The 243,793-nt window shown below is 39.0% G+C and overlaps 3 protein-coding genes, 1 long non-coding RNA gene, 6 other non-coding genes and 1 pseudogene across 14 annotated transcripts in view; 5 read left to right on the forward strand and 6 right to left on the reverse strand.

Annotated features, from left to right (window-relative positions):
• Positions 1 to 3,303, reverse strand: part of LOC116800146 — a 10,655-nt gene extending 7,352 nt beyond the window's left edge. Inside the window, exons 1-2 of the long non-coding RNA XR_004361177.1 lie at positions 3,203 to 3,303; positions 2,028 to 2,155 (exon numbers count right to left, since the gene is read on the reverse strand). This is a non-coding gene — a long non-coding RNA (uncharacterized LOC116800146). The remainder of the gene's footprint in view (positions 1 to 2,027; positions 2,156 to 3,202) is intronic.
• Positions 3,304 to 10,056: 6,753 nt separating this feature from the next.
• LOC116781171 lies at positions 10,057 to 10,162 on the forward strand. The gene has a single exon (XR_004354794.1). It is a non-coding gene; the product is annotated as a U6 spliceosomal RNA (small nuclear RNA).
• A 5,037-nt stretch (positions 10,163 to 15,199) lies between these two features.
• LOC116782771 lies at positions 15,200 to 93,855 on the reverse strand (annotated as a pseudogene).
• Positions 93,856 to 102,186: 8,331 nt separating this feature from the next.
• UBE2V2 (ubiquitin conjugating enzyme E2 V2) lies at positions 102,187 to 135,797 on the reverse strand. 4 transcript variants are annotated; one of them, XM_032703920.1, is made up of 4 exons: positions 135,621 to 135,797; positions 112,141 to 112,286; positions 108,696 to 108,821; positions 102,187 to 103,055 (listed from the first exon to the last, which is right to left on the reverse strand). In XM_032703920.1, the coding sequence occupies exons 1-4, from the start codon at positions 135,646 to 135,648 to the stop codon at positions 102,909 to 102,911; spliced, it is 447 nt and encodes a 148-aa protein (XP_032559811.1). In that variant the 5' UTR covers positions 135,649 to 135,797; the 3' UTR covers positions 102,187 to 102,908. The 4 variants fall into 4 exon arrangements, with proteins under 4 accessions (XP_032559811.1, XP_032559829.1, XP_032559820.1 ...); XM_032703938.1 differs by lacking the exon at positions 135,621 to 135,797 and adding an exon at positions 129,749 to 129,850; XM_032703929.1 differs by lacking the exon at positions 135,621 to 135,797 and adding an exon at positions 128,923 to 129,027.
• Positions 131,450 to 131,522, reverse strand: TRNAA-AGC. Its single transcript has one exon. It is a non-coding gene; the product is annotated as a tRNA-Ala (tRNA).
• Positions 135,798 to 138,463: 2,666 nt separating the features above from the next.
• Positions 138,464 to 138,536, forward strand: TRNAA-AGC. The gene has a single exon. It is a non-coding gene; the product is annotated as a tRNA-Ala (tRNA).
• A 929-nt stretch (positions 138,537 to 139,465) lies between these two features.
• TRNAA-AGC lies at positions 139,466 to 139,538 on the reverse strand. The gene has a single exon. It is a non-coding gene; the product is annotated as a tRNA-Ala (tRNA).
• Positions 139,539 to 141,707: 2,169 nt separating this feature from the next.
• On the forward strand, positions 141,708 to 141,780 carry TRNAA-AGC. Its single transcript has one exon. It is a non-coding gene; the product is annotated as a tRNA-Ala (tRNA).
• A 389-nt stretch (positions 141,781 to 142,169) lies between these two features.
• On the forward strand, positions 142,170 to 142,242 carry TRNAA-AGC. The gene has a single exon. It is a non-coding gene; the product is annotated as a tRNA-Ala (tRNA).
• A 4,573-nt stretch (positions 142,243 to 146,815) lies between these two features.
• Positions 146,816 to 158,256, reverse strand: MCM4 (minichromosome maintenance complex component 4). The gene is made up of 16 exons (XM_032703907.1): positions 158,159 to 158,256; positions 157,846 to 158,004; positions 156,938 to 157,101; positions 156,752 to 156,850; positions 156,511 to 156,606; positions 156,333 to 156,428; positions 155,755 to 155,893; positions 155,091 to 155,311; positions 154,457 to 154,577; positions 152,771 to 153,030; positions 150,651 to 151,016; positions 150,320 to 150,447; positions 148,779 to 148,986; positions 148,005 to 148,233; positions 147,753 to 147,886; positions 146,816 to 147,387 (listed from the first exon to the last, which is right to left on the reverse strand). Exons 1-16 carry the CDS (start codon positions 158,226 to 158,228, stop codon positions 147,295 to 147,297), a joined length of 2,583 nt encoding a protein of 860 aa, XP_032559798.1. The 5' UTR covers positions 158,229 to 158,256; the 3' UTR covers positions 146,816 to 147,294.
• A 1,243-nt stretch (positions 158,257 to 159,499) lies between these two features.
• On the forward strand, positions 159,500 to 243,497 carry PRKDC (protein kinase, DNA-activated, catalytic subunit). 2 transcript variants are annotated; one of them, XM_032703885.1, is made up of 86 exons: positions 159,500 to 159,637; positions 160,183 to 160,259; positions 160,360 to 160,452; positions 161,250 to 161,324; positions 162,257 to 162,365; positions 164,074 to 164,186; positions 164,806 to 164,905; positions 165,433 to 165,488; positions 165,580 to 165,610; positions 166,621 to 166,778; positions 166,993 to 167,139; positions 169,184 to 169,348; positions 170,195 to 170,363; positions 171,395 to 171,444; positions 172,585 to 172,722; positions 173,008 to 173,157; positions 173,593 to 173,708; positions 174,402 to 174,561; positions 175,481 to 175,567; positions 175,950 to 176,069; positions 176,462 to 176,621; positions 177,070 to 177,176; positions 179,023 to 179,113; positions 180,137 to 180,300; positions 180,897 to 181,049; positions 182,234 to 182,341; positions 182,810 to 183,036; positions 183,460 to 183,554; positions 184,520 to 184,619; positions 185,594 to 185,727; positions 186,239 to 186,493; positions 187,520 to 187,746; positions 188,351 to 188,559; positions 188,680 to 188,812; positions 189,855 to 190,013; positions 190,323 to 190,526; positions 192,350 to 192,535; positions 193,453 to 193,557; positions 194,541 to 194,708; positions 194,996 to 195,123; positions 196,120 to 196,327; positions 197,361 to 197,539; positions 198,581 to 198,749; positions 199,300 to 199,365; positions 199,783 to 199,855; positions 200,080 to 200,228; positions 201,351 to 201,488; positions 201,689 to 201,808; positions 202,710 to 202,853; positions 203,072 to 203,223; positions 203,811 to 203,942; positions 204,350 to 204,461; positions 205,815 to 205,939; positions 206,033 to 206,182; positions 206,590 to 206,763; positions 207,654 to 207,752; positions 208,437 to 208,647; positions 209,230 to 209,419; positions 209,762 to 209,977; positions 211,236 to 211,348; positions 213,993 to 214,124; positions 215,255 to 215,434; positions 218,881 to 219,089; positions 219,552 to 219,690; positions 220,271 to 220,459; positions 220,970 to 221,194; positions 221,826 to 221,934; positions 222,633 to 222,744; positions 224,318 to 224,507; positions 225,577 to 225,751; positions 225,839 to 226,029; positions 228,427 to 228,607; positions 229,116 to 229,276; positions 230,648 to 230,859; positions 231,990 to 232,077; positions 232,768 to 232,911; positions 236,310 to 236,514; positions 237,058 to 237,125; positions 237,396 to 237,616; positions 237,918 to 238,010; positions 239,896 to 239,985; positions 240,457 to 240,528; positions 240,613 to 240,814; positions 241,243 to 241,431; positions 241,932 to 242,071; positions 243,119 to 243,497. In XM_032703885.1, exons 1-86 carry the CDS (start codon positions 159,508 to 159,510, stop codon positions 243,321 to 243,323), a joined length of 12,399 nt encoding a protein of 4,132 aa, XP_032559776.1. In that variant the 5' UTR covers positions 159,500 to 159,507; the 3' UTR covers positions 243,324 to 243,497. The 2 variants fall into 2 exon arrangements, with proteins under 2 accessions (XP_032559776.1, XP_032559787.1); XM_032703896.1 differs by lacking the exon at positions 201,351 to 201,488.
• The last annotated feature ends 296 nt before the right edge of the window (positions 243,498 to 243,793 follow it).

The raw sequence follows: 243,793 nt of genomic DNA on the forward strand, positions 1-243,793 counted from the left end.
TATGTTTTAGGCAGATGGGATTCTGGGTTTTCTATTTCAATTCATGAAAACTGCATATTTCACCAGGTCTTCAGGTCTTAGACAAAGATTTGTTAAAATGTCAGTGATTTAATGTCATTAATTATTCACAAGTATTTTAATGAAATTTCATTTAAGTGATTACTGTTAGAAACTAATAATCTGACATTTATCTCATTTAAGCTGTAGTTCAAAATTAAACATCAGCTCACTAATAATAACCATAATTTACCCAATGTTCATGTTTTCAAAGGCTATTTAGAGGACATTTCATATGGCCCAAACAGAAATGGTTTGATTTTGTCACCTGGTTCAGACAGTATCAGTAACTGATCCACATTTGGGGTTAGACCACTCAGAAATGCACCAGCAAGCCTTCTCAGAATTTTTCTGCTATCCTCATCCCACATAAGCATCCTAATCATGATATACTATGACTAAAAGCTAGACATTACTGAATTATTTTCTGCCCAAAAATAGATGACAGACTAATAGTTAATGCACACTTAAGTCCTCTCTAAATCAATGCCTGTTTTTAACACAGATTTCTATAGTCAAACTGAGGATCATTCTTTATGTCTGTGGAAACGTTTTGTCCATCCACTGTAGGGAGAGTACAGACAACTAAGATAAAACAGAAAATAGTGAACTCTCCTGTGTGTGGAAGTTGGGAGAACAAAAATTGCATAAGGCCATATCGAATTGCTATCAGCCAGAAAACATTGCTGAATCTGGATATGTGTACACTACTTTCTCCAAATAAGGAAGTTTCCTCAAAAGGGAGGTTAAGCAGCAAAGGCAGAAAGTTGATACAGGAATCCTCTGGTCTTCTGTTACATCATCAGTGCCAGAAAAAGGGCTTCACAACTGTCCTGTCAGGAATATGAATGAACAATATCTATACAGTCACTAGAAGTGAGACGAGCCACAGAAGTGTCAGCATAGTAAGACAGATTCAGTGGAAAGTTTTATTTTCATCATTTTCCTCAAAAGATTCAGGCTTTTGGAAAGTTTCTTGGGTTTTGCTTCTTTTAAACACAAACATGCATCTCTTAGAACTGCCTGTTTCTCTGATAATAAGAAACCAGTGAGTTCAGACAACTTCAAATACACTATTTTAGTGATCATCTGCGTCAAAGCAGGTAAAATCATAGAATGATAGAATATCCTGAGTTGGAAGAGATCCACAGGGATCATGGAAGTCCAATGCCTGTGCTTGCATGGGACAACCCCAAGAATCACACCATGTGCCTGAGAGCGTTGTCCAAACACTTCTTGAACTCTGGCAGGTTTGGTGCCGTGACCATTTCCCTGGGGAGCCTGTTCCAGGGCCCAACCACCCTCTGAGAGAAAAACCTTTTCCTAATATTCAACCTAAACCTCCTGACACAGTTTCATGCCATTCCCTTAGGTCCTGTCACTGGTCACCAGAGAGAAGAGATCAGTGCCTGCCTCTCCACTTCCCCTTGTGAGGAAGCTGTAGAGTGCTGTGAGGTGTCCCCTCAGTCTCCTCTTCTCCAGGCTGAACAGACCAAGTGATCTCAGCTACTTCTCATGTGGCTTCCCCTCTAGACTCTTCACCATCCTCGTTGCCCTCCTTTGGACAATCTCCAATAGTTTTATATCTTTTCTTATATTTTGGTGCCCAAAACTGCACACAATATTTCAGGTGAGGCTGCACCAGTGCAGAACAAAGCGGGACAATCACCTCCCTCGACCGGCTGACGATGCTTTGCCTGATGCCCCCCAGGACACAGTTGGCCCTCCTGGCTGCCAGGACTCATACTGGCCAACTTGCTATTGGCCAGGACCCCCAGGTCCCTTTCCATGGCTCTGCTTTCTAGAATCTCATTCACCAGACTGTATGTGCATTCAGGGTTGCCTCAACCCAAGTAAAAAATTCAGCACTTGTTTTTGTTAAACTTCATACTGCTGATGATTGTGGAGCCCTCTGGGCTAAATTTATTAGATATTATTTTTTAAATACATATAAATAATGTTACTCTTACCTTGTCCTCCCCAGTGACTGTTCTAATCATTTCTTGGTCAGATGGCTAATACCAGGTTCCAGTCCCCCAAGGGATGGGACCACCTTTCAGTTTTTCGTTCAGTCAGTGTTTACACCACAGAAAATGCACTAGAAATAACAATAAAAATTTCACTAAAATCATCTTCCATATTCCTAAACCACCTCAAGGGGGAAAATACTAAAAATATTGAAATTCAGCATCAGACAAATGACATGCTTTCTTGTTCATATGCAAAGGTTCACTAGCTCTCTAAAAAAAATGCATCTGACAGAGGTCCAAAGCACCAGCAGAACCACCACAAAACACGCCAGTCTGCCAAAGTCCTTGCAGAAGACATAAAAGCAAGAAGCTTCCTGTTCTGCTTTTTGTAGTCAAACTTTCTCCTCCTCACTCTTCTAGATACCCAGAGCTTGTTTTTTTCTGGATTACAGCTGCTGAGACATGGCAGATCTCCCTGAGCTGCCCTGCTCGCTGCAGCTGGGGAGCAGCCCTGTGACTTGGTGGGCTGTTTGAGAGCTCACCCAGGGACCAAGGTCTCCTGGGCAGCTCGCCCCTGCCAGTTCTCCAGACGGGCTGCTAAGGCCAGCAGGGCAGACCACACAGGCTGCTGCAAGCACTGCCACAGCAAACGTCGTCGCCACTCTTGCAACACACCAGATTCCCATGCTTGGGGAGTTGCTGGTGTAAATAGGCAGTTGCTTTTCATCCTTAGACCCTACCTCAGCAAAACATTTGCTATACATAAAGGAGTGCACATTTAAATACACTGCTGCAAAGCAACACATTAAAGATTTTCTCAATCAAAGATTTACTTAGAAGTAGGTTAAAGTTTCAAGCTTTTTGATACTTTTTTTTTTTTCTGGAAAGATTAAAACTCAGAAAAGAGTGAAAACACCACAGGGGAAAAAAGATCCATAAAAATGCTCATAACCAGAATCTTGCAGTAATTATTTCAATATTGATTGAAATACTTCACTGCATATTGGGAATTGATGTGAATAAGCAGTTGGTCCAGTAAGCTTGTCCACCTAAACTAAGCTTTAATTTGTGAAAAATTTAGCCTTTAGGATGAACACTCTAAAAAACCCTGGCTATTTTGCAGCCTCACAATAACTTAGCTCTTCATCTTTCCCAAGTACTCCTTGAACTCCTACCTGGTTATTTTGCAGACTTAAAATAACATAGCTCTTAATCTGCCCCAAGTGCTCCTTGAACAGCTTGGGTGAGCTGAAGGCAAGCTTCTTCATTGTTCTTTACTCCTGTCAATTGTAAAAGGAGACAAAAATCAAAATACTGATGTTATTTAACAATTTATGGTTTTATGTATCATAGACTTGAAAGTATCTTGTATTTGCTATACAAGCTCTTTCATTCTTATGTGTTTGTCTTATCATATACCACACACCATTTTATGCCTACAACTGCACATGGAATCCACAAACATCATAAACCATTACTCTTTGTCTGCAAACTGATGTGTGCCAACTACAGTGTATAAGATAATGAAACACTTCACATATTATTGGCAAAGTATATGAGCTGTTAAATATGGGACCTCACAGTCTTACAGCCAAACACCTGGCAATGTTGAAATGAATTCCACAGGTTTGGTAAAAGCTCATTTTTTGTCACTTATTCCATGTCTACTCAGAGGAATTTGGTTGTATAAAAGTCAAATATTTATGGTTCAGTGCCTGGGGAGGAGCATCTTTCCCATCAACCTCTCCATATAAAAAGCAATCCAGAGAGCATTTTTAACATTCTGCCAAAATAAGCCTTCCTTGGAGGCTGAAAAGGTTTGGCAAGAATGGCATCCCACAACCAGCATTTTCTCTCCTGTTTTTGCCCAGTCACTGAACTCAACTTGAATCAGCAGAATGTAATGAAAAAGGTCTTTCCAAATGCCTTCTGTTCAAGGGAAGACAGGAAGCTCTGTCATCATTGAACCTGCTCATTGCTTCCTCTCTTCAGTCTGAGAAGTTCAGACAGCCTGGATGAGTCACAGAGAACTTAAAGATGACTTCTGTGGTATTCAGCCAAATAAATCCCAAATTCACATATGTGACAAGCACCCTTTTTCCAAACCAAACATTTCCAAGTCTACGGTATATTTTTTGCACAGGTATTCTCACTCATAGGCTATTGTCACCCTGAAAGCAACACACATGTCCATGCTGGCAGAAAATAATTATCAGAGATCTCAGCTCATCTGCCATTACAGTTGCTTGTAGTGTTGTCCTGGAGATCCTCTTTTCATAGTTTTATGGTTCTGAGACATAACCTTGGACAGCATAATGCATCCTGTCAAAACTAATATCATTAATCTCTTAGAGATGGGACACTAATGGATAGGAGATGCATAGATTCTGAACTGAGCGGATCCATAGTGATCCAAGGAACTCAATGCTCCTGCCTAATCTACTTGAGCTCTGCAGGAGGATAACATCCAGCACACTCTGGCGGGTTATTTAAAGGCCTACTAAGAGAATGAAAACATATAGCTGAGAAGGATTCAGTCAAAAAACCAGGAAAGTCAAGCAAAGATAAAAGTGTTCAGAAGCTCTTGCATCTAGAACATTGGTTAAGACATTGGATAATCCAAGTTATTCGCATCTGACAGCTGTTCGGTAGCCTACACAAAACGATGCAGTGGTTTCAGTCAGTTGGCAGACAGATGTTTACAGTGTAGCTGGAAAGCTCAGCAGAGAAGCCAAGCAGTTTTGCTAGGTTAACACACCAGCGATAATGGAAGAAAGCATCCAAGTCTGATACTGCTCACCCCGACTTGCCGTTCACGAGGTCAGTCCAGGTCGCAGCCAAGAAGCTGTGCAGGAAGTGCTTATGCTTCTGCTATCTGCTCTGATTGCAAATACAGGAGTTCAGACAATACAGCATTCCACGCAGATGCTAAATTAGCAATCGTAAGCAATTTTTAAGTAATACAAGTCTCTCGTAAAAGAAGCTCCAACAACTACACGTGACAGTTGTTTATATTCCTTTAGGCCCTAAACAATTTTGTCTTGCAAACTGACTCTGAAACATGAATAATCCCAAAATCTCAGTGGCCTTGGCCTCCTTGAGAGCCAGTCTTGAAGTGTGGACTAACTGCCCTCAACTTTTTCCCCAATGAATGCACACGGTCAGCTGGCTGACAAGGCACAGGGCTATGTTCTTCAAACTGTTTTTCTCCCCAAAATCATGCATGTAGTGAATGCATCCGTTCTTTTGAGGAGAATGCTCAGGGAGGGGAAAACTGAAACACACAGGGTTCCAAAGGGCAACACAGGCAATTGCTACTGAAATTCAACATCCAAATTACTTTTCTATTCTGTTCAAGGGCAGCTTGTTTTTGCTTTGTCTTTAAGAAATATCATTTGAAAATGCCTGTAATGAACAGAGCACTTGGTTTCAGTCACTGGAACCTATCCTTCTGTCACCACAAGATGACCCTTGTGCTGGTTGCTCTGCATTCCCTGAAGAAGACTGATGAATCTCAGTCAGTGCCAGGGCCCTGAGTGCTTGAATTTAGTGGCCTCATCCAGCCTCACCAGAGGCCACTCCTGACCCTGCCCATGGCCCAGGAGGCCCATTTCACCCAAACCCACTCCCCCATCATCACAAAGATGATGAGGGGTCTGGAGCATCTCTTATGAGGAGAGATTGCAAGAGCTGGGCCTGTTCTGTGTACAGAGGGGAAGACTAAGAGGGAATCTCATCAGTGCCTATAAATATCTCAAAGGCCAAGAGGATGGTACCAGACTCTTTTCTGTGGTGCCCAGTGACAGGAGGAGGAGCCGTGGACATAAACTAAAACATAAGACGTTTCATCTCAACATAAGGAACAACTTCTTTACATTGAGGGTTGCAGAGCACTGGAAGCGGCTGCCCAGGGAGGTCATGGAGCCTCCCTCGCTGGAGACATTCAAAACCCACCTGGACGCGTTCCTGTGTAACCTGCTCGAGGAGATCCTGCCTTGGCAGGGGGGTTGGACTGGATGATCTCCAGGGGTGCCTTCCAAATTACAATTCTGTGAGTGGAGCTGGAGGGCGGCGCCGCCACAGCCGGGGGACAGAGGCGGCGGGGAGGCCGCTCCGCCGAGCGCGGCGGCCCCGCCAAGGTGTTGGGCAGGGCGGCATCTGGCGGCCGCTGCCGGCGCTGCCGCTCCGGTCAGGCTCCGCCGGGTCGAAATTCGCCACGAAGCGTAACCCCGTCCTGTCCATTAACAGCGGAGAATTAAGAGGTGGGAGCGCGGCGCGCGTTCCGGCTCAGGTGCCTTTTCCAAGCTGCGATCTGACCGGCGGGCTCGGGTTTGCTGCTGCCTGCCTGCCCAGTCAACAGAACCACAGAATCGGTCAGGCTGAAAGGGACCACGGAGGGTCATCTGGTCCAACCTCCCTGCTCAGGCAGGGTCATCCTGGAGCACATCGCACAGGATTGCATCCAGATGGTTCTTGAATATCTCCAGTGAGGGAGACTCCACAATCGGTCACTCACACAATAAAGTTCTTCCTCATATTCAGGTGGAACTTCCTGTGCATCAGTTTCTGCCCATTGCCTCTTGACCTGTTGCTTGGCACCACAGAGGAAAGCCTGGCTCCATCTTCTTGGAGCACGCCCTTTAGATACATATATTCATTGATGAGTTAAGTCGCCCCACATACCCTCATTGTGAGCACCCCTGCAATCACCAAATACTACCACTGGCCCCCTAACAGATAGCTCTTCTGCTCCTGGTGAGCCAATCAAGTGTTAGAGAGAATAATTTGCTTGTTATGGGAAATTACAGCTGTTTAGCAGCCACGCAAGACACCTCTGGGTCACCAGCCATGCAGCGGCTTCAACAAGAAACGAGGCAGGTGTATAACAGGGCTCATAGGATGGAGAGCTGGGCCAGGAGGGAGGCATGGAGGATCCGCCACTGCGGAGAGGGACAGCTACAGAGCACCGGCACCCACCCAAGCTAGGGATCAGAGCAGATGCAGGATCTGAAATCCATGCTCTCAAGGAGTAACAGCACGTAATGTTTAACAACATCAAATGGTCACGACACAAGTTTAAAACCTCTTCTGAAGGAACAGCATCTCTACTAATCCAATTCCCATTCTGAACACACCAGGGCAGTGGTTCAAGGATGACTCGGAGGGAAGGCTGCCATTTCCTGACTCACCATTCCCATTTCCTGTAGCCTGGCCTTTCAAGTCTCCATCCCATCACCAGCTCCTGAAGTAAACCCTCTTATCATGTGAAGTGCAATGAAGTCACAGCCCCCCCCAGACTCTGTCTATCCATACTCTCCCTCCTCCATATTTTTGTCTGGAAATTTGTTGCTCATACTGTTAACAAGAACATTTTTCTTACTAAGATCCAAGTAAAATTATTCATAAAAGGAATCAGGTTTGCCAGTAACTGCATGGATTGTGAGAGTTGATTAAATTATTTTGGACCTATGGATGCTCTCATGCTGTGAAAAGGCTTCCTATTAAGCTTTATTCATAAAAAAAAGTTGATAAGTCACCTGATAGCACTCCTCCTGTCAAAAATGCAAGTAGAATGAACACAGAGGTATTCAGTAAAGAAACCTCCCATTAACAACAGCAGATTTGAAATAGGGATGATACTCCCAAAAGTATTCCTCACTATCTCAGTGATACAGTGCATGCTTTATCTGCCTCCTCCAAAAAAGAATGGAAGAACAGACCTGAACAAGAACATGCACCGAGACATTTCACAGTGATAACGGTCACAACCTCATAGCTATAATCTTAACCAATTAGCTGTGTCTGTTTTGGTCTGTTCAGGCAAACCTAATTAACAACTTCAAACAGCATTTTGCAAAATACCAGCTCTAATCTTAAACTATATAAATCACTAGGGAAAACTGCACTTTGCCCCTGATCTGCTATGTTTATTTCTGCAGAGACCTTTTACACTGTGTACAAAAGCCTAATAAAATAGATGAAATTCACTTAGGTACATCTCACCCCCAGGAGGCTGTGAGCTTGCCTTGGGTAGCCTTAAGGAGATGTATTCTAAGTCTACTTTGGCTGGATCTGTGTAGTAATTACAAGTAGAATACACAGGGGAGGCAACCACTCTGACCACACACCTGCAGTGCCAGGCAATGGAAATTCAGGTCCCTCTGTTCTAAAACGAAAAACAGAAGCACTCAAAGCTTTGCAGAAGTCTGGAAAAATTACTTTGTAACAAGGAAAAACAAGGAGAGATCAAAAGTGATTCATTTTCTATGCTAATATCCTGGCTCTGAAAGTAAAGCAAGCAAAATTTCCTGACTTTCTGCAAACAAAACAATTGTCAAGCAAAACAGTCAGTAGCAAGGGTGAAGAAATAATGCCCAACAGGGGAGGCAGGGGAGGAGAGGGGAGGGGAGAAGATGGGAGGGGAGGGGACAGCAATACAACCACTTTGCACCTAATACACGACTAATAGGAACTAAAAAGGTGCTGCATGAGAGAGAAACAGAAATGCTCACAGTACCAAAGAGAGAGCCACAAAGGAGCTATGAATTGATGACATATTAAGGCATCTGGCCTACAGTACCTAAGAATAGTTTTAGCAACTTTCTCCATGCACCTATTTGAGCAATATCCCAACTCCATGAGATGGTATGTGAGCACCAACCCTACAGGATCATTTGGACTCAGGAAGAAAAGGCAGACAGAGAGGCCAAAATGGCCCTGCAGAGCAATTTGACCTGGCCTCCATCTATGCCAGTATCTTGCTTTTCAGAGAAAGGGCTTTACAGTATTCAGATGGAGCCATAGGTCTTCTTCCTCTTGAGGTGCTCTCTAAACTCTTCTTCTGGTTTGCAAAGCTGTGGTCACCCCACTGGAGATCTCCCTAAGGGTGCTTGCAACCTTATTTTCCATCCCACACACTGGATGGAACCCATTTTCAACATTCAGTGGGGATCTCTTCTTTATTTTCTTTGGTCTTCCATCTCTGTTGCCACTAACATGCAAACAATTTAAGAAGAATTCTTTCTGGCTGAGGGAAGCAACATAACAAAGCAGGGAATAATAGATACAAAATGAGCTTCTGTGGCTGAGAAGGGTTCCATGTTGGGCAGACATAAAAACAGCAGCAAACCATTACAAAATCAATTAACCCGTACCAGAAAAATTACCAGGGACTAAATGAGAAACAAGATTCAGAGGTACAAAGCTCAGTTTGTCCTAAGAAAGCCAGTGAGGCTGTTGACAAGTAAGTTTATCATTCTGTGTCCCGCCAACCTCCTATTACAGCATCCAGCAACCATCAGCCCACCCAAGTCCTACTGTCAAAAGAGCTGTATGTTCTCACTGACAAATGTAAAGAGTTCTGGAAAAACATGTCCAAACCCCAAAGCCTCACACACAGCACCTTACAGTTTTTAACTGTTATAAAACCACCCTGAGTAATTTCCAAAATCACGGCCAGACCCTAATGAATTACTTTTCATAACAATGTTGTGGATGTTTCTGTTAACATGTTGAGCGTATAAATTTTAATTTCTTCATTTGGAGTTACTCTGTGCATAGACTTTATGTTCTTTTCAGGAGACAGCAGACAACAATACGGCTGCACTCAGTCAGGGGGCATCTTCTGGAAGGAGAAGGAAATTGTGCTTTTCCAAGAGCAGTTGAGCAACTTTTCGGGGAGAAGGTTTCTGGAGTGCAGGACAAGTCTGACAGAGTGGTGAAATGCACAAGAAGTAGAAGAGCAGAAAGATGCAGAACGAAGAGCTCTGAGAGAGGCAGAGGAGACACACAACCAAGAGCCCAACCTGATATAAATACTTCTCTCAGGATGCTGAGAGGGGGTTGTGAAGACATCCTTATAGTGCAGGAAGCCACAGAAAATTGTAGGCTGAGAAAAAGACCAGAACGTAAGGACACATTGCTTAATAGTGGGAAAGGCAGAAATGGGTTAAAAGCCTTAAATTTCCACTGTCTCCAAATATCTTCCTTTTAAAAAGTTAATGGTTCTGGCTTATCCTCTAATGAAATCATGTTCTTGTTGGCAGCATATATGCTAAAATTTGAATGATACAGAGAAGATTAGCATGACTCTGCACAAGGTGGTTTGGGGATAGCAAGAAGGCTCCACAGTACAGTAAAAATATTGACATACTGGAGCAAGTCCATCAGCAGGCCACCAGACTGGTCAGGGGGCTGGAGCACAGGCATACGAGGAGGTGCTTAGAGAGAGAAGTTCATTCAGCTTGGAGAAGAGGAGGCTCAGAAGAGACTGGACTGCTGAAACTACCTATCCTTAGGCTACAGATAAGACAGAGCCAGATTATTCTTGTGTGTGCCCAATAATGGGCAGTGGATGTAAGGTGGAGCATGGGAAGTTCTAATTAGGTATAATAAAAATGTTTTCCATAAAGGTGGTCAAATACTGGAGCAGGGGATGTGGACTTTCCATCTTTGAAGGTGTACAGGGCTTGACTGGGCATGGCCCTGAGGAATCTGTTTAACTAGACCTCCTCTGAGGAGGGGGTTGGACTAGATGACCTCCAGAGGACCCATCTAATGTAAATTCTTCTGTGATTCTGTGAAACTTGGCTTTCTAGGTTCAAAGACCTGTTGGTTTTAGTTGTTCTTCACCTTAAAGACAAAGTGCAAGAAAGATCACTGTCAGACATACAACCCACCCAGGCTGATTAAAAAATGTCACTTTTGTGAACAATGTTTATATTTTATACTCTTGTTGGCATATCAGATAAATAATACTTCTTATTTGTATGTTCTACAAGACTCTGCTATCTTGGGCACTTGATTCTATCTGTTTTACCTCTGCGCCTTGCTCTCAACCCCTACCTTGCATCAACACTAATCTCTATCCTATTGCTTAGCACCTAAGGATTAAAAGGTTTCTATAGGTAGTAGTCTGTATGACTATAGGGTAATGAAGCTCAAGATAGACATAGTTTGATTCCTCCCCCTTTTTATTTTCCTAAGAGGAAATGTGTGTCCTCATCCAGTGCTTAGCCTGTCTTTTAAATTGCAAGTGATAGTTAAAAAAGGATTAGGTTCCTTACCTATATATACACACATACACACGTCCACATCTATACATACACATCCATACCAGAGATACCAAGTCTTGTTTATTTATTTTTTTTTACAGCTCATGCTTTCAGAGAGCCATACCTTCTGCAGGTGCAGTACAGTGAATGAGCAGTGGTCCTATCCTTTGCTGTGCTGACCAGCTGTACCCAGTCTATCTCAGGGAAGCTTCCAGGTTGCATTCTCATTGAGAGAGAGCACTTACACTGGACTACAGTGCCTCCTCCACAGGTGCAGTCTTCACAGTCCTCCCTCTTGCATGGGTGGCTTTACTCTGTATTCCAGGGACAGCCCTATCACACTAGAAACACTTCTCTCCTGTATAGCAAAGCTGATAAAATGCAGGAGGACACAACTTGCCATGCCTTCCCTTACTGCTAGGTTTTGGGTTTACTTTACAAGAGATTAATATTGAGAAGAAAAGAAGTCAAGAGTCCGAAGTTCTTTTAGATCAGCCATTTTGATCACTTTTAGATCACTTTCCAGTCCTCTGTAGGCTACTTCATATCCACATCTTGGCTCCACCATAGATACAAAGGGCAATTATAGCAACACCACAACAGAAGCTGTGGGACTTCACATCTACAGAGCTCTTTGCAAATATAAACTGCACAAAAATATAAATTCTTTTCTGTAACCCCTTCAAAAGAAAATATGCAGAAGCTGGTAATTCCTCCCAGTTTCTCTGCTGGCATGGAGTAAGGAGTAGCATCAGTGGCAGAATGCTGAGTCTTTACAGAGAATCTATGATCTCAGGCAAGCAAAATTTGTCAGTTTAATGAGATACTGCAAGTTAGTCAACTGTTTCATTGTTTTGGCCCCTCAGAAGTGTGTTAGGCATTGATTACAATCACATAGTGTAAATTATTCTAGTTTGTTCAGTACCTCAAGTAAGCAGCAGTAACTCCTCATGCATTTGAACTCTGATGCTGGCATTCCCATGCCATATCTTGTTAGACATTCAGACAACTGTGCTGATCACATATTTCCTCTTACTTTAATAGGCCTTTCAGGAATGAACAAGCAATCCCTTGTATACTACTATAGTTCCCATCACTTGATGGTCACACTTAATTAAGCACTAGTTTAGTAGAGAGCTGGTTACACTTCATTTCATTAAGTGATTTCATGATCACCAGAGGTACACTGACAGCTCTGTTAGCTGAAGCTATGTGAAAAGGGGCAGCAGAGACAACAGTAACATTTTGCAGCACTTCCTCACCAGTGATTTTCCAGGCACTACTCTTGCAGAGCACATCTAGTTACATTTCCATTAGCATTTAGCTTTTTGGCTCAAAGCTATCTCAGACTTGAGGTATGATAGCCCGTATCGTATTACTGCTACCTTTAGCAATGTTGGTCACCAAATCCTTAAAGTCATCATTTTTATATAAAGTAGATACTAAGAATTTCTTCATCTGTCTTCCCTCCTTTAGGTATTTCCGTTCATGGTCAGCAAATAAATGTGATTAAAGGACAACATCTCATTTTAAAAATGTAAGCAAGAATCAATTGTGAAACAAGAAAATGTTGAAAGGTTCTCCAGTATGATAAACCAGGCAGTTTAAAAACACTGGGCAATTAACTCTAAAGTATATAAGTATCACATGACAGGAAAAACACAAGCAATGTTACATAATGGACATTGCAGGATATATGTAAAACCACATATTAAAGCTGTATGCAACAAAAAACTTCTCACAACTGTTTATGTTCATTCATAGGGATATGTAACGCACAGATGCTTTAATGTTTCTAATGTGAAAGCATTTTTCCTAATTGAACGGGGGGGGGGGATTTTGCATGACTGTACTTCAAACCTAGATCTAAAGTTCAATCTGCCTGTGTTTTAAGACATATTTCAGTTTACGAGGGAAAGAAGTATTAGGAAAACACCATCATAAAGGAGAACGAGATGAAAGAGGTACAGATGCATAGCAAAAGCCAAAAATAATGCCAAAGACTTGATTTCTGTTGTGAAGCCCTTTGTCACAGAGATTTGCATTCAAAAACTGTGAAAATTGATAAAGGTTATCTCATATAAAAATAGCATCTTTGTTCTATCTGGCCTTTAGTTCAAATTATGTGAAGACATAGCAGAACATTTATGATACACTATAAGCAGACAAGAAGAAAAATAAAAATACTTTGTGCTGAAGAGCCAAATGATATGACTACTTGTTACTGTCATTCCTGTTCTATATAAGAGTCATGAGACTGACATACTAATGAAAAGCTTCCTACATATTTCATCTGTTTTCACTTTCCTATACGAATTACGCTATTATCGTTTGTGATGAGATGGGTTTGTCACCGGAGTCCACAATATAAGGGAGCCACTTCATTCCTAGGTGGAATTCTGTTTTGTGTGTCTTCACAAGCACACATACATCACATAAAAACAAATTAAAAACCAAACAAAAAACCCCCTCATCTAGCAATGAAACCACATAACGATGTATGGAAAAATGCACCATGCCATCCCCCACAGTTTACAACACAGTTATGAGAGGTTTCATGTAAATTGTGTGAACTTTTGCTTAGAAATTACACTTGTACTAAAAGGGGGGAAAAAAACCCCAAACCTGCACTGATTTTTATGACTGGACTGCACAAACTATTGTTCTAAATAGTATATATTCTTATAACATCTTTCACACATGTAGTCTTCACAGTAACTATATCCCTGTTCCAAATTTCAAGGCAGAGTAAATGATATGCCAAGCATTTAAGTGACCTGTTTGAAGTTGTTTAATGAGTTAGAGTTATCCTGGCTGTCTCAAGCTCTCATACTACGTAAAGCACACCCCAGCTACACTTTGTACTGTCATTTAGCCACAGATACTGTAAGCAAAAAGAAATTACATTACTTAAGTCTTAGAAAGGTGATATTTTGTACACTCAATAAATCAAGGAAAAGGAAATCAGCAATGGGCTTTGAAGCAAAAATGCAAATTCATGGCAAGGTTACTCAGATTTGGTTATCAAGAAAAGATATTCTCACTGTTTTAAGAGGAAATCTCTAGATTAGATCTCTAGATTAGATCTTGTTCTGCTAGCACACAAAACCTAATTCCTTCAAGAAGAACTTTGCATTTTTCAGGTAGGTGAAGCATAGCTCGGTAATAATAATGACTTTATTAATGTACTAATGAACAAAAGGTTACTAACTGTAACATAATCTAAATAAACACCCACCTCCATATCTCTTGAATGGATGACTTGCAGAGCATTTCTCACCCTGCATATCACATATTTTAACCCTACCATTTAACGAGCCTGTCTCATGTACCTTCATATGTTACTTGGCTGCCAGTTGTATGCATTGACTGGACACCTCAGTTTTAAAGTGCTGTGCATTCTCTGTGGTACTACAAAAGCAACATTATTGATAACAAAGACAAGTTCCAAAAGGGAAAACAGAAGAACATCCAACTATAAATCTTTGATTTATAGGAGACTCAAAGCTGCATGATTCAAATACCAGAAATTCACTTTCAGGAATTTTGGCAAGTTTGTATAACCAATAAATTGTTACTAGTTTTCCTTGGTATTTGTTATAACATTAATAGTAGTGGATTTCTTCATACATGTTTGATTTTAATATCCAGATCTGTGCGAATCCCTCTGCTGTTTAACAGAACAAAATTAAACATCAATTATGAAGTCAAAGAAGGAAATCTAAAACATTTTCCTTTTTACTAGGCAGATACTCAGAGGCTGAAGATTTAGTCTTCACTGAAAGGCTTTGCCAGCATAACTGCTGTTAATGGTTATGACATTTTTTCTTTGAGTGGCATAGGCAGAGCATGACAAAAGCATTCTTGACATCCATCTTTCACATCTGATTTTATGTATATCTTCCACAAACTTGGTATCTTATTTTGTCTCGCAAGCATTTAAATTAATGAATTTTGTAATCACTGAGCAGTTGAAGATACACAAATCTGGGCTACAATGCCACATGTTTAGATACTACAGCTTTTAAGCATCTCTTCTCCAGAAAGGATCTGGAGAAGCAAAAGCTCTGATTATTTTTTCCTGAAGATGAACATGGGCTCAAAAAGAAGTGACAAAGCCTAAGAATACATGCGTGGCCTTGAATCTGGGGGCAGTTCATCAGCATCAGGGCTCTGTAGCACCAGCTGGAGCCTCAGCCTCTCCTGCACTGGGAAAGACATCAGGTCCTTCCTGGTGATCACGCTAACCACTCGGTTCTGCAGGTCAGCAGTGAGGTGGCACAGCCCCAGGGTGTGAAAGATGACACAGCTGCACTGCAGTGAGAAATGAGCTCCGACTGACATTGAATATTTGTTTATGTGTGACTTCTGTAAGGCAAAGAGAGAAGACAAAAGTACAAGCACTCCCACTGCCACAAGGGTGGGAAGGAGAGGCAGAGGAAGGAGGCCAGGGAGACAGGTAGCAGGCTTGAGGGACAGGAGCCAATAAGAACATGGATTCTTCTCTCCCTGCTCCCCATCCCAAATTATGCCTAAAACATCAGGAAATACCATAGTAAAAAAGCACTTTCTTTTTTTGGTAAACCACCAGGTTCACTCTAAGTAAACTATTACAACTGGAATGTACCCAAATTTCACAGGCTAGAAAAGTAAAGTTGAGGTACATTGATATGGTCTAAGTTTTTACTTGGAAACAGTCAGTGACCCCAAGGTTTATTAAGTCTCAAGATTTTTTTTATAGCTGCTACTCATTACACAGCCATTTATGATATCCTATAATATTTCACAGTAAATGCTTATAAAAAATCAATTCACATAGAAACAGGCTGCAAGGAAGAGGACAAAGAGAACAATCACATGGCTCTGAGAAGAAGAGGTACTAAACTCTGGTCACTGAAAACCATAAGGGCTATAATGCTTTCTTGATAGGAACAAAGCTAAAGACCATTTTATTGTTAACTAAGCTGGTCTGTATAGATTATATAGTGGTTCAGTAAGTTTTTACTTTTTCCATAATTCCACAGTATCCTTCTTATGACTTGACCAGTTCTATCAAAGAAGGTGTATTATGCTTCCCAAGTGTATGCTTCCCTAGACAGAGTAAAACTGAAACAAAGACTTGACAAAATAATATAAATAAATGCAGAGAGTAGAAGGACACATCTCTTCTCCCTTTTTCATTTACAGGACAGACAAGACATTCAAAGACATAAGGAGGAAAAGAAAAGTAAAAAGATTTTCTCTTTCCATACCGCATATAATTTTGCTGTGGAACTCACTGCCACAGGAAATCATTACATCCAAGAACTTCACAATGGGTACTTACATGGATATCAGAAACAGAGCTTTCATGAGTGATAGTAACAAGCTGTTGAAAGGGACACTTAACTTTGTGCTTCAGGAATCATATCAGATACTAAAAAGTTAGGTATCGATATGAAACCTCATTGGGTTCCATAAGTTTCTCATAATAAAAAGTTGTGTGGCCCAATGGCACAAGCACTGGACTGGGCCTCAGCTGAGCTGGCATCTACTCCCATGTATGACCTCCTTCTGAACTTCAGAAATCATGTGTCCTCTCTCCACCTCAGTTTTCCCATCTATTAAAAGGAAACTCTTAATCCAAACTAGATAATGGATATTAGGAGCATTATCGGGTTTTGTAACTTTTCTCTCCTTCTAGCTATTCTCAAAGCAAGAGATTTAGACCAGATGGATCTTGAACTCAGCCCTATCTTATTTACACATAAGTAAACAGGAGCAGATTTTATATCTTTTTAAATAAAACCCATCTGAATTAGGCTTCCTGGCCTGGATTTCTCAGTGCCTCCCCACCTCAGCTTCAGTGACTGGAAATTCACTGAGGCAGAAACTACATTTATTTTGTTTATAACATATTTATTTTAGGCCTTATTTAGTATACTAAAATATTATTGCTTTTGGACCCGGTATTTTAGTAGTGTATTTAGGAAATAAATGTGGCAATGTCATAGCAGGGATTAAAAAAAAAAAAAAAAAAGAAAAAGGAAAGAAATTTAGTTTTATTTATAATTTGATGTATAGGCACTGTACTGTAATGGAGTCTAAATCTCAAAAGTGTTGCTTTATATTTGCTTTATAGGACTGTAAGAGCCAAATAATGACATTTAAATGATCTATTCCATTAACATTGTATCATTTTGTCAATCTGGAATGTATTTTAATCAAAAGCCCCCTTGAAATGGTCTCCTTTGTTGTATTTTCTTTTTGGCTCATTTTATCAACATCTGTTATGTTTATACAATATGAATTAAAACTTTGGAATGCTGTTTGTACTCAGCTACTTTTGCTGAGAATGTAATGTCGGAGGATTGGCAGTGTTTATGTAAATCAGTGCAGCTGACACAGCCATCATAAACAAATGAGAAAATATAACAAACACATTGTTCATGGAGGAAATGTTTGTTTTTAGAGTTGGCTTCAGTCTTACCAGATTGATGAAGAGTTGCTGATACCGGGGATCTGTAGTGAAGCGATTCAGCAGCATGGTTAGGCACGACAGACTGGGCAGCTTCTCCACTGTTATCTGGAACAGGCAAGAACTCATTTCTCTTTCCTTCTGTGCAGCATATTAGAACCCAGGGTTCAAAAGCTTCCCAGTTTGACTCCTAACAAAAAGATTTCTAGCAGAGCTACACTGGTAGAGCTTGTCCAAACTTTATAAATTCTTTTGCCAATAAGGCTTAAATTAGCAATTTAAATTATAACACTCTTTAGTTACAAAAATATGTTTTTCCCTTACTGTAACTGTATCTCTGTTAAGACATTGTAAGCTGTATTGGCTTAGGGGTGAGGTTTTTCATGCTGTTAAAATTCACACACCAAGTGGTAATTATATGATAGCATAGGACAGGAAAATGCAGCAAAACTCGTATCAGCCATCAGCTGAGCTTCAACCATTTTCCATAGGAATACCTATTAGTGTCCTGGCACCTCATCGTACATAATTGCCATGCTCCTTCTTAACATTAATATGCCAGCCACATTCCCATGTGCAGACCAAGTTTCAGTAATACATGATGACTTTCTAGTCTGTATAAATTGCTCAAAACTACATTGCTAGTCTTGCCTTAGTAACACATGATTTTCTTCCACCACGCTTAATGTTTACTACTCCTAAAAGTCCTTTGGTCATGTATCAAAGAGAAGAATGTTACATGCTTTTCAAGTTTGAAAGCTTTTATAAACACTCATCATTCAGAGAGGTGCTATCGCGTAGTGAATTAAATATTATAACAATTCTGCTATCCATAGAGAAGTTGAGAAAGAGAAGATTGGAACAGCCTATCTGAGCAAGGTAATTCTTTGCCAGCAGTCTCGCACAACTTCCAGCCTCTGAGTGGCATTACAGTTTATGAGAGCTGTCCCTGAAAGGTCTCTGGTCATCCTTAAATTTACATTGTACCTGTAAATTTAAATTTAAATGTAAATTTAAATTTAAATTGATCACTTCTTTATCTCAACCACATATATTACATAATTTCTTCATTCATGGAGTACTCATCCTAAATTATCCAAACATGCATGCTTATTAGACAAGAAAAGAACTGAAAGAAAACAGAGTACCTTCTCATTGGAGAGAGGATGAGAGGAGGAGAAGGAATGTCACCTTCTAAGATGTGTTTATTCTCCAGCAGCATGCACAGCTCTAACCAAAGGTTAGAGAAGATGACCATGTTCATTATAATGGGTGAATTTTAAAAAGAAAGTCCACAATGCTTTAGCATCAGAGATATGATGGCACCACAAGTACTGTGTGTGGTTTGGGGCTCCTGATATTAGAAGGACATCAGACTATTAGAGTGTGTCCAGGGGAGTGCAACCAGTGTAGTAAAAGGACAAGATGTAGGAGGAGTGGCTGAGGCCACTTGGTTAGTTCAGCTTGGAAAAGAGACGGCTGAGGGGTGACCCCATCACAGTTTACAACTTCCCCAAGGTGTGTAGCAGAGAGGGAGGTGCTGATCTCCTCTGATGACCAGCGATAGGACATGAGGAAAAGGAATGAAGCTGCATCAGAAGTTCAGGTTGGACATTAGGAAAAGGTTCTTCACTGAGAGGATGGTTGGCCACTGGAACAGGCTTCCAAGGGAAGTCGTGACGGCTCTTAGCCATATGGTTTAGTTTTAGGTAGTCCTTGAGGTACAGGGAGTTGGACTTGATAATCCTTATGGGTCCCTTACAACTTGACATATTCTCTGATTCTAAAGTATTAGTGGGATGACCACATATTTGACTTCCCTAAACTTCTATCCTCAATAGCAGCCTCACACAGGTGTTTTTCTGATTTAGGTTTGGATAAATAGATCAAAAGATGCCACCTATCCTACATATTCTTCCTGACCTTGATCAACCTGCTTGGCAGGACCAGCTCATACACTCTCTAGTTTGCACCCAATGAGACAATACCAGTAGTAAGCAAACACAATTATCTGGATAAAGGTAGATAGACTGTTGTTCCTTCCCTCATCCTTCTTCAGCAAAATCTACATTAAAACAAGACTGCAAAAAATTAATGTCATATTTTAAATTATCAGTGAAACCTTCTCTCACAATACTGCACTCTATAGTTCACTAAGACATTTAATGTTATTGTTGACTGTCATGTGAAAATTGATATCTTTATCAATTATTATATAATTTCAAACATTTCTTTAAAGTTCCAGCCTTCTGCATTGCACATATAAAGACCTGACAAACAATATACTTTAAATTATCATTTATATCTTAGTGTTTCCTTGCTACATTCACACACATACCCACACACTCCATCCTTATGATCCACTTCCAGACTCTCAACTTATATTTTGACAACAAACACCTTGGGGATCACCACAAATCTTTTTGGTTTGTAACATACTTAACATCGTGTTAGCCCTATTCTGTTATTACAACTAGGACCTACTACAGTAGTACAGAGCTGTGCAACACACTGAGGAATGATGTGCCTGAGGAACCCAGAGGAGAGCAGATACATAATCTTTTTAGGGCATTAGAAAAATATAACTGACATAAAAAGTGGATTTTGTGACTGGAACAGCAAGTATAACCTATGAATTTTTCAAAAAAATATTTCTGTATCCAAAAATATTGATTTGTTCAAACCAAAACTTGTTATAGGAATTTACTAGTTTTAACATAAATGTCTCCTAGGAAAGGTTAGTCTGCTTCAGGGTGCTATTAGCACTCCACAGCAGAGGACTTCCACTAAGGTCTTTTCCAACTTTAATGACTCTATGATTCTAAGACAACATGTCTGCCTGACCCAAAAGATCACGGACAGGATACAGAAGAGCTAGGTTCAAGTCCCTTATTATGAAATGCCATTGAGCTCTCACACATGAAGAGGTAACATTAAACTAGTTTCCAATTACATTACTGCATTATTACCTTAAACTGCAGTTTCATGTTTTGTGTCTGTTATATAGTCCACCTTTTCCCCAGCTTAAAAACAAGATATTCTGTGAGAATCTTCCTCTGCATTTTAGTACAGATCTGGAACACACATATCTGAAGGAAACTATCCTATCACTTCTACCTCCTGTGATTTAGCATTGTAGACAGTCCCCTTTCTCCTGAAATAGTCCGCCGTTGCACTATGTAGTCTCAAAATCTGCATTTTGTCAATGCAAACTTGGCTTTGGTCTGTCATCTAAGGTTTTCATTGAGATTTTTATAAATAAGTATGCCTGTGGCTGGGATATAGGTATCATCACTTTACAAGTGAAGATCTGCGTGTGAGTATAACTTGTGGAAAAACATCAGTTCTGAAGGAAATTAGCGGCACAGCCAGAAATACCAGGAGTCTGTCACCTGCTCCTACCTTTAAAGCACATCCCGTTCACGGGACAAAGAAGGAATTCAGTATCTTTCCTAAATATTGAAGCTTTATTTGTCTCAATTTAATATCTGACTGGCTTTGATTTTCACAAAATCTCTTTCAGATTACTAAGGTGAGTGCAACACTGTAGCAGAGCTACCTGCTGAGAAAACTCCACTGAGGAAATACTTTATCCTGGGCTCACATCTCGCCTCCAGGGAAAGTCACCACCTTGCCCTGAGCCTCTTGCCACGTGCATGCCAACACATGGGCATGTTGCTAAACAATTCATGGACTTGAGTTTGAGGACAATGATGAGAATAAACTAAAAGGAATAGTTATAGGCATGCTACAACAGGCAACATCTATTCCCTTCAGGATATATTTGGAAGAGGAAAGGGAAGAAAACACAATATACTCATAATATATTCACTACAGCAGAGGATATAGAGAAGAAATTAATCCAGTCATGCCTTATGAATTATCTTTTGTGCATTACACACTTTGTTCTGCAGGACTCTCTAAAGGGTCACACTTTATGGTCTTTCACAAAAAGGTCTGTAATCATTCTAAGTGAGATATAAATACATAGATGTAAATTCTGCCCCCAGATCACCATGCACAGCTCCAAGAAGTCTATTTCAAGAATGATCGCTGGGCCAGGAATACTCTCAAGACTTTAATCCTAACATGAATATATAGACGGCAAGTGTGAAAGTTATGATCCACCCTGACCCTCAGATAGACTCTATTCTCAAATCCAAAACACTGTTCAGGTCTGTCTGTAGTCCAGACTTCACCATTTTCCACTTGAATATGATATTGGAATTATGAAAACAGTAACATTCACCATGAGCTGAAAGAGCTCATCACCAGTGGTTTGTTGGCTGGTTTTCGCAGCTTGCAATTTGCTTGGCACTGCTCTTAACTTAACCCAGCAGGGAGTCACTTAACAGGACTTGGGGAAGTGTGAGAGAAATTTGGCTAGTCAAAGCACACGCAAACACAATGAAGGAAATCATTGGAACATTTCTGATAAGAATCCAAGCCTATTAAAAACTGCCATATTCAGGAGAAAAATGAACATACATTATTTCACTTGGACTTCCAGAAGTCATGCTTCAGAGGTATAACAACATCATTCTTTGATGTTACATACAACATCCTTCCTATCACATCATCAAGCCTTAGAAAGCAGACCAAACATGTTTCTTGCACTATTTTGTGAGGTTTAACAGGAAGTGCTAGGATTCAGACTTGGACTCTGCAATTGTTCGTTTACTCTTTATTTATTTAAGAAGGAAGAAAACTCTTAAGTAGGGAATCTCATTTCAAAGATACCCTGGCAAGACATTGCAGTAGTTTCATATGCTCTATCTGTTATATAGCACGTATCACGAAGATACACCTAATTAAGATAACACATTATTATCCTAATATCCACATGTCAGTTTTGGCATGGAAGTCAGGAATGAAAAGTATCTGACAGCTGATTGTGTCACTCTTCTTGTCAAGATGGCCAGTTATCTGGGGAAACTATAAATTCTAAATATTGGGTGAGTGACGTAAAAGGAACTGCAACTCCAAAGTAGCTGCAAATGAACAGAAGGAAGATTAAAAGGTGGTGTGACTGGCAAAAGCATTCAGGACAGGACTGTTCTAAATTGAATGGACAAAATAACTACACAATAGGACAAGGGATGGAGGGAGGATTAAAGAACCTGAAGCATCATTTTTAGCTTACTTTAGAAAGCTGTAGGCTTATTTCTCCTGTATTAATCCACCAAAGGTACTCACACTGTCTTTATTTTTGAGCTGATTACGTCTGATATTTTGGCCAATATCCAACTCAGTCATTTCCCTGGCCTCAAATAGTATCATGCCTTTTTTTAACTTGTAAAAAAGAGTATTCTGCATATGGTGAACTAGAGAGTAGATAAGGACTAGATCATCACATATCAGGAACTGTTTTAAATCAACCAAGTCTTCATCTTACACAATAAAATGTCAGGGTTACAGGGTTGTTTCAGGTTAGGCAGCCTAAATCATTACTGTTTACTTAATATTTTGTTCCTCAGATGAAGAGGGAGCATTACATGAATTTTTGGCATTTTACCTAGAAGATGATATAAAGGTCATTATCAAGTACTAGACTGAGGTTTTCCAGAGCAAAGATCAAACCCTGTCCATGCCACAGTCTTTCAAAGGATGCTGAATAAACATTTAATCTCTGTACCTCAGTTTTCAAATCTACAAAACAGGGATTTCTTTCACCTCACAGCTATGTTTTGAGGCTACTATTCATTACTTAAGTTGCCAGCTGTCTGGTTTTATGGGCAACATCATTAGTGTAAGTGAGCAGACAGTAAGTCCGCAGCCTTAACATGAAAATGCAAAGGCAGCTGTTAATAAATTGCAAATGCAAACTTAGTTTTCAAATCTACAGAAAGGCTAGACTTTAGAAAAGAATGAAGACTTAAAATCAGATTTGCATTTCCCTATAATCTGGCTTGCAACTAGGCAGACTTTCAATTTCAGAGGAGCCTACCGCACATTTAAGCGACAGGACAAGTATGTGATCAGTCTTTCCATTCACACACCAGTTTTCCCCATGACTATATTTGATTTCGACATTTAACAACACTCTGCACTTGCCTAAAAGCCACCCACATGCTGCAGCATGGCTGCATACGTTTTTAATTTGGCTTTTTGTGTTAGCACACAGCCTCTGCAACACTCCAGTTTTCCCTCCAAAGGGCTCCATCATGAAGTCCTACAGCACCTGCACAATTATTTGTACGGCCTAACAGGTCTACTAATTTTAAAAGTATCATATAATGCTGTTTTTTGGAATAAACTTTTCGCACTTCAGATATGAAATAAAACCACTGCCACAGACTCTATAAACCTTCCTCCATCTGTGTTATTCATGAACTGCAGTGCCCCAGGATCCTGACAATACATGGGAGGATCATAACGTCAAGGGCTCTTGTTGAAAGTGCTGGATTCCATTTATTTTAATAGGCAAGATTACTGTATAGTGTATCATTGAAATTAACTAGATCAGCTTTTCAAAAGCAGGAGTCCAGACAGTAAAAGCAAACAATGTGCTGACAGACTCTACCCTCTAATATGAAAATCAAGTAATCACAAAGGCACTTCAATATTGTCATCAGATATTGCCGTCAGCTCCCTAGTTTGCACACCTAAAAACAGTTTTCAAGTCCCCAGCGTGCTTCCCCTCCCCTTTTTTCTCCTTTGCTGGCTGAGTTCAGACGAAGCCATCAAACCACTGCCAAAGGTATCTGTAGCTTCGATCAGACCTGGTTGAATCACCATTGCCCAGAACTTACAACAAAGGCATGGGGAGGAGGAAGGGGGAAAGCTGACCACGATCCTCTAGTAAGAAACAAAAGCTCATTTTTATCTCCATTTATTCCATGAACTTTGCAGACTTCTGTGTTTGATTGAGTAACTTTGCATTCCTGTGATCTAAACTTAGCAATCTCTCCACGACGGTGCCAGAAGGAAAAGGCTCTCCAAAAATCTTTCAAATTCGTATCAGTTATTTTGAGAGTGCCAACAGCAAGGCTGTCACAATATTAAGGTAGATATCACTAAGCTCAGTAATTAATTTATGAATTAAATGTTTCAGGTCTCCATTCATCTTTAGCTTTCTTTTCCCTAAGCTGTTGCACTGCATCACTACTGAAGGCAAGTACCTCTCCTCTTGCTAAGGAAAATAAAAGTATTACCTTATTAAAGCAGTGTGTGAGAACTCTCCGCACACATGTGCACACACACGCCTTGAGAGTAGTGTTTCATTAGTCCCAACTGGGAGTGCAGATTAAAGAAAAATGCCAGAAACCATACCTACAGTGTGACATATCTATGATATGTTGCAATGCTTGATATGTGCTGTGGGAAAGGAGATCTATATGCTATGCTCAGTTTCACTGAAGTGCTTGGCAGAAAGCACTCTTCACTGGACTGACCAGAGGCGAGTCATACCTAATAAACTGCCATAAAATACACATACACACACCACTTTGAATCATTGATTTTGCTGCTAAAGGATGTTACTGTGTATTACAGCTTTAAGTTTTCAACTTTGTCATATTTTCTAAACTCTGATCTCTTCAATTTACTTTCAGTTATGTGACATTCCCCCTTAGCAGAGTGAAAGCATGCATTAGCTAAACAATGTGGTTTGGATTTAGCGTTCCCATGCATCATTGTGAAAATGTTTGTCTCAGCAATAGTGTCATTATTGTTACTGGGAACAGCTGCTCTAACATATCTTCTGAAAGCAGAGTATCTCCCTTCCCATACCAGTTTACAAGCAGGGAAATTAAAGCAGGACCATCGAGTAGAAGGTTCATGAGCACACTCTGTTCTGTACCTGGCTTCCTCCTACCACAAAGGAAACAGAAAGTGCAGCAGTGCAGCAAGAACAGCAGCAAAATAAATATTGCAAACAGAAATGTAGTTTGGCTCCCTCCTCTGGCAGTTCTTCTGGATCCAGACCAGAGACTAACCTGAGACAGAAATCCTCCTCTCTCAGGTGCAGCTCTCTGGCAGTTTGGCTCCATTAGACATGACATCCTTGGAGCAAGAATTGGATCAGGGAGTTAGCTGCTGATCAAGCGGATGTTTAATATCTCCCTTGAGTTTCTGAAGTGGAAAGATGTAACCCTCAGCGTTCTTGCCAGTGCTCCCAGCCTAACTGAAGTCAGTTTCCACATCCAGCTCTATGTGAGCAATGGGGTCCCGCTGGGGTAGCTGGGAGCATCCCAGCAGCAATGCTGTGCTCTGCAGGCCCGTGCAGCTTGGCTCAGGCCAGCTGGACATTTTTAATGAAAACTGACAAAACACATTTGTGTGATTACACAGAGGAGCAGTCTTTAACTTACCTTTCAGAACAAGATCTTCAGAAGTAATTAGGTTTTATTTTAAGATGGATAAAATCTGTTTTCCAGGGTATTAAACCTTTGGAAATGTCTTTGGATGGGAAGCCATGTTTTCAGTCAGTAGGCGTTTCTGCAAGTCCAACCTTTAGGAACATTTTAGCTACATGAAGACCACAGCTTTTGGATATATTCTGTTTCTTGAAAGGATCTTATATTCCCAACTATGTTCTGAAAATGCAAATTAAGCACTATGAATACTTCATTTGTATCAAACATACTTAATTTGAGTAAGGCAATTACATAGTCAATACAGTCTCACGTAGCATATCAATAATCTGCAATCATAGAATCACAGAATGGCACAGACATCTTCCATAGACCAAATTGCTCAAAGCCCCCTCCAGCCTGGCCTTGAACACTTCCAGGGATGGGGCATCCACAGCTTTTTTGGACAACCTGTTCCAACCCTAATAAAACAGTTCAAACAAACATGGTAAACTACAAGGATTTTTGACAACTTTACCTACAATATTTTTATTGAAATTTCTTTTTGGCCCCAAATTAACAATTTTGATCAACCACAAATGCTGAAGTTTCAGTAAACTTGATGGGTGGGAAGAGATGGGGTTTCCTAGGTGACAAAATACACACAAAAATGCAGGCACAATGCCAAAAATGTCACATCCCATACACAACTAGCATAAAACCAAGTTTTACCCATTTCTGCTTAGACAGTTATAGTGTCTACAGTCTGCTTACCATCAGAGATATTGCGGTTTCTGCATAATTACTTTATCCCAATCAAATTAAATCAAGAAAAAAAAAATTCCTTCAGCTAAAAGATAGACAAACAGAATGCAGAGTAATGGCTAACAGCTGTGTAGGTAAGAGTGCAGAGGCAAACACAGGGAATCCAGCACTCAGCCTTACAACAGGAGAGAGCTACGTAGGGTACAGATCTGAGAACTCCAGGTGTGAACAAAATGGCTTATTTCTTAAGGTGAAATTCCCAAACAGGCTACTCAGTTGTATTTGTCAACCTAGTAGTTTCTCCAGGAAAATTGTCTCACAGCTGTGTTCAAGGCAGAAATTAAGGTTGCTGTGCAGCACTCCAGCTTCTGACTCTCTGCACCATTTCTCCTCAAAGGACATGGAGGGGACAGATCCTAGTCTAACAAGACATCAACATCCACCTGCTTTTCTTCAATGAATACCAGGAGGATTTAAGCACAATACAGAAAAGCTGCTCCTTAATTTTCCTTGACAAAACAGAAGTAAAGGCAAAAAAAGTGACCATCACCAGTAGAGTCCCTGGGAAGGATGTGGTATTCGTCAGTCACAAATATGCAGGAAACCTACATAAAATAAGGGACAAAGAGCATCTCAGAAAAAAAGCACTTATGTAGAGAGCATGTTGTCATCCATTACACACACATGTGGAGGGAAGGGATCATGGATGGGAGGATGCACATCATGGCAGCAAAGGCATTGCTGCTGACCATGGAGTACCATTGCCCTCCATGTTATATCTCAAACATGTCCACAGCCAGGGAAAAGAAATTCATTACCTACTGACTCTCTCCTCAAATCCTCCGTGTCTTCTGGTTTTATTGTCGTTTACATTATAAAGTAACCTCTGGCAAAGAAGTTGGAGCAGCAAAACACAAGTGATGATATGTCTAATCTCTTCATCATGTCAAAGAACCACTTCATTGCCCCACAATGGCCCTACACCAATACATTTTAACATATGTGGAAATGAAAATAAAAATAGCTCTTTTTTCGATTTTGGTCTCATAGAAATTAGGCAGAAGCATAACTCTATCTTTTCCCTCTGGAGTAGGATCTGGAGCTGCAGACTAGGGCAGTCAAGACAGAAGAGAGCCAAGGGACCTCCCAACAACTCCTCAATACACATTTACAGCCTCATGCAGTTTCTCTGGCAGAAAAATCCTGGGAAGGAAGGCAGTGGTCCTATCCTCAGGTCACTCTGAAGAATGAATTCCACCTAGCCAGGAGGGCATGCCATTTAGGGCATGACATTTATAGCTCTCAGTGGGCTCCAGGCTAACACATTCATAAAAGCCCAGCTCCCTTCCTGCAGTCACTGGGGGGCAGCAGGGGAGGCATTTCAGCTGCAGTGAAAAAGAATAGCCTGTTTTATTCTGATGTGCAAGTATCATCACTACTGTGGGAGAAATGAAGGGGGTCAGCCAGTCCCTCAAACCTCTGCGCTGCACACCGTAAGTCAATCATCCCCACCAGCCACACGTTCCTCATATTGAGCTCTGTGAGGGTTTCCCAGACATGCACAGAGCTCTGCCTATGGCAAAGTGTCAAATGTATTACTCTAAGGAGATCTTTGTTTTGGAAACTTGCTTCTCAACTACAGTTTGCTTCCTCTTTAACAGTTTTAAAGCCAAGGAGTTTTCTTTAGTAGTTGCTTTTGTTTTTAGTTTCTACTGCTTGCTCAGCTGAGGAAGATAACAGCTTCAGATTTAGGTCACCCATAGAAAAACATGTCTGGTGATCTCATCTTGATCCCCAGTGGGTAGCCATCCAGATCACAAAGAGCAGGAGAAAAATTTGGCCCCACTAAGCAGATCTGGAAGATTGGGGCGGGGGGGGCAGGTGTTTGTGTTTTCTTTAATAAAGTTGGAATATCTGGGTGTTTGCTACAGGCCAACACTAAGGTGCATTTGTAGGCTCGTGCAAGTTCCAGCCAACATTGCTTGGCCACAGTCCTTGCTTTTGTAAGAACTGACATTGACCTTTTCTCTTCAAAGGGTCAGAATCATTCATTCGTATGTGTTACAAAACATAACAGCACTTTGTCCTTGTACAGCAACTCTCATCGCTACAGTTTCCAAGTGTGGGCAGGTACTGAATAACTTTTACATTTGGACCAAATTTAGTGTTTCATCCATGCTTATTTCATGACAAAAAAATGGCACAGAAAAACACATAAATGAGAAACAGTATCAAAAAATTATGAGCTGCTGCTGCCTTCATGCAAGCTTGGCAGATTGTTTGCTTCTTTCCCTTCATTAGCTAGTTGCCCCATTCTTTCTAACCTAATAACAACATTTTTGCATTAGAGGAAAAAGAAGGGGAAAAAAGGAAAAAAAAAACCAAACCAAACAAACAAACAAAAAAAACCAACCAAACAAAAAAAACCAAACCAAAAACAAAAACCAAAACCCAAACCAAACCATACAAAAAAAAAAAACCACACACACACACACACTTGAGAATCAATAATTATGTCCAAGGCAACTCTCAAGAAAAAAATCATGGCAATTATTTTTTGCATCTTCCCCAAGCTACCTTTTTAAAGTACACCAGTACTTTAAAACAGTCAAGCCACATATCCTTCACTTTAACATTACCGATGTACAAGATGGAAAAATAACTTATCGTTGTTCTGCCTGCAGTCATGTCACCTCCATATGGGATTTCATTGGATCCCATAGGATAAGAGGTTGAACAGCACCCTTCTCCTTTAAGGACTTCACAGCATTTGTCATCTTGGTCTTAAGAGTTACATGCTGCAAGAACTGCAATTTTATGAGTAAGACAGAAAACCCAAACCCTAACTGCTTATGGTTATGAATACATTAATTCCATGACACATTACATTTCTGGAGGTTTGTTTCACAAGATGGCTGCAGAACATTCCCTTCCTAGTGTTGGTGAGAACAGCAGAACAGTAAAGTCACTTATGGTCCCTGCTGGGGAGAAGGCACTCAGAACTCATCATGCAAGTACTCAAGCCACTGAGCACACCCTGGGGCAAGAAGAGGTGTTGTCAGAGCACCCAGAGCACAATGCTTGCTCCCAGACAACTATTCTGTATGGGTTTCACTGGAGTGAGCAACCGACCGGCCAAAAAAGCCATTTGCTGCTTCTTTGTAAACCATTTAAAATATTATCTTGGTTTTATTCAAAGCAATCTAACAACTCATTTATGCTGAAAGTGTTAGGGAAACAAACTTCTTCCTTCATCTCTTCTAAAAGGCTCTAACAGAATGTATCATAAAAGAGCTCTGAGGATTAAGCAAACCACAAGCCTGCCAGAATTGTCAGGGAGCATCAACTTTTCTCTTAAAAGCACCTCTCTTTTGGATGTCCTAGTGATCAGCCTTCTGTTCCCCCTTTTTGCTTCCTTCCACAACACTTTGCTCTGTATTACAAAGCACAACAGCGTTTTACATGAGCTCAGCACACTCATCAGCAGCCTGGGACACTCCCTGCAAGGGGATTCAGTGAATTAATAAGGAAATTATGAGACTGTAAATGGAATTTAAAAGAAACTTTGGCTGTATCAGTTGTTAGTGTGCTTTCTAGTTTTATTGCCATGGACAGCTGAGAACTAAAAAAAGCACACTAGTTTATGTTCTATAATATCTTCAGATTGGTACACACTGCAGACTATCACTCAGACATTTGGGGTTGAGTGCCTTAGCATATTTTGTATTAATTATGTTTATGATAGAATTACTGTGTAAGGGAATAAGTATACAATACTGCACTTATTGATGTCATTACCCCTGCAGGCCACTGCAACCCAAAAAATTCCCACTGTACAATTCTCATTTGTCTTCCTAAAAGGTTTATACAAACTGCTTCACTTGTCACTGAAGCAAGTGCACAATTTTTATTAATATTCACTCTTATTCACTATATTCCCATCTCCACGGTCCAAAAGAGCAGCACCACATTGTTAATAGGTAAGTTAGTGTGAACCAGCTGCCGGTAGTTCATGCTTGGAAATTTTTTATAAAGCAGGCAAGCAGACAAGTCCTAACCAAATTTGCACTGATGATGCACAGATAGCTTTTTACGCTATCCAGATCAATAGAAGAAAATACTTTTATCCTTGTTTGCTCACAGGTAGATCCCAAATGACATGTAGTTAAGACATTAAAACAGAAGTGGATAAAAAACAAATTGTGTACAAGAAATGGTGTAAAGTAGTACCAGCCATTCAGGATAAAAGACACTATGAAAATTATGGAAAATTATTGTATTACAAAACAAAACCAGCCACGTGTTTTTATTACACATGGCCAGTTTTATTGTTGTTGGCAGCATAATTCATTGGGCTTTTGCTGTGTGAACTGCAATGCAGTAGGAGTTGCATATGCATCTTCTCCTTTCCTCCAGGATGCTCAAGGTGGAAATGAAGTCACTGCCTCTCCCACTCATGACCCTCCACTCAAAAGAACAGTCTTAATATACTTTCCTGAAAGGATGAATTCACTCTTGTAGCCGTATGAAATACAGTACCATAAATACTTCATTTATCAGGAGATTTTATATGCCTTTTGAGAGTGCCCCATATGGCAAGAATTCCTTTAGTCTAATTCTTGTTTACCCTAGCATGTTACTTCCAGTGACTTTGTTGCTTATCTTGTCTGTGATATGATTTATGTTAACTCATTTCCTGTAAAAGCATACACTAATAAAATGAAAAAAATGTGAAGAAAGAGCAGGCCAGCTTTGAATTGGCATGGGAAATTGTCATAAGTAACTGCATTCAAATCCTTTTAAATTACTGTTTCAGTGAACCTTTAAGGCTCTAAAGGGCATTTTTCCCTTTTTGTACGGTTCCCATAAGATCATTTCATTGGTGCTGTTTCAATAAACCCCTGATGCACTAGGCAACGTTGTACTAGAAAGGACCTTGGTCCTTTCTTTGAAGGACACCTGCTGTTCATGCTAAAGAAGGTAGGAACAAGTTTCATATATCTGCCAAATAATCTTCACAAATAGATGCTTAAAGAAAAAAACTCTGCCAGAAACATCACACGACATCAATTTGATAATGTTTTTGCCTTTTAATAGTACCTTGGGACACCTCTGCGTGTTCTGGCTTGGGACTGCAAACCTCTGGGGATCCACCATGGCTTGTACTTGCATGAAATCAAGCCAAGAAGGCAATGTTCTCCTTCAGGTGAAGGACTCTGGCACCAGTCTCCACGACATCGCTGGCAGAGAACAATTCCAGGTTCAACCTGAAAGACACAAAGCAGACAGCCAGAAGATTATTCAGTAAACAGGAAATGAGGCGTACCCTACCATGTTAGTGTTTGATGAGTTTATAATGTGTTAGTAAATTACTTCAAGATGGAAATTAATCTGCTTTATTTGCAAATGTAAAAAAAAAAAAATGTAATTACCCAATAAAACTGCTTATCAAGCATTGCCTTGCTTTGTGTGAGATATGTGATAAACTCTTATCCTGTGCATGACTTGGTCATCCTTGACAGGATATCATAAGACTCATTTATCAATTTACATGACTTTTCACATGAAAAAAAGATTTCTAATCTGAGCTGAAATCCTCTGGAATTCTGGATGATATCAAATAGTTTAAAGTTAAGTACTTTGGAGAAATTCAGCCTTATGCATATCATTGCAATAGGGGGCTTTTTGCAGCATTAGCAGCTAGAAAGACAGCCTTTTCAAAGACAGTTCACAAATCACATACGGATTTTTCCAGTATTTTCTAACATTTTTCAGGTTCTAGGCAAAGTTTCAGGAAATGTATACATATAAAATTGAAAAACATGTACCCACTATTTCTGACACTGACTGAAATGAAAAATAAAGATACTTCCTGCAAAATTCAAGAATAATTTTATGGAATTCTAGTAGGCCAGAATCTTACAATTGAAATCAATGGACTGCTGTAGTTACAAGCTTGTTTTATAGTTTCTATTTTCAAAAAAAACCCCGAACATTAATTATTCTGACTATGACCTGGACACACCATAAGCCAGAGTCTCCTGGTCAGACACAGGCTTACACAAACCACAGAGACAACTGGAGCATACATTTGCCCACATCCTGTTTTACCAATGTACCTTTCATCTCTGTGGTAAAAGTAACTCTTTCCATATGTTGTTAATTTTTGTCCTCCCTCCTGACATACAAAAGATTGTTTTTTCAAGCGAGTTACTCTGCTGGTTTTGTGATGTGACCACCTGACTAAGCGTAACTGAGCTGAGAACACAATGCACTTCATACATGGCACCTACACAGCTGTGAGACAAGTTTTTTCTTCTAAACTGGGATGGATTTAAATGAATCCCTAAAAAGAATAGTCATATGTGCACCAAAACACGTCATACCCATCCCCAGTTATATGAAACAGACTGCAGGCAATGAAAATTTGGAACACCATCTTATTACAGATCCATGTTTCAGGGGACCAGAACACCAATTTATAGAAAAATTAGCTTCTCTGAACCACTCTTTCCTTCTGAGTTGAAATGAGCAGTAATTTATCTTGCAAATCAAAGTGGCTGAGTGCAGAATTTAGTATCAGCTAGTGAAAACAAAACCTAAAAATCCCAGAGAGATGGATTTTTTCATTCTTAATCTCACTGAGTGCTACCACTTAATGAAGTACAAGCAATGGAACTCAGAGTGAACCACAGATCCTGCTCAGGACAAGCTACTGTCAGAACTGTGCTGTTTGTTGCGTAAAACACTCCACCAGAGGAATTTTATTCTTCCTAAATGAGTAGACTCCTTTTCATCTCTGCCTCTTTTCCATCTTCATACACCAGATAAAAATCTGTATTTGTCTGCTTTAAGCTTTGTCTAGAAATACTACACACTGTACTACTATGAAAAATACTGTACCTAGCACAGTGGACCCAATGTGAAATTCATTTCACATGAATAACGATAATAGCTACTTCCTGAATTACATGAAATATGTGCAGACACCAAATGATTTTTGAATAAGGGCAATGTGAATACTGTTACATTCCAACAGATCCTTGAGTATATATCTTGAGTATATATAGCAGTACATAGGTTTTCAGTTTTTACAACTTCAGTTTTGCTCTGTTGCATAGAAAGCAAATGTTCTACATTATTGCAGAAGCCTATGAAATATCCTAATGTTGTGTCAAATCAGCCATTTGTAAAAATGCAAGGCATAGCTCATTATATGCTTCTGTGATCTCGGCTTTGTCTGGGATAATTAAGTGTGTGCATTGTCTACATCCACTATATACCTTACATTATTATCAATGACCTTCTTCACATATAAGAACACACTAAAGGCTGCCCTGATTCACTGCTCATCATCAGTGACATTTCTTTCAATGAGTCTTTTTTCTGTTGCTGTAAAGAATAACCTTGCTTTTGGGGGGTGGAGGAGACAGGCAAAAAAGTTGTTTTATGAAAGACTGTTACAAGGCCAAGGCATCTTTAAATAGAATTGGCTAAAGAAAGCCTTTATCAACATATTGCTTCTCAGGAAAACACCAAGCCAAACTGGAGTTGTATCTATGAGATCATAAGAATCAAGGATTGTTCAAGTCAGAAGGGATCTCAGCACTTGTCTGGACCAGCCTCCTGCCATGAGCTCAAACCACATGCTTGGGCATAGTCTTAAAAACCTCCAAGAATCGAGGCTGTGCAACCCCTCTGGACAGCCTGTGCCACTATCCCACTCTCCTCATGGTGAAAAGGTATTTCCTCATATTCAGTATGAAATCCCTTGTTTCAGCCTGTGCCAGTTGTTTCTTGTCCACCATGCACAGTTGTGAAGACCATGGCTCCATCTTCTCAATGATCTCCAGTAGTTACGGGGGCAGGGAGGAAGTGGCACACTGTTAGGTGCCTCCAAAGTCATCTCATCTCCAGGATAAACAAGTCCCAGTCGTACAGCCTCAAGCATGAGTGGTGATCATTCCAGTTTGTCAACATCTGCAATTCTGTTGAAAGTACATCCCATTGTGTCCTCCTGTCATTTATGGAAATGTTAAACAGGCTAGTTCTAGGGATAGACCCTGCAGTGTCTCCTTTTTAAGCCTCCACCCTCCAAGGCCAACCACCCAAAGACTTATTTTACCATCTTGCTGTTCAGCCTCTAAATTGTACCATCCTATTTTAGATACAAGAACAAGAATAAAAGACAGTGTCAAAAGCCTTGCTAGAATCAAGGAAAATAGCATCCACTGCTCCCTCCTTAACCACAAACCCATGCATTTCTGCATAGAAGGCAATCAGATCAGTCAGGCACAGTTTACCTCTGGTAAATTCATGCTAATATAACCACTTTTTCCTTCATGTGCCCAGAAATCTGTTCCAAGAGGACTCACTTGATGATTTTCCCAGTAACTGAAGCGAGGCTGATTGACCTGCAGCTCTATAAACTGAACTTTTGGTTTATCTTGAACATAGCTAAAATACTTGTAATTCTGACATCATGTGGGCATCATCCCCAAATCTTCACAGCCTTTCAAAGGTGAAAGACAGCAGCCTTGCAAAGACATTGGCCAGTTCTCTCAGCATTCTGAGACACAGCCTATCTGGTCTCATAGACTTCTATGGCTCAAGTTTTCACAAGTAATCCCTCACTCAGTCCTTGGCTGTTGCTGGTAGTTCTCCTTGAATCTTTACACTAACTTTGGAGACCTAGGAGTCCTTGTTTGTAGACAGTGAAGCAAACAAAGCATTTAATGTCTTACCTGTGGCTGCTGTCACCAAATCTTGTGTCCTCCTCCACCTACCTTCAGACCCCTAAACCTATTCTGCAGTTGCAGACCTGAGAGTGGAGGAGGAGAAATTGTTTTCTTACTGCCAGGACTCACAGGTCCCCAGCCTTCCCCATCATGGTCCCCTAGCACCCCTCCTCCTGTGTAGCTGGAGGCTCAAGCTGTTGTTAAAGGCATATTTAACATAACTTTGTCAGGATCAGCCTTCCCAGAAGCATCCAAAATCTGAAGATGGCACAGGAAACCTGCAGAAGAGCCAGAAGGAGAGTACAAATGGTGAACAGGAGCCTGTAAAGCATCCCAGGCACCTACATGTGCACTAGCCCACCAGCAGCGCCCTGCCAGCTGCCCAAGCAGTGCTCACAGCTCTCCAGGTTGTAGTGCTGCCCTTGGGGCAATTAGACAGCAAATGTACACCATGCCCAGGCACCAGCCCCTGCAGGCACATCCCCAACACTGGTGCACAACCTGCACTCCCGAAATGCACAACCATGAGCCTCCCGAAATGCCTCACAAAGACACTTTGTTCAGCTGGTGACTGTGACTGCTGCTGAATACTTGTGTTTATGCAACAAAGCCCTCGTTTTCAAAATGCAATTTCAAGCAAGGACATTCATTTACCATCTTGAAAATGCCTTTTAGTAAGGAATAACACAGATTGCTTACATTTGGATTTTATCAAGTAGATCTTTCTTACACTAATAGATTTACCTCAAGGAGAGACACAGAGCTGTAGCCACACTACAGAAATAGATCTAGCACAAATTTTTCTTTTATAGGGCATGTGAGAACATTTTCTCCCAAAACATAATTCACTACAGTAGCATAATATGTTAAAATATTAAGGCTGTTTCACCAAAGTTATGATATCCAAGTTTCAGGTTCCTTTCAAGACCACATCCATGAGACTAGATATAACATGGAACAAAGACAGTCTGCCTTATGATCTAAATAAGACAGTCATTTGGTAAAAAGCCAATATCCCTGAATGGTAATCTGTCTCGAAATGATTCATGGAAATGTAGTTCAGGCCCTGTTGCTATTAAATCCAGTGGAAGTTTTCCCACTGAAATAAATTGTTAAGGATCTAACCATAACAGATCTAATCATAACGTGGAGGTTTTCATAGACAACACAGTACAAGAGAGCTTTTCTTCAAATAGTTTTACTCTATATTTTATGTAAGTTTCAAATGATTGAAAGGACTTAAAGGCGGGTGGGAGAGAAGCATAGTCCTAATTCAAACACACATTAAGGACCAAGGTGCATGAAAACACAGGCAATGTTGCTTGCTTGGATTTATTCACAGATTTGCCCTCTTCTGGTTTAGGTTGTTACTCCCATCTTTCCCTCTGTGCACTGAGAATGTTTACCCATTGACTCGCCACAGGCCATCGTGCTTGGGACAGTCCTAGGTTTTATTTGGGCTTCTTGTAAACCACTGTTTTACTACCCTGACTGACCACTGCATCTTGTATAAATAGTTCTCAGAAAGATGTTTTGGGGGTTGCTTAATGCTTGTGGTGTGTTTTTGTCTGAGCACAGTCAGGACTGAACAACTGGGAGGACAGGCTGGTTCGTTCACTGAGGGGAACATTAGAAGATTGGAGGTCATTAAAATTACTTACCTGTGTTATAAACATTGGCAAGTATTAGAGCTATTCAGTTCTAGTCTCTACTATTTATTCATTTACTGAGACTAAGGCATTCTTTTTTTTTCTGTACATTTCATTGAGCCAGAAAAGTTGAACATATTTATTTTATAATATCCATTCTATTCCCAAACGAGCCGCACTGCTATGAAGAAATGTAGATGTTACTACATTATAAATACAGTTGATTTATATTAGCTTTTTTACTCTCTATCATCGTTAAAGTTACCTCATTGTGACCAAACTCACAACATTGCAGGAAAGTGCTTACATTTAAATACAGATTCTTTTTTTTTGGTCCTAGAAAGTCAAAAAAGATTTCTGCATACTTGTCACGGGCCCACCAATTTTCTTTTCAACAAGACATTTGGTAAAATAAAACATGAAAAAGCTTATCCAAAAGTTACATGCCAATATTGATCCCACTATAGAACAGTACATATGTACTGCAGAAATGTTAATCATGTGCAGATGACAGAATTCAGTACTTTTGCAAGTGAATTTTGAAGGGAAAAAAGTGTGTCTTTTAGTATATTCATAGAATACCACTGAGATAAATAAAGGGAAACAGAAAGGTCTAGAAGACCTCCTTACACTGGAAAAGGATACCACTTAAATTAAATTAATTTTAAAATTGATTTGTTCCACTCAGTACTAACTCCTGAAATAGACACATTTAAACTGATTTAAAGTTAAATTAAACCTATAAAATCACTGTGAATTTGATGTAAGTGCATACATGCTAGTGGTGTGCTTTTGTTCAATTAGCTCTATTGAAAATCACTCTTCAGCGGAACTTTGCATGGCAGACCAGGCCTATGACTCCTTGCTGTCTCTGTATTAGTTGAACACTAAACTGAGTAAGAAACCCTTATGGTTAAATCAGGAGCCTAAATTTTGCAGGGCTCAGACTCCTTTCAGCATATCTACAAATATTTACATTGACTGTAAGACAACAAGCTTCCCAGCATTCCCTGGTCCTGGCTCCCTCAATATCCTTAAATGAGAGGACATTTAGCTATTCAGTCTAAAGGCCTTTTGATAGTACAGAACTTACTGGGAAATATGTTGCTTGGGTTAGTTGAATGTTAGCTCTGTTGCTTATTTCCCAGAGAGGATTTGAAAGTTATATATGTTTAGCAACTACTGTACACAAAAGAAAAATGGATTTCCATGAGGTCTCATAATCTGCTGGGAAACTGTCTCTAATGCTTGAAAAATTGCAGAACAAAAAAGAAACAAAGAAAACAGATGAGAAAGCCTTTGTGTTTTGGAAAAGAGATGGATTGGGGAAAGGAGGGCGAGGAGAAACAGGGAACATGTGGAATGTTTGGTGGGTTTCTGCCAAGAGTTCACTTCTCTGTTCCTTCACCTTTCTGTTCCTTCATTCTTATCAAGTTTTTCCCACCAGCTTCATCAGTATAAAATACTATTACGTTAGAAAAACAGCAGCTTCTACCCAGTTTATATAGATGCAGTTGTTTATTCAAGGGCATTTAGCTACAAATAAATTAATTATGTTGTGCATGAGACTTTGGGGTAAACAGGTAAAGAAAGGAAGTGGATCTATATGCTTGAATTATACAAACAGTAACATAAACACCACAGCCTCAACTCACCACATGCAAAACCTGCTCTCAGCCCTTACACATATATCAACAGCACTTCAAGTCCAACACGAGGTGCTGCACCATGGCCTTGAAGATTGGTATCTGGAGGACATGACCTCTAAAAGACTACATAGGGTGGAAACATGAGAGATCCGAAATGGCTTCTCACCTCAGTTGTGGGGATTCTGAACCTTCATCTGGGATCTTTAGCATCCCCTCCCTTTAGCATCCAGGGGGCCAGGAGCAAACACTCTCCTGCCGAGGCTGCTCAGTTGAATGGTCAGGAGAGGAGAATCCCTGTAAGCAATGCCTAGCCAGCTCTAGAGAGAACATATATGAATGTGTATAAAAGTACACAGAGAGAAAGAGCCAACAACAGATTAGCTCTCTTGATATCTAACAGGCTAACCCTGGAACATACTACTAATTATTACTGTATTAAGAATGGCAATGATTCAGCTATCCTCGTATTTTCCAAATTATTATCTAAACCTGTACTAATCTTTTGCAAAAACAAGCATGTTACATCTGCCCTGGCATTATAACCAACCAGAGGCAAAGAAGTAATTTCTCACAATTACACCAGCACAAGCTATCTAAATTCAAGGAAACATTTCAAACAAACTTCCACAGGACTGGAGAAAAGAGAAGTGAGAAAAGGAAGTAAATTGAGCACTAAAATAAATGTCTTGTGATCTTGCTTATAACCAAACAGGAAAATGCATCTTCTCTGGATAGAGCATTGCAGAGGAATTTCCAAGGTAAATTCACAAACTCTTGCCATTTGAATGCAATGACATAATTAGTTTCTTGCAATCGATGCCAAAAAATCTAATCCAAACTGGAAAAAAAAAGAGAGGAAACCTCCTATGAGACAGCTTTTATAAAAGCTTCATTCAGGGCTCCACCCTTATGTACTGTACCAGCCACCTTAGCTTTTCCACTCTCTCTGGTCCAAGAAAGCACTGACTAGTATATTAAAAATGTTTGGGAATGGACAGTGACAGCAGTATACGTTTTAATAATCAGGTACAGATTATCAGATGACCTTTAAGTCAAAATGGGGTACAGAAATTTAGGTCTAATAGATTGCAAACCAAGTAAACTAAAGTAATACAGATGGAAAAAAAATATGAAAAATATTTCAGATTTCTCAGTCCCTCCAAGAATCAGGCACTTTCTAGTGGAAACGTGTAGTTGGATTATTAAAACATGACATTAGTTACTTGGAGATAGAGATTATAACCTGTTCCCAGTCCAGTAAATAGAAGCTTTTGACACTTCTAACCAGGATTTCAAGCAAAAGCACTTCTCCTTCCAGTTGTACAATCAACTTCATTTGGAAAGGCACTTAATCCCTCAAACTTCAGCATTCCCCTTTCTATAACAAATCTATCCCTCTTCTTACAGGTCCAGGAATATCTTCTCACAGGCACATTTGGAACCATAACTAATTTTTCATAAAAATAATGTAAGCTACAAATTTCTACGAACGTTCATAATTTAAAAAAAAATTCTTTCATTAACCCCTTTGCTTTCTACATACCATTCATGTGCAGCACATGTTTTTTCCTCAGTTATGACTTATGGCAAGGACCCTCCACTACAAGTGCAGCACATGTTAAAAATGAGACCACGAATGCTGGTATTACTTTCTGCTCTTCCAGGTAATAAGTTGCTGTCTCTCTGCACCTGACAATGTATTTATAGTGAAATGCAGTCAATATATACACCCACAGCTGGGAATGAATTTTGCGCGTGTGTGACTTGCTCTTTCTTTCTCCTTTCTTCTTTCTCCCCAACACCAGGACTCAGCTTCCTCTGGCTTTTTCTGTCTAACGTCACTTTCATCTCCCATTCACCTACTGTCACAACTCCACATATTGAGTGGCACCAGCTAATAAAACTATGCTTGTTGCTTTATGGCTTTTTGGATAACTACTCCACTCTATGCCTTTTTTTTTTTTTTCTTACTTCCACTGTGGCTCTGCATACACAGTGTACTGAAGAAAAAATCTCCCTTGTGATTGTGTGAAATAACATTTAACAGCTTCACAAAACTGATACTATTTCTAAAAAGGGATTTTCATTTCTCAAGCATTCTGAAATTCATTGAAGTATTTGGTGCCATCTGTTTCTTCCTTTAAATAAATGTTTCCATCATGGCAACCACTATGACAAGCTACCAATATTTATGAGGATGTAGCAACACTCACAGGAACAGAAAAAGTGACATATGTGAACAGCAAAGAGAATCCACTTCAGCTTAAGGTGAACATGGAAGGAATACCTAGTGCCAGAATGAGGATGATATCCTTACATGTAACTCAGGAACACTGAGGTATAACTATTACATCAATGGATGTCTGTATTCCCACATCCAACAAAGACCCTCAGGGGATTTCAGCCTGCTTAGAGTCAGACCCACCATTTCTTGAATGAGTTCAAACAGTTGTTCAATGACATCTTCATGAGATCAGCCGCACAGCTGGCTTTCTGGTGAGGTTGGCTGGCTTTAAGTGGAAACTGTCAGTATCTGCCAAATGGTGGCCAGACACCAGAACAGACTTTCCAATTAGTGGAATACCCCATCTGATGGCTGGATGTGATTTGCCTGTGTATGTATGTGCATGCTCCACCTGTGTGCTACCACATCTGAGGGCTGGCTGCGGTGATACCCGTACAGGCAGCTTGTCGTCCCAGGTGAACAAGAAGGGAGTCAGTCAGTCTCCTTCTCACTGGGCCAGCAGAAGCCATTTCAAGTTTCTCACAGCTGAAAATCACTGTGTGCAGGTTTTACGTAAGGGCCTGTTGGAGCCGGAGCAGCTCGTTTGCTGCCCACCAGTGAGCTGTGAAACACAGGTTATTAGTTCCAGATGCTGCTTCAGTGCCTTTCCTTCTGCGGAAAGTGTGCAGAAGTCACTTCTTTTGGTTTCACGGGACACCCCAGAAATGGAAAACACCACCAAAAGTCACTGTGGATTTATTATTCCTCTCTCAACATCAGGCAGAAAGTCTTGTCTGTGATCTGAAGGGATCTCTGTTACACTCGCTGTGGACCTTACAGTTGGTTCACGACGGACCTCACAGCAAGAACCAGAACCACATATTAAGTACCAATCCATTGTCACTGCATGTTCAATACATGTAACAGGTGTGCCAATCCCATCACAGTCCCATTCACACTCTAACAGGGACCTTGCTTTGGACAGGAAAGAGAAGTGCCTTGTGACAGAAACCAGAGGAACACAACAGCTGCTTCAAAACTCACTATATTTGATCTACCTGTTCATGTCTCCAAACTTTCACCCTAAGGTTTTGACCAACTGCACCAAACCTTTCAAACTTCTTATAAGTTTGTTTCTCTTAAAAATATCACTACAGGAAAGTAATTTTTCTTGCCGCTTCTGAATTATAATAAAAGCAAATCCTGTAGCTGCATCTATCTGACATTTATGGTACAACACTCACTTGTAAATTCAAACCATTTTCTTCTTACCACACTGCAATTACAATCAGTACTTAATCTTGGTAGAACTCACCGTTTTCGTTTTGCATATTTGGGGGCAGGGGCAATCCAGCTTTAATTGTTCATTAAACAAATGGGGCAACAGAGAAGCTGAGCCTGCAATTTTCAGACATATCAGAAAATATAATTTCCTAGAGCCTGAACATTCCAGTGTAAAACATTTTGGGCTCATGGAAAGGTAATTGTGAAAATATACAGGCCCTGTGTAAACATAAAGTATTTACGAGGTCCTTCAAGGATTTCTATCCGACAGATTTTTGGCTTGTCTTCACTATCCTAGTATTCATCCTTCTATTGTATATACTGGTAATGAGGACTGCAGTAACTACCAATACACTTCCAAGTGCAGTAGGTCAGCAGTGAGCTATTACTCAGCCTCCAGCCTTTTCTATCAAAGGAGAGTGGTGCTGGCCAGGTCTCCATGATCCCTTATCTTGGTCAGCTCCACACTTGCTCCTCATCCTGCAACTCCAAACCTGGAGAGCACAGCACCAGCTCCAGCTGTCATCCTGGATATTTTAGGAAAGAGACTGGCTAAGTTTGGGAAAGGTTTATTTTAGGTTAGAGGAAAGGTTATATCTGGTGGTATTTACTGTAGCATGGGAAAAGCAATTTATTTGTTCAGAGTCTGATCTAAAAATAAACAGTAATGCAACCAGAATCTTGGTCTTCTTTGTATGGTTTCACCAATCTAAATAAATAAAGTCATTTTGATTCATGTAGTACCTTTAAGTAGTAGCTTCATTAAATAGGTAAAATTAGAGCAGGTAAAAAATTGTCTTCTAGGTTTCTCAAAAAATTTTGCATTTATATAAGGCATTTTGTTTAAGACACTGACAATACTTGGAAAGAGACTCTGAAAGGGACTTGAAGTATATAGGCACTTTTTTCTCTTGTGTAACTGAGAAGATTGAAAAATGAATTGGTCTGGCCAAAGCCACACAAGGAAATGGGGCAGATCTAAAACCAGAACTCCTCCTGCTTCCCTCCATATAGTCTTCCTCTTCCTGTCTGATCTGAATATTAATAATAATAAAGATTACCCTGTTTGCGTATGACTTTTTTTTCCTAAGAGACATTATTCAGATTTGGACACTGAAATCACTTCATGCTAAATTTGAAATTTTGGGTGAAATTTAACAGTAGAAAAGTTTGAGAAAATAGTGTCTCTGGTCTCTGAGGATTAAGGCTGAAAAGGCCTGTTAGTTCATCTTTGTAGGTCATTCAGTGTCACTGAGTCTTGCTTTTCCCCAAAATCATATAAAGAGAGAGAATCAGATCTCCTGAAAACTACAAAGCAAGCTGGCATCAGCCTCCTGCTAGGTTGAGATCATGAAGGGAGACAGGCTGGACTGTCCCAGAGAGAGCTGTGGGAGCTGCTGCAGGGACAGGAGGGAGCAATGAGTCTTTTCACCCATCCCGCACGGGCACCACCAACACCACATTGAAAACAAGGCAAGGCTGTGCCACTGGTCTTCCATGTACATAAAGTGGCACCTGGCTCTGCCGTAGTATTTTTGTCAGTGATCGTTTCCACTGTTTATGGCTCCCACAGCTGCTTCTCAGCTAAAACTCAAAATCCAGCACAGGAGAACAGGCAAAAAAAGGGACTAAAAATGGTTCTTTGCCATGTTTGCTTAAACCTGACATAGAGGCAACTTAAAGCCCAAATGTGATGTTAATAAATCTAACCCACATCTCAACACCTTCCCTCCATCTTTTCTGTGGCAGCCAGGGTTTTCCTCATACAAAGCATGGCCTTGTTACAGCAGCTCCCTTTTTCCTTTGTACAGGCAGAACAGGATCCAGCTTCCACCACAAGCACTCTACAAAAGATGGGCTGGATGCCCTCTGATGCAAATATATTGCCAAGTCCACCCTCTAATGATGTCTCTCGGGATGAAAGTGCCAAGCAGCCATGAAACACACTGGCTTCTCAAAGAGGCAAGACAGGATGTACCACATGGTGAGTTGTCTTTGAATGATCACTTGTGTCAGCAAGATGAGAAGGGAATCTTTTAGCACAGTAGTTGCTAACCTAGGCCCAAACCAAAAGTACCATCCTCAAAGTCTGGTGATTTTCAAAATCCAAAGCCTCATCTAAAAAAAAATCACTAATTACCCCGAAATTTAATTACAGGCCAAACCAGGACCTTGGAACCCAAATAACCCTCAAACTTGGGTTGGCTCAAATTCTGGATCCAGTGTCTGCGGTGTGGGCTAAGGCAAAGCTAGAAGGGAGAAAGAAAAAAAATTAGCCATGCTCCATGGATCTTTAATACAGGGCCACCTCTGATGCACTTTAGAAAAATATAATGAGACCACTATAATATATATTCCAGCCAAAATTCTTGGCTCCCAAAACCAGCTTTATATGGTATGCAATAGAGAAACACCCAGGAGACACTATAAGAACTTTGACAAGGCTAATATTAAGCTAGAACAAAACAGAACTACTGGCACCAACTCCACTCAGCTCTTAAGTAAACTTGTCCCATTAAAAAGTAGCCTCTAAGATATTTTCTCTCTGAAGTGTATAGTAGCTTATAAAAAGCAGGAAGGGTTGCCAAGTCATAGATGTGTTCAAGTACTCCTTACCCTCATTAAAGAACATTCCCTGGCAGCCCGCAGCTTTGAGTGTTCCAGAGAACCAGATTTTATAAGGGGGGTGTTTACAGTGGTGTGCAATGTAGCTGGAAATCACAGTCCACTGTAGCAGCCCTGTACTAGATACAGCTGTGTTTGGAGCCTTATCATCCAGAGCACAGAATTAAACAGGCAGGGTGATCAATGAGGTTCCAAAAACATAATGAGTATTAAGAAAATAAATCTTAAGCCTTCCTGCTCCATAGGAAGCAGAGCATCCAGAGATGCCAGTGCCTATATATAAATTAGGCGGTGAAATACCACTGAGGACCCAGGCCTCACTTCCACCAATTTTGTATATAACACTATTTACAGAGATGGCTTCAGAGTTAGCATGTACATAATGTAACTTCTTAATGTACCCATTGACTTCTACAGCAGTTAGGAGTTAAATTCCTTTGTGGAGCTGGTCCTTAATGCTGCCCCCACCTTGTTCATCTGACATCTATTTTCACTTCTCCATTCAGTGTCTAACACATCTTATGCCTGGGGATGTTATCCAGTCATGTAACAGGAATCAACAAAATTATCATATACAGAAGGTCTTTCCATTCTTAACATCAATGAAGAACTGGGAAAGGGAAGATCCACACCTTCTCTCTAACAGTATAAGTGCTGAGGACATAAAAATATGTGTTCTCTTAAGTCTCTCATTTTTCCTCTCTGCACTGTTTTCCAAAGACTTTTCAGTTTCAGTTGAAGAAGGATCCCAATTTATGTGGCATTTCTGTGGCATTTAAGCAAGCTGTTAGTTATCTGAATCTTTCATTCTACATATACAAATAAAATTTATCACCTGTTTATAAATATATGCTAGCTACCAGTTCCCACACAGCTGACCCCTGTCCCTGTTATGATTTGGGGAATCCAGCAATGCACAGTTTATACATTTTGTGATCTTTCAGAATAATACTGAACAAAGAGGATGAAAAACCCGGCACAAACATAACTGTGTCACCTAATGCTTTCCCAGTGCAAACTCTCAACCAAGCTGACGCAACAGAAAGAGGACAGTCTCTGCAAAATGATGTCTGGGTATAGGCATTTGAAGATAAAAATACTCCCAAAGTGTAGCAAATAAGTGCAACATAAAAACAGCAGAGCCTTATATACACTGTGTGGTCACTCTGAGATAAAAGAAAGACTAAAGAAGCAAACAGGCAGGCTCCCATAGCATCTTATTAGCTGCAGGATCAGGGAGGAAAAAAAATAAGAAATCTTGGTTTGCAGGAAAAACACATGGAAAGAAAAGTCATTGCCAGGCACCTTTCTGTAGAATTTCTGCCAAAGAACTTCTGTTCAAGTTTCAAGGATGCTCAGAAAAGTGATGAGGAAACAAAGGTAAGGAAACATGTAAAGAGACTAATTTTTTTTAACTGTCTTGTTTAATCTGTGTATTTCCCATGCTAGGTAAAGCAATAAGATCTTGGTTTGGGAATTCTTACAAAGACTGCATGTTAGGCTTCATAATTAATTTCAATTATGACAGTTTTTACTTTAAGAGGCAGACTACAGAGTTCCCTTGAGTCAATATTCAGGGTTTGGGATGCCCAATCTATAAGAGATCAAGGGATCAGTCCAAATCCCAGAAGTCTAAGATGGCTGAATGGTGACGCTTCATTTGTTTAACAAATGAAGGATTAACAAATGTTTGGATAACAAGGTAACAGAGTATCCAAGAAGTGTGCTGGAGAGACCAGTGACATAGAATCATAGAATCACAGAAGCTTTGGGGCTGGAAGGAACCTTAAAGATCATCTAGTTTCAACCCTTCTGCAGTGGGCAGGGACACCTTTCACAAGACCAGGTTGCTCAAAGCCCCATCTGACCTGGCTCGCTTATGTCCAACCTAACCTATCATCTTTTAGTTTAAAACTGTTGCCACTTATCATATCACTACAGGCTCTGATAAAAAGTCTTTCTCCATCTTTCCTATAAGCCCCTTTAAGTATTGAAAAGCTGTAATAAGGTCTCCCCAGAGTCTTTTTTTCCAGGTTGAACAACAACAACTCTTTCAGCATTTCTTCACAGGAGAGGTGTTCCAGCCATCTGATCATTTTTTTGGACCTCCTCTGACCCGCTCCAATAGATCCATGTCTTTGTTGTACTGAGGACCCCAGAGCTGGATACAGTGTGCCAGGTGGGGTCTCTCAAGGGCAGAGTAAAGGGAGAGAACCACTTTCCTCAACCTGCTGGTCACACTTCTTTTCATGCAGCCCCGGATATAATTGGTTTTCTGGGCTGCAATTATACATTGTCAGCTCATATCTAATTTTTTTGTCTATCAATATCCCCAGTTTTGGAGGGCTGCTCTTAGTCCATTCATTACCTTGTCTGTAGTGATCCCGGTGACTGCCCCAACGCAGGGGCAGGACCTTGTGGAATTTCATGAGGTTCAAAATGGCCCACTCCTCCAGCCTGTCAAGGTCCCTGTGGATGGCCTCCTTTCCCTCAAGCATATCAATGGCACTACTCAGCTTTGTGCCATCCACAAACTTGCTGAGGGTACAATCTCACTGTCTATGTCATTAATAAGGATATAGAACAGTACCAGTCCCAGTATGGACTCCTGAGAGTCACCACTTGTTACTAATCTCCATTTGGACATTGGGCCGTTGTCTGCAACTCTTCGGATACAGCCAAACAGCTAATTCCTTATCCATCAAACATTCCATCCAACAAACCCCTACCTCTCCAAATTAGTTAAAAGTCTCTTCGATACAAGATTGTATTGAAGACCTTGCAGAAGTCCAAGTGGATGATATCCATAGCTCTTCCCTTGTCCACTAATGCAGTCACTCTATCGTAGAAGGCCACTAGATGAGTCAGGTATAATTTGCCCTTTGTGAAGCCATATTGGGTGTCTCAAATCACTTCCCTATCTTCCAAATGCCTTGACACAGCTTCCAACAGGACCTGTTCCATGATCTTACTGGGCACAAAGGTGAGGCTGGGTGGTTGGTAGTTGCTGGGGTCTGCCATTTTATCCTTTTTAAAAAATGGGTGTGAAGTTTCCCTTTTTCCAGTCACTGAAGACTTCACCTGACTGTCATGACTTTTTAAATATAATGAAGAGCAGCTTAGCAACTACATCTGCTACTTCATATATGTATCAGCCTATTCAGACTACGTCTAAGAGGACTTAGACTAAACCTTGGCAGTCTGTAAAGTATTTAAATCTCTACCAACTTGTGATACTACATATTTTGCTTTAGAGTATTGGTATAGTCTGACCAAGTTATCCAGAAACTTTTTTTAATGCGTTTGGAGAGAAAAAATAAAGGAGTGGGAGGAAAACAAAATTATATATATATATGCCATATATATATATATATATATATATATATATATATGTCGTTCAAGTGAATAGGACCTTACTCTGAACCAGGAAAGCAGTTATAATTCTTTCCATGGGCTTATCATCTAATTGGAATACCATGGGAAACGTTATGGCTTCTTCCCCTCTGCTTTATCTGCCATGGTACATATAGAAATCACCCATAATGTCACAGATTGGTTTTATTTCCTCTTACCACATCCTGGCAATTCTTCCTCTCATTATAAATACAGTTAGATTATACCTACCATTCAATGGGCCTGTTAAAAGCTTTCAGATACGACTACATTTAGAAGAAAGTTTGGACAGCCACCAATATTTTGTTCTTCTAAAGGGTCATTGGAATCTAAGAGATTGTCCAGTAGACCTCAATACTGGGAGAAAAGACAGCTGAAGTGTTCTACTTTGGCTGTGGATATATACTATTCAAATATAAATTTGAAGAGAAAGGGAGTCTCTTTTGTTCTACTTTTACAGCATATCACACCATGAGGAAGTTGTTCAGGATTCTTTTAGTCCTTTTCCCTCTAAGCTCCGGGTTTCAGAGAACCCATACAGCCTCTGTGAAGAACATGAGAGAGAAAATTTGAGGATCAGCAATATGAGAGACCTCACCATTTGACTCTGTAATGAACAAAAGATATCACATCCAAGTAGGGAATGCATTTCAGCTTCAGGAGGGAACTGTACAGGGATATGTTGACCGTGACAGCCAGCATTTTCAGTAGCAAGGACTAGACATCATTTGTGATCTCTGCCTAAGGGGAAAAGAGAACAAAGGACTTTCCCTTTTTATTTTTATACCTGCAGATGAAGGCAATGGTTGCACAGGACTGTATTCTTTCACAAGGGAATGGGAAGCAATTCAGTCCACTGAAAGGAGAAGACTACTCCCCCTCCATCCTAGGGATAGGTAATCAATCAACACTTCCACTAGAGAGTCTTGGCTGATGCAGTAACAGCTCCCCCTCCCATCCCTATCATCTTGAAGTGCAACATTTACATTAAAACTCACATCTGATTCCCATATTTCAGGTGGCTTGTGATAATTTTGATGTGTCAGAGAAGGGTAAGTAGAGATGGAGTAGCCAGATTGCTTAAAATAGCTTGGCATTGTGACAAACACTAAAAAATGCAAACAAATCCAAATACTTTTTCTTTTTTGCTGAGGTCAGGAGATATAATATTGTTTTCCCATACTTCTGCTTCCTGACAGAACAAGCTCCTTGTACAAACACTGTCTTGAAGGATGCCAGAAAAGGGATGAAGCAGCTTTCAACAGAAGTCCAGCTCAGGAGATCAAGCAGCAGGAACATCAGTTACCATGCAGGGCAATGTTTGGCAGTACAAGGCATGGTGCAGGTAACCCTGTCCCTATGATCACAAATCCATAAATTGGCACTGGAGCACCAGTTGTAGAAAATAGGCACAAATGATGGTATCTCACCTAAAACATCTTTCCTGAGTATACTTGTCCTTTCTCCCTGGGTAGTGAGGGTATAGTCAGATGAGTGGAAAAGTATGTACCATGTTTTAGTACTTTATTCTCCTTGAGCTAATTGTTTTACCTCTGTGGTTGGATACAACCACCATAACTAAGTGCAAAGGTAGACCAAGTTCACCTGACCTACTACTGCAAATATCTAACAGGTGTGGTAGCAGTGACTTAACAAAGTACACCAGTACAATTGCCTTTGAAAAAAGGATTCAGAGTGAATTCTCCTACAAAAAACAGAGAGCAATGTGAATGCAGTTAATGTTGTTTATGCACAACTCACAATAAAGTCAAACATTTTTCATGGTGAAAATGACTGCACAGAAGTATTCCCTTTATGATACCTTACTAAGACTTTTTAGTAAAAACTGATGTCTCCTTTCACATCCCACAGTTTCCTCTATCATTGCATCCTATTAAAAAGCTACATTCTTTAGCAATTACTCTGGGACTAAATGAAAATTTTCCTCATAAGACTAAGAGGCTTTTGAATAGAATTTTTTCTCCAATTCAGACAAAGTGAATCACAGCACATGGCCATTTAATAGACCTCATTAGTTAGAGATTGTTAAGTACTCCAAGTATCTACGTTCAAAGAATGCCAATAAACACATTTCTTCATGATAAGCTGCAGCAAATGTATCCAGACTTACATTTTCACCCTCATTCCGTCTCTGTTCTGGGTTGGGAAAGATAACATTCAGGATGATTTACAGCATATCCCAACAAGGGACTCATATGGCATAGTTAGCCATGTACGACAGGGTCATGCAACTGTCCTTTCTGCTTGGACATAGCCAGGGATTTCTAATAACACGACAGCATTCTTTGAATGTCTCTTTAAACCTAGCATTCAACTGTTTTATTTAAAACAGGAACATGTCAGTTAAAAGGAAAACAGCAACTGTGGGATTTTAAGAATTACTTCATCATATCTGCTGCAACTCATTCACACAGATGGATACTCCTTTATTGTGGATTCCTTCTAAGGTTTTTTAAAGTATCTTGCTACAGGGAACTCTTCCAGAATAAAACCAATATTAAAAGCTAATATAAAAACACTCTAAAAAGCTATAAAAGCACGCTGAAACTCTAAATATAAAAACTTTTGAAACTTAAAAAACATTATCTAAAACACACTCTGTCTAAAAAACATTCTCAAGTGATTGTTTTAACTATACAGAATATCTTCAGAACAGCAAAAACCAGCAAGAACCAGTCTTGCTCTCCAGTCACCTCTTCTTGGTTTTCATCCCATTTTATCCCTTCCTCCTACCCTCCTACCCTCTAGGAGGAACAGTAAAGCTGACCTGGCCCAGATCATCATAATCGTTGGAAACATTCAGCAGCATTTTACACCTGCAACTGAGAAACCTTCAGGCTTGTGCTGATTTTCCTCAGCCCTGCAGCCTTCCTGAGTGCTGGCATCTGGGGGCAGGATGGCTCCTCTTTACAACAGCTCACTGAATGCTCAGAGCAAGTGCCTCTGGGTTCAGCACTGGACTTCACTTCCTCCAAGAGTTAATGCCTGTTGAGCAGAAATGCTGTTTATCTTTGGCAGGCTAGTATGGCTGAGGTCATTTTAAAAAAGACAGGTTAAAAGCATTTTGAGCAATATCTTTTGTGTGTAAGTAAATTTAAACTTGGGCCAAAATAGAGCTGGTGGAGCTGGGCTGAACTCTCACTACAGATGGAAACTGGAGAGGCAACTTCTGTGAAAGGAAGTTTTCTTGGAAATAGGCAATACTGGAGTGAAAACATAGAGCAAATCTGCAGATGACGTAGAAATCAATGATATATTTGAAGCATAAGCATGAAAAAGTGATAAAATCATTTATAAACTTCCAAGAAAACTTTCCATGAAAATTTAACCCATTATGTGATCTTAAAGTGAAGTTGTACACTAATTATAGATCAAGTTATTTATGAAGTCAAGCCTAATGAAAAAGTAATTTAAAAATGAACTTGATTTCACATCTAGGTACTTAGAGAGCTAGAGAAAATCTTATTTCCTTCTTACCGGAGGTTCTCAAGTTGTGAGGGAACATTTATTAAGCATAAAAGCATATCAAAAACTAGAATTAACTCGAGAGATCAAATAAGAAATGCTGGGGAAGGGAATTGCAACAAAGAAAGATTCCAACACAAAAGATGCAGTCACTCATATACTGAAAAGAAAAAGTATGCTGCTCTTAGTGCTGAAGAAGAAGAAAGAATTCATCAAAACCTGCAGCTAAAACCTCAGTCTATTAATGACAAGGATGATGGCAATTCAGCAGCAAAGTTCTCCTTAGGGTATCTTGACAAAAATCAAGAAAGAACAAGTTAATCCAAGAACTGTGATGGATTCAAGTCATCTTATATAAACATATGGACAGGCATGAATCTACACACACATATATGTGCTCTTCAGAGGGCTTTATTAGTATTCCGTGGTTAGAGAAGGGCCATCTGCTCCCTGCTGGGAGAGACAAAGTGCAGAGCCTCGGGACTCGGCTGCATGAGGAAGTTCACGCTCCATGAGCTTGGGTGTAAATTTACTGCATATTAGCTACTCTGCACTAACTGCCCATTTGGGTACCCTTGGTGCCTGGAAAGTGAAAAACAGCATACTTCACCTTCAAAAAGGAGCCCACCTAACTCACACAAAAGTACTCTTAAAGCTAACCTGCACAAAAGCACTCAGTAAGTACTAGAATCGTTCACCCAGGGAATTAATGCCAAGTAACTAGCAGGCTGTAAATTTACACTGAAGCTCCCTGCATGCTAATTCTCCCAGCAGACAGGTCCTTGTGAGCCCAGAACAGCAGCCAAGCAAGCTCAGCCACAGTCCAGCACCATCAGGAGCCCATGTGGTCCATGGCTGCAAGCTTATGCAGCCTTTCCTTTAAAAATACCTATGTGTTCAAACCAGTTCCTAAAGAATCTCAGAAAGGAACAAGCTACACAGAGTATTACAGAGGGAGAGATAAAATATGGGTGGCAAAAGCAGAGAAAGAAGGGGGGGAAGTTAGGGGCAGCTGTCAAATGCCTACAACTCTTCAGCCATTAAACGTGATGTTTCATTTATCGATACTTCTTCCAAGACTGAATTTTAGGGGCTGCTCTTTAGAATGCAGTTTACTCTCTGTGCATATTGCCAGACTTTTTTTTAGTTTCTTTTGGTCCTGTGGGTGAGGCAGGCTGTGCCAAAAATGTCTTTGCCCAGGGCACCCGCCTATGCAAAGCCAGCAGCACTAATAGGCACTGGAAGCACTCCACACTGACACTTCATACATCAGCAGCCTACTAAACTGTACCTATTTTTTTCAAGATTCTCTCTCTATACAAAATCTAGAAAAATGTCATTTACACACAGAGAGACCGCAATTTATTTATCAGCACAGTTATTCAAACCTCTTTAAACATCTTCTTTGTCACCAGAGGCACTTTTCAACAACCCCCATGGTCCTTAGTTTCTCAGGCCTCCACATCATTATAATCTATTAGGCACCTTCATGTTAGCTCTGTTTTATTATATAACACATAATTATGCATTTCATTAACAGTATCACCAGGCACAGTACATCAAAGGGAGAAAGGCAGCTGCCCAGGAAATTTAAAAAGATGCAGTTTACCTAAAGCTCACTGTTAAAAAACCTCCCCCACTTTCAGTTAAATTTCAACATGTTCCAAAGATTTTACTCCAGCTCAGAGAACAGTGTCCAAACAAACTCATTAGATGCAAGGCTGCTGATACAGTGAATATTCTGTGAACCCTTGATATTTCCAATAATGTAAAAGAAAAAATCATCAATCAGCTACATTGTGCAAAATAATTTTCTTTCTTCTAGTGAAAGAGAGCTCTCTTGCTACTTGCAGCCTACAGTGACAAATGCAGAAGTGTCTATCAAAAATAGAAAAAAATACATTTATTTTGTAGTCTAATTAATTTTTCAAGATTTGTTCAAATAGAAGAGCCGTCTGAACAAGGAAAAAACCAAAATCTTCTTCCATCACATGGTATAAAAACCATCACCCTTGGAAGAAGCGAACTCCCCAGAAGAAATAATTTTGTCATTCTTCACAAGGTTATGCACACTAAACTGGAAGGCCTGGAATTGGGAAAAAAATTGGGAAAAAAACAAAGTAGCTGCTGGACAAAGGTACAAAGTACACTTGAGAGTGAGTTTAAAAAGGAGGTGGATGGGAAGTGAAATCTTGGTATTAACAGTCAGATCAAACAGTTTTGGAGTTGAGGCTGCAGCTGTCACAGTACACCAACTCTGAGCACAGTTTCTCAGTCTCTACACCACCAGATTTTGTGGCAGAGTACACATGGTCCCAGGAACGCACTTTTCATTTCTCTCACATGCAACTAGAACTTCCCTCAGTTGAAATTTTTGCTACTATTGATTAAAGACACCAAGAAAACATTGTTCACAGTCAACAGAACATTTCCAAAGAGTGGAGGGCAGAAAACTTTTGATCATTCTTTTCCTGGAGCAAATGTGCACAGGGTTCACTTCATGTAAAGAATGGAAGGAGACAACAATTCCCTACTCACAGAAGTAAAAGAACTGCTCATACAGCTTTCTTGAAAATAGGAGTTTATGAAAGTAATGTCTCCCAGAATTAAGTTACATGTATTGTCACAGCCATTTCATAACAATGCAGATCTGCATTTCAATTTCTTTAATCTCTGGATTATCATCTGCTAGCCCTCAGAAACCTGTGCTTTGGAACACTTGAGTCACTTTAATTGCCACTTAATAATGTCCTGACAAACTATGAATTGAAATGCCTTTATCGTGGTCCACTATTTCCATCTGGAATTACGCCAAAAGAGGCACCTTCTTCACATATCGATCCAGCTGAATACTCCCTTCCTGAACTTGCATTAATCTCTCCTTTTAAAACTAAGTGAAAAATACTCTTTTCCTGTGCACTTCACCTTTAAACAAATTCTTTATAGTCCCAGAACTACATTCATTAACTCAACTCACTTTACTGTGTCTCCTTATCACTCACCACCATCACTGCTGGAAATTTTTGGAAAAGTGGGATGCTGCAATACAGTAAACATAAATCTCCTAAAAAGGCACGATTGTCATGCTAGCCCCAAAAAGTTATGCACTCAAGTTCCCTCACCCTGCTGAAAATGATTATTTCTTTCAGCCTGAGGCACATGAAGCTGTGCATCACACTCTACAAAGGGCGGCACACCCAGCATAGGTTCACTGTGAGGACATGCGTCCTGCCAAACCCCAGTGCCAGGAGGATTGCACAATTAGTGGGATTCTTCCTCTTCCAGAGCTCTACCCCGTTAACTATTCCATGCCTTTACAAGGAGTAGGCAGCCTCTAGTACCCTAAAGCTTAATTGTTGCCAAGACAGAGCATGAAAAAGTCTCGGCACGTGGCACATACTCTTTAAGCAAAGTAGTTCCAATTAATCGCACTAGTGCACTACTTCTTAATTTACCTTAATTCCTCATATTAAGTGAGCTTTTGTCACAGTTTTCTCTGATGTGAATTTAAATATTTTTCTGAATTTTTCTGAAGCCAACCTGTGAGTTTTTTTGAAGCATTATGTTGATGATTTCCTTGGTAGAAGAGAGAAGATTTTTTTTCTAGTTCCAAGACCTACTACAGCAGCAGGACATTGATTACTATAGAGAACACAGAAATACCCAGCACAGCCAAGTAATCCCTGGAAACGTATCAAATTCCTTTGAGCCTCAGTCCTTGGGAACTTGATGGAAAATGCTATGCAAATGTTTGATCTCTTGTTTTAGTCCCCCAAGGCCTATAAATACACCTGTTTTGGCAGATCGCTACAATGGATGAAAGTGATATCGGAAACAGTATTGGTGATACCAGTGACTCTTGCCAAGATCCCCTGGAAAGATATCTATCAGTGACTTTTTCTGTAATCTGGCTCTTCATCTTACATATACAGCAGAAATGAAACCATGAAAGGAGGTTTCAAAGCTGTCTAAATCAGTGTCGGGAAGGTAACACGGGTGCGTGTTGTGTCAAGTGAACCTTCTATTAACAAAAAAAGCAGCATTGTGTATGTGTATTGCTGAATATGCCCAAACATTCAGCAGGCTCACATATTAAATCTTTTCAAAACAAGCACTGTACTGTATAATAACCCATCCAAGCAACCTTGTACTTTTTTAACGCACAGTGTTGCAGAATGCTTTAAATTATGATTCATGACCATTTTTTAAAAGTAAGATAGACAACTGCAGTGAATCTGTCATATTAAGTGATGCTAAAACCAACACCTCCAGAATGACACAATTCTTGTGGTCCCAGCTCCAGAGGCCTATAAAAGGCTGGAGAAGAAAGAGCCACTTGAATACAGACAGCTGCAGACTGAGGCTATTTGATAAACACTCTATGCCACAGGCTGAGAACTTCATTTCAGTAGGAGATTATACCTTGAATAACAGAACAGAAACCTTACAAAATCTTGCTGTTATCAAAATGAACATAGGTATTCATTCACTGAGCCACCAGTTTCTTAAAGAAGTGCATTACAAAAATCTGAGGTTCTGAAACTGTTCCCCATCCCCTTCTCCATGAGAATAGTTTCACTTATTTCATTTTCCAGACAAGTTACTGCCAAAAAACACACAGTGCTCTTCCCCTAGTTGGAGTAAATTCAACAGAAAATATTAGGATCTAATGTATTTAACAGTTTGCTGATTAGGCATTGTTACTCCAATTATTTTGGGATTAATTTGAATAAGACTAGAATTAGTACAACACTACTCTGTATCTCTGCTTATTTGTAAAAAAGTTGCAATCAGGTTCTGAAATAATGTTAAACGTACAATTTGAACACATTAGCTCCTTCTGACAGGCAGTGGAAGCAGAGCGAACACTTACCCTGTTAAGTTAGCTTGAAGATTTTGAAAAACTGTTTTGACTAGGGTTTAAACGCTTCGTTAGAAAAAAAATCAGGCAGCTTAGTAACAGAAAGTTAGGCCCTGTCAAAACAACTTCTGCGAACCATCTCAGGTGTAATCAAAAACGGTAAGTGAGCCCTGAACTATTTAAGTGTGACAGGCTGATGCATTAAACAGCCTAGCACTGGGAAGAACCTGCCAAATTAATTTCCAAATAATTATGCACTTCCTGTGCCTGCTTTGAAGGAAACATGGTGCGAAAAATCTTGAATACTACACATTTTCCCCAGCTTCTGCAAAAGATTTTCCTTTCCCCACCAAAATCAGATAGAAAAGCAGCCATGTGGCATTCTCTCCTGGGGAGTTAAAATGAAGACTGTGGCCATGGGGAGAATCCAAAGGCTAAATTCAGTATTGAGTAATCCTGCTGGAATAACAGTACTTAAAGCATCTAATTTTGAACTATTTTTAAGCATCTAAGGAGAGAAGAATTTGAACTTGGCTGTTGGGTGGGCACATATGCCTTCCTGCCCTTTTGGTAAGGACTCCATAACACATGCCTTATTTACCATCAGAGCAAAAAAAACGCTCCCTGATCCAGACCATGTACATGTGTACTCATTCTAAAGCAAGGGTCAAAATCTTCTCTCATCTATGCCAGTGTATCACAAGAGATGCTGACATGATCTATCATGCATTTTCTGTACTGCATTTTCACACAGCAGTGGTTCTCCTGGCAGAGAGAATGCTGCTTATCATTTTCTCTCCGTGTTTGCCCCAGGAACCCAATGTCCCTTTCACGCCCTTCCATCTTGAGCAAGTCAGAGGAAGGCACAATCAGTAATCTCTCAAGGTCTGCATTGCCAAAGTGTGCTGTGAGGATGTATTCATTTTTTACAGCCAGTTCTCTCCCTTGTCTTCATCTGTTCCCTCCCAAGTATTGCATACACTCTGCTAAACAAGTGGGAGAAAGGGAAAAGTATGACTCAAGTCTTCCAAATAAATTCTCTTTACTTTGACAAAGGGTCAGGCTGAGGAACAGGGTGAAATGGGAGCAGTATAACCAGAGTAATCTGAGGTCAACCTTCATGTTCGTATGATCTGAAGTGCCAGACAACTCTACTCCAGCTATTTGCACAGTCTATGCAACTTCATCCTTTCTAAAGTCAGACACTGCTGTTTCACAAGTTGCACCAGCAACTGCAGAAATCGCATGCTGCTGCATAACTCACCAACAAACAACAGTCTGGGTGGCCACTGCCAGTTTGGGGTGTTGGTGGGGTATTCCTTTAGAGATGCAAGAAAGCAGCTCAGGTCTGACTCTGCAAGCTTGCCTGAGGCGCAGCCATAAGGCACTGAAGAGTTTTTCTGTCATCACTCTCTCACATTTCAAAATGAGAGAAGAGCCATCATTATGACAGGTTCCACTGGGTGCCATTTTTGCTCCACTTTTCTGCAATGCTTCTACTTCTCCATGTGCTTTCATTGCTTCCCCTTGATGCCTTCCTCTGTTCAGTCTTGTTCATGAGAGCAGCACACCTTTCACCAGTGTTCACTGTCACCACCATGTATGTTCTGGATCCAGCCTTATTCCTCTTCCAAAAAAAACCAGAGGACATGCTGAAACTGAAGCAACAAAACATGTCATTCTGCCCATGTTAAGCAGAGGGTGGGCCATGGTCTTCCTTAGGGATTTACCTCTCTCAGGAGAGAGGTAAACCTACAGTAGGAGCCTCCTTCCCACCAACAGACCATGTCCAGCCCAGCAGCTGCTGGGTTGTGAAATCACTTGCTCCTGTTTCAGCAGGGTCCAATAATTAAATGGGGATCTCTGGCCCCAAGCCCCCATTCATTAGAACATCTGGTTACATGGGGTTTTAATTCAAAATGATTATAAAACCCTCAGACTGGGGGAAAAAAAAAAAAAGAGATAGGTTTATTGTGGTAGCTTTCATCCCAGAGATAAATCATTTTCTCAAAATTTGGAAAAAAACCACTATTGGCAGCATTAGGAAGGTTTTAAAGTTAAAAATATAACAAGAATTAATGGTTTTCATGACAATGTAACTGAAAAATGTCTTTAATTTGGAAACAAATTAAATTTGGCAAAGAATTAGTACATAAGACAGCCCTATTGCATTTTGTACTTTAAAAAAATTGAAAACAGATAAGATACTGTGAATTAAAAATAACTTCTGCAAATTAAATTCCCATGAACTTTCACTAAGGTTTGTGTTACCTGCCCCAAATGTACAGTTGTATGTTGGAATACACTAGATCCCTTTATTTATAAAATACCTTTAAAGCTACTGAAAGCTAGAGCCAGAAAAATGACTATACAAAAATGCTATCTTCTCAAATTACAACTTAATTTCCAATGCGTGTATTTAAAACAGAGATGCAGTCTCAGTTTCAATATTTCAGATGCATAACTGAACTTTCTAAAAGTTCAATGCCAATTGAATCCATGTTGAATTCAGTCGTGTCCATTTATTTTACTGATAAAACCTGCTACCAAAGCTGACACAGCTATATTAGAGATAGAGCTGGATTCTCTTCTAATTTAGGAATTACCTACAGGCTAACCAATTGTCCCACAGTTGCAGTTCTTCTTTAGAGATTATGAATCCAGGAATCAGAGGGGACTTGTTCTGACTTTCTTGGGTTGGGTTCACAAGGCTACTATCCAAAAAGAAAAAAAGGGGGTTCTTTGGCTTTTCCCTACAAGCATACATTTCTTACGGAATGTTCCATTGACCTGACAAATTGCTTATCATGCCTACAGAGCAGTATCTTTTAGGTTAAAACCCAAGAAGCTTTCATTTGGAATGCTATATTGTCATCTCCTGCAAATTTTAAATTTGGATTTGCCTTGGCCTCTCAGATTAAACTACACCTCCCACGATGCACCTCCCCCTCCTTCCTTGAACATACCAAGAAAGTTTCTTTACTGTTTCATGGGAAACATTTCATTCCTTAAAGGAAAATGTTAACATGAAACAACCAAGTTTTATAGCAAGACATTTTAAATATTTTTTCTTTATTTCTTTTTTTCAGATGTTCAGTTTTTTGATGAAATGTTCAAGGTTTTTGTAAAAACAAATCTGAAGGCCTCATTTTCAGACAAAAATAGAGGAGAAGTAAACTTTTTGAAATCATTCTAGCCAGGGTGGTGGTGAGAAAACAAGCTCTTGCAGACTACCATGTTTATAGTCACTCCAACTAAAAAGGTATTTTATTGTGTTTGACCATAGAATCATATTAATCTCATCTGACCATAAGATCTTTCCTAAGAATAAGAAATTCATGTATTTCAAATCAGCCTGTTCAGTCTGTTCTATGCCAAAAGCATACTCAGCACTCAGAGAAATATTCTCCTCACACCACAGCAAACCATAACCCTTATCAAGGAAAGGATCGCGCTTTGGATGGCACTATGAGTTTGGAAGGAAACTCCCTTCTCTTCAAGTAGCCAGATCTAACACCATGTTTTATGGCCCGAAAACAAGACTCGTTTCTTTTAAGACCAGAAGGACCAATTAAATAATTTAATTTGACATCTTGCAAAATATCCTGCTTCCTGTAATTACTCATGCCATAAGACCTGCCCTGAAAAGCTGTCATGGACCAAGATCCAATAGTCTCCATATTCTGAAGCTCACAGTACAACTATGCAGCAGCTCGAGCCCTGTCACTTTGGGGTCAGCTGCTACTCTATTTGGAAAGAACATCAGGTACACAAGCTCAGCTTTGTGCTAGCACTCACTTTTTCACTTAATAATTTACCCAAAAAAAGTATGACAAACTAGGGGGAAACTATGAATTATAGAAAGACACCTACAGTCTAGTTGGTGTTTTAAAGTCAGATATTTAAGGGGTATTTTTATTGCTTCCTTTATGGAATCACAGAATGGTTTCTGTTGGAAGGGACCTTAAGGATCACCTAGTTCCAACCCCCCCACCATGGGCAGGAAGATCTTCCACTAGACAGGATTGCTCAAATCCCCATCCAGCCTGGCCTTGGCCCTTCTCTTACCAGAGCAAGATCTAAGACAGCAAGTACATGAGTAAGTGTCACGTAAGGCATAGTTTGCACTGAAAACCTTTTGCACTGCTAAGTCCTGCCAGCTCTGCCAGAGCACCTCCTGGAGTAACATCCAGCTCCCTTTGCAGGCTCTCCTCATTGCCTATGTAACAGTCACAGGCATTTATATACCAGAGGGGGACAAACCATTCCATACTGTGAGCTGCTTTAATCCTTAGTTTCCAGCTCAAGGAGAAGAGGGAAAAGCAGAAGGTCGAGGCAGCAGAAACAGCCGCCACCCAAATGGACGTGGAGGCTGCTCGAGGCAAAAGGGCACTATGTGTCACATAGTGAGGAATAATGAGGTCTACCTTCTCAGGGAGACCTTTCCCTGCTAGCAGCCAAGTATAACAGCGAGAGGTAATGGGGGCAGTAGGCAGCTGGAACCGAGAACTGAAGACACGTCATTCCTGTTCTGACAGAAATGCAAAATACCACAGGAAAAGCAGTTCACTGGGCAAATCAGCATTTCTACTAAAACAGTCTCTACTTCTAAAACAACCAAGACTCAAACACAGCAGCTGCCAACCCAGTCCATGGCTCTCCACCACTACAGAAGAGGAACCTGAAGTGAAAAACAACACTACTCTCAGCATGCTGAAAGGCACAGCTACACAGACTTCTGCTGGCATACCACTAGTCAAGAAGAAATGATAGAATTTACACCCATTAACATTTACATTTCATCCAAGAGTGATACATATCACAATTTTGTTGCCCAGTTAATGTACAATTTATCCATCCTCACCTGCAGATTAGAGGTATCATCAATTAGATCAGGCCTCACTGAAAAGAAATTTGAATTAAATCAATGAGAATTCCTGCACCCCTTGCTCTTTAGCAGGAACAGAGAAAAGCAATGCCATGAACAGCCAGGATTGTTTTCACTGTTAGGCCTACAATCACCAAGGAAAATTCAGAATTCATATTTGTGTCAGCATTTTCAAAAACATCCTTTGTGCTTGCATCATCCTTTCTGCAAATGGTTTCAAATGCAGCATCTTGCATCCTATAACCACTGAGGAACACAGCTCTCTTGTGAAAAACTTGCGCTGGTACCAGGCAGATTTGACATCTATTTAAGAAGTCTTGTGCTATTTTTCTAACATCTTGTATCACCATTCTGCTTTTCTTATAACTTCTCTCTAGTTATCTGGATTGGGTGGTTGTCTGTGCTGTATTCTCACATCACATCTGTAAAACAACATGTGTCTGTCACATCTACGGCCCCCATCTAAGGGCCCACAGCCAACGCTCTACTGAAATTTCCTGTGAAAGGACTTAAGCTTCTTGAGAGTCAGTTTCTCAGATAAAATGAGAAGGGTAACCCCAGAATTTGCAACAATACATCCTGCCTATAATTTCAGGTAAGTACATTTCACCTAAAATAGAAGTACTGAAGGAATACACAGACAGAGAAGAGGTTAAGGATTTAGTTGTTACTACCTGCTGATACAGCTATTTTATTGCACTTATTTAAGATGACCTGTAATACTGCTGTGAAGCATGTTACAAGTATACATTACAAAATATTTGCAGATGACACTAAGCTGGGGGGGAGTGTTGATCAGCTGGAAGGCAGGAGGGCTCTGCAGAGGGACCTGGATAGGTTGGAGAGTTGGGCTGATTCCAACGGGATGAGGTTCAACAAGGCCAAGCACCGGGTCCTGCACTTTGGCCACAACAACCCCCTGCAGTGCTACAGGCTGGGGACAGAGTGGCTGGAGAGCAGCCAGGCAGAAAGGGACCTGGGAGTTTGGATTGACAAGAAGCTGAACATGAGCCAGCAGTGTGCCCAGGTGGCCAAGAAGGCCAATGGCATCCTGGCCTGGATCAGGAACAGTGTGGCCAGCAGGACCAGGGAAGTGATTCTTCCCCTGGACTCAGTGCTGGTGAGGCCACACCTGGAGTTCTGTGTCCAGTTCTGGGCCCTCAGTTCAGGAAGGACATTGAGGTGCTGGAGCAGGTCCAGAGGAGGGTAACTAGGCTGGTGAAGGGACTCAAGTACAAGTCCTATGAGGAGAGGCTGAGGGAGCTGGGGCTGTTCAGCCTGGAGGAGGCTCAGGGGAGACCTCATCACTCTCTACAACTACCTGAAAGGAGGTTGTAGCCAGGTGGGGGTTGGGGTCTTTTCCCAGGCAACTCTCAGCAAGACAAGAGGGCATGGTCTCAAGTTGTGCCAGGGGAGGTTTAGGTTAGATTTTAGAAAGAATTTCTTTACAGAGAGGGTGATCAGACATTGGAATGGGCTGCCCAGGGAAGTAGTGGACTCTCCGTCCCTGGAGATTTTTAAAAAGAGACTGGATGTGGCACTTAGCACCATGGTCTAGTAACCGCAGTGGTAGTGGATCAAGGGTTGGACTTGATGATCTCAGAGGTCCCTTCCAACCCAGCTGATTCTATGATTCTATGATTCTAAATGAGGTATTCAGATTATGGAAAAAAAAATGTTCATTTTTGTTTCTTAATGGAACGTGTATAACAAATATACTAGATTTCCTAACTATAGGACAGTGGTCACTTACAGCAGTGTAGTTTATTATATACAATGCTCTGCCAGCATACCTGTCTTGACATAGGCATTAAAGAACAGAAAGCACAAACAAACCTCATGTCTGAGCCTTCAATGCCATCTTAAGAAACAGACAATTTTACAGACAGCTTGTTATTTCTGCCATATTGCAGACTCAGAAAAACATCAACAAGTAACTTTTCATTATGTTCTGAACCCCCATCAGATGGTCATATTAATTCAGGACCAACATCATGCCCATTAGCACAACCCATTCATTCACAGCAGCCACAGCCACCATTAGCAAGAGACTCTGGGACAGACCTTGGGTGATTCAATCCCCTAAGGAGATTTCCCTTTGGTTTATTTAATGACATTGCATTTCCCTTTCCAAATCCTAAGGAAAACTCTATTTTCTCCTTTAGTCTACATCTATCAAAAGGCTGGTATTTCAGTGTTTCACACTCAAAGGAGTGTTGTGAGTTTAAACCTTTTCAGAATTAATTGCATTCCTCATGTCCATCAGAAGAGATTTCTTGAAAAAATAATTTAGGCCAATAAACTGATATTCTGCTTTAATTCTGTTTGAACAGAATGGGCAAGAAAGGAGGTGAGAGTCAGGGTTATTTTCTGTCATGTGTAATAGAAAGAAAGACAATTCATGGGACAAAGGATCCAAATTGGTGCAAATCAAGCTTCTTTCAGCTTGCACACAAGAGCATCAACAGTACTGTACAAGAACCCTAATACTAGGCTAGCCTAGAATACTAATATATATATATATATAATATATATATTTTTATATAGAAAACTAATACTGAGCCAGCTTTCCTCTTTAATACTTGTGAGGTATTGTTATTGAGAATCAAAAATAAAAGAATGATAAAAATACAGAATTAGCCAGAGAGCAAACACACTGCAGGAAGATGCTATTCCTCTTCCACATCTAGAGCACCCCTAGTCCTGCAAGCTCAGGACACACGACACTTAAAAGACGTGGGAGACAGAAAGCTGTGGGAAGGCAAGTCATAAGGTTATTCCTTGTACTTGCCAAAGAAAATGTCACCACATCTACTGTTTGCCACAAAGAGCTGAGGATGAGGGTCAAATGTCAGCCTGGGGGGTAGAAACTGGCAGCCAAGAAAGAAGAGGTGGGCAGATGCCTGTGGGGTCTGCCATGAGAAAAAAAAAAGCATCTTACAAACCTGTTCACTACAAGTCCCACATTCATAACTGTTTCCAAATGGAAGGCTGTGAAAAGCCAAAGCAAACATTCTCAATTCTTTTTGAACCCATCACACAATATAGGAAAAATATGTGCATTTTATGGTTTGAGGGCACAACCTTTTAATTATGTGTTTGCATTGTCATGTCCAAGACCTTTTTTCTCCTCAAAAATTAATATTTCCTCAAGCAATGCAGCTATTTATCTTGGATGAACATGAATTGAAACAGAATCTGCCTCTGCAGAGAGAGGGACAGAAGAGTTAGAACATGACACCTAGGGGAATCCAGAACACACTGCAACACAATCCTCATCATTTTTCCAGTGCCTTTTCAACTCAATTTCCTCCAGTTCTCTTAAGAGTTTCCAGCTATTGTTTTGCATATGCTGTATGTGCACGACCACAGAGGCACTTTGAAAACAGAGTACAAGTGCAGGTAATGGGGCAGGTAGGGAGAAACTGAAGCAAATAAAATGCAGGAATTTTCTCTGTACTAGAGCTGAATGAAAAGCAGTTCTGTCATCCAAGACCAGCAAGTGTTCTGGCACATAATCACCTCTCACTTCTCTGTGATAAAGCTCAGCCTCATGATCTAAGGAAGATGTCAATCAACTGCTTTTGCCACTAACAACTTATAGGTGCAGAAAGAATGCAAAGTAATGGTTTACAAATGATATTTAAATTAAAATATATTGAGCCATTGCAAGAAAATTCAGGCCTACTTTGGAAAAGACATTACATTTAGTCATAATTGGGGCTCTCAAAAAACTTATATCTAGTGTTCAAGCATCGACTTTCCCCCCCTTCAAGTCTTACAGACTTGAAGACCAACAATTGGCCAACAATTCATACAGTAACTTCCAAAAGATGCATAATACCAAGGACAGAAGCAGAAATACCAGAGTCCATTTTTACTTAATGGATAAGTAAATGTTAAAGCATCAAGAAGATACTGAAGGAGGACTGTTTCCATAACCAATCTAAATATTATTTCACAACAGAGAAGTTCTTATGAACATACACCACCTTTCAAGATAGAACGTAAAATAAAAAAAGAACCACACACAAAAAAACCCCCAACCAACCAACCAAAACAACAACAAAAAAAAACTTCCTAAGCAATTTACACAACCTACCACTAACATGGACCCAACTTGGCGTGAATGCCAATAAACAGCTACTTAATCAAACACTGTGCAACAGTGTACTAGAAGGGAAAATCCAGGCTTAGTCACTCCGTGTGAATTCTGACATCTGCAAAGATTTTAATGAGATACTTTTGGGCAAAGCCAGGTGGGTAGCCAAGTCTGGGTTTAGTCATGGGTGAAATTTCCACACACACTAATACTCACAGGCCTTGAATGTCCTGCCGTGGAAGAATGAAAACTTCCCCCTTGTGACCTCAACTTCACTTCTCTGTTGACTAAGCTGAATTGCAGCTGTGCCTTACAACTCTCCATCCCCAGGTGTTGCAATCAAGGAGAGCAAAGAACATCCTCTCTAAGAGTATTATGTGCAAATACTTTAGCTTCCAGAAGTTTGCCTGGAAAGTACTGTAGTGCAGACTCAAGATGCTCTGTTACAAGAGGAGGGGACCAGGAAACAGAAATATTAAATGTGTTCCAAATGAATTTCAAAATTTTGAAATCTATGAGGCATAACTTGACCAGAGAGACCCGTGAGGCTTTTCATTAGATCACTTGCCTATACTACTGTAAGTCCTTCACTTACTCCATCCAGAAACCCATATTCAACCCCAGCATTAATAGGTACATTGTACAAGGCCCTCATACCTCATGGAAGTCAATGCACAAGGCAAGCAGTGTGATCTACTATTTGTTTCTAATCCAGAAGAAACATTCCTTTTCTTGTTTGTAAACCACTGATGGCATTATCATTTCTGTAACCTCAAAAAAATTAAAAATAGGAGAAAGAATTTCTCAGTCAAAGTGTTATTTTCAAACTTACACTTCACAGGTAAAAGTTCCAAAAAAACCCCAAAACAAAACAAAAAAACCTTTTCAGGCAAGCTTGAAACAGACAGGCCAATAATTTATTTCTCTCTGGTTCAGTGTGCGTGGGACAGTGGTGTTTTATTTAGCTGCAGCAGCAAATGCTCAATTCAACCTTGGCTACAAAAATACCTGAAAACTCAACATACTTACCATTATCACAGTGATGGAGATGGTAAGTCTTGACACTCCACTGAAAAAGGAGGCAGCTCCAATGGCAGTAAAGAAATCTGGATCAATCCACACTCCATGTTCATTGGTTTGAACACCAAAAATAGAAACAAGGATCAATCCCATTATCCTGCCATACAAAGCTCCTGTATACATGTACACATGAAGAAGAGCAATCCTCTTGGCAGTTTCCTATAAATGCTTCTAATATTCTGCTGATCCCAGATTAATTTTGTCAACTTCTGTAGAGACTCCGTCCCCACAACCTTCCTTAGTATGGGCATTTACTTAGCACCAATCAGCTATCACAAAGCTGCCAGATTTACCATACTTTGAAGGAAAAAAGACTAACGGTATGTCTGTCTCAATGTCCTTCAAAGCCAAATGAGGACTGACCTTATAGCAATAGCAATAGTCAAAACTATAGGTCACTGATACACAATGGGCTATTTCAGTTTATAAGGCCACACTTCCAGAGCTCCAGCCACATATAATTTCTTAAAATTAAGTCTATCTGCACTCCATAAACCTGGCAAGTAAAATCTTACAGCCATGTAACAAATGGGCAAAAAGGAGTAATAGGTATTAATGATCTGCCCTAAACCAACCAGGAATGAAGCTGTGAAGAGAACTCAGGAGTCTTCAAACCAACCAACACTGTAGAGCTAAACCAAAATGTAGCACAGTTGTGCAGGTAATTGCTGATGTAATACACAAAATTTCATTTTATATGCAAGGAATTAAATATACATATTCAAGTGTCAGACACTTTCCAGAAATGGTGAATTACTATTATTTATACAATAGCCATATACATGATATATATTATCTGATTTTTTTTTTTTGATTGTGCATGGGGGAATTACCTCAAACGGTAGAGTGCTCACTTAGCATGCAAAAGGTAGCGGGATCTATGCCCGCATTCTCCAGTGTGATTTTGATGTAGGTACTGGGGAATGAGAGGCTGGAAAGCAGTGCCATGGAAAGGGACCTGGGGATCCTGGTTAATGGCAAGTTGAATATGAGTCAGCAGCCAGGAGGGCCAACCATGTCTGGGGGGGCATCAGGCAAAGCGTTGACAGCTGGTCAAGGGAGGGGATTGTCCTGCTCTGCTCTGCTCTGCACTGGTTTGGCCTCACCTTGAATATTGTGTGTAGTTTTGGGCACTACAAGATAAGAAAGATATTAAGCCATTAGAGTGTGTCTGAAGGAGGGCAACAAAGATGGTGAAGGGCCTTGAGGGGAAGCTGTATGAGGAGCAGCTGAGGTCACTTGGTCTGTTCAGCCTGGAGAAGAGGAGACTGAGGGGAGACCTCATTGCAGTTACAGCTTCCTTGTGAGGGGAAGAGGAGGGAAGGCACTGATCTTTTCTCTGTGGTGACCAGTGACAGGACCTGAGGGAATGGCGGCCTGAAGCTGTGTCAGGGGAGTTTTAGGTCAGATAGTAGAAAAGGGTTTTTCAGCCAGCAGGTGGTTGGACCCTGGGACAGGCTCAGTAGGAAAGTGGTCATGGCACCAAACTTGTCGGAGTTCAAGAAGCATTTGGACAATGCTCTCAGGCACATGGTGTGATTCTTGGTGTGATGCAGGGCCAGGAGGTGGACTTTGATGATCTTAGTGGATCCCCTCCAGTTCAGGATATTCTGTGACTCTATGATTTGAGAAGGATTGTCTTGCACCAATACACAACTTTTTCCAATTTATTCATACAATGGACCCATTTGATTGATTGATGCAGTTCTGGAATTGTTTTTAAAACTATATACAGTTCTACAATGGTTACAAAAATTAGGTTATCAGTTAAGAAACATGGGTGCTGGCAGATAGATTTGACCATATCTATTCAGCCAAGAATCCCATGTTTCAACAAACACTACATATTAAAAATTGACTTAGACAACATTTTGGGGAGGGCAGGAAGTGAATACACAGGGATAGGGCAATGGCAGAAAGCTGAGCACACAACTAATTCTTTTTAGACTTTTTTTCAGTATTTGAATTGCATTATGCACTCTTCAGCCATGACTCCTTGCTTGCTGAACATTAAGCCTCTCAGCATTACTGTAAGAACCTTGCTCTACTCTACAACAGCTTTCTAAAAACTACAACAAAAGACCCAACTGTAGTTTTCTCCAAAGTCTAGGGTGTTGATTTTCAAGATTAAGGTTCAGGCTATTACGTGCATAAGAAACAGATGAAGAGTCTGGATCTGAACCCGTATTTCTACAGTTACAGAGATGGAGCCAGAAACTGAGGCTCCTTCTGGGTCCCCAAAGGATTCAAATACTCTATACTTGGAAAGTCCACAGTTCTGGCTATGGTCCTTGCACAGCTATTCTCAGACTATATTTCTTCATTCTTTTCCACAATTTTAGCATCTCTCTCCAAGCAAACCATCCTATTCTACCTATACAGCCTCCTCCAAGCACTCATAGCTTTGCTATTGCCAAGCTTTCAACCTGCAGTTCAGACTGTTACTACTCAACACAGGCCTTTTGTAGAGGAAGCGCAAACCAGGATGGGTGGAGCTTACAGCACAGGAATAATCAGGCCACTGGCAACTGCAGAACCTGCCATTCAACAGCTAAGGATGAAATAAAATGCCAAAGCAGTGCACAGGGATATGTATCCAAATTTTTCATGAGTCCCATGTTCAAAAAGATATGTGATCCCTTACTTCCCATTTTCAACTGGAAGTGCAGCAGCTGCAACACAGACAAAGACGTGCAGAGATACAAAATATTAAAAGGTTCCTTTACAAAAATGCAGTTTGTAGTAGTTCTCATTTGCCTAAACTTTATTAAAAAAGCAGAGTTTGCATGACAGCTTCAGCATCTGGGGCACTTCCAGGAAAACAAGGAATATATGTTCTCTCCAGTCTGGTTCTGTGTGATGTTAATCCTGATCTAAATAAAGAGAAACTACAGCCATTTAAGCCAAAGAAAAGCAACAGTACTACTTCAGCAGGGCTCTTTCCCCATTCCTTTCAGAGGCAGTAACTCAGGATCTTCCCAGCACATTTGGCTCAAATATGGAACTTAGTTCTGATATGTCAGAAGGGAGCACTGCATTACTTTAAAGAAAACCTGTGTTATGAGCAAATATACCTTGATATTGCCTGAAGTTATTTCACTTTCTTCCCAGGTATCAATCACTTAGCTCCCCTTACCTTGACTGAAGGTTTGATTAGAATATCTGACTTCATCTGGACCAATCCATGTGCTTCAGGAACAGCTATATTCTGAAATTTCCCTCTTGAGCTGATTTATGCTTAAACATTAAAAACAAACAAAAGAATTATTATGGATGAATATAACTTACCTTACTGCCTGTCCAGAATGTATCTACTAGAAATACATCTTACACAAGAAGCCACCTTTCCCTTATATTTCCCAATTAAGTTGTTTTGTTAACTAATAAATCTAGTTTACTAGATCAGTTTATTAATTATTCTACTAATCTATCTGGTTTATTAATGCTTATATTCCTCTACATAAACTTCCTCATGCCAAAACTCAAAATTCCCCAAACAAGGAATCACTTTACGCTGCCTAAACCCAGAAAATAAGGGGAAAAAATTATTAAAATGCACAACCTGGCCTTGATCTCTTTCTCCACACAACATTGTATCTCTATAAAACAGGATTATCTGACCAAAAATGAAGCATTGCTGACAGTAAACACTTTGGTGGGTAAGCTCAGCATTCCAAGCTGATAGAAGCATTTGTAGTTAGAAAGCTTTGCACTGGAGAGCGCCATGGAGAGCTGGAAGGACTTAGAGGTCTCCTCTTTCACAGCAGCACAGGCTATACTCAAACCACACCTAAAAGATGTTTGTCCAACATGTTCTTAAAGCTCTCCTTTGGTAAATACTGGCACCAGTTATTTCAACATTTTGCAACATAGACTGCCGGTTATCATGCTGACCACAACCAGCATTTCTGTACAGCACTACTATTCCTGGACACTTTCTCAATCTCTGTCATCTGGAACAATTGAACTCTCCAAGCAGGTATGACTTCCTTCTTCCAGTTTGGAAAGCCTCCAGCATGTTTCGGACATCACCACAACCTAAACAGTAAAAATATAAACTCTGTTCCTGGAACAAAGAGCAGGAGATCTCTGTTATTTGACCCACCTGATTCCCACTCAGAACTACAAGGAAAACTTAAAATGCAGCCAACATCTAGTGCTTAAAAATTTCTTCCAGACCCCAGATTGGCAACAAAAGGGACATAAGATACTTCCCAATCTTGTATTAGCTTTTTACATTATTCCAACCACTCAAACAAGAATATATTCCAAATTCATAATAGTCAATAAAAAAATAAAAACCTGATTACTCTGTCCTGCTTTAGAAGTCATATGACTGTGTAACTCACTTATATCAAAGATTCAAGTTCTATACATATGTCTTTGCTACCAGTAAAGAATTGTATACACAAAAAACAGTACAACTGAGAAGCAATTTGAAGCTTGCAGCAATGCCAAAATAACAGAGAGAGAAACAACAGAAGAAAGGTTGTTTTACAATTAAAGTACAAATGGTTGAGCAAGAAGAACAAAACACAGCGAATGGAGGTGTAGGACTTGTTTACACATGGGGTTTTGTACCACTAACTCTTTCTGTTCGAAATCAGTATATTTAGTAGAGACAGATTTCTCCCTGGTGGAGGACTGCACTGCCACACTGCAGGAATGCATATGCAGTACTGAGACTTGCTGATGGAAGAAGCCCACTGCTTCTCTACCTCCTTCTCTTGCCTTCCCATGACCTCTTAATCCTCCTTCTCCAAGGAATCCAAGTGCTTCTCCAAGTGCTACAAAACACTACTGAAAGAACTGTTCAGTATACATGTATGAGGATAAACTATGATAGAAGTGCTGTCATACTGGCATAGCCATATACAGACCCATCTGGAGATGCAGGTCTTTTACTATCACAGTTTAAGAGCAAAACCATACACTTGACTGAGTTGGATCACTACAAAAGATAAAATTCAGTATCTTACAATTATTTTTTTTGGTTATATAATTCTTATTGGATCTCTTAAAGTAGCAAGGGTGCTTATTACTAATCTGTTGGATCTCAAGAGGGTAATGATATTTATCTGCTTCTGGAGCACTGACTATTTCACATCATGCTGAGATGAGCCAAATCTAAATGATCCTAACCAAAGTCTTACAACTGCAATCATAATTCCCTTTTTCAGTTCCTAAGAACAGAAGAATAGTGAACAAGCTTCTTTTCCACATTTAGTCTTACTACAAACTTATTAGAGACATTGTCACTACTTTCAGCATGTGCATGGCCTTACAAAACCCAGAACAATTTGCTGCTTAATTCCTTTTCAGATCTATCCATTTTCAACAGGATATACTCTTTATAACTTGTAGGCACACCAAATAATAAATTGGCACTGAGACCATTCAGCCTCTAGGCTGCATCAGCATGACTATTTTTGATTCAGAAACAGAAAAAAAGCGCCATGAAATTATCGTGGTTTCAGATGTTTTTCCTTCAGAGCAAAAATAGTTTTGTTTTGAAAAATAACATTTTGCTAGCATTTAGTCCTTAAAATAAAAAAGGATGTCAGGGTGAGGAAAAAGGCTCTTCCCACAACAATCCAAATAGGCATAGACAACAAGTCCTGGTACCAAGTGACAAAGTTTGCTTTTATAAAGAATATGTAAATACATAATCTAGCAAACAATACTGAATCAGGTATTGCAAGTCAAATAACAGGCTAGAATTGGTGGCAAGCATGGGAAAGCATGTCTGCTTTCTAGATACTTAAATAAGCTGTTAAGAGTCCAATCACCAATGGCAAGTTATTCAGTATTTAAAGTTTGTTTTAAGCAACATATAAATGACGTTGTCCCCTTGGAAGGAGGAGTTCATAAATTTTCCAGATTTATGAATTTGTAAAACTACAAGTTGGTAGTGACGACTGTGAAATCAAGCTGTCATTTAACCTCAGTCTGAGCAATTCTTTTTCTACTTCCTCTGGATTCCTCATACATATTTTTCAAGAAAGATACTTGTACTGCAAAACCTGGATCAGATTCAAGGAGCTCTTCAACAATATAACCTACAAAATCCTTAGCCATTCAGTCATATATTCCCTACCTGTTTATTAACCCAGTATTTGCCATTTTAAGTCCCGGGATTACAGTTTCCACTGTAGCCCCTGATGGGTTGGTTGCCTATTCATGTTCCTACAGAGAGGACTCAGCCAATAGCAGCCAACAGGAGCTGAGAATAACAAAGGTTTTTCACCAGCTTCCAGTTCCAGTTTTCCAGTTCAAGAACAGCTTGTCTCCTATAGGCTAATATACCTATCTAAAAGGCCTATAAACCTTTAAAAGCAAAATCAGGATTCTAAATTGAAAAAGTGCTCATGTGATACATACAGCCATTTTTTCAGGCTCTTTTCATTTTTTAGCTCCCTTTTGTTTCTTTCTTTCTTTCTCTTTTTTTTTTTTCCTTTAATTTGACATAATAGAAAATGCCTCTCACTGGAGAAGTTTAAGTGTGATTAAATTTCAATGATTAAAAGATAAGTATGTCTTTTGTCTCTACATGAATTCATCTTAAACACTCCGCTCTGACACACCTTTGGCTATTTTCCATCCCAAATCCTTGTAACAGCTAATTGGAAGAAACAGTTAATAACTGTATTCACATATATATGCTCATAGTGATCCTCCCCACTTACATTTCTGAGTTGTTTCTCATCTGGTAGCTTCTCACAACAGGAATGAAAGAAAAGAAATATAGTAAATACACTGTAACAGTGTATGCCATACATACCTGCAGGCATTATGAGATGTAAACTACTCTGAGATGTAAAAACAGACAAAAAAAAAAAGTGTCTAAACCAACTAATGCCAGCAGTTACCACAAGGACTCTGTCCTTTTGTCTTGCTCATGTGTCCCAAAAGATCACCCTTTGCTCATAAGCAGTGAGTAAGCCTAGATTCATTCAGTCTAATTTCAGGGACTCAGCTATTGCAACCGGATAATCAGTTTCTGACTCTGTGGCCATCAGAGACCCCCCGCACCTCCAGAAGGACTTGAAGCATGTGGAATCCTCTACAATGGACAGTCTCCCCACCATGCCCCCACGGCAGGCAGTGGAAACACAGCCAGACAGAGTTCCTTGCAGGCTGCTGGCCCCTGACTGCAACTTGAGCACAGCAAGGGCTCAGGATCTGTGTCTTTCATTAAGGACCTGTTTTTCTGGTTGGTACTTAAAATTATGCTGTGTGTCAGAAACGGTCCACTGTTTCAATTTAAATTCCTCCCTACTCATGCAGATTTGAAGTCCCTGGTCAGTATGAACAGCAAATACTTGTTTCTACCTTGCCAACTTATTACTTCTCTTCTCTCATAGGGAAGATGTTATGAAAGGACTAATATTTAGTTAATCAATGGAAAGAAGTTCCTAGACATCCTAGCAGTACTAGACAGCTATAAAGCCTAAAGTTGATTAGATGCTACACAGTAGAGACATAGACATTGCAATCCAAATGGGTGAAGACACTTTATCAGGTCCTTCTAGTTTTCCACATATCCATTTTGAAGGAAGCATGAATGAAACCAAAAACATTTGAAATAGAGCACAGCAGAAGGTGTTTTCAATGGCCACTTTGCATTCACCAAAAGCAAAGGGAATTTTTTCATGAGATGACTACATTTCAGTGATGCTTATTTTTCAATGCAACATAGTTCAATATAACATAGTTATATTTCATTAAAAACTAATGTTCATTTCTTTATCTTAATTGAGGTTAATTTACATTTCTGTATAAATGAAGATATGCCCAAAGTTTAAAAAAAAAAATAAAATTTTAGAATATATTTAAGAAGACATCTGGAGAAAAAGTACTGGAACACACAACCGTAGTAGTAATATATTTTCCAAGCACAAAGTTTCATGCACTCTGTGGATCACTATAAAACAGCTCAAATAGCACATTTATAGAAACTTTCAAGCTGAGATTCATCTCTGTGCAGTTGTGATGAATTGTCAGACAATTCTACCTCAAGCCTTTGTTTCCCTGTATCTCAAAGATTATAAGCTTATGGGCAGAACACATCTACATCAGATAGATGTAACTGGGAGTAGTTCAGCCTTCACAAAGCTCAGGTCAGGTTTTATTTCTGAAAACTTGACTCTGGGACAGTTCAAACCCAGGTCAATTTTTTGCCAAAGCTTCGAAGTCCAAAGGGAGCTAGGAGGACAGCTAGCCTGGAGCCAGTGGCTACATATTTAAAGCAGTAGCCTATCTTCACAGCTAGGTAGAAAAGAAAATAATCCTCTCAAGTATCCTTCTAAAGTTTTGACAGCTTATATATTAAGTATATATGCATATATTCTTAAATTGTCCACCCTGCCCATGGAAACACTGAGCTTTTGGAACAGAAGCATTAGTCAACGTGATTAAAAAAAATAGAGAAGAAAGATAGCTCTGCCAGATTCTTGGCAAAACATTATCTACATCGTGATTTCCTCACAGAGAGAAAGGTGATGAACTGAGGAGAAGCAAATAAAGGCCAAGGAGCAGAAGGGCACTTAGGAAGACAGCTTTGTCTAATCTATGGGCTGAAGATTAGATATTCAATTCCAGTCAAAGGAATGGTACTCCGGGTTATGTTGTGGGTGTGGAAGATACCATGATGGGTTCTTTCCAAGTTTAAATGCAAACTGGTTTAAACAAGATTATTTTTGGTTAAAGTCACTGTGACATCGTTTCTTTCAGTTGCTTGATTATGTGAGTTTATTTTTTTAAAAAAAGTATAGTTCTCTCAGATCAAACAGTTTCTTTCCTGCCTTCCTCTGCCAAGTTATAATAAAATAAGGACTGTGACCTGAGTAGGATCTTCTAGAGCTAAGAAAAAAGGAAAAACAGTCTGAATAAGAGTTCATGCTACAAAGTTAAGGTAAAAAAGCAGTATTAAAAAAAAATACAGGATTAAGGCAAAAATATATAAACAGAAGAGCTCTTGTAAGCACTACAGCCCTACAAAACACATGCTGTTCTCCCAGTTTCAGGTATGATCTGGCAAGGTGCTAATGGCCCCATGAACTTTTGGAGTCAGTAAGACACCACTCTTAAACAACATAAAATAACTCTTAGGAGGTGCTTTCTTTATATCTGACACTAAATCTTTGCTAGCTGATCTTACATTTAATCCTATAGTGTCTTCTAACATACTGGCTCTTACTGGCTTCTGTTGATGCATGTTTTGGTTTTCATTCCAAAGAGTAATGAGTGGTTTTTACATGCTTAAGCAGTTTAGCAACGTCTTTGTAATGTACGATGAGAAAGCCAAAGCTTTCCCAATAGTAGGGGAAACAGCTGTCAAACACAGCACTCCAGTTCCAAACTGTTAAAATAAAAATTGTTACAAACCCGACCTCTTGTAAACAGAGGTACTTTGGAAACCATGGCTTTTCTACAGGACTAATGGGAGTCACACGTGGGACTCTGCTCCTCGTCCTGCTGGTTTGAAAACTGGATTTGGGTTAGGATGTCTCTTTGCAGTGTTCAACAGCACAAAGCCACAAACTCTTTGCAAGACCTGGGATTAAAGCTGTAGCACAATGCAAGAAGGCTGGTCAGAGGAAAGGTTCTCCCTGGAGCCGAGAAATCCTATTTTTCCTACAGTCCTTACTCACTCCTTCAAACATGGAAACAAAAAGCTTGAAGTTAGCTTCCTTGGGGTGTCTTGTCTCAGCAGATGCTGAGCCAACACAGCTGCCAACATCCTGCCGCTAAGAGGAGCTGAAATTCAGCTGTCATCGACAGCCACAGGCATGCTCCAGCACAGTCCTTTCACCAGGATCCCTCCTTCTTCTTTTCTTCCTACCTGAGGTCAGATTTCACCTCTGATGTGCCAACAGAGAACCCAACAAGTAGGTTGCTGTTCTGAGCAAGGAGCAGGACTAGGCAGAGGAGGAGGCAGACTGCCAGAGCACACACAGAACTCTTCCGACCCTATGTATAGAGAGGCAAACCAATGGGAAGACTGTGGAGAGCTTACAGAGACTTAGCCATGTGCCTCGACCTATGGTTATTTACACTTTTAGCTACAACAGTTTCCCCTCTCATATTTAAAATACTAATTGTTTTCTTCCCAGTATCATCCATGCTGTTAATGCAAGTCAAGATGATTGCCTTTCCCTGAAACTTACATCTTTTTGCTGGCTTGGAGTAGAAGCTGCTGAAGGAATGCCTGGGGCTGACAGGAGGAGAGCATATACATGGCCAACTCACTGGTTTACAGTCGAGCAGCCCTCTCTCCAGGAGAGAGGGAAGAGAAAGTACACAACAGTATTTACAGAAAATATATGTGAATACATAATACACAGTGGCAAGTCTGCCTAAAAGAGGGCAGAAGAAAGGGGCTTCAGTGTGTATCAGTTTCGCTAAAGACAGGTCCTCTCAACACTTCAAAGGATCAGAAAACTCCTCAGAAGCACTTCATCAAAAATACTGGAAATAAAGGAAACTTATGACAACCAGGTATTCACTGGAAAAACTTGCAGAGAAGCTCAAATTCGCACAATTTACTAAAAGTGCAGTAGAAAAGTTCTGAAGGTTTCCTTCCTTCAAATTTAATCATAGGATGGTTTGCACTGAAAGGGACCTTTAAGATCATCTAATTCCAATACCTCTGCCATGGGCAGGGACACCTTCCACTAAACAAGGTTGTTCAAAGTCCCATCCAACTTGACCTTGAACACTTCCAGGGATGGTGAGTCCACAACTTCTCTGGGCAACCTGGCCCTACGACCTTCACAGTAAAGAATTTCTTCCTAATATCTAATTTAAACCTACTCTCTTTCAGTTTGAAGCCACTCTCACTTGTCCTATTACTAAATGCTCTTGTGAAAGTCCCTCTCCAGGCTTCCTGCAGGTCTTCTTTAGGTACTGGAAAGCTACAAGTTCTCCTCAGAGCCTTCTCATCTCCACGCTGAACAATCCCAACTCTCTCAGCCTGTCTTTACAGGACTATTAAGTTCACAATGTTCTTCATAACAAAATACTTAAGTTATAACCAAAGCGTAAAATTGAAAAGTATGAAAATGATAAAAATATAGGAACCTTCTCTGTAAGATAAAACATAGGCAGGTATTCTTCCCAAGAATGCCAAGGCAGTAGAAGGATTAAAAAATATGTTTATTTCAGATGCGAGGACCATTTCTCAATGATGCTGTGCCGCTGGCCTCCAGGGAAAAAAGGCAATGCTCTGCCTTCTCTAAGCCTTTTGTATCTTCTTTCTCTCCTCCCCCACCCCCTCTGGCCCGAGGAGGCCCTAAATACGTCTGCAAACATGTTATCTCTGTGCATACCCAGGAGAGAGAGAGCTTGCTCATAGCTTCTCCCTGGGACTTCCTCTGAAATGCAGAAGGAAGGGGAAAAAAAAAAAATCTAACCCATTTGAGAACGCATTTTGCAGTCTTCCTAAGTGAAACCAGTTCTAGCTTTGTGTTAGAAATTCTTCCTAAATTGCACCTATCCCTTATATTTTGCCTATACCCTTCTTCTTCCAATGGCTTGACCCTCCCCAAAGCCATACAACACTAAACAGAAACTCCAAAGCCTAGATATAAAGTGGCCCCATCATGTTTTATCAGGACATTTGAGCCTTCCATAGACTGCAAATAAATGGAAAAGCACACCAACATAACTGCTACATATCACTAAGCTGATGTAGTATCATCAGAGTGAAACAGCAGTGAGGTAAAATAATTCAAGCATGAAAACCAAACTAAAACAAACAAACAAAAAATATCTTCTCCATTCTCATATAACCACCAATATTAAATACACATATGTATTTTGGAAATCTCTATGTTTGCTGTACTTTGTTGCAATTATCAAGTACCAGCAGGTGAGATTCACTTTTCAATCCAGCAATTTATGACCTACATTAGCCACTGTAAATATTGTAGAATCAAGAGAAACATTTTATTTACTTACTAGGATAAGCACAGCCTCCAACAGCTTGCTTGTTTTTCTAGGGGATAATTTTGGAATTGAATTAAAGAACAGCATACGTATTTTATTAACCTTTATATTTAGGGAAACAAAGAAAGCTCCTAGAAGACCTCCAAACACATCAAGAAGGATGGTCAGAATGAAGGCCAAGATGTTCATGTCCAGTAAGTTCTTAACCTGAGTCAAAGAAAGGAGAAAAAATGTCCTGACCATCCTGCCAGTGACATGAACTATTGTACCCTCTCTCACAAAACCCGATACCTCAGAGTAATTTCTATACAGGAAATAAATCTCTCCTTGTGGTTTAGGTAATTCAGCTAATTAATTTGAAGCTGATCCCTTCTTGCACACCTCACAGGAGTGGAAGCAAGCAGGTGTGCATTGGTGTTGGCAGACATAGCAGAAACCTCTGTGATGTACTTCACTTACCACTAGCACTCAGCACTCAAGTTACATCCAAATAACATGACATGATGGCCTTAATGAGCACTTTCATGAACCCGAGCTTTGCTGAATGTTCACTTATTAAGTGTCAACTTGCATCCATGTACATTGAGATAATTTATAAGTAAATTTATATAAGTAAAACTGTGGAAATTGATGCCGAGCTAGAACAACTTGCAGAACAACAAATCACAAGCACAGAACATAATCTGGCAGCTGTAATAGTAATTGAATTTTCTGCTTGACTCCTCAACAAGCAGCAAGGATGAAAGCAATATCATGTTTTAATTTTATCTTCCAGCCAACAAAAAGGGGTCAACAGGTTGGTGGCAATCTATTAAAAGCTGTGAGGATATTATTTCCCTAGCCCAAGCTTAGGGTTACACAGCTTTTTGTTATGATTAGGATCTGGACAAAGTAAGAGATCATAAAATGCATAAAAATCTACATGGCAAGAAGCAGGAAGGGCACATGTCAAGGGTTGCCTGCAATAAAACCCCCTAAACTGGTATAATCTTGGGGGTAGGGGATAGAAGAAACTGTCAGGTGTCAGTCTGCCTTAAATTGCTTCACCTTGAGCTCCTCTTACTGTTCAAACTCTTTTTTCTTCTTCCTTCTCTTCTTCTTGAACCTTAATCTTATTCTTGGTCTTGCTACAGCTAGCCTACAGTTTAACAAATTCACCAGGTGTCTGTACTAAACACGGGTGGTATTTCCTGAGAGGAGAAATGCCAGGGTCAAAACCCACCCAGGCTTCAAGGGGTGGTTCACAGGGTGCTGCAAAAACTGGGTCTGGAAGAGGGAGAATCCCCGTAGCCATTCCTAGGCATCAGAAGATCGACACCTGCAGGCTACTCTTGCAGGGACTACAACAGGACTACAACAATCATATATGTAGGTACTCTGTGTACTAAGAAAAACATTAATAATGCTATTTTTAACAATAGCTGTAACAATATCCTTGTTTTTCCAAAGAACTTAAAGGGATCTAATGTTTAAGGTGTTGAAATTCCGAGAGAAGTAGCCTAATTTGAAGTAGAAAAACATCTGTTTTATTTACTGCAGCATCGAAATATCTTGCATTATATTCTTCCTAACTCCAATCCTTCACTAAAACTAAAAATAGACAATGTGATTTTATTATTTTTTCTCCCTACCTCCATTTTCCCAAATGAAAAGATATACTGAGTATTTGCTTTAAGGTAATATATGCATATTTCACTGCGTATGTGTGGCAATAAAAGTAAAGTCAAGACAGCCAGCATGTTCTACATGCTGGGAATGAAAGGTGGCACAGTATACTGTTTGTTTTTGTTGTAATATCAACCATGAGCTTTGGCCAGTCATCAAGAAAAAACTGGTATCTACAGTGCAAATTTCACCTTTAGAATTAATCCAATGGTCTAAGTAAAAATAAAGTGAAGTTTCCTGAAAATCTCATGCTCTGGAGTACAATAAAATCCCCCTGTAACATTATCCTAGGTAGAATGAAACTAAAAAAAAAAAAAATTTTTCTTGAGAAACATAACCCACAAGCTTTAAACTCAGAGTTTATCTACTGTAAACTGTGTTTGCTTAATGCCACAAAATATACAAGAAGCAAAATTTCCCCTGAGCCCCATGCCCAAATATTTCTGGTTATCTGTACCACATTGAGAGCCAAAAACTATTGAACCCTGCCAGAAGTTATGTTGTTAATAATTTTAGCTAACTTTTCCCTCTAAGATAGAAGGAAAGAGAATCCACTGCTCTTTCCAAAAAACATCCTGAACTGAGTGTTAAAAGAGCAATGCTTATTGTAAAATAGCAACTGAAGTGAATCCACTTTCCCCTGGGTGTGCAGCTGTTAATTACAAAACACTTTGGCTTCAGCAATGAATCTGGCTTCAGAATGCCTGACCTCTTTCCTGCCCACATAGTCTCACCTTTCTGCCACAAATTTTTATCTTCTTGGTGTGTAACTGCAGCTGTTTGGGGGCTACACTATGAGTTGGTCCACAAAAAGGATCTGGGCCGAAAACCCATGTCTTCTCTATTTTCCCCTGCTAAACTGGTGGTAAAGCAAATATTTCAGGGAGCATGTGTTGCAGTTTCTGGGGGGCCACTGCTGGCCGCTCTGTGAAGGTTTTCAGGGGTGGAATCACACCACCGCCACCCGTCCCTTGTGGCAAGGACAGGTGGCGGAGGTACTTAAGCCAGGAGACAGAGACCAGGTAGCACGCAGGGAATCCAGCAGCGAAGAAGAGCCTTTATTCAAATTTCCCGCAGCTTATAAAGGCTGCTGGGCCAAGGAAGGGATTGGTCATTTGGCTAGCCAATGCAAGGAGACAGTGTAATAACTATGGCAACACAGAAACCATTGGTAGAAAAGTGAGTTAACAACTTCCAAACCCCGGCAAGCACGCACACAAAAAATGTTGCCCAAGGTATAGCTACAGTGGAAAATGTCATAATCTTTTTAGTTTCTGCATTGCTAGAGATATACAAGCCAGAAGAAATTCAGAGATAACTGAAAGTGCTCAGGCAATTACCACAGGAAAAATTTATATAGCAGCAAAAAGTGGATTAGGATTCAGAATACCAGAGTTTATTTCTAGCTCTCTAATTGATCTCCAAGTCAAATACAAAGAAGAATATTTAGGCAACAAGAAGATAAGATCGTGATACTTGCACATCACTACTGAATATTGCTATCTTGCAATAAAAATGAGTGAAAGACATGATAATAAAAGCAACTACTTTCAGGTGGACATAAGGTAAAATCCAAAGATAAGGTTGTGTCATGCTGGAAGGAATAAGGCAAAGGTAGGTGAGGCTGAAGGTCACCTCCATTTTGCAATCAGGAACAAACAGTGATTACAGTTTTTCAAATGTTTAATCTGGAAGCACCAAGGAACAGGGGCACAGTACAGCACTGTCTGCAGCAACAGCTGAGAGCTTGATCCAGCCACAGAAGAGGACAGCCTATTTAAGAGCTTCTCTGCCTTTTCCTTTACTTTGAAGTATCCCTCCTCTATCCAGCACCAAGACAGAAAGTTATCTTAATAACCAATATGATTGGTTAATAAGCAAACAGGAGATGCTTTGTCTACTTACTCACTATAATTTAGAACAAAACAAATCTCTCTCATATTTAAGTGATTGCCAGATATAAAGTGTGAAGACATCCATATCCACTGATCTGATAACTGTACATATCCCAGCCTTTCCCCTTCTCAGTCCCCCTTTCCTGCTTCTCCCCCAACAATAACGCTGAAGGAGACAAGCCTAAACTCCTGCATCTATTTTCTCCCACATCCACACAATATGTACCCAAAACAGAATTCTTTTCTCTGCCTCAAAAAATTCAAAATGGCCCCCGTAAACAAAGCCATAGAGATAAGAGGACACTACACCTGTGGTGAAGGTGGCCATGAAGCAGCAGAATAAGCCTTGCCAGACCAGCCTTATGCCCTCTAACTAAGCCATCCTTCTCAAGGGAACAAGAGCCCACCAATGGGGGCATGAAATACCAAAGTTATGCCTGCTTCTGCAGCAGCCATAGTGGAACTGCATCTGCAACAGGTAGAAGAGTCAAAATTTGGGTAACAGAGGTAAAAAAGAGAAAAAAAAAAAACCATAACCATAATTTCCTGTCAAAGATGGGTTTACGTGGCTGAATTTAAACACAGGATGGTTTATTATAGGGTCATTAAAGTGCCTTGCATCTCTACGACATGAGTTCAGACGTGTCTTGACCTCTGACTTTGACAAAATCTCAACCCTGTAACATGATTTGGGGACCACTGTGCCATGACAGTGAGCTGCTGAACTAGCACCGACCATACTAAGGCCAGGAAGATGTAGCACTTCACATCCTGCAACAGTGCAGTCACAGGAGTGAAACACTGCAGTGAAAAAAGGTAAGAAAGCTTACGATTCACTAGAGAATAGGAGTACATCCCTGGAGCCTGCAGGCTCAACATGCTGCCTCAATTTATAAATGTCTGATAAATCCGCAGGGAACACTATACCTTGTCTCCCTCTCTGTAAAGATATGGAGCCCACATATGCCCCAACTTCTGTTGCTGTAAACAGCACAAGGAGTTCTTGTGGAGATCTGCACTATGAGCCACTGCCAGTAAAGAAAAAAAGGAGGAAAAAGAAGGAGAAAAAAGAGGGGGGAAAATAATTACACTATTATAAAAAGGCACTACAGAACAATCTTCCTTTATACATCTGTATTATATATTTTCCCATACACAACATAATTTGCTTTCCAAAACACCTATTTCATTCTATTAAAACAACATCCTGAATCAGACAAATGTTACCTTTTTAATGGAGGACACAGTGTACAAAACAGAGGGAGGGATTAAGAAAGAGGAAATAAAATTATGCTTGAATTCTGTCTTAGAAAAATAGAATCAAGACCAGCCATCGCAGGAGTTACTGGAGTAATGCTGATACACCTAATGCACTAATCAATAGTGCTCACAAGCTTATAAACCTTGTATCCTCTGGATGTGCTACCTGAGACCTCAGGGGTAATTTATAGACATGCCGAGCACTCAGTACTAACTGAAGTCAACAAGGATACAGAACATTTGAACCTACTTTAACACCAAAAGACACTAGGGGAGTGGGAGTATGTCATCCTGGTCTTTGTAAAGAAGTGAGGTCTCAGACTGAAATTTGTCTCTGCTGCTCACCAACAACCCTCTCTGTGAAGGGGACATCCATACAACCTGTCTCTCCCAGGATGGTTCCTGACTGTAAGCTAATGCTTCTTTCTAATTATACTGTAACTGCATTCTGCACAGAAAAACAAACATTTTCTATACTTTTCTGACTGCAATTGCTGATTTCTTCCATGAGTAACATTTTGTTTAATCAACACATGGCAGATTTATTTAAATGACTGATCTTAAAAGCCTAAAGGCAAGGGAGATCTCACATCATCCCTTTGGTGCTTTTTGATTTCCTTTTAAGCTACAGATAGTTCACAAGTGACTGTTCATTTGAATTCTTTCTATTTCTTTAGAAAATTAACACTCAGGAGTCTTTCTTTTTACCTTTACTTTAAAAAAATAAACAACATTGTATAGAGTTTTATATGTCAACATGACAAAAAATACCATCCAGATGACATAAACTGGTTGCAGTTTCTTTTTCTGGAAACTAATCCCATTAATTTCAGTAGAATTGTTCACAAGAGAGCGTTTATCAGCATTATCTCACAGATATGCATGAGCAAAAAAGAGCCAGACTAAAAAAGTGTCACAAACAATTTACTTTTTCAAAACTTGAAAAATAAAGCAAGGCCCACTCATGCACATTGTGCAACTCCCATCATCTCTTTTTTCCTGGGACAGCATCATTAATTTAAGGGTAAAGTCCACGTGTAAAAATCTTTCATTTTTCTCCCTCCTTATACAACCCAGAAGGCAATGGGGGAAAAAAAGTCTTCTGTATTAATGTATTAAACAACCTGTGAACTTTGTTTTAATTAAAGAACTCTTGTTTAATTAATCAACTTTCTTTTGATTAGAGTGGGTGGCTTTTTCCCTATTCCAAACTGACAAAGAGCAGAAAGATTTAAAGATTGCAAGTGCAGCATCTCTGTTTCCCTTCCAGATGCAATGGGCTCACTGATGACTCACCAGACACTCTGGGACACCGAAGACATGTGGCAGGGCAGCCCTTGTGGAGCCCCACAGCTCTGCCTAACACTTACTTATCAGCTGAATTCTGAAACCTGGTGAAGATCGGGAGGTAGATGCCAAGGGTGTCCGACAGCAGCTGGCTCAGGGCCACAAACCAGGAGAGCACAAAAAGTGATGTCATACAATTGAAGGCACTCTTTGGTAAATCATTCATAAATCAGATGCAGCTAAAGGCAGAGGAGGACAGGGCCTTAGCCTGCGTGCAGCAGCAGAGCTAGATTGGTTTCAACAGATTTAAACATGGAATATGCTGAGCATGTCTTTTAAATATGCGAAGTACTGTTGACATAAAGGAGGAAACTACTAAAGACGTTCAGATTCCTGACTCAGAGACTTAAATCTCTCTTCTGCAAGAGGTATTATGATGATAGTCCCTGAAATGCCTTTGAATGTTAATGTCTGCCCAAGTGTGGTGACATATCAGACTACAGCTTATCACTTCAATCATCTGTTCCCAGGTTAATGACCATAGCAGCCAGAACAGCCCTACTGCTAACAAAAGATGTGTAATGATTTAAATATTACAGTGTGTTCCCAGGCAGCACTTCAAACCGCATTTAAATGGGGTAAAAAAAATCCAAAGCCTTAGTGAAATGAAAAATCTATTTATTGTATAATCTTGGAAGACTTTTCTACAAGACTTAAATTTGGAGCCTTTATAAATTTCTCAGAGGCTTTTAGCAACTTACGTGTGTTTATGTTTAATAAAAATGGTGGAGGGTTCCAACTAAATTAAATTAAACTAGCTCTTAATTCCTATGTTTTGAAAAGGCATCACGTTGATACTGTGATGACTTTATTCACGGAAAAATGATTCAGCTCTTTGGCTCATGCATCACTGTTACCAACCCAGCACAAAGGAAAAAAAGAAATCACAGCTGCAGTCTCTGAGCTCCCAGAGACAAATGTCTGAAAGCAAAGAAAACAAAAGAAACCAAAAGGGAGAGATAAACCTTGTTAAGCATTGTCTAGAAGGTTTGTGGCCACCGCTGACTAACCATGCGCTCCTATTTTTGAACATCTGAGTCATCCTCTAGGGCGCTACACCTCTGTGCAAATAAATAAATAAATATAAACCCACTGAGCAACAGAAAATGTGAATGGATGGTCAGGAGAATAGCTTTGGTCAGGGTGGTGAAGAGGGAGAGAACAAACCTCAAGGATGAATACTTTCCAAAACCAAAACAGTTCAGAAATAAAACAGTAAAACAGCCAACAAACAGTCTACATCCTATTAGCAGAGATCAATTTTACCATCTCTACTCAAGATATGGTTCCAAATAGGTAATAAAGTGCAGCAGGATTCTCCTCTAAATGATGAATAAAGGAAATTACAAAAAAGCCCAAAATCTGGCTTGCAGTTTCCAAGTTTGGTTATACTGTAGCACAGCAAATTTTAAGATCTGCTCTGACCTGAAGAGCTGGAATGGGCAACTCTCCTCTGCCCCCTCACAAGGCCCAGACCACAACAGGGTGATGGGATTCTCTTCCTTTGTACATAAGAAGGCATAAAAACATTATCCTTCAAAAGACTATAAAGTCTACTTTTCCCCATATAGAAACCTAGTATTACATTACTGCATGAACAACAAGCAGCTTCAACCCAACTTGCAATCTGCCACCTGCAGAGCAGCACCTGGTTCCTGCGGTTGCCCTCAGCTGGCATTGGTGTCTGCTGTGTTTGCAAGCTGGAAATACAGACCCCAGAGGCCTGGCTGTCCATCACTGCATGCCTTGCACAGCCACTTACAGCACTTCTGCAGGTGTATGCAAAACTATTGCAGCCGTTGCATGTAGCCACTTGAGACTGGTTACAAACTTTGCACAGTTAAAAGCAGTCACACGAGATGTAAAGCAACCAGCAGGCCACAGCTGTGGGACAGATGGCTTTTCAGAAACAAAACTGACTGCAGTTGTCCAGATAACTGCTTGCTGAGCATCACGGGGAATTGTGCTTAAAAAGATTGTGTTAAACAGATGTTGAATAGAAGTGCCATTCAAACACCAATAATTTCTGGCAAGCCAGATGATGAACATGCTGAGCAAAAGGACTACAAAGGAAAAAAAATATTTAAAAAAGAAGACAGAAATAGAATCAACAATTATTAGATGTCGATGTGTTAGATGCATCTATGGACAGTTTTGTAGTCTGGTCCTCCCCTTGCTCTGTTCACAAAAAAACTTCCCAGAATTAACAGTCAGCATAGGTACACATATAACTTCTGGCTATGCACAAAAATTCAAGCTCCCCACAGTGTTGCTACACTGTTGAGGGTAATGAGAGAGGAAAACAACTGACAAGGGCCTCTCTCCCAGACCCAGAACCCTGCCAGCCCTCCATGATGCCTGAAGCCAACTAGACTCTTATCTTGGCACAAACTGTCTAAAAGGCAGGGTGTATGTGTGAACTTGTGTGATCTGTTCAGTCAGTTCAGACTTTGGAAAGCTTAAACCTGGTTAGTTATTGTATGTATAACAGCAAACTCTGTTTTCCTGTTGCTGAATTTCAGGGTAAGTCCAGTACATTCGCTTTTTCTCTCACCTATGCTGTTAATTGCCTGTCTATAATTAAATTGAACACAGTAGGATAGTAAATGACAGAACAGCTCAAATGTTTTAGCCTTGCTGCCTCATTAAAGTACTAAACTGAGCTACATGCAATATCCACGTAGTACAGCTAAATGAACAATCTAAACCCAACAGGAACTTTTATATGGACTAATGGTCTTTGGCTTAGACCCCTTCCAAACACTTGAGTTTTCATGAGTTACACCAGCTGCCACTTATATTTATTTTATAAACACCACATGCCAAGTGTAAATTGCATCGCCACCACCGCTGATTTCACCCCAGACACCTTTATACAAGTCATGGGTGGTGGAATCCAGCTTTAGGCTGAAGTCCAAGAAAGACCTTTCCAATGGGGTTGTATAACTGATGGGGGAGGGAATGGAGGGGTGTGTTAAATAAAATACTGAATCAACTAGTATATGGAAGAGCAAAATATTCAGTTTATCACAGTGTTATTGATTTGTTGCATAGGAGATCTAACGCTCACCAGCACTGAGCCTGAAGAGAGAACCACCAAGGCCAGCCCTGACCAAAGCACACACAGCCAGGTCACGTGGGTGGACAAATAGATTACTACATCAGCACTCACAGACCAGGTCCTGCTTTTCATTCATCTTTTGTTCCACAAATTTCTGCAGGAAGAAGGTGTACGATAGGGAAAAAAATCAAAACAAGCAGCACAGGCTCTTTAGAAGGATGGGAGTGAGTAAGGGTGAGGTGAATGACGACTTTCAGAGTCAAGTAATTTATTTTTTTTCCAGGATTTCTTGCCCATCTCTAAAAACATTATAAAGGATACATTGTTACTCACCAAGACCTTTTTCAAGTCAAAAGCAGAGTTCAAGGACCTTAAGAACACACACAAGAAAACAGAACGAATTTTGCCTGAATGGAGGCTTCAAAGTCTTACATCAGTAATAACCTTCATGAATTTGCAGCTATATTCTGTAGACAGAATATACGTGAGTGAGCTCTTTCCTGCTTTATTTTAGGATATTTCTCATACTGGGCATTCTAACATTCAAAAAACATGTCCTGGTCATCCTGAGTTTTCGGTTGGTTTGTTTGTTTGTGTTTGGGCTGACCGCAGCGGTGCTGTCTCCAGAACTCCTCAACTCCCACATACTTCACTGTGATAATTGCGGGTGCAGTTCAAGCACATCCCTTGCATTTCTGAGGTCACAGTGTCATACCCAGACACCGCAGCCTTCCCAGCAGCATCTGCCATCAAGTGTTTTGTAAATGCATTGTGCAGCACAGCCAAACAGCAAAGTAAAGTGCGCAAAAAAGAGGTTTGCTCATCCGCGGCTGAAGGCAGTATTTAGATGGGAATATGTTCCAGAGCAGGAATTACATTTTGTAGTTATGTCAGAGCTCAGCTCCTGTCCCTCTGTATTAGCATAATACAATAGGACAAATTTTATAATACAATAGGACCAACAGTGTGTATAACAGTGGTTCTGATGCCCTGGAGTCAAACCGTGGTTTCTTTCTATATATTCTTTATTTATACTTTGGTATGTATATATACATACATACATGTATATACATACAAATGCATATATACACATTTGCATGTGTATTTATTCCACTGTTTATATATTTTATAAACATACACATAGTTTGTATAGAAAAAAAATCAGGGAAATAATATTCCTAAAGCATTATATATTCTTTCCCCATGTAAAACCTAAACTTGTTCATTTCTTGAATATTCCTGCTGATATATTCAGCTTCCATCTGCTCCACAGAATAACCCTTCCCTTGCATTTCTGTGAAGTGATTGAGATCTGTCCTTCAGCAGTTGGCAGTAGTATTCCATTTTCTTGATTCCACAGAATACTGGAGGACACATCCACACACCCACTGCACTGGAGAGCCCAAAACTGGACCCAGTACTTCAGATGTGGCCTCTCCGGTGCTGAAGAGAGGGGAAGAATCACTTCCCTCAACCTGCTGGCAACACTCCTAATGCAGCCCAGGATGCTGTTGGTACCACAGTTTTGCGGTCTATCAAGCACTGCTTCCTTCCAGTTTTGCTTTTGCCCACAAGTTTGCTGAGGGTGCACCACAACATTGTCCCACCATCCAGGTCATTAGTGAAAATATCCAACAGTATTTGGCCCCAGAACTGACCTCTGGGGCACACCCATGATGACTAGCCTCCAGATGGACTTTGTGCCACTGATCGTAATGCTTTGAGCCTAGGAGTTCTGCCAGCTAAATCCCTCTCACTGTCCACTTATCTAACCCTTACACCATTAGTTTGACTATGACAGTATTATGGGAGACACTGATGAAAGCCTTGCTAAAGCTGAAATGAAAACATCCACTGTTCCAGTCATCACATTGTAGAAGGCTGCTATCCACTGTAAATCCATGCCGACTACTTCTTGTCCTTCATACAACTCCCGCTCTTAACTACGGTATGTTCTCCCTAAAGACCCTCTATCCAGCTACTGCAGTGCTACAGAAGTGTCAGCTATCCCACCACATCTGTGCAGACAAGGAGCTCATCTGCCATGCTCCAGACTCAGTGAGAGACCCCAAGCACTGCCCAGAGCCACAGATCTGCAGATCTACACTCTCCCTCAGCAGCTTGCTCTGGGCTGTAGCCTTTGCTGAGTCAGAGGCAATTTCTCTGCTGGCTGCTGGGGACCCCCAGCAGCTCCCTGCCACTGCTGCTGAGCAGAAAAGCACTGTCAGCCCAGACCCTGGCCTCCTTCTGCACAAATTGCTGGCTGCATTCTGTGCTTGATGGTCATACAGGGTCCCCTCAGCACCCACTGATGGGATTCCTGACACTCCCTGGTTAGGATTCAGCTGGAACAAAACCTCAAAGCCCCTTTCTCATAAGAAGCATTTTGGTATTTATACCATCTACCACAGATATCACAAACTAAGTGAAAATTTTACCACCTGCTTCTCTCTACAGGTGAGAAAAGTAAGCAGTCAGAGTCAGTGATGCCTTAACATGTACATCTGTTTTACCCATTCAGTGATTTTTACTATCACCATTCTAATTATCACAGAGACAATGGTATCCATCAAGGACAAATTAATAACTCCACAATATTCTATTACTGAAAATACAGCTTCCCCAGACATAGAAAGAAATAACATATCTGATACCAGGTCCACAGTCACCAAGTACCTTTATGAATCTTAATCCATTCCCTTGGATATCAACCATACCTAAAGCAGCACGTGCCTCTTGCGTACAAGCAGAAAGAGGAAGGCCACAGTATTTTAAAGTCTCCTTTTATTAATCTCATAACAGGAACACCATCAGACATTACACTGTACTGCAGGCCAAGTTGTAGCAAAGGACACCAACGTATGCGTACACAAAGGACTGCAGGGTATCTGATCTCCGCAGTCACCTAGATTGGCAGCACCTTTGTGTAGTTACAACTTCACACTGTTGATTTTCTAATAAACAAACACAGAAAATGTCTCTCTGACTTTTTCTTGCTCACCTGCAGGTAATTTTCCACCAGGTTCCATTTCAATTTGATGAGAAAGTCAATTACCTGATGAATCAAAAACCCCGGCACCCCCACTGCTGTTCCGATTAGCCCCATCAGCAGCCATCGATCCCACTCTGTTCTAGAAACAGGAAAACACAGTCACCTCTCAGATCATAGCACAGGACTATTTGCAATGCTACCTCTCACAAACACGCAAGCTCCATTTTTAGAGCACTTTGATTATTAACTGTGACTGCCTGATCAAGAGGCTGTTCATGCCAATCTCTCTTTTAAAAGTGTACACTCAACAAAGTTCTACCTTCAGGTGAAAGTCATTTTCATTTGGGTAAGGAACGTTGTTCAATTTCTTGGGTTTGGATTTTTTTTTTTTAATATACACGTAGCAGTGCAATCTGCTCTCAGGTGCTGTTTGATGTCATGTCAAAATCATTACATGACTCAGTAATTAAGCATGCTGTAGAGCACTCTGAATATGTTTCAAAGTAATCCTTGTTTTCAGCTGCAAGTAATGCACTGAGCACCTACCATGTAAACATGCAAACCTTTACTTCCAGTTTCTATCTTTCCTAAACTTCCACTTCTAATAAAAATCATGCACCAATAATAACGACTGATTTATTTCTAGTATCATCTAGTAGAGCAGGCCTACTGAGATTCAAACACTATGGTTCTTCCGATTATACTAATTTATTTTTTTTACAAACTCCATTAAAATTAAAAAATTAATTACTTTTTAATTTTAATTTAAAAATTAATTGTATTTTTACCATTAATTGCAATTAACTTCAAGAAAAGTCTCAGTAAGAGAACATTCTCGCAAAGCTCTGCAAAGTCTCTTCCTCTTAAGCTGTATACATTGAGAAGTTAATGATTTAAATTTTTTTTTTGCATATTCAATAATCTGTGAAGAGCAAAGACATAAGCACTTACAAAAATGCTTTAAATTTCTTGGGCCCCTTCTACATTCAAAATATTTTCCTGTGTACAGAAACAATAAATAACATTTTCTTAATTCCTTCTGCTATTAGGCATCTGCCTGGAGTGTCCAAATTACACATAGCTTTAGAAGCAACTTAACAGTACTTAAGGTAAGTTTACCTGTATTTTTGTTGTTGTAGCCACTTTTTATTAAGTTTACTGTGTGAAGGCAAATAATCCAAACTCCCGTGGGCTATCAGGTGTTCTCTCTTGTCCTCCTTGCAGTGATAATATGCTAACCTGCTTCTGCTGATGCTGCATTGACTCCTAAAATCCTGAGAATTAATCAAATTGGGCCCATGACCTTTCGCTATTAACACCTCCTCGTCACCATTTCCCATGTGTGTCCTATGGGAAAAAAGTGATGATATTACGGTGGCCTCCAAGAATCTTTGGGATGCCAGCAAGAATTACGTGAGCCCAAGATCAGTCTCCTTGAGACTGAGAGAGGGAGGAACAGGAAATCACATGAAGATGGAGTAGTTGTGGTGCAGCGATTGGCTCCTTTGTGTTTGGCATTGCCTTGCTGTGCCTGTGCATGAACACAGCACTGTCAGAGCAATGAAAACCTGCCCGAGCCGGTGCTCTCTGGTGAAGAAGTCATTCTAAGTACAGACCAACCACTGCAGCAACATTATTGCACCAGCTTCTTGCTGACTGTTCAAAGGACAGGGACATTTAAGCCATAGGGGCTTTGTCTGTTTCAAAGAGATGGCTACTTGCTGTGCTTTGGGCTGTCCATAGCTCTTGATCCACTAAGCTAATCACACAATTAAATAAAACAAAATCTAGACTGCAGTGACATGCAGTTAAACCCTGGATTTTCAGTTTGTTGCATAGGCAGTCTAGAAAAGTTTATTCTCTAACACAGTTACCTTTGAATTTACATGTCAAATTTCTTTTTAGATAGACAAACCCCATCTGCTAGACTACCAAATGTACTACAGCTTGGATACTTTACCCCTGGTACTATGTAAATTGGCAGTTCAATCAGAGCAGAAAAACACTTGATGAATGTCAAGTATTTATTGTAAAGGAAAAGTAACATGCTGTGTGTTTGCCACCTCCAAGGCTTTCATTACCAAAGACAGAATAAAAAAGGATTTCTGCTGCTCTCCACTAACTGGCATTCGGACCAATTTGAAAAGGTCTCATCTCAAATAACCATAGAATCACAGGACTATAGAATGGTTTCAGTTGGAAGGGATCTTAAAGATCATCTAGTCCTACCCCCTGTGCCATGGGCAGGGATACCTTCCACTAGACCAGGTTGCTCAGAGCTCCATTCAACCTGGCCTTGAATACTGCTATGAACAGGGCATCCACAACTTCTCCGGGTAACCTGTTCCAGTGTCTCACCACCCTCACAGGGAAGAATTTTTTCCTAATATCTGATCTAACCCCACTCTCTTTCACTTTGAAGCCATTTCCCGTTGTCCTGTCACTCCAGGTCCTTGTAAATAGTCTCTCTCCATCTTTCTTGTAGGCTCCCTTCAGGTACTGGAAGGCCACAATTAGGTCTCCCCAAAGCCATCTCTTCTTCAGGCAATGAGGGAACATAAGTAACTCCTGATTGTCATTTTTGTGAGCACTAAATGAAAAGAGGGAAGAAAAATCTTTACAGAAGATTTTTCTGTAAAGAAATTGTCTTTATCTGTGCAAATTACCCAAAACCAAGTCTTTTGGACCTACGGTTTTGCAATGCTGAAAATTTCCTTGTGGCCCACTACTCACACTTCTCAAATGTAAGAAAACACGTCATGAAGGCAACACTGCCCAGGACAGGGAAGCACCTCCACATCAGGATATAGCAATGGCCTAAATCCAATTTCTTATACCATGACTGGTGGTTTTTTGCCAGCTCAATCAGGCATTTCATTCTAGAGATTTCAAAAATACTATGCAAACTGCAGACCTGGTAAAAATCAGTCTCAGAAAAAAGAGGAAGAGTTAAGAAAAAAATTGGTCTAGGTGGAAACCAAAGACTTCAGAAAAAAATTGTTGCTGGAAACTGTGTGAATGGCTAAGAGCGACAGTAAATGCCTTAGAAAAGTTAATGTCACTTTCCTTAGATATAGGGAAATAAATGTACCTTTGCGACCCATACACCATAGTGACCTTACCTGACAACAAATACACATTGTGTCATCAATTAAATCCCTCCAGTCAAAGGTGAATTGAGGAGTACTAGCAGGATTCTGACCGATTATGTACATTTGTTATGTAAAAAGTGATAACTGCTTCACAAACTGCTTCACATAGAAGCTCAGACCTTAAGGTTTGGGTTGTACAAAAGCTGGGTTTAACTAGTCCTATTCCAAGTTTAAAACGGAGCAAAAAAAAGCAGAGCCCAAACAAGAAAAGCAGGCAACTGAGCAGAGCTCCTGGCTGGCACCCCACCACTGCTTCATTCAGAGATGCCCAGACTGGCTACCCTCAGGTCTCCATTTAGCCCACTTCTTTATTTCTGGAACATGAGATTTGTATGATGTTATTTTCTAGTTGTGTTAGATCAAACTGTTATATGTGAATAGATCTGGGTATTACAAAAATTGCAGAATAAACAGAAATACAAAATCCACTGAACGATATAGATGGAGGTAGGGGAGAAACCTTGAAACTAAAGCTACATTTCTAGGGGAAACAGATGAGGCCAAGTCACACTGCTCACAGACAACACTCATTCCATGTCACGATGATCTCTCATGTAAGCAGGATGGCTGTTTTTCCTCAAACAGGAATACCATTCCCATCCATAACAGCATAAACGAGCATTTCCCTTTGCTGTCCCTCCCTGCCAGAAAACCGAAGCTAACTCCTCTTCCATCAGACAGGAATCCAACTCAGTCTCTGCAGCAGCAGCTCAGCTGTACTGCAAATTCTCACAATCACCCACTCATGCATTCAAATTTTAAAAACCAAAATGGAGTAAGAATGTGTTTTCAAACTTTGACCCCTGATTTCTTCCCCATGGACTCCTCTACAGTTCACTTAAACCCACCAGTACAGTCACTTATCTGAAATATATTTCACAAACCTCTGAGAAGCAGTGCACAAATGGTCAGGCTCCAAAAGCTGGATGGTGAAAAACAAGGAGAGATTTGAGATTGCTGCATCCCAGAGATGCAGGTTGAGACAACTCTACAGAGGACAGACAAATTACAAATTACATATACACCAGGGCTTCGTTCATTATCTTACAATGAAACCTGAAGACATTATCAGAATACTTAGATGAAGAAGGCAAATGCAGACTGGGGTTGTAAAAGAATTCTGTACCACAAATTCTTCTGCTTAATTGTCCTGTCAGAATATAACCCAAAACCTATGCATTTTGGCTGTCACTGTTAAATACACTCCTCCAAAGACACGCACTAACATCTCCCAGTGCAGAACATGAGTTTTCATCTTTCTTTTGTAAACTATTTTCAGTGGTGTATTATCACTTCTGAAAGTCTGCATAAGGATTGTCCTGATTTCTGAAATGTTTTTATCTCCAAACATCACACAAAGATCTTTCTGCTTATTCAAGAGCTTCTGCAACTCAAGTTTTGCCACAGATAAAGACAATCAGAGGCAATGATGAAAAAATATCTTCTCAGTACTGAAAGATAAAATGCCCCCACCCATGCAAGGAGAGCAGAGTCCAGACTATGACTAGTTCCCAGGTTTTCCATTAACTTCTGACTTCTGCAAGGGGTACTACCTTACTTGAGTATTCTTACCTCAACACAGCCTAACTTGGCACAGCTGCTTTGGAGCCAAAGAGGGAAAGGAGTAATATGCGTTCATCACCACAAAAAGCTAGTAGTACACAATTCTTTGTGTTAAATGCTTAAAGGAGTCAAGTTATAAATTGAATTTTACTTAGCTGGGAAAGAGTTATGAAATACTAATATGGGGAAAAAATCATGCTTTCAAGCTGCAAGACCCCATTTGGGAAGCCACAGAGCTCCTTGCTCACCTCCCAAGCAGCTGCCATGTAGACCATGGAACTCCTCGCAGAACAGCAAGGGCAGAATAAGGAGGGTGGACAGACACCAGCACAGCTCTCTCCTCCTTGGTAAGCCTAAGCAGGCTGAGCTAGACTGCCTCCAGTTAGGACCTGGAAAGCAGCTCCCTTTAAACTAGAAAGATCAAGGATTGGATCACTGTTACTTGCTGACCTGGATTACAGGCAAGGTGTGTTGTACAGTAGAAATGCAGCTACCACATGATTATCTATAGCTGGCCATTCCAACATGAAGCTTTGGGCCAGCCCAACTAACTCCTCTCACAAATAACCAGGAAGAAGGAACAACACAATTTTATTTGCCTAAATGCTTTGTAAGAGTATGTGCATGAATGCACACACGTGTTCTTTATCCCTCAGAAGACCAGGGTGGAATAACCCCAACCAATACTATGAAAATACAAAATAAGAGTTGCTAAGTTACAAGCTAGAGCAAGTAAGAACTACCTACCAAACAGCAGTAGAGGTACAGCATGAATTTAATACCAAAACATTTGCCACTTGTCTTTAAATAGTACAGACATCAGATTTCAGCTATTACACATAAAAGCACCTACAACAGAACTCTAATTCTTGCTATGGTTGCACTACCTGAGCACAAATTACTGGTCATCCCTGTATCTAGCTAGCTACATAATGTAATTTCAGCTGTTTAGTGGCAAGCATGTAAAAACAGGCAAATACTTAGCTGGCATCTCAGTTTTAAGTAGACAGAAAACCATGTATTTTTTGAATGGTGTCAGCAGTTGTACATACTTAAATTACATTAATTCCTTCCCTCTCCACTGCCCTCCTGTCTTCAGCTACAGGCTTGTTAGTGCAGCACATGTGATCTGTCCATCTGTCAAGTAAAACAATGCACCATTTTTGTTGGCTTCTGTTTTAATACTCCAATTAGACAGATATTACAGGATCATACAATCACAAAAATACAATAAAGCATTAGAGACTGAGAATTAATGTTAACATTGCATGAATAACACACCGATTCCATACAAATCTGAAGGTCAAACTGAAGAGTATTTGAAATGCCAAAAGAAACAGTTTCTACTCTAAGGAACATGAGCAGTTCAGAATATATTATTCAACAGACTGAGAACAGGGTGGTAAAAAGAAGAGCTTCCAAAGCAGTACTCTGTTCACAGCACCCCACTCTGAAGATCAAAACTATTACACTACTAACTGAGGTGACACTCAAAGAGTTCAAATAATGAGTGTTTAATGCATAATCTGAATGACAGCTCAAGGAAGCAAATAATTATCATAGTCATTGAGCAAAGATATAAAGATATCACTAACTAGAAATGTCATGGCTATAAACTTTCATATTCAGTATTTCAAAGTTACAGTATTTAAGCAGTGAAAGTATAGTACTAACTTAATGTGACAATTTTGCTATAAATGCACTGACTCATACATGTGATGCTGACTGTTTTCTGATAAGGCTGTAATAAGTCTAATATATTGACAGGTTGGTAGTATCATACAATACAGTAGACGTAATCTGCAAATCTTCAGACAGAAAAAAAATGTACACATAAGAGGAAATGGTTTCAGAAAACACAAACCAAGATGACTATGACCATCTCCATGAATCCTCAAACTGTGATGTTGTGGCAAGGAGTTATTTTAGATTTCTCAGAATCAGATGGTCCCAGAGCTCAAAACGCAATACATCACTCAGAGATGAGAAATAATGTTCTCTCACAAAACTGCAATTGAGCAAACAACAAACACTGGAGGAATCTGTCAGCCAGAAAAGGCAGGGGTCAGGGTTGCTGGCAATTCGCCTGATACTGTTACAAAAGCAGAGCTATCAGTATAGACTTTTCTCATTAATAGTATTGACTCTATTAACTACACACAAATCCAAAACTGCTGGTCACCAAACACTTAGATTAATGCGGGGAACTAAAGAGCCAGCCATCAGCATCACACACTTCCATGCTTTTGGTTTACACAGCTCCTCATGGTGGCAAGTTTTGCCAAAACCTAAGAGAAACAAAGTCATCTCAACCTGTTGTACTTCACCACAATGTTTAACAATTGTAAAGGCAGGAATATTCCACCTTAAAAAAGTGAGAGACAAACAGAATTGCGTTATGTCCTGTCAGGCTGACTTAAAAGAGTTTCAAATGCTACATAATTTCCCAAAGTCATTCTGTGAATCTCAACTCTCTCTCCCATATTAACCCAATTTTCACAACGCTGGAAAGATCTGCTAGAAACAGTCTCTTCCATATCTTCATGACAACTTCACAGCTCTACTATTTAAGCTGCTCTCACCCTAATTGAAACAGCTTTTATTTCTGTGACAATTGGAAAAATACAGCAATTTTTTCACGATCTATTCTCAAGTCAGTGAGATGTGTTTACCAAGTTTCTTCTCTTGATAATTTTTTATCAGTAGAAACCTCAGAGGGAAATCAAACCCCTTCCCCTCCCCCTTCCCATTCCTGCATGCTCAAAAATAATAATAGGATATAATAATAGTAATTAAAACAGCCAACGTGTTAAATCAGCATACCTACACATCCATAACAATCACCAGGGAGGAGAATAGGAACAAGCACAAATCAGCTTATAAAAACCTTCTTTGTAGTATGTCTGCACAGCCATCATTCAGTACTTGTGATTTAACAAATACAGAGTTGGGGTTTTTTTAACCCAGACTCTATAGTTTATACATTATAAAACCATGTTTACATTTTATCCATACTGTAGATATTAAAAGCAGAAGGTTGGGATGCTGCTGTTAAGAAATGGTGAAAAGTCATAAATTAGTAGAGAAAACATGAATTATATCAAGAGATCCAAAGCATTCTTCCATTAAGTTATCCATTTATACAGTTTGGCACTAGTATAAATAATGAGGGGTTTTTATATTTATCACTATTTTAAAATGGTAAAGACTGAAAAACGTCATGGAACTGTTTGAATATGGAAATGCTACTTGAGAGTCTGCATATGATGTGTGTTTTATAGAATGGAATTCACTGTACATTCACTTAACAACTTTTCACAAATTGAGCTGAAGGTATACATTCATTTAGTAAAAAAAAGCCAACAACAAAGTTACAAACCACAATAACATTAAGGTAATGTAAAAACTTGCTACTTTAGCCACTGAATGGAGAAATCATACCCATGGAAGTTGAGAACAGCTAGTGAAAGTTCTTTTGTGGGGTTTTTTTTAAAGCAGCATGTTATTTTCATATTGCCACCATTACAGGCAATATGCCCTTCATACCTTAACCCACAATCAGTTGGGTCTGCAACAGAAAAGGTATAGCATATTGTTTCAGGGAATAAGGCCATCACCAGAACAGGGAACACAGAAAGCCATCTACCACACTTGTTTCAACAGAGAAAGTTAACACAGATGGATTAACAAGTTTTAAAGCTTTCTTTTTAATTTATTATTAAATAAAAACTACAGACATTCATCATGTTCCTCCAATACCTCCCCATCTCAGAAATCTTTCAAGGCTTCACAAAAGAGTTCTGAACATATTATTTAAAACATTTATGAAAAATGTACTTTGTCCCTCTGCTTCAGATCTATCCGGAATTTTACTCACATAAAAGACCAACAGTAGTTTTAAGTCACCTTTTTCTGGTACAGTAACACATATTCAGACTTGCTTAGTACCAATTTACTGCTCCTCTAGCAGTTGAGACTAGCCACACCGGGGCAATCTGGCTGAGTTTTCAAAAACGAGAGGTCAGTATAAAACCAAGCAGTAGTCAGACATCCTACCTCTGTCTACTGAATGAGCCCTCTGCATCAAAAGATAGCATAAGAGAAGTGTAATAATATTTTTAGGCCTTGAATTATTGTCCCAAAAGCTACTAAACAGGAAATATATGTCCACAAACTCACCATACAAGCAGCCACATAAAACACAAATACTTGTCCAAATTATACAGTTGTTATTATTATAGTTGATCAACTGCCATAAGATGCACTAAAATTTTCCTTTAAGTAATGCCCTATACAATAAAAAAACATTTAGGAGGAATGTGCATTATGTATTTATTTCATAATAGTTGAGGGATTCATTCCTGGCTCTGTCTTGCTGGGTGACAAGTATTCTCAGCTTGCTTTCAGGAAGAGGAGCGTAATCAAGGCCGTTGGTACATTCACCTTGCAACATTTTCTGTACTTTATTATCCATGAGTAAGGCACATTATTTGTAATGTGGCTATTTCCATAAGCTTGCTCATTGTATCTTAATGTTTAACAAAGCATGAATCATACCGTCTTTGGTTTTTTTCTTTGCTTCATAGAAAACATATCCCTCCCTCGAACAACCAAAACATAAGAACTTTGGCAATGCTCCAGAGCACAAAGCTAGTTTAAATCCCAGTCGCCCAGTGACCACCAACATGAAAAGAATTATATATTTAGAGCTTTTACATTTTGTCCTTCACACAACTGGCTTCAAATGGTGCTCTGCTTTGCAAGTTGTACAATTATGGGTTTGAGAAGAAAAAAAAAAAACACACATTTAGTAACAATAGTAAATTCAAATCTTTCCAAAAGAATGTAACACAATTTAAATACTCATGAGAGGAAAATTAAAATTCTGACATCTCAGTAGGTTACTTAAGAGAAACCACAAGAACATGAGAAAGCAAATTACTAAGTAAAGGTTGATCAGACATGGATACCTGCAAAACAACGTAACCTGTCTGAAGGAAAGTAAGCAGCCGTGCTTCTTCAAAATCATCTTCAGGTAGTGTAAGAGTTTCGAGGATGCTCTCAACTTTATGCAGCAGTTGAAGACATTTTAAAATTTCATAATTAATTACACTTGGACTTGTTCCAAGTGTGAGTAAAATGGAAAACCAACACACCTAAAACCACCGCAGGAATATCTTTACAGTAATCCTTGTATTACATACTCCGGTGTCAGACATCAGGTCAATTCCATCCACGACTGTTTTTTCTTTCTGCAAAATGTATCTGCTTGCAGCTGGATATGCAGATTTTCACCAATACAAACGCTTAGACTGTTACGGGATCAATTTGCACCACACACAACCAAGCCAACAACGAGCCCTTTTTTACCTTCTGCGAATAAGTCAGTCTCTTTAATTATGTTACCAACCATATAATAACCTATGAGTATTTCTCATTCTCTCAGTAGTTTATGTTCCCAAAAATTCACATCTCAGAACTGTACTGTTCCATTATTTTAATTGATTAAATATAGATTAGCAGTGTTAGTGTAAGCAAAAAGATTTAATGGCATCAGTATCATTCAAATTAAATCAAGAAAGAAAATGCTGCAATGTATGTCAGCCAAAAGGTCACAACTGATATGTTATATAAATACAGACACGAGGTAGCTGGCAGCTCTAAATCCACCAATCCTGGAAATGCCCAATTTGTCTAAAAAGCATAAACAAATATTATATAAACCTTTCCAAAAAAAAAAAAAAAAAAAGACCACCTAGTTTATTGCTTTTAAAGGTTCACTGTTTACATCAGAAATAGGCAAAGACTTATCAAAGAAAGTTAGCTGGCTGTTGATGGCTTTCGATTATATCAATTTTTTCAAAAGAACCACGATATAGAACTCTGGATGCAAATTGATGACTCACTCCCAATGATACATATTCTCATCAAAATGAACAAAGGCTTGCATTCTCCAAGTTGGGGGGACAGGGAAAGAAGGCATAATATCCAAAAGAACAGCATTAACTACTTGCTTATGACAAATCAGTAACAGAACTAAACCCAGTGTTCCCACCAGACAGAATACACTGAAAACAACTGCAGGAGAGGCAGAAAGCATTCTAGCTGTGAAAACAGTGGCATCACGGCATATGAATCATGGAATGCACATGAAAATATGATGATCTGTACCACAGGTGTAGTTTGTGTTTTTTTAAAGCTTCCTGAAGTTTCTTTCTTGTGTGTTTCAGAAAAGGCAAAAGTGGAACAGACAAGAAGAAAAGGCAAGAAATATAAAAGAGGAAAAGATGCAAGAAAGCAAGACAAAGGACCTAGAACAGACTTCAGCAATGTGGTCTGAAAACTGCTTAGAGGTTAAGGAAGCAGAGTGAAAGTTATGCTCATTTCTCAAAAGAATATGGAGGGGAACTAAAGGGGACATGCATAGGCAAGGGGTTTTTCCTTGTTTTTATTTTTAGTTTGGTTTGGGTTTTTTTTTGAAATAACATATATATACACACACACACACACAGAGTGCAAGTTTGTCTAAAGAAGTGATACTGCAGATGACAGAACTTACTCCCCTGCAACAAATGGAATTTCTTGACCTCTCAAGCAAACTAAACATACAAAAGTGATAAGGACAAAAGGTGCATGTAACACCAGCAGCAATATTATGTTTGGCTTTCCACTACTTCTGCAATTTACTGTACATATATTACATCACTATTATAGAAATGGCACAGCCTCAGACACTTTCCACATTTTATTTACATTTTAAGACTAACTTTAATCTCAATCACATATCCATACATTTCCTTTGTTTCACTAAAACTTAAATGCATGGTTTATTAGAACAAAGACTGTAAACAAATATTTGTCATGTCCGATACATGTAACACAGGAGCTGCTTAACAGAAATTAATCCCCCCACTTTATAAATACAGGTATCAAAACAATCCTGAACATACTTTGTGACACTACTAGTAGTCGGCACCCACACCCTTGCAAAATTAAAACAAGATGAGCAACGGTATTCACTGTACCTGCTACCTTAAAACAAATTTAATTGCAGCTCTTTTACTAAGCAAGATGGATAAAGCATGCCATTTATATTTTGCCTTCTCCAGAGATTATTTTCAGTAACATATATTATTCCACAGCAATCTGACACTTTCTGTCATGCTTTCATCTTGTAAAACCTGAATTCCAATTTTAGGCTATTTCAGGCTTATGCTTAAATGACAGTGCCTCGATAAGAGAAAAAAAATAATTGTGCTGCCTTTTTTTCCCATAGTGCCTGAAAACATATTGGGCATACATATATTATATATTCTTACAAATGTCCAGGTCATGTATACCAGCTGAAATTCATTAATGTGTGGGTGTTTGCATTGTGAGATTTAATCAAGACATTAACATGAGTAGAAGGTTGTTGTTTTAAGACAGAAGTTTGAGAATCAGCTAAAATTAATTATTGTAAGTTTGTCCCTCTGGAGGTTGTGGAAGCTTCATATTTTCTTTGGACATCATTAGACGTCTTAGCTCTTGAAGTACAACTTTAATGCTATATGAATTTTGCCATTTTGCTAACACTGGTATGCTCCGTGCATCCACCTGGGAAAAGAAGAAAGAAATCTAAGTTATGATGGAACATAAAATCTCTACATAAATAACTGGTTTTGACCTAATTGCTCTAAGAAATGTTCTAAGCATTCCCTGACACTTTCTCTGTGGCATAAAGTCCCTGTGTTCACACAATATTTTAAGGAAAACAATCACATACTTACACACAAATACAGATTCTGTAATGAAATCCATGCAGGTGGACCCTTCCATCTGTGCTGCTACTAATATTAGTGAGAAGGAAAGTAGGGAGGGAGGAGGGCATCAGCAACCGGTTCACTGCAAAACTGGAGTTGCTATTTAGTAGAAGTTATAGGGTTTTTTTTCAAATTACCCCCAAAAAAGAAACAAATAATCACCTTCACTATGCTAATATAAGCACCTGGGTATTCCTCAGTTCTTTAAAAGAACCTGCCACGCAAGAGTCCGTAGAATACTTTTGTAAAGGTACATTTCCCTTGTTTTTTCCTCGCTACAAGTATTGTTAGTGATTTATTTCACATCGCTATTACATGGTGCTTCTGACACATCTAGAGTCGCTACATATACTAAGAAATGTCTTGAAATACTGAAATAACTGATCCATAATGCTTGGACATTTCTTAGTTCTTTGCATCCTTCTTACAGTAAGTCATCTTACGGAGCTGTGAAGATTACTGTACATCACTTACCAACTTGAATATGAACTGAAAGGAAAGGACATGGGACTTCTCCTATGCGTTTATAAAACCTGTGGGACAATTTACACAATTATATTATAACAGGGAGGTTTCCATAGGAAAGTCAGCAATTGAAAGTCATCCTGGGAATTGTTTTGGCAGCAGGTTAAGTCCCAGCCTCTGCACAGAGGAACTTAACAACACAGAGGGGTCTACAGTCATGCAATTGCAAAGCAGGCCCATGGGCAGGAATAGGGCTACTGAATTCCACTGGCAGAGTAGCATGGGCAGCCCACATGGCTATAAAAGTAAGGGAAACCACTGGTTTGTGATTTAGACAGCATAAAACATCAAGAAGTTTCTTATTCCATCTTAAGTGCAAGCTGAAAGAAAAAACACTTGTAATCAGAAATAAGAATGTTAATACAGATGTCTTATTTCTAGATTATTCGAAGTGAGGCTATTTTCAGAACACCGGATGAGACTAAACCTTTTTGTAGGAGGAAGCTGGGGCCAAGGTTTAACAATGTGCTGGCCTGGGCAGCAATACTAACCCAAGAAACTTCTGCTCCCTCTCACTAGTCACTTGTTCATTTAACTGTGCTACTCCCTATCAGCTCAGGTGAACCATGCAACATACGGGGAGCTACTTTCTGAACTGAACTGACGGAACCAATCCAGTTTAAAAAAAACACCTTGGAAAGAAGCCCCTAAGTAGGATCCTTGATCTTGTTCACAGCTCAGTAGTAAAAAGCATTTATTTTCACACAAATAATGTTCTGCTCAGAATCTGGAACCCCTCACAGTCAGTAGAGTTGCCTAAGACAGCATATCATCAAACTAGAGTATGAAAGGCAGACAGATTACTTAATAATTATTGCAAACATTTAATAAACTAGGAAGAAAAACAGCATTAAAAGAAAAGCACTATTATGCAGAAGCATCATGCCATTTTAAAATACACAGGTATATGAGCTAATACAGAAAGGTTTTGAAAGTTAACACTAGTGAAACCATCACTGTAATTCCTGTACTATTACTACTTTTTTAAAGGAGTATTTGGTTTAGTGTGGTAGATAAAATTCAAAATGGCTGGAAAGGTAGTTGTTCTGGGACTACAGAAATGAACATCAATCTTCAGTCTGGCCATTCTGTTTTAACACCATCTTCCTTCTCCTTGCTTCTCTTCAACTTTGCATTTGTAGGCTCCCTCAAATCTGTATATCTGCCTCAATTACTGCACACAGCAGTCAGTCACTACTGCTGTTCAATCAATACAATACTACATGGACTGGAACATGAGAGCTGACCACTTATAAGTTCCTCCTGCTTTTCTTTCTTGACTGGGAATTTGTAACAACAAACTCACAGACTATAAATTCTGCTTTAACATTGTTATGGTTGTTTTCTGACTAAAGACTGCTGCAACATGACATTTTCGTTGCTATTTATCTCAAGTCTCTTTTCTGCAAGTCACCAACTTCTCTCATAACATCTTGTAGCAGTGAAGATTTTGGCTCAGGTTCTGCTTTCTCTGTTGCAGAATTGATTTCCAAGCTGATTCACAATAAACTCACTTTATGAAGAACAATGATAACACATTTAAAAGAGTGACACAAACTGTGTTCAAATCGCACAAAAGCATTAGGTTATGTTCAAATACATGCCCTGGGACACAGTGGGAGACATTTGCATTGCATGCAAACTGCAATCTGAAGACTACTTTATTCTGGGGGTAGACCACTGTGAAACCTTAAACAATAGCAGGAGAAGCAATATGTATAATGCATCATTCTTTTCTAAACAGTTGAAAATAAAACAAACTATTTTACACAATGATGCAAAGTATTCAGTGTCTACAATGTTCCAATTAACTTCAACAAGTAGCAAATGGTAACAAATGTCTACAATAAACATACTCAAAGCAGTAACTGGACAGCAGCTTACAGAGTTGCAGCTGACAGTGTCCCAAGTGATTTTAAAGGAAACAAGTTATTTCCAGCTGTAAATGGTACCTAAATGAACGGAAGTGATTGCAAGTCCTGCAAGACAGACTGCTGAAGAGTGCTCTCAAAGATGGAAAAATCAGGCAACCTCAAAAGACACTGGAAAATGCACATCAGAATGCAATCTGTGTTTTATCAGTATGGGATACATAAGTCTCCAAGAGGAAAGACCCTACAGCATTATAAATGATAACTTAGTTTTACAACAGTAATGCCATTAATACATAAAGGCATTTTGTCCAGCTCTACACAAGTACTTGGATTAGCTTTTCTGACCTTAGTAATATAATTCTGAATACAAATGCAGCAGCTCCATAGGCAAACTGAAAAGAAAACCACAAAAAACTTGCAGATAAGAAAGATAATGTAACAGGGTGCCTTAGAACACCTAAGTTAAGTCTTTTGAGATAAAATACTCCTGACCTAGTCCTCTCCTTTCCTGCACTAAATTTATCAAACAGCGATCGCTGAAGATATGCTGTTGACAGAAAAGTTACTTACAAGCAAAACTCCTCTCTCAGAGAATAATCAATCAAAAAGTCAATAAAGTTGGGCCTGTCAGTATTAATAAATTCATCACACACACATACTTTTCATGGAAAGTGTAAAAGGGATTTGTAAGTCAAGAAGGTTGAGAACCACTGCCAACAAGGCAGTATGAGACTACTTTCCTTAGAGCCCCAGTGACTAGCACTTATCCACCTTTCCCCTCCACCACTCACACTCTAACTCAACAGAAATTATCACCCTCTAAACTCACAGGGGGGGCCTACTTTTCCTCAGGTGTTAATTGGCACACATCTCCTGTAAAGCCTACCTTAAAACGTTACAAATGTTTTGAGCATGATCTGCAAAGACACACAATTACAGCTGCCATTTCTCTCAGGCCTCTTTTCTGCGAGTCACCAACTTTCCGTGACATCCATAAGCAATGTGATCAAAAGCTGGCCACGTGTCAAAAACCAGGGTGCATGCAGAAGCACGGATAGTAGAACAAGTCTGAAGACGAAAGCCTGCCATTCATTCAAAGAATGCAACAAACGACTTGTGATCTAATAAATGAAAGATGACCGGAAAGTGGAAGAACAGTTTGAAAGAAACAAGAAGAAACTATCAGGAAGCAGCAACATGAACTGTTCTGGGATGCTGAACCCCGTTTATCTCACAGTTTCTCTAATGAGCACAAAGGCAAAATAAGATAAAATGCAAGCCACTGGGACAACTGGCACATTAAGGATTAGGTAATATATGTGGTTTAGATTCATTACTTATGAAAACTTTTCATTAAAAATATTATTTAGTCCTATTTAAATTCATTTTTTAAAAAAAAGTTATGCATTTACATAGCAAATCCTTCATATGATGGACAAGTTCATAGAACTGTTGAGGAAAAAATGAATGAAGGTTTTGTATAAGGTTTGAACTTATTAAAATCAACTTTTCCTGTAGCGATGACTCAATTTTTACAGTGCTTTCAGAATGACCAGGCGGATCTCCTGTCACAGTATTCACCCTCAGCAAGCCGAGGAGTATAGACTTCTCCAAACAAAAGCTCAAGTCAACTGGCTCGGTAAACATGAGCCTTCAGGCTCTACAAGTCTGAGATCCTGCTTCCAAAAACCAACACCTACACTCTGAGGCAGGCAGAGATGAAGGTAGGGCATGCTTCTCTACCAATTCAGAGTAATCCATGTTACTAGGAAGAGGTACAAAACCCACATATTATAAACACATCAAAAGCTCTGCTGCATTCCAAATTGAAAGTTTCTGCTAATGACAATGCAATAAATACATAAACTTAGGCAACAAGCCACAGCTGTGATGAAAGGCATCCGTTGACAGATAGCAATTTTGACAAGATCTTCAGGTAGAGTAACATTGTTGGCTACATAAAAGTATTTTCAAAGTAATTTTAGATTATTTCTGAAGTGTCAGTGCACTGGTTTTGTATGACCAACCAGAACACTACCATAGCTCAAAAGAACCCTTGAGAACCTCTCCCTCCACTACAGTCATTTAGAAACTTAAAGTTTCACATTCCAGTACTATTAATTACAGCAATGAAAGTCCACCTTTCTTTTAGCTTTTGCAAATTATTTAAAATCCAAAGATGGTCTTTGACTCATCTCTAATGTAACCCTAACCCAGTTACTGTGCATTCACTAAAGACAAATGTACACACAGACAAGTGTGATATATTATTGCATTTCCTGCTGATATATGTATATACCACTGTAAAGGCAAGACAGCTCACACCTCCTTTCATTGAGCAATGGGGTACCTCAGGCTTACTCACAGGATTAAAGTACTTAGTGAATAGCTGAGTAACAAACTTATTTGAGCTGCTGCCATTGCTCACGTACATGAACTCATCCCATCCTAAGTGCAGGATCAGTGCAACTAACTTATTGCAAACTGATCTTTAAAATGAAAGTGATTACCATCTATATCAAAAGATCTTAAGACTGAAGCTCAGAATCACCTTGGATCTGAATAAAGTCAGTATAAAGAAAACAAGTATATAAATACACCAGTTCACTAAAGGTGAGTTAATACAGCGGGATTGAGTCTCATCAGAAACAACTTCCATTTTTAATTAATGGAAAAATCTGAAAAAGTTTGTAATATTCCTGTTATAAATCCCCTTTTGTAAGAGTATTACAAGGGAAACATCTACACACAGCTTAAACACTAATTGTTTTCCCATTCAAAACTAAAACTTTCATCTTCATTTAAAGAAAAAACTGTCTCAGTACTATAAATAATGCTTGTCTCATTGACAAGCCACTAAGAGCCACAAAGATTTGAAGCAGTAGGCCACAAAAATTCAATTTAAAACAGTACTTATATTATAAAAATTAAATATGAAAACTCTGTCCAACATGCATATTCCTCACCTGAGTTTTTCACAGAAATACTTTATAATATAAATTAAGAACATGGTTGATCTTACCATTTCAACTTACCATTCCATTGGAATTATTTATTCCATTCATATTAATTTTAGTTACAAATCTAACTGTAGGAGGTGCTTCTGGATATTTAGGTCCACACTCTACTTTCAGACTGTATATTCTGTTTTCATAGTTTGTCTAGAAAGCAAAAAAACAGACTAATGCACTTTACTGAACGCTAAATATTACTGATTTTTTAAAAAGCAGAGTAAAGGTGAGAAGAATAAAGATCAAGAAATATGAAATAAATATAAATTTGTTAATACTGTGTACAAACTGAAGGTCTTGGATTACTGACTGATACTCCACCGTTTTGGTTATATTGATTACTTCAGGATTATGTGTAAATTATACTACCTATTGACTATTCCATACACAAATTTTAACACAATACAATTCTTCCTTTAAATCACATTTGCTCTCATCCTTTCTACCCACCTGCATTCTCAAAACAACATTGGAATAGTACAGGGCTGAGAGAAATCAATAATCTTTAGGAAAATTACCACTTTCTCCTGTAATGAAATATCTAACACTGCAAAAAAACTGGAAATGGAGAAAGATGAATAACTCAAGTTAAGATATAACCAAGAACAAGATAAAAAAAGGAACTGCAAAAGAAACATATTCTGCAAGTAATTAACACTACGGAAAATATATAAGATGCTTGGTTTACTGGAGGATTTATGAACTTTGGACAATAAAGTGACTGCTAGTTTGCAGATGTCGTTCCCAAGTGACCAGAGAGCAGATAATTCTAAATGGAAGTATATTTTGAGAAAGTCACATTAAAATTAGATATGGTTCTATCCTTTTTAATTATTTCAAGTAGACCATGCCAAGGATCAGTGGCTTTGCTGGTCACTGATACACACACCTCTGTGCTCTAAAAGGAAGATAAAGCCACTTTCTACACCTGTCTCTCTATTGGCACAACAGATACAGCCAACATGAACCAAAAGCAGTAACATGCCTCTGAACTTTCCAAAAGCAGCATCTTTAAGCTGTTGTGCATCAGCCAGCCATCACTCCAAGTAGAAGTATCCACCACGAAGCCAAGTTACCAAACGACAGTCCACTCTGTGGTCAATTAAAAGGCAGAATGGAAATAGGACCACTAAAGCACCCTAACTAAACCACCCTAACTGTGTACCATAATTTTGAGAAGGCATAGAAACTGAGCAGCAAGTGGGTCAGAAAGAAACAAGGCAATACAAAAGGTTTTCTATGATTCTTTCCCATTACTGTGAGGGTGGTGAGACACTGGAACAGGTTACCCAGGGAGGTTGTGGATGTCTCAACCCTGGCAGTGTTCAAGGCCAGGCTGGGTAAGGCCTTGGCAGGATGGGGGGGGGGCAGAGGGGGTGCTGGGACTAGATGATCTTTAAGGTCCCTTCCAACCCTTAACATTCTCATTTCATGATTAAAAGCTAAAGGCCCAATACAAGTCATCTTGTCCTGCTACAGGTAACACAGCTGGTAGCACAGCAAGAAAATATTAACAAAAATTCTCATTATTCACTCAGCTAAAACAATTTACTTTCCCATAGAGGGATACTTTTTGTTATAGTGGAAACAGGCCAAAGTGTATATATACTGCTCAAAACTCTGAAAAATTCCAAGAACAGCACTCATTCTCATTCCCCTATTCGTATCCAGGTGGCTTCTCAATTTTGCTGAGTTTATCAGGTCATTGTTTTACTGCGAGCCAAGCATCCCTTGCCAGCTTCCAAAAAAGCCTAAAGCCCCATTTTCTGGGGGTCAGAAAAATGTTTCCTTCAATCCAAACCAAATCTTACCCTCCTCCACGAATGCCGGTCACCTCTCAATTGAAGCAAGAAAAAAACCCTGATAAGCAATTTTTGCACAGCTCTAGAGAAGCCACCTATGAGAAGAACTTCATGCTGTGGACAGTATTAATAACTTTGTGTTTTGCCTTACTGCACCATCTATATAACTCAGACAATTCAAAAACCCACACATCTTTTACAAACACTGAAAGTGGATATGCAATTCCTCTCAAGATGCCATCACCGGCTTGGGAACTGGTGGCTTCCACTTTCCACAATCACTGCGTGCTGCCAGTCATTCTATCAGCAAGACTGCAAGTCCCTGATATGGCACAAGATATTATCTGCATGCAATTCTTTCTCATAAAAAAAATAAAATGACAGAAATACAAATTGACCAGAATTAACAGCGCATACCAAACTCGGCTGAGTTCATTATTTTTTTAAAACAAATGGGATGCTATACAATAATCAGTCCCTTCAAAGATATGGAGTAGTCTACCTTAGGTCAAATAAGAAACCAGTCACAGGCAGTTCTGGAGGCTTTTTGGAGAGTCAGGGAGACACTACTTCAGCTAGCTCAAATTTAAGAGTTCTTATCCAAATCCATAACACTACAAACTTTCTTCAAAATGTATTCAAACACTGATTCCACAGAAGTTAGCATCCAAAGCACACAATCATTATGTTTATATTTTAAATTTGTCCTCTCCCAAATGCACTCAAATCTTAGGAGCTCACAACAATTATTCAAGTGTTCATAACAGTCTGCTGCAAATTGGAACTAACTGACTTCCAAAAGGAGCTTGAATTACACTGAATCTAACTCTGGAACTCTGTTACTCTGCAAGGCACTGTCTTCACTGAGGCCAAGTTCTGATCTCGATTCTTGTCCTGGACAGTTGTTTCAACAAGTCCTGTAGCATGGAAGCATCCACAGATAGTGCTCATGCTAGCAGTGAAAGACATATGCTACTTAGTCATTTAAAAGTCTCATTTACACATTGAACTTTTGTATCATATTGTAACTCATGAGAAAGTGCACGCATAAGTAAAAGCGTCTCCACTTGCATCTGATGAGGCAGATACTCAGATACAAGAGATGATTACTTCTCTTGCAGGTTTTATCAATCTAAATGACATTCTACAGAACTTCAAAGGTCAGAAGGATTTGAGCTTTGTGCATACACTTTAACTATCAGAGGTAAATAAAAGCCGCTTAGTCTTTAGGTATGATTCAACTGAAACACTGACACTGCTATACTGAAAGACTATTTGATAAAACTCGTAAAAGTTGAAAATATATTGCCAGTTTACTACAAAATTGAAACTACCAGGCACATATGACAAACTGTGGAAAGACAGCTATCTGTTTATTGTGGTATTGCTGTACACTTCTGTGCAGTAATAGTGGAAATACAGACTGAATATATTCCTAACAGTAAAATAAGTCTCAAATCACAAGTGGCTTTTACAGCCAGTTGCAGAAACAGGGAAGGCTAGGCTGAAAACACTAACATGCCTGAAAGTGAAGAATTCTAACAGGAATATATAGCATTTCTACAATTTCATACATTGAATTTCAACTAATGCCTTCATGGTGTAGAAAAGTAACATTTTTTTTGCATTTTGTATTGCCTACAAACTTATTAATTCATCACACTTACCCTCGGTGGCCCAATAATCATTCCTGTCCATCTGGTGAGTGTCATATCTTCATCATCTTCAAGGCCCCAGCTTACTGTACCATCACCTACTCCCTTCTGCCCTTCTTCAAGTTCTTCCAACAAGCGAAAATTACGAGGTACTTTAACTGGAGAAAAGGGGAAAATGTAATTCTCCTCACATTAAGGAAAAAGGAAACAATTTCATTGCTTTTATATATTACACACTGGCAACTGCTGAATATATTTTCAAAGTCAAATACTGCCTGCATGAGTTCATTTAGCACTCAGATTGCTTTGAAGTAACTAACTGCTTCACTGGAAGGTAGTTACTACCAATATAAGCCATAAAAGAGAAAATAAGAGAGCTTTCTTTAGTTTGAGATGGCTTCAGATCTTCTTTCCCAAGCACAGTACCATTTAGAAACAGTACATTTCAAAATCAATTCACTGTCTGTCAAGTTCTAATCAACTAGAATCCACACAAAATTGATATGGCAATTCTACTCAAAAAATAATTACAGAATGCAACATTTAACACAGATTATCTTAATAAATGTAAACTGTGAGAGAAAGATTGAAACATTTTCACTGGAGCTATTTTTTAAAAACTCAACAAAACACTCTAATATCTGCAAACAAACTGAAAATCAAGCCTTTTTTAAATATAGTGATTAATACTGTCACTTACCAGAGGAAAAAAAATAAGCATGGAAACATTGATTAAGTTGTTAGAGAGAGATAATGACACATTCACAACAGAATATGAAGATGTACTGCCTTAAAAGAGAGAAAACTAATATACTCACCAAACTATAGTTACTGGATTTTTATTATTATACATGAAAACAGGCAGATACTGATCGGTATTAAACAACTGGATGCTTAATTGCTTTACATCACAGAAGCTAAAATGGTACTTCAGAACTGATGCAGGGAAAAAAGCTAATTAACACTTGTGCCTGCAATCCTGGAATGCTTTTACTTTCAAATAAAATACGCACAATGATGTAGTAGCCATATTATAATACCATAAGACTTCCATTTTCTCATAGTTGCTTGTAGCTCTGTAATCTTTCTTACAGCTGCTTACAGCTGAAGTTCTTTCCATGATTTTTACTAGAAATCTTTTCTAGTACTGGAAGAATCCAGGTGCTCTATAAAACTAAAACTTAAGCCTGGGCACACACAGTGTTGTTAGCAAGTTTGAAAAAGATGGAGGTCAAAGAAAACTGTTTTTCATATCCATTATTCAGTCACTGGGATTTCAGGTTCTACATTACCTAGTCTGTATTCCAAGCAGTCTCTATGAAAAAAAACTAAGAGCAAGAGTATACATTATTTAGTCAATATGCAGTATATGGACCAGGACAGATACACATACCTTTCAGCAACTATTCAAATAGCTTATCTTGCTTAACTATGATTTCTCTTATATTATGTTTAAAACCTTTTTTTTTTTCCCAGTAACACAGACTAGGGAGATGCTCCTAAAAATTTCAGAAACTATTGTCTCCAAGTTCTCCAAATTCCCATCAGAAAGCATTAAGAGTATATATTGTCAGGACAGTGCAAGGAAATTAAGTCATTCATGTATGGCCTCACCTTCCTGCTTTGGTATTGCCACTCATTTGAGCCCATAATGAGGTACTTCTGCTTGCTAACTGAGCAGAAAATTATACATATGGTTAGTCTTCTAACAGCTTAACAAATCAGCCCAGCTCACAGAGAGATCTGTCAAGTACTAGCATTAAAGTGCAGTCATGGTAGCAAAAATTCAGACAACCTCAATGTAAAAATATATAGAAGCTTATTTTTACAGATAACAGCTCATGTGTTACTACCTGCAAGCACTAGCACAGTACATCAAGGAGCAGATCACTTCTCAATACTTTGACACAGATCCTTTTAAAAAGCTTCATTTAAATTCATTTGCCCATTCCTCTGGTCCCATCCTGACTTCTGATGACTTACGTATCTAATTCAGATCAGAGATGAGAACTGAGAATCATGCTTCTATCACACTATTATAAAGCACAAAGTTTTTACTTCTGCTCCAGACTCATACATTCTCTAGAGTTGAGTCTGCCAGCACGATAAAACTCTACTAAACTTCTCATTTTGCATCACATGACTGAATAGCTCCTGATTGGTATGTGGAGTCTCAAAAAACACCCACAACAACCCCTGCCCCCAAACCCCATGTACTTTAGCATCCAATCATTACCTTAAACTTCTCCAGTGGCTGCTCAGACTGCAGAACTTCTGATTTACAGTTTAGCTCTTTAAAAACCACATAAAAGATGGTACCAAACAGTTTCTTTCTGATCACCTGTTATCACCTTTCAGTACAGCTGAGATGACCCAACTGCTCATTGCCTGGAGGTTCCATGCCTTCTCCCAGAACTCTGCTGTTCTTGCACTAACCAGACTCCTCTATTAGCCAAATTGTCACACTAATTTAGCAAAAAGCTGTTTTTCCTTCAGGCAAAAATCAAATCCAACCAGTTAATCAATGGAACTGACTCAGGAAGAAAGATCAACAAATACCAGAGCTGACTGCTGTGTCTCCTCAGTGCCATCCTTTGCAATACCATGGGTGTGGGGACGAAGAAGCTTTTTGTGACAAAAAGCCACTGGACTGATTCAGTTGTTCCATAAAATTGAACTCAACACACCAAACTGTAGGAGATGACACTTACAAGAAAATAAGAATTCCTTATGGCTAACTGACCTGTGTTCATCGCATTTTTTCCACTACACTATCTGTGCTCACTAGTTCTCCTAATTGCCCAAGGGGAGAAGGGAAGGACTTGGGAAATCTCCAGAAAATAACTCAGATCTGACTGAAAAGAGACAAACATCTTAGAGCAAGTGCCAGGCTCCTCAAACTAACATTCTTATCAGTGCTTAAACTAGGTAGTAAAACACTGTTCTGAAGTTAAAAATAAGAGTAAAACCATCTAGTGTTAAAAAAATACACCAAAAAAAGCCCTATCAACAATAACAAAACATACCACCCTAATGAGATTCCAACTCACTAAAAAACTCCTAGAAAAAAGAATCTTAGTTCTCAACTATAACTGGACCAAAGATATGTTTAAAAAGGTTCTCTTTCAGAAAGTTACAAAGTCCTACAACATTTGGGTCAACGGTGCATACACAACTTGCAGTTTTGTCTCTAATCCAGCACTGCTTCTAGCACAGCTATTTGCAATGACAGACTAAAGCTCTCCATGTGAAAATACAGATGGGCTCATCCAGATGAGGAAACAAAAAAAAGCAACACGCCCCTAGCCTTCCTTCCCTTTATCTGCAAAGCTCACCTCACTGTGGATTTTGCTGACAAATAACCTCCTGATTAACCTGCCCCCAAATTGTCTCAGAAACTGTCAAACAACTTTTACCAAATTTTCACAAACAGTTGAAGTAAACATATTTCATTTACACAAACAAAACAAACAACATTCACTCATGCTTACATATACCAATGGTTTTTAATTTAAACATTTAATCATGAAACTGGACTACAGAAACTGGTACCCATTAGAACTCCATGAAATTATCAGTTAATTTAATATTCTGGACCAGTAAGAAGAGAATAAAAGCAATAAAGGTAAATAAAGACCTTAATTTAAGCATGAGGGCCTATTTTCATACATATGGAGCTACTTCAGACATTACATTGTAAACTACCAAATTAATAGAAGCAGGAAATACATTATCACAAAGCACAAGTCAGAAAAGAAGTTAGAGCTCTGCTTTTATCCAGAATCTGTATAACTGGGGGAAAAAAAAAATCAGGACAAAAAAAAAAGGAATCTTTAGTATCCATTAGCAGGACCAAGAACTTTCACTGGAGCAATAAAGGTGAATTGCCTGAATGGACCTGTTCTTGCTAGTATGTCAGGCCTCAGTTCCACAGTTGGTAATGTCACATCACCCATTAGTACAGAGACTTAATCAGCATCAAGACAGAACACACAACTGCACTTATGTCAAATCTGACAGAACACACTGGATATACTAATCACATTTTTAAACAATTCACATGGGCACACTTCTTCAAATACAGTTGAGAGTCCGAGCTCCCCACACATCAAATGATTCCTTGCTGTGTAACAGGCAGGAGTGGGATAACCTACACTCTTCTCCCAGCAGCTTATAAAAGGGAACAATAACCCTCATTATTCACAGACTGGGTCAGAGCCTAAAGTGCGAGGTCTTCTGTTACAACCAAATCTATTTTTTCAGAATTACTGTCTATTACAATATCCATACCAACATTCAGTTTATCTTAAAATCTCCCTTAGCTCTTGTCTTCAATCACTACTGAAAATTACATCAGTACCAGGACTCTTTTACCATAGTTAAATCAGCATACTCCATACTACCAACACTCCCCAAGACAGCTATAAAAACAAATCCTAATACAGATGCAAGAGCAAGCTATATCAGGAAATTATATGTCAACACAGCTAGGATACTGTCAGGGATGCTATTCTTCCTGATTGAGATAGCTATGTCAGGAAAAGACTGTAGTGTGAACAATTTTGAAGATGAGTTAGCTCTTGCCCACTGTCTTCCAGCTAACAAAAACTGAAAATGTATATCTAGCTTGGTAACAAAGAGAAAAACTCTCAAACCCCATTTATCAGCTTCAGGCTGGCAAAAAGTATTTCTTAAGGGTAGGGAAACGGGGGAAGGATGTCAGCCTTGCAAATCCTAAGCCATAATATTTTATCTCCTGGGGCAGGGGGAGGAAGAAAAAAAATCACAAAGAGAAACAGAGAGAATAACAGGTTCCTTTCAGCCTCTGAACAATTCATCTTGCTCTGGACAAAATAAAGCAAGAAAATGAAATACTGTACTAACACCACCACCACACCACACACCCACAAAAAGAACATAAAACCAAAGCCTTAAATAGGTCCTGAAATGAGCAATACACAAAGAGAGGAAAGAGGGCCCGGGCATGTAACATACTAACATATTCTATTATGGCTGCAAAAGATATTTCTGTGAAAATAAATTTTTGGAAGACATCCTTCTCTGGGAACAAAAAAAAAAAAACACCTTTATAAAAAACTTGATCTATATTTTTATTTCATCAGTTACACCACATACTCTTCTGCCTAGTAAAGTGTTCTGTGAATACACTCAAAAAAGCTTCTTACTATCAGGAACGTCCTATCAAGAAGTAGTACCAGGTGCACTGTAATGACATTGCAATTTATCTGAGGTTGATCACAGTAATCAGACTCCAAAACCCTGAAATACTTCTAGTAACTTGCCTATTAACCAAGCTGCACATGGGAGTTTAGTCTTCAAAAGAACTCCACTGCTGGCATTAGTAGCAGAATGTAGCAATTCAATAGTGAATTTTGTTGTTGTCATTGCTGTTGTTTTAAATCAAGTATGTTACTACACACATAGTAAAGCACTGTTTCCAATAACCAAGACAACAACATGATTCTTGTTCAAGGTAAACAGACATTTCCAATTAAAAGCAATACATTTTTTCCATTAACTACAAAAACATCCATTCAAAACATTGCTGCTGCACCTGGAATCAACCCAACCATGCACTACCAAATATACAGTGAACTTGCACTGAAAAAGCTGTCGTCATTATATGAGTTTGATACATCTTGATACTTCTGTTAATTGAAACTTCTGCTTTCTCAGAATTACAGGCACACCCCACTTCCTTGAACTGCTTTCCAAGAAAGTTTCAATATATTTCAGTAAAATTCAAAGTCATAATCCTGTATATCGGTCGTATTCATAAAGCTGCGTTTACTGTACGCTATTTTTCTCTACTTTCCTTCAGCAAGTGTGTCCCAAAGCAATGAAATTCAAGCAACAGAATATTCTGCATTAACAGTTTTGAGTTTAAATTGGGGAAGTCCTATACTATGCTATCTTAAATATCTTTGGTAAAACAAAGGTATTTAGCAGCAACATGTGGTCCACACGCATCAATCAGGATCGTGAATAAGATACTAATCAATTCTAGCATGTATGGATGAAATATCCATATAATGCAAGTGTAATTTTTTCCAAAGAACATTCAGATATCATTGATTTTGACACATAAAACCAAACATGCATTTCTACCAACGAAAACAGAAGGACTTAAAGCCACTCTGTACTGACAGATGATATAAAAAGAAAAGAGATTACAGAGACCCCCTTTGTGCTACCAAAACTGATCATGGGCAATCCTTCAAAACCAACAATGATCTTGGATGCTTTCTTCTCCATTTTGCTAGTGTCTGAAGTATGCACTGCATCAGATCAATTGAACAGTGTCATTACTGTCTGCAACTAGCAAAGCTGTAAGCAACACCAGTTCAGATCTGCAGAATCATGAAGACCAACCCAACTATGCTTACTTGTGGAAGTCTCCTAGGAATAGAAGTTCAAGAAGAAAAACAACTCTGACATAATCAGATAAAAATTCGTTTCCATGTAAAAAGAAACTATTCATCCTAAGAGGAAGGAACAAACAAGACAGCTAATGTGAAGAATTAATAAGAGATGAGTAGCAGGTAAGTTTTCACAGCTCAAGTAAACAGATGTACATCAGTGAACACTATAGAACACACAGGCATTTATTCAATGAGTTCAATGTTCATTGTAATTTACAGCCAGTTTTGCTGCAACACTGAACATAAGAAAACTGCCATCTTGCAAGAATTAAACAAATCACCTGTACTCAACAGGACTGGTAAGAACTGAATGGGCTATTGCACTTCTTTGCAGGACTAAAACATATACATACATATATAAAAAACATGACTATGTAGCAGCCCTGTAACTGGTTAACTTATTTTTCCTTTTATAATATTTGAAATTAAATAAACTGAAAGCACCCAGGCTGAAAGAACTTCAAGGAAGATGTGAGAATCTAGGAACTACACCTTGAAGTTTAAGTATGCATTTCATCAGTTTTTGGGTTCTGTTTTTTTCATATGAAGATTATGTTACTTCCTAAGAAACATTTCCCAGCATGAGCCAAGAAAGAGTCACAGCAGTGTGAAGGCCTTCATCTTAAAACCTAATTTTTGGTTAAAGCTAACCAAAGTATTAATCATTTTTAGAATCACACTGCTGATAATTTCTATTTATTTCACTTAAGTGAAATCTTACATTTGTTGGTATCTTTCTTAACAGACACAGTCCAGAAATAAAGTTAGGCAGCATGACAATAACTTTCATAGGAATTTTCTTTATATTTGAGTCTAGCCACAGCCACAAACATTCTTATGCCTTATATTAAGAAGGCAGCTAATGAGAAACTATGTTAATACAGCAGAAGTCTCGGTCATTTACTGCAACCCTGCATTCACGTTTTGGTGGAGGGGAAAAGGGCTGAAGGGGTATAGGGATATTTATTTCTTTAGGGTAAGGCAAAAACACTAGTGTTAAAAAAAAAAACCAGTAAAGACAAAACACAGATTTACAGAATCAGATTTTTTTCACCTTGCTTTCCATTTCATATGCACATTCATAATATTGAGACACTATTACTTATCTACTAGCAATAATAACTGAAAATTATAAATTCTAAACAGAATGATATTGGCATGTTTCAGTAGTAGTTTTAGTTGCACTGAGTTAAAATTTGCACTTAATGCAACTTAAGATGCTCCACCTCACACTTTGAGCTGAGCTGCCAAATACAGAACAGGTCTTCAAAGGAAAACAGAACTTACTTTATACTTGCACGTTTAGGGGAAGGCAGAATATCAACCCTGAATGAAAAGTCTGTAAGCACAGGTATGGTCCAGTACCTGTCAGCTCTCACTTTCATGACTGAGCTCACCTCAAAAGCAACTTGTGGTATCCAGTTATCTCATTTACCTTTCACATACATCTTATCAGCTGCACTCACAAAATAAAGAATATAGTATAAAATGATGGATGGTCTTGCAAGAATGGAGAGATGGTAACAGCAATTTGCTTTACAAATTTAATTCTTAATTAAAAATTACGTTTTTAATTTAATGCTTACATTTAATTAAAAAAAAAAAAAAAGAAGTGTATTTAGACACCAGAAAATCATAATAAAGCTTTCAATATATGATCAGTATTAAAATTTATTTAGTCTGGGGGGTGGGAAGGGTAGAAATTAATTTCTACAAATCTAGCCATTAGTAGCTGGGTTGTCATAAACATGAACCTGATTTACAAACACACGTTAAAATGGCTTAAACCACAAATCTTGATGCTGGGGTGAGACATCTCAGCACATCAAAACCATAAAAGCAACATCAGTTTATTCAGTGTGTTTCGGTTGCTGTTGGTTTCGCACTAAGATTGACGAGACCTCAAACTACACTTCTCCAGCAGAGTGAGCAACATTCCAAATGTGCAACATTTTAGGAAAAATTTTGTGCAGGTGTAGGTTTTATTAATTATGTTTTTAAGTGTGAGAAACTATTAGCAAAACAAATAACTCCATTATCAAGGCATCTTCATCTAACTCCTCTCGTCTTTTATCTTGCCTGAGTAACTAGAAGGAAGTGAGCTAAGTTCTCCTAGTAACTTTGAGTTCTACCAATTCTGTCCCATAATTCATCAGATTATTTACTGACAGCAGCCTTGTAACAGCATTCTTCCTGAGATGGTCACTGTGCCCCAGGAAAACACATCGTATCTGTTTATTTTTCATTCACTTCTAACCATGCTCATGGCCACTCCTCTCTCCCCTCCTTCCCTGCTCCCCCACTATCACCCCTTTTCCCTTACCTCTCTGAAAAAAGCAGCAGATGGAGAAGCAGCTGCCATTAACTCCCTGATCAGAGCTGCACCACTTTCTGGCCAGCAACCATGGAGGAGCCAATCTCCCAAAAACTCCAGCAAGATTTTCCCATTCCCATTTTCCCATCTCTCCTTACCAAGACTTGTATCTCACTGAAAACCTCCAATCCCCAACTTCTGCAGTCCAACTTTCACATGCCTTCTTCACCCTCCTGGCTTTTTTATGTAACAATACTCTACACATCCTAAAGTTGTATGAGGTACACCAGCAAATAAGCATAAGAGTCATCATTTGTACACCAGTGAGCAGATGTACAGAGTACTTAAGACTGGATATGTGCACACACAGAATACAGTCCAGATCTGAGAGAAACCCTGACTGAACTCAGTTTTGTCAGCAAGGATGCAACAACTGCTGCTGGCATGGAATGACTAATGGAGCTCATAAAAATTACACTAATGAAGAAGCTCGCTCCACTACAGATACGAATGTTGTAAGACTACAAAACAGAAGGCATGAGCAAACTCTTAGCAAAAAAAGAGAGGGGGAAAAAACCCCAAAACCAAACAACCTTCAGAAGTTCCCACACAATGTGTTTTAAGTAATTAAAATACATCATCCAAAAAAACTATTAAAAAAAGGTACTATGCCAACAGAAAACTACAGTATAAAACCCACTAAACTGGATTGTAGTCCCCAAAGATAACTGGTATAAATTGCTTAAAAGTAATTTTAAATATTTGCACTAATATTAGTGGCATTCATTCTATGTGGCATCAGTCTATATTATATCTAAGTACAAGTTTTTTGCTATAAATAAGACCATTGTTATAAATAAGACCACTCACACACTGCATGTCCAGTGGTGTCTAACTATAAGAAAAAACACACAGGTATTAAACAGCTAAAGTCACTAAATAACTCATGAATTGACATCAAGGCTGTTTTGGTGAAGGGTGGAAATGCACAGGCTAAACCCCAAACTTGTTTAATGCAAATTACCCCACTATTAAAAGCACGAAGCCATCTAACGGCAAAAAAGGCTAAAGGAAATGTAAAACAGCAAATTGGTTCAATTTTTGAAAGTTTCATCTTAAACCTGACACTGTGTTGGCAGAGAGAAATATGGATTTAAAATACAGATTTTTTTTTAAACTATCTTTTAAAGTATGATGTCAAAAAAACTTTTTTTTTCAGATAAAGGGGCAGAAGGAGTGGGAGACTAGAGGAACCCAGCAGAGGCCAATATCTCATGAAACGGCTTTCCCAGGGTCTGCTTTAATAGTTAAGAATATAATGTGTGACCCAGATAACATGAGTAGCATCAGGGATTTAGTTTAGCAAAGCTGTAAAGCTGTCTAAAACAGGTTACAAGTCATTGACTAGCAAATAGTTGTTCTAAGACTTGCATGAAGGTCCCCTCCAACATGACTCAGCACCTACCCACAGTTCGAAATATAAAGATCTTTTATCTAACGTAAAACTAATAACATGATCCATTGTTATTCTTTCAGTTATACACATAAGCATACACTTATGTATATAATCAGCAAATGTACCAATCACCACATATTTAGTACAAAGAACTGCCATTATTTTCCTGCATTATTTTTGTGAGTCATATTTCAGCCTGCTATTTTCTATATGCCATGGTATTCAAAAGTTCAAATTATTTAGTGTTTACATGATCACAGGTTCCACTTCAGTGAGAAAAAAAGAAAACTTGTAATTCCTTCTTTGGAAAAGTTATTAGTTATATGAATAAAACTGGACATTTTAGTAAGACTATACTGGTATCATAAATAAAGGACACTACTTTTACATGTATTGGGCAAACTGTTTCTGATTTACTCAAGCAAACTGCAAATTCACTTAACTATCCAGTTTATGAATAGTTACAAATGCAGGGAAAGGAGGTGATTTTTTTCTTTGTGCTGTTTCAGTGTCTAATACAACGATTTTTAAAAAGGGAATACCAAGTCTATCTAGACATTTGACAATTTTTTTAATCTAGTTGAAGCGTCTCATCCTTCTGAAATAAAGGATTTAAAACTACGAAGTTCTAAGTGTTGAAGGTTTCACTCATTCCAAATTGCTAACTATAAATAGTTTAAAATCACACACTTAAATCATCACACATTCTTGAAAAGGCTGTAAAACAGAAGCTCATGTTATTCAGAACCAGTCTGACAGCTTCACAGTCAGTAATTCAAAATATTGTTTGAATTACATCTCATTAGTGTATTCCAAATGAAAAATACAAAGAAAAACATTCTTTTGGACAGAATAACATACAGCAAAACCCTTCCAAGTACAGCTTCAATCAAGACTACTTTGAATGCTTTCTGCATAGCACATTCTTGTCTTTCCATGATCTGAGGATTCCCATAGGATAGCTGAGACAGCAAGGCAACAAAACCTAAGTGACAAGAGTAGCTAAAGCTGATGCAGTACTTTACATTAAGTTTCAGTAAGGATGAAGTACAAGCTATAGTAAAAAAGAGATAATAGTCTAGAGAATAATAAAAAAAATAGATGGAAGAGATAATATTGAAGATAAAAAGAGTAGGGGAAGAGAGAGGAGGAAAGGTCTGTCAACAAAATGAGGCTGAACAGTTTCACAGCATGTATTTAACACTGCCTTTGGAAAGATCTTCCATAAAGCAAAACACAAACACTAGCAAATATTTATGTAATTCAATTCTACCAGCTACTCACAAGACTTGGAAATCTAATTCTTAAATGAGAAGCCTTCTCATGCGTGCTTAAATTTATAGTACTGGACCATCTGCCTCCAGTCACTGAAAGGCATATCTTCCTGAAACTCTGTGTGTTGTACCTTTATCCAGGCTAAAATTTACCAGGATTGTACAGAAGAGTTTAGATAATGGGCTTCAATACTGTGTCTGATAGCATCCTTGAATTTCAAACAAGCTCTTAAACAAATAGAAGATTACAAAGTAGGCCACTTTTTTATCACAGGAGTAAGGTGCTTTGCCTGTTCAGCAGACTCTTACATAGCTATTGTGGCAAAAAGACATAAGTGGGTTTGTATTTAAAGATAGAGTTATGAAACACCAGGAACAAAGACAGAAAAATGATACAGGCAAAGCTCTGAGAAGAAACAAGAGTACCTTGCCTATATATGCCCCAAAGTTGGAAAGAACTGATGGTCTATACATAGTTTAAAAGCCATTTGCAACCTAGACTGTTCTCAACCCAGCCGAAGCACATCAAAACTATTTGTGGCTTGCCAAGATGTTTATAAGCAGCAAAATAGTCACAGTTTCAATTCCTTGTACTTAGTACAGGATGGAAAAATGCTCCACACAGAGTGCTTGCTGCCTCGGAGAACACAGTATTTTACTTCTTTTGTTTTGTCTGATTACTTACAGCTTCAAGAAGTCTGTGCTTACAGAGTTCACATTGTAAATTCACAGAACAAACTTTGAGGACTGTAAAATTCTAAAAAGCTCTTAAACTGACTTCTTGGACAGGTTCTGGGTAAATGAACAATGTGGTGGAGGTATAAAAGACAAAAGGGAAGGGAGTAATAGATCCTTGAATGTAAAACATACTAGAGAGAAGACAACTATTTCCTCCATAAGAAAAAAAAGAGGGAGGAAACAAACATTGAACAGGTCAGAGGAAAAGAGAAAACCACCTGTGCAGAGTTCAACACACAAGTTTTCTGCATACAAAGCTTAAATTATACCACATCTCCTCCATGGAAAAAATAGTCTTCAAAACATTGCTTCTACATCCCACTTAAGTATACACCCCTTTATTACTCCTCTGAATGGCTCTTTAATATGTAGGTGTCTCCAAACAGGGTATGGTGTTCCATCAATCTATTCTACCAAGCACAGAACAGGCAGACATCAGCTTGATTTGAAATGGAGAAGGGTTTCAAAGGATTTAAGAGAAAGTATTGCAAAACCCTACCTCATATTCTGGAATATTTTTCAACAGAGGATTTTAGGGAGGAGGGGGAGGAAAGCTTTCAAAACAAAACAAATCCAACAACAACCACAAACCCCTCAATCATCAGGAAAGATACACTCAGTCCTTGCCTCACAATTCAGGGAATTAGACTGAATGCACTCAAGATCACTTCCAGCCCTTCAGTTTTAAGCTCACTTTTGCTGTAGTCATGCACACTTAGAACTCCTTCCACCACCACTAAATGTTTGCAAATAGAAGTAAAACACAAAATAAGGCACTGATATTGTGCATTGTGCCATTTCTACTCAGAGAATCAATCATCTATAAATTCAAAAGGAAATGTATTTTTGCACGGGCAACATAAGTTACACAAAGAAACTGATTCATCTTTAACAACTGGAATAACTGGAAATGAGAAGTGTGGATTTTACAGAAAAAATAGTTCACTGGGATCTAGCCGTACACCTTCAAAGACATTAAGCACACTTTCAAAAAAGACTGTTTGTGACTACATACTAGAAGTAAATCAGGAATCTGACATGTAATTCTCACCGTAGAACAGTCGATTTTTTCTTCCCCGAGTACACAGTTTCAGCAAACCAAGGAGAATTTTCATTAACTCAGCCCTATTCCCCCTCCCCAGGCTAGTGAAGCTCTTGGTTGAAGGGAAAGGAGACAAAAGCTATAGCAGCCAATAGTTACAGCACAGTATTTGGCACTGCTACCTTAATTCTCATCTTTTCACACCTAAGTTCTAACCACTTAGTGGCACAATCACTGCTTTTAGGAAACATTCACATTTTAGATATATATATATATATACACACACATATCCTATACACATAAGGTAATACTAAGTGAAACCCAAATTATGGAACTAACCCAAATTATGGAACTGATGAAATTAACTCTTGAATTAACTCCTTTTAATTACGTTTTTTTATCTGTTTCTTTTTCTCAAGAGACACAAGAGACGTTTAAATGGTATGCTTTAGTGAATTACAGAACTTGAACCTAGTTCAATCTCTCTGTATTTTCAAAGAGATTAACAGAAAGTATCTCCAGCTAACTGACATGAAACTGGCTGATTATATCAACAATAGCTGCTCTTTTCTTTAATAAATTGACTTGTTTTAGCAGACCTCCAACAGTACCCACACAAACAACCTAGATCGAGCTTCAAGTAGAAGGCGTTGCAATAACAGAAGATCAAACTACAGGTTATAAATATCCATTTCTAGTACGTGCAGTATCTATGCGTAAAATTACTCATTGTAAGTGATTTTAGAAAGCAGGTAAGATACTTAAATTTGACGGCAACATAACATCGATATATAAAGTTTCTTTACCACACATTAAAGAACAGCTATTTTCAAACTACTTTATCTGCTGTTAAAGGCACATAACTTTCTAATTTTTAATGTTTACTGTTCAAAGAACTAGCGAGCCCAGGAAAGGAATTTCTGGGATAAAACTAAGACAGTTGACCTTACTAAAAGTTTTGCTGTTGACTTCCTGGGGGCTAGAATTTCATTCCTGGACTTCATGCAATCAAAACAGTCTTTTTTTTTTTTTTCTGAAATAAAGAAGGATGAAGTTGAACTTTACAGCAAGAGTAGATTAAAGTCACAGAGCACCTAAAGTAAAATTTTAAGTCTATACCAAATTTAAGTCTATGGCAAATCATTCCCTTCCCTCCTCCACAGCTTCCTGGCAAAAGCAGTTCTAGGTGAAGTCTTAAAAATCTGAATTTTTGCATACTATGTGGAAAGAACAAAACAAACATCCCTCCCACCTCTCATCTATGAGTATACCAATAAACAGCCACAGTACTTTCTCCACTAGAATAAGTACTTTGTTTTAGAAGCCCTGACTAATTTTCCTAGCAGTTTCGTTGATAATTTGGTCTGCCCGCTTCATTTTACCAAAACGAGTTAGTTTAATTTAATTTCCTGAACAATGCGTACATGCAGTGCTAGCACTTTATTGTTTGGAGCAGACACATGTATAAAGAGTTTCCTACATCTCCCTCTTTTTACAAACTTTGAGCGTGGCTAAGTCAAAACCAACCCCAGTAAGTGTACACAGATTTTAAAATAACACTTGTAAGACTGTGAAGAGCATTTACAGCAGTAAAACTATCAAAGTTCAGTTAAAAAATATTTATTCTTATAGAGCTGAAGTATGACAAAACCAGCTTTTTTCACTATACAAATTTTTAGTGACTTATATTTTACACCAGCCAGACTGAATGGACTGTGATGCCAAATACCAGTAATCAATACACATGACCGAAACCAATTTTGCTTCCTGGTGTATTACAGGAAATTTCAGGCCAAACCTATACACTAGCTGAAGTTTTTCAGCGTTGCTCCATAACAAAACTAGTAATAAAACCCTTTTAAACTCAAGACACCAGGAAAAAAGTAAAAAAAAAAAAATTAATAAAATGCAGTAATTCACAGATGAGCAAATCCTTAAGTTTCTGTAATACATCCATTCTGGCTCAGTTTATCATATGCAATATCTATGACTTTGGACTGCTCATTCACAGAGTTGCAAAAGCTACTCCATGCCCCAAAGTGATGTAACCTTAACAAATACCACTCTGGAAATCTCACATCCCCAAAGTCTTATTACCAAGTGGAGAAAACACTCCTAGCCCTAAAAACAAAAAGAATCTGCCCAAGCTCTCTTTGCAGAACCAACAGTAAGGTACCAAGACCAGTTGAACCATACAGATGTTTCTTCTATATTTTCTTATAGTCCCAATCCCTCAATGATCCAGTGGACCAGGAGAAATAAATTAGGGGCCAACATTCACCCTAGACTGACTGCTGAGGTCAATTCATTCCTCTGTCCTGAGCTCTGTCAATCCTACACTTATAAAGTCTCAGGGGTGACAGCAGAGAAAATGAGGCCCTGAAGACTTCAGATTTTAGCACTGGGGGAAAGATCTTGTTGTACTTCAAGGCTCTCATGAAATGAAACTGAAACAGTACAATTGTGCTTCTTAAACCTCTACATTTAGTACTTGAAGCAATATTCTTGTCCCTTTCTTTGCCACCACCTCCCACAATATTCTGCCACGCAAATGCTCAGCACGTTATCCTGGTTACTGGTATGAGCTTCCTGGGATGACTTTCAGCTCTTTGCCCTTACACTTGCCTACAAGAGACCCTTTGGCTCCAATGGCCCTCTAGGGGAAGAGAGTAAGGTGCTCCACTCCTCCTTCCCACCATGCTGCAGTAACCACCAAAGTGAAGTATCTTTGCCCCAAAACACCAGACAGGCCTGACCCCTTTTCTCTTGCATCAAGAGGGGAAAGACACAATGCTTTATTTTAGATACTGCTATACCACAGCTTCTATATTCACCCAGTGGTACACCGGGACAAACCTTTCATACAAATCTTTCTTTCCTACAGCATTTTTACCAAGCTACCGGCATCTCCTCCATTCCCCATGCGCACAGGCGTTCCGTCCATTCCTGCCTCTCGGCAGGTCAAGTCTTCCCTCCCCCGACACCTCACGACGTTCATTACACAGCCCGGAGCCCTTTCTCCCGTCTCTCGTCCCCCTTGCCGGGCTCTCACAAGGATGTCCCCGCCCTAAGGACGGGAGGGATCGGGCCCAGGGCATAACTGAATTAGAAGGAATTTCTTCACAGATTAGACACTGGAATGGTCCGTCCAGGGAGGTGGTGGAGTCACCGTCCCTGGAGGTGTTTAAGGAAAGGCTGGACGTGGCACTGAGTGCCATGGTCAAGTTGACATGGAGGTGTTCGGTCACAGGTTGGACTCGATGATCTCAGAGGTCTTTTCCAACCTAACTGATCCTGTGATTCTGTGATAACCTGGCCCGGCGCCCCTGCAGCTTTCCTTTTCCCCCTGTCAGAAGAAAACTCCTCCCCACTCGGGTCTCTCCCGTCGGAGGCAGCTTTCCCCCCCCCCCCCCCCCCCTTCATCCCGGAGAAAGGAGACCCCCCACGGGCCCTTGCGGGGGCGCCTCCCAAGCGCGATCCCAGCGCGGCGCTCTGCCGGGCCCGCCGACCCCCCCCCTCTCACAGACCTGTGGATCCGGCCATCTTGTCCGAGCCCCCCCCAACACCGCTCCGGGCCCGCACGCCACGCGCGTCACTTCCTCCCGGAGCGGCTCCGTCACTTCCCGCCAGGAAGGACGAGCCGCATCCCCGGAGCACGGGAGCGCGCGGAGAGGGCGGGGCGCAGGGGAGGCGCCGGTTCCCACTGCGCGCCCCCGGCGCGGGACCCCGTCCTGGATCTGGTTGCCCCCGGCAGGCCGCAGTCAGGACCTTTCCAGGGTTGCTCCCTCGTTTGTATCCCGCTCGCCAGCCCCTGTCTATACATGTCTCTCTCTGTTACGTCTCTTCCCTTGCAGACTCTTACACCTGTGGAAGCAAACCCCCGTGGCTGCATCTCCACCCAGCCACCCACACTTTTCCCCCTCAGCCCAAATTCCAGGCTCCAGTAATAAGAAATTCAGTACACAGCAGTGAAGCTTCACTCCCAACTTTGTTCTTTAGCTTGCTCCTAACAAGGCACTTAGATTCAGAAGGGTCTTTGGAGCCAAAACAAACAAACAAACAAACAAAAAGGCAGAAAAGGAAAGAATACATGGCAAAATTAAAAAGCCACAGAAATACTAAGAGAAATATATTAAAGAGGTGGCAATTAGATCTAGTTCCTCAGAATAATGTGACAGTTTCAAAGGCAAAAATACTCAACATTCAGTAGCATAAGAACTAGTGGAAAATTAATTCCAATAATGTCTAGCCATGAAGCCAAATGTTTCTTCACCTGCAGAAGTCAACTACAAGAAAAAGTTCCAAGGGCACCACAGAAGCCAGCGCTGACCTCTGCTGCCAGTAGCATCCTACCTGGGAACCACAACCTGGCACTGTGTTTGGGTCCAGAATGCTGGTGAGGAGCAGCAGGCTCGGGAAGGGCAGCATCTGAGAGGGCCCTGTCGGCGTACAGAGGGATGGGAGGGAAAGGCTCACCAAAGCTACATGCAGGCAAACGCACCTGAAACGGGACACATGCCAAAACCTGTGCCAGAGGTCACCAGAGAGGTCACTGTGGTGAGGAACTTCCAGGAGGATTCACAGCCTGAGCACAGGGCTTCTGCCAGCAGCGTTTCTTGCAAAAAAAGCCTGTCCCTTGCACACCTCGCTAACCAGCGACAGCACCCACGTGCTGTTCTTGGCACCCTATTTTATAAATACACTTAGCTCTTTCTTTTACAGCTTATAAAGAGAGAGTCTTAAACTCATTTACAGATTCTTCTGGTAGAGATCAAAAAACAAGGATGCAAAACATTTTTCCTCCAGCTAACCTGAAACCTCTTCACCAACAAGGACTTGCTACCATCCTTACACATACAGTGCTCTGCTTCCCTTCATTTTTCCGTTGTTCATCTTAGCCCAAACACTGTGGTTGCTATCTGTGCATACATAAAAATTATAAATCTACAGCAGCTTTTAGTTCTTCCATTGATTTCTATTTCCTTTCATCAAGTTACTAGTTTTGACCAGTTTTTTGTAACAGGAATAAGCAGGAGTTTCAATATTTACAACAAAAGAATTATAATTAAGCTTTTCCAGTACACTGAAACTGTTCCTAAAGCTGCACTTCAAGGATCTGTGGAGCCTTCTATTGTCACAACAAGCTGATTTAGGGATTCTCTTGTATAGCCCATTTCAATATTTTTGTGGAAACAGCAAGGATACTGAAAAAAGTCACAATATTTTTTAAAAAATTCTTCTCTATTATAACATCATTGTAGAAAATATTGTGGCCTTGAACAGAAAAAAAGGTGCCACAAGTTACCCTTCTTCTATTCTTTGGAATCAAGAGAAGGTGCAGTAGGGCTACTGGAGACCACTATACATGCCTTGCCCACCATGGTCATCCTGAATATAACCAGTCTGTGTTCCTGCTTGCATTAAGATAAAACCTGCCCAGCTCCAAGGTCAGAAAGAAGCACAATGGCCACCCCATGCCTGTGTGCTTATTTTTTCAGGGTTAATACTTCTTTTTTAGGCAATCCTATGCCAGTGGTGAACAGCACACCTGTGTCTTCTGACAAAAGGACACAATCTTGCTACCAGATGCAAAAGAGCTACAGAATAGTCTAGCGCACTCTTTCTAATAAGCAGCCTACACAACCAAAACAGAACAAAAGTAATGAGTCTTACAGCATGAATACAAAATTTTGTTCAGTATGCACTAAACTATAATATCAAATTTAAAGTTAACTAATGAATGAAATCATTAACCAAAGACTTGCATACCAATCAAAAAATGTCTCCTTTACTTTTCTCAATAATTTGTTGATGTCATTTATTATTACACTAAAATGTCAGTAAATTTTGTTATTTCATGCAAAGATTGTATTTTTTTTCTCCCTGTAGGCAAGAGAACAAACATAGAATTTTGAACTGAAAAAATGAAATATTTAAAACACTGTTAACTTTTTTCTACATTACAGTTCTTTCAGGTGTCTTTACACCAGTATACAAGAAAAATATTTTGAAGCGCTGCTGCCTAGTTTGCAAGGAAATCAATACTGAAAACACTGGAGAATGCGGGCATCGATCCCGCTACCTCTCACATGCTAAGCGAGCGCTCTACCATTTGAGCTAATTCCCCATCTGAAAAAACATCCTTGGGACTTGGAGACACACACTCTACACTTAACAAAAACCACAACAAAACTACATTGATTATAAATTTGTTGTTTCTTGCTTAGTCATTCTTTCCACTCACCAAAAACTGACTGCAGCTCACAGCTGGAGTCATGGGACACATCTTTCAGCAATTACACTACCAGAATACTCTTATTCATCCTTTTATAACACAAGTCTTTGTTATTTCTTTGTTTTCATACAAGAAGCTCTCCAAAACATTGAGTTACTTAAAAGAAACCAAATGTGTCATTGAAAAAAAAGCCTAACTTTTATTGAACAACTGTTCCAAATTCAACAATGAAACCCATGTTTTTTCCAGTTTTCAGGGCATGCACATGTAAAGCCAGGTTCGGGAAACATTTAATGAATAGAAAAAATATATGCTTGATTGAAACAGAGTTTTACAGTCAAAGCTTTTACGTATGTGTGTGTGCCTATATATACATATGCACACACACATCTTTTATGTAAGAGTACAAATAAATATGCACACACACATCTTTTGGAAGGTGTCTGGCTTCTCTGGGGTGGGAGAGTCAAATGAAAACGAAACACATCTGTATTTTCCTTATTTATTACCTTACTTTTCTTACTTATTACCTCACCAAATACACTTCCCTGTAATTAATACATTACTTGTAACAGCCTTAAAACACTGACTTTTTGAAAAATGAACACACCCGTGTTCCCATGACTTAACACAGAGCATAAAGCCTATATCGTAGGCAGGGAACATGACAATGTACGGCTCCCCACAAAACTGCACCCACAGCCCCCTGGGGCCCAGACTCCCCCTCCAGGGAGCTGTGGTGCCTAGGTTGCAGGGGCTGCTCCTTGCCCCCAGGGCTTCTGTCGTCACCCTTGCAGCTCACCTCATGAACCACCCCCAGGGCTTCTTCTCCTTGCATCTGCTTCTCCGGTTCCTCGGGACAGCCTTCTCCCCTTCCGCAAAGTCTTTCCCTTCTCATTCTACAATCCTCCGTCACCTGCTCTGTTCTCTTCCTTCCCCCAGCCTTCTTGCTGCTGCTTAATAGAATCACACAGAATCAATTAGGCTGGAAAAGACCTCTGAGATCATCGAGTCCAACCTATGACCGAACACCACCATGTCAATTAGACCACAACACAAAGTGCCATGTCTACTCATTTCTTGAACATCTCCAGGGATAATGACTTCCCTGAGCTGTCCATTTTAATGTTTAACAGCCCTTTCCAGGAAGAAATTCCTCCTGATGTCCAACCTGAACCTCCTCTGGCACAGCAAGAGGCTATGTTGTCATGTGTCACTAGTTTGCATGAGAGAAGAGACCAACCCCCACCTGGCTACAACCTCCTTTTCTCCAAGCTTGAACAACTCCACCTCCCTCAGCCACTCCCCATATGACTTATCCTCTAGACCCTTCACCAGCTTCGTTGCCTTTCTCTGGACATACTCCAGCACCTCAATGTCCTTCTTGTAGTGAGGGGCCCAAAACTGGACACAGCCCTCGAGGTGCAGCCTCACCAGTGCCAAGTAGAGAGGGGACAATTACTTTCTTAGTCCTGCTGCCCACAGCTATTACCGATTTAAAAATTATGTGAAAGCACTTGTAACAACTTCTACATACATGTTGGTCAACCCAGGTGTTTTGAGCTCAACCAAACCCAGGTTGAGCTCCACTTTACATCTTCCCCCCTACTTATTTTAACAACAGAAGTCTTTCAGGTATCTCTTTGAAACAAAGGGATGTACCAAGCAAGAGAGGTGGTTCTGGCTCTGATTCTCTGAAGGTGAGAAGACTGCAAACTCCACTGGATATGTCACGGCAGTGTGCCTTTCTGCTCTTTTCTGTAAGCTCTATGGGTTCTTGAACATACAGCCAAATTATACAGCCCATAATCTACCACATGGTGACTTTCTCACTGTTGGTTGAATGTCTTTATTTACAGAGTAGATTGTTCCTGTACTGTGTTGGGACACAGACAATGGCTCTGTGCAAAATTAAGCTGCTTTTCTCATTCTACAGCATAATGGGAGAAGTTACTCATCCATCAAGTTTAAGTCAGGCTAAGGGAAAATCAAATTAGAGTATGAGTGCAGGTAAGATCACCACTGGATTGGTTTCTAACTAGCCTGGCTTGTTTTTACATCATCTTACTGGCTTCTGGTGATGCTGAATCATGTTACATACATTAGCCCTGACATGTGATGGATGGCTTGGAGCTACTGGACATGCCCATCCAGTTGTTCCTGGAGGTGGATTCTTTGACAGGTGGCAACACAGAGTAGGAATAACTGAAAGTAACCTACTGTCTCATCTCTATCTGGCAGTGTTCACTTGGTGCTTGACAAGCTTCAGCACTGATTTGCTGACAGTGCCAACCGCAAAGAAATAGGAAGGGGAAGAAGGAATAATGATATTCAGAAAAAATATAGTTTTGAGTTCTAAGTGCTAGTGAGAGTAATAATCAGATATAAAACTGCTGTGGATTTATTGCCAGCTGTAAGTTTAAGCTATACTAGATTTTGTTGTTTGGGTTTTGTTTTGTTTTTTTAAATATTAAAGCTAGTCTTGTCTGAGATTTTATTTTTTTTTGGCAGCAGGGGTGTGTAATTGATTGTGTATAGTTTTTCAACGTTTGTAGCGTGTTTTAAAGATTAAACCCAGCATGATAATGATGTAGTTGTAACACTTGTGTAGTAAGGAGTGATCTTTGCCATGTAAATGGCAAATTCAATTTTCTATAGCAGCTACTTGAACATACTCAGGCACTTCAGCAGGTTTTCTGTTGAAAACACTAGGTGGAAAACTGTGATACAAAATCCAACTGAAGTAAGGCACTTTTTTTTTTCACATGATCTTATTTATGCACTATCAACCACCTGATGTGGATGCTCATCAGGACCTAAAAGCACCTGCATACTTGATCATCTCTAGGACTTTATAGCTAGTTAGCTAATCAACACTCATTATTCCATGGTAAACGTCAATCATTTTTAGCAGTGATGACAAAGAACCTATTTAGACCAGGCACTCCTGAGTAACTTCCTGGTTGAGTACAGGGATTTTTTAAAAAAACCCTTCACCTTATTTTTGTCTTTACCTTCAGAGAACATAAACCTTTCCTTGTGGGAAGGTGTTAAGAGATGGCTACTATCAACTCAAATACTGCTATAATCCTAAATAACTGGTAAGCAACTCAGAATTTGCATTGGATTTTGTTTTAGGCTAACACTATTAACATTTTTTCATAACGTTTTATTCATCTGAGAAGTATTGAGGTAGCTGTAATTTTATTAACGACTTTTAGCAAGAGAAGCATTCATAAGCTACATAAAAGTAGCTCAGCTAATGCTAAAAGAAATCTATGAATTCCTGGGGTTTCCTTGTTTTACTTTTTCAGGAAAAATATGTAGCAATATGCAAAAATAACAAGGTTACAAATGCACAGATATGTTATTGCCAAAACTTCAGAGACTCCAAGGAGCTAAGGAAGTAGGGTGTAAGCTGGAGCATCTTAGCCTACCCAGTTTCACCAAGCCTACTGGCTGGGTAAAGCAAAGGTGGGCTTTCCTATCTACTAATAAAACTGCTTTTTCTTCCTAGCAGTTAACCTGATGTTTGGTGTCAAAGGTTCAGAGACCGAGATTTTTTTAGAAGACAGAAATAGCTTCCACGTTTGCAAACAACCCTTATGTTTTATAATCTCCTTAAGAAAAAAAGGGAAGTGACAAAGAAAGATATTACATATCAAAATTATTTAGAAGTCATGCTCTCAAGTGTTAGAAACTACCAGGAATGTGGTTGGAAGATAAGAATTAAATTCATATTGATATACATTTTTTTCAATTGTTTTCCAGCCTCCACCCTCAAAGCAATGCCTAGGAAAATCCATGAACATAAACCAAATTATGAATTTACATTATGAAAAAAACATTTAGGTTCATGTAAAGGCATACACACTTGGCTGTTATTCCTGCAACTTACCACCAGCACATTGGGAAAAATTAGGATAAAAATACACTCTTTCCAACATTACCTTCTCCCACAGGTTGGTGGCTTTTCTTTTGAAGACTTACCTGCCATCCCCACAACTGTCTCAAGCATTAGGAGGAGACACAGCTACAGCATTTCCCTATTCACACGATGACAAACCTCCCAGCACAACCTGTTCACCATACCATCTATAAAGAAAAAAAAAAGAGGGCAGCAGCTGCCCAGGGGGAGTGAGTTGCCATTGGAGTGGGTGGAAGCATGTGCATCTGTAGAAAGTTCTGGAACAGGACAGGGTGTGCTTGGTGCCTGGGAAGGGCGGAGCAAAGGCCAGGTCCTGAGGGGGCGGGAATGTGGGAACAGGCAGGCAGGGTGTCTCTGTTGGGGTTCCTGTGACCCTGAGTAAGTCCAGGCTGAGACCATTGAAAGACAGAGCAAGCAGAGGAGGTTTGTGCGCAGTCCTTTTACTCAGGGGCTTTCTGGTCGTGATGGTTGTTTTAAGTGGGTCTCATGAAATCCAATTTTGCAGTCATGGGGGTGCTTGTTTGAAGGAGGATGTGCAGTGGGCAGTGCTGCTTCTCACCAGAGGGGGTGGTTTTGTGGGTTCTTGTGGGGTGCTTCCCGCTCCTGTGCTGCACTGCCATGACTCAGGCTCCAGCTCTTCTTCAATGGCTCTCAACAGCTGCAACCACACTAGTCCTACATTGCATTAGTAAAAATTAAATAGCTGTTGTTTTCTTTCTCTTCTGCTACTGCTCATCCAGAGTTCTCTTAGTATAACACTGAGCCTAAGTGAGGAGTGGAAGAATCAAATCAGATGGTAAGATGGATTGAAGAACTTGTTTAAGTGGGTGCTATCTTAAACTTTATGTGTTCTTTTGTGAGCTTGGTTGTGATGGTTTTGTGCTATACTTGTGTTTTGAGTACACTGTAAGCATGTATCCTTATCAGTGAATGCATCTCTTCTACTGACAGGTCTCATTTCCCTGTTCTGGTTCTAAAATGGCTGTATGGTGGTGTATAAGAGCTTGTAATTGTTTTACAACATAGGTGTTTTTAAGTCTTAGGTTCGTTTTGTTCAGAAGGAATACTAAGAAAAAATTTAAAAAAATGACCAAGCACAAATTAAGAACTTGAGGATTATGGTTGTTTGGTTTTGATGGTTTTGTTGGTTTTGTTTGTTTGGGGTATTTTTTTTCAACTGCTTTGAAACAGTTATAGCAAAGAGGTGCATATTCCTAATGGAAAAAAGTAGTGATTTTTGTCTGTGAGTGATTTTAGAGTACTTAGTTTTGTCAGTTGTACTGAGAGCAGAAGGTATTATGGCTAAAACAAGGTAAAATATTGAGTGGAATTTTTAGGTATCAAGTCAACTAATTTACAGCTACGGCTGTAGTGTACTGAAATGTATAGTGCCAAACCATGGCATAACTCTGAGTCACTTCTTAAAGTGGGATTTAGTTATGATGAAAACATTCCAGAGCACCATAGTGTCTTAAGTGCTGTGTTTCTAGTTACTGTATGACTAAGCAAAGGAACTGCTGAATATTTTGGAGCCCTGGGCACAAAATCCTACTGGTTGTGTGAGACATCCTAGAGTAGAAGTAGCAGTGAGCTTCCTTACTTTGCCAGATGTACTGACTTACGGGGATTTGGGTCAGCCACTTCTTTAAATGTCAGTGGTATCTGTAGAACAATGTCAGCTGTAAGAACTATTTCCTGTAAATTTATTTCAGATGCTTCTTTCCACATTGATTAGGTTTTAAGAGGAGAGCGAGAAACAATTTTTTCCGAAAGCCAGCTCTTTCAATCAGAGTGAGGGAGCAGATAGCGAGATACTGGAGTTTTGTTAATGCAAGAGTCAGTACAGGACTTTAGGTCCAGGGCTTTAGGGTTAGACCCAAGTCTGAAATTTGGTTGTTGTGCTGTCTGAAATCACTAAGTCATTGCAGAGGAAAGACATGAGAAATTTTTATATGTCAGTGTGATTCACGTGTCTTAAAGGATCTTGGGCAAACCAAGAGTTGTTTCTGTAATTTAATTTCAGATACTCTTTTTTTCCAGAAAGGCCAATTATTTAATTTTGTAAGCGTAGTAAAATTTCACAACTTTGTCTTGCTTTTTTGCTGAAATCAAAACATTGAACAGAGTTTTCACTGCTCTTTCATTATAGTAATGCTTTATTATTTGTACATTTTAATTGTGTATTCTTGATTTTTATGTGTATGTGTGCATGTCTATCTGGTGATAAAGTCACAATGTAAAAATTTCTAAGAGATGTTAATAAATAATGTGAACTATTTCTTTGTTTCCCAGGGGTTTTTTTTGTTTTGTTTTTTTTTTTTACCTCCTTTTTATAATATGAGCTCAGACTCTATTGCCACAAGAGAAAGAACTGGAAGAACTCTCTACCTATTCTGTCATACATATATAATGTTGTAAAATGTGGAGATGGGTAAAATCACTTAGCTGATTGTCTTCCACCTAGGAAAAATCTGTTTTGAAAATACACTATTTAAATATATTCAGATTTCTCTTAGCAGCAATCATTGTTTGGTGCGAACGTAAGTCTGCAATTGCCTGGAAACACAGGCTGTATGTTATCCAGATGCAGCTCACATGCTGTTACTTCAGGGAGTCCAGATTTCACGTTAGGTGAAATTCCCATTAAGGCTGTCAAAAGCAGTGCACTGTTAAGGGAGACTTAATTGTTTCTGCGTTTCACTGGAAGGTTGTGTTCTGTTCTTGCCTACCAGGAACTTCAGTAGGGGATTAGAGGGGCTCCGACTGCCCAGCTACTGTGTTTTGGGGGGAAGGTTTTCTTTGTACCTGAGACAGCGGTTCAAATGTCTGAATGTTTTGTATTGCTAGCCCGTCAGTGGCAAAAGTGAAAGTAGGAATTATGAGTAAATAGCTCTGGCTGTCACCCGGGGAATTAGCTCAAATGGTAGAGCGCTCGCTTAGCATGCGAGAGGTAGCGGGATCGATGCCCGCATTCTCCAGTTTTTCGTCTCTCCGGTTTTACTTTTCAACGGGACTGCGAGCATTTCTTCAATTACCAGTCGGTATTTTCTTTTCTGCTTTGGAAAAGAGAGGCTTGTAAACTTCTATTTCATCGAAAATTAGAGTATCTTCTAGCACAAAAAAAGAAATAAATGCCTGTTAATGGGTTTTAAAGAATAAAACAGAAATATGCTGACGTATGACTGTTCCTTATGATTTTTGGTGATAACATTCGCCGTTTATGCCACCTTATAGTGTGAGGCTATTTTAAATTTAGATGTATTCTCCTTTAGCAGTTTTGTAAGGATTAGAATGAATCAATTTTAAGAAGCATATGCACAATACGAAATAAATTTGTTTACGCTGACCAAAGTTAAGATTTATTTTTTTTTTAAGTGCAAATTAGTTTCTTATCGTGGCTTGGGGAAGAAATTGAGTGAGACTGAACGTCCCTTGGAACTGCGGTTAGGAACAAGCGTGCCCTGCCCATCCTAGCTGCAGAGGGTGCCAGGTAGCTGTAGAGAGAGTAATTCTATGGCGATCTGATGATTGTAGAGGTGATTATAGACATTGCATCTTCTCATGGACAATTCCACTAACTTTTCGTATCATTAAAAAAATATTACTAATAAAAAAAGTTCACATTAAAACTTCAATGTAATCATAGGGGACAGACGTTGCTGAGGTTCTATGCTGTATTGCAGAACAACAACTTCAGTATTAGATGCTTCTGTGAAGGAATTGTTTTTCAGGGAGCATGCAAGTGTAACCCGTTTGTTAATTGATATTTCTTCTCCTTTTTTTTTTTTTTATTTGCCTCATGAAATGGTCTGTTTTTTATCACCAGCTATGGATTTCCTTTCACGAACCTGAAGAGTTTGTGCAAGAAAACCTTCGCCTCCCATTAATCTGCAGTCGGTCAAAACACTGGAGAATGCGGGCATCGATCCCGCTACCTCTCGCATGCTAAGCGAGCGCTCTACCATTTGAGCTAATTCCCCTCGTCCTGGCACTGCTAGGCGGGATCGTTTCTGCTGATTCATAGCTTGTCTGCCTCAGTCAGAACTACCTTCTTGAGTCGAGTTGTTTAATAGCACTGAATAGTCACACTGTATTTATGTATTTATGTATTTTCAACCTGATAGCTGAAAAGTCAGAATATTCACTTGACATATCAGAAGCGTTTTCTGCTATGTTGCTTTGATAAAACAACTTACTTTCCTAAACAATTCCTCCTTAGTGTTTATTCAGGAAGGAGAGATAACTATTTTTTTTTTTACATCTCTTACAAGTCTTTTTGTATTAGCACTGTAAATCTAGAAAGTCTGCAATTAAAAGTCACTGAAGCATAGTAAGACTTTTCTTCTTGTTTTTCAAGTCTTTAGTTGCCTTTCTAGCTTTATTCTCTGACTAGCTGTACATAAACAATAAATATAATGGTGTAAAAGTTCGTGTTTGTCACAGTTTATGGAGAGAAAGAATTAATATATATATTCCTATGCTACATTCCAGATATTTCTACCTTTAGATATTGACTTTGATGATTCTAATAAAATAGTATTGCATCTCTAAATGCATGGGGTTACTAAGAACATTTCAGAAATATAAAAATATAAAAATTAATGTCTAGTCATACTAACTGATTTTTCAGTAAGAAGTGTGTTAGTAAAGCTCTATTCCCAGGTTATTAAATCAAAGAATGCTTTCTGGATTTAAAGAACAAAAATGTAGTTTACAGTGAGAGTGGATACACTGATATACTCTGTTTAAATGCAGAAGAGTAAGTTCTGCTCGTAAACTAAAAGTCTGTGCAGTAATCCCACAATACACGTGCTTGTGGTTTTCTCTAATGAATGTAACTTACTGGATGACAGCATCCAGTGAGAAGAAAATAAATTATGAAACTGAGCATCAGTTAGTTACAACTTATCTGAAGTAAGGTAGTAATTCAAATCTATCACAATTTAGATTCAGGCCAAGAGGTGCAACTAAAACTAATCAGTATTGCTGCAAACATTCTCCTAGAAGTTAAATATTCTCCTGCCTTACTTCAGTCTTTGCACAACAAAAAATAAAAACTTGCCTTTAATATTTCTTGCAGTGCATTGTTACTGACTTTATCTACCTTACTTGAGTAAACTTGAGGGAGAAAGCAAATAATGCAAAAGCAGTTTCAGTCCTTCTCACAGGCATGTACATATCTTAAGCTCATTGATGGCCCACTGCACGCCTGTGGCTGGGATCTCTCCCATATCATGTTTCACAAGGTTAAGCTCTGTGTGAAGTTTTCTTTATCTACCCTGTGCAGTTTGAGTCATTATGAAAATGGCAGATTGCATCTCCCTGTTTTTCACCACCACATGTCACTCTGCTGCCACTGAAAAGGCCTAAAGCTTCACCCATTCAGCTCAAAGAAAAACAGTTTATTTAATGCCAAAATCAGATCAAGGTGAGGAAAGACCTCTGCAATAGTACTATTTTCAGTGATTAGAATGTGCATTTCATGTAATTCACAGCCCATTACATTGTGATCTTGAATTTGTTGTGATTACTCCTAAGATTTTATGTAAAATGGTGAGTAAAACCTTCTAATTTCTTAACTTCCTTACCTACTATGTCTGAAAATAACCTGACTTTCTTAATTCTATTTAAAAAATTTTCTTAGGGTATTTCAGCTGTGAAGGCTTTGTGTCCCACATGCTTTCATTTAGCACAGATCACTTCAGTGCATCTCTTTCTCAATACTAATGTAAACTGATACAAGCTAATTTAATCAGGTTTGAGTTTTGCTTTCTAGATGGTCTTAGGGGATATCGGGGCAAATGCAAGTTGTGTGTTATCTTCGAGCTGCTCCACTGCATTCTGTGATGTGACTTCCCTCAATGTGGAAGGATAAATCCAGTGCGAGTTGGGTGGCACTGAAAGGCTGCAGGGCATGAGTTTGTCGTGCAAGTTAGCATGAAGCGCCTCGTCACATTACTCTGCCTTATCACATTGCTTTTTTCTGTCATCTTGGGCAAAAACATAGGGAAGCTCAAGGTAGAGTGGTGGTTAGTTGCTCTGAATGGCTGCCCCGGGGTTACTACCCCTCGTAAAGAAGCCGAAGTGAAGGGAAGGCAGTTTGTAGCCATTAAAGTCTATAGTTACAAGGTGGGGGGGTTTCCGACCAGGGGGAATTAGCTCAAATGGTAGAGCGCTCGCTTAGCATGCGAGAGGTAGCGGGATCGATGCCCGCATTCTCCACTCGTAATTTTGTTTGCAGAGGGCATAAAACCACTTCACCAACGAATATTTTAAAAAAACCCAAACACTTTTATAGCGAGAAAACCAAATGTCAGAACGTACTATCTTTCATAAATGGCAAGTAAGCCCCCATTTTTTTTAATGTATACACACCTGGAAACATGTCTTTCATGCTTTGCCTTGGTTTCTTACTAGTGGATTTGGAAATGCTAAATGAAACATTGCAAATTTATTATTTGACGCTTGTTTTGGAATCGGCGTCGAATGTGTTTTCGTTTGTGAATAGAGAGGCCAGAGCAAGGGAGAAAACCGCATCGTATCCCTGGAACAGCGGTTTCAGATTCGCGCTGAACATCAGGGCCCTGTGGTCCCGATTTCCCCCACGGGGCGGGGAATTAGCTCAAATGGTAGAGCGCTCGCTTAGCATGCGAGAGGTAGCGGGATCGATGCCCGCATTCTCCAGTGTTTTATTAACCTGGAATTGTTACACCTACACGTAGAAATTACCAAACAAAATATGTACCCAGCTCGGTGAAACGACAATTTTGTTTCTAAACGGAGTAAAATTCACGTCTTTCCTTCTTCCTTCCCTTCCTTTGCGTGCTTTACTACCCAAATCAGGCTTGTAAAACTGTGTATGTCAATTGTGTTGTGACTGTTGACTCTTCCAGGAGAGTGAAAGTCAAATTTAGCAGGAAGAGAATTCTGCAGTATAGCATTTTCACAGGCTTTGTGAAAAACAATGTGTCGTGGTTTAACCCCAGCCAGCCACCAAGGCCCACGCAGCTGCTCGCTCACTCTACCAGGGGGCTTGGGGACAGAATCGAAGGGTAAAAGCCAGAAAACTCGTGGGTTGAGATAAAGACAGCTTGATAGATAAAGCAAAAAGCCTTGCACACAAGCAAAGCAAAACAAGGAATTAATTCACTGCTTCTCATGGGCAGGCAGGTGTTCAGCCATCTCCAGGAGAGCAGAGCGCTATCATGTGCAATGTTTACTTGGGAAGATGGATGCCATCACTGCAAATGTTCCCACTTTCCTCCTTCTTCCCACTTTATATACTGAGCATGATGTCATATGCAAAGATGCCAGTCACAAGGGGATTCTGGGAGTGCTTATTGCATAGACAAACTGCATTCTCAAAGCCTTACAACCCTCAAGTAACTAAGTTTTTTGGTTTTGAGAATTAAATAGTTCAATCTGGTGTCAGGCTGCCTATAAACATTGTCGTAAGGTGGCCATGCAAACCTGAGAATTAGATGACAGCTTCCATATTGACTGTCAGTTTACCTCACAGATGATGAATTCCATGCTTTTAAAGTAAATTATACATGTATTTTTGCAAGACTACATGTGATCTTGCTGAGCCAGAAAAAAAATGCAAAATGCTTATTGTCTTCAGTCCATATTGCTGTATCCAGACAGCAAGTTACAAAGCAGCTCTAGTTATAAAATTAGATAAATACAGTGCAAAAGTGGGATAGAATCACTTCCCCGACCAGCTATTTGACATGCAGTCTTCAGTGCACTTCCCTGAGATTCCTGAGATGTTCTTCTCCTGAGATTCCTAAAGTCCTAGCGCCTTCTAGGAAGATAATACTGCAACTCCAGAGTGACTACCAAAAATAAGACTGAAGTTTGATGAGGCTGAACATAGTCTATCTGAGTTACGATGTGCATGTGATAACTTTGTCAGGTGTTTATCACTTAGATGACATCTGTTCCTGAAGTGCCTAACAAAACTAGGGATGACTAGCATTGAGTCACCTTCCAGTCAAATCTGTGCTTGCAGAGAATTGAAGTGCCAGCTTTGAAACCAGTAACAGTGGTAGCAAATTACATTCTTCAGTTTTATCTTGTACTAGTCACTTCAGCTGGTTCTTTTGGAGCCAGTCCAGTTTAATATGTTTATCCATGATCTGGATGAGGGGATCAAGTGCATGCTCAGTCAGTTTGCAGATAACACCAAATTGGGCAGGAGTGTGGATCTGCTGGAGAGCAGAAAGGCTGTGCAGAGGGACCTTGATAGGCTGGATCAATGGGCCAAGGCCAATGGTATGAGGTTCAACCAGGTCAAGTGCCAGGTCCTTGCACTTGAGTCACAACATCCCCAGGCAGCACTATGGGCTGGGAAAAGAGCAGCTGGAAAGCTGCCTGTCAGAAAAGGACCTGTGGGTCCTGGTCGACAGCCATCTGAACATGAACCAGCAGTGTGCCCAGGTGGCCAAGAAGGCCAATGGCATCCTGGCCTGCATTAGCAATAGTGTAGCCAGCAGGACCAGGGCAGTGATTTTTTCCCTATACTGGGCACTGGTGAGGCTGCACCTCATTTCTGTTCTGGGCCCCTCACTACAAGAGAGACATTGAGGTGCTGGAGCATGTCCAGAGAAGGGCAGTGGAGCTGGAGAAGAGTCTGGAGCACAAATCCTACAAGGAGCAGCTGAGGGAGCTGGGGTTGTTTAGCCTGGAGAAAAGAGGGCTTAGGGGAGACCATATTGCCCTCTACCAACTACCTGAAAGGAGGTCGTAGTAAGGTGAGGATCAACCTCTTCTCCCAGGCAACTAGCAATAGGACAAGAGGAAATGGCCTCAACTTGCAACAGAGGAGGTTCAAGTTGGATATTAGGAAAAATTTCTTCACTGAAAGAGTGGTTAAGCATTGGAACAGGCTCCAGGGAACTGGTGGGAGTCACCATCCCTGGAATTGTTAAAAAAAACTTTACAATATGGTTTAGTGGGCAGGGTGGAATTAGGTCAAAGGTTAGATGTTATGGTCTTGGAGGTCTTTTCCAACCTTTGTGGCTCTATGATTCTCAAAGTGACTTACTACAAATAACTTCTGCCAGAAGGCTTATAACTTTTTTTAATGCCTTTTGTAGAATGTGTAAAACTTTAATGCCTTTCTTATATGTTGTTTCTTGTGTTAAGAATATCAAGTTTCTGGCAGGAGTGCTTTCCTCTGGTTGCATATTCCAGTCTTTAAATGACTTGAGTTTTTTAAATAAGCTTAATTATAACTACTAAAAGCATAGGGTAAATACAGCAGTAAATTGTGATACAGAGTTTAACACTATTGCATAAAGTAAGAACACTCGGCTTAAGTAAATTTCATCTTCCTTTTGCTTTGTGTACATTTCAAATTAGGATATGGATGTTTAAGATCTTGTAATTGGTTTTTTTTCAAGAAAAGACTGTTCACAAACATTTCCATTCTATCTACCTAATTACAGAGTGACACTTGAAGTCCTTGATTATTAAAAAAACCCAACTAAACAAAAACCCACTACAGACTGAAAATAAATCAACTCTAGCAACTACTATACCCAGGCTTTAAGAGCCATCTAGTGGGATTATTCTGCAAGTAACCCTGTAAACACTAAATAGAGCAATTCCTAATGAGCATTTTACTTAAAAAATAAAAGGCAGTCAAAAAACCAATCAAATAATTAGAATATGGTGAATTACGAGTCATGTTAACTCAAAAGGGAGCTGAAATTTGTTTTACACACAACACTTCTTTCCATTTCCTATAGCACTTGTTTGTGGCTACACAATTCAATATGCATTAAAAATTTGCAAGTAGATGAACAACCCGATTTCTATCTTACAGTAATAGTTTCCATATTGACAGACAATTTTGAGGAATGTTGCTGATGTAGTCAGATGCATTATATTTATTTTTTTTAAACACCATATCAACTTTCTTCAGCTCAAAAACATGTTTCAGAAACTTTGGTGGTGCTGTTTTGTCTGACAAGAGAAGGTACCAGGTAGTTCAGAAGGACAGTCTTATAGCTTATGAGAGTAGAAAAACAGGGGAGAGAAAGGTTTATGAACTGAGGTAGTACTTTAGGGACCGGTGTCAATGAAAAAAGTATGCAAGTGATGTTTTCAGAAAGTAAAAGGCTTAGAACTGTATCAGTCTCACCTAAAAGGCAGATAGTAACAGTGAACTAAAGATTTGGTACAATGGGGAAGGAAGGAAGACATCATTAGACTGTGGTATTCTAAGCAAAATACATAAATAACATAGCAGAGAGGAAAATAAGATCCCACAAGGCAAGTGCAACTAGAGTATTTATGATCCTGGAATTTAAGGGAGTTTGGAATTTTATTTCACAGACGTCTTTTGAAGAGAAATGTCAAGCTCCTGGGATCTAAGCTTACTTGTATTAAACTTTTAAGACTTGAGTCAGGGAACCTAGACTTCCTCTACAGAAAAGCACCACAAGAACTACATCCTTCCAGTCCCTAAAACCCAGGAAGATGAGGTGATAGTGACTTGCATACTAATAAACAAGACTGGGGAGAGATGGCTGTGGATTAACTTGATCCTTCCAACATACACTGTATTTTTACTGTAGGTTAGACTGTTTCTTCCTTCTACTAAAAAGCAAATCAGTGAAAATTCAACTAAAGGTAAACAGTATCTTGATCAAATAATGAGCCAGCAGCAAGAAAAAATTGGTTTTAAGGGCCCCTCCTTTTTTGGAGACAATTGCTTCCATTCTGTTAGAAGCAGTAGCACAGAACACAGGAATAACTTAGCTTAAAAGAGCTAAGTGAGCTGGTGAGATGAGCCTGGTGTTGTCCGTACCCAAGTGAATTTGGGAACTCCTGTTAATGCAGCTGTGAAAATAGCAGCTACTGATGTGCAATAGCTGAATCTACCCCCGATACAGTGTGGGAAGATTTTCCAGTCATGCTACTGGACCTTGTTCTTTCAGAACTGATCATATACCATTACACCAAAGGTGGGCATCCTAATTTATCCAGTCATACTTAAAACTGAAGCAAGGAAATGTGGTTTCAAGTAGAATCTGCCTTTTTTACATTGAGGATACTTCCACAGTACACTCAAGTCAAACAAAGCAAACAAAAAACCAAACAAAACCACAAACAAACAAAAAAAGAAAAAAGCAAAGCTCCTTTTATGCTGTCACAAAGAACTTCTGAAAAATTTCAGAATTCTAGACTGAAAAGTGCTCAGCACAGGATATGCTAATTTTTACTTGAAATGAATGCTAAAGAGCCCTTTTAAGTCAAATAACTTTATTTCAGATTACAGCAATACTAATAGTCAAACTATTTACTAAAAAGTCACTTAGAGGAATTTTTACAATTCAGTTGGAAATACACGCAACATGGTTAGCACGTTCTAAAAAACCTCATAAAAACACACAGCACTTGACATATTAGTAATTACATTTAGCTAAAATGTAAATAGCATTATTCAGATGAGGGTTTTTTAGGTCCTCGGTAATATCTTGAAATGACAGAAGTGCCACTTAACTGTCACTACACTTGTCATAGCAAATGATAGCCCTAATCTTGAAAAATTTGCAGACTGGCAATATAGTAAGGCAAAGTAAAGCCATGACAGTTGGCTGGCAAGGAAAGGCTATGCCTGTCATAGCAAATGATAGTCCCAATCTCAAAGATCTTGCAGACTGACACTATCTTAAGTAAGGCGAAGTAGAAGTCGTGACAGCGGCCTTCCACAGATAGGTTAACTCACAGCAGTCTCACAGTCTTTCCAGTCACAGTCAAGAAGTCATCATCAGCCAAGGCACGAAGTGCTTCTTCGAACATTTCCTTCGTGACAGCCTTGAAGAAAAGAAGCAAATCAAATAAGGATGGGGTAATATTTCAAAGACAGTAAAAATTCCTTACTTTCTACCAATTTTCTTTTATTTTCTTTTCTTAAATTTTTATTTGTTCTTTTTGCAATTGGAAACCTGACCTGGAACCCTGAAGCTGAGTTTGCTAATTCAGAAACCAGAATAAACTTAAGATAAATATTTGAGTTGAATTTGCTGTATCTGTAGTAGAACTGGCTTTCTAGTCACGCGGACAGAAAAAGTTCATGTTTCCCTTTCCCTCCATAACGTGATTTGAGGACAAGAACGTTCATTTGGAAAAACATGCTTTTAAAAATTAATGAAAATGTAAACACAAAGCAGGAAACTTACTGTGTCAGACTGGGCTCGGAGATCATCGAAAAGCTGTTGGTACTTCAAAGATGGTGATTTACCCTTTGACTGGATAAGCTTTCTCAAGGCTTGAGCCAATTCCTCTTTCCGCTTACGAGCTGTTGCGCTCATTCCTTATAGAAGGAAAGAAAATACCTTTTAGTAATCAACTAAGGAGGACAGGTTAAGTTACATTCTAAAAATTACAAAAGCCCAATACCAGCCCAGCTTTGACACTGTGAAAACACAAACCTGTAGTGAGAATGGATATGTCCACAATTCCAGTCCTTGGATCAGTAGCAGACTGTTTCAGTGCTTCCCGATGGAGGCGTCTTGCTTCTTCTACGTCAATCGTTTCAACTTTCTCTGAAAAGCGCACCTTGGCGTGCGCCTCTGCCAGACGGATCAGGGACTCGAGCTGTCGAGGATATGCAGAAACCATTCCCCTGCCACTACCAATCTTCCTCATGTCCACGTATGCCTGAAAAGGAGACAGTTGTTAAAATACTTCAGTAAATCTTGTTATATTCAGTCTTTTTCAGAGTCCACTTCATCCCACACCTCTTATTTCTGAACATGAACAATTCTGGTAACCCATTCCAAGGCCTGCATTTCTGCTCATACACCTTCACAATTCTTCTGTAGTGACGGATAACCACATCACGTTACTTCTTTCTGTTATAAAGCAATTAGGCCACGGTAACAAATCAAGTTTTCAATCACTTTAAGAACGCAGGACTAGTCTTACATAGCAGTACTTCTGTCTGTAATGACACATTTATTTTGTTTCAGTAGAATTTAATGCGTTTTATGTGATGGAACCAAACCAACACCTCTGAAAGCTAAACATGAGAGTGCAGAATGAGTTCTAATCTGATCCCTTTTTCCTTTTAAATGGTGTTGGATTTCAAAAACTTTTCAGGATCTTACAGAAAAGTTGTATGTAGATAAGAGTATACGCGCTACGGAATTTCAGTTCTGACCAGTCAGGAAAGACTCTGAACATTCTATTGGCAACTCCTTTACCTCAATAAGGGCTTGGCTTGCTTCTTCACTTAATCTGGGATTTACATAACTACGAGCATATGCAATGTAATCCCTCAATATTGCCATATCCATGTATTCCTCCTCCATCTTCTCTTCACTTTGGTAGTACAGTGAAACCAAATGGCGAGCAAGACGTCTGTCATAAGCTTCATCACGTGGATCCAACATCAAAAAGATCAAGTCAAATCTGAATGGGATAAGTAAACCAGCATTAGTGTGCAGACTTTCTTGTCATTTAGGTACTTGGTTTTTACAGGGGTTGACTTAACAAATGCAGGTAGGAGTTACCAGACTCCTAATTCCTACTCTAAATAAAAGCTGTTCTATTAAACTGAAAAGAAAATTTTCCATGAATTCTCAAAGTATAGAACAGCACAATGGATTTGCTTTCATCTTATGGACTTGAAATTTTTAAAGTGAGGTACACTCTGAAAAATTCAGATTCCATGTTCAAGGATGACAGTTTTGTTTTCTTAAAAAGAAACCCACACACCAAAAAAGTACCCTTGCCACAAGCAAAAAATCCCCCCAAATAACAAATGCACAGAACAAACTGCTACTAAAGAAACTATCCTGAAAGGCAACAGCAAAGATGGCACGTACCTAATTATCTTATGCATATAAACCCCCCTAAGTAAATAAATAATGTATAAATAAAAAAGCACTTGTAGTTTAATCCTGAAGAAAATGGTTTCTAATTCTGCACACAATATATTCAAGTAGTCTCAACTATAAGCAGACATGAATAATGTATTTTTAGCCAGCCAATCATTTATTTTTGTAAGATTAAATCCAGTAAGAGGTGGAATTGAGATGCTGCTCAAGCCTAGTTTCATCCAGTACACCTGCACTAAGGTACCATCTGTTATTAAGTGGTTAAATTAAGTAGCTCTTAATTGAAATCTAAGCCCTGTGTACTCGGGATATCCCGTATACTATCAGTGTACTTCAAATTTGCAGTTAGTGTGGGAATTCCTAACAAGATAAAATTGCAGAACATAGTTAACGTTTCTGTCAGCAGACACTAAATGTGGCTCCAACAGCTGTGCCCAAATGACTGTCTAGCATTGCCACTTCCCCAGCTAAGTTTACAGAGCAATATGAAGCAGGCACAGATCTTCAGATTCTGTCACCTCTGCTGCAACTTCCCCGATCATCGTGTTTCACTTTAAAAGCTTTATGAAGCTAAGAAAAGCATCCTGAGTTTTTGTGGAAGTTATCAATACCTTAAGATTCAGAACAGCTCTTTTCTAGGAGATGATTATGAAACAATATAGAATTAAAGAGAGAGATCCTACAGATCTTCTCGCGCCTGCTGTTCAAAGTCAGCATGCAAAGACCAAAAAGCAGTTCCCTGCTCATACAGAAGCTGTAAGAATAGCATTTAAAATAGGTGTTACAAAAGTTTTCCACTATGCTGCAAGCAACAGATTTGTTCTGTTCTACTGTATTTAACCATTTTCACAAGAGGAAGTAAAACATCTCCTAAAAATGAGACATGCAAGGCAGGAGCTCAGTACCTTGACAAGAGTGTATGAGGAAGCTGAATGTTTTCAATAGTAGTCTTTTTCGGATTCCACTGTGATTCTATAGGGTTAGCTGCTGCCAGGATAGACGTACGGGCGTTCAGTTGGCAAATAATTCCAGCCTGTCAAAATGAAAAAACACTTCTGAAACCAGCTGCATCTATGTGCCACCAAAACCTTTTTCCCCCCAACTTCATGAGATCACCAATGTTCTTAGATGGGTTCTGCAGTAAAAAACTGCACTGCAAAAGCCTTTGAGTAAAGCAAGAGCAAAAGCCTCTAGGGATAGTTCAGTCTGCTCTGAAAGATTTAAACAAATATTTACCTTTGCAATAGAGAGTGTCTGTTGTTCCATTACTTCATGTAGAACTGATCTTGTGCTTTCACTCATTTTGTCAAACTCATCAATGCAGCAAATGCCATTGTCACTAAGGACTAGAGCACCTGTCTGAAGAACCAGTTGCCGTGTTTCTGGATCCTTCATCACATATGCAGTAAGACCAACTGCACTTGAGCCTTTGCCAGAAGTATACTGGCCTCGAGGAACCAGGTTATACACATACTGGAGCAGCTGTGATTTGCTAGTACCGGGATCACCACAGAGAAGAATGTTGATCTCTGCACGAAAATTGCCTCTTCCCGTGTGAGTAAAATCCTTTCTTGATCCCCCAAAAAGCTGAAGCAGGATACCCTATAAAAATCAAAAACATCATGTCTTGGATTTGCTCTGTTAGCTATTCAACTGTTCAACTGAAACATCTAATAAACCAAAATAGTACTAAAATTACCACAACTCAGACATGAAACAAAACACTTGAAACTGGTTTTAGATATCTTTTAAAAGGATTCATTCTTTATACACATCCTCAATTCCAGTTCATTGCAAACATATAGTTAAACTGCTAGGTCCTACAAAACTCAGCTTCTAATTGAAGTCTGAAGTTAGATTAGTTCCAAATCTGTTCCAAAACTTAGGTAATCAAAAAATCTGACAAGAAATTCTGCTGACAATACAAAAGGCAGAATAGACTATTGTTTTCCCTAAGGCTATGTTTAATCTAGGACCAAAGTACTATTTCAAATCATTAGAAAAGTTCCATTTGTCATTTTCTTTTCAGGCAAACTGCTTTACTGCATTCACAACATTAAAGTTCTTTTCTTGCTCATAACGGTGTAGTGTAAGGTCTCTTATTTCATTGGAATTTACTAACACTTCCTCCTTTATATTTCCTAAAGTAAGCTTATACTTCCAGTGTTAGTAAAGAAATTAAAGTAACTACCTTCCAGTATTTTGAAAGTATTGGAATTATTAGTATAAATACATGCTTGTAATTTTATTAGCAAGAATTATCAAGAAGGATTTGTTTTTTCCTTTTGAACTTTACCAGAATAAAATTTCACAATTTCCCAGTATTCTTTCTGCATGTTTTTTCCTCTAGCAGGATATATACGCTAGAAAGTCAATGAAAAGAAGTGCTAATCAGTGACAATGATGGCTGGAAACAGCAAGGAAAACCATACACTATTTCATTTAAAGCCTCTGCACAACTTCTTACAGTAGAGAAACCTTGTGGAGGCATGGAGTGAGCATTAGTTCTGTTCTCATTCACTTAAAGCAACTTGAAGCAGTCAGTAAAACATGATCAGTAATTATAAAGAACCTTCAGGTTGGAACTTAAAGAATCTCCCTTGATGAAGGGTCCTCAGCTTTCCTCAACTCCACCAGTCACTAGAGTTGATGTGCCTTATTAGCGTGTCGAGAAGGTATCAACAAATGGAATAATCATTACTGTATTTCCATTCCAGCAGAAAATTATAGTATGGTTTTGAATTCAACTTTCAGAAACCTGTGAACTGTGATAATGTATAAATCTATAAAAAAACCCCAAAGAAATATACTTGAAAAGGATTGTTTGATGCCTGATAATGCCTTGAGACCTGCTACTAATTGCAGTTTTTGCAATGATGTTGTAGTACCTCAGTTGAACACTTTATTAGAACAGTCCATTCTTGGATACATCTAAGTAAATGTTTTGATACCCCATAATTCAATCAAATGTCATTTTAAAGCTAGTGTTCTCTCGTGAGCAAGCACTTACTATGTTACAGCTACTTATTTTTCTTTGATCATCAGTAATCTGAACATTTATGAAATGTCCAAGATGCATCCTGCAATTAAGTTTTCCCCATTCTGTTGCCTTCCTACCTTTTCAATATCTTTCCTCTAATTAGCACTCCTTAATACCATGGAAAGAATTAAAATACACTTAGAATCAACCTCTAATCCTGACAAGACCACAACATTTTAAGACTGCTCAAGATACAATTTTTTCAATTTTTAAGCTTCAGGGTATTTTTAGAACAAACAATAATTACAAATATACTCACATACAAAATACCGACATACAAATACATGTCTTACAAGAGAAAAATAAATTCTTTTACCTTTTTGATATCTTCGTGTTCATAGATACTTGGAGCCAATGCTAAAGAAAGCCTCTCATATATGTCTGCTTTTTTAGAGAGCTCTTTGAGAATTTTCACACGCTCCTCTGTAAACATTTTCTGCTCTGTTTCCTCATCGACACCATGCAGGCGTTTTGAATCTGTCTTGCGATAGTGTATGACATCAATGTGGGTCTTATACACGGATTGTACACTGCTGACACGTGGATTAACTCGAATTGGGACTGCCCGGTAGATACCTACAACAAATTTTAATGGCAGCATTAGGTATGGAGAAATGTGATAATCCCAACCCCAACAAATCTTATAAGTTCCCTTGAAGAGTACAGGTTTTCAAAACAGCCTAAATACTTTGGTCAGTTTATTTCTCAGTATAAGTCATACAGAAGGCAATGGAACATATTTAAGTCATCTAGACCCTATATATGCAGGTGCATGTATGTGTTTAACATTCGTACCAAAAGCGTTCTCAACAATAAAAACACTTAAGCATTTTTGAAAGAAAATTAAGGCTTGATGCATTCAAAATTCCTGTTCCAGTGTCTAGTCAGCTTTCCCCCATCTGGAAGGTTTTTTTAGCAGCTTTCTAATACATCTTGAGCAGCTAGCAGTACAGCAGTTCTTTTAAAGGAAAGTGGTTTATAAAATGTTGTTGTAGTATCACAAGACCTGCTCTACATTATCACTCTCCTGACTGCAGACACTATTTAAGATACTGCCTCTTCTTCACCTACAGTTTCAGAATGACTGAATCATCAAGGTCAGACAAGATGGAGACTGTCTAATACAACCATGGACTCAAACTGGAGTCAACTGGAACAGGCTGCCAAAGGCTCTGTCCAGTCAGATTTTCGGTACCTTTAAGGATGGAGACTCCACACAGTCTCTCTAGGCAACGCGTGCCAGGGCGTGACCACCCAAACAGTAAAAAAGTTCTTATTTTTAACTTTTTTAACTGGAATTTCCTGTATTTCACCTTGTGCCCTCTGCATGCCACTGGGCATCGCTAAGAAGAGTGTGGCTTTGCCTTCTTGACACTACCACCCCCCCACCCACACCAATCAGGTACTTAAAAACACACTGCTAAAATCTCTGAGCCTTCTATTCTCCAGGCTGAGCAGTCCCAGCTTTCTCAGCCTTTCCATGTATGACAGAGGTTCCTGTCATGATCACAGCCTTTTGCGAATTCACTCCTGTATGTTCATGTCTCCCTTGCACTAGGAGACCCCACAACTGGACCCAGTACTCCCCCAACCTGTTGGCAATACTCCTAATGCAGCCCAGGAGGCTCTTGGGACCATAGCCATGTGGTCTGTCAAGCACTGCTTCCTTCCAGTTTTGCTTCTGTCTACAAATTTGCTGATGGTGCACCACAACACTGTCCCAGTTAGAAAAGGTTTCCAGGATTATTAGCTCTGTCACCTTCCCCAGGGGTCAAGATGAGGCTGACTGACTTGCAGTTCCCCAGGTCTCCTCCTCACTCTAGAGAGTGACATTGGCTTTTTTCCAGGATCTCAGCCAGTCATCATGACTTTTCAAAGATTGAGTGGCCTTACAAAGAAAGTGTCCAGCTCCCAGCTCTTGCAGGTGCATCCCATCGGGTCCCTTTAGAGATAATTATGATCGGTGAAAAAGAAGGATGCAAATACTCAAACCAAATTTTACCTGTGACATTAACTCTGTCACCTGGCTGCACTTTATCAACAAGGTCATTGTGAGCAAACAGCACAACTGTATGTGGGGTCTGTCCAGCTGGCATATCTTCAGGAGACTCCTGCAGTTTGATCTAGCAAAAGAAAAAGAAAAACCACTTAAGTTTCAGTTTCAAAAACCTGAAGCTTTTCCACAGAGCAGACCAAAGATTTTTGTACTAGCACAGTCTTCAGCATCATTTGAATGAGGAACATTGCTGAAGAACAACATATCCCCACCCAAACAGCAAAACTGATTACTGATTACAAGACATGATGAAAATGAGAATTCTGCTGATTGCTGGTGTGACTAAAATGCTATTACATACAAGGCTCATCTAGTCTAGATAAAAAGGGACATAAAGGGGTTTCCATGTACAAACATTAAGAAGAATACATACTTCATTTCATCCTTTTAATGCATTTCTTCTCCAAAGCAGATTTACCATTTCACTAAGTTTTTTCACCCATTTTCATGTTCCAAAACACTTTCGCTATCCAAAACATTCGGTCACAAGATACATAATTAATACTACTGATGATTTTAGGAAGGTGGAGGAGAAAAAAAATAAAAGCTGTTTCATTTAGCCACTACTAAGCCAACATACCATCTGTTTGTCAGAGAACATGGATCGATTGTGAATCAATGCCATACTGTGCGTTGTGTTACAGTTCTTGCACACTGATGGTTCAGCAATCCTGCCACGATCGATTTCTACTCTGGTGGTGAAAGCGCACACCTGGCATTTAAAGAATGCTTCCTGCATCTCAGGAATTAACTGAGAGCTTCTGATGACCATACCACTGATGGTGATGAGTTGATCAATGTCTACAAAATTACAGAGACTCTTGTCATGACTTCATACTCCTAAAATTTAAAGAACCTTCAAAATTTCATGTTAGATTAGTTTTTAGGCAGGAGGTAGACATTCAGTTAGGTACTTGTATTTTCTTTCAGAAAAAGCAAAAAGAATCATAAATGCATAGTACAAATATTCTAATTTACAGGAGTATTTACACAAAAGAAAGAATTCTTTGCACTTGCAGAACTAAGAACCTGAGGAGCTGATGATAGGAAAGATTTCCTTTATGAATAGATCATTCTGCATATAGGCTCTAAAGTATTTGTTTCTGAAACAGACATATGAACAGAAGACATTGGTCTGCATGGACCACAAGTAGTTTTAAATGGCCTTAATGTAATTCTAGGCTAGCATTCTTTAAGTATATATAATTGAGATCCTTTTCTGACATGGTAAGCAAAGAGTTTACCTTCAGGGTTTAGACTTCTCATATTCCTAGTCTTCAATGCATTATATGGCCTTACTTGAATTTGATGTTCTAGTATTGAATCAGGGTAACGATCAAAAAATATCTCATTGGCAGCCATGTCAAATGTTGGGATAACTTCCTGTATAAAATTGTTAAAAACAGTTAAGCTTACAAATTAAAAAAAAATCATCACAGAGTGAAGTAATTTTGCATAAAGCATTTAATGTGGTGCTGATCAGCCATGAATTACTAAAAAGTTATGCCATCTGAGCATTTTCCTATGTAACAGAAAACTTGCTGTTCAGATTGGATTTATTCATTTACTTCAGTATTGCAAGGGGAAGGAGGGAAGCACAAGACTAGATATTGCAGATCACTGGTTAACTTTGCATGTATGAGGCACCCACTGTATCCACGATCAACTACTATGATACAAGACATTTTATATTAAGTAAAATAAAGAAGCCACTGAGATGGCACTGAACATACAAAGTACACACTGCATTTAAACAAACATATTAAGTCCCAAAAATATGAAAGGGCCACTTTAAAGCCAGAAAACAAGTGCACTACTTCACCTGAGGGTAGCAGATCAGTTGCCTGTAGAGATTTTCATCAAATGATCTTAGATGATCACAGTTTACGTTCAGGAATGGTTCCCCAACAATATTAATCTACAAGGGAGTTTAGAAATCTTTAGCTCAATGGCATGCAAGACTGAAAAAGAAAAGTTAGATTTCAGTGCCTTACAAGTACCTCTTGAAGTCGCTGCATATAGCGTGGCTCATTAAGATCCAAGCCAATGTCTTCATCCTCTTTATCCAGTGGATCGATAAAGCGCTGAAGAAATCTCTAAATGTTAGAGGTAACAGGGAGACAGACAGGAAAGATAAGCAGAATAAGTGGTAGAAACGCTTGCTTTGTATCAGATTCAACTAATATTTAAGTCAAACTAGCTTTTTATTAAAAAAAAAAGAAAAGCAGGTTGTTAACCTACCTGGAATTTTTCTTTGCATGAGGCTACATTAACATCGGTTCCCCAAATAACAAGCCTTTGTCCAAGAGATTGCTTGGTTGCTACTATATCCTCAGCCAGCTGCATGGAAACAAATTGAGCATATGCAAATATGGGTTTGTCTTCAAAAAGAAGTTGTCAGATACAAGATCTGAGACATATACCTACCCCGTCTGAGTGTAAATCAACTTGTCTGGCTTTACGGGCAGACCCAAGATCTGGCCTCTGCCTAACGGGAGTTCCTCGGACACCACTTCGTGGAGTACCCTCTACCCTGGAGCTGGGTGTGCCATAAGTCAAAGGTGAACTGATATCGAAGTCAAGAGGAATAGCTATAAAGGGAAGTGTTTTGTAATGATTATCAAGACATTTTACACTGAGAAAAGAATAAAATTCAGCCTCTGCATTTGTCTCATAGTTCTTTTAACTCTACTGTCATAAAATGAGTGGCATCAATTCCGGTGTTTTGTCAAAACAAACAATAAAGGTGTTGCAAGTCTGTCTAGAACTTTTCTTTGCATTATCTCTTCTCAAAGATCCCAAGTGCTAGTAAAGCTTCACTAGAAAACTTGAGCAGTACTGCAGTTTAAAACTACATTGATGTTCAAGCATAAAAACATACAGCATTTTAGATGAAACACATTTTTCAGTATTTTGGAGGCTGTAAAGCAAGTGACACAATTAAAAGCTACTGGAATTAAAAACGATCCTATATATAAAAGTAAGTAAAGCTTTTTATGGCTAGCAGCCTAATTCTTTCTGCAGTAATACCTTTATTATTTTCAGAAATACATGAGAGAAAAAAATTAAGCTATAATCGCCGATACATACTCCCATGATAACTGGAAGCTACAACAGCGATCTGCACCCCTGACGCTGACTGAGCTTCTGTAGTGTCTAATATGCTAAAATCAAATGAGAAACTTCAGACAACACTAATTTTCTCCTCAAGTATTTTCCAGCCAGGTCCATTCTGCATACCAGCTCGCCACAGAGCAGCGCAGGCAGCTCCCAGGCTGCATTACGGCGGCCAGCCCAGCCCAGCACAGCCCCAGAGCGGCCCCAGCCCAGCGTACCGGAGTGGCGGAACTGAGGGGGGCTGGAGAACAGCGCGTCGGCGGCGCCGGGGCTCTGCACGTCGGCGGCCGGCGACGTGGGCATGGGCTGCAGGTCCCCGGTGGAGGTGGAGTCGTCCGCCCGACGCTTCTGGGAAGGAGGAGAGCGAACATCTTGCGCTGCAAGACACAAGCGGACCCGGGGCCGGCATTACAATGGCCGGGCCGCCGCGCCAGGCAGACAGTAGCGGAGGCGCCGGGAAAACACCCCCGGGGCGCGGCGGGCAGCCCGTTCCCGCGGCCCCCGCCCCGCCAGCCCCTTCCCACCACTTACGAGTCGGGGGGTTGCTGCCCCGGCCGCGCTTGCCGCGGCGGTGGCTGGGGGTGGAGGCCGGAGACGACATGGCGCTGCTGCGGCTCCCGCGACGGTCCTACCTGCGGGGAGTCGGCGAGAAGGATGAGCGCGGCGGGCACCCCGCCACCCGCCGAGCCCCGATCCCAGACCGGCGGGTTTCCCTTCCTGTCCCTCCCTCGCCGGCAGCGCCCCCCGCCCAGCGCCCCCTCCCACCTCAGCGGGCACAGAGACACCGGGACCCTCCGCGCCGAAGCCTGCGGCGTGCGCGCGCTCTCGCGGGCTTTCTGGCCAATGGCGAGGAGCGATCGCAACAGGAGCACCCAACGGAGGCAGAAAGGGGGGATGCGGACGGGAGAAGGAAAGGAGGAAGGAGATAAACCCTCCGAACCCGCGAGGTGAGGGCCGCGCCCTGCTTGATCTGCAACAGCAGAGAGAGAAGTAGAAGGCAGGATACTGTTTGTACTACGATACGGCGGCTGCCCTCAGGACTGCCACATCGCCCACCCCCCTCAGTCCAGAGTGGAACTGCCCGCACCGGGCTGAATTTCGCGGCAAAAGTAGTGCTGCAGGGAGGTGTGGGGAGGTCGGAGCGGTCTATTCTGAGCGGAGGGGGAACCACCACTGTATCTGATATTACCGTATCCCGTTCTGGGCTCTTTAGTACGAGGGACAGGGAGCTCCTGGAGCGGGCCCAGCGGAGGGCGGCTTAGATGCTTAAGGGACTGTAGCATCTCTCTCTTCCTCTTACGAGGAAAGGCTGAGGGAGCTGAGCCTGTTCAGCCTTGAGAAGAAATGACTTGAGAGGTGTCGAGAGGGTGGATCCAGGCCATTCTCGGTGGTGCCAAGCAGTAGGATAAGGCAACGGGCAGAAAATGATGCACATGAAGTTCCACCTGAATATGAGGAGGAACTTGTTTATTGTGTGAGGTACTGTGCACTGCAAGAGATTGCCCAGAGAGGCTGTAGAGTTTCCCTCGCTGGAGATCCTCAACAACTGTGTAGACACAATCCTATGCTTTGGGATAACCCTGCTTGAGGAGAGAGGTTGGACCAGATAACCCACTGTGGTCCCTCCCAGCCTTACCCATTCTGTGGTGTTAAATGTGTGTGTCCTGAGTCCATCCTGCGACGAGACACGCAAAGATGCCCCGAAACGCCCTTCCCTGTCACCACCCCTCATTCCTCCCTCCCGGAGTGCTCTAGCTGAGGATTCTCCTGTCCTCCGCGCTCAGCAGTCCGTGTCCCCCCTCTTGGCTGCGTTGGATGCTCCCGGGGGCGGGTCCCCCGCGCCCGCTTCCGCGCCGCGCTCCGGGAGCGGCCGGGTCGGCATGGCCGGGGTGCGGCAGTGCCTGCTCCAGCTGCACCGCTGCCTGCAGCCCGGCGATGCCCTGCACGGGTACAGCCTGCTCCGCAGCCTGGCCGAGACCTGCCTCACCAGCCTGGACAGCGGCGAGCAGGGTGCGCCCGCGGGCCCGGCCCCTCGGGGGGTGGCGGCGAGGGGGTTTGAGTGGGGCTTGGAGCGGCCGCCCCCGCGCTGGAGTCGGACAGCGAGTGCTCGGCTTGGGGGGGCTCGGTGGTGCCGGGGACACACGCATCGGGGTGGCAGAATTGCGGGGCGGCCACGGCGCTTCACTCCACACTTTGTGTCAGTGCTGTGGCAAAAAAGGTGTATTCCGAGGGAGGGACGGTCTCTTGCCCCAGATAACCATTTACCCGAGTAAAAGCACTTCATGCGCGCCCTTCTCTGAGCTGCCCCCAGATCGGCTTCCCCTCGACCCCGAGCAGGGTCAGGCTCAAGTGCGAGGGCACTGGCACAAGCCCTGGACCCGAGGTCATGGGGAGGTCGGTGGCACTCACACTGCGTTGTGGTTTTTCTGGTGACAACCATCAGTCGTGCCCGAGGCGTTAAGGCACCTGCAGCCCCCGGGGATGGGCTGGGTGTTGTGCAGCCCTCCCTGCCCCAGCAAGGAAACCAGCCACCTGATGCTTCCTTTGTTTTGCAGCGCTGCACCTGTCCCTGGTGTTCTCCCAAGAGCATGGCTTACTCGTCTTTGTCCACAGATCCCTCAGCATTGAGGAGGTGAGTTGGTAAACTTTAGTTGTTGAAGTAGTGTTGAGATAGTGCTAAGTGAACAACTTATTATATGCTTTAATTTTTTTGGTTTTTTTTAAACTGTCAGTTTCGAGATTGCAGGGAAGAAGCGTTGAAGTTTCTTTGCGTCTTTATGGAAAAAGCTGGTGACAAAGTTCATCCCTATGCCTGTAATATTAAGGTAGGTAAAGGAAAGTTGTTTCATAAAGGCCTTTGCCAGGTGGTTGAAACAATTCAGGTGGGGCTCATACCATAACAGATTCCTAGCTATCTTGCACACCTCCCATCTCTACTGTTCTTGTTAGACTTGAAATAACTTGGTTGACATGAAGTGTAATTCATACCACAGAAAAGCGTGGATTTGTTTCTTTAATTATAGACTTAATTTTATTAACTTTTTTTTTAATAGAACTTAATAGGTATTGAGTCTGAAAATTACTTATTGACATTGAAAGTAATAGTTATAACTTTTAATTTATACAAACTAAGCTCGTTTCTAGAGGTGGTGGTTAATTTTAAATATCAATTTTTTAAAAATTTCTCCTGCAAAGTTGTTATACAGAAATTAGTCGTAATTACAATAACTCTAAAAATGAGGTTCATTGAGTCTGGAGTGCTGAAGGGCTGTGCATTGCTTCGCACAGAAATGCTTGACCGCACCACTGAAGTTTCTGATCTCAAATTAATAGCTACTTACTGTAAGAAATGACTACATTAGAGGGGGAGAATGTGCTATGTTTGCCTTTTACTTCAGAAACTGCAATTTCTTTGCTGGAGTTGGGATTTGTTATTATGTCAGACAGTGCTGCAATGTTGTCAGTCAGGCCACTTTGGGGACTAGATACTGTTTTAGTCTTTTTTTAAAAACTGTGAGCTTGCGAGGAACAGATACTTTAGAGAGGTAGATGAATATGCGTTATCTTTGAATTTCCTTCTTTACTTACAAGTAATTTAATCTCCGTTTTCTTTCCTATGTAGCAAACTTGTCTTAGTGTCTATACAAAAGAGAGAGCAGCAAAATGTAAAGTCGCAGCACTGGAACTTCTGATGAAGGTAAAATGCATTTTATAAACCTCTCTTGTTTCTAGAAAACAGTAGAAAATCTCTTGTATTGCTGCAGTTATCCTATATCATGCAGAAAATCTGTCATCTGCAGTAGCAAGAGAATAGTGATATGTAATATTTAGATGTTAGAAAGAGATATGCCTTAACGGATTGTCTTCAGTATTCTCCAGTAGGTTGTTTAGGATGTAAGCGCATCGTTCCTTCATCTGCTAGAGCAAGACACAGTTGTTTTGGGGGCAGTTGCAGATCTCTCAGTTAATTACAGTTATTTAAGGAGAAATTTTGCAGTTCAATTGTATTCTTGCTTTAAAATATGTATTATATGTAATATTTTAATATATTAGAGTATGTGAAAGGTGGGGAGAAGACAGACTTTTTTTTTAGAAGTTTAATTACTGTGTAATTTTACTATGTGCTTCCTTAGAAGGCATTAGACCCTTGTTTTGCAAATGCTTTTGCTCTTACTTAGTTTTGTTTATGAGAAAAAAACCCATCCCTTCTGAGTTATTCGGAGTCAGTTCTGTGAATTCGATTGGCTTTATACCAGCGGGAGATAAATACAATATGATAAAAGATATTGCAGACTTGCTAAGCCTGTGCTCTTGTGAGGTGCATGTGTGTATGTATATATATATATATATATATATGTACATATATAAATAAAAATAAATTATATTTTAAAGTTAAAAATTTTGTATTTATGCATATTTAGGAAGGTAGTTTATTGTTAAAGTAGATTTCATACTCTTAATCTTTCCCGGCTCGGTCACCTTAAATCTCTTTCATTGACTAGCATACTTGCATACTTAAGCTGAAGGAAAGTGTATGAACTGTATTTTTGTTTAAACTAAGTAGTATTGTGTTAGTGATATTAATGCTTCTCCTGAGTTTTCTTTTTTTCCTTTTTTTTTCTATTTTAGTTGCTCCAAAGTTTACGATGTTCCTGTCTGATGGAAGAAATGAAGGTTGGGGAGATATTTAATAAATTTTATGGGGAGCTTGGTACAAAAAGTAAAATTCCCGATACAGGTAGGCTTTAGTTTTTCTGTCAGTTTTCTGTGTTTTATTTACATTCAGTTTTTGTTGGATTATACCCCATGGAAATGTGTGGTTGTTATTCCCATGGCAAGTGTGTGTGTTTAAAAATGTAAAAAGGTAGTAGTGAAATTTGTTCAGGTCTTCTGATCATGGCCAAGGAGTTAGCTGCTTCTTAGCTGACCTGTATATATGCATGACCTAACATGCAGAAGAAATCATACAGTTGCATTCAGTGGTGGCAGTTCATACAGAATTTAACCATAGATATGGCTTAGGATTCCCAACAAAAAGTATTTTCATGTCTTACATATTATAATTAGATCCTGAATGCCTAAATCCTGAAAGTAATTCCAGCTTTCTTGTCAGTAACCAACTTAACATTGCTAGATTCTTAGATTTAATTTTTTTCCCAGGTTCAGTGCTAACCTGGTGTAGCTGAACCTTTGAAGTTACTCTTGTGTCTGGTTTATAACTATACACACACACACACACCCACACACACACACACACACCCACACACACCCCCTTATAACTTTGAGCCTTAAGAGTAGTGCTGGTTCCTCCAGTGGGTGCTCTTAGCAAAAGCAGAGACTGCCCATTCCTGTAGAAGTTCATGTCAACTCCAACTCAGTTGCTCAGGGTGCTGATCGACAGCCGGCTGAGGGAACTGGGGTTGTTTAGCCTGAAGAAAAGGAAGCTCAGGGAGGACCTTATCACTCTACAACTATCTGAATGGAGGTTGTAGGAAGGTAGGGGTCAGTCTCTTCTTCCAGGCAACTAACGGGAGGAGAAGAGGAAATGGCCGCGAGTTGCACCACGGGAGGTTTAGATTGGATATTAGGAAAAAATTAATTCCCAGAAGGGGTGGTCAGGCATTGGAACAGGCTGCCCAGGGAAGTGGTGGAGTCACCATCCCTGAAGATGTTTGAAAGATATGGAGATACAGTGTTTAGGGACATGGTTTAGTGGTAGGCTTGGCAGTGCTGGGTTAATGGTTGGACTTCATGATCTTAGAGGTACATTGTCACCTAAATGTTTGTATGACTCTAAAACTCTTTGTAACCATGTTCTAACCGTGGCCAGTCTTGTCCTCAAAGCTGCAGTTTTAGTGTGATAGTTCCTGCACTGGTCACCCCTAATGTGAACTCATGATTTCCCACCTTGCCTAATTATGTTATTTATGATCTTGGGCAGACTACTATGAACTCTAGTTTGATTGAATTGGCTAGTTACAGCTGAAATCTTGGCTTGTCAGGTCTAGCCCTCACAAAACTTGCTGTGCCTATGTAGAATCCTCCAGTCTGATTTCAAGCCTAGAAACTTCTGCTTGCTGTTGGCCTTAACCCCCATGACACTTAAAAGTCACAGTAAAACCTCAAGGCCAGCAGCAGACTTGGATTATTAGCAAATGCTTCCTCGCTGGATATGGCCTTTATTAATTAGTTTTCTGAGCTATGTTTAAAAATAATAAGTGTGTTTAACTTATTGATGTGAGAGGAGGATACATCTCACGTTGTAGTGTGTATATATATATATGTATGTATATATATGTGTGTTATAATGAGCTGTCTTTACCACACAAAAATATTCAATTAAACCATCAGGGATGGTTTCCTCATAGTCACAAGTTACGTAGGAATTTTGATGGAAATGTCAGAGTAATTATTTCAGTAATTAATAATTATAAATTACTTTCTAGTACTGGAGAAGATTTATGAGCTTTTAGGAGTTTTGGGAGAAGTCCAGCCTAGTGACATGATCAACAACTCTGATAAACTGTTCCGAGCTTATTTGGGAGAGCTTAAAACACAGGTATGACTGGATTTTCTTTTCAGACTCTTGCATTGCTTTGGGGTTTTTTCCTGTATGTTGAAATACTGTTGTAATATATGATATACTGTCATACACTAGTACAATTTGTGAGGATTTTACTGGACAATCAAACATACTTTCTCAAGGAGCTTTCAAAGTAAAATTTCAAGGCCATCAGTGACAACAAGTTAACCAGTTTACTGTGAGAAAAGATGGCACATGGTGATCATTCCCAAAGAAATGTTATGTTGTCATGTGTTGATAGTTTCTGATTTGTTCTCTACTAACTATGAAGTCCTTGCACGTGAGGTAAATTTCACAGTTTTGCTGAACTTTACTTTCTGCTATTCTGGAGTTTTAAGTACTTTTAAGACATTAGTGCGTGTTATCTACGTTTTGCTATGGTTGGTCTTGGTGGAACATATTACATGCTTTTCAAAGGATTTCTTATGCTTCCCTCCAAATGATATGAAACTTTTGGGTAGGAGATGTTTCTGTGGCATTGTGTTTGTAGAGTTGGGTGATGATAAAGTTGTTTTATCTGCACTTCTTGGAACTGGGAAGCCTGGGTGTAAATTAATATTAACTTGAGGATATTTTTTTTTTATATTTTTTTCAGATGACATCTGCTACAAGGGGACCCAAGCTACCCGTTGTAGCAGGATGTCTGAGGGGACTGGTTGCACTCATGTGCAACTTCACCAAATCTGTGGAGGAAGGTATGTTCTTTTTCTGTAAGAAAGACAGTTACACATTTTGGTACAGTTGTACAGACAGTTATACTTTTAATTGCTAAACAGCCAAAAAGTAGCACCATTTCTCACTGTAAATACCAAGTGAAAATTTCCCTACTGGTAGATGTTTTATGCACAATACATGGTCCCTGTTGTTGTAGGAAGTGGCTTCATCAATATGTTTCTATACATTAAATGTTTGCAGTGCTATTTCCTGACTGGGTATTGGGCAGCCTTGAGAGGCACATTGAAGCTGGAATGCAGTTTACATAAAGATGTGTTTCTGTTACAAGAGACATCTGTTATAATATGGGTATTCAAAAAATCAATTAATAGAAATGTACAATTTTTTATCAAATTTAAGGAGCGTTTCAGGAATGTCTCTTAAAATGAGTTATGTAAGGCTTTCCGATATTGGTTCTTCATACCAAGCTTTGGATAAAAATATCTTTGTCTTCACTCTACTTCTTGTATGTCAATAGTGCAATACTCACTATTGGATTGTTTCTCAGATCCTCAGACTGCAAAGGAGATTTTTGATTTTGCAATGAAGGCAATCAACCCACAGGTGAGTCTGCCATGAGCTAATTGTTCAGCGTAAATGAATTAGCCCTGATGAAGAGTAAATCATATATGACAAACCTTTTCTGATATTACAGGTTGATCAGAGGCGATATGCAGTACCTCTAGGTAAGACTGTAAATTATTTCAATTTGTGCTGAGGTGGATACATGCAATGGTGTCTTCTGTCTGGAATTGTTTATTCTTTACTGGCTCTGTTCAGGTGGCTCTGGTATTCAATCTCCTAAACTGGTCGTGGAGGAACACCAGGGTACTTTAAGTCAAAATTTAAAGAGTTTAACAAGAGGTTAAACTAGGCAAGGTCTAATCAGCTAATAAATAGCACCCTTGCACTTGATGCCATTTGCCCCTCTGGAGTAATACAAAATTGTGATATGAGAAAGGAATCAAGGTAGGAGTAGAAATAAGAGGAGTATGGGTAATTAGAAGAAAAGAAGAGACAGGGGATTGGGTTAAAACTAAAAATAGGAAGAAAAATTTCACTGGAAGAAGGAGAAAAAGAATGGGGAAAAAAATTTGGAAGACTATTAGAAATTGGCCTGTGAAATGTGAGTGACTTATGCAGAAATTGCAAAAACATAAAGTTTGAGTACTAGGCCCATGGTTACTGTGAATAGTAAAACTCCCTGTAAAGATAGTCTACCCCCAATTAAATCATTAAGGATCTTGAAATTTCATTTATGCTTGTATTTGGGGTTAGTAAAATTACCTATAATCTGAATTCCTTATTTATCTGCATCACAGTTTGGCGGAGGAGCGGACTTGTGCAAATGTCCTTACAACAAAACCCACATCCTTCTGAATTGTGCAACCAAGTATTATTATTTATAACCGATAAAATCCCTTTATTTTCACTGTTAATGTAAATTACTTCAGAACACAGCTGTACTTTGCACAGTGGTATACATTTTAAAAGAGGATTTTGGAGAGTTGTTTTTATGCTTAAATTCTTAATGTTTGGATACTGATACTGTAGTGGCTAGAGGAATGCATTTTATGTCCTCCAGCCGTGTTGGTTGTAGCTACCTGAAGTCCTATCGTGGACTTTATAGCCCGTGCTGGTTTTGTAAAGGAGAATGTAAGTCTGGTTTTTAATGAGAATTGTTTTTAAATTGCAGCTGGTTTACAGCTGTTCAGCTGGCATGCTGCTCAGTTTGGTGCCTTGCTCCTGGACAACTATGTTTCCCTCTATGAAGTGTTGTGTAAATGGTGTGGCCACACGCATCAGGAACTGAAGAAAGCCAGTCATTCTGCACTGGATTCGTTCCTCAATCAGGTGTTGTAACTTCACTGGGATCTCTGAGTCTAAAGCAAACTCAAATTTGTTTAAGTAGTGGGAATATTTGGTGCTTGAAAGTTCAACAAATCTGTCTAAAAAGTATTTTGTTTGAAGTGCTTTGTGCTACAATATCTTGTAAGACTTACTGTACGTTTTTGTGACTTTTTGTAATATTTCTGGAAGTGCTGAAATGTTTGTATCTGCTTTACAGATTTCTTTAATGGTAGCTAAAGATGCAGAGCTACACAAAGACAAATTGCAGTTCTTCATGGAGCAGTTCTACGGAATCATCAGAAGAATGGATTCGAGCAGCAAAGAATTGTCCATTGCCATTCGTGGATATGGGCTTTTTGCAGCAGTATGTGCAGAAAAGTTATTCTGATGAAGGAGCTTACTGAATGTACTTGAAGTTAGGATTCATAGACATTCTTTCACGATTTTACACAGCTCATTTAGTAGGGAATGCTGCTGTTTCTGGACAAAGTGTTGAGCGTAGTTAATGACATTTTAAAATACCTTGTGGTTGAAAGTTACTGGAACACATACTGAATTTAGTGGGAGCACTTAACAGTGAGGGTTATAGTTACTTCTTGTGCACAATTTTTGAAGTGGAAAAACAGGAGTTTCCTGTACAGCTGTCACAAAACTTAAGGATGTGCTTAATTGCTTAGGTACAGACAATACTTCTTTATCTCTATCTGCTTTTAAATGGTAGAATCCAGGCCAGCTTTGCTCTGAAAGTAGTTTAGATGATTCCTACAGAGCAGGAATCAGTCAAATAGCCAAAATGCACTGCTGGCTGCAGGACACTAGGAGGCAATTTGTGAAACACCCATAAATTAAAAAAAAAAGCAAACACAAACCCAATCAAAAAACAACAAACAAAACCATGCTTACATACATATGTAGAGGGCAGGTATGTTTGTAAGAGAGCACCATTAGGAACCAAATTCCAGTTTTTGTCAACAGTCAGTTAAAATGGGAATATAACAATGAAGTCAAAATTCGATAAAGGAAGGGTGGTATTCATGTACCTGCGACCTCTGTACTTGATGGTGGTACCCCAACTTTCAAATAACATTGTTCTGGACACTTTTTTTTTCTCTCTCAAAGCAAAAATTATGTTAAATAATCTCAAGTATTATTTAGAGAAGATTAGGAAATGTGATGAAATGGCTGGTTACTGGCTGAATCCTTTCTATTTTACTACCTTTTGAGCAGAATACATTTGTTTTGTAGGATTTTTCATGTGCTTTGTTCAAACCTAGTCTTCCTCTTCTGTGATATGAGATAGAAAGGAATGGAATTCAAGGTATTGTTTCCAGAAGAAATGAAGAATTTCAAATGACTGAGTTGAAAGAACCCTATTTAAAAAACCTATTACTGAACTCAAGAATTTAAAATTGCATAATGTAAAAACAGTCATAGAATAATACTGCAATTTTTAACAAATTTAATGCTCCAATACCTATAAATCTTTAATATGTTAAGACTCACTAATAGTTGCTAGTGTGTTTAGGTTAAGTCTTGGCCAAGCGTTGGATACTAGGTTGTGAGGAGGCAGAGTCTTGGAGCTACTGCAAGCAAATGACTGTATCACTAAACTTGTGTTCAAGCTTGATTCAGTTTCAAGGCAGAATATTTCTTTTATTGTCTAATTGCTAAAATAATCTTGAAGTTCTACAAGTGATAAATGGATAGCCTTAATTTTGTCAGCATGTTTTTAGACAGACTAGATTCAACCTTTAAGCTAACTCACATATTCGGCTGTTACCTAAATCAGTCCATTCTTTTTCCATGGTAAATTCCCTAGTGCAGTTCTTGCTTGTAACCTGGTTCCTGGTTCCTTTCCCCTCTAATATTGTTTGGGATGCTTTCCACTTATCCATTAGTTAGGAGTTGTCTTTAGCCTCTGTAGAAACCCTATAACAGTGAAAGTTCAGAATTTTTAACTGCTGGGTTGAATGTTAAATAGTAGTAGCCTGTCAATGATAATTGGTTAAGCCACATTAAGGTAAGCCACTTACTACTTTAGTGCAGCTAGTTCAAAATGTAAGTAAGTATTAGCATCCATAATGCTGTATTTAAGGTATTTACAGCCAAGCTTCAGGTATTTCATGCTGAATTTGAAATTCTAGTCACTGGAAGTTCAAATACTTCTACAGTAAATTGCACTGCATTAGTGAACTATTATTCTATTCATTAGTGAACTATTAGTTCTTTGCAAGTACAGTGTTGCTCATACATGTAGCAAGTAGAATAAAGTTAATTTATTCAGATGTGTTGAGTTCCTGAAAAAATTTAAAATATTGTTCTTATTATGGTCCAGGAAAGACTTGACTGGGTTTTTTGGTACTACAGCATATATTTGCTGAATCAGTATTTTATTTCCTCTGTATAAGCCCTGTAAAGCTATACATTCTAAGGATGTGGACAACATGTATGTGGAGCTCCTTCAGCGTTGTAAGCAAATGTACCTCACCGAAGCAGAAACAATAGATGACCATCTGTATCAGCTACCAAGTTTCCTCCAATCCATTGCAAGTGTGATATTCCATATAGATACAGTAAGTGGAGTGTTTAAAGTACCTGTCAATTCCTTTATGCAATTACAGTTGTATAAAGAGATAGTAGCTGTGAGCTTACTTACGGTAAAAGGTGTTTATCTGAAATGCAGTGACTTTTATCCCCTAGAGTATGGGAAGAATATCAGGAGAATACTTTATTGGATTTTATTTGAATAAAGAAAATGCACTGAATATACTAAATAAAATGGGACAGTGCATTGTAATGAAAAACATGATAGCCAAATGTGAATACTTTTTTTTTAATTTTAGCCTATTTATTTGAACATAGCCATACCCTTTATGTGTTTATACCACTCTGTTGCTGCTTTGTCTTTTGGTGCTGATACTCTGTACTCTGAGGCTGATACTTTGGTTCTCCTATGATGTTATGCTATCTGTTCAAATGAGGGCTTTCTGGATCCTACTGGAGCTGGGAAGTAAGGTTGGGTCATACATTCTGTATTCAGAGGGTTAAGGAAGAACAGATTATACTACTGATATTGTTTAATTAAATTGATACTTTTATAATAAGCTAAAGACTCGTTTCACTGAAGCACTAATCTATTGAGCAGCTACTTTCTATAAGATGTTCCCAGAAACTTTCTTATTCTGTTTAGTTTTATTTTGGGGGGATCTTTTTGTTGTTTTTTTGTTTGTTTCTTTGTCTGGGGTTTTCTACGTCTAAGATGAATTCACTTGCCAAGTCTCTTGTTCTAAGAGCAGGTCATGAGGCAAATTCCTGTAACAAAGTATCTTACTGAAATAATTTAGCATAATTCTTTGTGTTCATAATGATTAATAGCCATTGTCTTTGCATGATGGGTGTTGTGTTTTTATTTATTCTAGGTTCCTGAAGTATACACTCCAGTTCTTGAACATCTAGTTGTGCTGCAGATCAACAGCTTTCCACAGTACAGTGAAAAAATGCAGCACATGTGTTGCAGATCTATCATAAAGGTGTTTTTAGCCCTCTCAGGAAAAGGTCCAGTTCTCTGGAGCTTTATTAGCACTGTGGGTGAGTCTGTGATACTGACTTGGTTGGAGTTTTTGGGGGATTGTGGCTGTTTTGATTTGGATTTTTTTTCCTAGATTGATTAACCAGTTCTAAGAGAGATATATAGCCATTTAGAATCAAAAACGAAACCTTTCCTATTCTCTAAGGATGGAAATTTAGCATTCTTATCATGTTATTTTTCAATATCTGTTGTTAAATCACTTCAGGAATGCATTTAACAACTGTTTTAGGTAACAGAGTGGTTACGATTAAGGGCAGGAGAATGTATTTTTGTGATAAGACTTGCATTCCTGCTCTGGGGATTTTGAGAATAAAGGAATTTTGTAGAAAAATGTGCAGAAACCTATTCAATACTGTCTCAATTAACCCTACAAAATATTACAAAAAGTAGGGTATGTCATCTCTATTAGAAACGCACTCTTTTCATGCTCTGGAACTGCTACATAGTAAAAGTGAAATTCCAAATGTGCAGTTAGTCAGGTACAGTCCTGTGAACGTAATACTGAATTGTGTCAGCATTGGTAACTGACAGTTCTAGTAGCCTCCAGCATGCTGACGTTTCTTTGTAATTATATATAGAAAATATTTTTAATTTCTTTCAGTTATTTATAATGTATTTTCTCTGTTGCTCTGGCATTTCTTCTGTTTCCCATGGTCTTGATTTGGGAAGTGGTGCACCCAAGCACCATGCCTGTGAGAGTCATTGGGAATTGTTGCCTTTTCAAAAAGGGCATTATGGGCAATGCCTTGAGCATCACTGCATTCAGAGACAGGAAAAAGTCAAAGCAGTATTAAGAAACAGTAGTCACAAGTAAGTTCAAAACTGGTTCCCTGTGAAACATCCTACAGTTAAGGCTTTGGTTTGGGCTACTTCATCCTTAAAGAAAAAATGTGTGTTCTTTGCCTCTCCCTTATCCTGACAGAATATAAAAAATAGAAGACTGATTTATTTCATTGTTAATGTAATGAGTGGTATGGATGCTGTGCCTTTTTAAGTCAGTTCAGGCAATTTGGTTTTTTGTTTGTTTCAGTGCATCAGGGATTAATCAGAATTTTCTCCAAGCCGATCACATTTTCAAAGGTAAAGTAACTGTTTAAACATATTTCTTTCATCTAGATTCCTGGAGTATACATTCCAGTTCTTGACAATCTAACCCAGTAAACAGGAGAAGGCCAAAAAATGCAAAAATAGTACTATCCATTTTGTTATAGTCCATTATTGCTATTACTTATTGGCTCAGTTTTTACTAGTCTCTCATCCCCACATCTGCTCAGCATAATATGGATGTGTCTCTTGTGCTGAATGGGAAAAATGACAGGAAATAGACTTTTGGCTGGTTTTGTTGTCTTTGTAAAGTCATCCGGCTTTCTTCCAGGTTAACAAATTTTGGACATTTTACAAGTTTTATTTGAATGCTTGTGTTAAGGGAGGATTTTAAAGCTTTTTAATTCTGTGCAGCAGGATAACTGTAGATTCTCTCAAATAGGGAGGACTAAGAGAAGAGCTTTAGAGATTTTTTTGGAAGGAGATTGTTGTTTTGTGTTCTTTTCAGATAGATTAGGTGAGAAAGCTAATGTTTCTACCTGCAACAGTAATTTTAAATTGTGTCTTAGCGTGGGTCAGCATATGCAGTTGTGTTGGCATTTGACTGAGACAGAGTTGATTTTTCTCACAGCAGCCCTCATAGTGCTGTGCTTGTATTTGCAGCTGGAAACATGTTGATAACACACCAGTGTTTTGGGGACTGCTGAGCAGTGTTCTCACAGCATCAGCACTGTCTCCCAACATTCCCCCCTCACCAGTAGGCTGAGGGAACGTAGCCAGGACAGCTGACCCAAACTGACCAAAGAGATATTCCATTCCATATGGCATCTGCTCAGCAGGGAAAGCTAGGAGAAAGGAGGAGGTGGGAGCCATTCATTATTAAGACATTTGTCTTTTGGAGCATCTGCTGCATTACCAAAGGCCTATTTCGCAGGAAGTGGCCGGACATTCTCTGCTGATAGGACATAGAGAATAAATCTTTTGTCATCCTTTGCTTCTGCATATGACCTTTGCATTATTACTCTTCTTTATCTTGACCTACAAGTTAATCCATCTTATTTCCCCCCTCCCCATCCTGGTGAAGAGGGGATGATAGAGTGGCTTGGTGGGCACCTGGCATCCAGCCAAGCTTAAACCACCACAGCAGTGTATCTGAAAAATATTGTGTCCCTTTAGGATTTTTTTGGAAAAGAAACTTCTGGATCAACAGAACCCTCTGAAGCTGGAGAGGTTGGGACAGGGAGATGGAAAGTACCGACTTATAAGGACTATCTGTATCTCTTTAGAAGTCTACTGAACTGTGACACAATGAAGGTAAAAGCACAGTTAACATGGAAATACAAAAGGAAGCACAATCCTGAGTCTTATTGCTGCTTTTCAACCTCAGACTTTCTCTAAATGTCATAGTGTAGAAGGAGTGTTTCTTGATTTTAGTTGGATTTTATGCTGATAAATGAATTAAACAGGGGTTAATTTATGCTTTCATAGTTGAGAAACATCTAAAACTGCATTCTCTGGATCATTCAAATGTTAGTTTATAAGTTAAAGAATTAATTTTCATTTGTGTTTTGAAATGCAAACTTTTTTCCTCCTACAAAGGAATGTGTTTTTGAGGATGCAAACTTTCTTACTGAAAATTCACCACTGCAATCTCTGAATCACTTGCTGTATGATGAACTTATAAAATCTATTTTGAAGATTATTGAGAAATTGGACCTGACTGTTCAGAAACTGGATGTTAATGAACAGGTGAGAGCTGAGGACTTGTCCATTAATTGCTGCTGTTGTAGGGGAACCAAAATCACATCCCCTGTTTTGTTTTTGTTATGCTTAGATAGCACCTAACAATAGCAATAACATTCATACTGGGCAAGATGTTTTACTTCATATTTCTGAATATTGCATGACAGTGTTAGGGGATGGAAATATCAGATTCAGTAGAAGTTCACAGAATCTGTTATTTTAGACTTTCTGCTTTGGCATCTACTGGTTTTGATTTTTCTTCTCAGAAACAAGCATCCCTTACTATTCCTTTGACTTGTTGATGTGTCAGTTAAAAGTCTTTTGTGTCAGAATAGCTAATAGCAGCTAGAAAAAGAGACAGACTGTTTATCTGGCAAAAAATGGTGTAAATGCTTTCTGTGTTGTCAGATCTGGTGTTCTTGCTTCAATATTTGTTTTCAGGATGAAAATGAAAGTGACAGGGCTTTGGTTGGGCCTACTTCTGACCCTGCTTCAAATCTTCAGCCAACGAAGCCAACAGACTTTATTGCCTTTCTAAATCTAGTGGAATTCTGCAGGTATTGATATGTTTTTCTGTAATTTGGAAGTTACAATGTGGTTGGAAGAAGTTTGAGGTCAGATTTATTTAAGATGCATGTTTCTGAGTTACTTTTATAGATTATATTTCAAAATGCACAAGATTATTAGCAGGGAGACTGTAAGGGGTTTTAAGTTATCTGGGTCATAGGTAAAAACATACTCGCTCATCAGCTCAGGTGTTTTTGAAGAGTACAGGAGCCAAGTCATTCACTTTGATTATTCAGGTGTGATTGTCTTTCCGTATATGTTGTAACTTTTAGTATTATACTGAGCATATATCCTAAGTACTTCAGAGACCAGAAATACAGTCTTCATAGAGTAGTAAGGGGCATTAAGTGAAACATACAGCATTAGTTGCCTGTGGAGGTCTAGTTGATTTTCCCTAAGGATACTACGGTCTCAATAATGAAATGTGATATGTGAGGATATAAATTCAGTAACAAGATATAATAAGGAAGAAGTAACTTTGCACTCTAAAGCAAAATAAAAATCTTCCTGTACTTGTCTCAGAAGGCAGCATGCAATTATTCCCTCACTGTCTTTGGAGCTGCTCTGTTTTAGCAACATTTTCATTCTTTTGCTGAGATGAAAGTTTAAAAAAACGTTTTTTATTTGGTTTCTTTTTTTTTCTTTTCCCCTCCACCCCTATGTTTTCTGTGCCTCTATTTCAGAGAGATACTTCCAGAGAAACATGTGGAATACTTTAACCCTTGGATGTATTCATTTGGTTATGAGCTTATTATGCATTCAACAAGACTACCTCTTATTAGTGGATTCTACAAGCTGCTTTCTGTTACAATGAAAATTGCCAAGATGATAAAATACTTTGAGGTGAGAGGAGGGGTATTTATGATTGTGCAGTTCTTTATGTATTTTATGCACTATGGAAAATAGTTCATTGAAACTGTTACTTGGTTGTTTCAAATATTTATAGCCTCCTATGCCTCTAGTTACAAGCACATAGAAAGTAAAAATTTAGACTAGAAACCCACTTTGTGAAGAGACACCAGTCATGCATAACGCTCTTTCCAAAATCCTGAACTGGGTGAATGGAGATTGGAAGTACCCTTGCAGTGCAGGCAGTACAAAAGATAACTTTAGTATGACAGAAGCAATCTAACCAGAACAGCAGAGACATATATGGGTTAATTTTTCATCTTCTGGAGTATTCTTCTACTCCACTCATTGATTTCCACAGGAAATAAGATGCTCTGCTGGTGGATGCACTATTTGTGGCATGGAAGCTATGTTAAAGTGATGGTGTGTGTACCTGCTGTGTGTAGCCCATCACAGAGCCCACAGCTGTTCCTGCCACTGCTGCTGATGGCACCAGCTGAAGAAAATTCAGGAACTTGTTGTAGATGCTCATACTGTGGATGTTGTTGTAAATTGCTGTTTTCTTATTCCATCATCATTCTTGCCACCTGGACATCCGCTGTTAGGGAAGTTTGGGGGTTTTGTAGTTAGTTAGATGGGCTGACAAGGAGGAAGTTAAGCCATGGAAAAGTTACTTTTCAATCATGTCTCTTGCTTATTGGCATTAAGCGTGTTCAAAAAAGTCGACCCTAGGTGCACTCTGTTAATGTTAGTTTCTAACCTTTGAAAGATCAAAGGTACATTTCAAGTTTTCACTGATGCCAGTTTTGTATTGGACAATGATTTATGTATTCTGAGTTGATCTTGTGTTTCATATTTGTACTGTGTACTACATGTGTTTTAATACTGTTGATATGTGGTTTCTGTTTGGTAGGGTGTCAGTCCGATGAGTCTCAGAAAATGTCCTGAAGACCCAGAAAAGAGGTCTTGCTTTGCACTGTTTGTAAAGTTTGGAAAAGAGGTAAGTAATTTTGCTCACTAAGTTTCTTAGTCTGAATATTGAATTGAATATACATGATTCAATCAAAATTGTATCTTCTGAGAAATCTTACATGTATGATAGAAGTATTCCTGCTCTTTGGGCTATGCAACTTAGAGGCTTTTTAAGATCTTTTTCTACCTGTTTTTTACTTAATGTCAGAAGAGATGTATTGGTCACCTATTCATATAAAATTGAGAAATAACTGTGTATTTGTGTATTAATTACTTTCTGGTAACTGTCTGCAAGTGAATGAGATTCCAGTGTTGGTTTTGACTTGTTTATTTTACATGGATATTGATACAGCTAAGTTAAGATCTTAAAAGGTTTATGATTGTTCTTGACCTATTTATCTGAATTTTAGGTTTCAGCAAAAATGAAACAGTATAAGGATGAGTTATTGGCATCCTGTCTTATTTTTTTGCTCTCTTTACCACATGACATCATCATGCTTGATATCAAAGCTTATATTCCTGCACTGCAGGTGGGTCAAAGTGATGTACAGCTAGCACTTTTTTTTTTACTAAAATACATGCAAACATTCTGGAGGAAAGTTAGTGTCTGCTAAGCTATTAAGATAACTATTAAGCTTTATACTGTCTTCAGTGAGATATATTATACAAACGACTTGACTTTTTGGATAAACAAGTAAATTGTTGGAATTGGCTTTTGACCTAAGCCGATCCTCTTAGTGCCTGTGTTGCAATATAATATGTATCTCCTGTGCTGATCTTGAGTGAGATGTTAAGCAGGCAAAAGTTATTACAAAAGGATATGTATTGTATGCTAAATGCTTTCAAACTTGGGGGTTTTTTACCTTTAAATAATAGTAGTCAATAAAAATGAAAGGCTGATAGTTTTATATTTGACACACAGACTGCATTTAAGCTGGGCCTTAGCTGTATCCCAATGGCCGATCTGGGACTGGATGCTTTGGAAGACTGGTCAGCTCACATCCCCAGACATATGATGGAACCTTACTACAAGGACATTCTACCTCTTCTTGATGGTTATTTGAAAAGTTCTACATCTATAGGTACATACATGCAAAAAATTGGTAGTCTTAAGGGAGTGGAAAATAATTTTTTATAGTTAATGCCTAAAGAAGTGGATGTGACATACCTTTTGTTTATATTTCATACTTCCTCTGCTTGGAACAATACAGCTTCCATTACACCCCAAAATTTACCTCTTTTTTTAAACTGGGATTTACTTGCTTCTGCTAAACAATCATTAATTATAGCCATTTTATATGTCACTTCTCTGTGGTATGTCCTTTGTATACATAAATCAGCTTAGTTTTTGCTAATAGAGACTTATTAAAATATTATGTTTTCCTTAATAAAGGTTTTAAATGAAAGAATAATTGTCACATCTTAAAAATAAAAATGGGCAGAGTGTTGTGTTTTTTAATGAAATTATGAGTAGGTGCATGAGTTGCTGTTACAATAAACTGATTGATATGCTTTTTTTTTGTTCATCAGTTGAATCTCAGAATAACTGGGAAGTAAGGAAACTTTCTCGAGCAGCCCAGAAGGGATATAATAAAGTTGTGATACAGCGTATAAGAAAAGCAAAGACATTTTCAGTGGTAAGAGTCTTTTTAGAGTTAAATGTTAATTGCTTCCCACTGTTTCTCTTCCTTTCTTGCATGCCTACATGTTTGGTTTGTTTTTTTTGGTGAGGGTTATTTCTACCTTAGATGAGTTTAATAAATCCCATTCTATAGAGTGGTTCAAAAAACTGTAACACCAGCATGTCTGGAAAGATTCCTGTTCTAGGGTGAGAATGGGAATGAAGCAAGGAAAGGGAACTGAAGAAATCCTGTAAGTCAGTATCACTTCCAGACTGATACATTATGGCAACAAAAATTTAGCTCCAACACCCAAAATTAGGTACCAGCTTAGCAGTGGTGCACTATGCACATAGAATTTTGTGAATGTGTAAGTTTTTGGCTTTTTTTTTAATTATCTTTTGTGGATAGGTTTATTGTCTTTAGAGGCCAACATATGCATCCCTTTGACCAGTGACCAGTAGTTCAAAATTAGTGTAGTTTTATTTGTATATTCCAGCGCACAAGCTAACTTGGAATAAACCTCTTCTTAGACATGAAACTATTATTTAGTCCTACATATAGAATTCTTTCCAACCTAATGGTGTTTAAACATAGAGCTCCTGGAGCGATTCCAGTGGAGAGCTACAAAGATGATGAGGGGACTAGAGCATCTCTTATGAGGAAAGGCTGAGGGAGCTGGGCCTGTTTAACCTGGAGAAATGAAGACTGAGAGAGGACCTCATCAATATCTATAAGTATCTGAAGGGAAGATGTCAGGAGGATAGAACCAGGCTCTTCTTGATGGTGCTGAGCAATAGGACAAGAGGCAATGGGCAGAAACTGATGCACAGGAAATTCCACCTGAACATGAGGAAGAACTTCTTTACTGTGCGGGTGACCAAGCACCAGAACGGATTGCCCAGAGAGGTCGTGGGGTGATCTCTGAAGATATTCAAAAGTCATCTGGACACAGTCTTGTACCATATGCTCTAGGGACCCTGCTTAAGCAGGAAGATTTGACTAGATGACCTTCAGTGGTCCCTTCCAACCTTAATCATTCTGTGATTCTGTGAAACAAAATGAGTAAATTTTATATCCCATACAGGCTGCTTATAAAAATAAGTTGGCTGAGGGAGCTACCATTGTTTACCCTGGAGAAAGGGAGGCTTGGGAGGACATTATTATTTTACAACTACCTGAAAAGAGGTTGTAGCAAGGTGGAGGTTGGTCTTCCAGGAAACAAGTGACAGGACAAGAGGAAATGGCCTCGAATTGCACCAAGAGAGGTTTAGATTAGATATTTGGAAAAGGTTGCCAAGCACTGGAACAGGCTGACCAGGGAAGTGGCAGAAGCACCATCCCTGGAAGCATTCAAAAAACAAAGCATGGATGTGGCTCTTGTGGACATGGTTTAGTGGTGAACGTGGCAGTGCTGGGTTAATGGTTGGTCTCTATGACCTTTGCTAACCTAAATGATTCTGTAATTCTATATAGATACAGTATCTAAATTTTGTGTTCTGGAATTAAATTAAAAGAGTAATTTTTGCTTCACTTTGTTTCTACTTTTTAGATTATGTCATTCTGTAGGTATATGTTATCTGTGGTAATAAAATTTTACGAAAATTTTAATGTTTATTTGAAAAGTTACAATTGAAAGCTCACAAAATGTGATGAAAATGTTTTCCAGTCTTACCCTCTTTTGCTTATTAAACCAAAACTGTTCTCTTGTTTGATGCAGTTCTTCTCCCCATGGGTTCTTCATTTTACTTTCTAATCTTTATGTTAACAAGAGCCATAAAACCTTCATTTACTCTGTAAACTGAATTACTTCTGTACAGAAGTAACTTTTCTTTCAATAGTATTAATCAGTTGAATTTTTTAGGAAGATAGTCCCTCCTTGGAAGCAGTAAGGATTAGAGTGGCACGCCTTCTTGGATCTTTGGGAGGGCAGATTAACCACAACTTAATTACAGGTGAGTACACTATCAATGTAAATAAAAATATTTACATGCCTCTGCTGTCTCTCTTGAAAGTAAATTTCAATAAGGTCTCAGCATCACTTTATGGGAACACATGAGCTTTTCAAGGATACCTATACTTTGTTGCTCTTGTTTAAACAAAATTGCTTTTATTCAGTTCTGGGGCTTAGTAGAGCAAAGTATTCACCAATTTACTATGGAATGCAGAAAGTATGTAGAAAACTACAATTAAAGGCAAAAAATTATATATGCATCTGAGTATATGGTCTTATTCCCCCCCTTCACCCTCTGGCTGCAAAGCCATTTTAAAACTTTGCCCCAGTTTGTAACTCCTAAGTACCTGTTTCACCTTTTAACTACAGTTCTCACTTTAGTCAGTGCAAAATTTAGATAGTCTAGAAACTAATGTAGTTATATAGAAATTTTGTTCCTTTCTTTTTATGTTTACATTTGTTTTTTCTGCCTTTACAATCAAATTTCTTTCTGCCACGTACTTCTCTGTTACTTACTCATAAATACTGTTAGAAAGTAGCCTTATTCCCTGGAAATTAAATACGAAGTGTGGTCAGCTTTGTTAACCACATTAGCAAATATGAAAATATAGGGAGAGAAGGGAGTAAGTATGCCAGTTTTCCTTGGAAGAGATAGCCAGGGATGTAGTCATGTTCTGTGCAATTGCAGGAGTCTGTATGTTGGATCTTGTCTGACTGACCTTCAAGAATTTTCTATAACATTAGAAGACAAAAGTTAGATGTCTTAAGAAGTATTTTAAATCAAGTGTGATTCAATGTCTGCTGGATTTATAATTGTCTCCAAACTTAATCTGTATTGAAACTGGAGACTGCTGCAACTCTCTCCTGAAATGCTGGCTACAGTTTTTACAGTACTTTATAAAGAATTAACGTTGCATGGCAATCTAACTGAAGTTGAAAGGTTACAGATTGTTTTGACTGAGCTATGTAAGTACTCTATGTGTATGATATAAAGCTTGTTTTGATCTTTTTTCAAATGCATTAGCTACTTCTGCAGAAGAGATGATGAAGAAATGTGTATCCTGGGACACTGAAAAGCGTCTGAGCTTTGCTGTACCATTTGCAGATATGAAGCCTGTCATCTATTTGGATTTATTTTTGCCTCGTGTGACTGAACTGGCTCTTTCTGCAAGTGACAGACAAACAAAAGTATTGATGTTTTCTCTACATTTTGTTTTGTGCTGCCTGATAAATGTTGCATAAAATAATGTCTTCCTTGCGACTAAAAACCTATTTTAATTAATTCACAGGTAGCAATGTACTTCTTTGCTCTTTCATGATGATATTATTCTGAGCATTTAAAAACTGAAGAACAGAGGTTGCACTAAGCTCTGTCAGACAGCATTGTGCTTTAAGAGTTAGACTTAACATAAAAATGAATATTTTAAACTAGTGGATCTTCATTGTTGTTTGGCCTTCTTCTCATGCCTAGCCTATGAACTTGCGGGCCTAATCCAGCAGAGCACTTAAGCAAATATTTTCTTACTGTCCTGGATTGGGATGGTGATTAATTTTCTCCAGCTGAAATGTGACTGCCCATGACAGAGACTAAAACATTAGGAAAAAGACCAGTGTGTGCGTAAATTAATTCCATGGTCATAATCTGTTCCTGAAACAACGATTTAGTATAGATTGGAGTGATTTGTCAAGTATACTGTTTCTTGTGACTTACTCTCTTCTGGCCACAGTTTTGTCTTCTCTGTGAAAGTAATGGATGCATAACCAAAGGGATTTTTAAATTTCAGGTTGCAGCGTGTGAGCTGCTACACAGCATAGTCACATATATGTTGGGGAAAGCGACTCAGATGCCAGAAGGACATCAGGGTCCCCCACCTATGTATCATTTACATAAGCGAGTATTTCCAGTATTGCTTCGTCTTGCTTGTGACATAGACCAGGTAAGTAGATTTGTTTATAAGCATTTTAATACCTTTAAATGTGGGAATTAATTAGTAATTTTATTAAAAAGTTTTCCTGTCAGAAGTTTTCCTAACATGTTGCCTTTTTTTTTTCCCTCAAATGTAATGTATTTTTTAAGCTGAAATTCTATTTTAGTTTGGGAGTGGGGTGGAGGCCTTTTCAAAGTCTTCTATAACGCAGTGTAGTTCAGAGTAACTCAGAGAAATGCACAAGAGAGATTCGAGTTTCAAGCTTCATTCAGCGAGTTTGTGGCAATAGCACTCTTTAGCACCGTATTTAATTTCCATAGTTGTTTTTCAGTAAATTAATTTGAGGTGACGTTGATTGTTTCAATACTGAATGAGTGCAAAGCTGCAATCACAGAAAAACCATTTGGGAGAGAATTTGTAACTGCCTCTTTGACATTTCAGGATGATATATTTAATTCAAACATCTGAACTTGGTATTTCTCCTTTGTTGCACAAAACAGAACAGACACATAGGTTCAGCTTTGCTGTAATTACAAGTCTTGTGGCTTTTGAGACTGCTGTTTGGACCCTGGCATCCAGATCTATTTTTAGACCAAAGGGACTTCATGTTCTGTGTTACCAGTTTAGGTGAAACCTCTTCTACTGGCATGTGGCTCAATGTAAGCAATAGGAAAATAATGTCTGGATTGGTCCAAACTGATGCATACACACTGCATTATAATCATGTATACATGCATATATAAGCATATTTAGTGTTTTTCCCTTCATGTTTCAGTAGAACAGTATTCAGTCAGGTTGATTTACAGGTAAAATCGTTGAAGTCCAGGAAGTCAGAATAATGTATGTGGTAAAGACCGATTTTTAGATGTAAATACAGATTAAGAAACAAACTTCCCTGTTTACCTGACTGTCTCTTGGCATATCAATCTGTGGCATGCAATGTGCTTGGTCTCAGAGGATCTTACTGAAAGTAAGTTTGGAGGTCGTTGAAACTAATGTAATAGAAAGCAGGTAACCAGTTTTAACTATCTGGGTTTTTTTAATCCCTGATACAGGAATGTAATATGAAGCTCTTTTTTAATTTTATAGACCCTTTTTCAAAGTACTGTTTTTTATTCTTACATATTTTGAATAACAAAATAGCATAGAAATGTATTAATCCTAGAAATGTAGTTGGCGTTTACTCTTTTCAGGTAACGAGACAGTTATATGAGCCTTTAGTCATGCAACTCATTCACTGGTTTACCAACAACAAAAAGTTTGAGAGTCAAGATACAGTGGCATTCCTGGAAGCTATCTTGGTAGGTCCTAAGTCTTTCCTCACTTTTTTCTGTGCCATTTTTAACTAGCATCATTTTACTACTGAAGGAACTAGGAACACATGAACAGATAAAATGGCCCCTTAATTGTCTGAAAGAAAGAAAATGTTTTTTAATGACCATTTAATGCTTCTTAACTGAGATTTTGATGATGGATTTCTCTTTCTTTGGCATTCTCAAAATACAGCTATATGATCTTTAGAATCGTTACAGGATTAATGAAACACTCTTTATCCTCAGTGTATACTAGGAACTCCTGAAGTACATTCACCACTCATCCCTCTGAATGGACATTGCTTTTGTTGTGTGCTTAATTTTTCTCTAAGTATCTAATGCTTTCACCAGGTGCAAAAGCTTTAAATTTCAAACTAGCTTTTGCACTGAACTAGAGTGGTTGGAGGCAAAGTAGGTCAAGAGGTCTTGCAGTGCTCTTTTTAAATGTAATTTCAGAGTGGCATAGTGGATCCAGTTGACAGCACTTTGAGAGATTTCTGTGGTCAGTGCATACGAGAATTTTTGAAATGGTCTATTAAGCAGACAACACCGAGACAGCAGGAGAAAAGCCCAGCAAATACAAAGTCTCTCTTTAAAAGGTTGTATAGTCTTGCTCTTCACCCCAGCGCTTTCAAGAGACTGGGTGCAGCACTCGCTTTTAACAGTATCTACAGAGAATTTAGGTGAGTAAACAGAACTTGAAACAGTAACTAGCTTGGACTAAATGTTCAGTGAGCTAAAAAGAATTGTAGAACTCAGTCATCCCCTGACACTCATTCTGTTAATGCATATAGTAGCTGTAAAATTGAGTTACTTAGCCTAATAATTTTTATTGTAATTTTATTATAATTTTGTAGTTTCTACCAGTGGGGAACATAAAAATCTAAGGTTTTTATCACAAATTTATTGGAAATTATTTATGCCTTTTCAGGATGGTCAGCAAATGTCACGGCTAGTTTTTAAGCTGGTTTAGACATACTTTTTTGTGAAAACATCTCGTGCAGTTTATCTCTACAGTATTTAATTTGGTGATTTTTAGTTAGAATTTCATGCTTAGTGCTTCTTCTACTCATGTTTCTTGTTAAATTTTTTCCTGATTTTTAAAGGGAAGAAAATTCTCTGGTGGAGCAGTTTGTGTTTGAAGCCCTGGTTGTTTTTCTGGAAAGTCTGGCCTTAGCCCATACAGATGAGAAATCATTAGGTGAGCTATAGTTAATGAAGTATGGAATGAAGAAAAAAGTCATCCTGTTGAATCTTGGGCTAAAAAAGAAAAACTGTAACTGTAAGAAAAGTAAATGTGCTTCCTTTTGCAACAAAGAAAGAATTATTTTTCATTACTGGTAGAGAGGTCATTTGTTATCTAGTTAGGAACTCTTTGAATCAACTCCTTGCAATGTATAAAGGTGGAATATTTTGGGCTCAGGAGAAAGAACCTTATCATATTTATGATGATTTACAATTTTGTAATAACACTAAAAATGCTACTAGTCCTTCAGATTTGAGTCCTGATTTTGCACTTACACAGTGTAAAATGTAGCTTGATGAGAATCTTAGTCTACTCTTTTATAACAAACAAAATACTCCAAAAATTGACATTTCTTTGTATTCTGTGAAAGATTTCCCCCATTTTGTAATACCCTTTCATAGTTGCCTTGTCATTACTCTGTTTAACAGTATGAAGATGTGTGAAGAATCTATGACCTCTTACACAGTACTAGCGATTCTTCAGTAAATCTACTCTTCTTTCTTTTTTTTTTTTAATACTCTAACTTTCATCAGTTAACAGTAATTAGAACATAAAACCAAGAACTGGTGTAACAAAGCTTTATGTCTTTCAAAGGAATAGTTTAGACTGTGATAGAAGTGGCCCTGAAAGAAATTCTCATGTGGGAAATTTTTAGTTTCTCTAAACACAATCATGGAAAGTAGAATACCTATTTATACAGGAGGCTCCAGGGCTGGCTAAGGCCATGCTGGCCTGTCTGCTATTCCATCATTTTGCTCTGCACCCTTGAAAAATTTACTATAGAAGCACAGAGTAGTGGAGCTGATAGACATTATCCTCTGTGTAAGTCTCTTGCACTGCATCTATAGTGCTAATATCTCGATTCATTTAACCAGATTACTGGAATTTACTTATAGATGGCAATTCTCTCTTTCTAACAGGTACTGCACAACAATGTTGTGATGCTATTAATCACCTGAAGCGCATTATCAAGCATAAAGCCCCTTCTCTGAACAAGGAAGGAAAACGACGAGTACCACGGTCAGCAATTTGCCTTTTTCTTTTTTTAATATTACATTCTAATGAATTATGTCAGTAGTTCCATTAAATGCTTGGGATTCTGAATGAGGAATTCGTCCTATGGCAGTTGCTGATACAGATGTCCTGGTATATCTGTTGAACCACTGGTGGGAAAATGCTAGACATAATATGAGGGATCATGATGGTCATTCTTTATTGCAGCATGGTGAATTTGCTGTAGTTTAGCAAGGACAGGCAGAAAAGGACAGGCTGTGTTTCCCTCACAGCAGTGTTTATAATAACATTAGCAACGGTGCTACAAAGCAGCACTTGCAGGAAACTCCTCCAAAACCTTTCTTGCTGCTGTTAAATGTTAGCAGAAGCATAACAAGCTGCAACAGGATGATCAGCAATTAAAGAGCAGTAACAAAAAAGGTGGAAGAAGCAAAAAATGGATCCAGTATCAGGCTGGATGAAGCTCTGAGTCACCTGGTCTGATCACATAGCTGACCCTGCTTTGAGTAAGAGGTTGGACTAGAGATCTCCCGAGGTCCCTTTTTACCCAAATCATCGTGTGATCTTAAAAAATTGTCAAGTTGGGTCTAGATTTGGGTCACTGATGTGGTGTTTGATAAGTTAAGAGACTGGATAATTAGGGGAATGGAGAAAAACTGTGCAGGCTTATTTAAACTTTAATCTCCATTTTTGCATCTCTGAGTTACAAAGCGAAGGGAAGATACCTGATTCTGCATTGTAAATTGTTTCTACAAGGACTAGATATGGGGATCCAAAGTAGAGTCTGGGGATCCAAAGTAGAGTGAGGAGAAGAGACCGACGTGCTTGTAGAAGAGCTCTTCCTTGTAGTGCAAATGGGTTGTGATTAGACAGATAAAATGCTGTGGTGCTCATGGAACATTTTGATCTCTTTCAACTGGAAGACTGTGGCTTCTTGGTAGATGTCAAGAGGATTGTTAATCCCTAATACTTCTTTGCAGAGGATTTCCAGCTACTAAGTCAGTGTGTCTTCTGGACATTGTCATGTGGCTCTTAGTGCAGTGTGGACGACCTCAGACAGAGTGCCGACATAAAGCCATGGAGCTCTTCTATGAATTTGTTCCTTTGTTACCAGGTATTTTAAGTCACAGTGCACTATTATCTTTGCTTTTTAAATATTGTGCATGCCTTTCCTTCGTGTTTTCCATGCAAGGTATTAATTACAAGAAAAATTATTTTTGAAGTAAATATCTCTTCATTCAGTGTTGTTAAATAGAAAGTGAGTAGTTGCTTATAGTGCAAGTCAGGTATTGTAGGAACCTCAGGGTTTGTGGGCATAGAAGAGGAGTTTGTGGTGGACTTCCTCCCAGGCAGGACAGAGAACTTCTAAGCCCAGAACTGCTGTAGTATCCAGCTAAAAAGGCAGAATTTGCTGATGGGGTACTAGTGGGAACATCTTACAAATTGGCCTCTACCTTATGGGTAATTTTAACAATATGACCAAGGCTAAAGCAGAAGTAATACCTTTTCTGCTAGAAGACCCACTTTAAAACACAAAGTTTGTGTGTGTTAGTCCGTTTGCCTCTAATTCCTTGCTAGTTTGAAATGCATTTTTCCTAGAGAATTTATATTTCTGTTTCTATCAGGAAACAAGTCTCCGTCTTCTTGGCTGGCTGATATTCTAAAAGCCAGAGATGTTTCTTTCTTCATTAATAAATTTGAAGGAGGTGGCACTAATGCCAGAAATCCATCTGGGATCCTTTCTCAGCCAACTCTCCGTGGTATGCAGCAACCCTTCAGTTTACAGGCTGTCATGCAGTGGATGGATATGTTCTTAGCAGCACTGGATTGCTACAATACATTCTTTGACCTGCGAATGATCAAACCTTGTGAAATACTGGGTGAGTGATTATCTATTGCATAAGGTTCATTCATGTGTGTTACACAGAGCCCATCCAAGATGAGTACTTGACTTGGACTTGGAGGTTTTTTTGTAAATGTGGGAAGTTTTCAGTGACAGCTGTAGTGGGATTTTTTTTTTTATGAATTACTTTGTATCTTAAAAATGTTTCTTTTTAGTCCTAGAAATATGTCTTTGCGTTTCTATCTCTGAGGCATCTACTTACCAGCAACTTCTTTTACTCTATCCCATCTTCAAAAATTATTTTCTGTAGATAATTTCCCATTGCTGAGAAGTGCAATAGATTTTTTTTGATTTTTTTTTTTAAATCCTTCCGAAACTTTTTACCTGCTCCTTAATAATGTCTGGAGACAACTATCAGAAAACAATGAAAGAAGTCACCTTTTCACTTCAAGCCCTGTACATGTTACTTTTCTTCAGTTCCTGATGCATCAACAGCATCAGGTCCAAAAGCCTTGTATTTGAATTTTGATCAGGTACCTAATAATACCTTGTGTAGCCATTGAGTCTCCCAAAAGGGTTTTCTTTTAATTATTGTTGCAGATGAGTCTAAACAAAATAGTTTTGATGGCTGATAGTGCAGTTGCATAGTTACTTTATATGTGAAGTCTTGTACAAGTTTCAGGTGGTTTGTCAGTGTCATTTCTGTCTTGGTTTAAAACAGCACTGTAAGATCATTGTTGGATGCAGTTAGCATAGGGCTAAGTCATTCAAAACGAGGAATTTAAAATTTTTACCCATTTTTTTACATTTGCCTAAGTCATCATCTTTAATAAGTGCTTGTAATGATCAGTGCTTGTAGTGATCATTAAGTAGAACACTGCCCTTTATTGCCCACAATATTAATATTTAGAACCGATATAGGACTTTCAGAAAACACTGGTGTGAGATGCAATGCCTTTCTGTTTGTTACCTCAGTCTGACTGTTTTCTTCCAAGCACAAAACAATATATTTAGAAGTTCAGAGCAGCTCTGTATCATTTCAGCTTAGTGTGATTCTTCTTAGGTGTAAATGAAAGTTCCTCATTCTTGGAAGCTGTGCAGTTCTTCCTTGAAACTATTGCTTTGCACGATATCCACGCAGCCGAGCAGTGCTTTGATTGCAGTTCGAAAGGCAGCATCTTCAGTCCACAGGAGAGAGACGTGTACAATTACAGCAAGTGTACCATTATAGTCCGAATCATGGAGTTTGTCACCACGATCCTGGAACTGTGCCAGCAGGATTTCTGGAAGGTAGGCACTGAAATCTGTAGTGAATGCAAGATACGAATTTTACATGTAGCTAAATATGTGTGTTCTATAGATGGAGTACTTGCAATGAATATTTCCTGTGTGATTCCTGATGGCATTAAATGTGTGGAGGTGGTAGCTAAGCAACAAATTGCTTAGCTTTGATGCAGTATAAACCATATTTAACTATATAAAATATAACAATTATGATTCTCTTAGGAAATTTACACTGCAAAGTTTAGTTCTGAGACTGTGATTGTTTCTTGTTTGCAGTAAATCTCTAAGAGTGTGCACAGAGGCGTACATCAGGATTTACAGGTGTATAATCAAGACAGAAACAGGCCTATGTTGACTTAAAAGATCTTACATGCCGTTTGATGAGATAGCATATATCCTGTGTCTATTTTTATAGATACCGAATTTCTGGGCATTCCCGTAGTTGATTGAAAGTCAGACATTTCAAAAGAGAAAGTCAGTGAGAATAGTTACTGTTTCACGTTTGGTTTCATTTTAGCTTGATGGATTAATGATAAGTTATGAAGAATAAAACAGGGAGATCAATGAATTTTTAAACGTTTCTTTAATGTTGGGGTTTTTTTCCTTTTAGCTACTTGAGAAGGAACTGCTTAATGCAACCTTCACAGAGCTTGTGGTGATGACTGTGTGTGATCCATCACACATAGGCTTTAACACAGCTGATGTGCAAGTCATGAAAAATCTCCCAGATGTCTCAGTAAGACTCTTGAAAGCTTTGATGAAAACTCCCTATAAGGAATCTTTGAAACTGTGCATAAAAAAAAGAATCACACCCCAGAGGTAAGTAGGGACTTTCTGGTAAGCATGAATCCAGAACAAATGCCACTGGCCGTGAAAAATGGGGAAGTAAACATGGATCTCCCAAACAATGTAATGTTACTGTTTCTCTTTTCCCTTTAGCCTTGAGGACCTTTGTTCTGTTGATCTGTTTAATTCAGATGCACGTTTTGATGAAGTTAGGTTTAGTGCTGTCCTTTCTGCCTGCAAGCAACTCCAGAAATCTGGCCTGCTTCATTCTGTTCTTCATAGTCAGGTAATTATTTATCCAGAAAATAACGTTGAATATTTGTATACAGGGAAGAGCTTTTCCTGTGTAAAAGGCCAGGATGAAAACAGAGAACAGATCAGATGAAGTTGTTCAAAATGAGATTAACAGCGAAGAGCTGGTATTGAATGGGATCAGAAATAAATGTGTTGTGGTTATTCCACAAATCTGAGTAGCAGAATACTAAGGTTTGAACAATCTTCATAACAGTTGTTTTTTTCTGGTTGGCTCCAGACCCTGGAAATCAGAATGTAGATTCTAAAACTTACTTTTAGTGAATTTCACAGGACTGAAAACTCAAAAACTCAGGATTAACTATCCTCCAAAGGAGGCATTTTTTCAACAACTTTTAAACAGAGACCATTCAAAATGATAAGGGAAATTAGAAAAGGAGTTTTTTCTGACAATAATAAAGAAGCAGTGTAGTGGGTCTGAATTACAGGAAAACAGGATAGAGAGCAGCTGAGGGGTGAAGCTGTTCAAATTCCTTCTACTAAGTTTCTCATTGTAGTAAATCTCTGTTTTACTTTGGGTTGAAGGGAATCAGATTATGCAACAGCCACGAAGGCTGAGAATTTGTGAGCAAGGCTGTATTTAACAATTATTTAATTTCTGTCAGGTGTTGCCATCCTTCTTCTATGTCTTAGCAAAATCTAGACTTGTGATTGTAGTATAGTGATAATCAAGGAGCTGCATGGTTTACCATTTGTGTACCACCCATTTTGACTAAGCTGTTCATTTTACTTCTGTAGTCTAGCAAACCTGAAAAAGTGGAGGAGGATGAAAATATTTTGAAGATTTCCAAATTACTGTTAGTTTGTTCTGAACTTCGTATACAATAGGTTTGTCTCATTTCAAATCTTGGTCCTCATTTAGAAAGGTGTCTTGTCATGGTATATTTGCATTGCTTTATAAGAAAATTATCTGGAGTTCGTGTGTTTTCATCAGCTATACAGATGGATTGGAAGGCCTTATGGTATTTTTTTCAGTTTATATTAATTGTCGTTTGTTTGTTTGTTTGTTTCCATAGGATGAAAGGCCTCATTTCTCGGTTGGCTCCAAGCTTCTTTCAGTTGTTTATAAAGGCATTGCACGTGGGGGTGAAAGGATATCTCTTCCATCATTAGACATTAACAGTAAGCGATTAGCTGATAAACTCCTGCAGCTGGCCTTTGCTGTTGATGACCAGGTAGGATATGGTTCTCCAGTTTTAATAAGCAACATAATTTAATAGTCATCGATAGTGTTCTCTCCATATTTTTAGTAGGTATTTTATTCATACTCCTACAGAGGGACTGTAACAATTCACTGGCTTAATTGAGGGACAGTTGTGGATAACAAACATTTCAGCATTCTATTAGTGCTTTATGTTATGCTTTCTAGTAAAATAAAGAAGTTTGGAATGGAAGCTTAAAAAAAACCATGCTTTTCTAGGAAGTTTCCAAATGAAATGTAATTTCCTTGATTTAACTCTTTCTCTGTGCCTTGATTTTCACAGTGTGAGGAGCTAGTAAGTCTGCTGTTGAACACAGTAGTGTTATCTGTGCCACTGTCAGGAGCATCCCAGAACCACTTGATCAATTTCTCTCATGGGCAGTATTTCTACAGCCTCTTTTCAGAAACCATCAATCAACAACTGCTGAAAAACCTGGATATGATCATCATCCAGCTTATGGAGTCATGCGTCAGCAATCCCCAAATGGTATTGGTCTTCTTTAAAAGGACAAAATCAAAAGGGAATGTTAGAAGTAATGCTTTTATTATTGTTGTTGTTAGAAGTGGATGTAACTGAGTGTGTAGTGGGGGAAGAAGTGCCTTGGGTTGAATTTCAGACAGCAAATGGATTGATAGGTTTTATTTGGGGTTGGGTTTCTTTGGTTGATTGCGGGGAGTGGGAGTTGGGTGTTTGTTTGTTTTGTCTTGTTTTACTGGTGCTATCTTCATGATCTCTGGCAACCTGACATTATTTAGGCACTCTCTCATCTCAAATCAAACTGAGTGGAAAGTGCTTACCTATTACCTCTCCTGAATCTATGGATTTCAGGGTGTCTTTGCATAGTACTTCAGATCATGAATGTCCTTTCAAAGCAAGGACCCATTTACTGTGCTTAGATTTTCATTACAGAGTGGTCCCAGGGCATGTGGACTGGATTTGTTCTGGATAAAACTAAACTGGAAAACGAACTCCAGCCACTAATGGGCATTTAGTCCAGAGGACAGGAGTAGAGATAGAGTATTAAAAAGAGAGAGAGAGAGACACACACACAATCCACCTGACAAATATGGGGTAGTTGTCATGTACTCAGTGTCAGCACCACTTGTTCTGCTGAACAGATTTTCTCCTGTTGGTTGACAGTACTTACTGATGTAGAGCTCACTTTCAGGTCCAGGAAGGAAACATGTTGTAGTTGAGAAGCTCTTCCTTCAGTGCTTCTGATGAAGTGTCAAAAAGAAAGACCAAAAGTCCGCTTTCCTTTTTGCTTAAAAAGATTCTCAGGAAAGTAGAATAGGAAAGTAGAATCACCTTTTTAAAAATAATGGGATCTTTTTTAATCCAAAGTATTATGACTAAAGGTTTTACTTGAAAGTAACAGTTGAAAACACTTGGAGCATAATTTTTGATGCTACCAAAAATTGTTTAATTAGATTGTAGAGAGATGCGTATGTTTTAAAAGGCTGTTTCTTATGATGACTTTGTAGTGTTTCCTGTACAGAGCATACCATTAACTTTTTTAAGTGTCTCTGATAAATGATACGCTACTAATTTCCACTGGCTACATGTGGCAATAGTGTGAAAAGTCCCTGTTAGCTTAATTGAGGTAAATAGCCAAATTGGGTCAATGGGTCATTTTATTGTCGTCTGCTGGTTTTGACTACTTTTTAAAAAAAAAAAGTATTATTGATTATGTTTGATATCTCTTCTTTAGTTTTATCCATTTGTGACATAAGGAAGAAGAAAATAATTTATTTTACTCTGCCATCCACATCTGGTGAAATTTCAAGGTTGATAACATTAATCCAGTTTATAAGTGGTTACCAGCTATTCAAGAGGAGAGAGAATGCAGCATTCAGATTGGAAGTCACTAACCATTATTTTGGGAAGAAAAGAGATTTCAAACGTATTTAGTTCATATTTGCTATGCCAGGGTTTATTTTTTTTTTCCAAATGAATGCAAATAAGTTAGCATATGTACTGTTTCTCAGTTTCATACTAAAATTTTCAAGTACTGATCTTTAAAGGTATTCTGGATTATCATTTATTCCTTCATATTCGCACAAAAGGTACGGGAAGGAATTGCTGCGTTGTACTTTGATTGAAACAGGAGTAAATTAGACAGAAATCTCTTTTTTTAAGAAGAATATTCTTTTAATTTCTTGCAGAGAGCCTTCTCCTGTGTTCTTTTGAGATTTAAATACAGCATTGCTTTTGATGTTTTATTTTTAATGATTTCCCATACCAGTGAAGTGATCTTATCATCTTTTAATTAGGGATGCAAGAATCTACCTGTTGTTTTTTCCTTCCAGGTTGGTAACATTTTGAATGGCATGTTAGATCAGAGTTTTAGGGAGCGTGCTGTACGCAAGCAGCAAGGAGCAAAACTGGTGACAGCTGTACTAAGAAACTGGGAGAAACTGGACAGCTGGTGGGCCAAAGGTTCAGCTCCTGAGAGCAAAATGGCAGTCTTGACCCTGCTGGCAAAAGTTCTGCAGGTATGCATTGCTTTATAAAATCCGGGTAACCTTTCTAATTCCGTAGGAATTGTATCTTTCTTTCAAGAAATGTTGTTTCATTCTAATGCTTTGTGTTTGGGGAAAAAAAAAAAAAAGTAGTTGGAGAATATCAGAATCTGGTTTTTTTATTGACATAGTACAAAATATATTTGGACAGGCAGAAATTACTAGATTTGCTCTTCTCCCTCTCTTTTTTGTTTTTTTAAATTGTTCTCATGTTTTAGCTGCCTCTTTTGGAGAATTGGTGCGAGTGCAGAGAGTGAACTTTGAAACTGAGCAGCCTCTGATAACATTCTTTATCATGTTGTTATTCAGAAAGTCACAATGTAGGAGTTCTACCCATATCAGCAGAATGCAGAAAGATCTTTATTTTAAAAATCTTTAATTTCCCATTACATTGGGATTTTGGTCTCAGTTTTTTTCTTTCTCTATTCTGAAAACATAATTATCTGCATATCCTATTGGAGTTTTTCAGGAACTTGTAAAAGTAGCTGTACACAAATATGAGAATTATTTTTCTTTTTGATAATTAGTTATTTTAAACTTGAATTGGTTTAAAGGTATATGTTAGGATACAGAATGCGAACTGTGTTGCTGTGTTATCTGGCAGTGAAGTGACTAGTAAGAAATTTGGCTTTGAGAGGGAGCTTAATGGTTTTTTAACTGAAAAATATCCAACATTATGATTTTATTTGTACTGTGTAGGAGTTTTCTGAATTCTTATTGAGTGTGCTTTTAAAACCAAAATCAGTCTTTATGTGCTTTCTGTTAATTCAGTATTTTTTTAGAAATAAACAATTCTATAGCTCATGGGCTTTTTATTGTTCATTAATACAAATCTCTTTGATCAGTTAAAAAAAAAAACCCAGATATTTTTATTTCTTCTGTCTTTCCAGATAGACTCTTCGGTTTCTTTCAATACCAATCATGAAGCATTTACAGCTGTTTTTAATACCTATACCAGTCTACTCACTGATCAGAGTTTAGGCTTAAATCTTAAGGTAAATTGCTCACTTCAATGGCTTCCCTACCCTCCCCAGATTAGAATGATAGTTGTTCATGGAATTCCCTGTTCTTCGGCTCAAATTATAGCACAGACACCACTTCTATTTTTTATTCTTCTGTTCAACATACTAAAACTTGTACATCATCTTTTTTGTCCTTCAGACAGTATTACAGTAGGACAGTATCTCAGATACCATGTTTTGGTTTAAAGTGGGCTTTTTTTTCCCTTGCTCAGATGAAAGGCCTGTAATTTTTAGGAAAAAAATTACTGTCAGTGAATTGTTTAGAACTCTGAACTGTTCATTTGAGAAATTATGGTTAATCAGACTTTGAGTAAGGAGTGGCATTTCCTACAGGTCAAATTATGAACATCTGTCATTATTTAATGTTCATGTCTGCAAGTATGGGATCCAAGTAATGGATTAGCTGCTATATGTGGCTTGGTCAGGAGAGGGAGATAAAGTACTGCATACTGAAAGCTGAAGTTATAAAATATGCTGGAACATAACGGTTGGAATAGAATATTAAAAAATTTTGTACTTTATGAAGAAGCTGTGCATAGTTGCTTCTCAGCCAGTCTGCCTTTAATTAGGCAGAGTTTTGTACTTTCCCATGCATTTGAAATAAATAAAGTTTGGGATCTTGCTTCGGCTGGGAGGTGGCGCGTTAAATCGGCAAGTTGTGTGAGAATGAATGCTTGCTTAAAAGAACAGTGGGATATCATTCCTAGCCATTTCAGCTCTGAGATATTAATTAGCTTTTAACTCCCACTCAACAGTGACCAAAGCTGTTTTCTATACAGCTGGAAAGATGAGCAGCTACATAACATATTTTTATCAGTACACCAAGCCATTGAATTAGTAAACACAGCCACTGGTGCTGTTTTGTGGTCCTATTCAGCTGGCTTCATAGTTAGGGATTAACTTTTTTTTAAATTTTGAAACAGTTGTTTGATTTTGGTTTGTTTTTTCCCCTTCAGGGCCAAGCAGTGATAATTCTCCCGTTCTTCACTAATTTGACAGGAGAAAAACTTAATGACCTTAAGAATGCTCTTGATCAACTTGTAGCTTTCAATTTTCCCATGAGGTCTGATGAATTTCCCAAAGGAACCTTGAAGCACAATAACTATGTAGACTGCATCAAGAAGGTCAGTATTTTTAATGAATACATAGTTAGAAGCCAAAGTGGACTACATCTAGAAACAGTGTTTCACAGGATCTGGAATTAAAGAGAGAGATTCTCAGTTCACATAAGGAAATCAGCTTTTTGGTTTCTGAGTTATATCCTTATCCAGAATATTAATCTACAAGATGCACATTAAATAAACACTTCTGTGTATCTGCTTCTGGTCAGTATTAAAAAATAATTACTTCATTAGACTGATTTGATTTTATCCAGTGTGGCTCTCTAAGTTATACATTATTTCTTTTTCAGTTGTTAGATGCATTAGAATTGTCTCAGAGTCCAATGTTGTTGCAACTGATGACAGAAATCCTCTGTAGGGACCACAGACATTTCATGGAGGACTTATTTCAAGCCAGCTTCAAAAAAATTTCAAGAAGGTGAGTTTAGTCTATTGGATTTTGCTCTTGTTCTCATTGAATTTTTGCTGAAGCAAATGTGCTTCCTGCATTTTATTGTCCTTGTAATAGTGATGATTTACACTATTATTTACATAATAGTTTTAATTCAGACTTTGATTTTGTCTTCACATTTTTAAAGTATTTCTGAAGTGTGAAAAAGTGATACCAATTTCCAGATTACACTTCCAGTGCCTGTGCAAATTTGAAAAGCCTTCTGTAAATTAGGTGGTTCACAATTCAATTGACTGTAGCAATTGTGTGTTAGATGTTTACTATCCCTGTATAACCATATGATCACTTAAGTTGATAGCACTTAATGATGACAGTGAATTACTTTGTTCGACCTCTTTGGAAATACAACAGTACATTTAATTGAATGTTTACAGGCTGCCAAATCATAGACACAAACATGCTCTGTCTGCAGAAGAGCTCTTCAGTCTGTTCTAAACCAAATGTTTCTGCTCCTGATTGACTGTTAAGTAATGACTATATATTTTCCTGGACCTTATGCCCAAATCCAATTTTTCAAATTTTAGCCCTAGTAAAATTTTTCAGAACAACAGTTCATCTAGTAGTGGAACACTCGAATAGACCACTGGACAACCTTATAACAGTGAAGTCTCCTCCTTTTTTCCTTCTCATTTGCCTACATTCATCACGTATACCAGATAAATTATTTGTTTATGTTGTTCGGTAAAAAGGAACTGAGAAAGCTGATGTTTGCTTTGGGATTAAATTGTTGTAGATGCAAAAGTTTACCATCTGTTGCAGACTAAGAAGCTGAGGGTTGTGGCTTTTTTGATTTTTTTGAGATCTCCACAATAAGTGGTGATTCAACCTGATCTTGCATGTCTTGTAAGATAATCCAAGAGGGATATTAATGCAGATAGTAAAAAATTTAAATGTTGCAAGGATTTGAGACATAAATGAGGTCTGGTGAAAGAGTTTTCATTTTGAGATTTCCGTCTTGTTTAGGAGCACCACTGCCCAACAAGTGCTACTGTTGGACACCATTCACAAAATGTTCCAAAGTGAAGAACTTCTTTCAAATACTACTCGTCAAGCATTTATGGATCGCTCCCTGCTTACTCTCTTGTGGCACTGCAGCTTGGATGCACTGAGAGAATTCTTTGGCAAAATTATAGTACAGGCTATGGATACACTTAATTCCAGGTTTACAAAGGTATGAATTACTTTTTTTTTAGGATTAGGGAAGATCTAATAAAATGCAGGTGTTGATATGTATGTTTTGCTTTTGAATGAAACACTAATGGAAACCACTTACTTTCCAGTTTTGTGTGTCTTGAAATGGAAGTTTGTGCCAATTACATACTTTGATTGTTATTGAGAAAGTTTTCCTTATTCCCCAACACACTGTTCCATTGAAGTTAGTGCAGGTTTGCATATCTACTGTGTATAAAAACTGAAGTTAGAATGTTATCTGTATATATCTAAAGGGATCTGAAATTCTGTCAAAAGCAAAAACACATTCTAACTTTGAAATATAAAAACTGTATAAAATTGTAACCTGTTATTACATTGTAGGATAGAGATATTCAAGCTCCGTAATGAAAGCTCTGAAATTAGGTACATTACTTCTAGAGAAATAAATACATCTCTAGTCATTGCAAAGACTCTTCAGCAAGGGATTAGGATCACATATCTTCCTGTCTCTATTTACCCCCTGTCTTCCAATTTAACAGTACATGCAAAGATTTTGTTGCTAGTGAAGGTTTCTGCTCTTGCTTTAGTTCTTCCCTCTTACGGTTTTGCTGGTACACCTGTTTAAAGGCAGCAGGACAAACAAGATGCTGAAATGGTCCAAGTTGAGTAACGGTTAAAGCCAAGACGTCTGTAAAGTCATCTCCACCATGTTTCCATGGCTGTAAATGCTGGCACCAGTGAGGTCCCTAAAGAAACTCATGAACAGTACCCAGTATGGTGCTTATTTTCCTCCACTATTCCTTATAATAATTTAGACCAATTGTAGCTAAGACAGCTCACCTGATAAACACAGGTCAACACAGTTTTAATAACTGTACTACACAGAAGCTCAGAATTTGTCAGTCTTTTATTATCATCGGTTCTTTTCTCTGTTTTGGAAGGTAGAAGTAAGCTAAAGGCTGTCTAATAGAAACCTGAAGTAACTGTGGAGCTACTTAAAAAGGACAGTATCCAGGAAATCTCTTTCTGAGGTTTTACTTGTTTGTTTCTAGTCCAATGAATATAATTTTGATACACAAGTCACCAAGAAAATGGGGTATTACAAGCTGCTAGAAGTGATGTATGTGCGTCTTTCAAAAGAAGACGTTTACTCCAAGGACTCTAAAATTAACCAAGCTTACCGTGGCTCCATGAGTGTAGAAGGAAATGAACTTACCAAGACACTTATAAAGTAAGACTATTATTTATTTTATTTACTTGTAACTTTCTAATTAGGTTTTGGCCAGACACACTTTTTTAAGTAGACCATGTGAAACAAAAGATGGATTTGTTCAAGGGCAAATGTATTCTGTGATGTAGCTCTTGATTTTAAATGAAATACACAATATTGAATTTGCATTGATAGAATGATCTCTAGCATATGTCAGGATAACTTTTGCCTCCTATTTTTGTCCTTTTTTTCCCTATTTGTTAAGCTTGTGCATTTATTTTACCTTTTCAGTACGATTCTTGGCCTTTAATTTGTGTTTTCACAATTTTAGTTTCAGTATACTTACAATTCTATGTGGAGTATGGTTCTGTGTTGCAAAATTGGTATTTATGTGATTGATGAGAAGATGGATTTTCCATTACATTTCATAATGCAGCAGCACACTCAGTAGGTGTAATTTGACTTAATCACCACTTCAGAGGGGGACAAAAGAGAAATACTGAATATGTGTATGCTAATTAGTATTATTTAATTGGTTTGCTATTCGGAGAAATATATAAGATATCTGAATTGCTTTTTGTTTTGATTTTATTTTATTTTACAACACTATGTCCTATGAGGACTTCAAATAATTTCTTGGCTGTGATTTGCAGAACTATAAATGGCTTTGGGCCAAAGACCTATAAAAATCACATCTAAACTAGTTTTTATCCTACTGATGTGTAGCATAGTTTAACATGCACATCCATTCACAGTTTTGTGGCAAGGGATCATAAGAGAAATTTATGTAGGCATCAAAACATATCTCCATCTTATCTGAACATTATCTATCATCACATTCCTGATGACTGTTTTGTAAATACTTGGGGAAGGTGTCTTTGTCATTGATGAATGGTTCCATTTTAGGGCAGTATACTTGTGGAGAATTTGAACAAGTCTGAGGTGGCTTAATCTGATAGTGCTGTCTTGAAACTCTGTTGATTCACTGGTCTCTGGTTGGAACCCTTCCCATGTTTCTTAAAAGACTTCTGAAGGTGTTTTCTTGCCTGTTTGTATTTTAAGGTCATGCTATGATGCATTTACAGAAAACATGGCAGGAGAGAGTCAGCTGTTGGAGAAGAGGAGACAGTATCACTGTGCAGCATATAATTGTGCTATTGCTGTCATCAGCTGTGTCTTCACTGAAAGTAAATTTTATCAAGGCTTTCTTTTTACAGAAAAATCAGAAAAGGTAAGGAGCAGTTGTTGCTGTTAGAAGGCTTCCAGGGCATGAAACACAAAGTGATGTTCCCTGATGGCAATAAATCAAAGAATGAAACCTGAATGACGTGAAATTATACTAACAAATTACCCAGTGAGGCAATAGAAGGAGTGCTAGCTGACTGTCTTGCATCCTTGCTGCAGTTTGAATTGCTGATGAAGGTTTTACCATCTGTTTGCATGGGTGAAGTAGTGATACTTGCCCTGTTTTCCTTCCACTCTCAATCAGTTTTCTAAAATGTGAGGTTAAAAACCCTGTTGTCCAAGTTTTCCGTGCTTGGAATATACATGAATAAGAGATACTCTTTTTACAGAGCACATTCTGTGCTGTGAATTCTTGAGGAGTTGAATAGCAAAATTTTCTTTGAAGTATTGATCTAGAAGAGAAAACAAGCCATATTTTCTACATTCTACATTGATCTGTGGGTATTTTTCTAAAAAGAAATAAAATCCATTCAAAGCAATTGTTATTGTGTGCAGCATTATAATTTTGCTATTTCCTAACATGCTTTGGTTTGCAGAACTTGCTGATTTTTGAAAACTTGATAGACTTGAAGCGTCAGTATACATTTCCTGTAGAAATTGAGGTGAGTGAAATTTCTGGCCTTTAGTGATCCCAGTTAAAAAAGGGTTATGACTTTAACAGTGAAGACCAGGTCAATTCTCACATATGGAGAAAAAGGATAGAAGAATGGACTATTCCTCTAATGTTTTAAAATACTCTTTTGTGAGAGAAAGCCATACTTGAAATTTAGAACATAGCCACCATATATGTAACTTTAACGTACTTTTTAGCATACTTACTCTGGTAATGAACAGCTGTAGGAATAAGTAATTTAGCTGTTGTCCTGCAGCATTAATAATGATAATTTACAACATGGGATTTTGTTCATGTTAAATGGTTTTGATAATGTTTTGGCAGTTCTATAAATAAATAATCTGTAACCTTAAAAAAAATTAATTTAAAGAATTAAGTAATTTCAACTTTATTTCTTGTTGTTTAGGTGCCTCTCGAAAGGAAGAAGCGGTACATTGCTATAAGAAAGGAGGCCAGGGATGCAGGGAATAGCAGTCAGGGTATGAGAGTCATTTATGACTATGAAAAAAAATGCTTTCTTAGCTTTCATACAGTGTTTGTTGCTGTGTTGCTAATTGGCTTCTACACTAGCAGAAACAAATAAAAGCAATCAATGTTTTTCATCTAACGATCAATTCACAGCCACTCTCAGGTTTTAGTGGCCAAAAAAGACTTGTTTCATGTAATTATATTGATTAATGGTCGATTGTTTTTTCCTATCTAGATGAACCCAAGTATTTAGCTTCTTCATCATACATGATGGATAGCAGTTTGAGTGAGGAAATGAGTCAATTTGATTTTTCAACTGGAGTCCAAGGTTTTTCTTATAGCTCCCAAGATGCTACAGCTAGCAGCACCCATTTCAGGAGAAAGGTAATTTAGTGAGTTATGTGCTGTGAGGAAGAAAAGTTTTATGCTTTCTTGTAATTGCATGTATGTATTGGGGTTGAGAAAGAGAAATCTCTAGTCTCCTGTATTTGTTCTATCTGACTGAAAATGGGTTCCTCCAGAAGATGAGGGAGCGGACTTGCACTATTTTCTGTCAATCACTTTTCTTTTTACCTCTCTCCAGTGTCTACAGCTGGAAAAAAACAATGCCTTACCTTGAGCTTCTAAAGCTGAGTAGTGTGAGTGAAGTCCAGCCTGAGTTGTAAAAAGGGTCTTGTGACTGCTCTCAGGCATAGCTGCTGATGGTTGCATGCATCAAATGCATGCAATAATAATCAAACACTTGATTATTTTTGTTGTGGCACCTTGTATTTAACTATTGATCTTGGGAGATATTAAGTGCTGTTCTTCCAAGACTTGTAGTTGTGTTTCTTCTGCAATCAAAAGATGTCTCATCAACAGTAATACTGATAGGACAGATATTTGATATCAAACATAAAGCTTATAAAAGTATCATAGGCATTAATCTGTCAAAATAACTGTTAACATTGGTAAAGATAAACTTTCCGTGTTTTGGAACAAGGAGGTGTTTTAGCTGCAGAAAAGTTAAGCAGATAGAAAGTACGCTTCTGTTTTGTGTAGTAGTGTTGTAATTTCTAACTAAACAATTTTCTTTTGTGATTCTTTTGTGTGGCAAAAGAAGGCTGCTGTGGATGCTAGTCAGTGTACAAAAACACATCCATAAAAATAAGGCTTTCCCTCTTTGGAATGTATTCTTTGAGCTATGAAATGAAATAATTTCTGTGAGGTTCAGCTTAACTCTTCCTCCTTTCAGCATTTGCCACACCTATTCTGGCAGGTAGTAAAGTCGGAGTAACATAAAGTTGACATCTTTTGGCACAAAAAATCAAAGATGTGCAGACCTGGTATGAATATTTGGGAGGTGTCTGTTTGAGCAATCCATTTGATGTATTATTCCCTGTTGCCCACCCTGAGAGTATAGTCAAATCAGTAAACACAGATAAGATCAGAATGACTTATGGCAGGATTGTCATTTAAAAGGAAATACAGTGTTGTTATTATTCATAGTAACTTTTTTTTTTTCAGGAGCCCACAGAATACATGGTTTTAAATGATGAGATGGAATTGGAAATGGATGAATTCAACCAGCATGAATGTATGGCTTCTATGACCACTCTCATTAAACATATGCAGAGGAACCAGATCACACCCAAAGTGGAAGAGGCCAGTATTAACCAAAAAGCTGGCATTTTTCCACTAATGATACCAGGAAAAGGGAGTCATGATTGAATCTCTTAATTTATTAATTTTCTTGCCTACAGTATAGTGCAATCTGTGTGGTTTGAGCTGGGGGCTTTTTGGCTTGGTATACCTGTTGGGTGCAAGAAGTGATTTGATTTTTGCTCATCTCTCTTAAATATCAGGGGACAGTTCCAGTAGATCTTCCTCTTTGGATGAAATTTCTGCATGGCAAATTAGGAAACCCATCAGTACCATTAAATATTCGCCTCTTCATAGCAAAACTTATTGTTAATACTGAGGATGTGAGTAATCTTTTGGTAATTTTTTTTCTGTTAACATAAGAGGTTGTATTATATTATCAACTGTGTAACTCTTGCAGAGTAAAATACTTCATCAGCTGAGACTTTTAGGGCATTCAAATTAAGCAGTTTGTCCTGATAAAAGGGAGCACATTTATAGGCCAAGATTCAAGATAGTGCCAGTATTTTGAATGTAATATTAATACTTCTTCTCCCAAACTCTACTTCTATAAGTAGAAGGTGTCCACAATGCATGTCTTCTGTAAACTACAAGTAATTTATTCATTGATACAGGCAAGAAGTATTGGCTGATTTTACTTGCCATCTTTGCAGGAGCAAATTTAATGTTTTATTAATGGTCACAGATGAGTCTTATGGAAACACTTTGAGCTAAGTGATGTTCTTGTTGCAGAAAGATAATAAGATAGCATAATGTGTTTTCTGACTCTCATTCTTGGGTAAAACATTCTCAGTCTATTTCATACAGTGATAACCTCTTTCATACAGTGATTTTAAAGTATAATATTTCTGTCTGAAATATTCCAAACCCAAAAATGCTGAATTTCAGAATTAATTCAAGAAACTTTATACCCATTTAATGCTAGTTTCTTAGTAAGCTGTCTGAAATGGAAGGGTGGATGAATGTCATTCTCTCTCAAGTCCTTTAGAGACAGAGTTTTTGGTGTGAGAGCCATATTGTCTGGGCCCTAGTGAAATAAATAATTAACTTTATGTGAATAATTGGTTAAAGGTTTCTGAGCAAAAGTGAGAAATGTAGTTATGGATATTTTTTATTTAAAAGTTTTTGTGGTTGTTGTTTTGTAGGTTAAGCAAAGTGCTGAGAGGTTGGTTTAGCAGTCTTACCTGTAGTGTTTACTGAATAACAGATTACTGTTTTCCATAGGTATTCCGGCCTTATGCGAAGCAGTGGCTCGGTCCATTGCTGCAGCTTGTTGTTTCTGGAAATAATGGAGGTGAAGGGATTCATTACATGGTAGTGGAAATAGTAGTTACAATCCTTTCCTGGACAAGTGTAGCCACCCCCAAAGTAAGGAAATGTGAAATTCATTTTTATTATTATTGTGACCATTTGGTAACGAATGAGTGGGTTTGTTACTATGCACTTACAGTCATTTTATACATCAGTCCACTGTTTCTTTTACATACTAGCTTCAAACATAACTTGTTTACTTGCTTGCTTTCACAAAACAATACATGTCTTTGTGTTGGAGTCCTTATGTTTATTTTTGGTGCTATTCTTTGTAGGGGAATATTAAGGATGAGATTTTAGCTAACAGATTGCTTGAATTCTTGATGAAGAATGCCTTTCACCAGAAAAGAGCTGTGTTCAGACACAATCTGGAAATCATAAAGACGGTTATAGAGTGCTGGAAGAACTGTCTCTCCATACCCTACAGGTAAGCGTTTGGACAATTGCTTTCTTTTGTCAGTATTTAAAAAATAAAAATGAACATTATCAGAGGAGATGAAAATGTAAATTCAGCTGCAGTAGTAAACTTTTTGTCCCTAGAGTTGACATAAGAACTTCAGAACCAAACTCTCCAAAGATTGTAAATTAATTTGAAAAACAACAAGGAGAGAGACAGGGAAAACATATAAAGGATGACAAAAGCAGCAACAAAAGCAGGAATAATCTCTGCAAAGATGTTTTATTTGACATTTTGGGTATTATCGCTGAATATTGGTGCACTCTTAGTAAGATTTTTGCTGTCTGTCGTGCTCCTGAACTTGTTGAGCATTTGTGTGGGTTTACAATCTCTTTTTAGTTGTTGTAGGATGGGGTTTGAGGATTTTTTTTTTTAGAGGGGCTGGGGTTTTATTTGCAAAGACTTCTTCATTGAAGCTACATATTTACTACTTTCTACCGGTTTTGTTAGGTTGTATATGTGTACATGTCCACATATACACAGACAATGAGGGATTTATGGTGTGTATATTTTGGTGTTTTCCTCTATATAATTGCTTTTATGTTTTTATCCAACAGTTTATTATTTGAGAAGTTTTCTAGTGGAGACCCTGATACCAAGGACAATTCAGTGGGAATTCAGCTGCTGGGAATTGTTCTTGCTAACAATTTGCCACCCTTTGACCCAAAGTGTGAAATAGATCATGTCAGGTGAGAAATGCAGGTTTTTTGTGAATGATTTTGAAAAAAACTTAAGGCAAAGGAAGCAACTCTTAATTTGTCAGCATGAAGTATGGGATTGCTTATCATCCCTTTGCTGTTGTCTATCAGAGGTAATGCTTTTCTAGCTGCAAATTGCAAACTACATTTATTTTGGAAAATATCTAGAAGTATGTAAAGTTTTTTTATAGTGGGCCCCAGAATTGCAATTTCATGGGAATTAACAAATTGCCAGAATTGCCAAAGCAGGGATTTGAGACGTTGCAAGTGGAAAATCCATGTATTCAGCTCTTCTAAAAGCAGTCACTATTCCCCTAGGCAGCTCAGGTGAGTTTTTTGTTTCAGTTTAAATTTGCAGTAGTAGTAATGGCTTACAGCAGGTCTACCTTTTGTGTTAGGTATTTTCAAGCTTTGACCAGCAACATGGGCTTACTAAAGTATAAAGAAGTTTATGCAGCTGCAGCAGAAGTGTTGGGACTTGCTCTTCAATACATTGCTGAGAGAGAAAATGTAAGTAAACTGTGCTGTGTGTTTGACCATTCCTGTCTTAATTTTATGATCATCTCTTATATGATTACTCATTTCAGCTCCAAAAATGAATGCATTTGAAACTCAACAGTCTTTGTCCAACAGGTTGAGTTAAAGGTTTAAACTGCTAACTCAAGAGTAAAAGAATATGAGAGCAGACTAAGTGCAAAGTTTTTGACTTGCTCTTTTGTAACTGACAGTGATTGATCTCTTTCTGAGACTTTTGCCAGCAAGCAACACTAGCATGGTTCGTTTTAAGGTTGGGGTTTCTTTAAGAGAAAAAAAAGGCAAGTTCAATGTTTGTAATTACCTTTTGAGTATCTGTGTCTGGGGATGTTTAATAACTTGCAAGTTTTGATATCAAATTTAAAGGTTAAACTGTGTTTAATTTTGAATCCAGTTATTTTATAGGTAGTGGATAAGGTGAGTGCAAAACTGTTACTCATCAAATCCTACAGTACTAGAATTTGTGGATAGTTCTTGATGATCACAAAAATCAGTTTGAGACATATGCTAGAAATATTTCTTCACACAACAGTTCATGAACTTCTGGAATTTGTTGCCAGAAGAGGTTCTAGGGGTAGGTACCATCAGCAGGTTGAAAGAGAAATTAGGGAAATTGATGCACAAAAAAGTGTCGTGAACAGGTTCTAAAAGCAACAGACAGCAGTGTAAGCTCCAAGATCCCTAATCTAAGGACAAATGCATGTTGGGTTGTATGAGTGAAAAGGAGGACAAAATGCAGCCAGGATCATCACTTCTCTCCCCACTATTCTTATTTCTTTCCCTACCTAATTCCATTCTGTTCTTTCACAGTTTGTAGATCATATTTCATTAATATTCATAAGTCTTCTCTTTCACGGTCTTCCAAGTTCCCTTATAAGCAGTATTTTGAATAGATGAGCAAAGATGGTGCAAATTTTATCCTTATCCATGGCTTATTTCTTTGACGTTGATTGAAAGTTGTTGGTTACTTTTCACCTTTTCACTAAAAGTCTATTTTTTTGTGTTCATTAATTGGACATCTTCTATACTGAATGCGAAGATGCTTAATATTTGTATAGGCACACTAAGCAACTTGTATTTCAAAATTAAGGCATGGGTTCCAAACCAATTGAAGGAAGCTTACAAACTATTATTTAAGCAGCAGTTGTGTGTTTCAGTCAGGCAGAGCTGTACAGGAACCAATAAGCACCATAAATGTTATGATGAGTCAGATGGATCTTGCCTAGCAAAATGCAGTAGAATCAAACAGTACAGCAGAAGCACTGCCTGTCACTAAGGTGTTTATGAGTTTCATGGGTATCCTTGATTTGCTGCCTTTCTCATTTTCAGGTACTTGAAGATCCAGTTTATGATTGTGTCGTAAGACAATTAAAACAACATCAGAACACTCAACATGATAAGTTTATTCAATGCTTGAATAAAGTTGTTAAGAATTTTCCACCTCTTGCTGACAGGTATGTCACGATTTACGTGGTATGTTGATTATAGATCTAGAGGAATAATAGAAAATGACTTGCTGTTCTTTGTGGGCTTCTGTTTTTGTTAAGGTTTATGAATGCAGTATTTTTTTTGATACCCAAACTTCATGGTGTGATGAAAACCTATTGTCTTGAAGTAATAATGTGCCGGGCTGAAGAAGTTCCTGATCTCCACTTGCAATTAAAGAGTAAAGACTTTATCCAGATCATGAATCATAGGTAAGTGGTCATGTGATTACAATGCATGGTCCAAATTTCTTGATAATATTTTCTGTGCTGGCCACAACAGTTTTACATTCAGAAGCATCTATAATTCACATTCACTTTTTGGCCACTGCTCTCTAATTTGAACTAATGTAATCTGGGAGTTAAGATGGTTAGCTCACTGTGAAAAACCAACAAAAGCTCCTAAATAGCATTGTGGTGAAACACCACTGGGATGTAAATTTCTGTAGTATGTATTTGTTTAGTTCTATTCTTACTCTCAGGTTGAACACAAAAGTATTTACCTAAAGCCCTTTATGCAAAACCAAATATCACTGCTAAGTGTAAGCTGATCTTCTGGTTCTGTGTGTGGCATTGAAGAGAAAAGCAATGTACCTATTCTTTTTTCCCTCTCCTTTTAGGGATGATGAAAGGCAAAGGGTTTGTTTGGATGTAGTGTACAAGATGCTGGCTAAACTAAAACCACTAGAACTTAAAGAACTTCTTCCTGGAGTGACAGGATTCATTTCTCACCCTTCTGTAATATGTCGCCAGCGCATGTATGATATTCTGATGTGGATTTATGATAATTACAGGTGTGTATTCACTGCAGATGTTGTCTTTCAGTGGTTTGTCACAGGCAGAGTGAGAGTGTTTGTAACAGTCTTCCAACTTCATGTCCCTCAGTGCAGGATATTTTTCTTAAAACAGAGCCTTGGATTTGCCTGAGTGGCTTTGGCCTTTGGTGGCAATTTTATCACTTCCACTAAGGGATAAATACTTGGACCTGAACTTTAGCCCGGGACTAGGAGGTTGTATCACCACAGCATAATGGCATAAGAGATCTTAGCTTTGATGCTCCCACTTTTTTTCTTGTCGCCAGAATTTGTAACTAATAAAAATTATACGCTAAAGAAATTTGCTTGTATAGGTAGAAAACGTATTGAGGTACTTTGGCATGATCTCAGTCCCTTCAATCTAGTAGTGTAAAGATGATCTTTCTGTTTTACCCCTTAGAATAGGGAGCAGGCATGTTCTCAGTTTGACAAGCAGGTTGCTGTTGAATCATCTGACTTAGTTGAGTTTTATTATGTGCTTTTTCCCAAGATAACTATTTGAATGGACAGTTACAGTGAAGGAAAAGTACAGGCAATTTTTACTCCATCATCACTTCAGAAAAGCAAATTCTCTGCCTTTTTTTCAGTTTCTACCTTGCAAACTCAGAATTACTTCTGTTTGGCCTTCATAATAAATACCCAACATATTATTTAACTTTCTGATTATTTCTTTTGTAAGTAGTGGAGTTACAAGGAATTTAAGGCAATGAAGACCTCATGTTATGAAAAAAATACAGTTTTGTCATGCCAAGTTGAGATTTTTATGAGAAGGGCATATTCCTCCTTTTTTCTGCACCATCCTCATCCTCTTATTTTGCTATGGATTGTTTAAGAGAAGTCACTAAGAGATATTTTTCTCCTACCATCAGTGATCCAGAAAGTCAAGCAGATGATGATTCTAAGGAAATACTCAAAGTGGCAAAAGAAATGCTGCTTCAAGGACTAATTGATGAGAATGCTGAACTGCAGTGAGTAAAGTGCTATGTTAACTGTCTGAAATAACAAATACCTACCTTGCTCTTACTTTGTTTATAGCAAAATAGTTGATCCTTAAAGGGTTTTTAAGTGTTTCAGTATAAAAGAGTAACAGTGAGATAACACTATTTCCTTTTCTTTCAGTAAGTTAATTTATAAAATATTGTCCAATAGTGTTATACCAAATAAGTGAAGCACAGAGCATTTGAACAAATTTCTAAGCCATGGGGAAGTTGTTTCACTATGTCAAACCTAATTCTGCATTAATGTTCTAGAGTTTTTGGACAAGGAGGACCTTGCTAAACACAAACACGCAACAGTAGATTAAATGTTGGAGGATGCTGGATTTTTAAAATTTCTTTTGGTGAAGCAAAAGACAGGATATCTGTGTGCTTATCCACCCATAGCACTTCTCAAGAGGAAAACAACTTGACAGAAATAATTTTTTCAGAGTAAACCTTTAATATCAGGCATGGAGCGTGGTAGACAAAAGAGGAATTTGGTGTAATTCAATGAAAGATCCATGGTATGAAAGTGTTAATGAAGGCTTTAAAATCTTATTATGTTTGGGTTTATGTTTGGTTGTTGCTGTTGTTTTTAACTTGGCTTTTTTGGAAGTGTTGGGTTTTTTTCTGTTTGCAGGTAACCAAGAATAACTTTATTCCTTGCCTTTACAGATTAATTGTTAGGAATTTTTGGAGTGAGGAGACGAGGTTACCAACAAATACTCTTGATCGCATGCTGTCATTGTTAAATTCTTTATATTCCACCAAGATTGAAACACAGTACTTGAGTCTAATCACAAATTTTCTGCTCGAAATGACTAGCAAGAGCCCAGATTATTCCAGAAAAATATTTGAGCATCCACTGTCTGAATGCAAATTTCAGGTGAGTTGTAATGTTTTGTCCTGTGCAACCAAATTCTATTCTTTAATGTAGACATTAATCTAGACAAATTCTATTCTTTAATGTAGTTACCACTTGGATGAGAATGGCATAATGAAGATTTTTGAAAGTGTTTTCTTCTCCCTAGTTAACAGCTGCAACAGTCATGAGTTATACACAGTATCAGAAGTCTGATGATTTTGTTGTGCTAATAATTTTCCTTTCAAAAAAGAAATATTTAATTAAAATAATTATATATACCAAGTATAGCTGATGAGTACTGAAATAGCTAAAAAAGAGGGTGGTGGAGAGAAGCAGCATCAGCTGGAGGAATATTGTGAAGAAACAGGAATACTAGCACAAGAGCTGTAAATCAGTCTTCAGCTGACAAGTCTAAATTACTCAGCTTTTTTGCTGAGCTATGGAGAACTTCTATGTGTTTGCAGTTTTTATTTTTATTGTCAAATTCTGCTCCCGTACCTGGGATGATGTTTTAAATTCTGTGCTGTCATTTCTGCTATCCTGACTCAGTGAACGAATGCCAAAAGCCTCCATCTTTACCGTGCTACTTTTCTTTGTTCGTAGGACTTTGTAATTGATTCCAGCTGGCGCTACCGAAGCACTGTGCTCACACCTATGTTTGTGGGGACTCAAGCTTCTCAGAGCATCCACAGGAATTTATCACAAGAAAGATCCCTTTCTGCTTCTGGGTCAGTCGGTGGTCCAGTGAGGGCTACCCAACGGCAGTATGAATTTACACCTACACAGCATGTCAGTAAGTCCAGACCAGTGTCTTCTGAAATTTTCTTGTTTGCTATAGGAATGATTTAATTTATGTCGCATATGGATTTTTAATGTAAAAGTGTAAATACATTTAATATTGTGTTTTCAAGGACTTCTGTGTGTTATGAGAAAAAAATCACTTTTTTTTTGGGTCTCATACATATTTATATTCTGCCTAATGTAAAAGAAATTTGTTTCTTACCTAACAGTTTGAAATCTGTTCTGCCCAAAAACACTGGGAATTATATTTTTGGGAGAGAAAAATTACCTGCTTCATAGATGTTTTCACTTTATATGTGAGTATGTTACAGCTTTTTGCAATTTTTTCTTGTAGGTGGTAGAAGTTCTTTTAATTGGCTAACTGGAAGTAGCATTGACACATTGGCAGAGTATGCAGTTCCTTCATCCTCTGAATCCTTATCTTCATCCATGCTGTTGGTTAGCAAACGGAGTGAAAAATTTAAACAAGCAACCTTTAAACCAGTGGGGCCGGATTTTGGGAAAAAAAAGTTGAATTTACCTGGAGTTGAGGTGGACAGCAAAACTAAAGGTCTGTAAACCTTATCTAAGTGCAATTTCTATATAACTAGTACATTTCTATAAACCATCTTTGTCAGTTGTTTGGCTGACAGTCTATTATCTTTGAGACATTCTCATGGAGGTTCACCTTGAGAGATTTTGTTTCCAAACATAGTCTATGGCAAAAAGCTGGGATTGTGCTAGGAATTGTAAAATTGTATGTTGCTAGATAAAAGAACTGAGAGGATATGAAACCAGTCAGTGTGATCTCTGTATTCCTGTCTCTCCCTAAGATGATCATAGCATGAATGTCAGACAATTCTGTCCCTTCTGTTTTAAATTTAACTGCATATCTCTTTCAAGATGACATCTCTTTAAACATATTTTTCCAAACCATTTCAGATGCATGCTAACATGATCTACAACATACTGCAATCTGTCATTAGAATTACTTGGTTTTTTTCTGAGAATGCTCCTTTATCTGCCCAGCCAATAACTGAAAATTTTCAGTGCTGTTTTGAAGTGGCTTCGGCTCTTTCTTCCTGTTGAATCTTTCAGTACTTTGTCATTAAAATTTTGACCGAAAGGATGGGATTAGGAGTTCAGGCAAAGATCTATAAAGATCAACCTTTTCAATACCAGAGAGGTGTTTCCAGGCAGTTCTGAATGGACCATGCTGAACTACAGAAATAGAGAGATCAGTCTACCTTCCAGTCAGTTCCTGGTCTTCTACCAGGAAAATACTAGTTCTAGTGGTATATTTCTGTTTGCTCATTCTGCTTTACTAGGAAATGGACTGAAGTGAACAGTCTTTTAAGTGGCCTTTCTCCATGACTGTCCTGAGCAGGAGTTGATCCACTGTCAGTTCTATAATCATAACTTTAAAAATATTGTATGATATTATTATTACCCAATCTTTGAATATATTTAGCACCTCTTTTATGTAGGGAGGTACATACTTTATGGAATATAGTGCAAATGCCATACTTGCTTTGAGAGCTTAAAATAAATCTCTTGTATGGGGCATATTTGTTCATGAGTTTTAGTACCTTTCCCAGTGCAATAGTTTGACCTTTATACTTCACCTCTGTGCTTGAAGTTTCTATTACCTCTTCTCCTCAGAGCAACTTAATTTGTTTTCATTTGCTATCTTTTTGAAAGGCCTTACTTAGAATTGTTGGATAGGAAACTTAGGAGACTAGTTGGTAAGCTAACAATTGGTGTTATATGGTGCTCTTGCCTTAAATCAGAAGTTTGCTTGAGAAAGGACATGATCATATGTTCTCTAGGTATAGAAGAACGAGCTGAAATTCTAAGACTGCGGAGACGTTTCTTGAAGGACCAAGACAAACTCAGTCTGATTTATGCTAGAAAAAGTCTGGCTGAACAGAAAAGAGAAAAGGTTTGTCAATTCAAATAAGTTTAAAACTTTAGGTCTCAATGCCGTCTGCAGTCTTTTACTTCATCTCTAGTGATAACTTTGTGAAGAAAGGGTAGATGTAAGGTGCTGGTTGCTGTTTTAAGAGCTTTGAAAGGTTTAATTTGGAAATCATGCTACATACATGCTTAAAGCTAAATGATATTACTTAGCAGGAGTGAGAAAAGAGGTGAATGGTCTACTCCTTAACGTGCATGAAGTGATTTTACGTGATGGAGTCCCTAACAGCGGTGGGAAGCCCTTTACAGTTGTCAGTCTGGAAACTGGGGATCTCAAAGCTACAATACACTGCAGAAATAGTTGGGGAACATTATCCAGAGTCTGAACATGAACTCAAAGATGTGGTACAGCTGATGAACTGACCAGAACTGTTTTGAACTTTTAACCTGAAGGAATGTCAGTAATAATCATTTGCTGTGTGTTTATGAAGGCCAGGAACTTACTACTTTGTGAGTTTCCTGGTTGTGCTATGTACTTAAAATAAATCTAAGTATTTTTAAGCTCTGTAACAGTTTTTCAGAGGTTCCTGTTACTAAAAATAACATACATTATCGTCCAAAAATGATAACAGTTAGACCAAAAGCAAAGGAACCCAGGATAGGGAGCTACCAGTTTGAGACACTCTTGTAATTCTTTGCAGATGCAGACAACTGTGTAAACAGAACTTATGTCTGGAAGAACCACACAAACACCTATTTTAGCCAATTGCAGGCTAAAGCTACAGTGTCCTCCCACCATGCAATAGAGGACTGTAAACGCATTCTGTATGGCAGTCCAAAATACAGCCAACAAAACCACCTGTGATATGAATGCTCTCAGGATCCCTTAAACTTTTCAAGAGACTTGTTGCACATAAACACACATGGAACTCTATGGTTTGCATTAATACTGTATAGGACAAGCCAGGAAAAATTAGATCCTGAGCAAGAGAGGATTTGGAAATAGCTTTAGCAAAGTCCTAATTTCTCAATAGCATATTTCTCTTGAAAGGTTTCTGAAAATCATCCCTTTAAAGTTCTGTAGCAGAAAAATTACTTCAAACAGCAAAATTATGAAGAGTTTACAGAAGAGAAAAAAACCTTTCAAGCTTCCTTCTCTTTTTGTCTTCCATTTTACCAATGTTTATATCCACCCATTGCCTACTGATTCAGTTGGTAATGGCAGTAGTTAAAAATAAAAACCCAGCCTCTAAACTTACTGATTATTTCCTTATAATGTGCTATGAAAAAGAAGAAAAGCAGAGGAAGAAATAGGTTTTGTTTGTATTGGGTAGTAGCTCTTGTTCAATTTAAAAATTATTCCTTTAAGCCCTAGCAAAAGGCAGGACAGCTATTTAAGAACTGCAGTTTGCAACAGTTTTGTTACAGTTTGGTTTAGGTTTTACTAGAATCATAGAATTATTAAGGTTTGAAAAGACCTGTAAGATCATCGAGTCTAACCATTAACCCAGCACCACTATGTTCGCCACTAAACCACGTCGCCAAGTGCTACATGCACGTCTTTTAAACACTTCCAATGGTGGTGTTTCTACCACTTCCCTGGACAGCTTGTTCCAATGCCTGACCACCCTTTCAGTGAAAAATTTTTCCATTATAACTAATAGCTCTTCTGGGACTGCTTGTCCTGTTGGTTGTTACTTGGGAAAAGACACCGACCGCCACCTTGCTACAACCTCCCCTCAGGTAGTTGTAGAGAATGATAAGGTCTCCCCTGAGAGACCTTATCCTCTTTTCTCCAGTCTAAACAATCACAGCTTCCTCAGCTGTTCCTCATGAAACTTGTGCTCCAGTCTCTTCACCAGCTCTGTTGTTGTTCTTTGAACACGCTCCAGCACCTCAATGTCTTTCTTGGAGTACAGAGCCCAAAACTGAACAAAGGATTCAAGGTGCTACCTCACCAGTGCTCAGCACAGGGGAACAATCACTTCCCTAGTCCTGCTGGCCACACAATTTCTGATATAAGCCAGGATGCCATTGGCCTTCTTGGCCACCTGGGCACACTGTTGGCTCATGTTCAGCCAGCTGTTGACCAGCACCCCCAGGTCACTTTCTGCTGGGCAGCTTCCCAGGGGCACTCTTCCCCCAGCCTGTAGGGCTGCATGGGGTTGTTGTGACCTAAAGGAATCAACTCCGTTCATTATTCTTCCCCGCCCCATCCCACTGTATAAAACAAAACACACAAGCTTTAGGAACCTCATTTTACTTTGCACCTGGGCCAGGCTGAGAATCATCATATCATGTATACTACTGTGGCTCAGCTAACAGGCAGTAACTTACTAAACTGTAGCAGCTGTCAGTCATAATCATTCTCTTTGAAACTAGCTTAAGTACTACCTGTATGGAAGCAGAATCTACAAGGCATTAATATTAAAAGTTAATGGCTGAAGGAAGTCTATGAACAAGTGTTGTGGTTTGACATTTTTAATTGACTAAGATAATTTTGAGTTTAACCTTATTACAGCTTTATAGGAAATGTATTTGTCTATTAAGCATGGCAAAAGTTTGTAAAACACTTCAGAAATGCTCTTGCTTATTTTGTCTTATCTTGATACTGCTCTTTCTAAGTAATATGATTATTATTATTTTTTAACATGAGAAATGCATTTCAGGAGATGAAATCTGAGCTGAAGATGAAGTATGATGCGCAGGTTACTTTGTACAGAAGTTACCGAGTAGGAGACCTTCCTGACATCCAGATTGAATACCGCAGTCTCATTGCCCCTCTGCAGGGCCTTGCCCAGGTCTGTCTGCTGTTCAAAGGTCATTTGTGAAGTTTTCTGTTCCTGTAGGGAAAATGGCATATACTTGGGCAACTGCTTCTAACATTGATTTGTTGTTTTGTAGTCAACCAGTAAGATACACATTTCAAGAGTCTGTTTTGAGGGAGTGTTTCTCCTACCGCTGTTCAGTGATGACAGAAGAGGCCTTCTAGCTTGCGCAGCTGAGTCAAACACTGAGGACCTGATATATCAGCTCTTGTCCATTGCCCCTGGGTTCCTCTACTTGAGAAACAGTTGGTGGTGGTCTTTACAAGCATTATTGCAAAGGGCATCTCACTGTACAGTAACATAACAGCCATTTCTCTTCTATTATATGGCTGTAACAGACTTGTAAAAATACAAATTAACTTGCTGTGACTACGACTGGACTCAGACTACTCAGTAAAGCTGATCCAATATTCCTTTTTCTGCCTGAGAGCAGTAGAAACTGTAGACTGAACTGAACAGTAGACTGAATCCCATTTTACAGTTGTTGGGAAGTCACAGTCTTCCTGGTTACCTTTGTATTTCATTTCTTTTGATGTCCCCTTATCACTGTGTAAAGGGAGGAAGTAGTACACTCATGAGTTATCTGAATAGCACTAGATAAAGAATTAGACCAAATTCCAGGCCCATGGTAGACCAGGATGCATAGGATTATATTACACACACGAATGTGGTTCTAGGTGGAAAAAATACCTTTAAATCTGTTAGCTGCCTCAATGTTAGGTCCAGGTCTCCTCACACATCAGCGTCTTCTGTTTTTTCCTGAAACCCTCTTGACAGACTGTGGTGTCCATATCATGATACTGATTGTCTGGTTCCTGTAATGGGAATTGTGAGTATGTGAAAATTGTAAATTCCGCCCTTTCCACCATTGACCTGAAACCTATATTGTCTTGGAGTTTCTTTATGTAAAAGAATTAAGATGTGATTTTAATGGGTAGTACAGTCATTGTCAGCGTAGGTGAGATGCATGCCAGACTAACTAGTCCACACCCAGAGAGTATCCATATAGGGATTAGGTATGGGGTGGTTCATATCTTTTAATTTTATGTCTATTGTGTCACAGCAAAATTCAGTGACCTTACTGCTTCTGTTGTAATTTACAGAAAGATCCAACATTTGCCAAGCAGCTTTTCAGCAGTTTGTTTAGTGGAATTTTTCATGAGGTAGAAAAATCTAAAAATTCTTCTGAGAAAAACGCCATTGTCCAGAAGCTGCTGAATGACTTCAATAATTTCCTCAGTACAAGCCTGTCATACTTTCCACCATTCATTGCATGCATCCAGGTAAACCCTGCTATGTGGCATGAAAGTAACTGAATGTAATGTCTTTGTCTGTGTGTGTGATAAACCCAGTGGTGGTGAAGGTCAAATACTGTCACTGAAGTTTAGACAGAGGTGGGAAGAGAATTGTTAACCACTTGGATATTTCAAGTGACACTTGTTAAAGTAATTTGTGCCTCTGGACTGATTTTTCAAGTATCTGTAGAGTTTGAGTCACCTTTTAATGTTTTAATTGCATCAGTAACAAGAAGAGATTTGATTTTAAATGAAAGCTATTTCAATTGAAATGAGAATTGAGAACAATTGAAAGGGCTATGTGGGTGTCACATGCTTATCTTCCTGTTTCTGGGAAGTGCTTACTGAGGAATTCTTTGATGTCTTGAGGATGTCAGTAGCTGTCCAACTGTTTGCTGTTAGCCTCTCTTGCGTATTTTTTCCAATTAGTACCCTGAAGTAATTGCCTGGGGATTTTCAGTAAAGAGGGAAGGACACTCTCCCACCAAAGGGTGAGTGGGTACACCACGGTTATTCACTGGAAAAGAAACACAAGCCTTTCTGCTATGAGAATACACTGACCTGGAATAGACTGTGAATTTCATCTTTTAATCCAGTCTTCAGGGAGATAAAAGAACTTGTCCAAGCACCTGTTACATACTCATTGTCACTGTATTTAATGGTTCTTGTCAACTGTGTTGATCTTAATATTGTGTCTGATTCCTAGCTCTCAAAAGAATCTTTGGGGGGGGGCAGCTAATGGCTTCTTTTTTGTTATGGAAATTTAAATACTCTGTGACAGTAGATGTCATTCCTAATACAGGAGAAACTAGTTTGGAGTAGCTTAGTGAACAGTGACAAACTTTGCTTCTTAGTACTTGTATTTACGCATCTGAAAAAATGTTATTTCGTGTTTACTTTTTTTTCTGTGCAGCTGTATAAAAGGTCAAATGCTATGGGGATTTTTCTGGGCTGTCTTGGTATATTTCGAGCCAGCATCTCACAATAGCGATCTGTTAATATTCCCTCTTGACATTGCATTTGTTGGTTCTCTGTCTTGATGATCTTATTTGTGTTGAATTATACTGTCTATTAGACACTATTAATAACACTGTTGCATTAGGCTACTTTTTTTCTGAAAAGTCATAGAATGAAGACTCAAAAATAGGCAAGTTAAAAATTCATCAAAAATATGAGCAATAAGATCATCTCATTGGCATCCTCATCAATAACAAAAGAACAACAGCATAAAGGCAAGCCTCAGCCTGTGAATTTGAGTGTCCTGCATAACAGTGAGAGGAAGTCTTTTCCTCAGTAAGGAATAGAATTCATATTGATCAAGAGAGTGAGCTGCAAGAGTGTGAGCAAGAGCACAAGTGTGTCAAGGCTATCATTTGGCTCACAAAGACTGTCCTAGTGGCTTGGACATTTGAAAATACAAATATATACTGTTTCCTGTATACCAACAGTGTAATGAATGCTGGCTGGTTTCAGAAAGGCTTCTACTTCACTGCTATTTCCTTCTGGCTGTTCGACTTTTTAGTCTTCTCCAGGTTCACATTCCTTCAGGAGAATAACTTGGTGGTAAAAAGAGCTGGTTTTGTCTACACATATGGTCTTAAAATTGATTTAGAAGCTCTGGGATTCACTTTCAGGACAGATTAAGAACCAGCTGAAGTACTAAAAGAATTTTCTGAAAATTCTGAAAGAAATTTCTGAATAGAACATGACAAATGTTTATGTAGCCTTTATAGAGATACTTGGCCTCTGAAGATCATATAATTACCTTGTAAATATTTTAGCTGTCAGGCCAACTTCGATGCCATTCACCCTGATCTTTGAACATGTGGTGCAAGGAAAGACAAAGCAAGTTGCATATGGAGCAGAGAGTATTCCCTCTGCTTTCAGAAGATAAGTGATCAAATAGTCACCAAAATGCAATAAATAGAAAGATACCTTTGATGTGGGACAATGTCTATAAATTTTGAGTTTGGGAGGGTATTTATTCTTTGGACATACCATTATATTTGCATGGTTCTTACACTTTTTCCTATGCTAAGAGAAAGGGCTTTTGGTCTTACCTTAGGAGTTGTTTTTAAGTTTTCAGATTGTGCAGTTGACACTGTGTTCCTGACGTAGCCCCTAAATTGTGGCAGTCAAGGGATGTGTGACTCTACACAGGAGTGTTGTGGGCTTGTATGCAGCTAATTGAAACTGCCTGAATCGTAGGTGAAATATATATGCTAACTCCTCTTTGGGATCTGCCTGGTCTGTAACTCAGGAAGCCACAAGAAGCTGTGGTTTTTTTCCTTTTTTTGTTGAGTACAAATCTGTTAGTGTGAGAGTCTCAGCTATACAAATTGTGTCAAGAATTTCTTATGCCAGGTGCCTATTCTGTAGTTTTTGTAGTGGTTGTCATTTATCAAAGAAGTGTATCCTGGTTATTCTCAGTCTCCTGTTGCAATTTCCAAATATTGTTTTCCTTTCACATAGTATTCTTGAACATGCTATGTTGCAAGAATCAAACTCTATTTTTTGTTCTAAAACTTGGTTCTGTTTCTTGTAATGAAAGTTATACTCCCTCTCTTCCGTGTTGTGGATTTTTTTTCTTCCTGTTTGTTTAAGATATTATTGCAACTTTACATTATTAAGTGGAGAAAAAAAAAAGAAAAAGCCCAACTCTGGCTTTAATAACACACTACTTTCTCAATATTTTATGTGTATTTAGAATAGTGATTTAAATATTTTAAAAAACCTTGAAGTAAACAAAAATGTTTATCCCTGAAAATGAGGTTAGTCTGTAGTTGGACTAATGTTAAATACAATAAAGATGTGCTAGAAATATTGTCATGCCTTTAAATCAGGCAGGAGTAAATGAGTACAGTACTCTATGAGTCTAACAGGAAGCTGTCATATGCTAAAACTGGCTGAGTGTGTGGATAGAAAGCCTCCAGCTCAGAGAAGACAGTGTGTTTAATCGCGCCTTTGGCTTATGGCAGGAGCGCACCACTGAATAGGTTAAGTGAAACACAGCTGCTGTGTAGCAGGCACAATCCTGCCAACAAACAGAGAGAAAAATTCAGGCTGTCAATGTGTCCATCTACCTCTCCCCCGCTTTCCTTGTGATTCTGTCCAGAGAGTTTCAGAATCACAGAATATTCTGAGTTGGAAGGGACCCAAAGGGATCATCTAGTCCAACTCTTAAGTGAATGGCCTGTAGTTGTCCCATGTCCTGGAAGCAAAGTATATGGGGTTATTCTGTCCTGTTCTCTGTCCAAAGAGCAACAGCACAGAAGGGAAAGATTTTCCAGGGTTGGGAACTTCTGGAGATCTAATGGCTTATTTCTAAAGCTTGCACTATAAGAAAAGGGATACCAAATAAGTGGTCTGTAAAAGGTAACAATCAGTATAGTTTTACACCAAATAGACACCCGTTGTTTTATTTTATTTTACAGGAAATGAGTTACCAGCACAGAGCACTACTAGAACTGGATTCAGCCAATGTGAGCACAAGCTGCCTTGCAAGTTTGCAGCAGCCTGTGGGCATCCTCCTTCTGGAGCGTGCCCTGATGGCTCTGTCCCCTGTGGAGGAGCCCCCATCCAAACAGATGCGCGGAAGGACAGAGCTTCCCCCAGACGTGATCAGATGGATCGAACTTGCTAAGTAAATTCTTGTTTGAGACAAGTTATTCCCATTCAGATTTGCCTTTTGAAGAACTCTGCCTTTATGGCTTAATGTGATTTCTTTTTTAGTCTCAGTAACCCAACTTTTTTAGAATTAGATATGCTTTTAATTTCTTTTCAGTTAATTATTATTTTTCAGTGAGAGCAGTTACACTTAACAGCTGTGCACTCTGATGATGCTATCAGACTGCTGAAAAACATCTTGTTCATAGCTTTTCAGCTGCAGGAGTTTCCACAGTTCAGATATTAACCTACAAGGTGAAGTTTATGTAGTTACGTATATATTTCAGATCTTATATAACAAATTATCTTTTTAAAATTTTCTATTACCACCTAGTAGTATTACGGCTTATTAAATTATTATTTTTTTCAAATAGCTTCTGTTTACATTGTTATACATCTGCTCAACTAATTAAAAGATTTCTCTCTTCAATTTTACTAGGCTCTACCGATCTCTTGGGGATTATGATGTCCTTCGTGGCATTTTCAGTGGTAAGATTGGGACTAAGGAAATTACACAGAAAGCGTTGTTGGCAGAAGCAAGGAGTGATTATGCTGAAGCAGCTCGATGTTATGATGAGGTAAATTGACAGCAAGATTCTTTTGTTTCATGAATCTCTCGTGGCTTAAAACTAGTAAGCCACAATTAAACATTTTGAGAAGCAACATATATTGTTTAAAATGTCCTTGTGTTTTATTTGATTAATGGTTCAGTCTGTAAAGATATTGGGAACAGATGAGCAGTCACAACAGAGCAGTACACGTGATGCTTTTCTTAGTGTTTTTTACAAAGCTGCACATGTGCAGTTATCTAGGCAGACAAGTAAAACACCATGGGCAAACTACAACCCCAAGAGAGCAAATTGCATGGGTTCATGGCATGAGTTATAGTGGGTAAAAAGGAAGGAGCATCTCTAACCTTCTTTTAAAGTGTTCACTCTTTAAAAAAAGCAGGTTTACTAAAGACATCTACCTGAAAATAATTTGTATATGAATATTGACAATCTTGAATTTTCTTCATTTAACGCTGCTGTCACACTCTGGTAAATGGATAGATATTTTTGAGACAACGAATTACAGTTAAGTTCCTGGTGACTTAGAATTGAAACAAGTGCCAGAATCCTGTTAAGAACCCTTTTTCCCCACAAATTCATTCCCTAGGCACTCTCTAAAGAAGACTGGCAAGATGGAGAGCCAGCAGAAGCGGAGAAGGACTTCTGGGAGCTTGCATCTCTAGAATGCTATGACCACCTAACGGATTGGAAGGCTCTGGAGTATTGTGCTACTGTTAATATCGACAGTGGAAAACCTCCAGACCTAAGCAAAACATGGAATGATCCATTTTTCCAGGTTTTTAGAAGTCACTTCATTGATACTGCACCATTTTTTATCTCTGCAGGAATATCTGACAGTGCTGAGATTGTGGGTGAAAATCAACTGCATTATTTGGGTTACTCTAGTATGGAAATTAGCAGAGAGTCTGAGACATGAAAATAATTGAAGCAGTTACTTTTAATTTTATCTTGAGTCTGTGGCTGATTATATACAACCAACTTTATCATCACCTTTTTGTTTTGGCAGTCTTTTTGTTGCATTTTTCACTTTTATTTGTTTCCTGTTTTAAGAGTTACCAAACACTGGTTTTGAAACTAGTAGAAAATAGTTGTTTGCTAACAACTTCTTGGGCTATCAGAAAAGACTGCTGTGATTTGTTAGCAAATGGAAATTTGTCTAAAGAAAAAACATTTAAGAAAACCATTCAAAATATTTTTATATTTATTTGATCTGCTGCTGATAACATAAAAATTGATCATTTAATGTTCCATTCCTGGAAATAAGGACTGTATTTTCACCTTGTAGGAGACATATCTACCCTATATAATACGCAGTAAGTTGAAGTTACTGCTCAGTGGGGAAAATGACCAGACTTTGCTAACATTTATTGATGAGGCAATGAAGACAGAACAGAAGAAAGCCATTCTAGAAATGCATCACAGCCAAGAGCTTAGTCTCCTTTACATCCTACAAGATGATTTTGACAGAGCCAAATATTACATTAGCAATGGGATGCAGATCTTCATGCAGGTAGCAGTCTCTTCTATCTCTGGTATGATTTTTCTGTGTAAACTCCTGGAACAATTAAACTGTTGTTGCTATTGCTGCTGCTAGATTATGATCTCAAGAGAAACAGTTGCTCAAGTAGAATGACATCTAAGTGCCCTCCGTATCATATGACAGAACTTCTTTTGAATTCAGTGCTTGCAATGATGAGAGATTAGTGAGCCAGTGGAGGGCATCTTACCATTTTAACTTGTTTTGTTTTGCTGATTTCATCTTTTAGACGTTCTTCAGAATAATTGTTTGTGCAGATAACAAACATTTTATTTCATTCATCTTTTCAGAAGACTCCTATCCCCAGAACAAACTTGCAAAGAGAGTACTGCAATCAAAAGTTACAAGTTCCGTTCATTACCAAGTTTTAATTAGACTGTAGGACTTTGATAAAACCTAGGATAGGAATTGCAGCTAGAATATGCTTCTACACTTGTGTAAAGCAGAGTTGCTCTCTGATTACAGGCTATTAAATTACTTCTAAGAGGTTGGGTTCTAAAGCATATTATATAGCAGCATCAGATCAATAGTTTGTAGAGCACTGAATAGAACCATGTTGTAAATTCTGTCTATGAAATCTTTCATTCTCTCCCTCTCTTTGCAGAGCTATTCCAGTATTGATTCTCTGTTATATCAAAGTCGAATGACCAAACTGCAGTCTGTACAAGCTTTGACAGAAATACAGGATTTCATCAATTTTATGACTAAGAGAAGTAAAGATTGTTTTTTTCTCAAGCGATTTTCCTTTCACTGTGTTAAATAGTCATGGTTTTCTGAACTTTGAATGTCTGAACTCCTGTTTGAAAAAGGATAAGTCTGGAATTACTTCTTATTGTCTTCTTGACAGTAAGAACTGTGCAGTTCTGTAAGATAGGCTTGAAGATAATTCTGTATTCTATTGCAAAGTTTTATTAGCATAGCTCTTGTGATAAGAGTCGTTTTAAACTAATTTTTTTTTTGTTGGAGTAACTTTTAGCAGAGATAAAAGATGGATGTGGTAAATAAGTTATAGCTACTGAGGTAGGCATGAAGTACAATTTTATGCACATAAACCAAATTATATATTAAATTTAGTTAACAGTTCCACTACATTCTAGCATGTTCCTTTGTGGAAAGGAACCTACCCAGTGGTAATCCCCAATGGCAGTTGACAGTGATGTCCTTATTGAATCTCCTGTGCTCCAGCAATAAACAAAAGCAATATGATCACTAAGTTGTGTATTTAGTACAAGCCCAGAAATGCAAGTGGATTGCTTAGATCACTAAGTTGTGTATTTAGTACAAGCCCAGAAATGCAAGTGGATTGCTTAATTGCAGTTTTCTGGTTTGAATGTTAGACTATGTTTTGTTTAGCCCTTTTTCATGCTGTTTGGCTGTAGATGCATCTAAAGTGTTCTGAATTGATTTCTAGGTAACTTAGCTTCAGAGGCTTCCCTTAAGAGACTTCTCCGAATTTGGACAAGCAGATATCCAGATGCTAAAATGGATCCTATGAACATCTGGGATGATATCATTACAAATCGGTAAAACTGCATTCTTGGGTTAGCTTAAGTTCTGTCTGCCTGCTGAGTTCCAAGAAGTGCTTTTTCTAATGCTGCTTGTTTTCATATTAGAGCAAGGGGGTTGGTCCAGTATATTACTCTTTTTTCCCAATTATTTTAATACCTTTATCAGTATAACTGGGGGGTTTCTGTGACTGACTTGTAGTGAGGAGCAAAAGGAGGTTGAGAAATGGCCAGGGAATAAACCGTATTTTGATAGGGAAAGACAGACTTCAGTTTAGGCATTTTCTTGCATCGGTGACAAGATGCACTGTGCAAGCTAGCCCACTTCAGCAGCCCTTAAACATACCCATTTGTAATTGAGTAGATTAGCAGCATTTAGCTCAATGAAACACTACCCAAAAGGCCAGTCCGTTATCAATAAAAATACTTACCTATTCTATTTTGCAACTAAAAAATAGTTCCCAAATGAGGCAGCATACAAAATAAGCCCTGTTACTGTCAGTACTTCACCTGTGCTCTAACTGGAGACTTCTGCTGTGCAACTGTTGCTAGACAGAAAAGAGACTCTCTGGAGGCTCCTTTGGATTAGCTCTGAAGAAGCTGGAATGCTTTTTCAAATTTGAAATTTTTCTGTCCTTACTGTGGTGTCTGTCTTCATCCTAATTCATTCTTCCAGTGCAAATCTAGATTAGTTCTCCTTTCCTGGGCAACAGCTTCTTCCACACCTCTGATACATACTGTGCTCTGTAGTTTATTTTATTATCTCTTGGTATCAGGAAAGCATGGCTACAGAAGAGTTTATTGCTGTTCAGTATTAGACAGAATACATGACATAACTTACTTCTTCCCAAAGTCTCAAACATTTATGGTGTGAAGGGTTGTCAGGGTCTTAAACATTTTATATGCTTTTAGAAAACCTTTTTCTCGTCTTGAATTAGTAACAAAGAATGTGCCAAGTGCTGCTTCAGACTGTAGTGCTGTCCTCTGCTTTGAGTAACAGTCTACATAATGAGATGTGCTATTAAATTAGATAGGACTAGTTGTGGAATGAAGAGGATTCAGCATTCATTCATGGCAACTCACTTTCAAAAGCTAAGTATGATTGCTGGTCTTTTCTACAACACAGATTTCAATGGAGGCATGTGTTGATGTGATATACATTTGAGTAGCAGGTATATTTGAATAATATAGCAATAATAGCAGCTGTATTTGAATAAAATACAGCCTGGCACTTTCACTGAATAATTGAGACTCCTTTTTGTTTGTACCTCTGTCAAGTTGGAATGTGAGTTATGGCTTGGTGAACTTAGGGATTGTAGCTATGATTTTAAAGGAAGTAACTAACAAAAAATCCCACTTCGTTGTGGACATTTTCTAATATTAATCCTGTCAGTTCAAGATCCAGGGTCAACCTGTCCCTGGTTACAAGTCTCCAGACTCTGAGGACTGTGTTTAGCACTTGCCAAAGGTGATCACTATAGCTTGCCGTTTTTCCTTAGCTTTGTTTATTGCTAGGCAGATCAACACTTTTGAACATTCATTTCTCTGAATGTATACCAGAGTGACTTGTACCTCTGTTGTCGTTGTGCAGGTGTTTCTTTCTGGACAAACTGCAGGAGAAACTTCCCTCTTATCAGGCCAATGATAGTATGGAGGTGGATGAAGAATACAGTGCTGGTGACCAAATGGAAGTGGATCAACAGGGTGAAGATATTTACTCAATGATTAAAAGCTGCAAATTTAATATGAAAATGAAGATGATAGAAAGTGCCAGGAAACAGGTGACTGTACTGTCTGACAGCTTTCAGTTTGGTGAGAAAATATACAGAAACTACAGCTGGAAAAGCCTTTTATGTGGTCTTGGGCACCCTTTTGCTGGGCAGATCATCTGTCTTTTTGACCCTACTGTCCAAGACGTTTTGAAAGCTTAAGAAATTCACTTCCATAGTGAAAGAAAACAAATGGATAAATGTTAATTACAAAATTGATGATACTGGAAATGTGCCCTTTGATCCACAGATGGTTTCTGGCACTCTGAAGGGCAGATAAATAAAGTATCTGAAATGCTTCAGTCTTTAATGTAAGGGATGCTTGCAACCAAGCATTAGGCTTTCTCATTTACAAATAATCTCTTCTGTACAAGAAAACAAATTAAGTTCTGATTGAATCAGTATAATTTACTTCAATCAGCAAGGCTGAAGTTCTTTTTTTTTCACAGTTTTCATTAATGCTGTTAGTTAACACTTAGATGAAGTAAAGCTAAGTGACTTTGAAATTTTGATTTGGATCTGACTGTTGAAACGACTGAAACATAGCCTCTTTGATGATGGACCCATGGTGTTTCAAGCTTGAGATAAGATTAATATTTGAGTTGAGGTCTCTCCTCTTCTGAGTTGCTGCAGAAATCTGAAGTCATTGACAAGAGTTTATTTTAAGCAATGTGATAAGCAAATATAATATAGCACTGTTGTGTTGACTCTACACTCTTGAAGGAGTAAGTGAAAAATATTTCCTTTAATGTTACTTACATGAAACTTTTCATCAAAACACAAACATAAGTGATCTTCTTAATGGTGTTATAAACCAAGTTACCTTTCCCATATGTGTTTGTACTACAGAGCAATTAATGCCTGTTTAGTCATGCAGCTGAAATTATTTTTTTCAGTTTGTTAAACCTCTGTTCTTCTCTTTTCAAATTTATCCACAAATATGTTTTTGAATATGAGACTTGTCAAGCAGTGGACGTCTCTTTGTCTTACTATAACTTGTCATCCCTTAATTGGGTTGCAGACAGGTTTTAGTTCCTCTGCAGATATTTTGTCTGAAAATTCTGTCTTATTCTGAATACAGAACAGCTTCGCCGTTGCCACGAAGCTTCTGAAAGACCTACGCAAGGAAGCCAAAACGAGGGAAGACTGGCTGGTGAGGTGGAATTACGCTTATTGCCGCTTCATGCATAGTAGCAGCCGGAACCTGAGCTCTCCAGAACGTGTGCTCTCAGTGTTAAAGACCATCTCCCTGCTTGGTAACAGCCTTCTCTTTGTTTCACGCTGCTTATTATACAAAGCTGCTTTGTTGTCCAGTTACCAACTTTGTTTTTGAATTCCAACAGAAGATACCAAATCTGACTATCTTAGCAAGAACATAAGGGCCTTACGAAACCAGAATCTTCTTCTGGGTACTACCTATCACATCATGGCCAATGCTCTTATTCAGAATCCAAGATGTCTTGAGCAAATTGAGGAAGAAAAGGCTGAGAAGATATCACTAATATCTGGAGAAAGTCTTGAGAATCCTGAAAAGGTAAATGAGAGGAGAAAATCTTTTCGATTTTTTCAGTATCATAATTACTACTTCAAATTACTACTTCAGTAGGTAGTGATGGGTATGGGTAGATAAAGAGCATGTGAAACCTGTCTGCTATTAGCAGAGGTTTGTCCAGCAACACCAGGTAAAGAAAAAAAGAAAAATAAAAAAGCTGTGGTTGCTAGGTTTTTCCTGGTTTTTGCTCTCCTGGAGTTCTGCACCACCGTAGCTGCTTTAACTGGGAGAGCACTCTTGTGTTTCTATTCCTCTGTTTTGAGTGGAGGGGGAAGACATAGCAGCTGCATGCACAGTGTCAAGACAAGGCTTGGAATCCTCAAACAATGTCTTGATTTCAGCTGGACATTTCTGAGCTGCTTCATGCTGTCAGACTGTCTTACTTGTAAAGAGATCTTTATAATAGTGATACACCTACTTTATTTAAATAATTTTAATGATAGAGAGGAGAGGGATTTTTAAGGCAGAGCATATGCAGGTCATCTCTGCCTGTTTTGGGGAGATGTGCATTTGAAGAATACAGTGACAGGCTGCTGCATCTGAAATCTTATATACTGTCAGTTGTCCCAGATGCTGTGGCATTTACTTCTCGTCTGTCAAATTGATTAAGAATTTGAAGTACCACTACTGGCTTATTTCTGTTAATTCCTAAAGCCACCGTGAAGACCCTTATATATAGAATCAGAATGGTTTGGGTTGGAGGGGACCTTAAAGATCATCTAATTCCAATCCCCCTGCCATATACAGGAACACTTCTCACTAAACCAGGTTGCTCAGAGTTCTTCTCTGGGCAGCCTGTTCCAGTGCCTCACTACCCTCACATCAAAGAACTTCCTCTTAATCTAAACCTGATTTCTTTTAGTTTGAAACCATTCACCCTTGTCCTATCACTACTTGCTCTAGTAAAAAGTCCCTCTTTGTCTTTCTTGTAGACTCCTTTCAGGGAGTATGAATCATATTAGTATAAAACAACAAAAAAAAAATCGTTCTTAGTTTGCGTTTTTGTAGTTGTTAAAATGAAGCAGATCAGGTTTAAATTTTTAAATTTAAATTTTCAGATGTGTAGAAACTTAAGCAAAAGCTTGAGGTTCATTTATAAGCTAATTATTAAGGGCATTCTTCTTAAGGAAATCTAAAAGATGAGCATAAAAGCTCTTCTGTGTCAAATAAGCAAGATTACAATACCAGATATTTCTATAAGATTAAGAAGATTAGCCTTATTTTAGCCTAGTATTAAGCAATACTCTGACCCTGGAACTGTCCCTCTGTCTGACCAAAATTCAAACTATTTAATTTCAGTTACAGCATTTAGTGTGGTCTGCAGGACCAGGGCAGTGATCGTCCCCCTGTACTTGGCACTGGTGAGGCCACACTTCGAATCCTGTGTTCAGTTTTGGGTCTTGCACTCCAAGAAAGGCATTGAGGTGCTGGAGTGTGTCCAGAGAAGGGCAGCAGAGCTGGTGAAGGATGTGGAGCACAGGTCTTAAAAGGAGCGGCTGATGGAGCTGAGGTTCTTTAGCCTGGAGAGAAGGAGGCTCATTGCTCTCTAAAACTACCTGAGAGGAGGTGCAGTGAGGTGGAGGTCGGTCTCTTCTGGCAGGTAACAAGTGAGAAGGCAAGAGGAAGTGGCCTCAAGTTGCACCAGGAGAGGTTCAGGTTGGACATTAGAAAGTTTTTTTTTACTGAAAGAGTGGTTAGGCCTTGGAATAAGTTGCTCAGGGAGGTAGTGGAGTCACTGTCTCTGGAAGCATCCAAGAGGCATCTGGATGGGGCTATGGTTTAGGGGTTGATTATGTTGGTGCAGGGTTCACGGTTGAACAGATGATCTTGAAGGTGTCTTCCAACCTTGATTCTGTAAAGAATCTTGTCAATTCCCAAGATTGCATAAGCTACATTAGAAATGTATCATCAGTATTATTGTGTTTATAATAGGGAAAAAGACATGAGATTCATAATAGTTTGATGCATGCATTTTTAACACAAATTCCAAGTGTGGCTGTTATGCAGATGTTGCAGATATGTCTTAATAGGAAAAAAAGCCCAAAGTTTTATTTTGTTTTCTGTTAACTGTTTCCAAAAACTCTAGTAACATTAATTTTTTTTCAGTTATAAAAATTCCACTTAACATGTCCAAAGACTAATTCAAATTAAAAGTGTGGTTTATTTATTTCCATTGAAAATTGTGGACGTTAAAGTTCTGTAAATTACTGCTAGAAATAGCACCCTTATTTTTTCCCCTTTTATCAGCTGCTCAAAACATCTTAAAACAGTTAAAGTGTTATCTACTCAAGACTTACAATGAAGCTCCAGTTTCAGAGAGAGAGTTGTTCAGTGCTACTTGCTAATGTGTGTTTTTTTGCTCTTATGATTGAATTTCAGGTATTGGCAGGTCTGAACAAGAAGGCTTTTCAGTGTTTCAGCTATGCTGTGAGGAAGTCTGAAGAGGAGTTGCAGTCCCACTCCATGGAACACGTAGATGTGGTGGGAGTTATCGATGCATATATGACACTGATCGGATTCTGTGACCAGTATCTGCGTAGGGAAGAAGAAGGCTCCCTTGGTTAGTCAGGGTTTTTACTAAGCTTGTGAGCTGTATTTATCTGTGATACGAGAGCTTTTGTGATACCCAGAAGTTCTCCCTAGGCAGCACAGCTCAAATTTAGATGGAACAGTTTGTCCTCCAGTTCAGCAGTATTTATATTCCTTTTTTCACCTCCGCTACTGCTGCTACCTTTGGTACTAGTGAATCACTTGTAGTCTCCTTCTCACTTGTGAGAAATGTATCATATCCAGCAGATGCTTCCCGTGTTCCTTCCCAGACCGCAGCGGCCTTGTATTTAAAGCAGGCAAGATACCAGCAGTGATGCATCTTCCTGATAAAGCTAATCCTTTCAGTCCCCAAGTACATGTGTTGCAGATGTGTGCAGTTCAAACAGATGGGAAGGAGAACAAAGTAAAAATACAAAATACACTTAAAAAAAAAAAACAAATTGCAAAGATGAATGTTTCAGATGATCAAACACATGTGATGGTGTTTCTGATAATTCTTGTTTAATGTTTCTTGGCAGAAAGTAACACTGTGGATCTGCAGCAATTCCCAGCTATTATGGTGGAGAAAATGATAAAAGCTTTAAAACTGAATTCCAGAGAAGCCAGGCTGAGATTTCCTAGACTGCTACAAATAATTGAAAGATATCCAGCAGAGACATTGGGTCTAGTGACACGAGAGGTTAGTTGCTTCCATTTTTCTGGCAGCAAACGTTGCTATAAATCAAATTTAAAAGGTGGGGGTGGAGGTTGGATGGATAGAGAGGTTAGACTGGTAAGTTTTGCTTCAGGTAAATCAGATAAAATTTATCCCATCATTGTTCCTTGTCTTTAACTTCCTGAGTCTGATTCATATGGACAGAAACTTTTTTCTTAAAAGTTTAACTTTTTATCATTATCGTGATTCCAGATGTTAATTTGATAGTTGCTGGAGAAAAACTATGGTGTGTTTTGCCTTTATTTTTTCCTTTGGAAGAATCTAAATGGGCTGACAAAGGTGGTTAGAGTTAGGGGGAGGAATGTGTCTAATTCCTGAGTTTCTTGCATGCAGAAAGCCAGCAGCTTTTCCAGACTCCTTCCATGTCTGCCACCTTTGGTCATCCTTCGCTTCAAAGGTTACTACAGCTTTGTCATCCTTTGTATTTCCCACTTCCTTTGTTCCTTCCTTCCTCCTACAACCTGTCCCTCCATTGCCATTCCATGGCAGGATATCATGAGCTTTCCCTTCTGTCATGGGGTAGATAAGCTGAGACCTTCTCCCTTCTCTGTGACTCATGCCTGTTCCTGCCTTGACCTGCCTGCCTTTTGAAACCTGTGTCATTGTGCTCACAGAGCAACAGGGCCTGTCAGAGGAAGAACTCGAGTGAGACAGAAACAGGAATTAGTTATCCCAGGGAACTGAGAAAGTAGCAGAAGTGGGTGAGGTGTACAAGGTGTGGCTACAGTTAAACACTGGTGGTTCAAACAGCACCTGACAACTGATCGAGCTGAAAAATCTCACCCAGAAAGGGAGTTCACCAGATATTTATTTATCCTATCACCTGTCTTTCTGTAATATAAATACTGGCAATCTGATCTTAAATTCTATTAGAGGTTTTTAAAGTTTAATGAAGGACAGAACTGTGGTAGGAACTCCAGTGTTCCCCTTCCTGGCATTTTTTACTCAAATCAAGACTTCAGTCCAATGGTGTTTGAGCTGAATTCCTTCAGATTTTTGAGTTACTTGTATGGTATAATCAAAAATTATTATATTACATCCAGACAGAAAAGCCACAAGTTTGAGTGTAGAACCTTATACTTATCAAACAAGCTGCAAATCTTTATAATGGAAAACCTATTAAGCAGCAGTGGCGGTGGTAGTAGTAGTAGCAGTAATAATAATAATTAAATTTGTGCTTTGTTGGGGAATGTTTTGAGCAACCTAATTGACATTTGCTGTTTCCTTTTCATGCATTTCCCTCTGTCAGGCTGTGGCATGAAGCAGTTCTGCTTGCTATGTTTGGTATTTTCAAGGAGGACCAAAGTTGAAAGCAGTGTGTCTGTGTTTTTGCAGCTCTCTTCGATTCCCTGCTGGCAGTTCATTGGTTGGATTAGCCAGATGATGGCACTACTTGACAAGGACGAAGCAGTAGCTATACAACATACTGTTGAAGAGATTGCGAACACCTATCCCCAGGCAATCGTCTACCCTTTCATGATCAGCAGTGAAAGTTACTGCTTCAAAGATACTGCAACTGGTTGTAAGAACAAGGAGTTTGTAGAAAGGTGAATTTGCAGTTGGAGTAGCTCTTTTGTATGTTTTTTATTCAGGAGTGGACACCTAAGCAAACTCTTTTCTTTAGCAAGCATAAGGGTAGTCCTATGCACACTAAGTTTTCATTTAAAGGCACAGAGAAATGCAGTACATCAGTTCTATCAGTGTTAGACATACTCGGGTTGGGCGCCTTCATACTTTATGAAGTGTTGGGTCCCCCCCAGTCTGTGGGAAGTTAGAATTTTTCTGAGATAAAACAAAAAGACCACAGAGAGGCAATCCCTTTTTATCTTGTAATTCTGTGGTAGTCAAAATTTCTTCTTCCTTCTTCTGCTCTGCTGAGGTAGAAGAGAAATCTGGTGTATGATTACACTCTTACTATAGTGGACTTCAGAGCAGTAAGTTGGTACCCATCAGAAATGAAGTTTGCTTGGACATTTACAATTTTTCTAATACCAAGAGAAAGCAGATATGTTTAAATAGAATAGATGCTTGTTCCAGACTTCACAGAGAGCAACGAAATGGATGCATGTTATCTTGGGGAATGACAACTCTGGGTTGTGTTCTTCTCTGCTTATTCAGTGTGCAACATGCACCTTCTTCTACAAGCCCTCCCTTGCCCATTTTGCCATGCAATAACATCCAAGTTAATCCCCAGGCAAAAGTCAGTTTCCATCACACAGTGCTGTAGAACTACTGTTACAATTTTGGGTGTCTTTTTGCCTTTTTTTTTTTTTTTTTCAAATCTCTGATATATTTTCTGAATTCTTTTACTTAAAATAGAAGATAAAGTCTTGTGCTTCACAGACAGTATCACCCTTCAATAATTATCACAACAGGATGCGTAGTCTGGTTAATGCCTGTTTCTATTTCAAGCATGCTTTCCACTTACCCACCAACATCCTATTTTCATAGTGGGACGCTTAATTTAAAAATTGGGGAGTTGTGTGGCATGTTCACTCAACATATAAACAGTCATGCAGCTAAAGAGAGAATTCTGAGAGCGTTGTACCTACCTACACATAAATTATTTTACCAGATTCTTGTGTGTAGCAGACAGTCTAGATCATTGCTTATCTGCAAGCTAGGTGATGATGGTAGTTCCTTTTGTGTTGTAATGCATTTTTTTCTTCTTTTAAAGGATCAAGAATAAGTTGGATAGAGGAGGAGTCGTTCAAGATTTTGTTCGCTCACTGGAGCAGCTCTCTAATCCTGTAATACTTTTTAAGGTAAAGTGTATTTTTTTTATTTCTCCCCTTCCCCTTCATTCCTCACCCTCTTTAGAAGGGTTTAGAAGAGCAAGTGCTGGGCAGAGCCTGACACAGTTCAGTTGACACCACAGCCACAGGAAGTGGTTCAACCCAGAATCAACTCATCGTGATGATGTTGGGGTGCTGTCAGCAGCTTTCACTGGCAATAGTCTCCCTCCTTTGTGCCAACTGGCTGTTCTGCAGTACCCTTTTTCAGCTTTCTCCTTTGGGGTCTATGCTCTGTCCCACAGTCAGTCTTCCTTAATCGTTCTGAAACCATTACAGAAATATCATTTGTGGCCATCTCTATAATTTTGGACTACTTATGTTTGACCACTTGTGTTCTTATGCCCTTTTCCTGCTCCGTGCTGGGCATTCTTGTTTATATTCTGACCCCTTTATCCAAAGGATTCTTGTCTTGTGTTTGGTACTCCTGGCCCCCTAGAGGCTTTCTTAGTTTGTGGTAGAGACTATGGTAGTAAACATAATTATCCTAATAAAATAAAAGCATTTTATCAAGATTGCTCTTTTGGTTCTCAAAAGAAAGACACATAATAATGATGTACTTATTAGTAAGTACAGTAACCCCAGTGCAATCTGAGTGGCTTGCCAAAGAGCAAGGGTCACTAAAACTCTTCCCAGTACTCATCTGTTTCCTTCTGTTTGCAGGATTGGGTTGAGGATGTCAAAAATGAGCTGGCAAAAGCTCAGAGAAACAAAAAGAAGCTTAAGGAAATGTATGAAGGAATGTACAAGAATTTGGGAAATTTGGAGGCTCCTGGCCTTGGATTGATGAGGAAAAGGTTTATTCAGGTTTGTGTGATTGCTGAGTAGTGTTTGCATCATGTACTTTTTTAGAAGACGTTAGAAGATCAAAAGAGGGAACCAGATCACAGATTTTACAGGTGCTGCAGGACTTGATGAGACTTGATCAAGTCAGGAGTACAGGACTGGGATTTCTTTGCTGGAAGCCATGGACTTAACATAGTTCAGTTTCCACTTCTGACTGCCCTGCAGGGCTAAATGTTCCCTCTTACTCAGCTTCTGCCTCTTCTGTCCTACATGCTGCCAGGTTCATAGGACCTGAGCTTCTCTGATCATCCGTGGGAATCTGGCCTTGTTTTTTATTCCCTGCTGCCAAAGATTTATGAGCACCTTAGGGAGTTTTGCTATATTATGCTACTCAAATTTTCTGCCGATACTAAGTTACTTAGGGTAAGTAATACAGAAGAGTTACAACTATGAAGAATTACAGAAAGGACTTCACAAAATTGACTGACTTCTAAAATAGTGAAAATTAGTGTAGAAAATGAAGTGATACATGTGGCAAAAAACCATAATTACCCTAGTTTCATATATAAATTCTTCAGGTTTGAGCTGACTATTGCAATTCAAGAACAAAATCTTGGTTTGTGATAGTTCTTTAAAAACATCAGATGTGCATACTCAAGGGCAGTCAAGAAAGAAAAGTGACTGTCATTATTAAGAATAGAGAATTAATAATGGATTTATACATTGGTGTAGCAATGACTGACTCTTGCTTCTTGAACACTGTAGTCCTCATCTGCATTTCTCAACACAGATACAATAAAATTGGATGAGGTTCAGAGTGGCAAGAATAATCAGAGGTACAGAGTAACCTCTGTACAAGCAACTTTAGCATTCCTCCAATTGCAAAAGACACAATGATTCCATATGCAATAAAGCTCTTAACATCATTCCCAACACCAGTGGTGCTATGCTGACTGAGAGTTGGACTTGATGAACTGAAAGGTCTTTTCCAACCTTAACGATTCCATGATTCTATCAGGAGTGCCAAACATGAAGTAAATATTCTATGGAAGTGGCAGGTTCAAAACAGTGAGAGGTGTTTCCTCATTCATTACACACTTGAGTGCTGAACTCTTGCTGCAGGGTGTTATGGATGCTTTCATGGGTTCAAATAGCAAGTAGGCAACAGCACAGGAGGGGGAAAATGCTTTGAGAGCTTTTACATACAAATGCACACTTCTGGGTCCAGAAATCCCTGAGCTGAAAAATGCTGGAGGCCAGGAGAGTGATACTCCTGTAGAAAGAGCACCCCAACTGTATGCTTGTACTATATGTGCATAGCCCTGTGGCCAGGGCTGGGTGGATCCAGCTCTCTCCCATGTGGCCATTCTTATGTCACATTAGCATTAGATAAACTAACCTGGGTGTCTCTAGGGAGATTCCTTCCCCATGAGCAGGGAAAGGTGGAGGATGAGAGTGAGGTGGAGTTGGGAGGAGGTGAGGTGATACAGCAGTAGAAAGAGCAATTGGGAGTTTAGGGGCACACTAGCCCTTTGAATCTGTTGCTGTGAGATAAGCTGGGTCTTTGATGATAATGACTTTAAACTTAAGAACAGGGGAAAAGAATGTGCAGGATGTGCTGCTGTCAGGGGTGGGGATAGAGAGAGGGCAGCAGCTCTATGTTGAGCTATCTCTACAGGGTACAAGCACAGCAAGGGGCCTAGCAGGCATGAGCACAAAGGCTGCTCACAAAGACTTAAACCAAAACAGTCTCTGGCTCTTTAAAAGGCTGAAATGTGTGGTATTAGAGGATGCTGCAAATAGTGGTGTGCTGTGGGAGAGAAGCACAAGGGAGGTGCTGGAGAAGAGTAGCAGACTTGTTCCCCTCTGTTAAAGGGAAGAGAGAGCAGCATTCCCACAGAGAGCAACTGCAGAAGAGGGTCAGGGTGATGGTGCGCAGACTCTGAATTCATTGCTCTCGTGATGCATTATTATGAAGAAACAAAGTGTAGTATGAGAATAACTGTATCATTTTTAACATCCTTGCTGGGGGAAAAACAAGTTGTCTCTTGACTGACACATAAAATTACTGTGTGGAGTACTTCAGGCTCGTAATCTTCATGTCTATGATTTATGTATAATTTCAGTTGTAACTTAAACAATAACAATCTTGCTTTTTTTAATATGAAATTCCAGTCATGCATAAATTAAACACTGACGATGGATTGTATTAATTAAAATACAGTGTTAAGGCCATGGACTATTTGCTGCCTTGAATTTTAAAAGAAGTCAAAGAATAGAACAGAAAAAGCAATTAGGTGTTCATGTGGAAATAGATTTAGTAATAAAGATGTTGTTGACTGTAGTAGTCTCTTCAGAAGGATGATGGGTTTTGTATTTTCATTTACTTCAGTGAAAGAACTGTGTCCTTCACAGTTTGGGAGAAAAATGATCAGGTATTGAAAAAAACAAGTGAGCTTACATATCTTTCCAAGCCATTAATACCAGGTCTAAGAGGGAACATCTGGTTTTTTTAAACCTTCAGTGTGAACACAAGGATTCAGTTAACTACTTGTAGATAATACTTTGTTTATTAAATGGCTCAGTGTGAAATGTCTTTGCACTTTATCAAGATATTTAAAATACTTTAAAATATGGTTCTGTGCACCTTATGTCCAAAATTATTGCAAAGCAGATCATTAATAATAAATCTGATAGTGAATGAAACATTCAAACATTTCATAGAATGGTTTGGGTTGGAAGGGACCTTAAAGATCATCTAATTCCACGCCCCCTGCCTGCCATCCACTAGACCAGGTTGCTCAGAGCCCCATCCAGCCTGGCCTTGCACACTTCTAGGGATGGGGCATTCACAACTTCTCCGAACAGACCTGTTCCAGTGTCTCACCACCCTCACAGTGAAGAGTTTCCTCCTAATATCTAATCTAAACCTGCCTTCTTTCAGTTTAAAGCCAGTGCCCCTTATCCTGTCATTGCATGCCCTTGTAAAAACTCCCTCTCCAGTTTTCTTGTGGGTCCTCTTTAGGTATGTTATATTAATGTTCACTAGTTGATCCTAAATTTTTGTAAGCAGTTGAGGTACATGTATTAAGTTTAATGAGCAGCATTATTAGTACGGTCCATCGGAATCCAACTGCAGCTAGAAGAGGTAAAAAGCGATAAGCTTCTAGTTTTGACGTGATATTACTGAGTTGATAAAATATAGATATTTCTGTTGATGGTAGTTGGTGGGTCTACCAAACAGGCAGTGAAAAGATTCTGTCAAACTAGAAATAACAGAGAAAAAAAGAACTGGAGTGGAGGGACTATTGATATATTTCAGAAACTCAGATGAAGCTGTGTGTTTGATAGGAAGGTACTGTTTTGATGTTCTTGTGTAGTGTCTAGCACTGTGTAAACTTCCTATAAATGATTCATAGGCTTTTGGGAAGGACTTCGACCATCATTTTGGCAGAGGTGGTTCACAACTGTTGGATATGAAGACTAGTGACTTTGATGCAATCGCAACTTCTCTCCTCTCAAAAATGTACAAAACCCATAAAGAACCTGGAAACCTGAAAGAATGTTCACCGTGGATGAGTGACTTCAAAGCTGAGTTCTTGAGGAATGAATTAGAGGTTCCTGGTACGTTCCCCTTCAGTGTCGATGGTGAACTGTCCCTCACAAGAAAGTTGCGACTCTTGAGCTCTACTCCTTATGTTGACTATAAGGCCCTTCTTTCTGGCCTTATGCCTTATTTGGCCTTATCTGAAATAGCTCAGTTCACTCTCTTAAATCTGTTCTTAAGCTGTAGTCCTGATTTTTAAAATTGTATCTAAAATTGTATCTCTTACCTAAGAACTTAGTATTTTTCTAAAGGCCTAACTTGAGAAGATCTGATATATGAATCTGATATATGTTTAAATCTAGTTCAGAAAAGGTTGTGTCCTCTAAAACTGCTAAGAGCTGCAATTCTAACAGCTAAATGAGGAAAAAGTATTAGTTATTCACAGATAAAATCATACTATGTATATGTTGGATTTTTATGCATTTTTAAATATTCATAGTTTTCATTATATGAATTTGACACAATATTTGTGTGTTCTGTTCTTATACACACTTTAAAATAGAAATAAAAAACAGTTTATGTAATTTTACTCTGACATTTTTTCTCCACTACCACTGCAGGTCAGTACGACGGAAAAGGGAAACCACTACCAGAGTACCATGCAAAAATCTCTGGATTTGATGAACGGGTATGTTTTTAAGACTGAGTCAAAATCCTGTGTGGTATAAATCTGTGTTCATATGCCATTTGGAGAATGTGACAGTAGTGGGGTCCCTGCTTGTGAGTGCATCTTGCAGCACATAAAGGAAGGTCTATAAGTGAGCAGTGTTTTTCTAGTAGTAGTTGAGTAACTTGATTATGTCATCTAGGAATGACCGATATGCTTGATTTCAGTGATGATTCTGTAAAACCAATTCTTCTATCACAAATATTTTGCTTTTCCCTGTCTTTTTCCAAGATAAGTGTAATGGAATCCTTGAGGAAGCCAAAACGTATAACAATCCGAGGCAGCGATGAGCAGGAGTATCCTTTTCTTGTCAAAGGGGGTGAAGACCTGCGGCAAGACCAACGTATCGAGCAGCTGTTTGATGTAATGAACATTATCCTTTCCCAAGATGCTACATGTAGCCAAAGAAATATGCAGTTAAAAACTTACCAGGTCATCCCCATGACAACAAGGTAGGCCTTTATCTTGAAGAGACAGAAATCCTTATGTTAACGTATATTACTGTTGGGATGTTTAAAAGTGAGATTTTTGTTCGCCAGATTCAGGTTCAGAGTGTTTTCTGTCTTGGCTTAATTTATTTTTTTTTCCTTTTCCTTTTAAACAACATTGAAATTGCTTTGTCTGGAAACTGTTTTTCAGAGTATATTTAAATTGGTAGCTTTTAACCTTCTTTTAGCAGGCACTAGAACATGGTGTTCTTCTAAAGTTCATATTTGAGCTGCTTGTTCACATCTCTGACTTGTTTTGTTCTAGACTGGGACTCATCAAGTGGCTGGAAAATACTTGTACCTTAAAAGAATTCCTGAAAAATAGCATGTCTGAAGAGGAAGATATCAATTATAACAGGTGATGCTTGGTTAAGCTGTCTGCTCTAAGAGAGACCACTACTAATGGGTTTTTGGATAACTGACAGTCTTGTGGCAGCATTTTCTTTTTTTTTTTTTTGATTAAATAATGAAATAAAAGCACCTATGAGCAAGGAGGCAGTTTGTACTTCCTGACCCAAATTAGTAATTGGCAACTGCTTGTTTAATGAGTGCCATTGTACCTGGAATATCCTCCACCCAACTTGTTTAAACAAGAAGCTTATAATTATAATCATGTGTGACGTCATTATCATCACCATTTCCTTATCAGCAGATTGATTTTACAAGCCAAGGATTTTGAGCTCTTGATTTGATCAGGCAGGAAATGGACTTAGGTCAGTGGGGGGCAGGGGAAGGGAGCAGAGACAGAGCGATTCAGAACCTGGGTTCAGCAGTGAGTCAGTGGAGGGGGGGGGAGGGAGGGTGTGCAAATTGGCAGCAAATGCACAAAACACAACTGTAAAAGAGCACTCTGACTTTATACAAATGCTGGGTTTGAATAAATTATGTTGCTTTCTTATGATTGTAATTGGAGGTTGAATATTTGTAAAATTGATTTAATTCTAGCATTTCAGCCTGTTTCTGTCCTGGAATTTAGAAATGTGGTTTAACTTACAAACGTTGTTCTTAGTTGCATAATCTCTGAGTTTGTCAAAGTGTCATTGTCACCGTTTATTTTTACTACTTAACGTTTATGGGGCAGGCTGGAGGAACTTCCAGCGTGGAGGTTGGACTCCAAAGAGTCTTTATTTCTACAGTTATTTGATTTGTGAGCAGTTTAGTTTCTTCGTTGCTGCTGCCGGGTTCACTTTTGTGAACAGTACTGGTATTATGTTGATCCCAGTTCACTGACTGGGAAAGTGGAGAGGACTCATATGGGACCATCTCATGAAAGGAGGACATTTCTAATATGGAAGATCAGTGTCTTTCTAAAAATAGGTCATAATTTATAAAAACAAAAAAAGCTTTATTGTTGTATGTAGACTTTAAATATTTTCCCATGTGTTATTCAATCAAGAGAAATAAGACATTTTATGTTGAGCTATGTTTAAATGAGAGCACTCGCAAAGGAAAATCCTGATGCATTTTCTGGCAATATTTTGGTTGAGGTAGGGGGAACAACTTTCTGAAGTTTTGAGGTCCTTTTCTTTGTCCCCAAGTGATGGGCTATGCAGTCTATAAATGACAAATGCTTCTTAATTGGAAAGAATTTCTCTATCTCAAAACATGCTTTGGAAGGAAGAGAGAAGACGGGTGCTCTGCTAAGTTGCTGCATCTCTGGAATAGAAGTTTAATGTCTGATGTATTTAGTTAAGATGGGAGAAAGTTATTCTATAAGCAGTGCAACTAATGAATACTGGCTTCTTATGGATTAATACCCTAAGTTCAAGCCTCCATTCCTCCCTCTTGTACACAGTGAGAAGATAAACTGCCTTCCTGCATTTCATACCATTTTGAATGGACAACCAGTAGCGTGTACATAATGCCTCTCAAGTGGCCATGAGACTGTTAAAAATATCTTTTCCTCCCTGGAGAAATTATTTTGGGTCTTTCTTCTCAAGGCAGCATCTAATTTTCACAGTCCTTATTGACAAATTAGCAGCTTTGAGGTGTCTAATCTTCCATCAGATATGACTGAAGTGTGTTCAAAGCTGGGGGGAAGGAGATGGATGCATATTCACTGACTGCTTAAGCTTCATTTCTGGAGCAAGGTTAAAATTAATGTAGACTGTAGCTTCCTGACTCTTCCTTTGCATAAAAATCTCATGGGTCAGAGCAGCGCACAGCCTGCAGATATTCCAGTACAGAGTGGTAAGATCATCAAGGAATCATCAGTGGGTTTTTTTCTCTTTTTTTGTTCCTAGCAAAAAAGGACCTCGCGCTACCTATTCTGAGTGGCTGTCCAAGATGGGTGGGAAAGCACAAGGCATCTCCCGGTACCATGCTATGTACAGGTAGGATTTAAAAGAGGACTGCATGTAAAATAACAGAAGCTAGAGTGTGCACACACACAGAGTTGTAGAAATTCCAGGAAAAAACATTATCTGTGTTATAATATGATGGCTAGATTTGATTTTTGCTCATTTTACTGCTCTGTCTTACTGGAGATGCTCTGCAGGAGGAGGTTAGAACTGCCAAAAATCCCACCAGAGTACAGGAATGCTTTCAGAAGCTTGCTCACTTCCTTAAGAAAGTGTCTTGAAGCAGATGCTGCTCTTCAACTTTATTTTCTAGGTGTCTTGTTCCTAATTATGCAGTGAGGTAGGCTGCCTCAGAGCCGGAGCATCTGCTCAAGTTGGACAGAGAAAATCCCTGTGATTCACTGAGAGCTCAAGAATATTTGATGATTTCGGTCCCGACTTAACATTTCACATGCAGTGGGCTGTTATTTCTATGGCTAACATTATTCCTTCATTTATTTGCAGTAATGCAAGCCGTAGAGAAGCAGTTATGTCTTTCAGAAGCAGGGAAAGCAGTGTTCCAGAAGACCTGCTGCGGTAAGTGCACTGTCAGTGACCGCACGTTGGGAAACGAATGTTGGTGTTTATCTGTGTTCAACAAGCGAGCTCTGTCTCATTCAGGCGAGCCTTTGTGAAAATGAGCACATCTCCTGAAGCCTTCCTGTCCCTGCGGTCCCATTTTGCCAGCTCCCATGCACTGATGTGCATCAGCCACTGGATACTTGGTATTGGAGACAGACATCTGTCCAACTTCATGATTAACAAGGAGACAGGTGGCATGGTGGGAATAGACTTTGGATATGCATTTGGTGCAGCCACACAGGTATTTGTTTTCTAATTAATTTGTTACAGCTCTTGCATTTATTCTATGCATTTATACGTGTATTCTCAGTACTAAATTTGGTGCTTTTCAGTTGCCATCATTCTGGTGCAAAATGGCGCAATCTTTACAAGTTACTTCTAGTTGACTGAATAAAATCTTTGTCAGATATTCTCAGACAAGCCTGAAGGTGTAGAGTTTCACGGCTGATATGGTGGTGTTTTGCATAGTTCAACCATGCTTTCAACTGCTATCACTAAATATTGATGACTAGAGTTTGGTGTCACAACTTGGTCCCGTTGCACCATATTTTCAGTTAAGTGACAAAGAGGGTTCCAAAGCGTAAAAAGAACAAAATACTGCTTTCTCATCCTTCTGTTCCAAGGCTTCTTATTTCTTGTTTTGTTTTGACTGTCCTTCCCCTTTGCTAGTTTTTGGGTGTGCCAGAGTTGATGCCTTTTCGCCTGACTCGACAGTTTGTTAATCTGATGATGCCAGTGAAAGAGTGGGGACTCATTTATAGTGTGATGGTGCATGCCCTAAGGGCTTATCGTTCAGATCCAGATCTCCTCATCAGCACAATGGATGTATTTGTAAAGGAGCCTTCTTTGGACTGGAAGGTGGGGTTTTTCCTCTTTTTTTTATTTTTTCGTGTGAATATTCTTAAACTGTACTAAGAATAAAACTGATCAAAAAGGAAGTATTTCTAGATGTACACTCACAGTGCTCCTTTTATCTTTCTTTGGTTTTTTAAGTTCTCAGAGAAACTGAACTTAAAGTATTTACCATGACAGAATTCTATATTGATGCACAAAGAATAGTAGCATGTGGCAGCAGCATTAATATTTTCAACTGTTTGCATTGAGCCTCTTAAATTTACATCAGCACTGTATATATCAAATTAATAATTACAGAGAAAACTGAAGGTAGTTGCACTTCAGTAACTTCGGTTGTAAATTAAATTTAAGTCATAGACAAGCTAAATATTATCTCACTACTTTGTCCTCCATTGCATATACAGTTAAGAGTTACTGGCTTGACTTGCTATGATCTGGCAGCTTGAAAGTCTTTTTTAAGTTTATGATTTATGACAAATAGGGCAAATTTGTTTTCTCTTTAGAACTTTGAAGAGAGACAGCTGAAAAAAGGAGGCACGTGGATTAAGGAAATAAACACATCTGAAGTAAACTGGTACCCTTTGCAAAAAGTCAACTATGTCAGAAGAAAGCTTACAGGTGCCAATCCAGCAATAATCACTTGGTAAGATGCTCTCCTTTTGCTTTAAACTGCTCTACTAAGAGCTTTGGCAGGCTCCTGTGTCAGATTTTGTTCTCTTTGGATAGAATAGTGGCTAGGAAAAAAAAAGAGACAGGACAAAATTTCAACAAAACTTCTGTCAGAATCATTTTGGTCTGTATACAAGCTCTCTGAATCACCTTGCCAGCCAAAACACCAGATATCTCCCCACAAGTTTTCTTGCTCCAGCTCAGGCCTCTGAGCAGTTTTACTGCTCCTGGCAAGAAACATCTCCCCACCCTGTCAGCCTGCTTAATCTCACACTGCCCAGCCTACTTTTCCTCATTTTTGTCTCCATGACTTTTAGACTAGGAGTAATATTTAAATCAATAGGGGTAAGATTTAAATCAATATATGCTTCTGCTGAAGGATTACTTTAAATGGAACTTGAACCAGCTGTAGGGGAGGCATGGAGGTAAGCTGCTTCCCAAAAACATCACATTCAAATCTGACGGCATTTTCAGGTTATTTATGTCAGTCTAGTCAAGTCTGGCTCAAGCGAGAATGTCTTTAAAGTTCAGTTTAAAAGTACAATTAATCCCTTCCATCCTCTTTTAAAAAGACATTTTGGATTAATCAAGGGAAAGACAAAAAAGCAAAGAAAGCAAGCCTGTTTTAAAACCATACAAATACTGAAAAGTGCAGGACTTGGGAGGAGTCCCCTTTGCGGTCAAGGCTGAACTGGAAGAGACAGCAAAATACTTGTTACAGGCACAAATCAGAAGGGGAGGTAAGGAGATCAACAGCTTGGATGTGAACTTCTGCATCCCTCTTTCACCTAGAGACCTCTGACAAGATTGACATATTCATGGTAAATACCCACTAGTAAAAGACACCTGAAATCACCAGTCTTTGCTGGCCAGGCCTTCTGCAGCTCTTCCACAGTCTCCACATCTTAATCTCAATTCAGGCAGCTTTATTTTTCCATTGCTGTTTTGTATTTAAAAATCCATCTCAGATTTTTTGCTTGTTTCCTTTAGTACGAGTTTATTTTTGTGTTCTCAATTTCAGTGACGAACTACGCCTGGGCCATGAGAAGTTACCTTGTTATAAAGATTTTGCAGCTGTGGCTCGTGGTAATGCCAGTCATGATATCAGAGCCAAAGAGCCAGAGGATGGACTTTCAGAGGAGACCCAAGTGAGATGCCTCATCGATCAAGCGACAGACCCCAATATTCTTGGCAGAGTCTGGGAAGGATGGGAACCCTGGATGTGAGGACCTCCTCTCTAAAGCCCAGTCTGCCAAGGGACCTGTATCCTAATACATAGCTGCAACTAGATCAGAATTTTAAGGAAAAAAGAAAAAAACCTCTTAACTGCTTTTATCATCGATTAACTTGACTAATAGAGAGTATAAATTTTTTGTATTAAAGCTGTATTCAAACAGTGATTTTTTTTCTTAATTATTTTTCTTGTATGTAGTTCTGTAACGAAGCAGCTTTATTGCCTTCATATTAAAATCAATGTAGAAAGAACTCGAGAGGCTATAGAACTTGAAGATTTATTTGAAAGGCACTGGGACCCCTCAGCAGAAAGCACAAATTCATACCCTGCAAACTTGTGGGCATCCATGTAGTGATGTAGTGAAAGTCTGTACTTTTCTTTTACAGAGACCTTGATGACAATCAACTAAAACCATTCTGCAGGCACATATTATTTGTAATTAAAACTAGAAGATTTTTGTAT

This window comes from Chiroxiphia lanceolata, chromosome 1, assembly GCF_009829145.1.
Source record: "Chiroxiphia lanceolata isolate bChiLan1 chromosome 1, bChiLan1.pri, whole genome shotgun sequence".
Taxonomy (NCBI): Eukaryota; Metazoa; Chordata; class Aves; order Passeriformes; family Pipridae; genus Chiroxiphia; species Chiroxiphia lanceolata.

Bases quoted from the DNA above. Each gene is read 5' to 3' on its own strand.
- MCM4 (XM_032703907.1), bottom strand. From the start codon at position 158,228: ATGTCGTCTCCGGCCTCCACCCCCAGCCACCGCCGCGGCAAGCGCGGC. The intron at 155,894-156,332 runs GTGAAGTAGTGC...AATTTTATACAG, and splicing joins AACTGATCTGCTACCCTCAG to GAAGTTATCCCAACATTTGA. The intron at 148,987-150,319 runs GTACTGAGCTCC...TATCCCATTCAG, and splicing joins CCTCATACACTCTTGTCAAG to ATTTGACTTGATCTTTTTGA.
- PRKDC (XM_032703885.1), top strand. From the start codon at position 159,508: ATGGCCGGGGTGCGGCAGTGCCTGCTCCAGCTGCACCGCTGCCTGCAG. The intron at 173,158-173,592 runs GTGAGAGCTGAG...ATTTGTTTTCAG, and splicing joins AACTGGATGTTAATGAACAG to GATGAAAATGAAAGTGACAG. The intron at 206,764-207,653 runs GTGTGTATTCAC...TCCTACCATCAG, and splicing joins TGGATTTATGATAATTACAG to TGATCCAGAAAGTCAAGCAG.
- UBE2V2 (XM_032703920.1), bottom strand. From the start codon at position 135,648: ATGCTTGAGACAGTTGTGGGGATGGCAG. The intron at 112,287-135,620 runs GTAAGTCTTCAA...CCTTTTCTCCAG, and splicing joins GACAGTTGTGGGGATGGCAG to TTAAAGTACCTCGTAATTTT. The intron at 103,056-108,695 runs GTAAGTTGAAAT...TTCTTTTCCCAG, and splicing joins TAAATAATTCCAATGGAATG to GTGGATGCACGGAGCATACC.